A 288,358-nucleotide genomic window follows, 5' to 3' on the forward strand; every position below is an offset into this window, starting at 1 on the left:
GATCTTCTTTGACTTCCTGCCTTCATGGTGTGACCTTCTGTGGTAGGAGATCTGTGGTAGTCAGTGGTGCAGACTCCTTGATCTCCTGAACTTGATGATCTTGGGATGCCCTTTATGCCATTGATTTGTGCTGTCTGGTTGTATTTCAGTTTTGGTTATTGTTGTGTTGCTCTTTGGTGAGTCCTTCCCTCTGGCTATCTGGCTGAGAGTTATTCCACCCACTGTGTCTTGTAAAATGTTGTAGAGCTGCTGCTAAAACAAAACCACCAGCCCAGGCAAGAAACCCACACCCACAAAGATAACTGCCACACTCAGTCACAGTATCAACTGCAAATGAACCGGTATTAATAAGGATGTAAAGAGATTAAGACTATTATAAGAAAGGAAAAACAAATAAGAGTTGACTAACTGTAAGAAAAATGAGTTTTGAGAAGACAGAGGTAGGAGCAATAATAGTAGTGAGTAGGGACAAGGCAATGAGAGAACGAAAGTAAAATTAGTATCATATATAAAAAAGGGAGGCAAGAAGGCAGAATGAAGAGAGGGGAGGCATATAGTATTAGTTTTAAACAGAAGTTATAAAATATATATGTAGTATGTGAGAGAACAAACACACACACAAAAAACAAGGAAGATGAATAAAGAAAAAATATGAACCAAATTAGAGAAAAAGTTTCACCACAGCACTATCAACCACCTATGAGCTAAGATTAATATAGGTGGGATGGGAGTAAAAGGTAAAAATGAGAGAAGGAGAAGCTTAAGAGATGCCTGGAGGAAAGGAAAGTGGTTTTGAGATGATAGAGGGAGAACGAATACTAAGACTGAGGAATGAAAACCAGGCTAAGATAGGGAAAACTTCAAATTTAAAATGAAATAAGGAAAGGATTGGAGGAAGGTACAATGGAATAGGAGAGGGGAATGATAAGATTTGAGATTTGAAATACCAAAATAGTGAAGATCTATGAATAGAGTTGCAGAAATGCCACAACTACCACCATATCACACTCAATGGGCACAGATTGGTCAAGGTGGAGAGAATATGTGCATTTTATGAACAGGAAAAAGAATGTGAGATGACTAATGACAAGAAAAATGGTATGGAGAAGCTGGAGAGGTGAAAAGTAATAAGAGTGCAGATTGGAAATGAGTCATAGCAAGAGAAAATATAGAATTTAAAGCAAAAATAAAAAGAGGAAATCAGCTGGTAAAATTGAATGAGAAAAGGGAGAAGCAAAATATGAGATTTGAAATAAATTATAATATAAAGACTAGTTACTTAAAATGCACAGACTGGGAAGATGAGGAATGAATGTTGAAAGGATATGCTGAAGACAAATAACTCCTGTAGAATGTCATAGTGGAATTTGTGTCCATAGTACTTGATTTTTACCACTTTCTTCTCTTTTTGGATCCATCCCTTGTGATGTCAGATCATGTCCCAGTCTGGATCTAGGCAGCCTGTTCAAGAACACCAGCATTCTACTGCCTGTGACTGTCTCTTTTGGTTTTTACTCTAGTCTCTCTGTAATCTGCAATCAGGCTTAAACACCATGGGGCGGGGTTGAATAATTTCTCTAGGTGGGACTATTGCTTCCCCTACTCTGTTGCCACTCAGAGGGGTGTGGCCTGCTTAAAAGGTTTCTCCTGAAGTACCAGGGATGAATCAGCACTGGAGTCCCATTCGCTGCTTCCCCAGCCCTCTCTACTCAACACCACACCACTGCCCCAAACTCTCCCAAAGCGTCTCTAGTCCACTCTGTCCATACCCTGCCAGAGCCCAGGACAAGTGAGCAGGACCACAATCTTGTGTGACTTCCCCTCAAGAATCTCCCTGTGTCTCCAGTCATTTCTCCCAAGTTGACAAAACAAAACAAAACAAAACCCGCTGCCTAATGCCTGTCACAGCCAGATGCCACCTGGTTCACTCTCAGCTCTGCTGGCTGTCCCATCCTGGGGTACACCCCCACTCCTCTCAAGGTGAGCTCTCTGGGCACTGAAATACCTCTTCCCACCCTCAGCTGCTGCCCATGGGAGCCCAGCTGGCACTCCCAGCATTCCTGGGTCTCCTTGGCGATCTGCACCAGACACACTGTGATGAGATGGCCTCCTCCGTCTGCCCGCAGCTACAAGGCTTCTCTCCAGCCAGTGTCCAGTTGGTTATCCAGATGATTTCTCCACAATTAAGCCATAATTCCAGATAGGTCTTGGAAAGAGGTCAGTGTAGCCTCCACTCATTCCTTCACTATCTTGACTTCCAGTATCTTAATTCTTTTGTACCAGGAACTCGTTGTACAGGAAAAAAAAAAAAAAAAAAAAGGAAGAAAGAAAAAGAAAAATCCAGGCAATGTGTTTATACCCATAGTATTCACTTGTTTTATTTTGTATCATCTCATCGCTCAGAAGTAGCTGTCATAATAGAATTAAGAAATGGTTTGTTGAAGCCTCAGCTATAAAATTAACTGAGTGACAACCCCTTGAGGGGTTAGCATTCTGTCTTATAAGATGTTTATATGATTGGACTCAGTGACCAATTCATGGTGAGAGTGATGTGATTATTTGTGGGGAGCCACAAGGCAAAGAATGCAGGTGGCTTCTAGAAGGAAAAGGCAAGGAAACAGACTCTTCCCTAGAGTCTCCAGAAGGAACTAGCCCTGCTGACACCTTGTATTGAGCCCTGTAAGATCCATTTCAGAGCTCTGACCTCTAAAACTTTAAGATAAATTTGTGTTAATTTTGTTTGTGGTAATCTGTAATAGCAACAATAGGAAACTCATATAAACAAAGAAAGGGCTTACTAAATTGGCTGAAGTAATTGATCCTGATTCTCAAGAGGTAAATAGGGACATTGTTATACAATGGGGCAAGAAGAAATATATCTGGTACTAGAGGCTTCTACGAGGCACCTGTCAGTACTTCCACACACAATGCTAAAGGTTAATGAAAGGCTACAGCAACACAATAAAGATAAGACCTCTCTGGACTCAGAACCTTCAGAAATAAAGGTTTGGAGCTCCCTACCAAATACTGAATCTCAGCTGAGGTGCTGGATAAGGAAGAAGGAACCCTGACATAGAGGAGTGATATCATCATCACTGTCTTGCATCCACAAAACACAAATGTAGAAAATCATCCACAGATGAGAGAGCCTTGTGGAAGTTCAGAATTCCAGTGGAGAAGTTCCAGGTCATCACAGGAGATAAAATCTGAAATCAGATGCATTTTAGAGGGTAAGAGGGACAGGTTCACTTTACCCATGTCACTACTCCTCCAAGGTGGCCCAGCTCAGTGTCTAGAAAGACCTTCCTGGCTTGTGATTTATCCTGTGGGGGAAGTGAGAGCCTGAGGGTGTGCCTATCTTCCCCAGGTGTACAGGTCACAGTCAAGGAGGCCCGCTTCTTTCTCACTCCATCCAGAGTACTGAGTCATGAGCTGTCCAACTTGGGGTTGAGGATTCCCTGGGAGAGCAACAGGTAGTGCTTTAGAGAGTAGCAAAGGGGCATGGATTTACTAACTGCCTGTGGACTCCATCAGAAAGCCTGCTCACAGGTTGTTGGTGATGCCTCACCTGCCGATCTCCACTACTGGCCCACAGGCACCCTGAGCTCTCTGCATGCCTCATCTAAGTCTCCCCACCCTGTGGCTGGCAGCCTGAGGCTTTGCAGGTGGCTTGTAAATAGCTGCAGAAAACTGGCCTAACACTGCAGGCCTGGAGAAACAATGAACTTGATCATTTGTTACTGTCCTAGGAAAAGCAAAAGGGAAGCTATCATCACTCAGCTTGGCTTTGCAGGACCAAGAGAAGGAATACAAACTCCATGAGAAATACAACTTTCTTTAAAAAATACATATGTTTTGTTATGTGAGGATTGCCATGGATGTTCTCCTCTGCTATCTCTTATCGGGAAAATTTCTGCAGGAATCTTTGTGGTAAATTTATATAATAAAGAATGCTTCTGAATTTCTATCCAGATTCTAGAAATCACTCTCTTCTGAATTCCAGTATCTTTCTTTCCTCCTTTCTTTGCCCATGTAATTTCTTTTGTCTGAGAAGTCAATTTTAGCATCATAATTGTTTGTGCTAAATCTTCCAGCCACTTCCCCTCCCCCAACCTCCACCTCAAGTACCATTCTCTTAACAATTTGGTTGGCTTGGTGGGGTATTCTTTGCTCTTTTCTATTTGACCAGAGAAAGCTAGTTTCTTTTTACTTATGTTATAGTTTGCCAATCTTGGAAAAGCCTAAGTGAAAAAGCCTAGCAGCCATTATGCCTTCTAACATTCAAAAAGACATGCAAGCACTGTCAAAAAGAAGCCAAACTTCTAGTTGACCATGAACATCTGTGAATGAGCATTGCTCCAGAGGATGGAGCAAACCAATGATTAACTTTTTTGTAAGGTTGCCTTTTTCTCTGTAGTCTTAACTTGGATGGATGCCCAGAAGTCTCTGTTTCTTGGTCCTCTTCCAGACTTCCTTTTGATTTTTTTCTTCCCCTCTTGTTACAGAATGGGGGTGTCCAAAACCCCCCAGAGCTTGCGGCTGGGAGATGGGGGAAAGGAAGCAGCTTTAGAATGCCTTTGCATGCCTGGGGCTAGTGGCTGGTAACTTTGTTGCACAAATGGCTTTGATGCTTCCAGGGCCCAGAAAGATGGGAGGGGTCTTGGACTGTAGGATGGTACTGAAAGAGCGGACAGAGCCTGCGTAGGGTTCTGTGAATGGTCAGAACTGGTTACCACACCCACTGCATCAGAGGATGCAGTCAGTGATTTAAAAAGCAACTGCAGACATTTTAGTGGGGCTCTCACCATGCGGTTTTAAGAAGGCGAGGAGATCTACATGGTTCACAGGAAGAAGGTGAGCTCTCTCTCCATCCGGTTTTGAGGAGCTAGGTTCTCCATGCTGTTTTGAGAGGGAAACACCATGCAGCTTTGAGAAAGCAGTTTACAAGGAGGCTAAGAATCCACGCTGTTCTGCATTGAAAGCTGGTGGGCACCACAACACAGAAAGACCTCCCCAATCATAATTGAATGATCAGCAGCTACTGGTAAAGCTGTACTGTGTCTAGGAAGTAGGGAAACAGTATTTCTAACTTTTCTAAAACTAGCCTGGTTTGGTAGGGGGAGGCAGAACTATATGTTTGTGGGTGTTTTAAAGAACATAAGACAATGGCAGAAATCCGCAAATAATCTAAATCTATATAACTGTTAAGTAAATAGTTCTTTTTCTTTTCACTAAACTCTGGTATTGAGAGTTATAATTCTGGCGGCGAGCAATCAGGCCACTAACTAAACAGCTCGTGGGTTCTGTTTCAATTGGAGCAGCCCACCCAGGGGTTCTGTTACACTCTCACAGTTAAGACTACATTTGTTACATTACTTGAGCTAATGCAATAACAGGTTTGTGGATGACCACTTAATTTCATTTTTGAATGAATTTTTTTTCTACTTTGGTACAACAGATAAGGGAGGAGCAGACTTCTTGAGCCACTGAGTCTCCTGGGAAAATCCTCATAGAAATACATTAGGTACGTTTTTATCCTAACCCTATGACATGACCTCCTGGCTCTTCTGAGAATTTAGTGTATTGTGCAGAACAATTTAGTTGTCTGCGTTGCTACAGTGTTATTCAAGGTTAGGTCAAGAGGCTCTTGTTTCATACTGTGTTCTTAAGCAAAACAACTCTTTATGTACCTCCTCTCCATCCTTATGTCATATAGACAGTGCTGCAGTACTTTTTAATAGCAAATATTTCTTCCTGTTATATTGCTGTGTGGTTTTAGTTGAAAAGCAGCCAAATGATACATACATATATAAATATCCTGTCATCTCTGTTGAGTCTGAGTAAGACTTAATAAGTGGCTGCACAGTTTCCAACTCTTAGTTGCTGTGGTTTGTCTTGTGTATCTTTGGAGAACAGAGAGTTTGCAGCATTTGTGATATATATTTTTTTGGCAATAAGCTGCTTCTGTTTTTGAAAATAAAAGTTGTTTTATTAAATCTTTTCACACTAAAATATTAGTTACCTAAATATTCTCAAAAATGGTTTGTTCTTAAGATAATTTCTCTTAGAATTATGCTTAGCGAAGTAAGTCAGGCAACGAAAGAAAACTATCATATGATATCACCTGATACAGGAGACTAATGAACAACACAAACAAATGAACAAAATTGAACAAGGAACAGAGTAACAGTTATCAGGTGGGAGAGAAGGGGTGTAAGTAGGGGAAGTGTTTAGTAAAGGAACTAGTAAAAATAACCCATGGACATGGACAATGGGGTGGGGATTGACTGTGGGAGAATGGGTGGACTGGGTGGGGGGAGAGCAATGGGGGAAAAATGGTACAACTGTAACAGAAAAACAATAAAAATAAAATTAAAAAAAGATAATTTCTCTTAAATGTCTAGCACAGTGTCATTCTGTCATTCAATAAATATTAGTTAGGCATCTATTAAGTTATAGACTTTGGAAATACAGAGCCATTCCCCCAAAATCTAGTTTAGGAAATTAAGTTGTATGTAAATAAATGAGTTAAAAATTTCAGGCCTTAAGGCAGCAGTGCCTGGAGGTAAATGGGAGCATAAAGGAGGTATTTAGGTATAGAGTTTACACTCTTAGTTCCTCATAGGGCCTCAGAGGATACCTTGTCCTGCAGTGACCTTACTTAACATGCCCAAATGGGGAAGGATTCAATGAAAAGGAAAAAAAGTCTGTCCACAGACTTTTTGTATGTTAAAGGGAAGAACTAATTTTTGCTGTATTTTCAGTGCTTTAGAGCAGGTCTGTAGGCAGAACTAAGTTGCACAAAAGCTCCATATGGAACAAAACAGCAGTGTGGGAGCATGTAACTTTCAACTTTGAGTGCCAGCCATAGACAGGCAATGTTAGATCAGCTGACCAAATTCTGCTCCTCTTTTATTTTGATTTGAACTGTCTTCTAGGCTAGAGAGCAAACTGTTGGCGTTCACTTTGGATTTAAGTGGGTTAAGAAGCACCACCTACATGAACTCAGATTCCTCTGGAGCTGTTAATTACATAACCTATGATCAGAGGTGGATTAATCATGAAGCTAATGAAGCTTCAGCATCATGGCCTCTCATTGCACCAGCCCCTTCCAAGGCCTTGGTAGGAGCCCTAGCACTGTGCTCTCAAGGGCATATGTTTTCTATGTGCCATTTTCTTGGATTGAGAAAAAGAAGCAATTCAATGAAATTATTTTTTATCCCCTGGCCAAGAAGATAATTAACAGGGCTGAACAGGAGACACTAAATCTAGGAATCAGATTGACTCAGAAAATCAAGAAGAAACTGCAGGGGTTTAAAAACAGCTGCTCCATTTTCATTAGTACAGGAATGGTGGAAAGATAAAAATAAAATCAAAGATGATGGATTGAGAAACCCAGAGGAAAGAGGAGGTGATTAAAGATTAAGGCCAATATACTAAGGGTCAAAAGTGGGGTAATGGGAGCATGACTGTGAGCACAGACTGACATAAAAGGAAAAGGGAAATGCACTTAGGTCCAGGTGCTCTTAAACAGGGGTGTAGATCTGGTTGTCAGTAACTTGGAAATGGTGCCTGTGAACCAACAAAATCCAACACAGGAAGGATTGTGAGATCTGATAGAGCAATTTGGAATGAATACATAGAGGGATACCTAGGGAACTACTTTCTCCAGGAAACTATTGAGAAGCACCTTCTTCAAGTGACAAATTCCATCTTCTTTTCAAGTCTTCTTTATACATTATATCACTCAGAATAGGTTGTTACACTGCTGGAACAAGTTAACCCTCAAATCTCAGTAGCTCTCACAAACAAAAATTTGCTTATCAAACTACTGTGGTCAGTGGAGGTCTCTGCTCCACATAGTAATGCAGGGACCCAGGTTGACTGAGAATTCACCATCCAGTAGATGTACCTTCTCCTTCTACCCCTTGCAGTTTCTGGGGCAGGAAAGAGAGAGACTAGAGAATCATACTTGGGTATTTCACTGTCTCTACTCAGAAGTGACACATGCAATATTCACTGACACATCATTGGCCAGGACTACTCATTGGGGATTAGGAAAATAAACATTTGATGAGTGTTATTGTCTGTGCCACATCCTTCAACCAGACTCTTAATAGGAATTGCTGACAGTTTTTTTTTTTTTTTTTTTTTTGCCTTGGAGAAACTTCTGAGGTACAGCTTCATGCAGAAATTAAACATGATCTGAATCTTCCTAGAGGGATTTGAAGATATTTCATATTGATATTTGATCCCTTTGACTGGTGCAGTCTCTAGCTCCTTATCTCCACTTCAGTCTGTGCCAATTGTGATTACTCAGATCTGTGTCTCCCATATTCTCTACCTCCCATGTCCCTGAATAATCATTAACTGCAGGGTTATCTCATTCTTTGTTTACTAATTCAGTTGTTTCTTTATCCAATATTTATAAGTTCTTACTATGTAGCTTTATTTGGCCGTAAAGAGACCATGAAAAATAAAATACATTCCCTGCTCTCAAGAAGCTCTCACTTCGAAGACAGTAAGCAAGTCTGCACAGATTAGTTAGACACAGCAGTAATTTTGAGCAGGAAGGATCAGAAAGAGCTTCATAGAGGTGACAGTTGTGTGCATTTATAAACACAGGAAGATTTGGGAGTGATTTTTCTGTAGTGGGCTTGAAAACATGTCCTCTGAAATTTGAATATGCATACATGTAGTATTCTCTATTTTTATAACTATTTCATTTTTTTTCACTAGCAGTGGGTGTTTGTGTGGAGTAAATGTTTCCATAAAGTCAACTCAGACTCTTCCATTTAAAATGCCTTCTTCAACTTAGATACTTTGTCGATTCTAGGTTCAAACTCCCTGCTGGTTTTTCTCTTTTTCAGGAGGCATTGCCTCTGTTTCTCCTATCCAAGATGGTGTCTGGGATGAGGGGGCTTTTTACTTCCCTAATGGTAGTGGGAAATGGGGCCTTGGTCTGCTGCTGTCCATTTAGTATCTGCTTGTCTTTGATTTAGTAGATTTGATCTGGTCTGGTCTCTGGACATAAAGCACTGGACTTGTGGAGAAATGGATGAGGCCCATTCAGTGCCAAGCTTTTTGCTAGATGGTGTTGGTCAAAGTATGCAAAGGGTTGAACAAGGATGATGGGTTGGACCTGAGCCATCTCCTGACCTTACTCTTTTATGCCATTGTGATGAAGTGGGTTTTGGTAGAAGGACCTTTACTAGCCCTATACCATCCACAAGGAACACAAATTGGTCAGGTGAATCTTCAATGCTTTTATGAAACAGCCCAATTAATAATTTATTTTTAATGTTTTATAGATCTTTTTAAATCCTAAGTAATATTTTGTTTTTAATTACTGTTTTTGGTAGGACTTGAGGAACTGTTTCTCAAGCAAAAGTGTTAAATTATTAACTTCCTCAGAAAAGAGCTTACTCAGCCTTTTAAACCTCCACTTCATTATGGGTAAATTGAGAATGATAATGCTATGCTACAATATTGTTGTAATATATTGTATTCTTTTACAATCCATAAGGCCAATTTACCAGTTATTAAAGGAATGCAATTCTTTCTGCTGTTTACTGCTGCATTTCTAATTCAATATAGAAGCTGCTGAACTAAAATTTTTTATAACAAAATTTTCTTCCTGTTATACTCATGTGTGGTTTTAATTGAAAATGTGCTAAATGATAAATATATAAACATCCTGCCTTCTTAGCCATATCTGATAGAGCACGAGGCTGCATGGTCTTCACCTGTCAGTTTGTTGTGGTTTGTTTTCTGTTTCTTTGAATACACGAAAACCTGTAGCACTTATGTTTTTAGAACCAGCTGTCTCAGCACTGCCCTAGGAATGGTGATGCATTTGTTTTTGGAAATTGGAACTTACTGTAATCAATGCAGAAATGTTGTGTTGCTTTGAACATAGCTCATACCATGTAATGGCATTGTATTAAATACATTGATGTAATAGCCTCTAATGCAATTATCATTATGTCAAATAATATAATTTCCTTTGTGATATTAAATCCTCACAACATCAAGATGAACAATTTTATCAAAAAGTTATTTTTAATTGAAATGAGTTGTGTGTAAAACACTTAGCAGAGTGCCATTCACTTATTCATTCATTCACTCATTTACTCAATAGACATATTTGGAGTTTTTGAATAGCCAGACATTGAGGTGAATTAGACATAGAACTTCTATTAAGAACATTAGAGCTTATAAAGTAAAATTGTCAAGTAAATGAATGAGATCATGAAAGGGTTATGGGTGCTAAGGTAGAATTTCGCAATCAGCAGAATGGGAAAAAAAAAAAAGAGAGGAGTCAGTTGTAGAAGGCTCAGAACTCTGAGTGGCACAGTTATCATTATGCCATCAGGGCACCACTATAGTGTCATAAAAGATTTTTGACAGGCTCCAGTCAGGGCTAGAGGTAGCAGAATTGAATTTCATATTCTAGAGTCCTGTGATTCCTGAGATAGGATGGAGAGAGGTGCCCTTTTACCGCTTTTCTACTACTAATATCTAGCATTTATGGTACCACTTAGTACTCCACACCAAGATCTTACTCTGTATGCATGATTGTTACCCTCATTTTATAGATGAAACAACAAAAGCACAGAGTTTAAAGTCACACATACAGTATGGGCAGAGCTGTGAGTCAAGACCAGGCAGTCTGGCTGCTGAGTCTGTTTTCTTGACCACTACGTTGCAGTCTCTCACATCCATTGTGTGACCCAGCTAGGTGGTGTCCCCTCTAAAAGCTTCTCCCTTTCATCTTTTATGAGATTGTACACTGATATTTTTTTATGTGTCAAAGATCTTGCCTTTATCGGAGGACGAGTTGGCTCATGTTGACCCTGCATCCCAAGCTCTGGAACATAAGGTGCTGCTTGGAGACAGCATGCCAGCTCTGAGGTGGGACCCCACAACCTCTTTCCAACCCATCCATCCGTATAACAGGGTCTGGAGCCCATAACTGTGCCTTACCTATGAGATCTCAATCCTGAGCTAAATGAGACCGTATGTGACTGGTTACACTAAATGCATGCCTATGGTATCCTCCGGGAAGAAGTGGCTGGACGCCACCAAGCCTATCCCATGTTCTAGGATCTGGGTAAATGGTTTCTAGTGATTGTGTAGAGCCCAAAACTGGGTAAGAAATAATAAATCTGGGGCCCAGAGGGAGGACAGCATCACCTCTAAGTGACAGAAAATCTTGATTCTAGCTCCAACTCCTGAGTTTAAATTCTGGTTCTGATATTTGTAATCAGTTATAATCAGTAATAGATCAAATTACAGGTATAGAAGAAGACATGTATTGCTGTGAGGCTTAGGCATGCTGAAGTAATTCTTAGAAAATTAATAGGGAGTATTAGATGCATGTGTTAAATTTTTTTTCTTCCTTTTAGTTTACCGAAGTCTCAAGAAGAAAAAATGGGCGCGGCAGCAATTAAGAACTATAGCCTCTGACATGGGTCCTTTTAGTGAGGAATGTGACAAGGCTGCGGACTGATTCACAGCTGCCCTCACTGTTTGTCCCACTGAGAACTTCAGGTGTGGGATGTGGCAGGGTAGGAAGGTGTCTCTGAGCTCTGTTGAGGACTTTGGGGATGGGGGTGTCACAGAATGTTTCCTTCCCTCATCTGTGTGCTTAACGGTTGAGGGCCAAGATGAGGGGACCACAGGGTTGGTTTGTGTGTACTGTGGGGGTGCATTATGGAAACACGGAACTTGAGAAGGCACCAAGAGTGGGTGGTAGCATGTGTTAAAAAGCTCAAATTTTGAGGCCGGGCCCTATCTTGCATACCCTTAGTTCCCTTCTCACTCTCTGTAACTACCCCAGGGCTACTTTCTGGAGAGCATCTGGGAGCTTCTCTGATCAATGGAAACCAGAATAAGGCATCAGTGACTAAACTGGGCATGTGCTCTTCTGCATTTGGCTTTCCCCGCAACCCACCTGGGCTTTCATTCTTGCCACACCTTTCCTCATGGCCTCAGATCTAAGAAGGTGGGGTCACTGATGGTTTCAGGTAGCATCTGTCCCCTTTTCTTTTCTGTTTCATATGCCTCTCCTTCACCACCCCATAACAAAAGACTTTCTCCTCCCCCTTTCTGTTTGGGTAGTTCCCTAAAAATATATTTTGCATCTTCTCTATCTATGCTTTATAATACAATTATTTTGAGTCCTACCAAACCAAATTCTCAATTTGAAGTTTAGAAAATCTTAGTCTTTCAAACTCTTTTATTCTTGGAACCCCAAAACCCTGGTTTTGAAAGGCCAGAGTTGAATGTTGACTCCTATTTCTTTATTTCTTGTAAACACAAAGCATAATCTTTTAAATTTTTCAATGGATATGAGCCTTTTATTTTAACTTTTGGACACCCACAAATAACCACCTACTTGTAGTCATTCAGAAACCAAAATTAACTCTCCATTTAACATGCCTATTTCTCTGTAGTCCCTCTGCTCCTTTTACTCTGCTCACATCACATCATTTCACAGCCTCTTGTGAAGGGTGCTAGGCATTTATTTCTGCATGGTTCTTTTCTTAATTGATAGAGGGTAGAGGTGCAAGAATGTTATCCTGTGGAATTTCTTTTTATTTCTTTTGTGCTAATTTGGACATTCATTTGGATTTGTAAATTATATTCCTGGGTTTATATCTAAACAGAAAAATATGTTTCCCAAGTGTTACAGATCCTCCTACTTGATGCTGGCACAGAGCTGACACTGGGATTAATGGGTTGATATACACCTAGACCAGAGGAGATAGTGACAGGAAAATAGTCCTCACACAAAGGTTGGTGCAGAGTCGCACACTCTTTTTAGAGCAAGAGGATCTTCAGGGTCTCAAAGACATGGCTTCTCTTTGCCTTATGCTGATATTCAGAGTCTGATTCTGACTTAATAAACAGGTCTTACTTCTCTTTCAACCTTATTTTCTCTCAATGGGAGCTGAGTTTTCTTTAACTGAGAAATTTACTTAATATAGTGTAATTAGAACAACTATTGAGAGGCTAAAACCCTTGACAATAATTCTGTTCCTTTGAAACTCACACAATAATCCTTTGAGTCTTTTACACTATCTTCCTGATTTTCCTCTTAAATGTAACTTGATTATCTTAACCACTTAACCACTCTCCCTGTTTCTTTTTTGTCTCTTTTTTAAAGTAATATACTGATTATGTTATGTATTGCAATTTTTTTCCCCTTTGCTCCCCTCTGCCCAGTACCCCCCTTAGTTCATGTCCATGGGTTGTCCACATAAGTTCTTTGGCTTCACCCTTTCCTATATTATTCATAACTTCCCCCTGTAAATTTTGTACCAACAAATTATGCTTTTTAAAAAAATAAGCTTTATTGATTATGCTGTTTAAGTTATCCCAATTTCTTTTCCCTTTGTTCCCCTCCACCCAGTGACATCCCTCCCTCCATTTGTACCCCCCCTTAGTCCATGCCAATTGGTTGTGCATATAGTTCTTCTCAACATCTTCCTGTCTACTCCACTCCCTCCTACTATGCTTCTTAATTCCTGTACTAACTCCCTCCCTTAACCCCCCTTCCCCCTCCCTGCTTACCTCCCCACATAATGTTCCCCATACCTATAATTCTTTTCCCACTCTCATTGTCTACTTAGTTTGCCTTTGGTTTTGTTCCCTAGCTTCTGTTCTTGGTTGTTGTGATACAGTTTTCATTTTAATGTTCATAGTTTTGATCCTCTTTCTCCTAAACAAGTCCCTTTAACATTTCATATAACAGTGCTTTGTATCTGATGAATTCCTTCAGTTTTACTTTGTCCTGGAAGCACTTTCTCTGACCTTCTGTTCTGAATGACAGCTTTTCTGGATAGAGTAATCATGGTGTAGGTTTTTGCTTTTCATTACTTTGAATATTTCTTGCCAGTCCCTTCTTGCCTGCAGAGTTTCTTTTGAGAAATCAGCTGACAGTCTTATTGGGACCCTTTTATATATAATTCTTTTCTTCTCTCTTGCTGTTTTTAAGATTCTCTCCTTATCCTTAATTTTTGACATTTTGATGATAATGTGTCTTAGTGTGGTTCTTGCTGGATCCAGTTTCTTTGGAACCCTCCATGCTTCCTGGACCTGTAAGTCTATTTCCTTCCCCAAGTTAGGGAAGTTCTGCTTCATTATTTTTTCACATAATTTTTCAATTTCTAGTTCTTCTTCTTCACCTTCTGGCAACCCTATGATCCTGATGTTGGCCCACTTATAGCTCTCCGATAAGTTCTGAGTTTCTCCTCATTTTCCTCACTTTTTGTGTCCTCTTTCTGCACTGGTTGACTCTTTGTTCCTTCTCTGTGTTCTAATTTGTTGATGTGATCTCTCTTTTTCTTTCCCTCACCACTAGTTTTATATGTGTTTTTGTTCATTTCAGCAGGACTAGCCTTCATTCCTTCCCCGTTTTGTTTAAGATCTGCTGTTAGGTCTGTAAGCATTTTTATAACCAAAGCTCTGAACTGAGCCTCAGAAAGATTATCTATCTGCTGGTCTGTTAGATTAGATATTTGCTGTCTGGTCAGCTTCGTCACTGGGATCCCTCATGATCTGTGCCTTCCTGACAGTTTTGTGTTTAACTTTGCTTCCTGGGTGGGGATGTAACACCTCCTATGCTACAGGGGGCAGAACCCCATGCACTGGTCTCAACCGGGCAACCCTTCTCACTATGCTGTGGCATTTTCTGTGGGGGTAGGGGTCCAAGATGAATTCCTGCCATTCACTCTCCACTGAGAGACTGGCAGCCTCCTCCTCCATCCCCACCCCCTGTGGGCCTCACGGTCCAAGGCAATGGATGTCTGCCTTCCCTGGCTTTAGAATTGCAAGCTGACGGGTCTGGTCTGCAGTCAGGGTGCTCCCAGGCACTTCTCGTCTCCCCTTAAATATGGGTGTCTGTGCTTATGCCACTGATGCTGCTGACAGCACAGCTTCACCTCTCCGCCTTGCCCCTCCTACCCATTCGGATGAGCACCACTTCTTTTAACTTCATACATTGGACTTCCATTTATTTTCCGGAACTTCTGGTTATTTCTGGTTTTGTGGTAGTTGTATTCCTTCTTAGTAGTGAAGGTAGATGTAGCATGTCAGTCTAGGCCTGCATCCTGGCCTGAAGTCTCCTGTGTGTGTTTCCCTTGTGTCTTAGGTAGAGATGTCACACCTGTTATGTTGTAAGGGGCAGAGCCTTAGGTATTCACCAGTAACAGGTGACCTGTTTCACCACGTTGTGGTGCTGTATGTGGGGGAGGGGTCTGAGAAGAAACAATGCTGCTTGCCCAGCATTCGTCCCTTTTCCAGGCACTTCTCCCACTTTCGTATGGGACTGGTGCCTCTCTAGCTGTTGCCCTGGCTGTTGTTCCCAGAGTGGATGGGTCTGTGGATGTTCTAGGACTGTGGGGGCCCTTTTTAAACAAGCAGAATCTGCTGAGAAACTGGCAGTTTCTGCCTCCACCCCAACCCCCACTGGTCTGCACAGTCAGAAGCAATGAGGCTTGATTTTCCCTGGTGCTGGGACAGTGAGCTTCGAGGTCTGGTGAGGAGCTGGGAACACTCCCCAGGTGTCCCTCCTGACTTTTAAAAACATGTAACTGTGCTTTCTGCTGGCCTGCCTCTGTCGCTGCTGCTGCCACCACCACACCTTGTCCTCTCTGCCCCGGCTCCACCTCTTCTGTCTGGATGAGTATTTCTTCTTTATATCTTTGTTTGTTGGACTTCCATGCAGTTTGATTTTCTGGAACTTCAGGTTTTATCTAGTTTTGAGGTAGTTGTATTCCTTCTTAGTTGTGGAGGGAGATGCAGCAGGTCTGTCTACACCTCCATCTTGGCCTGAAGTCTCCCAATTATCACTCTCCCAGTTTTTAATGGATGGTTTTCCTATGGTTCTTAAAAGGGCTACTGCTTTAAAAAGGATCTTTATTAAAAATTATGATCTTAGGCTCTCTGGGTTAATCATTATTTTTGCTTGCCAATGCATTTCTTCTTTTTATCTGATTGACTCTTTTATGTACTAGTATTCCTTTGTGAACCATTAACAACCAAAATTTATTTCCCTATTCTATTACCTTGTCCAAGAGAAGTTGAACCTAAGTGTATCAGCATTTAGATCTTAAAGTTCTCTTTCGTGGCTCATTTCCCCTACATATTTGCCCAGCCTATGTTTTAAGATCTCAGACATTTTTTTCTCATGACTACTCATTTTGACATCTTATACTTTATTTATTATGACCACTTATGGTTGTAATTATTACTTTTTGTAGAACTGTTTTCATCTACTGTCATTTACTTCCAGCCTCAAAAATTTCCTTTAGCATTTTTGTAGTAAAAGTCTGTTAACAAAGAGTTTTCTCAATTTTCATTCATCATCACATCCTGGCTCCTTTGTCATAATTGCTAAGCAGAGAAGTTTTTTGGCTTTTGTTGCAGACCCTGGAATGGTATATCCTCCAAAATCACCCCCTCAAAAAGGCTCATTCATAATCAACATAGATCATTTGAAATAATTGCGGCTATTCTCTCGAAGCCTAAACACTCTGAAAGTCTGTTTACCTTCTCCTGGCTGCTTTTTGAGTAGCCAGTTCATAAAAAGGCTTGTCCTGGAACTCTCACAAATCTGGGCAGTGATGCTTGTCCTAACTCTCTCTTCCTTAAATTTTCCTGATTTTTATCTCCAAAACTTCTAGTAGTCAGCTCTCTTTTGTGACTTCATTACACTATGCATCTAATAATTTTTACAAGTACACTTTACTTCTAATTGGTTTTATCACTTTCCTGTGGTGAATGAGCATGAATATTATACTGGGAGAAGCCCTGGGCATCTTCCAATATTTGTGCCCTGCCCAAACTTATGAAGATTACAAGAGTGTGTATAGTTTAGGCCCCTGGACACCTTCTAGAGCTATGAGTTAAGTAATAAGTTGGGCTCAGCTCATAACCAGGTCACCATTCTTAGTTCTTATATTAGCTCCGCAATCCCTCCACACATTTACTATGTGGTGGAGTGTTTGAAGATGGAATCTTCATTTGGTCACTGCTGCATGATATTTCAATACCCTGAAGAATCACTGCAAAACCACATTTGTATTTTAAATTGTTACCAAATCGAAGCAATCTTGAAGCAATATATTTCCAGAGAAAAAGCCCACTAGTCTGAAACTCTTTTTCTATTAGTTTAATCGTGTCAGATCCCTTCATCCAATCTGTAAAACTCATAGGGTCAAAAGTTCCTGATTCTTCTGTCTATATTCCTTCCAGATCTCCTCTGTGTACATCTCCTCTTCATTGCTTTGTTTCCCACTTAGAATCAGGCCTGTGGGTGAGTGCCAGTTTGGCCTCCATCAACTTTCAGTAAAGAGAGACGAGTTGATATAATTTGCCTAGAAGGCTTTACAATTAGATACACAAGAAATGACAATGTCCTGAAGAATTAAGAAAAAGTGAAGGCAAGGAAAGTCTGAATTTGAAAGGATTTTATAACTGCCTTGGTTGGTGTTGCTCAGTTAGTTGGACATCATTCTGCAAACCAAAAGGTCATGGATTTGATTCCTAGGCTGTGGGTTTGGGTCCCGGTTTGGGCATGTGCATGTGGCAACTGATTGATGTTTCTCTCTCACATTCATGATTCTCTCCCTCTTTTACTCCTTATCTTCCCCTCTCTCTAGAATCATTTAAATAAGTTTTTGAAAAAATTAAAAAAGAAATAAATATAGAAATAAATAAATAAGTTTGATATCCAACCAGACATAAGAAAAGAGTGAGGAGTCTGTATAAGCTTCAGTAATAAATGAAAAAAATAGCCTGGGATAATAAAGTTGACAAAGGAATAAACAGTTATATAGAATTACATTTTTATTTTTTTGAATTTTTATTGTTTAAGCTATGACAGCTGTCCTATTTCTTTTCCCATTGCCTTCTTCCACCCAGCCAACCCCCCACTAACATAGACAATCACCAACCATTGTCCATGTTCATGAGGTCCTTCATATATGTTCTTTGACTAATCCCTTCACCCTCATTCAAACAGTCCCCATCTCCCTCCTTTGAGCAGGATAACGAAAGCTATATTCATTCTCTCTTACTAGCCAACCTCTCACTCTCAACTTTGAAACTGACACCCAAGTCTGGTGTCTAGAAATTTTTTACAAACAGATGATGTGACATTCCAGGAAAGAGTATACATGAATGGTCAAGGATTTTTTCATGAGTTTATCTTGCTAGGAATGAGGGTGTGAGTTTGGCCAAGTATAGAGTCCCTTGCCTATGAAGAGTGACCTGGAACATCTGTGATTCTGGGCAAATTAATGCCTTGAGTAGATTCTGGAGGAGATGAGAAAACAGGCCAATTCATTCACCTTGGATTTCCACTTAGGGAAACTGATTGAGGACCATCCTCTATGAGCAACTGAATCCAACTTGCTAAATTACCCACAAAGCAAAATATGTATATATATATATATATATTTTTTTTTTTTGAATATTTAATTTTGAGCAATTTCCATACATAGTGAAATACAATCACAGGTCAACACTACTCTACTGGAACACAGGTAATTAGAATATCTGAGGTCTCATCTCAGGTTTAATGCAACAGCTTTAAAAGCCACTGTAGATGTTCCAGGGGCACTTAGTTCAATGTCATCGGACTCAAGGTACCCCTTTTCGCCCTTGAGCAGCCAGGGGATATCTTCTTTCCCAGGATGAGCTGCCCCTCTAGGAAAGTGCTGAGAGGAACCTGCACCAGCAAAGAGAAGTTTAATTAGAACTGTGGCAGAGAGATAGGACAGTGCCCTATGGTAGAAGCAAGTCTAGAATATGGTGATGATAAAGCATCTCTGGGGACTCATTAATGCTCAGGTAGGCTCAGAGTACTTAGTATAAGTTATAGCAGGGGTGTATCCATGTGGGTCTCTTGGTGCACAGCTTACCTGGGAAATACTGGATCACAGGATATCTGTGACCAACATGGGTGCTCTCTGAACACCTTTTTTTTCCTGGCTTATCAAGCAGCAGGGAGATTACCCAAGAATAATAAGAATCCTATGACAGGATGTGGAAATTTTGCTTTTCACGATTGTCAGGTCTGAGTTCACAAGGAGAAGGATACAGAAGGCCACATCTGGAGAAATCTCAGTTCTTCATTGACAATCTAACTCTGCTCTTGGTGGCCTTGGCTTGTGTTCCCAGATGCCAACAAAAATAATCACAGCAATCTTGTACAGTTTCCCCTCTCCCCATGGAATCACTTGAGTTCTCAAATGGACACACATTCTTCTCTGGAGAATGAATGTCTTCATTTGGCTATTGAAGTGTCTGGAGCAGATTAGATCATAGCTGCCAAGAAATTCTGAGTCTTTAATCTACCACCATGGCTTCAATACCTAATCCACGGTGTATCATAGACCTTGTACATATTAGTGCTAACATATGATCACAGTGCATCTTAAATTATCAAAATGTCTCACAAATTCCAATATTGCATTATGTTTAAACCTCTAATTGTTTTCCATGTATGAGACAAAAATGTTACCAGAACAGTTTTTTTTTTGTTTTTGGATTTGGTCAATATGCTCAATTACTCTATACGTCTTATCATAGGCACATCAAAGATGAACTTATGACCAACTCAGAAGAATATATGCATCCTTATGTTTCTAGCAGCATTATTTACAATAGCTAATAGTTGGGAAAAGCCTAAGTGCCCATCAGTAGATGAGTGGATGAAAAAGCTGTGATACATTTACACAGTGGAATACTAAAAGCAATAAAAAAGAAGAAATTCTTAACTTTTGCAACAGTATGGATTGACCTGTAGACTATAATGCTAAGTGAAATAAACCATCCCATAATTATAGGCAAATACAATATGATCTCACTTATAAGTGGAATCTTATAAAAAGCATAAGATGCAAAGTAGAATCATGGGCATAGACAACATGTAACAGACTGACAGCTGTATGAGGGGAGGTGGGAAGGGGGAACTGGTTGAAAGAAGGTGAAGGGATTTGTCAATGAACATATATGAAGGACCCACTGACATGGACAACATGTTGGATTGACTGGGGGAATGAAGAGTGGGCTGTGTGGAGAAGGGCTAAGGGGGAAAATTGGGACAACTGTCATAGCATAAACAATAAAATATTTAAAAGAAAAGAAAAAGAATGAAGTTATGGAAGAACAGCTACCAAGACTACAGAGTGCTTCCTCCCTCTCAAGGAATATGAAGCATTAAAGAAAGGCATATGGTATAAGAGATGCTATCAAAAATATGAAGACATCCAAATTTTGAATCTACAAGAAGAATGGGCACTGAAAAGTTCAAGTTCATCCTGTCCAGGCCAGAGACAAAAAGTGACAGGGATCAACCAATCCCACTCACCTGTCGGAAAAGCTCTAACCCCATTCTCTGTGGACACTTCCCACTCACCCATCTGGGAGGCAGAAGGAGCTTTGTGCACTGGTACCTCTTCTGCATCATCATAATCCTCGCTCAAGGCATCAGTCATCTGGGCTGCAGCTTCTATGGGCAGACAATGGGGTCAGGTGAAACCACAGCAAATGGGTGGATTTATGTAATACCTGCAATCTTTTCTGACCTAGACATTCTGCTAAACAGAGGCATCATTCACTCCATGCTTTAAAAGGTCTTTCCAAGGCTGTGTATTTCATTTCTATATGTTATTAAACAGGAAAATGATCAAAATATCTCAGTATTACTTGAATAAAACTACATATTTTTCAAAGCAACTCTCACACCAAGGACCGTCACTGAAATATTTTATCAGATTATACTTTCCAGATATTATTTTTAAAAACAATTTGTGCCTGTAGTCACTGAATGAAGGTGGTTCTGGACACTGAGAGCCTGTCCCCAACATCAGGCATAACAGAGCCACAAGAGAAGAGGGAGATGAGTCCAGACAGACAATGGAACCTTCTCATTTCAGTCAAAGGAAGATTATTTCCCTTGGATCTGATATCTGGGAATGTATCCTTGCCCCCAATACCCAGTCAAGATAGACCCACCTCTATTATCTAGAACATGTTTATAGTCACTGTTCTTACCATCCCTGGTGTAATATGGCAGTTTTGTCACTGAGTCATCTGAAAAAGACCCTAATGTGGAGAAAAACATCACAAAAATGAACAGAACAACCTTTGCCACACCCAGATACTCCACAGTAATGCTGAAAAGAAATGCTGAGGCTGGCAAGGCTCTCGTGGTGTCAAAAGAAGCCTTGTAGCTCACAGGGGCTCTAGAGAGGCTTACCGTGCCTCTGAGAGCCTGGGGTATATGTGGGGTCTGCAGATGCTGAGAAGATCTGACTTACAACGAGTGGATGACTGAGAAATAGAGGTTCCAGGAGGGCAAGGCAGGGAAACTCACCTGGGCTGCTCAGTAGATCCTCTTTCTCTGGTGTTACACGATAATCAATCTCCTCATACAAGCCCTCATCAAGAGCATCTTCAAAACTGGATAAGGCTGAGCAAACCACCAGCAGGTCAGAGATTGCCCCCCTGACACAGCCCTAAACCAACAGACTGATCCTTTATTGTCCCCAATGCTCATACGTGGAAAAACCCTGATGGCTTCCAGGACATCTCTATAGCCTTCTACCCATGCACCATGTTTGCACCTTCTACCTTTGTTCTGACACTGTATCCAAAGTTCAGCTCCTACTCTTTCCTGTCTCACATAAATAGCCATGATTTATGAGTGCTCATACCCCACTCTCTAGAACCTCTGTATATTCAGCTTTTAGTGGCTAATGAGAGGCAGATGGATTTTTGCAAACTAATGAGGTAAGAACAGATATGTCGCCCAGTTTTCCCATTGAAATCCCTGGCAGCATTTGCTGTCTCCATACACTTTCCATGTTACCCAGTACCCACTGCAGCCCACCTCTGTGCTCCACTCTCCATCTGTGCAGCTGAATCACCAGGATGATGAGGACCAGGAAAAGAAAGGCCCCCAGGATGAGGCAAAGGACCCCAGGCAGGGAGAAGATGCCAGGGACAGGTCTTGGGCCTGATCTGGCTCCTGAAAAGAACAGAGCCAAGGGGATTTGGAGGAGGACAAATATACAGGAAATCTCACTATGCCAACATTTCCAGAGAGCTCAGGACAGTGAAGTCCTAGCTTCCAACATAATGGGATTGATGGTGACCCTGGTGGGAACTCCCTCAGGTCATGGCCTCAGATAAATTCAGATCTGCTTGGGTATGGTCCACAGGGGTGCTGGGGGTTATTAGGAAGCCCAGGAACTACAACAATCTCTGAGGACCAGGGCACAGCTTCAGCCCCTTCTCTTGGGTCTTTCCAGACTAGAGCATCAAACAATCTTGGCATAGGTGTCGGCTGTTGAGGAGCACCACTCAAGGGCACGTGAAGAAAACCTTAGATTCTACAACACAAGAACCAGAATTCCATGGCCTGAGGGCATCAGAAACTTCTGGCACAGTGAACCAAAGAAGGGAAAGTTTCTTCAAGGAAAATACCCTGATAACTCCCCACTATCCAGTTGCCTCTTGGGATCTTTCCTTTCTTTAGTTGGCTAATTCTGAGAGATTCTGTAGAACATGTCCCAAGAATTTGAACATTCTCTCCCAAACATGATGGTAGGGTAGCACTGTACCTGCTCTAGTGGTTGGCAATGTTGTTCTTTTACCTAGAGAGAAAAACAGGAGTTTGGATCAGAGGAATTGGCTAGAACACAGGGTAGCCCACTTTTCCCACCTGAGCACCGAAATCTCCCTTTGGTTAGCTCAACATCAATGTTAAGTCCTCCCAGCTCCCGTTCTCCTAATCCAGGGCTACAGCACCTACAAGCTTCCTGAATACAAACTGCCCATTTTACCCCAGCCCAGCCCAGTGCCCCACCCCTGCTCCAGCTCAACCAGAGCCGAACCCACTCCCACCACTCACCAGAGCACCTCACTCCAGCGTCCTCCTCGTGCTTGCAGTCGCTCTTCCCCCAGGGCTCCGCAGCACAGGCCCACAGGGAGGACTCCTTGCCCCTGCACCGCACCTCATCCAGCCAGATGCTCCCATTTCCGGGACCAAACGCCGCCCTCTGCAGGGCTTCCAGGGCAGAGCCGCAGCCCAGCTGCTGACACACCACCTCGGCCTCCGCCAGGCTCCAGGAGTCGTCACACACCGTGCCCCAGGAGCCACTGTGCCAAATCTCCACTCGCCCTGAGCACTCGGTGTCTCCATCCCTGAGTCGGAGCTGGTCTCTGTCTGACAAGGCAGCAGCACCTCCTGTTACTGTCCCTGGTGGGAAGGACGGAACCCTGGGAGCCAACAGGGAGGATGGGAGGGGCTTTTGTACCTGTGCAGGGGGCAGCAGTGGGACAGCTCTTGGGTCTCCTTCCTGCAGAAGCAGACAATGGGGAAGCACTGGGTCAGGGACAGCTGGGTGTGGTCTTGCCCCACAGCAAGATTATTTAAGGTCCTTGGCTCAGTGAAATGACAAGTGAAAACACAGGCCTCATAATCTAATGGCCTGAGTTACTGAGCCTCTATCACCAGCTGAAAATACTTTATCTGTTTACCTGTTTATCACATCCCCATCTACACAAATACAAACACAGACACCTCTGAATGAAAGCTCCTCTGGAGGAAGGACCTTGCATATCTTATTCACCTCTGTGTTTCTGCTATTAAGACAGCGCCTGGCACATTGTATGCATTCATTCAGCAAGTATTCATTGAGAATCTTCTATAAATACTATGTATAAGAGCTTGATCAACATTTATTGAATGAATGAGTAGTTAATAAAATTCTGTGAATTATAATTTTTTAAATCTTGCCAATCATTAAGGTAATAAAGGAAATACAAATCAGTATTAATGATAATACTAATGGTAATGGTAATAAATAGTAGATGTTTAAAACAAGTCCAGAATCACATAAATAATTTGTATTCATATGGCACTTACAATTTTAGAAGGGAAATTATACAACAGATTTAAAACTTCCCTTATCTTTTTCAATGTGAGATATGGATAAGCAAAAAAGATTACTAAGGGGCAGAACAGATTTTTTAAAAGGACTAGAACAAGTAGAATTTAGAGAAAGATGGATTACTAGCTAGTGTGACGGGAATGTCTGTATGAGATTTAAATAAGTATACTAAGAAAAACTACATTAAGAGGACACAGAGGGTAAAAACAAATACACAAGATTTGAAACAAAAAAAGACATAAATTCAAAACAACACTAGAAAAAAGACGTATACACCGTACTTTCTGTAAAATGTCAGAATTGGACTTCTCTTTCCGTATCATCCTATCAAACCATCTGCCCTGTGCAGAGAACATCTCTCAAAATGATAGAGGACCTCTCTTGGGTGGTTGTTACTTCGGGATTAAAAATCTCACTACCCCTCAATTATTGTGCTTGATTGCAGAAAATTATCATCAGTAAGGTCTTATACTTTAATATTCCTTCAGTCTTTCACAAGAGTAAGAAAAAACGATGAAGAAAGAGAAGCAAGGAAGGGAGTGAGCCTCTGCCTGTAAAATATCTGTTTCTCACTGCCGTGGATTTTAGGCACCTCCCAAAACATTGTCATAAGTATACCTGAATGGGGTGTCGCCAGGGTGTGGGGGTGAGGGAGAAGGCAAGAGGGAAAAAACAAACCAAGATATATGGAAAAAATGTTAAGTGTAGAGAAAAAGGGGGATAAATGGTAATGGAAAAAATACCATAAAATACACTATTAAAAAAACCCAATTTAACAATAATATGTATGATTGAATCTTAATTTTGTAAAAGCCAATAATAAAACACCAATGTAAATCCACTTATGGGTATGAGTTTGGATATGATTTAGTGAAAATGGATGAGTTTAGAAAATGGTACTTACTAGTGCATTAATCCTGTTTATATCAGGAGGATATGAATGAACAAGGAATCTGAGGATACATTTCATTTCCCCTTTTACATTTTATATGCCCTCCCTGCTTACAGTAAGTGATGTGTTTTTAATTTAAAGGAAAGAGAAAGGAATTGGACTTTTTCTAATCTTAAAACAAACTAATGGAAAGAACACAAATTCCCTTGTGCAAAGCCTGGTGCAAGCCCAGCAGGAGCAGTATGGGTGATTCAGAGAAGTGACAGACAAGCAAAAGGGGATATAAGGAAAAGGTGGCTGGCCATTTTTCATGCCTCCAGTGTTTGTTTATGTATAATAGAGGTCATTCCCTGGGGGACCATCAGAGTGGCAAGAATGTGTTATACTTAACTAAACCCGAACCTGCCTCCTGGCAACCTCCATCCATCAAGTCAGGGCCTCTTCCCCTGGAACAGCTCATGGTGAGTCCCCTCCATCTTCCATTGGCAGTCTTTCAAAGTCTGAGGCCAACATCCAGGTTACATTTACTCTGGTATTTCTGCTAATTATCCTAATTACAGACTCCCTGTGATGTGGTTTCCAGTTGTTTTTGCAAATGGCACACATGCACCTAGACAGTGAAATGTCTTAGTATCACTTCTAAAGGCAGTTCATCCTATATGTGTCAACACAGTAATCACCTTGGTAATTAAATAAGTGTAGTTATAGCATTGGATATAATAGTCCAGTACCTTACCTCCAACTCTCTGTCCTTCACAGAATCTTAAAAGTGTTATGTGCATTTTCACCATCACCTTATTTTTTGATATTTTTATTTCTGGTTTACACCCTCTGCCCAACACTACACCCTCAAAATAGTTCTAGCTACGACAATCAATGCCATACAATGATGGGCACATTTCACTTCTCATTTCCTTAATGTCTTAGTAGTATTTAACAAATATGACCATTCTCCTGTCCTTGAAACTTTTCTTTAACCTGACTTCCAAACACAATATTTTCTGGATTCCTATTTCTCTGTCAGCTCCATGTCAAACTCCATGTTAGTTCATAGAATGCTCTATCCAGTTTTTAAATGTTAACATTCCTTGGATTCTGTCCTAGGAACATTTATTTTCCTAATGATCTCATCCACTCTGATCTAAGCATCTCTATGACTGCTTCCAAATATGTATCTCCCACCCAGATTTCCTTCCTAAACTCAAACTGCGTAATGACATCTCCACCTGAAAGTTCTTATTCACTTTGAATTTAACTCATCCAAAACTCAGCCCATGGAATTCCTCCCATTATCTTCTTTGTATTCCATATTAATAAAAGGCATTTCCATATCTCTAGCAGTCAGCCTTGACTCCTCCAAACTATTTTGTTACTATTATGCATGTACATTTCCCCTGCAGTAATCCTTTGTTTATCTTGTACTCAAGGATGTTTTCATTTTATTTACTTATGTGTGTGTGAGTGTGTGTTTGTGAGAGAGAGAGGAGAAACATCAATTTATTGTTCCACTTATTTATGCATTCATTAGTTGATTCTCAGGCGTGCCCTATCCAGGGACTGAACCCACAACCTTACTGTATTGGGATGATACTCAAGCAAACTGAGTTACATGGCTAGGGCCAAAGGATGTTTTCTTAATACAAAACTGATTAATTTACTTCCCAGCTTAAAAACCTTTCAATTAGTTTTGATTACACCTTCGTGAAAATATCTTTAATTTTGAATATGCCATTAAACAGGTTATTAATTTATTCAAAAACTCTTTTTGAGTATCTACTGTATGCCAGGTACTGTTACAGCACTGGATATACAGTAGTGAATACAAAGGCCAAAGTCCTTATCCTTTGAAATTATGAAGTTAATAGGATAGATGTATAATAAACATAAAAATGAACAAATGAGGATTCCACATAGTAGAAGTAGTATTAGAACCATAAGATATGCTATAAAATATAAAACTGGTTGGTCAAAGGAATAGGAACTCTGTTAAAGAGGTATTGAGAAAAACAGTCAGCATGTTTAGGGATAAGTACCGAATGTCAGGAGTATATCCTAAACAATTTTGGGAGAGGTAATATCATTTAAATTGATGTGAGGGGCCTCACCAAGAACTTAATAATTAAAATGAGAACCCAGTGATAAGAAGACAACAGACAAGCAAAGCAGAGAGAACAGCTGGTGCAACGTCATAAGATGACTAATACCATCTGTCTGGTAAAAGCATACTAAAGCATAAAATGATGGCTGGGCTGCCTTCCCTTGATTTCCCCATGCTCTCTATTTCATGAATACAAAGAGAGTGAATATACATACCATTGAGTGGAAGAGTGATAGGAGAGGAGGACTGAGTGGTGGTTAGTGGAAGGAACATGTATGGCTTTGTCAACCAGTGTTGGAAAATCTGAATTTCATCTTAAGTTCAATAGAAAGCCATTGGCGGCTTATAAGCAAAAAATGAAAGAAAGAAAAAAAACAGCAAACTAAATTCTAAAACTTGTCTCTGGTTGACAGAAAAAATACATTATGGAAGAGAAAGACTGACCCTAGGTGACTCTTAGCAACTGTTGGTTGATCCAAGCAGGAGGTGTTCCTTTATGGACAGGATGATAATGAAAATAGCAAGAGTAGAAGGTTTAAGGATGTATTTGAAGAGAAAGTCAACAGCACTTGTTGTTATATTGAAATGGAGGGAAAAGCAAGTGAAAGAAATGAAGATTGACTCCCATCTATTGAGCTTAAGTAATGGTAGTGACATTAACGAAAATGAGAAATATAGTAGGAAAGAAAAATGGAGGTACATGGATTGAGTAGGTGGAATAGAACATCCTTTGTTGTGACAGCTAAGTTGGGGGAGGTAGGGGATGGAGGGACTGAGCAAAAAGGAAAAAGGACTCATGGACATGGACAACAGTGTGGTGATTACTGGGGGAAGGGGGATATAAAGGGACTAAATGGTAATGGAAAAAATACAATAAAGATTAAGTGAAAAACATTCCTGCTTTGGGATAAATTTGAGTGGCCCATTAATACTCAAGTGGAGATGTCAGGTAACAAAGGAAAATATGAGATTGGTGTTAATGGCAAAGAGCAGATGTGGAGTTAGCTGTCAGAATAAAGAGGTTATTTAGACAATGGGCCTTAAGAAGGGAGTATAGCTAAGGAAGAGGAATGAGTATAATACTAAGCCCTAAGAGTGTCCAAAATCTAGAAGCTGAGCACAGGAGTTGCAACCATGTAAGAATAAGAGCAACAATAAGTGAAGTAGAATAAGGAGAACAATCAATGAGATAGAGGGATTGTCAGAAGGCAAAAAGAAAAATTGAGAAGAAAAGGGAAGTCAACCTGTTGAAAGCTGCTAAAAGGTCAAGAATAATGGAGACAGAGAGATTTGTTATATTTTATTTTCTTAATGATTCGGAGGAATGGTGGAGCCTAAAGCTTAAATGGATAAGTTCAGAATAGAGTGAGACACAAAAGTGTGGATACAGTGAGTCATTAATGACCATACTTTAAAAAACGTTGCTGTGGAGGAGAGAAAAGAGAGATATGATAGTAGCTAGGGAGAGAATCTAGGTCGAGGAAGAATGCTATTTGTTAAGGTATTTTTTTAAGAGGCCATACTGAGAGACAGGGACAAGTTGATTGTGCTGAGGAAGAGGGCATAATTGAAGAACTGAAGACTTTGACAAGATGAGTTTGATTATACTCTACTGCCTGAGCAGAAGAACTGGCCTAGATAAGGACTAAGGCCACTGATATTGGAGCTACGTAGAGAGCCTGTGCACAGACCACAAATTGGTAGATGTGTTGAAAGGAAGATGAGGAGTTGTTTCTGTTCTAATTTCTCAGTGAGGTAAGATACAAGATTGTGATTTTGAGAATGGAATCATATTTTGACAGTGTGAGGACAACACATCATATGTAAAATATAATTTTAAAGATAGAGCAAGCACACATATTGGAGAAGTACAGTAAAACTTAAGGGCAGTGTGGAATGTCCATTAGAGATTGTGCCCATGAATTCAAATATAGACTAGGAACAGGCTGTGTGTTTCTTTCTTGCCTTATTTGTCTAATACAGGGAAAGTCTAGTTAGGTAGTTGACTTTAACCTTCCTTGTGTGTGTGTCTGTTAAGACTGACAAAGAGGAGGCAAAAGAATTGAATGTAGTTAAAAGAAAATGATTATAATGTTGGATCATAATATCTAATCTGGCTAAGAAAAAATGAAAACATGAGGAGAGAAGAAGAGGAAGAAAAATCAGTAGGGGAAAGATTAGGTATTACCATGAAAATGAAAAATTATTGTAAATGATCATTAAAATTTAGAGCCATAGATAAGAAGCAACACTCAGAGAATGGAATAAAGAAATCAAGATTTCAAGGTGTACAGTTGCTGATGGTCAGAGGTAGGAGGGAAGGGAAGGTGCTTAGGAATGAGGAATTTAACAAACTGAGATGCTAGGTTTATTGCCTTAGATCAATTTAAGTATATTGAAGTACCTACTAATGGTTCAAGGAGTAAGACATAGATGAAGAACCTGGTCAGCCTGGTGCTGCAGTCATCAGTGGACAAGGAGGAGGGGTGACCAGAAGCTTGGATGATAACATCTACAAACAGAAGTAGTAGATGGTGTTGCCTCATGGTGTTAATTTCAATGTAATGTGATGTTGAGAAGAACCTCAGAAGAGTAATGGTTGAAAATGACAACTGAGAGCAAGGAGCATACCTAATCCAAGTCTCAGCCCAGGGAAAAGTGTGTTGAAAGAGAAACACACAGCCTCCAATTGACAGGAAATCAATGTTTTCAGGGAAAAGTCAGGCTTTGATCTGAACTTAGACATGAAAGCAGCATTGAGAGTAAAAGGAAATTTGCAGGTGATGGACCCCAAATTCCAGCAGACTCTGCAGAAGACTTTTGGAGAATGGAACGAGGGAGCAGAGAGTACACAATAGTAAAGAAGAAAGGCTCAGAAGATGAAGGATCAACCAAGAAGACCAATATACTGAGGGTGTCTTAGAAGAGACAGATTCAAGCAGAAAAATATGGAGGACGAGGCCACTGACCTCCCAGTGGTCCTCAGTGATGTGACAGCAAAGAAGTGAAAAAAAAAATCTTTTAACAGGATTATTCTCATGGTCCCTGCCTATCAGAAGTCTTTGCTCTGCTCAACATTTTAGGCTAATCCTTTATCCTTCTCCTTCATCCTCTTTCTGCTTGGCCATGACAAAATTTTCTTGGTACCTCATTTGTACCATGTCCTATCCCAACTCAGTATTTACAATGATCAAAAAGATCTGCCCACTATCTTCCTTTTGAGAAACTCATATTCATCTTGTAGGTCTACATCTAAATATTCCTTCTTTTGTCCATATTGCACATTTCCAAGTACTTTCTCATTCTTCATGACACTTGAAATTTCTGCCTCATGAGTGTTTTCAGCACTGGATTGTAAACTCTATGAGAGCAGTGACTATAATATTTCTCTTCTCTGTCCTCTTACCTAAAGTAAAAATTTGTACCTACAGGCACTCAATTACACTCAACCAACAGACTGACTTGAGAAGTAGTCTAAGTGGTACAGATGCATTCAGAGTAAAACATCATGAGTTTAAGAGATGAAGCAATCAGGGTTGATTCTCTGCCCTGCTCCTTACTTACTTTAAGGTGCTGGCCATATCTATAACTACTTCTAATTAGTTAGCAATTCCTTAGAAAGTTTATCAGAGTATTCTGGGTGCTGCCACATGTTTTTTCCCAATCTTCCTGATATTTTTCACATAAATTGCTATAAGCAGAGGTTTTCTCATTTAAATCATCTTCAACTTCATTTTGTACACTCATCTTAAAGTCATCCCTTAGTTTGAAAATATAAATTTCACTAACAGCAACCTACAGGGATGGAACAGACAAATAGAAACAGACAGTAAATACCTGCACACGTGATATAAGCTTCGTCTTTTAGAGAGCATGAACTGTATTTCCAAGGGTCAGAAGGACACTGCCAGAGAGACATATCAGTGTTCCGACACTGGATTCCATCCACCCACCGGGGTCTAGAACCTTCCCTTAAATCAGCAGAAGAGTTAAGGGCCCCAATGTCCCCACAGCCAAGGTGTCTGCAGATAATGGACACAGTCATGGCTTCCATGGGGCTGCGGCAGACACTGCCCCAGGTCCCATTGTAGAAAACTTCCAGCCACCCAGCACATTCTTGGTCCTCGCTCACCATCCTCAGGGCCAGGAACTCTAAAAGGAAGGGGGGAAAAGTCACAGTGAGCATTCCACTCAAAGCTCTGCATTTTTCTCTCTCCCAGACAATGTGAACACACCTCACTGGCTATGCTGAGGAGAAACCCACTAAGTGGCAAAACTGAAATTTGTGTCCCTTTTCCCTGACTTTGTCTATTTGTGTCTGTCTCTCTACCACAATGATGTAGTGGAATATGTATAGAGGGGAACACCAGCCTGGGCCCTGTGCAGGGAGGGGAAGCTGAATCCCGCTTCCTGACAAAACGTCTGACAGAGTATGTGCAAGGGAGTGTGGATAGAGGGTGGTAGGTGGACTAATGGACACCAAAGATTTCTACCTCCTGCCCCATGGAACCCCTGAAATGTTACCTTTTATGGCAAAAGGGGCTCTATAGTTACTAAGGACCTTGGGATGGTTGGATTAATTTGAGATATCATGGATTAACCAGGCAAGTTCATTCTAATCACATCCTTAGAGCCATTGTCTTTAAAAACAATTACACTTTCCCAGCTTCACTTCAGAGGAAAATGCAACTAAGTAAGAATGGTCAGAGGGGGCACCGTTGTTTGTTTGAAGAAAGAAAACAGAGAATGGACTCAGGAATGATTGCACAGCAGCTTTAGAAAGTAGAACAGGCAGGGAGAAGAAATCACCCCCAAGCCTCCAGCGAGAATGCAGCCCTGCTGCCACCTTGCTGTCAGCCGGTGAGACCCTTGTCAGACTCCTACTGTGCACAGCTATAAAGTAACACATTTGTGCTGTGTTGAATCACATGGTCATTCATTACAGCATCAGCAGGCTCTCAAGATTTTACTACCACAAGCAACTGAAGAGTCAACCTGCCTTCCATGGGAACTGTAAAAATGGCTTTGTCTGGAGATATTGCTGAGAAGGAAGGACCAGAGCCTCAGCTGCTGCAGGAGGAAATGAAAGCACCAATTGTCATACCTGCTAGGCAGACAGGCTCTGTGGAAGGAAGCTTCCTTCTCCTTGGACCCTTTCAGCAACACCTCCTTGGGGCTCAGACTCATCCTTGAGGGCCCCCACTTCCTTCCCAGCCAATGGACAATATGCAATGCAGACCTGAGCAGATGACCCCTGCATCCTCCTTGTGCCTGCAGTCATGGTGTCCCCAACTGAGAGAAGGGCACTCCCACAGGTGGGATTCCTTTCCTGTGCATGTCACTTCATCAAGCCAAATCTGGCCTGATCCTGCCCCAAAGTGAGCAGAGGCTGTGGCATTGAGGGCTTCTCCACAGCCCAGCTGTCTGCACACCACCTGGGCATCGTTCAGGTCCCAGCTGTCATCACAGATGGTGCCCCAGGAGCCCTGGTGAAGGATCTCCACTCTGCCGGCACAGCGACTGCCCCCGTCGGCCAGGCGGAGCTGTCTGCTCTCTGAGGAGAGAGAGTCAGGCCAGTGGGGCACTTACACAGGGGAAGAGGAGGGTTCCTGGTCCTGTGCGAGGCCTCACCTGAGCAGATGACAGCGCTGTCCTCTGAGGCTGCAGAGCCTGCTGGTTCTGACACGGAGTCGCACTGGGGCAGCACCTTGGTCTGGTTTCCTACGGAAACAGGCAGATGGTGTGTAGGGTTGAAGAGCCAGAAGTTGAATTTCATGGTAACCTAGTGATGGCGTCTGCGATGAAAGCTGGGTGTTAAGAGTAATGTTATCATAATATTAGAGTTCACCTTCTTTATGGAGAGCTCTGCTTCTGACAATGCCAAAGTTTCTTTTTTAAGCCAAGTATTCAGTGAAAAATGAGTTTAGAAAATGCTGGAATATATCAGTATTCTTTGAAAGTGTTGTAGAGCTCCCAAGGCAGTGAGAATTTTAGGAGCCAAGCTGTCAGGAAGAAGTAAAGGGCAGAGGTGAGCCACGTACCCCTTGAGGACTTGTCAGTTCAAAGGTTATAGCTGAGACTCTGAAAAGTTCAGCATAGATTTTTGCCAAACTCATGGGATTTGGGGAACACAAAATATAATTCAGGGTGAGCCACAGAGGACCTTCACTGTTAACTAGAATCCTTGTGCCATAGAAGGAAAAGTGAACTAAAAATATTCTTCACATAAATGCATTCTCAGCTTTTAATTACTGCACTTCCTTTTAAATTAGGCAATCCACCCTTAAGTCAGGAACCTGGAGGAAGCAAAACAAAATGCTTTCTGAAGGATTTCTACAATTTTTATCTACAATGTCTGTCATTAAAAAAATTCCCATATAAAAGAGATCTCATGGAAAACCAAGAGGAAAAAGGTGACTTTACAAAGATTTTCACAAGGCATATGGCTTGGAATTACCGGACAAGGAGTTTAAACAACTATAATTAAAATGTTCATAGAATTAAATGACAAATAGCATGTCTTGGCAGAAAAGTTATTACAAAAAGCAAATAAAAATTCCAAGGCTTAGAAAGTCAGCAGAACTAAAAAAATGAGTGTAATGGCACATTAGATCAGCACATAGTAGAAATAATAAAACAGAAGATCAGAGGCATATATATATAGAATAAAACACAGAAAGACAAAGAATAGAAAATATAAATAGGGGAAATAGGGACAATGAAAAGGTCCAACCTTTATGTATATGAAGTCCTAGATTTATAAAGCAATAATTGACAAAACTAAAGGTAGAAGAAATTAGAAAATGCACAATCACAATGGGCTATTTAATATACCTGTGATGAATTTTTAAATATATCCACAAAATCTTTGATAATGCATCCTTTGAGAAGAGAGGCCCATATCTCTTTCACTGGATGTTGGCTGACCTTTGTGAGTTGCTTGTAAGCAAGAAAATACAGCAAAGGCACCACTGCTTAATTCTCAGCACTAGGTCAGGAAAATTGTGCAGCTTCCCCATGGTTCATTTAGGACATTTGCTTTAAGGGAAGTCTGACTCTGTTGAGACTATCCTGGAGAGGCCCTATGCAGGTGGTCTTGTTAAGCTGAACTACCAGGTGTTTTCCATGTAAGGGAGCCACCTGGATTTCCAATTTACTTAAGCCTTCAGATGGCTTTAGCTCCAGGTTACATCTAAGTGAAACCACACAAGACACCCCAAGACAGAACTGCCCCATTGAGTCTTTTTCAAGTTCCTGACCCCAAAAATCATGAACAAAATGACATACATTATTTGTTTTCAGTTGTAATTTTTTTAGAGAAAATTTGTTAGGCAGCGTTAGTAACCAGGACACTTACCATGTTATGGAGAATGCTACCACTAAATAAAAAGAGAAATGTTTGTCTTTAACTAACTTCTACTAAAGAGAATTAAAAATGTTTGTCCAAACAAGGACTTGAGAGGGCATCTTTATTCGTAGTATCCCCAAACATGTGTGATGTCTTTTGGATCAAGGCACTAGGCCTTGAAAGGGTCTTAAAGAGACTACTGGCAGGAGCTGTGTGGAATTTGTAGATGCTGTTGGTGAGACTTTATAGGACTTTTGTTATTCAGAAAAACAAAGTAAAAACACTTATCTCAGTAAGAAAACAATCAATAGGTATTTAAAATAGGTAATGGCAGATTTAACAATTATGCACCTGAAAACTGCAGAATACATGTTATTCTCAAGGGCATATAGGCCATTTGCCAGGACTAAATGTATGCTATAGCAAATATGGGTTCAAAAATTTTTTCAAAGGAAAAATTAAGAAAAAGTGATATAAAATCATAATTTTGGACCACAGTAGAATTAATCTAGAAACAAACAAAACCAGTAAAGTCAACTCTATCAAGGTACACTTTTCAAGCGATAAAATACACCTATATCAATAGTACATTTCGATGCTTTGACAAATGCATACATCTTTATAATCAACCACCTTAATACAGAATGAACATGAACCCCAAAATTTCCCATTTGTCTTGGGAGCCAATACATTCCTCACTTCACAACCCAGTTCCTAGGCAAACTTTGATCTGCCTTCCATCACATAGTTTAGTTTACATCTTGTAGAATGTAATGGAATCATATACTATGTATTGTTTTTTGTATGGCTTCTTTTTCTCAGCATGTTTTTGAGATTTACCTTTATAGTTGCATTTATCAGTTTGTTTGTCCTCTTTATGGTTGAAAAGTCTTCCACTGTCTGAATATACTATCATTTTTTAAATCCTTCTTCTGTTAATAAAATTTAAGTTGTTTATCCTTTTTTTATTATTGTTAATAAAAATACTATGAACATTAGTGCTCAAATATTTTTGTGGACCTATGTTTTTATTTCTCCCAAGGAAATGTCTAGTAGTAGAATTGTTGGGTAACATTTGAATGCATGTTGAATTAAAATTTTTTTCTTTTTTCAAAGTGTTTGTATCCTCTTACATTACCACCAGCAATATATGGAACTCTATTTTCTTCTCATCCTTGCCAAAGCTAGAATTGTAAATCTTTTAATTTTAGTCATTCTAGTTAGTGAAGTGGTATTTCTCCACATAATTTAAATTTCCTTAATCATTAAAGATGAAGTCTAATTCTCAGTTTTTGAATGTTTAATGCCTTAAGCAATGTTTGCCCATCCCAAGATCCCCCAAATTTTCTCCTATGTTTCCTTTTAGAAGTTTAATAGTTAAACATTTTACATATAGGTCGGTTGGCAATCATTCTGAGTTGTTTTTTTTTTTTTTTTTTTGTGGTGTGAAGTAAGGGTTGTGGTTCATTTTTCACCCATACAGATATTTTTGTCCCAACATCATTTTGAAAATACATATGTCCTCCAATATTTTGGCATCTGTACTGGTTTGCTAGGGCTGCCATAATAAAGTACCACTAACAGGGTGGCTTAAACAACAAAAATTTATTTTCTTACAATTCTAGAGGCTAGAAGTTAGAGATCAAGGTGTTGAAAAGGTTGATTTTTTTCTATGAGGGCTATGAGGGAAGGATCTGTTCCAGGCTGGCCTTTCTTCTGGCTTGTAGATAGCTGCTTCTCCCTGTGTCTTCACATGATCTTTCTTCCATGTGTGTCTGCATCTTAATCTCTTCTTCTTATAAGGATACCAATCATATTGGATTAGGGCTGATCCATATGACTTTATTCTTAATACCTCTTTAAAAGCCATATTTCCAAATACAGTCATATTCTGAGATATTGGGGGTTGGATGTTAACATGAATTTTATGTGTGGGGGCACAATTTAATCCATAATAGCATCTTTGTAATTATATATTTATATATATTTGGGCCCATATTTCTGAACTCTCTATTCTGTTCCACTGAGCTCTATGTATCTATTTTTACTCTGAGACAATACTGTCTTAGTAATTGCAGCTTTATAGTTAGTCTTGAAATCAGGAGTTTTCAGATTTGATCTTTTTTTTTTTCAAAATTGTTTTGCCTTTTTTATTCCACATAGATTTTAGAATTTGCTTATAAATTTCTGCAAAGACATTTGCCTTATCCAAATGAGTGAATATAGTACCTTTGTTACTTTTCTTTCTATTAGTGAAGATAAAAATAAGAGAAGCAGTCTGAAGCTGTCAGTCTCAGTGTTGTGGCTGATAATTTATGTTGTAGAGGGAAGGCCAGGACAACATAAAGGAGTTGGGTAGGTATCTTCTGAGAACAGAATATGGTCCCTGGCCCACTGATGATCAGAAAGCGATCTTACGTGTTGCAGGGGAAAAGAGTCAAGTACTTCTATAACACGGGGACATTAACTCAAAGAGTTTAGCCACTTTGTGAGACAGTAAAAGCATTTCCCCCGCCAAACACCTTTTGATACATTTTATGCATGGGAGACAGAAAAGTTTATCGTTTGTACTAGATTCTGCTGAATGGAAGGGCATGTCCAGTCTTATTCAGGATCCTCCATTTGCTACAGCTTATGCTAAAATGTGGTTAGAGAGACAAACTCTTTTTAAAAATCTTTTTTCTTTTCTACTCTTCTTTTTTAAATTGTATTTTTCCATTACCAAGTATCTGAGAGGAACTCTTAATAAGGTGGGTTATATAAAGGCAGGCATGCATAACTCATAACCTAAATGAGAGAATTGTCCAGCTCCACCCTTAAATGGAATCTTACCGCTGAGGATGCTGAAAATTTGAGAATGCAAGCATCTTAAGATTGGTTATATGATGATAGTGCAGCTTTCCTAATTCTATGCCTTTGACCCAGGTGGTGGTTACTGCTGTGATAAAAATGGCTTTTGCTGCTTGGGTTCCCTATTCACCTGTTACTGGGGAGACAAGATGATATCAAGGTAACGGTTGTTGATCTCCTTGCTCAACTACTATAAATGGTGCTGAATACTGAAAAAATGATTAGAATTTTTCAAAAGAAAGGAAATAACAAGGTTATAAAAACACACTGAGACAATTAAACTGGATGAATATGTTGGAATGGTTGACCAAATTTGAACAAAATTGGAGGAGAAAGCTGGAGTAGCTGCTAAAGTTTTAATGAATCAACTTAAGAGATGAGGTGGTCTGGCTGTCCCAACAACTTCCCAACTTGTAAAAAGACTATGATAAATTCATTTGATTACTCCTAGGCCGATGAATTTGTAATAGTCACTGATTATGCAAAAGAAGACTCTATAGGTCTAAAAGAGTCAGTGCCAATTAAAATGGCAGAAAGTAAAGAAAACGATTGAAGCCCTGAGTGACAGGTGGGCTCAGGCACTGATGCTTCCAGAAGACAGAAAATTATGTGGAATGGCGGGGGAAAAATTGCTTGGAAGTGGTGAGGAATAATTTTGGAATTACTGATGCTCAATGTACTGTCACAACTATGTCTGAAATGATAAGTGAAAGAGGAATATAAGTAAATTAAGAGGATATGGTGATGTTATTTTAGAAGGATTGCAGGTAAAACTATGGCTGTAAGTAGAAATTTATGAATAAACATAATTTGTTTTTCCTTACTCTTACTAGAATGCATTATAAGAATATCTGTGATGTCTAAAGGGAGGACTCTGCCCTTATCCAAACCACTGGGAAAAGGGATGTGCAAATATGTTCTCTATTCTGTTTTAATTGGCCTGCTGTGTAGGAACCTTAAAATTACCTAAACCCATTCAAATGACTAACTTAAAGTAGCATACCTGGGGGACATCGAGAAATTAGGCCTCATTTAAGGGTCTGTCTAGTAGTGACCTGTGAGAAAAACTGATGGATATTTCAGACTAACTATGTATTACAGAAACCTTAAGATAGTATTCACCATTGCATCACTGTATCTGTATATTGACAGTTCAAGCTGTACAAGTTAGGGAAAATTGATATTTTGTGATTGATTTGGCTAATGTTTTCTTTTCAACTTCTACTTAGGAAAAAAAGTCAATTTACATTTACGATCGACTCCAATATCAATTTACTATGCTCCTACTTTACTGAATTCTCCTGTGTATTGTTCCAGCTGAAATTGAGAAATGTTCTACGTAACAATTGTCTTGTATTCTTCATGAACTATAAAGATTCAGAAAGTGTTCCATATTAAAGGGGACCAAATGAGCATGACAGTTGAATGCAGCACATGACTTAGATGTTCTTTTAGCTGTGAAAAATATACTTGGATCACTCAGTAAAATCTGAATAAAACCTACCAACTAGATAATAGTATTATAACATTTTTAATTTCTGGAACTTGATAATTGTGCTGTGGTTATGTAAGAGAATTCTTTGAAATATTTTAAGAGTAAAGGGATACCATGTCTTCAGCCTACCAATTTTAACTACTAATTCACAAAAATTTTACATATTCAGGGAGAAATGAGGCACGGGAGAGAAAGGCAGGGATATACTATAGCAAGATAATAACACTGGTGGAATATGGATAAAATGTATCTGGAAATTTTTATTCTTGCAACTTTTCTGTAAGTCTCAAATTAGTTAAAATAACAATACAGAAATATAAAGATGAAAACAATTCAGAAAGAATCCATTCCTATGACACCTCCACTGAAAGGAATACCAAAACCATCAGAAACATAAAATATATAGGAGAAAACCTAGTGAAAGATGCATAAAAATTCTGAGAGAAATTAAAGACCTAAATGAATAGAGAGATACGCCATGTAAATGAGTTGAGAGATTGAATATTTTCAAGGTTAATCATCTTCAAATTCATGTAATGAATAAACCTAATCTCAATCAAAACACCACTATACATTTTTTGGGTGAAAAATGACAAGTTGATTCTAAAATTTATATGCTAATGCAGAAGACCAAGAATTATTAACACAGTAGGCAAGAAAAACAACAAAGTTAGAGGAGTTATTATAAAGTAACTTCTTCAAAATTTTCTAAACTTATTAGAAAGTTACAATAACTAGGAAAGTGTGGTAATGGTGTAGGGACAGACAAATGATACAGTGGAGCAGAAAAGAAACTATAAAAAGACTCAGACATACATGCACTCCATGACAAAGATGCCACTGCAGTATGAAAAAGTCTTTTCGGGTAAAGATTCTCAGTCAATTGGATATCCATTAAAAAATATGAAACTTGACCCTCATTTCATACCATACATAGATATTAGTCCTCTAGAAGGATTGTACAATTACATGGGTAAGAAAAATAATTAAGTTTTTATAAGATACTCTTGGAGAATATTTTGTGATTTTTGGGTTGGCAAATTCTTCTCTTAAAAAGGTTATAAGAAACCCTAAATGCACTGAAAAAGATTGATAAGTTATATTTCATTAAATTAAGATCTTGGTCCACAAAGAACACCATACCACTAAGAGAGTAAAAATGAAAGTCCAAGGTTTAAACATACAAAATAATGATACATATCTGCACTAAATATCATTGTCATGGTAATTTGTAACACTATATTTGTAACAGTCAAACCTGGAAACAACTCAAATCTACCATCAGTTGAATTGATCAATACATGGTCATGTGATTATTCAATGGGATACTCTGTAGCAATAAAAATGAACAAGGTGCTGCTTAAGCAATAATATTAATGAATTCCAACATAATGTGGAGTCAAAGAAGTTAGACACAAAAGGAAATATTTCATGATTTTATATAAAGGTCAAAAAATGACAAAAATATTCTATAGTAGTAGAAGTTAGAAAAATGGCCTTGTTTGGAGAGGACGGAGGGCAGAATTATTGGTGGGAAGGGAAGGTGACTTCCTGGGTGCTTTTACTCTTCTCTTTATTAATCTGGGGTGGGGTACATGCCAAAGTATGCACTTATTATTTATACATTCTCTATCATAATACTTAAACAAAATGTTTATTTGAAAAATATTATTCCTCTGAACACTTCTTGTCTTGATCTGAAAAATGAATGAACAATGAGAAGAACCATATTTCACCATGAAATACCTACTTTTGAAGGCAGCTTTCCCACACTCTTTGCTCCTAGGGAAATTTCACTCAAGAAACATCCTTAGTACCAGTTAGCCCTTCCCTTTCTCTTACCTGAGCATATCACAGAGGCCATGTTCCCATGGGTACAGTCAGGAATGCCCAGGGCAGTCATAGGGCAATTCCACAAGAAGGACTCAGCCCCTGAACAGTGAAATTGGGCTTTCCAGATCCGATCATCTCTTTGCACAAAGTATATTCCGTTTGGGGTAGAGATGGCAACTCCACAGCTGAGTTGACGACAGATGACATTGGCATTGGCCATATTCCAGTGGGAGGCACAGAGCATTCTCCATTCTCCAGAAATATTTATCTCTATTTGTCCTTCACACTGAGAGGTGCCATTTTTCATGAGCCGCACTTCTGTGTATGCTGGTAGGGGAAAACAGGATTTTATCAAAATCTCATGTTTTTCTTGCCCCAACAGAGAATGTAGGGAGGTTAAAGTCCTGCTCTGCATCTCACCTGAACAGACAACGTGAACAGCCCCACTGTGCTGGCAGGCACCTCCTGGACAGGGCACTCTGGGGCAGATCCAGAGCTTAGGCTCCTGCCCCTCACACCAGAATTCTTCAGCCCACACCTGTCCATCTGATGCTCCGAAGGGCACATCCACCAGGACAGACACAGCTTTTCCACACCCCAGCTCTGCACATATGACTTGGGCAGTAGGGAATGTAAAGTTCCCATCAGACACTGGGACCCAGTCTCCTCCAGAATGCACTTCTACTCGCCCTGAGCAGGGTCCATGCCCTCCTGCCAGACGCACAAATCCTGAGAGAGAAAGCAAAGAAACCTAGTGAAGTGTTCCTGATCTTGGCTTGGCAACTGGAAACATGTCATAGGCAATGGTGTGAAAGTTTTACTTTTCTGGTGGTGGGGTATGGAAAGGGATTGCAACAGTTATTGTCAGAATTGTATTTTTGTAAACAAGTTTCTGAAGAGAAATGTACACTTTGAAGTTGGTTAGAAATGAGGATTCCTTAACTAGTGGCCTGACAATAAAGTCCAAGGAAATTGCACTGTAGTGGGCTTTTAAACTTGTGTAGAGGTATGAATAACTGAATTAACCCATAGTAAAAAAAAAGAAAAAGTCCATGGGGTTCAAGAGATTAGAGGCCTATCATGCAGATAATGTTAGAAGGGTATCCTGAGATTTCTGGGGCTAGAATTCTGAGCAGCTGTATCTCAGTAGCCAATCTTTGAGTGATTGAGGACAGGAAAAATTATGAGGGTTGGGTCCATGAGTACATGCCAAACTGTAGACAGACTTATAGCTCAAGGGAAGAAATATAGATATAACCGGCCCACTTTTATGATTTCACATTTTATTTCCCCCATAATTTATGATGGCAAAAATTCCAGGAATTTCTTTTCTTTCTTTCTTTTTTTTTAGTTTATTATTTACTGTTTATTAAATACCTTCTGAAAGGTCCAATATACCACTAGAACTTTAGTTAGGACTGAAATGTATACACAAGAATGGCACATACCAAAATATCAGCTAATTAGTTTAAATTCAAGATCATTTTCCCTTGAAATAGAACCTCACATTTACTTGAAGTACTCAGTGGTACGGCATCCTCCAATTTAAAAATTTTAAAAAGAAAAACATAATCAGAAGGCCCAGTTTTCAAAATTGTTGCTAAAAGCCAACAAATTAGCTGGAAGTCAGGGATGAAAAGGAATAACCTCTCTTCAAATAATAAATCCACAAAGTCCTTTGCCACAAAAAAGCAGGTCCTTGTAGTTTTGTTCTCTTCCCATGAGACAATCACCACCTTGTTAAAAGTGGGAAAGGCAGCCCCCACAACATGCACCATCCCCAAGGGGGGAAAAACATCCACCCAAACAGTTTCTACTTGTCTTTACCATATATTACAGGAGTATATATGGATTTTGTTTGTTTTTACATTTATACAGTTTACATTGCTTGACCCATAAATAACACTTGTCAGATTAATAGGGCCAAGTTTTAAAGAGTATTTACATAGCCCCACCATGCATACAGAGCCTTTTTAATATTGAAAAAAAATTTAAAAAAGGAACTTTCCATCACTAGGCAATATAAATTTGACCATCTAAACTTATAAACCCTGACTAAAATACAAGCGATCATTTCATCCATAAATGCTGGTTCCCTAACAAATTTAGCACTGCAGTGTAACAAACATCTTGCAATTCAGGGATATAAAAATATCAGCTTTAAAATCTGAACCGTACATTATGTACATTAATATTTGCACCATTAAATTAGGAATACACTTAAGTCTATGAAATACTACATTATAAATAGCAAAGATTTTTCCCCCGCTAATCTGTAGCTGGAGCTAATACAATACAATGTTTACCTGGCTAAAGAGGACTGCAAGGGGACGGGGTGGCCTCGTGGGATGGGGAGCACAGTGTTGTCTGGGTCAGTGTGACTACGTGCATGCTGCACAACAAGACAAACCGATCAGGACCTGGGCCAACCTGGCGAACACGAATGACAAACACTATTGCTTTACAAAGGTGGCTGAAGTTCTCCGTTGTCTAAAATCAACACCCCCGTCCAGTCACCTCGCAACAGTTTCTTTCTGATTCTCTTGCGGACTGGAGACCAAAGCAGCTACGTAAAACTGTATGCTCCTGGCTGGTTGTGGCAACCTGGCACCATCCGAGGAGGGTAAACTGGAGAAATCACACCTTCTCAATGTTAACCTGACATTGTAAATAGGAGTCGAGGGCTCATTTACATGGGTAAAAGCACTTTAAACTATTTTAGCAACTTTCCTATGAAAGAAAGAAAAAACGAGATATGCTTCAAGATGGTTAATGGCTACGTTTAAACATGATCTCCACAGGTACTAGGTTAAGAAATAATACAGTTTTTGCCCTTGTGTCCCTTTTTCTTCTTGGATTTCGTTGTCCCCGGACCAAACTGAGGAGTGGGGAGCACAGAAGTTGGACTCGCAAGGTCGTCTGTATAGGAGGCGTACCTCTGTGGCCGGGGCTGAGGGATTGGTTGTCCAAGAAAATAGCCCTCTTCTTCCGAGTCGGAGGAGGAGGAAGAGGAGGAGCACCAGGAGTCACCCTCCTCCCCGTAGAGCCCCAGGAACCTGGCACCTGCCGGCTCCGCAGCGCGTAATCGGACGTGGCGTGGGCATACCGCCCGTAGAGATCCACGTTCTGTATGCAGGCTCGGAGCTCCCGGGCACTTTTATTCTGTATAAACTTCTTGTAGGTCTCGGGGGTGTAAAGCCACAGCCTGTCCTTGGGAGAGTATTTTCTTTCGGTGACGAGATTCAGGGCGTTGTCAGAGCGGGACTTCCTGCTCCGCCTGCGGCGATGGTGGTGAGACCTGGACCCTCTCTCCTCAAAATGTTAGACCCGTCTCCGAGTCCTCTCACTCACGGGGGCTGCCGGATTTCGATGTTGTCATAGCTTCCATTGTCGATGACATCATCGGAAAACTTGACCTGCTGTGGTCTGGACTGAGACTTGGATCTCCTGAGCACTGGGAGGTGTACTGGTTTCTCCTCGGACATGATTTTTTTCTGGACACAGCTCTGAGCTCAGACTCTTCAAGGATTCTGCACTCCTGTGCAGCATGGAAGAGTTCAAAGTTCCCATATTGCTCATTTTCTCACAATCTTTGGCCTCCATTTCCTCAAAGTTTTGCAGAGAATATAAGGATGGTCTCAGCTTACTTTCTCCATCCACTGAAGCCCCTGTGATGTTAGACAAAGCCAAAGAATCCATAGAAACCCGAACGCTCTGCTCTGGTTTCAAGTCTGACAGACACTCCAGGGAACCTTCTTCATACCACTGTGTTTGATCATGATTGTATCCCGAAGCCCCATGGTCCAGATCCAACTCCTGGAGCCTTCTGCTGCTGGCCGGGCCTGGGTAGCTGCCACAGGCAGAATCTCCCAATCCAACTTCTGACTGTGCTCAATACATATCAGATTGGTATTTTTTACTTGCAAGGCTCTGGTTATTTTGCTTTAACTCAGTCTTCTTATTTTTATCCATGTTATCAGATATCCAATGCTCACTGGCTTGGATATCTCATTGGGCTGCTGCTGAAAGAGGCTTTTTTCACCAAACTTGAGGAGGAACTGCGTCATATAATCTTCATGCTCAGCCCATTCTTCGGGGTCTTCTGGGGTTTCGTGCTCTCCTCTGCCTTTCCAAAGGTCTACATTGACAAAACTTGCTCCCTGCCTGGAGAGACTCAGATCATTCAATTTCTGAGAAAGGGTGTCATCAGCATTGCCTGAAAGGCCAGGAAACTTGTAGTTCAGAGCAGGGGACAAGAGGAGAGACTGTCTACACTGATCCGCTGACCGACTGCTCTTGCCCATCCGGACACTTCTGGAGTCTCTTAATCCAGCGCACTGAAATGCGGAGTCGGAGGAATCGGAGGCATGGATGTCTTCACTGAGACTGCATGTTTTTGAGCAATAAATCTGACCTTGTTTGGGAAGGAAGGGGCACCCCAGCAAAGAGGCTTTACACTGGGCACAAGAGAAGCAGGCTTCTGTGGCATGCCAGTGCTGTCCGTCATAGGTCATCTGGCCATGGTCGACACCGATATGCTCCCCACACGTTTCGCAGTACTCAGCATACAGAGATTCAAAACAGCTGCAGCAGAGGGGGCGGCCGTCCTTCATGATGTACCTCTGCCCTCCTAGGACCGTCTCACACTCAAGGCAGCAGAAGTGTCTCATGTGCCAGTGGCGACCCTCAGCTTCTGTGCACTCATCAGCAAAAATTATCTCATCACATGCTGAACACCGTGGTTTGAGAAGTTCAGCATGGTGCCTGCCGCAGTGAATTTTTCCATCCTGATAAAAATAGATGAGGTCGACCAGCAGCTCGTTACACATGAAGCAGACAAAACAGGGTGGGTGCCAGCAAACTCCAGGGCCAGCACTGGAGGCAAACACAGCAATTTCACCTCCGTTTATCTTCAGCCCACACTGCTCGCACACGGCATGCATTACTGCTCTGGACAGGAGTTTAATCGTCCCTCTTCCAAGTGCTTCTTTCTTCCGTTGAGCACTGAACACTCGCAATTCTTTTTTCTCCTCTTCGCTCAAAGACTGGCAATACCGCACCTCATTATCATGTGGTGGCAACTGGTACAAAACCTGTTTAATTCTATGTTTCTCTCCAGGGCTGTTAACATACGGAACCTTTTCTTCTGGTAAGCAGGCAAAATAAAGCTGGATCTGCTCTGGCCTAAGTCCCGGCGGGACCCAGGCATACTCCTCCAATGCACATTCTGAATCATCGTCCGACGTGGAACTCCTCTGACACCCGAAGGTGAGTTTGCTCATTTTGGGCTCCATTTCCAAAGGCATAATAAAATTCAAAAGTTGTTTTTCTCAGTCACAGGACATCAAACAATGGCCTTGCAGCCCCCATCCAGCCGTGGAAGGGGAGATCCGGCAAAAGGTCCTCTTGTTCCCCGGAAACCCTCTGTCCCCGCTGGCGTCGCTGACTCTGCTCCCCTTGTTAGAGTCGCCTCATCCAGGCCACCACACCCCCCACGCTCTAGCTCTGCGTATCCCTAGGATCCTCCACCTCAAAGAGAGAGAGGAAAAAAAAAAAAATCACCACCACCTTCTCTACTCTGCTCCAGGAGTCCGCAAGGGACGGCGATCTTCAAAAGTAACCAGAGCCCGCTTTAAAAAAAAGTAACCATTTCGCTTCTTGCTGGTCCCACCCTCAGCTGAGCTCAGGGAGCCTGTCGCCCCACTTGCGATGCCAGCCCTGCTCGATACTCTGCTCCAGTCTGCAGGAGGCGCCTGCCCAAACTGATCTCGCCGCTGCTCTCTTTCCAGGAACTGCCACTGCTGACCGTGCCCCTGCCAGGTCTCCACAAGGTCCCGCTAGCACGTTATTTCTCAAAAAGCTACCCACCCATTTAGCCAGCCTCGCGGCTCCAGCACCTACCACCGTCCACCTGCTCCATTGTCGGGAGCCATAGTCCCAAGAATTTCTTAGGTGACCTGATTATGAAAGAAGTTGTCCAAAGATGAGTTTGGGTGTGAAGAAAGCTCCAAGAGTTATAGGAAAAGGAGTGGCTGGTCCTAGTCATCTTTCTTGAACCCTAGGGTTTGCCAATGAACCTGAAAGGGAATGAGTCCTGAGGCGGACTATGTAAGACAGTTAAGTTTGTTGATCACTTTATACTGGGTTTTTCTTCCCAGACATGGGAACCTTAGCAAATGCTAAGGAGTAAGAGTAATTGAGGTATTTTAATCCTATCTATATGCTAACTGTATATTACTCTACTACTTGGATTCTTGAGATAAGAAGCCAGCATGCTGTAAAAAACGGAGGAGAGGAAGGAAGCAGAGCGCAAACAAACTATAATTTGGAGACTTCCAAATTGCCAAATCTTTAGTAGAGATGAAAGATATGAATATTTGGGATAAACTTGTGGAACGAGTCTTCAACACATTTTATCACCCTGTGCTTCTCCCTTCTACCATGTAACCACAAGGCACTGAGAGAAAAAAAATAAATTATATATGTATATTCTTTGAAAAAGAGTTGATTGTATAAAAGACTCATTCTGGGGCTCCCCTACTAGCATACATTTCTTCAGTATGTCACCTAACATGACTCCACATTTTTACATTGACTAAAGTTGTTCACTTCTGTGATGTGACAAATCCTCTCATTGGTCTGTAGTTGGTAAAGAGATTTTAATATCTGTGCAAGACTGGTATTGCTAGTGAATAGTGAAGTTTTAACAATTCAGTACTTCCACAGATGTTATCATCTGAAGTAAAATAGTATTTGGGCTCACCACAGATAATACCCACTTGTTTTGTGCTATTTCTATGTATATGGGAAGGTAAGTGAAGTTTCTGTGCAAATGAGGGCGAAGGAAGAATCTGACTGACACGGTGGTCCTCACTGAACTTTCTAGTGGCTTCCCTGAGAACAGCAAGTGAACTTCTCAGTGTAGGCACTAGGCTTACGTTGAGAGCTCCTGTTCAGTCCTTTACCCTTTTACTGGAAATTGGTCTTGCTGACCTGATATGAAAAATATTAGGGCACATTTCTAAAAATCTGCCTAAGCAGAAGAAATGGCAGAGAGACAAGTAGTTTTATTAAGAAATACTGAACTTAGAATTAATATGTTTAACTTAATACTTCAGAAACCCCAACGTATCAACATAACAAAAGGTGAAAGTAACAAAAAACTCTAAAATTTAAAATCTCTGTCTTCCAATGTAGTGAACTATGCTTACATGTTGAGTCACAAGTAAGAAATACACACACACCTTTAATTAAAAAGGAGGAAGGCACCCAAGCCCCCCTCAAGCAAAATATGGACTCTTTCAGGGCTAAGATTAAAAGGTCAACAAGCGTTAAAAGCTGTAAATAATACTGGGGATCCTTAAGCACTATGTCGTTATTTTAAGCCAGAGAAGACAGAATCTTGGGTGGTTTTATCCTAAGAGTGACTTGTTCAAGGTTACAGAGTTAGGGAATACTATTGGCTCCAGACTTAGCCTCTTCTGTGCCTGTTTTATGCTCTTAATGCCTGCTCCACGTTCCAGGTTATTACAACATTTCATCTTCCTTCAGGCCCATTGTTAACTATTAATCATGGCCCACTGTCCTTGGTGATTCACCTCTACTCTTCTCTCTATTTTCCAAATTTAGCTCATTTGCAAGAAAGATACCAACCAAAGTTACAGGAGGGATCTCATGGGGCCAGGTCTCTAGGAAACTTCTTTCTGCACCTGTGCCCGAGACTGGGAGATCCCCAATGTTCTGTATCTTAGCTTCTGCTTAGGATTCCTTTGGCCAGAGGAAATATTCCCTCTCATTGTTATAGCTTTATTTTGTGTTGATTTTTATCCAGAGATGCAAGAGAGCAAGGATGACCAGGTTGGTTATCAATACATTGCATCTAGGACCCATTTTTATTACTTCACATCTGACCAACCCTGACTTCTCTATCCTGCCTCTAGCTGTGACTCATCTGCATCCAAACCAACAATTCTCAAGGCCTTTGATGGGCAGCCTCACCTGTGTCTGTACCCTTCCAGCTCCTCATCCATTAGTCCAGGATCCTACTATTCTGAAGGAAACAGAGCACCTTCTTTTCTGAGATGTGGGAATGTCTCCATTGGTTGTGGTATTTGGCCTCTCAGAGACCCACAAAGATCCAAGTGTCTCCCTTAAGACTAAATTGCCCTGTGCCCTTGGGCTGTGCATCCCCTATAAAGTCAGAGGTGGTCCTCATGAACCTGCCATCAGGGTGCAGCAAAGAGCAAGGAGAGTCGGACATGGGAAGCCCAGAAACAGACAAAAATTGAGTCTCTGATTGGGAAATGATGAAAAGGGAGAGAGAAGGGAGGCTTCAAGTGAGGCATCTCTAAACCCCCTGCACAGGTCTGATACATAGGAAAAGGGTATTTGAAAATAATATTTAGAGTCTATTTCATGTTGTTTTATTGAAAATACAAGCATCTTTTTAGAGTTTGCCATATTTCAGGAAATTTGATAGGTAAACCACAATGAAAGAACCTAAATCACAATAAAGAATGTGTTATCTTTGTAAGGCTTTATTTCTAGTGGAAGAAAAAAATGCGTAGACAGGTTTAAGATCTCTGCTAAGTTTACAGGAGACCTGGATAGCAAAAAGGAAAGGAAACTGCCTCTTCAGTGGCATGTTTATATTAATCAACCCTACCAAAATCCAAATGAAAATAATGGTCAGATACACCCTTGTCTGGTGTCCTGCTATATAGATATCCATGTCCTTAGGCAAGTTACTTAAAAGTTTATCACTGGGATCCTGTGTATAACACTCTGACCTTTTCCCTATCTCAACCTTTAGTCAATCTTACAACTCATTCTTCTCAATCCCTACAACCAGTCATACAGAATTCACATAAAGGTACACATAGCCTTCTCTACACCACACCTGGACTCTGTACTGCTCAGAGAACCCCATGTGTGCCCTCTGCAAGATCCCATTGTCATTCCCACCATGACAGCTACTGTAAACCTCTTCTACTTTCTTAAAAAATTGTTTGTCCCCTTACTCCCATTATTATCAAATAAACCCCCAAATGTACTGAGCTGTCAGGTATAAACTATATAATTCTTATGTAAAAGACACAAATTGATACTTTATTGCCTTCACCATTGACTTACCAGTGCATGGTTAAGTGTCCCTTCAAAGTTTGAGTTTATACAGATGTTTTGAAAGAAAAAAGAAGAAGAAGAAGAAGAATCTTTTCATGTAACAATGAAAGGAGAACCTGTGACTCAAAGCATTTCATCCAAAGATTTCTGGTTCTACTGGCCAAAGACTACAAATACTTAGGCCTGAATCCGCACAAGAATATTACAATTTAGCCCAAATCCATAAATTTCTTTTTGATTTATTTAATGAGATCCCCTGTGCCTCTCCTCCTATTAACCTAGAGAAAAAAAAAAAAAGTCTCACATTACATACACAGAAACAATTCAATCAAGGAAAATACATCCTCATTTTTGTCCCTCTCTCTGATAGGCTCTCTATACAAAGGGAATGTGTGTAGTAATTTGCAAAACCCCTTACAAAATCATTCTTACAAAAGTAAAATGTTCAAAAATCATGAAGATTGATTTTAATTGAGACAATACTAGAATGAACTATTTTATCACTGAAAAGAAAGAATAGAAATTGAGACAATAATAAGAAAGTAAATGAAACCCATCACTCACAGATGTTTTGTGCACTTGGGTATTATGGGTAAATGTCTCAGATTTTCTAGCCCATTCTTCTTCTATTGCCCCAGTGATCAGACACCAGCTTCCTTGGAGCTTGCCATTCACTCACCCTGTGGACCATGCACTAACCACACCTGAGCAAATGACTCCTGCATTCACCCCATGACTGTGGTAGAATTGCCCCCAGGAAGGGTATGTCCACACTTGGGACTCCTTTCCTGTACACTTCATGCTGTCCAAGCCAGATATGTCCTAATCCTGCTCCAAAGTAAGTGGCCTTGAAGGCTTTTCCACAGCCAAGCTGACTACACAGGCACAATGGAAGGAAGCTTCCTTCCCCTGTGGCCCTTTGAGCAACACCTCCTCAGGGCTCAGATTCATCCTCAGGGGTCCCCATCTCCTCCCCCAGGCAATGGACAATGTGCACTGCAGACCTGAGCAGATGACTGCTGTATCCTCCATATGGTCACAGTTGTGCTGTCCCCAGCCTAGAGAAGGGCACTTCCATAGGTGGGACTCCTTTCCTGTGCAGTTCACTTCATCCAGCCAGATCTGACCTGATCCTGCCCCAAAGGTAGACAATTCCATGGCATTGAGGACTTCTCCACAGCCCAGCTGTCTGCACACCACCTGGGCATCGTACAGGTCCCAGCTGTCATCACAGATGGTGCCCCAGGAGCCCTGGTGAAGGATCTCCACTCTGCCGGCACAGCGACTTCTCCCGTCAGCCAGGCGGAGCTGGTTGCTGTCTGAGGAGAGAGAGACCAATTGGGCATTTACACAGGGAAAGAGAGAAGGGTTTTCTGGTCCTGTGGGACAAACTCACCTGAGCATCTGGTCTACACTAGGATCACACCTGGGCCTGGTTTCCTACACTAGTGATCAGAAAGTAATAGGATTGAAAAATGGGGGAAAAAAAACAGGAAAATTAAGTAGAAAATAAAGTGGTGAGTCGTCTTAGATCTTAGAGTGTTACATAGGTCCTATCAGAGTTAATCTCCTGATTTGTAGAGTTCTGCATAGCACCTGTATAAGATATACAGGAAGTTTTAGAATCTCTACCTGGAGGAGGTAAATGAGTTCAGTCACTGTAATGGATTTCTTATAAACCATCTGGATGGATTTCTTATAAACCACACACGTTTTGTGCTGTTGACCTCAGAACTAAAAGAATAAGATTAAAGGGAATGGAGTAAGGAACTGGAATGAGTTCATCAGAAGTCTCAGGTAGCAGCCATCAATTTTATCCCATTCAAAATTGTTTGTCTTGGAATATAGTATTCAGAGCTGAAAAATGGACCATGAGACAGGGCATGGTTTATCCCAGAATACTTCACTTACAATTCTAGGCTTCAGACTCTAGATCTGGATATTTAGCTTAAAAAAATGTATTTTCTTTGAGTAGATTGGGTAACCTTACATGAGTGATGATATCAGGTGATATTGCCATTGGCCAGACATTCCACTGGGAATCATAATGTTGCTTCTTTCCCCAAATGGATCTTATCTTCATCAGGAGTTTCTCTTATTCAAAATATGGGTTATTTTTTCTCTGGGGGAAAATACCATGTATTTCTAACTTGACCACAGAGCAGAAACAAGTTATATTCCTGCTCTGAAAGTACTTGAACAGACAATTTTGGCAGATCTATGGTATAATAATTCTCTAATTTTTACACATGAAAAGGGATGTAAAGAGAAGTTAAATAATGTCTAATTTAAGTAAGTGATGGGTAGAGACTAAAACCTAGAACTTTTGTTTCCATTAAGAATGGAGGTGTTCATAGCAGACCAATGGTCCTACTGGGTACAACTAAAAAAGCTGGAAAAATGTAAAAAAAAATAAATAAATAAAAGAAGTAAAGGTATTAGGTGTTTGTGGATACCACATGAATTAAATATGCTAAAATTCCAAACAGTGAAGATTATTTCAGTGTTAGCCAAAGATCTACATCTTTTTATTTCCTGTGGAAAATTTTCAATTCAGTGCATGGGTTAATGGCACAGAATCTGGGCTTAGGCAAGGCAGAGAATGCCTTTTGGGTCAAAGAAGTCAGCATGATTTTGAGGGTTAGCTGGTGCTGGAGTGACAAAATTGGAGGCTTGCAGTCCACTCTCACACAATAGTTTTCTCCTCAAATATGTGCCCGGTATAAAAGCTGTGAAGGGCAGGAGGCCATATAATTACATCAAAAAATTTGGGAAGCAGAGTGGCTATTCCCTCATTCTCTTGGATGCTAAGCTACCAAAATGTCCAGGCCCTCACCTGAAATCCCTGTAGAAATAGGGAAAAATCAGAGGTAGACTGAATGTTATCAAAACTATAACCCAGACTTGTTTCAGCTCAGTTCTAGGTTGTATTTAGATTTTTGGGTGATCAGCACCCCTCCCCCGCCTGTCTAGCAGAATAGAAGATGAATCTTTTCAGGTGTTAGACAATGAATCTGGAGTATTTTATTTCTTCATTTACAATTTATAGCATTCAATAAAGACTTACATGACATGTAAAGAGATGGGATTGTATGACAGATTAACAAAGTGGAAAAAAAAGAGGAGACAGAAACACACATGATAAAGATGTTGAAGTTAGCAGGTAAGGATTTTAACGATGATCTATGTATTTATGAAAAAAGAGGGAAGGAGGAGAAAAACAGGTAACAAGATGAAAGAATAAAACAAAGACTTGTAAATATATAAAAAAATCAATGTAACATTGCCAACTTGAAATAAAATATCTAGAGTTAAGAATTAAATGAATAAATTAAAATAATTTTAGGTAGAACTTGACAGAATTAGTGACTTAGAGGAGAGAAGAAAAGGAGGATGAGGATGAGGAATGGAGAAACACACACACACAGACAGAGACAAAGAAAGTCACAGAAGTAATATTTGAAGAGACAATGTTGAGAATTTAAAAAATGGATGAAAAGTATAACACACATACTCAAGAAGCTCAAAAAACCCTAAGAAAGATAGGAAAATCCCCACATCTAGTACAGCTGCTGAAAATCAAAGAAAGAGAGAAAAATCTGGAATAATAACAAGTATGTCTAATATAAAGAAGGCAAAAAAAAAAAAAAGAAGAGAAAAAGGAGTATAAAGCAGGTGGGCCAATTAAAAGCAAATGGTGGACACTAACCCAACAATATCAGTAACTGCATTTGACATATTTGGATTAGATACTTCAAGCAAAAGCCAATCTAGATAAAACAACAAAATTCAGGTAAATGCTATATGCAAGATACCTTATATATAAGGACAAAAAAAAAGGTTGAAAGTTAAATATTGGCAAAATGTATTTATATACTATGTAAACACTAACTGTAAGTCAAGTGGAGAAGCTATATCAATATCAAAAAAAGCAGACTTCAAAATAAGATACACTAATTGAGTTAGAGAGAATTTTTATGGTTATAATTGGATAAGCCCTTAATACAGATAAAAATATTAAAATCAGCCATTATCAGCATATGGCCAAAACCCAAGGAACTGAAAGTTTCCAGAAATATAATAAGAAAGTGAGAAACAGAACTTCTTGCTCCTGTTGGGAGGAGTAGAATTTCCCAAAGAAGAGAGACAAAGACTTCTGACTGGAGAGACTTGAAATAAAAAGAAAACGTGGGTTAAGGGAACCAATAGAGGTGAAAAGCATTGCTAAAGCAGCTGGAGACCAAGGCCCACACCTACGAGAGCTGGCTCTTCTGCCATGTGGCTAGATTATTCTCATTTTAGGAGCTAGCATACTGATATCTTGAGTCAGGGGTTCAATGGAGGCCAGATTTCATGTAGAATCTGTGGTAACTCCAAGAGAGAAAATTCACCATAGGACGTTGATAAGCACAGGATTCTTCTTAATTAGCAGAGCCTTTAAGATGTCACAGAACAAGCTTGAGTACTTCTGTGGGGCAGGGCAAAATTGGCCAAGAGAGGCACATCCTGAAGTCTCTAAGTCTACATTCCTCTTCTGCCTTCAATGCTAAAGTTAATTCACCCATGAGCACCTACATTTGGCATTGCCTTTTTTTTTTTTTACATGTCATTGAGTTTTTATTTTACTTGATTATAAGCAGTATTGGATACAACAAATCACATACCTATAAATAAACACAATCCATTATATTTAAAATGGAAATCAGTGTGACTAGGAAGCTTAGTAAAATGTACAGTAAAAAATGGTAACATTTGTTGCTTTCAAATTTGACAACGTATATACAGGGGATTTCTGTTTAAGTAGAAAGCCATACAATGTTAACTACTATCTTAAAATTCATCCTATTAGTCTGTGGTTAGAAAGTCTATTACCTTTAATTTTCCAGAGTCAAAAGATTAAAATTTGACAAAAGTCAAGCAGTGATTTTCTCTTTTCATAGCCGCTTCATCTTCCATGACATCCCTCAACATGGCACAGTACATAGACTATGGTAAACACTTTATAGGTATTTAATGAATTATTTAAAAATTTTTTTGATTTATTTATTGTTTTTCTATTACAGTTGTCCTACTTTTTACCATTAAAGGAGCCCACCTCTTCTCCCACAGTCAACTCCCTCCTCGATGTACATGTCCATGGGTGTTGCTTTATTGTGCTCCACAATGGTGAATGAGCACCATCAATCCAAGAGTTAGGAAGGGAAAGACATCACAGACAGAATGACAAAATTCTGCCAAGAACCCAATGTTGGGGAAAATCTACAGTTAAGTAGAAAAACATTTGAGCTGTGGGTTTGGGGGGAAGATAAAGAAACTCAAAGTCAGGCTTAGATCACAAGTGCAGGGTTACCTGGGGGTGTAGTTATGGTACATGTTGGGAAGACTTTCTTCATAGGCAGGAAGGTTTCCATCTCTGCCCTCAACATATACACATGCACAAGTATTATCATCACCACTACCACTTCCACCACCAATTCCAACAATCTGACATAGAGAATGGGACTTCTAGGGATTCCTATCTAAAATGTTGATTTCCCTGGCCGGACATATTCTTGCTTGCACATTTAGCCCCCAGCCTACACGTACTCTTCAAACTTCTGCTCACTCATCTCTCTCTTTCTCTCTCCAACAAATACATGTATACATATGTACACATACACACACACACACACACACACACTATTGGCTAAAAGAGCAGAGATAACAAAATATTCGTTGAGAGAGATATAATATAGACTACAGGAAGGACAGATCAGAGGCCCAGTCTGGGTAGACCCTCAGCCATAGTTCATTACAGAAAGTGATTTGGACTTTTAGGTGTTGTAAATGGCTGAACAGAGATTTGGGTCAATATGATAACATGGTTTGCATCTCTGCAACATCTCACTTTGAAACTGGAAAAACAGAGTCCCTACAAGAGAAAAATCAACATTGACTGCCACTAAAGATTACATGTGGTGAAAACCAAGTGGTCAATAGAGACCCGTCTTTGCAATCCAAGGGATGATTCCCCCAGACTTAAGGCTAATCCAGTCTCCCTGCTGATTTTAAGAAGTAAGGCTATGCTTACCTTGAGTGCTCGCTATGACACTGAAGAGAAAAACAGCAAGTCCTTGGAGGAAGCAGTGCCCCTTCATGGTCCTTTCGACCTTCATGTCTGCAGGTAACAGTCTCAACGTCCTCAAACCATACAAAGAATCCTCCTGATCCTTAATGGGGGATCCTACAGCAGGAAGGGGGTTATGTAGTCCCATCCCCTGACATCACCATCTTCCAGCAGCCAATAGAAATTCTGCTTAACATCTTCCCTCCTATCAGAGACTATATAAAAGGAAACTTCCTGAAATTCAAACACCAATTAGATGCTGAATCTTAAATATCTCCTTATATGAGATATATGGTTTTCTAATGTCAGGTGTTACTCTGATCCCCCTCCCCCATCCCACAAAGCTTCTACAATAAATCAATACTTAAATAAATATGTGTGGCTTCCTTTTCTCCAGCCGACAGGTCTGGCTCAATGGCTGGTTCAGCGCAGCCAGGGAGATCAGTCAGATGCACTGTTTCTGGGACATTTCTACCACCCCATGGGCCAAATAAGAATGATTTTTGTTTAATTAGGTCTAGATCTTTGATGTCACATGTTGTGGATGTAAAGAAAGGAAAAGCATCTATCAGTAAGAACAAATAATCAAGTGGGTGGAAGATTAGAATTAGAAAGATTAAAAATTTTCAGGTTTGGGGTTTCTTTGAAGATAGTTGGAGGTGGACAAAGAGGGTGGGAAAGGGGAAGGAAAGAGACTTTTCTTAGAGTGAAGGGCACATGATGTAGTGTGCAGATGATGGTTTGTTGAATTATCAGGTAAATGAAAAAAGAAAACAGTGAAACAGACATGGAGTGGACTTTTCTCTCATTTTATTTCTGGTTTGTAAGTAAAAGCCTCATAAAGATACAGAGCTTTTGATGGCAATATGTATAAAGTCTGTGTTTCCTTTCCTTCTCTCACACCACAGAGAATTTATTGCCCCCGAGACTACTGTAATCAGAACAGACGCTTCCCCTAGGGATAGTTATAGTTTCCTGGGACATGGTGGTACTACAGATTACAAATCAGTTACAAGATGAATCCCCATTTTACAATGTGACCATTTGCACCTGACAATCCAGTCTTCAATGGTTAGAAACTGCATGCTCTTCTACTCCTGGGTCCTCTTTTCAACATTTCTGTTCCTATGCCTCCCCTTCTGTTCATTTTCATATAAACCAGTTAGTCCACTTTTGCATTCTTTTCAGGCCTCTTTGAATAAACAAATAAGGTGGCACTCATAACAATGCTTGAAAATGGAATCAATTGACACAAATTTCTTATCTCACCCTTGATATCAACAAATAAGTACTAATGTTATCATTTAAAAATAATATTTTTATTATGGTATAATTGACATTAACATTGTGTAAATTACAGTGTACAATGTGTTGATTTGATACATTTATGTAGTGCGAAAATGATTACCACCATAGTGTTAGCTTACACCTCTATCATGTCACATAATTATTGTTTCCTTTTTTGGTGGTGAAAAGAATTAAGATCTAGTCTCTTAGCAACTTTGAGGTTTATAATATCTTATTGTTGTCTATAGTCACTATGCTGTGCATTCGATCTCCAGGATTCATTTACCTACTGTTTCCAAGTTTGTACCTTTAAACATCTTCCCAATTCACCCACCTAGTCTCTGGTAACTACCATTCCACTTTCTGTTTTAAACTTTTTTATTACACATATAAGCGATACCATACAGTATTTGTCTTTCTCTGTCTGACTTCTCACTTAACATAAGTCCCACTTAGCATAATGTCATTCCACTTGTTGATTTTTGCTTGTACTTTTTGTGTCATCTTCAGAAAATTACTTATTGCCAAGGCCAATGTCAATGAGGTTTCCCTTCCCTTTCTCCCAGGGGTTTTATGGTGTCAGGTCTTATGTTAAAGTTTTAAATTCATTTTGAGTTCATGGATCAAAATTCTTTATTTTTTTTTTGCATGTGGTTATCCAATATTCCCAACATTTGTAGAAGAGACTCTCCTTTCCTCTTAAATGTTCTTGGTTCCCTTGTCAAATATTAGTTGACTGCATATGTGAGGGTTTATTTCTGGGCTCTCTATTCTGTTCTCTTGGTCTATGTGTCCATATTTATGCTAGTACCATACTGTTTTAATTACTATATCATAGTTTTGTCAAATGCTTTTTCTTCATGTATTGAGATGATCATATGATTTTAAACTTTTGTTCTATTAATGTGATGTATTATATTTATTTATTCATATATATTTAAAATTTTTTTTATTTAGTTATTGTTTTTCTATTACAGTTGTCCTACTTTACCGCCCACTTCTCCTCCAACCCTGCTCACCCATTCTCCCACAGTCAATCTGTAACAGAACTCCTGGGCTGCTCCAATTGAAACAGAACCCACGGGCTGTTTAGTTAGGGGCCCGATTGCCCGCCGCCAGAATTATAACTCTGAATACCAGAGTTTAGTGAAAAGAAAAGAATTGTTTATTTAACAATTATATATATTTAGATTATTTGCAGATTTCTGCTGTTGAGTCTCATGTTCTTTAAAACACCCAGAGACACATAGTTCTGCCTCCCACTACCCAACCAGGCCAGTCCTAGAAAAGCTAGAAATACCGCTTCCCTACTTCCTAGACACAGTTCAGCTTTACCAGTAGCTGCCAATCATTCAATTCTGATTGGGGAGATCTTTCTGTGTTGTGGTGCCCTCCAGCTCCCAATGCCACACCACGTGGATTCTCAGCCTCCTTGTAAACTGCCTTCTTCCTGCAAAACCACGTGGATCTCCTCTCCTTCTCAAAACTGCATGGCGAGAGCCCCATTCTTAAAGCAGCCTGGGGACCCCCGCTAAAATGTCTGCAGCTGCTTTTATATCCCTGACGGCGTCCTCTGATGCAGTGGGTGTGACAACCAGTTCTGACCATTCACAGAGCCCTACTCGGGTTCTGTCCACTCTTTTATTTTTTATTTTTGGTTTTTCAATTACAGTTGTCCCCTTTTCTCCCAATTTCTCTCCCCCACCCAACTCACCCCCTCTCCCGCAATCATATCCCTCCCCATTGTCCACGTCCATGAGTGTCCACTCTTTCAGTACCATCCCACAGTCCAAGACCCCTCTCATCCTCCTGGGCCTTGGGAACTTCAAAACAGATCTTTGTGCAACAAAGTTTCCAGCCACTAGCCCCAGGCATGCAAAGGCATCCTGAAAGCTGCTTCCTTTTCTCCATCTCCCAGCCGCAAACTCTGGGGTTTGTTTTTAGACATCCCTGTTTCTGTAACAAATCCCCACCTCATTGTACATGTCCATGGGTTATTTATACTCGTTCCTTTACTAAACCCTTCTCCTACTTATCCCCCTCATCTCCCTCCACCCCCTCTTCCCTGGTGACTATTAGTCTGTTCCCTGTTTACAAGCCTCTGGTTCAATTTTGCACGTTTGTTTCTGTTGTTCACTACTTTCCTGTATTAGATGATATCATATGGTATTTGTCTTTAATTGCCTGGCTTATTTTGCTAAGCATAATTCTCTCTAGTTCCATCCATATTATCACAAATGTCAGGAGTTCCTTTTTTTCTTTCTGCTGCATAGCATTTCATTGTTTAAATGTACCAGTTTTTGATCCACTCATCTACAGATTGGCACTTAGGCTGTTTCCAGCACTCAGCTATTGTAAATAGCATTGCTATGAACATAGGAGTGCATAAGTTCTTCTGAATTGGTGTTTCAGGATTCTTCAGGTATATTCTTAGCAATGCAATCACTAGTTCAAAAGGAAGTTCCATTTTTAGTTTTTTGAGGAAATTGCAAACTGTTTTCCATAGTGGCTGCACCAGTCTGCATTCCCACCAACAGTGCAGTAGGGTTCTTTTTTCTCCACATGCTTGCCAGCACTTGTTGTTTGTTGATTTGTTGATGATGGCCATTCTGACTGGTGTGAAGTGATATCTCATTGTGGTTTTTATTTACAACTCTCTGCTGGCTAGTGCTGTTGAGCATTCTTTCAAATGCCTATGGACTCTCTGTATGTCTTCTTGGGAGAAGTGTTTGTTCAGGTCCTTTGCCCATTTTTTAATTGGGTTGTCTGTCTTTTTGGTGTTGAGATGTATAAGTTCTTTATATATTTTGGAGATCAATCCCTTGCAAATCAATCATTGGCAAATATGTTTTCCCATATGGTTGGTTTTCTTTTCATCTTGCTGATGTTTTCTTTTGCTGAGCAGAAACTCTTTAGTTAGATGTAGTCCCATATGTTTATTCTTTCTTTTATTTCCCTTGCCTTAGGAAATATATTGATGAAAATATTGCTGTGTGTGATATCTAAAATTTTTCTGCCTATGTTTTCCTCTAGGACTTTTATGGTGTTATGGCTTACATTTAAGTCCTTGATTCATCTTGAGTTTATTCTGGTGTGTGGTGTAAGTTCGTGGTCTAGTTTTGCTGTTTTGCATGTCTCTGTCCAGTTCTCCCAGCACCATTTGGTGAAGTTTGTTGAAGAGGTTATTTTCACTCCATTTTATGCTTCTCCCCCCTTTGTCAAATATTAATTGACCATCGAGACCTGGGTTTATTTCTGAGCCCTCTATTCTGTTCCATTGATCTATATGTCTGTTCTTATGCCTGTACCAGACTGTTTTGATTACAGTGGCCTTGTAGTATAGTTTGATGTCAGGTACTGTGATTCTTCCTACTGTGCTCTTCTGTGTCAAGACTGCTGTGGCTATTTAGAGTCTTTTTTGGTTCCATATGAATTTTTGGAGTATTTGTCTAGGTCTGTGAAATATGTCATCGGGATTTTAATAGGGATTGCATTGAATCTATAAATTGCTTTGGGTTGTATGGACATTTTAATAATGTTGATTCTTCCCATCCATGAACAGGGTATATGCTTCCATATATTTGTGTCTTCCTTAATTTTTTCTTCATTATTCTGTAGTTTTCTGAGTACTGGTCTTTACTTCCATGGTTAAGTTTATTCCTAAGTACTTTATTTTTCTTGTTGCTATAGTAAATGGGATATTTTTCCTAGTTTCTATCTCTAATATTTCATTGTTTGTGTAGAGAAATGGCTTCAATTTCTGAATATTGACTTTGTACCCTGCTATTTTGCCAAATTCACTTATTAGGTCAAGTCTTTTTTTGTGGTCTGTAGGATTTTCTTTTCTTTTTTTCTTTTCCTTTTCTTTTTTTAAAAAATATGCTTGTGGTACATCTATGCAATGGAGTACTATGTAGCAGAAAGAAAGGAGGAACTTCTACCATTTGCAACAACATGGATGGAACTGGAGAGAATTATGCTTAGCGAAATAAGCCAGGCAATGAAAGAAAAATACCTTATGCTGTCACCTATTACAGGAAACTAATGAACAACACAAACAAATGAGCAAAATTGAACCAGAGGGCATAAGCCTATGATCTCATTACCTGAGTGACTGTCTGTACGTATAGTCCTCACTTAATCCTGTCTGCAGTGCTGTCTCCTGAGACTCAATGGTTTGGCTGAACTAAGTGGCTGGAATACAGCAAGGATGCCAGCCTGTCAAACCAAGCATGCCATTGTCCAGAGACAGCCAACTGACCTGGAGTCTGCATGATCCTTCCCAATGAGGGAAGGCCACCCTCCCCTCCACACCCCCATTCTTATTAGGGATTTCTGGGCCCAAGGGTAGGTAGGACGACGACCATGTCCAGCTTGAAGCATCTAGAGGAGCTCTAGACCTTTGCCCATTGTCCTTTATTAGATTATAAAGGGTCTTAAGTCTGAGAGGGGAGATTTGTTATGTTTTATTGTTAAAATAATTAATCATTTATTTATTTAAAAAAAAATATAAAAAATGCTTTATTGATTATGCTGTTACAGTTGTCCCAATTTCTTTTCCCTTTGTTCCCCTCCACCCAGTGATCCTCTTCCCTTCAATTGTCCCCTCCCCCTTAGTCCATGCCCATTGGTTGTGCATGTAGTTCTTCTCAATATTTTCCTGTATATTCCACTCCCTCCTACTATGCTTCTTAATTCCTGTACCATCTCCCTCCCTTTCCCACCTTACCCCTCCCCTCTGACCTCCCCCCAAAATATTCCCCATACCTATAATTCTTTTCTGACTATTGTTGCCTACTTAGTTTGCCTTTGTTTCAGTTCCCTAGCTTCTGTTATTGGTTGTTGTGATACAATCTTCATTTTAATGTTCATAGTTTGATCCTCTTCCTCCTAAACAAGTCCATTTATCATTTTGTATAGCAGTGGTTTAAATCTGATGAACTTCTTCAGTTTTACTTTGTCCTGGAAGCAGTTTCTCTGCCCTTCTATTCTCATTGACAGCTTCGCTGGATAGAGTAAGTGTGGTTGTAGGTTTTTGCTTTCATTACTTTGAATATTTCTAAGCAGTCCCTTCTTGCCTTCAGAGTTTCTTTAGAGAAATCAGCTGATAGTCTTATTGGGATCCCTTTGTACATAATTCTCACCTTCTCTCTTGCTGCATTTAAGATTCTCTCTTTATCCTTAATTTTTGACATTTTGATTATAATGTGTCTTAGTGTGGTTCTCACTGGGTCCAGTTTTTTGGAACTCTCTGTGCTTCCTGGACCTGTAAGTCTATTTCCTTCCCCAAGCTAGGGAAGTTCTGCTTCATTATTTTTTCACATAATTTTTCAATTTCTAGTACTTCTTCTTCACCTTCTGGCAACCCTACGATTCAGATGTTGGCTTACTTATAGCTGTCTCATAGGTTTCTGAGCCTCTCCTCATTTTCCTCACTTTTTGTTTTCTCTTTTTGCAGTGGTTGACTGTTCCTTCCCTATGTTCCGATTTGTTGATCTGATTCCTGGTTTTCTTTCCCACACCACTAATTTTGTATATGTTTTCATTCATTTCAGCAGGGCTAGCCTTCATTTCTTCCCTGTCTTGTTTAAAATCTGCTATTAGGTCTGTAGGCATTCTTATAACCAAAGCTCTGAACTCTGTCCAGAAAGACTTCCTATCTGCTGAGCCATTAGATTAGATATTTGCTGTTGTGATCTGTGCCATCCTGACAGTTTTGTTTTTACCTTTCCTTCCTGAGCTGGGCTGTCTCACCTCCTACGCTATAGGGGGTAGTGTCCCATGCACTTGTCATGACCAGGCAACCCTTATCACCACACTGTGGTGCTTCTGTGGGGGCAGGGGTCCAAGATGGATTCCTGCCGTTCATTCTCCGCTGAGAGACTGGGATCCTCCTCCTCTGTCCCATGTCCTTCCACCCTCACAGTCCAAGGCAATGGGGGTCTGCCTTCTCTGGCACTGGAATCACAAGCTGACAGGTTTGGTTTGCAGCCGGGGGTGCTCCCCAGGTACTTCTCACCTCCCCTTAAATACAGGTGTCTGTGCTTATCGCTGTTCGACCAGTGTCGCCGCTGCTGCCCCTGCCAGCACAGCTTGACCTCTCCAACCTGGCGTCGCCCCTCCTGCCCATCCTGATGAGCACCACTTCTTTATAACTTCATATGTTGGACTTCCATGTAGCTTTATTTTCTGGAACTTCTGGTTATTTCTAGTTTTGTGGTAGTTGTATTCCTTCTTAGTTGTGGAGGGAGATGGAGCATGTCAGTCTTGGCCTCCATCTTGGCCGGCAGTTTGTATAATTTTTTAAAAGTATTGGTGGATCCGGTTTGCCAATATTTTGTTGAGGATTTTAGCATCTATATTCATCAGCAATACTGCTCTGTAGTTTTCTTTCTTTGTAGTGTGTTGACCTGGTTTTGGTATTAGGATAATACTGGCCTCAGAGAAAAAGTTCGGGAGTGTTCCCCCTTCTTGGATTTTTTGGAATAGTTTGAGAAGGATAGGAGTTAGTTCTTCCCTAAAAGTTTGGAGAATTCTCCTATGATGCGATGTGGTCCAGGGCTTTTGTGTGCTAGGAGTTTTTTGATTAATGCTTCAATTTCACTAGCTGTTATCAGTTTATTTAGACTTTATGCTTCTTCTTGATTCAGTTTTGGAAGATTATATGTTTCCGGAAATTTTTGTCCATTTCACCCAGGTTGTCAAAATTTTTGTCATATAGTTTTTTTGTAGTAATTTCTTACAATTCTTTGTATTTCTGTGTTATCGCTTGTGATTACTCCTCTTTCACTTATGATTTCGTTTATTTGGGTCTTTTCTCTTTTTTTCTTGATGAGTCTACTTAAAGGCTTGTCAATTTTGTGTATCTTTTCGAAGAACCAGCTTCTGGGTTTATCGAGCCTTTGGATTGTTCTTTTAGTCTCTATGTCATTTAATTCTCCTCTAATCTTGATGATTTTCTTTCTTCTACCTGATCTCGGCTTTGTTTGTTGTTGTTTGTCGAATTCTTGTAGATGCAGGGTTAGGTTTTATATTTGAGATTCTTTTATCCTTTTTAGGTAGGCCTGTATAGCTGTTAATTTTCCTCTCAGGGTTGTCTTCACTGTGTCCCATGGGTTTTGGGCTGTTGTGTGTTCATTTTCATTTGTTTCCAGAAACTTTGATTTCTTTCTTGATGTCATTTTAAACCTGTTCATTATTTAATAGTGTGTTATTTATTCTCTATGACTTTGAATATTTTTGAGTTTTTTCCTTGAGGTTGGTTTCCAGTTTCAAGCTATTATGATCTGAGAAGATGCTTGATATAATTTCAATTTTCATGAATTTGTTGTGACTTTTTTTGTGTCCTACACTGTGGTCTGTCTTTGAAAAAGTTTCATGTACATTTGAAAAGAATGTATATTTTGCTTCTTTGGGTTAAAATGTTTTGTATATATCAATTAAGTCCATTTGATCTAGACTGTTGCTCAGTGTCACAATATCCTTGATGTTTCTTTACTTGGAAGACCTGTCCATTCATGACAATGGGGTGTTAAAATCTTTTATTATGAGTGTGTTGCTGTCGATATTTTTCTTGAAGTGGTCCAAGATTTTTTAAATATATTTTGGTGCCCTTATGTTGGGTGCGTATATGTTTATGAGGGTGATATCTTCTTTTTCTTTTTTTTTAAGTATATTTTATTGATTATATTGTTACAATAGTTCCAATTTTTTCCCCTTTGCTCCCCTCCGCCCAGCACCCCCCTTCCCCGACAATCCTCTCCCCAAGTCCATGCCCATGGCTCACCCTTTCATATATTCTTCTTCTTTTTTTTAATAATTAATTAATTAGTTAAATATTTTAACAATAAAAAATAACAATCCCTCCCTCTCAGACTTAAGACCCTTTACAATCTTATAAAGGATAATGGACGAAGGTCTCGAGCTCCTCTAGCTGCTTCAAGCTGGACATGGTCATCGTCCTACCTACCCTTGGGTCAAGAAATCCCTAATAAGAGTGGGGGTGTGGAGGGGAGGGTGGCCTTCCCACAAGGGGAAGGATCGTGCAGACTCCAGGTTGGTTGGCTGTCTCTGGACAATGGCATGCTTGGTTTAACAGGCTGGCATCCTTGTTGTATTCTGGGGGAAACAGGGTTAAAGGACATCATTCAATCCGTAACCACTAGATGACAAAAGACAGGTATTAATTTTTCAATGTCCCACATTAGGGAAAAGAAGGGCTTCTTTGGAGGAAGGTGTGCCAGGTATATCTCACCTGTCCAAAACCCTTTTGCCCATTATACTTAGTTTGGACTAAGGGAAATATTTTAGGTTTCCCCCCTCTCAGGCCTCTGGGCTCTTTCTGTTCAAGCCATTAGGATAGAAAAGAGAAACCAGTTTTAAAGTGAAGCCCACAGACCACCCCGTTCTTCACCAACCCAGCCACTTAGTTCAGCCAAACCATTGAGTCTCAGGAGGCAGCAATGCAGACAGGATTAAGTGAGGCCAATACGTACAGACAATCATTCAGGTAATGAGATCGTAGGCTTATGCCCTATGAAAACAGAAAACACATGTTAATTTATGTAACATAACCCACATACAAGTCTCTAAATCTGTAGGACTGTCTTATCGGAAAGACATCCAGTTGCAAGGCATTTGACATTCTTCTTGCCTGTAAATTAAACATCTTTGATAATGCCACAGATATAGTTTAACTTTCAAATGAAAACAAACTTTAAATGAAAAGAAACTTTAAAGACGGTTAGCTGCACTACTTTATAGTCTACCACTGGGCATTGTGATCTTCCTTGAATCTTGATTTTCTCCCTAAGATTACCCTCCTTGTCATTAAAGGGACTGCATTAAGTTCATTTTTAATTATCCTGTTCATTTTCATAAACACAACAAGAGCAGCAAATGATCACTTATGATCTTTAGTTCTGCTTTGCTGGAACTTACGCAAGGAACATTTAGGGTGACCTTCAGTCTGCCCTTCAGGGCACAGAAGCTGAGCCACATACCTGGTATTCAGCCTTGCCTGTAAACACCTGTCTTTTCCAGGTCCTCCTGGTTTTCCATTGTGCCTTAAGGTCCCTTCTAGCCATCTTTCAGGAAAACAAGCTTCGTTCCTTCCCTGGAAAGATTGCTCATCCATCTAAGGTACCAGACCTTTTATCTCGTGGACTTTAATTACCTTTGAAAGTCAGTCCCAGTTGCTCAGGGCTTTTTGGTAACAACCAAAGCCCAAGCATGTCTCCTTTAGGCATGACATTCCAGTCAAAGTCTTAGTCAAAAAAATCGTTATTAACAACTGGTCTTATTAATTTTATGCAAAGAAACTTAGGTCATTACTTACTTCTTTAGAATGCCAAATTCTGGAGGGATCAGATAGGGAGAAAATATATACAGTGTGAAGGAAAATTCTTGTCCTTCTAATATTCACTGAACTTGCATTTCTATTCTTTATATTTTTATTTTTTTCCCCCACTAAAAATTTTTCTGTTTGTTTTTTTTTCCATTACAGTTGTCTCACTTTATCCCCCTCTTGCTTCTCTGCACCTTGTCCCCCCCTTCTCCCACATTCAGTCCCCACCCAGTTGTCCATGTCCATGGGTCATTTATACATGTTCTTTGACTAGACCCTTCCCCTTCTTACCACTTCTCTCCCTCCCATCTCCCCCTTTGTTACTGTTAGTTTATTCCTCGTTTACATACCTCTGGTTTGATTTTACTCATTTGTTTGTGTTGTTCATTAGTTTCCTTTAACAGGTGATAGCATAAGGTAATTTTCTTTTGTTGCCTGGCTTATTTCGCTAAGCATAATTCTCTCTAGTTCCAATCATGTTGTTGCAAATGGTAGAAGTTCCTTCTTTCTTTCAATACTTATTCATTGTCATTTTCCCCCTTTGTACTCGTGTTCCTCTCTGTCTCTCTCTGTTTCTTCATCTTCTTAAAGCAGACCCTTTAGTATCTCTTGCAATACTCATTTGGTGAAGATGTATTCTTTTAACCTTCTTTTGTCTTGGAAACTCCTTATTTCACCTTCCATTTTGAATGAGAGCCTTGATGGGTAGAGTATTCTTGGTTGTAGGCCTTTGTTTTTCATTACTTGGAATATATTTTGCCATTCCCTTCTGGCTTTTAGTGTTTCTGCTGAGAAATCTGATGATAGCCTTATTGGAGCTCCCTTGTATGTTATTAGTTGTTTGTCTATTGCTGCTTTTAGGATTCTCTCTTTGTCTTTGAATGTTGGCATTTTAATTATGATGTGTCTTGAAGTGGGCCTGTTGGGGTTCATCTTCACTGGGACCCTCTGTGCTTCCTGGACTTGCATGATTCTTTCTCTCTTCATGTGAGGGAAGTTTTCTGTCATTAGTTTTTCAAAAAGGTTTTCTATTCCTTGCTCTTCTTCTTCTCCTTCTGGAATTCCTATGATACGGATATTATTACATTTCATGCTGTCCTGCAGCTGTCTTAGAGCCTCTTCAGTCTTGTTCAGCCTTTTTTCATTTTGTTGCACTGTCTGTGAGTTTTTGTCTACATTGTCCTCCAGCTCGCTGATCCGATTTTCTGCTTCCTCTAGCCTGTTTTTAATTCCTTCTACTGTGTTCTTCAATTCAGAGATCGTATTCTTCATTTCCTCCTGGCTCTTATTGATAGCTTCCATGTCCTTTTTGATGCTGGTATAATTCTCAGTAAGCTCCTTATAGTTCTTCTGGAGTTCACTGTAGTTTTTCTGGAGTTCTTTGTAGTTTCTGCTGAGCTCATTGAGCTTCTCCATAATCCATGCTTTCAATTCCATATCTGATAGTTGGCTCCCCTCTATTTCATTTAGCACTCTTTCTGGGGACTCTATCTTTCCTTTCGATGGGGGGTTGTTTCTCTGTCTCCCCATTTTTGTGACTCCTATTGTTTGTTGGTGCTTCTTAGAATGATCTGCACTTCCTGGATCTGCCCCTGGTGGCGTCAGATCCTGTACCAGTCTGGGCCTAGGCAGCCTGTTGGAGACTTTCAGGGATCTACTGCCTTTGTCTGGCTTCTTTAGTTGTTAATCTATTCAATCTGTGATTAGCTGTCAGGCTTAAGGACCATGGGTGTGGCAGCTTAATTCCTGTAGGCAGGGCCTTTGCTTCCCCTCAGGCTGACGCCACTTGGAGGAGGGGAATGGTCTGCCTGCAGTGTGGGGATGAGTCTGCACTGGGACCTGTCCGGCCGCTTCCCCAGCTCTCCCCTCAAAGCCACCACACCAAACTCTCCCCAAGCATTTCCAGTCCTCTCTGTCTTCCCTCTTCTTGTGCCCAGGGTAAGTGGGGGCCAAAATATTTTTATATGTGATCCGCTTAAGAACTCTTTTTCTCCAGCTGTTTCTCTCCGGCTAGCAAGAAACCCTGTGGCTTTTTGCTTTTTTCAGCTGGATACTATTTTACTTTCCACTCTGTTGCTGTAGGCTGGGAAGCTCAGCTGGGGGTTTAGACCCTGCCCTTCTCAGGGGGAATCCCCGGCTGCTGAGCTGTTTCTCAGTCCCTTCAGCTGCCACCCGTGTGAGCCCAGCCAGCCCTTCCGCGTCTCCGCACTCCCTACCGGTCACGTTGTGATGTAGCGGCCTTTTTGTCTCTCCGTGGTTATAAGACTTCTCTCCAGCTGGTGTTCGGTTGGTTATTCCAGATGATTTCTCCAAAATTACGTTGTAAATCCAGACTAGTTCTGGGAGAAAGTTAGTGTAGCTTCCATTTACTCCTCCGCCATCTTGTTTCTCCGAGGGTTATATCTTCTTGATGGATTCTTCTCTTGAGTATTATGAAATGTTCTTCATTGTCTCTTTTTATGGCCTTTGTTGTGAAATCTATTTTGCCTCATATAAGTACTGCTGCCCCTGCTTTATTTTTCATGTCTATTTGCTTGCAATATCGTTTTCCATTCCTTCGCTGTCAGTCTGTGTAGGTCATTTGTTTTGAGGTGTATCTCTTGTAGACAGCATATATATGGGTCATGCTTTCGTATCCACTCAGCTACCTTATGCTTTTTTTACTTAATTCATTTACCTTTAAGGTTATTATTGATAGTTACTTATTCATTGTGATTTTTTCCCCTTTGTAACTGTGTTCTTCTCTATCTCTCTCTGTCTCTTCAATTTCTTAAAATAGACCCTGTGATGAGGGTGCTTTTTACCACCCTAATGGCAATGGGAAGGGGTTCTTGGTCTGCATGCTGTCCGCTTAGTATCTGCTTGTCTTTGATTTAGTAGGTTTGATCTAGTCTGGTCTCTGGGCATAGTGCACGGGACTTGTGGAGAAACGGATGAGGCCCATACAGTGGCAAGCTTTTTGCTAGGTGTTGTTGGTCAAAGTCTGAAAAGGGCTGAACAAGGATGATGGGTTGGACCTGAGCTATTTCCTGACCTTGCTCTTTCAAGCCATTGTGATGAAGTGGGCTTTGATAGAAGGACCTTTATTAACCTTGTGCCATTCACAAGGAACACAAATAGGTAAGGTGAATCTTCAATGCTTTTGTGAAATAGCACAATTAATACTTTCTTTAAAATGTTTTATACATCTTTTTAATTCCTAAGGAATATTTTGTATTTAGTCACTGTTTCTGGTAGGTCTTGAGGAATGTTTCCCCAAGCATGAGTGTTTAATTATTAACTTTCTCAGATAAGAGATTGCAAAACCTCTTAAACCTCCACTTTCTTATGGGTAAATTGAGAATGATAATATTATGTTACAGTATTGTTGTAATATATTGTATTGTTTTTACAATTTATAAGGCTAATTTACCAATTATTAAAGGAACAAAATTCTTTCTGATTTTTATTTCTGTATTTCTTATTCAGTATAGAAGCTGCTGAACTAAAATTTTTTATAACAAAATTTTCTTCCTGTTATAGTTACATGTGGTTTTAATTGAAAGTGTGCCAAGTGATAAATATATAAACTTCCTGCTCTCTTAGAGATAATCTGATAAAGCACGAGGCTTCATCGTCTTCACCTGTCAGTATGTTGTGGTTTGTTTTCTGTTTCTTTGAATATACAAAACCTGTAGCATTTATGTTTTTAGAACCAGCTGTCTCAGCACTGCCCTGGGAACGGTGCTGCATTTGTTTTTGGAAATTGGAATTTACTGTAATCACTGGAGAAATGTTGTGTTGCTTTGAACATAGCTCATACCATGTAATGGCATTGTATTAAATACATTAATGTAATAGCCTTCAATGCAATTATCATTATATCAATTTATATAACTTCTATTGCAATATTAAGTCCTCACAATATTAAGATGAACAGTGTTATCAAAAATAGTTATTTTTAATTGAAATGGCTGTGTGTAAAACACTTAGCAGAGTGCCATTCATTCATTTATTCATTCATTCAATAGACATATTTAGAATTTTAAAATAGCCAGACATTGAGGTGAATTAGACATAGAACTTCTACTAAGAACATTAGAGCTTATAAAGTAATATTGTCAAGTAAACAAATGAGATCATGAAAGGGTTACAGATGCTAAGGTAGAATTTCACAATCAGCAGAATGGGAACACAAAAGAGAGAGGGGTCAGTTGTAGAAGGCTCACAACTCTGAGTGGCACAGTTATCATTATGTCATCAGGGTACCACTGTAGTTTCATAAAAGTTTTTTGACAGGCTTCAGTCAAGGCTAGAGGTAACAGAATTGAATTTCACATTCTAGAGTCCTGTGATTTCTGAGATAGGATGAAGAGCGGTGCCCTTTTACTGCTTTTCTACTATTAATATCCAGCATTTATGCTATCACTTAGTACTCCACACCAAGACTATACTGTGTAGGCTTGATTGTTTCCCTCATTTAATAGATGAAGCAATGAAAGCACAGAGAGTTTAAAGTCACACATACAGCATGGGCAGAGCTGTGAGTCAAGACCAGGCAGTCTGACTGCTGAGTCTGTTCTCTTGACCACTACATTGCAGTCTCTCACGTCCATTGTGTGACCCAGCTGGGTGGTGTACTCTCTGTTACCTTGTTCCCTTTCATCTTTTATAAGATTGTACACTGATATTTCCTTATGTGTCAAAGAAGATCTTGCCTTTATCAGAGATGAGTTGGTCCACATTGACCCTGCATCCCAAGCTCTGGAATATAAGATGCTGCTTAAAGACAGCATGCCAGCCCTGAGTTGAGACCCTGCAACCACCTTTGAGCCCATCAGTCTGTATAGCAGAATGTGGAGCCCATAACTGTGCCTTATCTATGAGATCTCAATCCTGAGCTAAATGAGACCGTATGTGACTGGTTACACTAAATGCATGCCTATGGCATTTTTGGGGAAGAGGTGGCTGGACTCCAGCAAATATATCTCATGTCTAGGATCTGGGTAAATGGTTTCTAGTGATTGTGTGGAGTCCAAAACTGGGTAAGAAATAATAAATCTGGGCCCCAGAGAGAGGCTAGTGTCATCTCTGAATGACAGCAGAACTTGATTCTAGCTCCAGTACCTGAGTTTAAATTCTGGTTCTGATATTTGTAATCAGTTATAATTAATAATAGATTTTTGCAGATATGGAAGAAGACATGTATTGCTATGGGGATTAGGCATGCGTAACTGAATCTTATAAAATTAATGAGAAGTATTACATGCATGTGTTCCATTGTTACCCCCCCCTTCCTTTTAATTTACCTAAGTCCCAAGAAGAAAGAATGGGCACGGCAGGAATTGAGAACTTGTACCTGCTGACATGGGTCCTTTTAGTGAGGAATGTGACAAGGCTGCGGACTGACTCACAGTTGCCCTCACTGTTTGTCCCATTGAGAACTTCAGGTATGGGATGCAGCAGGGCATGAAGCTGTCTCTGAGCTCTGATGGGGACTTTGGGGATGGGGGTGTCACAGAATGTTTCCTTCCCACATCTGTGTGCTTAACGGTTGAGGGCCAAGATGAGGGGACCACAGGGTTGGTTTGTGTACATTGCGGGGGTGCCTTATGAAAACATTGAGCTTGAGAAGGCACCAAGAGTGGGTGGTAACATGAGTTAATAACCTCAAATTTTGAGGCAGACCCCTATTTTGCATACCCTTACTTCCCTTGCCACTGTCTATAACTATCTTGTTGTGGACCCTGGCCAGCAGTATCTGTGGCGCTGTGTATGTGGCAAACAAAATCACATGGATTCTATGAATCCTGTGGCGAAAAGGGACATAGCAGCCACTCTCTAAGTGATAGAGCATGCCCTGACATTTGCTTGGACAGGCTTTTATTGCTTTCAGAATGGAGTACATTAAACAAAGCCATAACTCATTATGCTAGAGGCAAGGTTGCTTTAGATGATTATTCCTTACAGAAAACAAACAAAAAAAAATGAATATCATGCATGCAAGGAAGTGATAAGGATGGGTGGGCTAGTGATATCCTGTCCTTGAAACAGTTCAGAATCATCCTCAAAAAGTTTTTAAAAATTGTATATTAAACATCTGTTGTTTTCAATTCAGGGTGAGTGAGTTTTAGCAAAAGCAAGATTCAAAGCAGTGTAGGTACAATGCAGGCCTAATTCCCACGGGAAAGCCCATCTAGGGGCCTGGCTCCTGTTTGTCACCTCATGTCTGTTGGTTTTCCAAACCAGGGCTGAGCTACATTCGCCATTGCCACGCAGAGCAGTTCCCTATACTATCCTAAGGCTACTTTCTGGAGAGCATCTGGGAGCTTCTCTGATCAATGGAAACCAGAATAAGGTATCAGTGACTAAACTGGGCATGTGCTCTTCTGCATTTGGCTTTCCCCACAACCCACCTGGATTTCATTCTTGCCACACCTTTCCTCATGGCCTCAGATCTAAGAAGGTGGGGTCACTGATGGTTTCAGGTAGCATCTTCCCCCCCTTTTTTTCTGTTTCACATGCTTCTCCTTCACCACCCCATAACAAAAGATGGTCTGGTTTCCCCTTTCTGTTTGGGTAGTTCCCTAAAAATACATTTTGCATCTTCTTTATCTATGCTTTACAATTGTTTTGAGTCCTACCAAAACAAATTCTCAATTTGAAATTTAGAATATCTTAGTCTTTCCAACTCTTTTATTCTTGGAACCTCAAAACCTTATTTTGAAAGGCCAGAGTTGAATGTTGACTCTGTTTTCTTTATTTCTGACAATAACAGTTTCTTTCTCTCCCAAAGCATAATTCTTTAAATTTTTCAATGTATATGAGCTTTTTATTTTAACTTTTGGACAGCCACAAGTAACCATCTCCTTTCTGGTCATTCATAAACCAAAATTAACTCTTCATTTAACATGTTTATTTCTCTGTAATCCATCTGCTCTTTTAACTCTGCTGACATCACATCATTTCACAGCCCCTTGTGAAAGGTGCTAGGTATTTACTTCTGTATGTTTCTTTTTCTTGATTGATAAAAGGTAAAAGTGACAGAATGTTATCCTGCAGAATGTCACTTTGTTTCCTTTGTGCTTATTTGGATATTGATTTAGATTTGTAAGTTATATTCTTGGGTTTATATCTAAATAGAAAAAATATGTTTCCCAGCTGTTCCAGATCCATATACTTGATGCTGGCACAGAGCTGACACTGGGATTAATGGGTTGATATACACCTAGAGCAGAGGAGATACTAACAGAAAAATAGTTCTCACACAAAGTTTGGTGCAAAGTCATTCTCTCAAACTCTTTTTAGAGCAAGAGGATCTTCAGAATCTCAAAGACATGGTTTGTCTTTGCCGTATGCTGCTATTCAGAGTCTGATTCTGACTTAGTAAACAGCTCTTCTCCTTCAAATTTATTTCCTCTTAATGGGAGCTGAAGCCTTTTTAACTGAGAAATTTACTCAATATAGTGTAGTTAGGACAATTATTGAGGGGCTAAACCCCTGGGCAATAATTTTGTTCCTTTGAAACTCACACAATAATTTTTTGAGTCTTTTACACTGTCTTCCTGATTTTCATCTTAAGTGTGACTTGATTATCTGAACCACTTAACCACTCTCCCAGTTTTTAATGGATGGCTTTCCTATGGTTCTTAAAAGGGCTGCTGCTTTAAGAAGGATATTTATTAAAATTTCTGATTTTAGGCCTCTCTGGGATAATCATTACTTTTGCTTGCCAAGGCATTTCTTCTTTTTATCTGATTGACTCTTTTAGGTATCTGTCTTCCTTTGTGAACCATTGACAACTTAAATTTATTTCCCTTTTGTACTATTTTGTCTAAGAGAAGTTGGACTTGAGTGTATTAGCATTGAAATCTTGTAGTTCTGTTTTGTGGCTCATTTCCCCTACATATCTTCCCAGTCTATGTATTAAGATCTCAGACATTTCTTTCTCATGACCACTCAGTTTGACATCTTGTACTTTATTTATTATGACCATTTATGGTTGTAATTATTATTTCTTGTAGAACTGTTTCCTTCTACTGTCATTTACTTCCAGCCTGAATGATTTCCTTTAGCATTTTTATAGTAAAAGTCCATTAGCAATGAGTTTTCTCAGTTTTAATTCATCATGACATTCTGGCTGCTTCGTCATAATTGCTGCTAAGCAGAGAGTTTTCTGGCTTTTGTTGCAAACCCTAGAATGGTATATTCTCCAAAATCAGTCCCTCAAAAAGGCTCATTCATAAGCAACATAGATCATTTGAAATGGTTGCTGCTGTTCTCCCTAAGTCTAAACACTCTGAAAGTCTTTTTACCAACTGCTGGCTGCATTTTGACCAGCCAGTCTGTAAAAAGGCTTGTTCTGGAACTCTCACAAATCTGGGTGGGGAAGCTTCTCCTAACTCTCTCTTCTGCATATTTTCCTGATTTTTATCTCCCCAAATTATAGTAGCCAGCTCTCTTTTGTGACTTCATTAACACCATGCATCTAATAATTTTTGCGAGTACATTTTACTTCTAATTGGTTTTATCACTTTCCAATGGCCAATGAACATGTATATTATACTGGGAGAAGCCCTGGACATCCTCCAATATTCGTGCCCTGCCCAAACTTATGAAGATTACAAGAGTGAGAGTAGTTTAGGCCCCTGGACAGCATCCAGAGTCATCAATTAAGTAGTAAGTTGGGCTCAGCTCATAACCAGGACACCATTCTCAGTTCTTACATTAGTTCAGCAACACCTCCACACATTTACTATGTGGTGGAGTGTTTGAAGGTGGATTCTTTATTTGGTCACTGCTACATGATATCTCTATACCCTGAAGAATCACTGCAAAACCACATTTGTATTTCAAATTGTTACTAGATCAAAGCAATCTTGAAGCAATATATTTCCAGAGAAAAAGCCCACTAGTCTGAAATTCTTTTTCTGTTAGTTAAATTGTGTCAGATCCCTTCATCCAGTCTGTAAAACTCATAGGGTCAAAAGGTCTTGATTCTTCTGTCTATATTCCTTCTGGATCTCCTCTGTGTACATCTCCTCTTCCTTGCTTTGTTTCCCACTTAGATTCAGGTCTGTGGGTGAGTGCCAATTTGTCCTCCATCAACTTCTAGTAAAGAAAGATGAGTTGATATAATTTGCTTAGAAGGTTTTATAATTAGACACACAAGAAATGACAATGTCCTGAAGAATTAAGAGGAAGTAAAGGAAAGAAAAGTCTGAATTTAAAAGGATTTGATAACTGCCTTGGCTGGAGTAGCTCAGTTGGTTGTGCATCATTCTGCAAACTGAAAGGTCATGAGTTTGATTCCTGGTCAGGCACATACCTGGGTTGCTGTTTTGGGCCCTGGTTGGGGCATGTACAAGTGGCAACTGATTGATGTTTCTCTCTCACATTCATGAATCTCTTCCTCTTTTTCTCCTTATCTCCCCCCCCCCAAATCATTTAAATAAGTTTTTGAAAAAATTTAAAAATAAATAAATTTGTTTGATAACCAACAAGACATGAGAAAAGAGTGAGGAATCTGTGTAGGCTTCAGTAATAAATGAAAAAAGAAAAGCCTAGAAAAATAGAGTTGACAAGGGAAAAAACAGTTATATACAATTACATTTTTATTTTATTTACATTTTTAAATTTTAGGTTTTTATTGTTTATTCTATTACAGTTGTCCTAATTTTTTTCCCCATTACCTTCCTCCACCCAACCAACCCCCTCACTTCGTCAATCCCCACACCATTGTCTTATGTCCAGGGGTCCTTCATATATGTTTTTTGACTAATCCCTTCACCTTCATTCAAACAGTCCCCATCTCCCTCCTTTGAGCAGGATAAGGAAAGCTATATTCATTCTCTCTTACTAGCCAACCTCTCACTCTCAACTTTGAAACTGACACCCAAGTCTGGTGTCTAGAAATTGTTTATAAACAGATGATGTGACATCCCAGGAAAGAGTATACATGATTCAGGGATTTTTTTTTCATGAGTTCATCTTGCTAGGAATGAGGGGGTGAGTTCGGCCAAGTTTAGAGTCCCTTGCCTATGAAGAGTGACCTGGAACATCTGTGATTCTGGGCAAGTTAATGCCTTGAGTAGCGTGTGGAGGAGATGAGAAAACAGGTCAATCCACTTACCTTGGATTTCCTCTTAGGGAAACTCATTGAGGTTTAATCCTCTATAAGCAATTGAATCCAACTTGCTAAATTATCCACAAAGCAAAACAGTATTTTATTCTGAATATTTAATTTTGAGCAATTTCCATATATAGTGAAATACAATTATAGGTCAACACTGCTCTACTGGAATACAGGCAATTAGAATATCTGAGGCCTCATCTCATGTTTAATGCAACCGCTTTAAAAGCCACTGTAGATGTTCCAGGGGCACTTAGTTCAACATCATCATACTCAAGGTCCCCCTTTCCCCCCTTGAGCAGCCAGGGACTATCTTCCTTCCCAGGGTGAGATGCCCCTCCAGGGAAGTGCAGAGAGGAACCTGCAACAGCAAAGACAATTTAATTAAAACTGTGGCAGAGGGACAGGGCAGTGCCCTATGGTAGAAGCAAGTCTAGAATATGGTGATGACAAAGCATTTCTGGGGAGTCGTTAATGTTCAGGTAGGCTCAGAGTATTTAGTATAAGTTACAGCAAGGGTGTATCCATGTGGGTCTCTTGGTGCACAGCTTACCTGGGAAATACTGGATCACAGGATATCTGTGACCAACACGGGTGCTCTCTGAACACCCTTTTTTCCTGGCTTACACAATGAGCAGGGAGATAACCCAAGAATAGTAAGAATCATATGACAGGATTTGGAAATTTCGTTTTTCACGATTTTCAGGTCTGGGTTCACAATCTAACTCTGCTCTTGGTGGCCTTGGCTTGTGTTCTCAGATGCCAGCAAAAACAATCACAGGAATCTTGTACAGTTGCACCCCTCTCCATGGAATGACTTTAGTCCTCAGATAGACAAACACTATTCTCTGGATAATGAGTGCCTTCGTTTGGCCATTGAAATGTCAGGAGCAGATTAGATCATAGTTGCCTACCATTCTGAGTCTATAGTCTACCACCATGGCTTCAATACCTAATCCATCATGTATCATAGATCTTGTACATATTAGTGCTAATGTATTATCACAGTGCATTTTAAAGTATCAAAATATCTCACAGATTCCAATATTGCATTATGTTTAAGCCTCTAACTATTATCCATATATGAGACAAAAATGTTACCAGAACAGTTGTTCCATTTTTGGATTTGTCAATATGCTCAATTACTCTATACATCTTATCACAGGCACATCAAAGATGAACTTATGACCAACTCAGAAGAATATATGCATCCTTATGTTCCTAGCAGCATTATTTACAATAGCTAATAATTGGAAACAGCCTAAGCACCCATCAGTAGATGAGTGGATGAAAAAGTTGTGGTACATTTACACAATGGAATCCTAAAAAGCAAAAAAAAGAAGAAATTCTTACCTTTTGCAACAGCATGGATGGACCTGGAGACTATTATGCTAAGTGAAATAAGCCATTCAATGAAAGACAAATACAATATGATCTCACTTATTAGTGGAATCTTATAAAAAACATAAGATGCAAAATAGAATCATGGGCATAGACAACATGTAACAGACTGACAACTGTATGAGGAGAGGTGGGAAGGGGGAACTGGTTGAAAGAAGGTGAAAGGATTTGTCAATGAACATATATGAATGACCCATGGACATGGACAACATGTGGGGTTGACTGTGGGAATGAAGAGTGGGCTGTGTGGAGAGGGCAAAGGGGGAAAATTGGGACAACTGTCATAGCATAACCTGAAATATTTAAAATAAAAAAAAAAAGAATGAAGTTATGGAAGAACAGCTACCAAGACTACAGAGTGTTTCCTTCCTCTAAAGGAATATGAAGCATTAAAGAAAGGCATGTGGTATAAGTGATGCTATTGAACATATGAAGACATGCAAATTTTGAATTTACAAGAAAAATGGGCACTGGGAAGTTCAAGTTCATCCTGTCCAGGCCAGAGACAAAATGTGACAGGGATCAACTAATCCCACTCACCTGTCTGAAAAGCTCTAACCCCATTCTCTGTGGGCACTTCCTCCTCACCCATCTGAGAGGCAGAAGGAGCTTTGTGCACTGGTACCTCTTCTGCATCATCATAACCCTCGCTCAAGGCATCAGTCCTCTGGGCTGCAGCTTCTATGGGCAGACAATGGGGTCAGGTGAAACCACAGCAAATGGGTGGGTTTGGGTAATACCTGCAATCCTTTCTGACCCAGAGATTCTGCTCAACAGAGGCACCATTCACCCCATGCTTTAAAGGTTTTTTCTAGGCCATGTATTTCATTTCTATGTGCCAATAAAAGGGAAAATGATCCAAATATCTCAGTATTTCTTGATTAAAACTACATATTTTTCAAAGCAACTCTCACACCAAGGACCATTACTAGAATATTTTATCAGGATATACTTTCCAGATGTTATTTTAAAAACAATTTGTGCCTGTAGTCACTGGATGAAGGTGTTCTGGACACTGAGAGCCTGTCCCTAACATCAGGCATTACAGAGCCACAAGAGAAGAGGGAGTTGAGTCCAGAGAGACAAGGGAACCCTCACATCTCATTCAAAGGAAGATTATTTCCCTTGGCTCTCATCTCTGGGGACATTCCCTTTCCCCCTATACCCAGCCAGGATAGATCCACCTCCACTATCTAGAACATATTTATAGTCACTGTTCTCACCATCCCTGGTGTAATATGGCAGTTTTGTCACTGAGTCATCTGGAAGGGACCCTAATGTGGAGACAAACATCACAAAAATGAACAGAACAAACTTTGCCACACCCAGATACTCCACAGTAATGCTGAAAAGAAATGCTAGGGCTGGCATGGCACTCATGGTGTCAAGGAAAGGCTCTGAGCTCACAGGGGATCTAGAGAGGCTCACTGTGCCTCTTGGAGCCTGGGGTATATGTGGGGTCTGCAGATGCTGAGAATATATGGCTTACAGCCAGTGGATGGCTGAATGATAGAGGTTCCAGGAGGGCAAGGCAGGGAAACTCACCTGGGCTGCTCAGTAGATCCTCTTTCTCTGGTGTTACATGATAATCAATCTCCTCATACAAGCCCTCATCAAGAGCATCTTCAAAACTGGATAAGGCTGAGCAAACCACCAGCAGGTCAGAGATTGCCCCACTTATACTGCCCTAAACTGATAGACTGATCCTTCATTGTCCCCGATGCTCATACGTGGAAAAACCCTGATGGCTTCCAGGACACCTCTATAGCCTTCTACCCATGCACCATGTTTGCACCTTCTACCTTTGTTCTGACACTGTATCCAAAGTTCAGCTCTTACTCTTTCCTATCTCACATAAATAGCCATGACTTATGAGTGCTCATACCCCACTCTCTAGAACCTCTGTATATTCAGCTCTTAGTGGCTAACGAGAGGCAGATGGACTTTTGCAAACAAATGAGGTAAGAACAGATACGTTGCCCAATCTTCCCATTGGAATCCCTGGCACATTTCCTGTCTCCACACACTTTCCATGTTACCCAGTACCGCCTGCAGTGCACCTCTGTGCTCCACTCTCCATCTATGCAGCTGAATCACCAGGATGATGAGGACCAGGAAGAGAAGGGCCCCCAGGATGAGGCAAAGGACCCCAGGCAGGGAGAAGATGCCAGGGACAGATCTTGGGTCAGATCTGGTTCCTAAAAAGAACAGAGCCAAGGGGAGTTGGAGGAGGACAAATATACAGGAAATCTCACTATGACAACATTTCCAGAGAGCTCAGGACAGTGAAGTCCTAGCTTCCAACATAATGGGATTGATGGTGACCCTGGTGGGAACTCCCTCAGGTCATGGCCTCAGATAAATTCAGATCTGCTTGGGTATGGTCCACAGGGGTGCTGGGGGTTATTAGGAAGCCCAGGAACTACAACAATCTCTGAGGACCAGGGCACAGCTTCAGCCCCTTCTCTTGGGCCTCTCCAGACTAGAGCATCAAACAATCTTGGCATAAGTGTCAGCTGCTGAGCAACACTCACAGGCTGGTGAAGAAAACCTTAGATTCTACAACACAAGAGCCAGACTTCCATGGTCTGAGGGCACGAGAAAATTCTGGCACAGTGAACCAAAAAGGGAAAGTTTCTTCAAGGAAAATATGCTGATAACTCCCCACCACCCAGTAGCCTCTTGGGATCTTTCTTTTTCCAGTTGGCTAATTCTGTCAGAGAACCTATAGAACGTGTCCCAAGAATTTGAACATTCTCTCCTATGCATGGATGGTAGGGTAGCACTGTACCTGCTCTAGTGGTTGGCAATGTTGTTCTTTTACCTAGAGAGAAAAACAAGAGTTTGGAGCACAGGAATTGGCTAGAACACAGGGTAGCCCACTTTTCCCTCCTGAGCCCTGAAATCTCCCTTTGCTTAGCTCAATACCAATGTTGAGTCCTCCTGGCTCCCCTCTCCTAATCCAGGGCTACAGCACCTACAAGCTTTCTGAATACAAACTGCCCATCTCACCCCAGCCCAGCCCACTGCCCCACCCCTGCTCCAGCTCAACCAGAGCCGAACCCACTCCCACCACTCACCAGAGCACCTCACTCCAGCGTCCTCCTCGTGCTTGCAGTCGCTCTTCCCCCAGGGCTCCGCAGCACAGGCCCACAGGGAGGACTCCCTGCCCCTGCACCGCACCTCATCCAGCCAGATGCTCCCATTTCCGGGGCCAAACGCCGCCCTCTGCAGGGCTTCCAGGGCAGAGCCGCAGCCCAGCTGCTGACACACCACCTCGGCCTCCGCCAGGCCCCAGGAGTCGTCACACACCGTGCCCCAGGAGCCACTGTGCCAAACCTCCACTCGCCCTGAGCACTCGGTGTCTCCATCCCTGAGTCGGAGCTGGTCTCTGTCTGACAAAGGAGCAGCACCTCCTGTTACTGCCCCTGGTGGGAAGGACGGAACCCTGGGAGCCAACAGGGAGGATGGGAGGGGCTTTTGTACCTGTGCAGGGGGCAGCAGTGGGACAGCTCTTGGGTCTCCTTCCTGCAGAAGCAGACAATGGGGAAGCACTGGGTCAGGAACAGCTGGGTGTGGTCTTGCCCCACAGCAAGATTATTTAAGGTCCTTGGCTCAGTGAAATGACAAGTGAAAACACAGGCCTCATAATTAATGGCCTGAGTTACTGAGTCTCTATCACCAGCTGAAAATACTTTATCTGTTTACCTGTTTATCACATCCCCATCTACACAAATACAAACACAGACACCTCTGAATGAAAGCTCCTCTGGAGGAAGGACCTTGCATATGTTATTCACCTCTGTGTTTTTGCTATTAAGACAGTGCCTGGCACATTGCATGCATTCCTTCAGCAAGTATTCATTGAGAATCTTCTATAAATACTAGGTATAAGAGCTTGATTAACATTTATTGAATGAGTAAATGAATAAAATCCCATGAATTATAATTGTTTAAATCTCGCTAATCAGTAAGGTAAGAAAGGAAATACAAATTAGTATTAATGATAATACTAATGGTAATGATAATGGTAATAAATAGCAGATGTTAAAAACAAGTCCAGAAAACAGAAATAATTTGTTTTGAATATGGCACTTACACTTTTAAAAGGGAAATTATACAACAGATTGTAAACTTCCCCAATATTTTTTCAGTGTGAGATATGGACAAGCAAAAAAGATTACTATAGGGACAGAACACGTTTTTAAAAAGGACTAGAACAAGTAGAATTTAGAGAAAGAGAGATTACTAAGTAGTTAATGTGACAGAAATGTCTGTATGAGACTTAAATAAATATACTAAGAAAAACTATGTTGAGAGGTCAAAGAGGATAAAAACAAACAAACACATGTAAGACTTGAAACCAAAGAAAATAGACATAAATTAAGAACAACACTAGAAAAGAGACATATACACCATACTTGCTATAAAATGTCAGAATTGGACTTCTCTTTCCGTATCATTCTATCAAACCATCTGCCCTGTGCAGAGAACATCTCTCAAAATGATACAGGACCTCTCTTGGGTGGATGTCACTTCAGGATTGAAAACCTCACTACCTCTCAATTATTATGCTTGATAGTAGAAAATTACCATCAATAACGTCTTATAGTTTAATATTCTTTCAGTCTTTCACAAGAGTAAGAAAAAACGATGAAGAAAGAGAAGCAAGGAAGGAAGTGAGCTTCTGCCTGTAAAATATCTGTTTCTCACTGCTGTGGATTTCAGGCACCTCCCAAAATATTGTCCAAAGTATAACTGAATCGGGTGTTGCCGGGGGGTGGGGGTGAGGGAGAGGGCAAGAAGGAAAAAAACAAGATATAGGGAAAAAATGTTAAGTGTAGAGAAAAAGGGGGATAAATGGTAATGGAAAAAAATACCATAAAATACACTATTAAAAAAACCCAATTTAACAATAATATGTATGATTGAATCTCAACTTTGTAAAAGCCAATAATAAAACACCAATGTAAATCCACTTATGGGTATGAGTTTGGATATGATTTAGTGAAAATGGATGAATTTAGAAAATGGTACTTACTAGTCCATTAATTCTATTTATATCAGGAGGATATGAATGAACAAGGAGTCTGAGGATACATTTCATTTCTCCTTTTACATTTTATATGCCCTCCCTGCTAACAGTAAGTAAGCAATGTTTTTGTAATTTAAAGGAAAGAGAAAGGAATTGGCCTTTTTCTAATCTTAAAACAAACTAACGGAAAGAACACAAATTCCCTTGTGCAAAGCCTGGTGCAAGCCCCGCAGGAGCAGTATGGGTTACTCAGAGAAGAGACAGACAAGCAAAAGGGGACATAAGGAAAGGCCTGCTGGCCATCATTCTTGCCTCCAGTGTTCCTTATGTATAATAGTGTTCATTGCCTGGGGGACCATCAGAGTGGCAAGAGTGTGTTATGATCCTTAACTAAACCCAAACCTGCCTCCTGGTAACCTCCATCCATCAAGTCAGGGCCTCGCCCCCTGGAGCAGCTCATGGTGAGTCCTCTCCCTCTTCCATGGGAGTCCTTCCAAATCTGAGGCCAACAACCAGGCTACATCTACTCTGGCATTTCTGCTAATTATCCTAATTACAGACTCCCTGTGATGTGGTTTCCAGTTATTTTTGCAAATGGCACACATGCACCTAGACAGTGAAATGTCTTAGTATCACTTCTAAAGGCAGTTCATCCTATATATGTCAATACATTAATCACCTTGGTCATTAAAATAAGTTTACTTCCAGCATTGGGTGTAATATTACAGTACCTTACTTCCAACTCTCTGTACTTCACAGTTTCTTAAAAGTGTTATGTGCATTTTCACCATCACCTTATTCTTCAATATTTTTATTTCTGGTTTCCACCCTCTGTCCAACACTATACCCTCAAAAGCGTTCTGGTTAAGACAATTAATGCCATACAATGATAGGCACATTTCACTTCTAATTTCCTTAATGTCTTAGTAGTATTTAACAAATATGACCATTCCCCTGTCCTTGAAACTTTTCTTTTAACCTGACTTCCAAACACAGAATTTTCTGGATTCCTATTTCTCTCTCAGCTCCATGTCAGTTCATAGAATGCTCTGCCCAGTTTTTAAATGTTAACATTCTTAGATTCTGTCCTAGGAATGTTTATTTTCCTAATGATCTCATCCACTCTGATCTAAGCATCTCTATGACTCCTTCCAGATTTGTATCTCCAACCCAGATTTCCTTCCTAAACTCAAACTGCCTAATGACATCTCCACCTGAGAGTTCTTATGTACTTTGAATTTAAGTGATCCATAACTCAGCCCACAGAATTACTCCCATAAGCTTCTGTGTATCCCATATTAATAAAAGGCATTTCCATATCTCTAGCAGTCAGCCTTGACTTCTCCAAGCTATTTTGTTACCATTATGCATGTACATTTCTCCTGCAATAATCCTTTGTTTATCTTGTACTCAAGGATGTTTTCTTTTTATTCATTTATATATTTTTATTTATTGATGTGTGTGTGTGTGTGTGTGTGTGACAGAGAGTGGAGAAACATTAATTTATTGTTCCACTTATTTATGCATTTATTAGTTGATTCTCAGATGTGCCCTAACCAAGGACTGAACCTTCAACCTTAGTGTATTGGGATGATACTCTAACCAACTGAGTTACATGGCTAGGGCAAAAGGATGTTTTCTTAATGCAAAACTGGTTAATTTACTTCCCAGCTGAAAAACCTTTCAATTAGTTTTGATTACACCTTTGTGAAAATATCTTTAATTTGACTACTCAATTAAACAAGTTGTTAATTTATTCAAAAACTCTTTTTGAGTGTCTACTGTATGCCAGGTGCTGTTACAGCACTGGGTATACAGTAGTGAACACAAAGGCCAGTCAAAGTCCTTGATCCTTTGGGATTATCAAGTTAAAAGGATAGATGTATAATAAACATAAAAATGAACAAATGAGGATTCCACATAGTAAAAATACTATGAGAACCATAAGTAATGCTATAAAATATAAAATTGATTGGTCAGAGGAATAGGAACTCTGTAAGAGGGATGTTGAGAAAAGCAATCAGCGTGTTTAGGGATAAGCACCGAATGTCAGGAGTATATCCTAAACAATTTTGGGAGAGGTAATATCATTTAAATTGATGTGAGGGGCCTCACTGAGGAATTAATATTTAAAGTGAGAACCCAATCATAAGAGGACGACAGGCAAGCAAAGCAGAGAGAACAGTTAGTGCAATGTCATAAGATGACTAATACCATCTGTCTGGTAAAAGAATACTAAAGCATAAAAGGATGGCCAGTCTGCCTTCCCTTACTTTCTATTTCATGAATACAAAGGGAATCAATATACATACCTGCTGAGTGGAAGAGTGATACGAGAAAAGGAACATGTATGGCTTTGTCAACCAGTGTAAGAAATCTGAATTTCAGTTTAAGTTCAATAGAAAGCCATTGGTGGCTTATAAGTTATAAGAAAAAAAAAAAAAAAACAGTAAAAGAAAAGAGAAAAAAAACACTAAATTCTAAAAATTGTCTCTGGTTGACAGAAAAAATACATTATGGAGGAGAAAGACTGACCCTAGATGACCCTGAGCAACTATTAGTTGATCCAGGCAAGAGGTGTTCTTTTCTGGACAGGATGAAAATGAAAAGAGCAAGAGTAGAAGGATTAAGGATGTATTTGAAGAGAAAGCCAACAGCACTTGTTGCTATATTGAAATGGAGGGAAAAGCAAGTGAAAGAAATGAAGATTGACTCCCATCTATTGAGCTTAAGTAATGGTAGTGACATTAATGGAAACGAGAAATATAGTAGGAAGGAAAAATGGAGGTACATGGATTGAGTAGGTGGAATAGAACATCCTTTGTTGTGACAGCTAAGTTGGGGGAGGTAGGGGATGGAGGGATTGAGCAAAAATGAAAAAGGACTCATGGACATGGACAACAGTGTGGTGATTGCTGGGGGAAGGGGGATATAAAGGGACTAAATGGTAATGGAAAAAATACAATAAAGATTAAATGAAAAACATTCCTGCTTTGGGCTAAATTTGAATGGCCCATTAATATTCAAGTGAAGAAATCAGGTAACAATGGAAAATACGAGTTTGGTGTTAACAGCAAAGAGCAGATGTGGAGTTAGCTGTCAGAATATAGAGATTATTTAGGCCTTGGGCGTTAGGAAGGGAGTACAGTTAAAGAAGAGGAAAGAGTATAATACTGAACTCTAAGAGTGTCCAAAATCCAGAGGATGAGCACAGGAGTTTCAACCCTGTAAGAATAAGAGCAATAATCAATGAGGTAGAATAAGGAGAACAATCAATATGATAGGGGGATCATCAGAAGGCAAAAAGAAAAATTGAGAAGGAGAGGGAAGTCAACCTGTTGAAAGCTGCTGAAAGGTCAAGAATAATGAAGAGAGAAAGATTTGTTATATTTTATTTTCTTACTGATTATGAGGTATGATGGAGTCTAAAACTTAAATGGATACATTCGAAATAGTGTGAGACACAAAAGTGTGGGTATAGTGAGTGATTAATAATCATACTTTTGAAAACGTGGCTGTGGAGGAGAGAAAAGAGGAATGGGGTAGTAGCTCGGGAGAGAATCTAGGTTGGGGAAGAATGTTATTTGTTCAGGTACTTTTTAAGAGGTGAGACATTCAAGGCCATAATGAGGGACAGAGAGAAGGTGATGGTGTTGAGGAAGAGGGCATAACTGAAGAACTGAGGACTTTGACAAGATGAGTGTGACTGGACTCTACTGCCTGAGCAGAAGAGCTGGCCTAAGTAAGGACTAAGGCCACTGATATTGGAGCCATGTGGAGAGCCTGTGCACAGACCATAAGTCGGTAGATATGTTGAAAGAAAGACAAGGAGTTGTTTCTGTTCTAATTTCTCAGTGAGGTGAGATGCAAGATTGTGATTTTGAGAATGGAATCAGATTTTGACATCATATGTAAAATATAATTTTAAAGATAGGGCAAGCACACATATTGGAGAAGTATGGTAAAACTTAAGGGCAGCGTGGAATGTCTATTAGAGATTGTGTCCATGAATTCAACTATAGACTAGGAACAAGGCTGTGTGTTTCTTTCTTGCCTTATTTGTTTAATACAGCAAAAGTCTAGTTAGGTAGTTGACTTTAACCGTCCTTGTGTGTGTGTCTGTTAAGACTGACAAAGAGGAGGCAAAGGAATTGAGTGTAGTTAAAAGAAAATGATTATAATGTTGGATCATATTATCTAATCTGGCTAAGAAAAATGTGAAAACATAAGAGGAGTAAGAAAAATCAATAAAGTTTCGGTATCTCCATGAAAATGAAAAATTATTGTAAAGGCTCATTAATGTTTAGAGCCATAGATAAGAAGCAACAATCAGAGAATGAATTCAAGAAATCAAGATTTCAAGGTGTACAGTTACTGATGGTTGGTAATGTTTGCATAGCCAGAGGTGGGAGGGAAGGGAAGGTGCTTAGAAATGAGGAATTTAACAAAATGAGAGACCAGGTTTATCATCTTAGTGGCATTTAAGTATGTGGAACTACCTACTAATGGTTCAAGGAGTAAGACATAGATGAAGAACCTGGTGAGCCTGGTGCTGCAGTCGTCAGTGGACAAGGAGGAGGGGCGACCAGAAGCTTGGATGATAACATCTACAAACAGAAGTAGTAGGTGGTATTTCCTCATGGTGTTAACTTCAACGTATTGTGATACTGAGAAGAATCTAAGAAGAGGAAATGTTGAAAATGACAACTGAGAGAGAGGACCATACCTAATCCATCTCAGCCCAGGGAAAAGTGTGTTGAAAGAGAAACACACAGCCTCTAATTGATAGGAAATCAATGTTTTCAGGGAAAAGTCAGGCTTTGATCTCAACTTACATGCGAAGGGAGTATTGAGAGTAAAAGGGAATTTGCAGGTGATGGGCTCCAAATTCCAGCAGACTTTTCAGAAGATTTTGGGAGAATGGAATGAGGGAGCAGAGAGTACACAATAGTAAAAAAGAAAGGCCCAGAAGATGAAGGATCATCCAAGAAGATCAATATACTGAGGGTCTCTAAGGAGAGACAGATTCAAGCAGAAATATATGGGGAATGAGCCCACTGACCTCCCAGTGGTTCTCTATGATGTGGCAGCCAAGAAGTGAAAGAAAAAATTTGCGACAACATGGATGGAACTAGAGAGAATTGTGCTTAGTGAAATAAGCCAGGCAAAGAAAGCAAAATACCATATGATACTACCTAATACAGGAAGCTAAAGAGCAACACAAACAAGCGAACTAAATAGGCAAAGACTAGAATAGTAGTCAGTAGGGGGGCGGGGGGGAGGGACAGAAGGGGGATAAGTAAGGGAAGGGTCTAGTCAAGGAATGTGTATGAATGACTCATGGACATAGACAACGGGGAGGGATATAATTGTGGGAGAAGGGCTGGGCTGGGAAGGGGGAGCAATGGGGGAAAAATGGGACAACTGTAATTGAATAACCAAAAAATAAAATTAAAAAAATAAATTAAAAAAAAAGTAAAAGAGGCCTAGCCTATAAAAAAAAGAAAAAAATCTTTTAAAAGAATTATTCTCGTGGTTCCTGCCTAACAGAAGTCTTTTTTTCTGCTCTCCATTCCAGGCTAATCCCTTTGCTAATCCTGTATCCTTCTCCTTCATCCTCTTTCTGCTCTGGCCATGACAAAATTTTCTTGGTACCTCATATATACCATGTCTTATCCCAACTCAGTTTTACAATGCTCAAAATGACCTGCCCACTTTCTTCCTTTTGAGAAACTCATACTCATCCTGCAGGTCCCCACCTAATATGATTTTTTCTTTTGTGTATATTACGCATTCCAAATACTTTCTCATTCTTCATGTCACCTGAAATTTCTGCCTCACAAGTGTTTTCAGCACTGGATTGTAAACTCTATGAGAGCAGTGACTATAATTTTTCTCTTCTCTGTCCTCTTACCTAAAGTATAAATTTGTATCTACAGGCACTCAATTACACTCAACGAACAGACTGACTTGAGAAGTAGTCTAAGTGGTACAGATGCATTCAGAGTAAAACATCATGAGTTTAAGAGATGAAGCAATCAGGATTGATTCTCTGCTCTGCTCCTTACTTACTTAAAGGTGCTGGTCATATCTTTAACTACTTCTAATTAGTTAGCATTTTCTTAGAAAGTTTATCAGAGTATTCTGGGTGCTGCCACATGTTTTTTCCCAATCTTCCTGATATTTTTCACATAAATTGCTGAAAGTAGAGGTTTTCTCATTTAAATCATTTTCATCAAACTTCATTTTGTACACTCATCTTAAAGTCATCCCTTAGGTTTGAAAATAAAAATATCACAAACAGCATCCTACAGGAGTGGGAGAGACACATAGAAACAGACAGTAAATACCTGCACATGTGATATAAGCTTCCTCCTTTAGAGAGCATGAACTGTATTTCCAAGGGTCAGAAGGACACTGCCAGAGAGACATATCAGTGTTCCGACACTGGATTCCATCCACCCACCGGGGTCTAGAACCTTCTCTTAAATCAACAGAAGAGTCAAGGTTCCCACTGTCCCCACAGCCAAGGTGTCTGCAGATAATGGACACGGTCATGGCTTTCATGGGACTGCGGCAGACACTGCCCCAGGTCCCATTGTAGAAAACTTCCAACCACCCAGCACACTCCTGGTCCTCGCTCACCATCCTCAGGGCCAGGAACTCTAAAAGGAAGGGGGGAAAAGTCACAGTGAGCATTCCACTCAAAGCTCTGTGTTTTCTCTCTCCCAGATGATGTGAACACTCCTCAATGGTTCTGCTGAGGAGACACTCACTAAGTGGCAAAACTGAAATTTGTGTCCCTTTTTCCTGACTTTGTATATCTGTGTCTATCTCTCTACCACAATGATGCAGTGGAATATGTATAGAGGGGAACACCAGCCTGGGCCCTCTGCAGGGAGGGAAGCTGAATCCTGCTTCCTGACAAAATGTCTGACAGCGTATGTGGAAGGGAGTGCGGATAGTGGGAGGTAGGTGGACTAATGAACCCCCAAATATTTCTACCTTCTGCCCTATGGGACCCCTAAAATGTTACCTTTTATGGCAAAAGGAGCTCTATAGTTACTAAGGACCTTGGGATGGTTGGATTAACTTGAGATTTTGTGGATTAACCAGGTGAGTTCACTCTAATAACATCCTTAGGCCCATTGTCCTTAAAATCAAATACACTTTCCCAGCTTCACTTCAGGGGGAAATGTGACTAAGGAGGAATAGTCTTCGTTTGAAGAAAGAAAAGGAAGCATGGACCCAAGAATGAATGCACAGTAGTTTTAGAAAGTACAACAGGCAGGGAGAAGAAATCTCTCCCGGAGCCTCCAGCAAGGACACAGCCCTGCTGCCACCTTGCTGTCAGCCCGGTGAGACCCTTGTCAGACTCCTAGTGTGCAGAGCTATGAATTAACACATTTGTGCTGTGTTCAATCACATGGTCATTCATTACAGCATCAGTAGGCTCTCAAGATTTTACTACCACAAGCACCTGAAGAGTCAACCTGCTTTCCATGGAAACTGTAAAAATGGCTTTGTCTGGAGATATTGCTGAGAAGGAAGGACCAGAGCCTCAGCTGCTGCAGGAAGAAATGAAAGCACCAATCGTCATACCTGCTAGGCAGACAGGCACTGTGGAAGGAAGCTTCCTTCTCCTTGGTCCCTTTCAGCAACACCTCCTTGGGGCTCAGACTCATCCTTGAGGGCCCCCACCTCCTCCCCCAGGCAATGGACAATGTGCAGCACAGACCTGAGCAGACGACCCCTGCGTCCTCCTTGTGCCTGCAGTCATGCTGTCCCCAAACTAGAGAAGGGCACATCCACAGGTGAGATTCCTTTCCTGTGCAGTTCACGTCATCCAGCCAGATCTGGCCTGATCCTGCCCCAAAGTGAGCAGAGGCCGTGGCATTGAGGGCTTCTCCACAGCCCAGCTGTCTGCACACCACCTGGGCATCGTTCAGGTCCCAGCTGTCATCACAGATGGTGCCCCAGGAGCCCTGGTGAAGGATCTCCACTCTGCCGGCACAGCGACTGCCCCCGTCGGCCAGGCGGAGCTGTCTGCTCTCTGAGGAGAGAGAGTGAGGCCAGTGGGGCACTTACACAGGGGAAGAGGAGGGTTCCTGGTCCTGTGCGAGGCCTCACCTGAGCAGATGGCAGCGCTGTCCTCTGAGGCTGCAGAGCCTGCTGGTTCATACACGGAGTCGCACTGGGGCAGCACCTGGGTCTGGTTTCCTACAGAAGCAGGCAGATGGTGTGTAGGGTTGAAGAGCTGGAAATTGAATTTCATAGTAACCTAGTGATGGGGTCTGCGATGAAAGCTGTGTTAAAGAGTAATGTTATCATAACATTGGAGTCACCTTCTTTATAGAAAGTTCTGCTTCTGACAATGCCAAGATTTCTTTTTTAAGCCAAGTACTCAATGAAAACTGAGTTTAGAAAAAGCTGGAATGTATCGGTACTCTTTGAAAGAGTCGTAGAGCTCCCAAGGAAGTGAGAATTTTAGGCGTCAAGCTGTAAGGAAGAAGTAAAGGGCAGAGGTGAGCTACTTACCCCTTTAGGACTTGTCAATTCAAAGGTTATAGCTGAGACTCTGAAAAGCTCAGCGTATATTTTGCCAAACTCATGGGGTTTGGGGAACACAAAATATAATTCAGGGTGAGCCATGGACGGCCACCCCTGTTAACCAGAATCCTTGTACCATAGAAGGAAAAGTGAAATAAAAATATTCTTTACATAAATGGATGCTCAGCTTTTAATCACTGCACTTCCTTTTAAATAAGGCAATTCACCCTTAAATCAGGTACCTGGAGGAAGCAAAACAAAATGTTTTCTGATGGATTTCTACAATGTTTATCTACGATGTATGTAATTTAAAAAATCCCCATATATATATATATATATATATATATATGAGATTTCTTGGAAAGCCAGGAGGAAAAAGGTGACATTACAAAGATTTTCACAAGGCATATAGCTTGGAGTTACCTGAAAAGGAGTTTAAACAACTATAATGAAAGTGTTCATAGAATTAAATGACAAATAGCATGTCTTGGCAGAAAAGTTATTACAAAAAGGAAATAAAAATTCTAAGGCTTAGAAAGTTGGCAAAACTAAAAAAAAATGAGTGTAATGGCACATTAGATCAGCTTATAGTAGAAATAGTAAAACAGAAGATCAGAGGCAAATATATAGAATAAAGCACAGAAAGACGAAGAATAGAAAATATAAATAGGGAAAAGAGAGACAATGAAAAGGTCCAACCTTTATGTATATGAAGTCCTAGATTTCTAAAGCAATAATTGACAAAACTAAAGGTAGAAGAAATTAGAAAATTCTCAATCACAATGGGCTATTTAATACACCCATAATGAATTTTTTAACATTTCCACAAAATCTTTGATAACGCATCCTTTGAGAAGAGAGGCCCATGTTTCCTTCCTGCGTCAAGCTCGGCTGACCTTCGTGAGTTGCTTGTAAGCAATAAAATACAGCGAAGGCACCCTGCTTACTTCTCAGCACTAGGTCAGAGAAATTGTGCAGCTCCCCATGGTTCATTTAGGACATTTGCTTTAAGGGAAGTCTGACTCTGTTGAGACTATCCTGGAGAGGCCCTATGCAGGTGGTCTTGTTAAGCTGAACTACCAGTTGTTTTCCATGTAAGGAAGCCACCTGGGTTTCCAGTTTACTCAAGCCTTCAGATGACTTTAGCCCCAGGTTACATCTAAGTGAAACCACACAAGAAACCCCAAGATAGAAGTGCCCCGTTGAGTCTTTCTCAAGTTCCTGACCCACGAAATCATGAACTAAAAGACATGCATTATTTGTTTCCAGCTGCTAAGTTATTTTGAAAAATTTGTTAGGCAGTGTTAGTTACCAGGATAACTTACAATGTTATGGAGAATGCTACCACTAAATAGAAAGAGAAATGTTTGTCTTTAACTAACTTCTACTAAAGAGAATTTAAAATGTTTTTTTGAACAAAGAATTGAACATGAATGTTTATAACATCTTTATTCATAGTAACCCCAAACATGTGCCATGTCTTTTGGATCAAGGCACTAGGCCTTGAAAGGGCCTTAAAGAGACTGTTGGCAGGAGGCCTATGGACTCTGTAGATGCTGTTGGTGAGGGTTTATAGGGCTTTTGTTACTTAGAAAAACAAGGTAAAAACACTTATCTCAGTAACAAAACAATCAATAGGTTTTTAAAATATATAATGGTAGGATTGAACAATCATGCACCTGAAAACTGCAGAATACATGTTATTCTCAAGGGCATGTAGGCCATTTGCCAGGACTAATTGTATGCAATAACAAATATGAGTTCAAAAATTTTTCCGGAGGAGAAATTAAGAAAGAGTGATAAAAAATTATATTTTGGACTACAGTAGAATTAATCTAGAAACAAACAAAATCAGTAAAATCAACTCTATCACGCTGTACTTTTCATGCAACAAAATACATTTATATCAGTAGTACATTTTGATGCTTTGACAAATGCATACACCTTTATAATCAACCACCTTAATACAGCAGGAACATGAATCCAAAAAGTTTCCATTTGCCTTGGCAGTCAATATATCCCTCACTTCACAACCCAGTTCCTAGGCAAACTTTGATCTGCCTTCCATCACATAGTTAAGTTTACATCTTGTAGAATGCAATGGAATCATTTCCTATGTATTGCTTTTTGTATGGCTTCTTTTTCTCAGCATGTTTTTGAGATTTACCTGTATAGTTGCATTTATCAGTTTGCTTGTCCTCTTTATGGTTGAAAAGTCTTCCATTGTCTGAATATACTATAATTTGTTTAATCATTCTTCTGTTAATAAAATTTAAGTTTTTTATACTTTTTAATTTCTATTAATAAAGATGCTCAAATATTTTTGTGGACCTAAATTTTTCTTTCTCCTAAGGAAATGTCTAGTAGTAGAATTATTGGGTAACATTTAAATGCATGTTGAACTAAAATTCTTTTTGTTTTTTCAAAATGTTTGTATCCCCCTACATCACACCAGTGACATGTGGAGCTCTGTTTCCTTCTCATTCTTTCCAAAACTGCAATGTAAATCTTTTAATTTCAGTCATTCCAGTTAGTGAAGTGATATTTCTCCACATACTTTAATTTAAATTTCCTTAATCATTAATGATGAAGTCTAATTCTCAGTTTTTGAGTGTTTAATGCCTTAAGCAATGCTTGCCTACCCCAAAACCCCCCAAATTTTCTCTTATGTTCTCTTTTAGAAATTTAATAGTTAAACATTTTATATATAGTTTGATCTGCAATCATTTTGAGTTTTTTTTGTGTGTGTGTGTGTGTGTGTGTGTATGGTGTGAAGTAAGACTTGTGGTTTATTTTTCACCCATACAGATATTTTCATTCCAACATTATTTTTGAAAATATATATGTCCTCCAATATTTTGGCATCTGTACTGGTTTGCTAGGGCTGCCATAATAAAGTACCACTAACAGGGTGGTTTAAACAACAAAAAATTTATTTTCTTACAATTCTGGAGGCTAGAAGTTCAAGATCAAGGTTTTGAAAAGGTTGATTTTCTATGAGGGCTATGAGGGAAGGATCTGTTCCAGGCTGGTCTTTCTCCTTGGCTTGTAGATAGCTGCTACTCCCTGTGTCTTCACATGATCTTTCTTCCATGTGTGCCTGCATCTTAATCTCTTCTTATAAGGATACCAGTCACATTGGATTAGGGCTGACCCATATGACCTTATTCACCTTAATTACCTCTTTAAAAGCCCTATTTCCAAATGCAGTCATATTCTGAGATATTGGGTGTTGGATGTCAACATATGAATTTTATGTGTGGGGGCACAATTTAATCCATAATAACATCTTTGTATATAATCAACTTATACATATATTGAGTCCATTACTGAACTTTCTATTCTGTTCCACTGATCTCTATGTATCTATCCTTACTCCGAGACAATACTGTCTTAATTATTGCAACTTTATAGTTAGTCTTCTGCCCTGGCTGGTTTGGCTCAGTGGATTGAGCGTCGGCCTGCGAGCTAAGTGTCGCTGGTTCGATCTTCCAGTCAGGGCACATCAGAGAAGGAAAACTCTGACTCCAAAAAACCTCCGCTGCCTTGTGGCATACCTCTTCAGGGGAAAGGCTAAGGGAGTAAACCCCGACAGAAAATCCGGAGCCGGAGTCCCTAAGGCGGTTTGACGTTGTAGTCAACACCGGCAACTCCTGCGGCGCACCTGAAGCCAAGCTGTATTGACTCCGTCTTTCCCTTGGACCCTTCAGCTGTGAAGAGGGGGGGGGTCTGCTGCATGGGCAACAGCAGACCCTCCATATCACCCTGCCCAGGCTCTGTAGCTTCAGCTTCACTGGAGAGGACACTCCAGCGTCATCGTAAGATGTCGATTCAACACGGGAGGAGACAGATACCGTGTCACTCCCGAGTCAGACTGCACAACCATTCTCGGCGGTGCAGATAGACTCTTAAGAAGGTACACCATCGTCTCTCGAGACGGACGGCTGCCGACGATAGTTAGTCTTGAAATCAAGAGTTTTTAGATTTAGTCTTCCTTTTCAAAATTGTTTGGCCTTTTTATTTCACATAGATATTAGAATTCACTCAGAAATTCCTGCAAAGACATTTGTGTTATACAAATGAGTGAATGTAGTACCTTTGCTACTCTTGTTTCTATTAGTGAAGATAAAAATAAGAGAAGCAGTCTGAAGCTGCCAGTCTCAGAGTTGTGTCTGATGATTTATGTTGTAGAAGGGAAGGCCACAACACCATAAAGGAGTTGGGTGGATATCTTCTGAGATCAGAATATGATCCCTGTCTCACTGATGATGAGAAAGCAATCTTACATGTTGCAGGGGAAAAGAGTCAAGTACTTCTAAAACATGGGGATATTAAGTCAGAGTTTAGCCACTTTGTGAGACAGTATAAGCATCCCTCCCAATACCTTTTGATAGATTTTATGCATGAGAAATAGAAAAGTATATCTTTTGTACTAGATTCTGCTGAATTGGAAGGGCATGCTGAGTCTTACTCAGGACCTTCCATTTGCTGCAGCTTATGCTAAAATGTGGTTAGAGAGACAAACTCTTTTTAAAAATATTTTTTCTTTTCTACTCTTCTTTTTTAAATTGTATTTTTCCATTACCAAGTATCTGAGAGGAACTCTTAATAAGGTGAGTTATGTAAAGGCAGGCATGCATAACTCATAACCTAAATGAGAGAATTGTCCAGCTCCACCCTTAAATGGAATCCTACCTCTGAGGATGCTGAAAATTTGAGAATGCAAGCATCTTAAGATTGGTTATATGATGATAGTGCAGCTTTCCTAATTCTATGCCTCTGAGCCAGGTGAGGGTTACTGCTGTTATAAAAGAGGCTTTTGCTGCATGGGCTCCCTATTTACCTGTTACTGGGGAGGCAAAATGATGTCAAGGTAACTGTGTGGATCTTCTTGTCAGCTACTGTAAATGGTGCTGAATGATGGAAAAATGATTAGAATTTTTCAAAAGAAAGAAAACAATAAGGTTATAAAAACACCTTGGGACAATTAAACTGAATGAAAATGTTCAAATGGTTGACAAAATTCAACAAAATAGGAGGAGAGAGGTGGAGTAGCTACTAAAGTTTTAATGATTCAACCTAAGAGATTAGGTGGTTTGGCTGTCCCAACAACTTCCCAAACTGTAAAAAGACTATGATAAATTAATTTGATTACTCCTAGGCCAATAAATTTATAATTGTCACTGATTACACAAAAGAGGACTCTCTAGGTCTATAAGGGTCAGTGCAATTAAAATGGCAGGAGGTAAATGAAAGGATTAGAGCCCTAAGTGACAGGTGGGCTCAGGCACAGCTGCCCCTAGATGACAGAAAGTTATGTGAACTGGCAGGGGCAAAATGGCTTGGAAGTGGTGAGGAATAATGTTGGGATTACTGATGCTCATAACTATCTCTGAAATGATAAGTGAAAGAGGAATATAAGTAAATTAAGAGGATATGGTGATGTAATTTTACAAGGATTGCAGGTAAAACTAAGGCTGTAAGAATTTATGAATAAACATAGTGTATGTTTTTGCCTTACATCTACCAGAATGCATTATAAGAATATCTGTGAGTCTAAGTGGAGGACTCTGCCCTTATCCAAACCACTGGGAAAAGGGATATGCAAATATGTTCTCTATTCTGTTATAATTGGCCTGCTATGTGGGAACCTTAAAATTACCTAAACCCACTCAAATGACTAACTTTAAATAGCCTACATGGGGGACATCAAGAAATTAGGCCTAATTTAAGGGTCTGTCTAGTAGTGACATGTGAGAAAAACTGATGGATATTTCATACTAACTATGGATTACAGCAATTTTAAGACAGTATTCACCATTGCATCAGTGTATCTGTATATTGACAGTTCAAGCTGTACAACAAGTTAGGGAAAATTTGTGATTGATTTGGCTAATGTTTTCTTTTCAACTTATTCTTTGGAAAAAAAGTCAATTTACATTTATGTGAGATTGACTCAAATATCCATTTACTGTGCTCCCACTTTACTGAATTCTCCAGTGTATTGTTCCAGCTGAAAATGAGGGATGTTCTACATAACAATTGTCCTGCATTCTTTAAAAAGGTCAGTGTCATGAAATATGAAGATTCAGAAAGTGTTTCATATTAAGGGAGACTAAATGGACATGACAGTTGAATGTAGCACATTACTTAGGTCTTCTTTTAGCTGCAAACAATATACTTGGATCACTCAGTAAAATCTGAATAAAATTTATGTACTAGACAATAGTATTATAACATTTTTAATTTCTGGAATTTGATAATTGTGTTGTGGTTAGGTAAGGGAATTCTTTGAAGTATTTTAAGAGTAAAGGGATACCATGTCTTCAGCCTACCAATTTTAACTAGTCATTCACAAAAATTTTACATATTCGGGAAGGAATGAGGCAGGAGAGAGCAAGGGGGGGGGTATATATTATAGCAAGATATTAACATTGGTGGAATATGGATAAAGTGTATCTGGAAGTCTTTATTCTTGCAAATTTTCTGTAAATCTCAGATTAGTCAAAGTAAAAATACAGAAATATAAAGGTGAAAACAATTCAGAGAGAATCCATTCCTAGAACACCTCCACTAAAAGGAATACCAAAAACATCAGAAACACAAAATACCTAGGAGAAAACCTAGTTAAAGATGCATAAAACTGACTTCCGGCCAAGATGGAGGCTTAGACGGACGTGCTGGGTCTCCCTCTACAACTAGAGAGGAATACAACTACTTCAAAACAAAGGATAACTAGTAATTCCAGAAAATAAAACTACACGGAAGCCCAACATATGAAGTTATAAACCAGCGGCGCCCTTTGGGCAGGTAAGAGCAAAAGAGGGCGGTGCTGTTTGCGGTCGCACCAGGGACAGTGGCGGGGAGAACAACCCCGGCTGCAGTCGAACCCCCGGCAGCTCGCGACCCCAACGCTGGTGAAAGCAGCCACCACATCGCCTTGAACAGTGAGGCCCAGGGGGGCGGGAGGACGGATCCCGGTCTCCTAGCGGAATAACTGTGTGAATCCATCTTGGACACCCGCCCCCAAAGAAAGCGCCACAGGGCTGCAAAATAGGTCGCGGACAGGCACCGGTCGCTGGCTTGTGACGACAAAGCACCACGGCACAGCAAGAAAGGCTGCCAAAGGGCGCCGGTCGCTGGGTCATTACGAGTACACAGGCACTGCCCCCTACAGCCGGCCCAAGAAAACAAAACGCATCTGTCAAAATGAGGTAGACAACTATAGAAATCCCGGTGGCACAGCTCACCAGGCAACAGATGGAGAACCTGACAGATGAACAGATAAGAAACCTGTCAGATGCTCAGTTCTGGGCCATTGTTATCAGGTGGCTTACAGAATTCACAAAAGATCTGGAAAAAGATGAGAAAGAAGTGAAAAACACACATAACGAAAGGAACAAAACCACATACGAGACAGATGGTGAGGGAAAAAAATCCAGAGTTCATTTCAACAAACTGGAATATGGAGAAGGAACAAGCAGTCAACCAATGCAGCGAGAGGAAATGGGAAGCAACAATGAGAGGATCAGAAACCTCTGGGACAGCTATAAAAGGCCCAACATAAGAATCATTGGGACTTCCGGCCAAGATGGAGGCTTAGACGGACACGCTAGGTCTCCCTCTACAACTAGAGAGGAATACAACTACTTCAAAACAAGGGATAACTAGAAATTCCAGAAAATAAAACTACACGGAAGCCCAACATATGAAGTTATAAACCAGCGGTGCCATTTGGGCAGGTAAGAGTTAAAGAGGGCAGCGCTGTTTGCGGTCGCACCTGGGACAGCGGCAGGGCGGCGAAAAGTCCCGGCTGCAGTCAAGCCCCTGGCGGTGCGCGACCCCAGCGCTGGGGAAAGCAGCCACCGCATCGCCTTGAACAGTGAGGCCCAGGGGGGCAGGAGGACGGATCCCGGTCTCCTAGCTGAATAACTGTGTGAATCCATCTTGGACCCCCGCCCCCAAAGAAAGCACCACAGGGCTGCGAAATAGGTCGCAGACAGGCGCCGGTCGCTGACTTGTGATGCGTACACAGGCACTGCCCCCTACAGCTGGCCCAAGAAAACAAAACGCATCTGTCAAAATGAGGCAGACAACTATAGAAATCCCGGTGGCACAGCTCACCAGGCAACAGATAGAGAACCTGACAGATGAACAGATAAGAAACCTGTCAGAGGCTCAGTTATGGGCCATTGTTATCAGGTGGCTTACAGAATTCACAAAAGAGCAGGAAAAAGATAAGAAAGAAGCGAAAAACATTCATAACGAAAGGAACAAAACCACATACGAGACAGATGGTGAGGAAAAAAAATCCAGAGTTCATTTCAACAAACTGGAATATGGAGAAGGAACAAGCAGTCAACCAATGCAGAGAGAGGAAATGGGAAGCAACAATGAGAGGATCAGAAACCTCTGGGACAGCTATAAAAGGCCCAACACAAGAATCATTGGTTTGCCAGAGAGTGAGGAAGATGAACTAGAACTTGAAAAATTGAGTGAAAATATAATAAAGGAGAACTTCCCAGACTTGGGGAAGGGAATAGACTTGCAGGTCCAGGAAGCACAGAGAGTTCCCAAGAGACTGGACCCAGGGAGAACCACTCCAAGACACATTATAATCAAAATGTCAAAAATTAAAGATAAAGAGAGAATCTTAAAAGCAGCAAGAGAGAAGAAAAGAATTATGTACAAAGGGGTCCCAATTAGACTATCAGCTGACTTCTCAAGAGAGACCCTGCAGGCAAGAAGGGACTGGCAAGAAATATTCAAAGTAATGAAAATCCAAAACCTACAACCACGAATACTCTATCCAGCGAAATTGTCATTCAGAATAGAAGGACAGAGAAAGTGTTTCCAGGACAAAATAAAACTGAAAGAGTTCATTAGATCCAAACCACTGTTATATGAGATGTTAAAGGGACTGGTTTAAAAAACAGAAGCTAGGGAGATGAAACAAAGGCAAACTAAATAGGCAACGAGAGTGGAAAAGGAACTGTGGGTACGGGAAGCATATTGGGGGGAGGTCAACAGGGAGGGGGAGTGGGGAGAGGGAGGGAGATGATATAGGAATTGGGGATCAAGGTAGGAGGGAATGGAATAGACGGAGAGAGGTTGGGAGGAACTGTATGCACAACTAATGGACATAATCTAAAAGGGGGGGACAACTGGAGGGAGGGGGGCCACCGGGTGGAGGGGAGCAGAGGGAAGGGAAATTGACACAAATGTAATATTTTAATCAATAAAACACATTAAATCTGAAAAAAAAAAAAGAATCATTGGTTTGCTAGAGAGCGAGGAAGATGAACTAGAACTTGAAAAATTGAGTGAAAATATAATAAAGGAGAACTTCCCAGACTTGGGGAAGGAAATAGACTTACAGGTCCAGGAAGCACAGAGAGTTCCAAAAAAACTGGACCCAGGGAGAACCACTCCAAGACACATTATAATCAAAATGTCAAAAATTAAAGATAAAGAGAGAACCTTAAAAGCAGCAAGAGAGAAGAAAAGAATTATGTACAAAGGGGTCCCAATTAGACTATCAGCTGACTTCTCAAGGGAGACCCTGCAGGCAAGAAGGGACTGGCAAGAAATATTCAAAGTAATGAAAATCCAAAACCTACAACCACGAATACTCTATCCAGCGAAATTGTCATTCAGAATAGAAGGACAGAGAAAGTGTTTCCAGGACAAAATAAAACTGAAAGAGTTCATTAGATCCAAACCACTGTTATATGAGATGTTAAAGGGACTGGTTTAGAAAAGGGAGGATCAAGACAATGAAATCTAAAATGAAAACTGCATCACAAGAAACAACAGAAGCTAGGGAATTGAAACAAAGGCAAACTAAACAGGCAACGAGAGTGGAAAAAGAACTATAGGTACGGGGAACATATTGGGGGGAGGTCAACAGGGAGGGGGAATGGGGAGAGGGAGGGAGATGATATAGGCATTAAGGATCATGGTAGGAGGGAATGGAATAGACAGAGAGGTTGAGAAGAACTGTATGCACAACTAATGGACATGATCTAAAAGGGGGGGACAACTGGAGGGAGGGGGGCCACTGGGTGGAGGGGAGCAGAGGGAAGGAAAATTGGCACAAATGTAATATTATAATCAATAAAACACATTAAAAAAAAGATGCATAAAACTGAGAGAAATTAAGGACCTAAATAACTGGAGAAATATACCATGTAAATGAACTGGGAGACTCTATTTTCAAGGTTAATAATCTTCAAATTCATGTGTTGAAAAAACCTAATCTCAATCAAAATACCACTATACCTTTTTTTGGGTGAAAAATGTCAAGCTGATTCTAAAATTTATATCCTAATGTAAAAGACCAAGAATAATTAACACAGTAGGCAAGAAAAGCAACAAAGTTAGAGGAGTTATTATAAAGTAACTTCTTTAAAGTTTTCTAGACTTACTAGAAAGTTACAATAACCAAGAAAGTGTGGTAATGGTGTAGGGATAGACAAATGATTCAGTGGAGGAGAAAAAAAAGTAGAAAAAGACTCAGACATACGTGCACTCTATGACAAAGATGCCACTGCAGTATGAAAAAGAGTCTTTTCAGGAAAAGGTTCTGAGTCAGTTGGATATCCATTAAACAATATGAAACTTGACCCTCATTTCATACCATACATAGATATTAATCCTGTAGAAGGATTGTACAATTATATGGAAAAGAAAAATAATTAAGTTTTTATAAGATACTCTTGGAGAATATTTTGTGACTTTCAGGCTGGCAAATTTTTCTCTTAAAAAGGTTATAAGAAATCTTAAATGTACAGGAAAAATTGATAAGTTATATTTCATTAAAATTAAGATTTTGGCTCAACAGGGAACACCATACCATTAAGAGTAAAAATGGAAGTTCAAGGTTTAAACATACAAAATAAATATACATATCTGCACCAAAAATCATTGTCATGGTATTTTGTAACACTATACTTGTAGTGGTCAAGAACTGGAAACAACTCAAAAATACCATCAGTTGAACTGATCAATACATGGTCATGTGATTATTCAGTGGAATACTCTGTAGCAATAAAAATGAGCAAAGTGCTGCTTAAGCAATATTAATAAATTCCAACATGATGTTGAGTCAAGAAGTTAGACACAAAAGAAAACATTTCATGATTTCATATACAGTTCAAAAAATGGGAAAAATATGCTGTATTAGTAGAAGTTAGAAAAGTGGTCTTATTTGGAGAAGAAGGAGGGCAGAGTTATTGGTGGGAAAGGAAGGTGATTTCCTGGGTGCTTTTACTCTTCTCTTTATTAATCTGGGGTGGGGTACATGACCGAGGTATACACTTACTACTTATACATTCTCTATCATAATATTTAAATAAACTATTTCTTTGAAAAATACTATTCCCCTTAACACTTCTTGCCTTGACCTGAAAAATGAATGAAAAATGAGAAGAACCATATTTCACCAGGAAATACCTACTTTCCCACACTTTCTGCTCTTAGGGAAATTTCACTCAAGAAACATCCTTAGTACCAGTTAGCCCTTCCCTTTCTCTTACCTGAGCAGATCACAGAGGCCATGTTCCCATGGGTACAGTCAGGAATGCCCAGGGCAGTCATAGGGCAATTCCACAAGAAGGACTCAGCCCCTGAACAGTGAAATTGGGCTTTCCAGATCCGATCATCTCTTTGCACAAAGTATGCTCCCTTTGGGGTAGATTTGGCAACTCCACATCCGAGCTGACGACAGATGACATTGGCATTGGCCATATTCCAGTGGGAGGCACAGAGCATTCTCCATTCTCCAGAAATATTCATCTCCACTTGTCCCTCACACTGAGAGGTACCGTTTTTCATGAGCCGTATTTCTGTGTATGCTGGTAGGTGAAAACAGTACTTTATTAAAATCTCATGTTTTTCTTGCCCCAACAGAATATGCAGGGAGGTGAAATTCTGCTCTGCATCTCACCTGAACAGACAACGTGAACAGCCCCATTTTTCTGGCAAGCACCTCCTGGACAGGGCACTCTAGGGCACATCCAGAGCTCAGGCTCCTGCTCCCTACACAAGAACTTTTCAGTCCACACCTGTCCATCTGACATTCTGAAGGGTGCATCCACCAGGACAGACACAGCTTTGCCACACCTCAGCTCCGCACAGATGACTTGGGCAGTGGGGAGTGTAAAGTTTCCATCAGACACTGGAATCCAGTCTCCTCCAGGATTCACTTCTACTCGCCCTGAGCAGGGCCCACTCCCTCCATCCAGGCGCAAAAATCCTGAGAGAACAAGCAAACAGACCCAGCGAAGTGTCATGATCCTGGCTTGGCAACTGGAAACATGTCATAGGCAATGGTGTAAAAGTTTTCCTTTTCTGGTGGTGGGGCATGGAAAGGGATTGTGACAGGTATTGTCAGAATTGCATTTTCATACACAAGTGTCTGGAGAGAAATGCACACTCTGAAGTAGGTTAGAAATGAGGATTCCTTACCTAGTGGTCTAACAATTAGTAGGCCCAAGGAAATTTAAACTTGTGTAGAGGTATGAATAAATGAATTAACCCATAGTAAAAAAAAGTCCATGGGTTTAAAGAGGTTAGAGGCCTATCATGCAGACAATGTTAGAAGGGTATCCTGAGATTTCTGGGGCTAGAATTCTGAGCAGCTTTATCTCAGTAGCCATTCTTCAAGTGACTGAGGACAGGAAAACTTATGAGTGTTGGATCCATGAGTGCATGCCAAACTGTAGACAAACTTATAGCTCAAGGGAGGAAATATAGATATAACCAGTCCAGTTTTATGATTTCACATTTTATTTTTCCCATAATTTGTGATGGCAAAAGTTCCAAGAATTCCTTAGGTGGCCTGATTGTGAAAGAAGTTGTCCAAAGATGAATTTGGATGTGAAGAAAGCTCCAAGAGTCATAGGAAAAGGAGTGACTGGTCCTAGTCATCTTTCTTGAACCCTACGGTTTGCCAATGAACCTGGAAGGGAGTGAGTTTTCAGGGGGACTATGTAAGACAGCTAAGTTTCTTGATCACTTCATACTGGGTTTTTCTTCCCAGACATGGGAACCTTAGCAAATGCTAAGGAGTAAGAGTAATTGAAGTATTTTAATCCTATCTATATGCTAACTGTATATTCCTCTACTACTTGGATTCTTGAGGTAAGAAGCCAGCATGCTGTAAAAATGGAGAAAAAGGGGAAGGAAGCAGAGAGCAAACAAACTATAATTTGGAGACTTCCAAATTGTCATATCTTTAGTATAGATGAAACCTATGAATATTTGAAATAAATACTTGTGAAAGAAGTTTTAATCACATTTATCACCCTGTGCTCCTTCTTTCTACCACCTAAACATAAGGCACTGAGAGAAAAAAATTGTTTTCATACACATATTCTTTGAAAAAGTGTTGATTGTATAAAAGACTCATTCTGGGGCTCCCTTGGTAACACACACTTTTTCAGTATGTCACCTAACATGACTCCACATTTTCACATTGACTAAAGTTGTTCACTTCTGTGATGTGACAAATCCTCTCATTGGTCTGTGGTTGGTAAAGAGATTTTAATATCTGTGCAAGACTGGTATTGCTAGTGAATAATGAAATTTTAACAATTCAGTACTTCCACAGATGTTATCATCTGAAGTAAAATAGTATTTGGGCTCACCACAGATAATAACCATTTGTTTTGTGCTATTTCTATATATATGGGAAGATAAGTGAAGCTTCTGTACAAATGAGGGCAAAGGAAGAATCTGATTGACACTGAACTTCTGACTGGCTAACTGAGAAGAGAGAGTGAACTTCTCAGTGTAGGCACTAGGCTTACATTGAGAGCTCCTGTTCAGCCCTTTACCCTTCTATTGGAAATTGGTCTTCCTGACCGGGGCACATTTCTAAAAATCTGCTTAAGCAGAAGAAATGGCAGAGAGACAACTAGTTTTATCAAGAAATACTGAACTTAGGAATTGGGAGGAGAGCGGATCTCTGCCCACATTCAGAACCAGGATTGGGCCATGTGGCATCTGGCACTGAAAGACAAGAAACAGTGTACTGCTGTGCATGTGAGATGTGATTTTCCTTTAAATTTTTCTCTTGTGTACAGTGGAGAGGGGAGGAAAGGTTGGGGGTTATAGGACATTCTTGAGGAGCGCAGGCACAGAAGTGCACTCACCTACTCCCCAACCCTCCCCTTGGGTAGTGGAGGCGCTCACAGGGAAGTGCCCTCATTCACTGGCCCAGGCACTCAGCCAGGTCGCTGCGTGTTCGGGTGCCTCTCGGACACACCCCAACAGACATAAGATTAGTGCCCCAATGGGCGCACAGTGGGCCCGCTGGGCATGCAGAAGACCATGCACAGAAACCCCTGGCCAGCCCCAGTGGGCACCAGGCTGGAGCACAGCCCACTTGCGCAAGCTCTGCTCATACCCGCCCAGGTGGGTACAGGAACGGCAGGCGGCTGCGGTGCTGGAACAGTGGGTGGCAGCGACTCACAGACACTCACTTCCACTGTGCACAAGTGTTCAGGGCCCCGCCCCAAGGGGCAAGAGACTGACTCCCGGGGTGCAGCTCGGCAGGTCTAAGGCTAGCGCACAGGCCACCTTGTGCGCGCATGTGCGAGCGTGCACAAGCACCCCAGCCCGCTCCAAAAAGGCACCAAACAAATGCATCGACCACTGCTGTTGTGCCAGAGTAACCTGGTCGTGCAACCAACACTGCATGCTGGCGCACACCGCTGCTGCAAGGATCAGGAACCTCTGGCCTGCCTCATTAGACCAGCTGTGAATGCAGAAAAAGAAGATGACACACAAAGGCTGAACTGAGTAAAAACTTTCCTTTTGTATTTTTTAAAAAATTTTTATTTCTATTTTAGTTTTTTTATTTGTATTTTATTTTATTTTAATTTCTTGATTTTAATTTTAATTTTTACTTTTATTAAAAGAATTAAAAAAGAACTATCTCTTTAATTTGTTTCATACCATCTCTCCTTCTCATACTTCCTCTTTAATTTTTGTTTATTTATTTGTCTGTTTTGTTTAGCCTCCCCTTCACACTAAATAGAATATAACTACCATATAAATCTAATACTATACAATTCCACTTTCTTACTATATTCTGCATTCTTTCCTCTTTTTCTTTTATTATTGTTAACATACAATGTAAATATTACCTACTGTCTTGCATAGTCTCAACACTACTTGCTACTATTACTAATATATCATCCCCTCTCTCAAAAATCATATTTTTCCTCTTTAAAAACAACTATTACCTATTCTTCCTATAGTATAAAAGCCCTAACCTCTCTCCATTTATATTAATACTGGCTCATTTGCTGACAATAGCGGGATAGAGGGTGGGGGATAATTTTGAGGGTATGGGTTTCCTGCCTGGGCTGTGTGTTTATGTTTTTAACAGCATCTCCACAAAAGAACTCAAGACAAAGTGGACAGAGTGACTCTCAATCAACTAGCCAGAGGGAAGATCCCACCAAAGAGCATCTGAAATGTAATCAGACAGCATAAACAAATGACATAAAGGGTAACCCAAGAACATGAGGCTCAGGAGATCAAAGAGACTGCACCACTGAAACCCCCAGATCTCCTATAAAGAATCTCATACCACAAAGGTGGGAAGTCAAAGTAGACAAATCCAAAAAAACAAAAACAAACAAACAAACCAAAACAAAACTCAATAACAAACAAGAAGAATCCAACATGGTAAGACTCAGAAACAACCTCTCAATGAAAAGAAAAGAGGAATCCCCAGAAAGAGAGGTAGATGGAATAGACACAGCCCAAATGTCAGACATGGAATTCGAAACAATGATGGTGAAGAAGCTCAATATACTCGACAACCTCAAAAACAACTACAACAACCTCCAAGGAAGTTACCAGGAGCTTAAAGAAAATTACAGGGAACTTATGGAGAACTGCGCCAGCATAAGGAAGGACATAGAAACTATTAACAAGAACCAGGAAGAAATGAAGAATACAATCTATGAACTGAAAAAGACAGTAGAATCAATCAAAAGCAGGCTAAACAAAGCAGAGGATCGGATCAGTGAGTTAGAGGACAATGTAGAAAAAAATTCCCAGACAATACAACAAAATGAAAAAAGATTGAAAAAGCATGAAGAAGATGTAAGGAAATTACAGGATAGCATTAGGAAAAATAATATCCGAATCATCGTAATAAAAGAGGGAGAAGAAGAAGAACGAGGAATAGAAAAGCTGATAGGAGAAATAATGACAGAAAAATTTCCCAACCTGATGAGAGAAAAAGTTATACAAGTTCAGGAAGCACAGAGAGTCCCAATGAAGAGAAACCCCCAAAACGCACTTCAAGGCACAACATAATTAAAATGGCAACATTCAAAGACAAAGAGAGAATCCTAAAAGCAACAAGAGAAAAAGAGCAAATCACATACAAGGGAGCTCCAATAAGACTATCGACTGATTTCTCAACAGAAACACTACAAGCCAGAAGGGAATGGTCAAAAATATTTCAAGCAATGAAAAACAAAGGCCTACAACCAAGAATACTCTACCCAGCAAGGCTCTCATTCAAAATGGAAGGTGAAATAAGGAGTTTCTCAGACAAAGGAAGACTAAAAGAATACATCTCCACCAAACCAGCATTGCAAGAGATGCTAAAGAGAATGTTTTAAGAAAAAGAAGAAAAAAAGAGGAGAGAAACACAGGTACAAAAGACAATGAATAAATACATGTCAATAATAACCTTAACTGTAAATGGATTAAATGCTCCAATTAAAAGACATAGGGTAATGGAATTGATAAGAAAACAGGATCCACATATTTGCTGTCTACAAGAAACACACTTCAAAACAAAAGATTTACAAAGACAGAAAGTAAAGGGATACAAAAAATATTCCAAGCAAATGGACCTGTAAAAAAAGCTAGGGTAGCAGTACTCATATAAGACAAAACGGATTTCAAAGCAAGGGCAATAAAAAGAGAAAAAGAAGGAAATTTCATAATACTTAAGGGAACAATCCATCAAGAAGATATAACACTGCTAAACATATATGCACCGAACATAGGAGCACCCAAATACATAAAGAAAATACTAGAAGACCACAAGAAGGATATTCACAGCAACACACTTATAGTAGGGGACTTTAACACTCCATTATCAACAATAGACAGATCTTTGAAGCAAAGAAACACCAAGGATATACAAGCATTGAAAAACACACTAAACCACACGGACTTTACTGATATATATAAAACTTATCACCCCAAAGAAGCAAAATATACATTCTTTTCAAATGCACATGGGAAATTTTCAAAGATAGACCACATGATAGGACACAAAACAAGCCTCAACAAATTCAAGAAAATTGAAATTATATCAATCAGCTTTTCAGACCACAATACCTTGAAACTAAAAATCAACCTCAGAGAAAAAAAATCAAAGACATCCAAACTCATGAAGAATGAATAACATGCTATTAAATAATGAATGGGTTAACAATGACATCAAAGAAGAAATCAATAAATTTCTGGAAAATAATGATAATGAACACACAACAGTCCAATACCTATGGGACACAGCAAAAGCACTTCTAAGAGGAAAGTTCATAGCAATATAGGCATATCTGAAAAGGATAGAAGAATCTCAAGTAAAAAATCTAACCATAAATCTACAAGAACTAGAACAACAACAACAAACAAAGCCTAGGGCAATAAGAAGGAAGGAAATCATCAAGATCAGAGCAGAATTAAATGACATAGAGTCTAAACAAACAATCCAAAAGATCAACAAAAGTAGGAGCTGGTTGTTTGGAAAAGATAAACAAAATCGACAAACCTCTAGCCAGTCTAATCAAGAAAAAAAGAGAGAAGACCCAAATAAACAAAATCAGAAATGAAAGAGGAGAAATCACGACTGATACCACAGAAATACAAATAATAGTTAGAAATTACTACAGACAACTGTATGGCAAGAAATTTGACAATCTAGAACAAATGGACAAATTTCTAGAAACATACAACCTTCCAAAACTGAATCAAGAAGAAGTGGAAAGTCTCAACAGACCACTAACAAAGAAGGAAATTGAAACAGTAATCAAAAATCTCCCTGCACACAAAAGCCCTGGACCGGATGGCTTCACAGGCGAATTTTACAAAACATTTAGGGAAGAACTAACTCCTATCCTCCTCAAACTATTCTGAAAAATCCAAGAAGAGGGGAAAACCTGAAACTCTTTCTATGAAGCTAGTATTATCCTAATCCCAAAACCAGGTCAAGACACAACAAAGAAAGAAAACTACAGGCCAATATCGCTGATGAACATAGATGCTAAAATCCTCAATAAAATATTGGCAAACAGGATCCAGCAATACATCAAAAAGATCATACACCATGATCAAGTGGGATTCATCCCAGGGATGCAAGGATGGTTTAATATTCACAAATCAATAAATATAATACATTACCTAAACAAAATGAAAGACAAAAATCACATGATCATATCAATAGATGCAGAAAAAGCATTTGATAAAGTACAACACCCATTTATGATGAAAACACTCAGCAAAATGGGAATAGAGAGAGCATACCTTAACATAATCAAGGCTATATATGAGAAGCCTGAGGCCAACATCATACTCAATGGACAAAAACTAAAAGCATTCCCCCTGAACTCAGGAACTAAACAAGGTTGTCCACTCTCTCCACTCCTATTCAACATAGTGTTGGAAGTCCTAGCCACAGCAATCAGACAAGACAAAGAAATAAAAGGCATCCAAATTGGGAAAGAAGAAGTAAAACTATCACTATTTGCAGATGACATGATAGTATACCTAGAAAACCCTATAAAATCCACTAAAAGACTACTTGATATAATAAGTGGATTTGGCAAAATAGCAGGGTACAAAATAAATATACAGAAATCTAAGGCATTTCTGTACACCAACAATAAAATATCAGAGACAGAGGCAAAAAAGAAAATGCCATTTACTATAGCAACAAGAAAAATAAAGTACCTAGGAGTAAACTTAACCAAAGAGATAAAAGACCTGTACTCTGAAATTTACATAACATTGAAGAAAGAAATTAAGGAAGATACAAATAAATCAAAGCAAATAACATGTTCTTGGATGGGAAGAATCAACCTCATCAAAATGGCCATACTACCCAAAGCAATTTACAGATTCAATGCAATCCCTACTAAAATACCAATGACATATTTCACAGACCTAGAACAAATACTCCATAAATTCATATGGAACCAAAAAAGACCCCGAATAGCAAAAGCAATCTTGAGACAGAACACAGCAGGAGGAATCACAACACCAGATATCAAACAATACTACAAAGCCACTGTGATCAAAACAGTCTGGTACTGGCATAAGAACAGACACATAGATCAGTGGGACAGAATAGAGAGTCCAGATATAAACCCAGGACTATATGGTCAACTAATATTTGATAAAGGAGGAAGGAACATAAAATGGAGTGAGAAGAGACTCTTTAACAAATGGTGCTGGGAGAACTGGATAGGGACTTGCAAAAAAATGAAACTAGACCACCAACTTACACCACACACGAGAATAAACTCAAGATGGATGAAAGGCTTAAATGTAAGCTACGACACCATAAAAGTCCTAGAGGAAAACATAGGCAAGAAAATTTCAGATATCTCACGTAACAATTCCTTCATGGACACATCTCCTAAAGCAAGAGAAATAAAGGAAAAAATAAACAAATGGGATTACATCAAACTAAAGAGTTTCTGCTCAGCAAAAGAAAACATCAGCAAGATGAAAAGGAAACCAACCATATGGGAAAACATATTTGCCAATGACATCACAGACAGAGGACTGATTTCCAAAATATATAAAGAGCTTATATGACTCAACATCAAGAAAACAAACAACCCAATTAAAAAATGGGCAAAGGACCTGAACAAACACTTCTCCAAAGAGGACATACAGAAGGTCCATAGACACATGAAAAAATGTTCAACATCATTAGCCATCAGGGAGATGCAAATAAAAACCACAATGAGATACCATTTTACACCAGTCAGAATGGCCATCATCAACAAATCAACAAACAACAAGTGCTGGTGAGGATGTGGAGAAACGGGAACCCTACTGCACCGTTGGTGGGAATGCAGACTGGTACAGCCACTATGGAAAACAGTGTGGAATTACCTCAAAAAATTAAAAATGGAACTGCCTTTTGAACCAGCGATTCCACTACTAGGATTATACCCGAAGAATCTTGAAACACCAATTCAAAAGAACTTATGCACCCCATATTCATTGCAGCACTGTTTACAATAGCTATGTGCTGGAAACACCCTAAGTGTCCATTTGTAGATGAGTGGATCAAAAAACTATGGTACATTTACACAATGGAATACTATGTAGCAGAAAGAAAGAAGGAACTCCTGCCATTTGCAACAACATGGATGGAACTAGAGAGAATTATGCTTAGTGAAATAAGCCAGGCAAAGAAAGAAAAATACCATATGATATCACCTAATACAGGAACTAAAGAACAACACAAACAAAAGAACTAAATAGAACAAAGAGCAGAATAACAGTCAATAGGAGGGAGGGGGGAGGAAGAGAAGGGGGATAAGTGAGGTAAGGGTTTAGTCAAAGAACCTGTATAAATGACTCATGGATACAGACAACAGGGAGGGATATGATTGTGGGAGAGGGGGTGTGCTGGGTGGGGGAGAGAAATGGGGGAAAAATGGGACAACTGTAATTGAAAAACCAAAAAAAAAAAAAAAAGATATCAATATTGTTTCATTAATTAACATAATAAATGTACCATACTAATGTAAAAAAAAAAGATAAAAAGGAAACTAACCGTATGAGAAAACATATCTGCCAATGGTATCTCAGACAGGGTACTGATCTCCAAAATATATAAAGAGCTTATATGACTCAACATCAAGAAAACAGACAACCCAGTTAAAAAATGGGCAAAGGAAATGAACAAACACTTCTCTGAAGAGGACATACAGAAGGTCCATAGACACATGAAAAAATGCTCAACATCACTAGCCATCAGAGAGATACAAATAAAAACCACAATGAGATACCACTTTACACCAGTCAGAATGGCCATCATCAACAAATCAACAAACAACAAGTGCTGGTGAGGATGAGGAGAAATGGGAACCCTAGTGCACTGTTGGTGGGAATGCAGACTGGTGAAGCCACTATGAAAAACAGTATGGAATTACCTCAAAAAACTAAAAATGGAAATGCCCATTGAACCAGCGATTCCACTGCTAGGATTATACGTGAAAAATCCTAAAACCCTAATTCAAAAGAACTTATGCACCCCTTTGTTCATAGCAGCACTGTTTACAATAGCTAAGTGCTGGAAACAGCCTAAGTGCCCATCTGTAGATGAGTGGATCTAAAAACTGTGGTACATTTACACAATGGAATACTATGCAGCAGAGAGAAAGAAGGAACTCCTGCCATTTGCAACAACATGGATGGAACTAGAGAGAATTATGCTTAGTGAAATAAGCCAGGCAAAGAAAGAAAAATACCATATGATATCACCTAATACAGGAAACTAAAGAACAACATAAACAAATGAACCTAATGGGACAAGGAGCAGAATAACAGTCAATAGGGGGGAGGGGGAATGGAGAGAAGGGGGATAAGTAAGGGAAGGGTTTAGTCAAGGGACATGTATAAATGACTCCTGGACATGGACAACGGGGAGGAATATGACTGTAGGAGAAGTGGTGGGCTGGATGAGGGGGTAGCAATGGGGGAAAAATGAGACAACTGTAATTGAGAAACAATAAAAAAAAAGGTCTCACATCACATATACAGAAACAATCAAATCAAGAAAAATCCATCCTCATTCTTGTCACTCTCTGATAGGCTTTCTATACAAAGGGAATGTGTGTAATAATTTGTAAAATCACTTACAAAATCATTCTTACAAAAGAAAATTTAAAAGAAATCATGATACTGATTTTAATTGAGATAATACTAGAATGAACTATTTTATCACTGAAAAAGAAAGAATAGCAATTGAGACAATAATAAGAAAGTCAATGAAATTCATCATTCACAGATTTTTGTGCACTTGGGGATTATGGGTAAATTTCTCAGATTCTCTAGGCCATTCATCTTTTATTGCCTCAGTGATCAGACACCAGCTTCTTTGGAACATGCCATTTACTCACCCTGAACAAATGACTCCTGCATTCTCCCCATGACTGCAGGAGAATGGCCCCCAGCCCCAGGAAAGACATGTCCACACATGGGACTTCTTTCCTGTACCCTTCATGCTGTCCAGCCAGATCTGTCCTAATCCTGCTCCAAAGTAAGTGGCCTTGAAGGCTTCTCCACAGCCCAGCTGTCTGCACAGGCACTGTGGAAGGAAGCTTCATTCTCCTTGAGCCCTTTCAGCAACCCCTCCTCAGGGCTCAGAATCATACTCAGGGGTCCCCACCTCCTCCCCCAGGCAATGGACAATGTGTAGTGCAGACCTGAGCAGATGACCCCTGCGTCCTCCTTGTGAATGCAGTCATGCCGTCCCCAACCTCCAGAAGGGCACTTCCACAGGTGGGACTCCTTTCCTGCGCAGTTCACTTCATCCAGCCAGATCTTGCCTGATCCTGCCCCAAAGTGAGCAAGGGCAGTGGCACTGAGTGCTTCTCCACAGCCCAGCTGTCTGCACACCACCTGGGCATCGTTCAGGTCCCAGCTGTCATCACAGATGGTGCCCCAGGAGCTCTGGTGAAGGATCTCCACTCTGCCGGCACAGCGACTGTCCCCATCTGCAAGGCGAAGCTGTCCGCTGTCTGAGGAGAGAGAGGGTCATTTACACAGGTAAAGAGAGAAGAGTTTTCTGATCTTGTAGGACAAACTCACATGAGCAGCTGGGCTGCACTAGGATTACACCTGGGTCTGGTTTCCCACATCAGTGATCAGAAAGTAGGGGGTTGAGAATAGGAAAAAAGGAAACAAAACAAAACAGGAAAAATGAAGTAGAAAATAAAGTGGTGAATAGTTTCAGATAGAAACTGTTACATGGGTTCTATCAGAGTCAATCTTCTGATTTGTAGAGTTCTGCATAGCACTTGTACAAGATAAATAGGAAGTGTTAGAATCTCTACCTGGAACAGGTAAATGAGTTCAGTCACTGTGTTGGATTTCTTATAAAGCACACACATTTTGGTTCCATTGACCTCAGAACTAGAAGAATAAGATTAAAGGGAATGCAGTAAGAAACTGGAATGAGCTCATCAGACATCTCAGGTAGCAGCCATCAATTTTATCCCATTCAGAATTGTTTGTCTTGGTATATAGTATTCAGAGCTTAAAAATGTACCATGAGACAGGCCTTGGTTTATCCCAGAATATTTCACTTACAGTTCTAGGCTTCAGACTCTAGGTATGGATATTTAGCTAAAGAAATGTGTGTCTTTGAGTAGATTGGGCAACCTTACATGAGTGATGCTGTCAGATGATATTCATTGTTATTGGCCAAACATTCCATTGGGAATCATAGAATGTTGCTTCTTTCCCCAAACAAATCTAATCTTCATATCAGAAGTTGCTCTTACTTAAAATATGGAGTTGACTTCCAGCCAAGATACAGGCATAGACAGACACATTGCATCTCCCTCCACAACTAAGAAGGAATACAACTACCTCAAAACTAGAAACAAACAGAAGTTCCAGAAAATCGAACTGCATGGAAGTCCAATAAAGATATAAAGAAGAAGTACTCATCCAGACAGGTAGGAGGGGTGGAGCTGGGGAGGAGAGGATGCGATGTGGTGGTGGGAGTGGTGGCAGTAGTGGCAGGCCTGCAGAAAGCGCAGTCACACATTTTAAAAAGTCAGGAGGGACAGCTGGGGAGCATTCCCAACTCCTCATGGTCCCAGCACTGGGGAAAATCAAGCCTCATTGCTTCTGACTGTGCAGACCAATGGGGGTTGAGGTGGAGGAGGCATAAACTGCCGGTCTCAACAAAGTCTGCTTGTTTATAGGGCCCCCAGGGTCCTTGAACGTCTGCAGACCCAACCACTCTGGGAACGATGGCTAGGAAACCAGCTAGAAGGGTGCCAGTCCAGTGCGGAAGTGGGAGAGGGCCTTGGAAGGGGGGAAAGTGCTGGGCTGTCCGCATTGTACCCTCTCGGACCCCTCCCCCACATGAAGCGCCACAACGTGGTGAAATAGGTCACCCTGTACTGAAAAATACCTAAGGCTCCCCCCTTAAAACATAACAGGAGTGACAGTTATACCAGGGATGCAGAGGCAAACAAACACAGGAGCCTGTCAGAATGAGGAGACAGAGAAGTATGACCCAAAAGGGGAAAGAGATCAAGGTTCCAATGGGAGAACTAAGCGACAAGGAGATAGCCAACCTCACAGATGAGGAGATAGACAATCTAAAAGATGCAGTATTCAAAACACTAGTGATAAAGATGCTCACAGGCTTCACAGATATGCTTGAATACGGCAAACGCATAAGAGAAGAAGTGAAGGCTATGCTAAGTGAAATGAAGAAAAATCCATACAAAAACAATGATGACGGGAAGGAAACCAGGGTTCAAATCAATGATTTGGAACATAAGGAAGAAAAAAACAATCAACCAGTGTAGAATGAGGAAGCAAGAATTGAAAAACATAAGGAAAACTTCCCCAATTTTGAGAAAGAGATGGACATACAGGTCTGGGAAGCACGGAGGGTCCCAGGCGAACTGGACCCAGAGGAGACCACACCAGGATGCCTCGTGATTGAGATGTCAAAGGTGAAAGATAAAGACAGAGTCCTGGGGGTAGTAAGAGAGAGGCGGAGAGTTGCCTACAGGGGGTTGCCTATAGAATTATCAGCTGATTTTTGAGAGGACCCTTTGCAGGCAGGAAGGTCTGGCAAGCAGTATTCAGTGTGATGAAAGGCAACCTGCAACCAGGATTACTCTATCCAGAAAAACTATCATTTAGAATGGAAGGGCAAGTGAAGTGCTTCCCGGACAAGGTGAAGCTAAAGGAGCACATCATCAAAGGGACTTACTTTAAAAAAAGAATATAAAAAGTATAAATACTAAAATGAAAACAAACTCACAACCATCACCAACTGAATCTAAAAAAATAAAAACAAAATCCAAATAAGCAAACCAGAATAGGAACAGAATCATAGGTATGGGGATCCTTTGGAGTGTTATCAGCTGGGAGAGGGAAGGGGAGAAATGGGGAAAAGGTGCAGGGATTAAGAAGCATAATTTGTTGGTACAAAGTAGACAGGAGGAAATTAAGAATAATATAGGAAAGGGTGAAGCCAAAAAACTATATGTACGATCCGTGGACATGAACTAAGGGGGTGGGATTGCTGGAGGGAAGGGGGTAAGGGGCAGAGGGGAGCAAAGGGAAAAAAATTGGGACTACTGTGACAACATAATCAATAAAATAAACATTAAAAAAATAAAAACACATTATTAAAAAAACCAGTTGAACAATAATACATATGCTTGAATCTCAATTTTGTAAAAACCAATAATCAAACACCATGAAAGTAAATTGTTTTATGGGTATGAGTTTGGATATGATTTAGTGAAAATGGATGAATTTATAAAATGGAACTTACTAGTCTATTAATTCTATTTATATCAGGAAGATATGAATGAACAAGTAGTTTGAGGATACATTTCATTTATTCTTTTACAGTTTATATACAGTAAGTAAGCAATGTTTTTGTAATTTAAAGGAAAAAGAAAGGAATTGGCTTTTTCTAATCTTAAAGCAAACTAATGGAAAGAACACAAATTCCCTCATGCAAAGCCTGGTGCAAGCCCCACAGGAGTAAGTGTGGCTGATTCAGAGAAGAGACAGACAAGCAAAAGGGGATATAAGGAAAGGGCTGCTGGCCATCATTCTTGCCTCCAGTGTTTTTTTATGTGTAATAGTGTTCATTGCCTGGAGGACCATCAGAGTGGCAAGAGTGTGTTATGATACTTAACTAAACCCGAACCTGCATCCTGGTAACCTTCATGCATCAAGTCAGAGCCTTACCCCCTGGAGCAGCTCATGGTGAGTCCTTTCCCTCTTCCATGGGAGTCCTTTCAAATCTGAGGTCAACAACCAGGCTACATCTACTCTGGCATTTCTGCTAGTTATCCTAATTACAGACTCCCTGTGATGTGGTTTCCAGTTGTTTTTGCAAACAGCACTCATGAATCTAGACAGTGGAATGTGCTAGTATCACTTCTAAAGGCAGTTTATCCTGTATGTGTCAACACATTTATCACCTTAGTAATTAAAATAAATTTATTTCCAGCATTGGGTGTAATATTTCAGCACCTGACTTTCAACTCTCTGCCCTTCACAGAATCTTAAAAGTGTTATCTGCATTTTCACCAACACCTTATTCTCTGGTATTTTTATTTCTGGTTTTCTCCCTCTGCCCAACACTACACCCTCAATATAGTTTTAGTTAAGACAACTAATGATATGCAATGACTTTAATGGACACATTTCAGTTCTTATTTACCTAATGTTTTAGTAGTATTTAACACATATGACCATTCCCCTTTCCTTGAAACTTTTCTTTTAACTTGACTTCCTGGATCCCCAGTTCTCTGTCAGCTCCATATAAAATTCCATGTCAATTCATAGAATGCTCTATCCAGTTTTTAAATGTTAACATTCATTGGATTCTCTCCTAGGAACATTTATTTTCCTAATGACTTAATCCACTCTGATCTAAGCATCTCTATGACCACTTTCAAATTTGTATCTCCCACCCAGATTTCCTTCTTAAACTCCAATTGCCTAATGACTTTTCCACCTCAGTGTTCTTATTAATTTTGAATTTAATGCATCCAAAACTCAGCCCATGGAATTCCTGCCACAATCTTCTGTGTATCCCATATTAATAAAATTCATTGCCATATCTCTAGCAGTCTGCCTTGACTCCTCCAAGCTATTTTGTCACCGTTATGCATGTACATTTCCTCTGTAGTAATCCTTTGTTTATCTTGTACTCAAAGGACATTTTCTTTTTATTTATTTATTTATTGATGTCTGTGTGTGTGTGTGTGAATGAGAGAGAGAGAGGGAGGGGGAGAGGGAGAGAGAGAGAGAGAAAGAGAGAGAGGGTAGAGTAGAGAAACATCTATTTGTCGTTCCACTTATTTATACTCTATACATTTATTAGTTGATTCACGGATGTGCCCTAACTGCAGATTGAGCCTACAACCTTGGTGTATTGGGATGATACTCCAACCAACTGAATTACATGGCTATGCCCAAAGGATGTTTTCCTAAGGTAAAACTGATTAATTTACTAACCAGCTTAAACACCTTTCAATTAGTTTTGATTACATCTTTGTGAAAATATCTTTAATTTTGACTCCACAATCAAACAGGTTATTAATTTATTCAAAAACTCTTTTTGAGTGTCTATTGTATGCCAGGTATTGTTACAGCACTGGCTATACTGTAGTGAACACAAAGGCCAAAGTCCTTGATCCTATGGAATTACCAAATTAACAGAATAGATGTATAATAAACAAAATCAGAGAAGGAAAACTCTGACTCCAAAAAACCTCCGCTGCCTTGCGGCATACCTCTTCAGGGGAAAGGCTAAGGGAGTAAACCCCGACAGAAAATCCGGAGCCGGAGTCCCTAAGGCGGTTTGACATTGTAGTCAACACCGGCAACTCCTGCGGCGCACCTGAAGCCAAGCTGTATTGACTTTGTCTTTCCCTTGGACCCTTCAGCTGCGAAGAGAGGGGGGGTCTGCTGCATGGGCAACAGCAGACCCTCCATATCACCCTGCCCAGGCTCTGTAGCTTCAGTTTCACTTGAGAGGGCACTCCAGCGTCATCGCAAGATGTCGACTCAACACGGGAGGAGACAGATACCGGTTATAAGCTCATCCGATTGGCGAAGGAAACGAGCGCCAGGGGTCTCCTCTGACGGTGGGAGAGGTCATTGCACCTCACTGGACAGCTACCGTCTCGCCATGGCTCGCCTGCCCCACTGGGTGCGTGGGGATCAGAGAGGCGCCTCTCGAAAAGTGGGCCACAAAACACCCGCACCAGTTAATTCCAAGCAAACAACAAGAAAGAAGCCTCCGGCTCTTCGCCTCGCTAGCTGGAACATCAGGACCATGTGCCCCGGACTTACTGCAGACCTTCCGTGGATCAAGGGTGCCAGGAAAACCGCTGTCATCGATAGGGAACTGGCACGACTAAACATCGACATTGCGGCTCTACAGGAGACCCGGTTGGCCGACAACGGAACTATCAGAGAAACCAACTACACCTTCTACTGGCAAGGGAAGTCTCCGGACCAACCAAGACAGCACGGTGTTGGGTTCGCTGTGAAGAACACGCTTGTTAACTCCATAGAGCCACCCACAGGAGGCACAGAGAGATTACTTACCCTCCGATTGTCAACAACTTTCGGCCCAGTCAGCATTCTTAGCGCGTATGCCCCAACCCTCTGCGCCACCACCGAAGAGAAAGAACAGTTCTACCATGCACTGGACGAAGCGTTATCCAAGATTCCCAGAAGTAACGCTCTCTATCTCCTTGGAGACTTCAACGCAAGAGTAGGAGCCGACCACATGGCCTGGCCCACCTGCCTTGGAAACTTTGGGAGAGGAAAGATCAATGAGAATGGTCAGCGACTGCTTGAGCTTTTGTGTCACCACGGCCTGTGCGTGACAAACACATTCTTCAAGTGCAAAGAGATCCACCAGGTGTCATGGAGGCACCCCCGCTCCCGTCATTGGCACCAGCTTGACCTCGTCATCACCAGAAGAACGGATATTGGCAGCACCCTCCTCACCCGCAGCTACCACAGTGCAGACTGCGACACGGACCATGCCCTCGTGGTAAGCAAGGTGCGCATAATGCCGAAGAGGTTGCACCACTCCAAGATGAAGGGTCGCCCACGCATCAACACCAGTTGTGCCAGCAACCCAGTTAAGACCCAGCAATTCATCAACAAGATGGAAGATGCACTCGGCGAGGGAGTGGCGGCAGATGACATTATCGAATCCAATTGGCCACGTCTCCGCGACGCCATATACAACTCCGCCATTATTGCTTACGGGAAGAAAGAGCGGAAGAACGCTGACTGGTACGAGGCTCACTGGGAAGAAATGGAACCCGTGATCGAGGCTAAGAGGAAGGCCCTACTGGCTTACAAGGTCACGCCCACTCCCAGTACACTTCAAGCTCTACGGGCTGCCAGGAACAAAGTCCAGAAGACCGCCCGCCACTGTGCCAACACCTATTGGCTAAACCTGTGCAGAAGCATTCAGGAAGCTGCCGATATAGGCAACGCACGAGGAATGTATGAGGGTATCAAGAAGGCAACAGGCCCAATCCCCTCCAAGATCACCCCCCCTTAAGTCCAAGACAGGTGAGGTCATCACTGACCAGGAACAGCAAATGCGGCGGTGGACCGAGCACTACCTCGAGCTGTACGCAACGAAGAACACTGTAACAGACACTGCTCTTAAAGCCATCCCAGACCTACCAGTCATGGAGGAGCTAGACACCCCACCTACTGCGGCAGAGCTCGGCAAAGCCATCGACCGCCTTGCTTGCGGGAAAGCACCAGGAAGCGACGGAATCTCTCCAGAAATCCTAAAGAGCGGGAAACCAGTCCTGCTACAGCCGCTCCACCATCTACTCTGTCGCTGCTGGAAGGAGGGTTACATCCCCCAGGATATGAGAGACGCCAACATACTGCAACAACTACCGGGGCATCTCTCTCCTCAGCGTCGTCGGCAAAGTATTCGTCCGGGTCGCTCTTGCCCGCCTGCAGACCCTTGCTTCCCGCGTCTACCCAGAGTCCCAGTGTGGCTTCAGAGCTGGCCGATCAACAGTGGACATGATCTTCTCCCTACGCCAGCTGCAGGAGAAGTGTCACGAGCAGCATAAACCACTCTACCTCGCCTTTATTGACCTCACGAAGGCGTTTGATCTGGTCAGTCGAAGCGGACTCTTCAGCTTGCTACGGAAGATTGGCTGTCCACCACATCTGCTTGCTGTGGTCATGTCCTTTCACGACAACATGCACAGCACGGTGTCCTACAACGGCGCAACCTCTGAGGCCTTCCCAGTCAGCAGCGGAGTAAAGCAGGGCTGCGTCCTCGCGCTTACGCTGTTCGGAATCTTCTTCTCCATGCTCCTCCAATACGCCTTTAAGGACTGTAGCGAGGGTGTCTTCATTCACACCAGATCCGATGGCAAGCTCTACAACCTGGCCCGTCTACGAGCCAAGACCAAAGTCAAAGAGGTGCTCATCCGTGAGATGCTCTTCGCCGACGATGCAGCTTTGACATCACACTCTGAAGAGGGACTCCAGCAGCTAGTCACTTGCCTTTCCCACGCATGCAAGGAGTTCGGACTAGCCATCAGCCTGACGAAGACGAATGTTATTGCTCAAGGCACGGGGACTCCCCCATGCATCACCATCGACGGATACACCCTGGAGGTTGTCAACGACTTCACTTACCTCGGGTCCACCATCTCGAGCTCTCTGTCAGTCGACTTGGAGGTCAACCGGAGAATCGCCAGGGCAGCCACAGTTATGGCCAGACTGAACCGGCGAGCGTGGAACAATTCCAGCCTCACTGAGAAAACCAGACTGCGCATCTACCAAGCCTGCGTACTCAGCACTCTCCTCTATGGCAGCGAGACGTGGACCACCTACGCAAGGCATGAAAGGAAACTCAACAGCTTCCACATGAGGTGCCTGCGACGCGTCCTGCATGTCGCCTGGCAGGATAAGGTCCCCAACACCGAGGTGCTGAAGCGAGCCAATATGAGCAGTTTGCATGCAGTTCTTAGCGAGAGACGCCTCAGGTGGCTTGGCCATGTCAAAAGAATGGATGCAGGCCGTATCCCCAAAGACCTCCTCTACGGCGAGCTAGCAGAAGGCAAGAGGATGACAGGGCGCCCAAAACTGCGGTTCAAAGACATCTGCAAAAAGGACATGACACAATGCTCCATCAATCTCAACACATGGGAAGTTCAAGCAGACGACCGCCTAGCCTGGAGGCTCGCGGTCAGGCAAGGTACGTCACGCGCGGAGGCTGCGCGCAACGAGGAGGCCGTCCAGAAAAGATCGAGGCGGAAGCAGCGTCAGCAGCAGCAACAACAGCCATCTGCCTTCACCTGTACCAAGTGCAGCAGGGATTGTCACTCCCGAATCGGACTGCACAGCCATTCTCGGCGGTGCAGATAGACTCTCAAGAAGCTACGCCATCGTCTCTCGAGACGGACGGCTGCCGACGACGATGACGGTATAATAAACATAAAAAGAATAAATGAAGATTGCACATAGTGAAAAGAACTATGAGAACCATAAAGTATGGTATAAAATATAAAATTGGTTGATCAGAGAAATAGGACATTGCAGGAGGGATATTAAGGAAAGCAATCAGCGTGTTTAGGGATAAGCACCGAATGTCAGGAGTATATACTAAAGAATTTTGGGGGAGGTAATATCATTTAAATTCATGTAAGGGGCCTCACTAAGGAATTAATATTTTTTTTCAGATTTAATGTGTTTTATTGATTAAAATATTACATTTGTGCCAATTTCCCTTCCCTCTGCTCCCCTCCACCCGGTGGCCCCCCTCCCTCCAGTTGTCCCCCCCTTTTAGATTATGTCCATTAGTTGTGCATACAGTTCCTCCCAACCTCTCTCCGTCTATTCCATTCCCTCCTACCTTGATCCCCAATTCCTATATCATCTCCCTCCCTCTCCCCATTCCCCCTCCCTGTTGACCTCCCCCCAATATGCTTCCCGTACCCACAGTTCCTTTTCCACTCTCGTTGCCTATTTAGTTTGCCTTTGTTTCATCTCCCTAGCTTCTGTTTTTTAAACCAGTCCCTTTAACATCTCATATAACAGTGGTTTGGATCTAATGAACTCTTTCAGTTTTATTTTGTCCTGGAAACACTTTCTCTGTCCTTCTATTCTGAATGACAATTTCGCTGGATAGAGTATTCGTGGTTGTAGGTTTTGGATTTTCATTACTTTGAATATTTCTTGCCAGTCCCTTCTTGCCTGTAGGGTTTCCCTTGAGAAGTCTGCTGATAGTCTAATTGGGACCCCTTTGTACATAATTCTTTTCTTCTCTCTTGCTGCTTTTAAGATTCTCTCTTTATCTTTAATTTTTGACATTTTGATTATAATGTGTCTTGGAGTGGTTCTCCCTGGGTCCAGTCTCTTGGGAACTCTCCTTGCTTCCTGGACCTGCAAGTCTATTCCCTTCCCCAAGTCTGGGAAGTTCTCCTTTATTATATTTTCACTCAATTTTTCAAGTTCTAGTTCATCTTCCTCATTCTCTGGCAAACCAATGATTCTTATGTTGGGCCTTTTATAGCTGTCCCAGAGGTTTCTGATCCTCTCATTGTTGCTTCCCATTTCCTCTCGCTGCATTGGTTGACTGCTTGTTCCTTCTCCATATTCCAGTTTGTTGAAATGAACTCTGGATTTTTTTTCCTCACCATCTGTCTCGTATGCGGTTTTGTTCCTTTCGTTATGAAAGTTTTTCGCTTCTTTCTTATCTTTTTCCTGCTCTTTTGTGAATTCTGTAAGCCACCTGATAACAATGGCCCATAACTGAGCCTCTGACAGGTTTCTTATCTGTTCATCTGTCAGGTTCTCTATCTGCTGCCTGGTGAGCTGTGTCACCGGGATTTCTATAGTTGTCTGCCACATTTTGACAGATGTGTTTTGTTTTCTTGGGCCGGCTGTCAGGGGCAGTGCCTGTGTACGCGACACAAGTCAGCGACCGGCGCCTGTCTGCGACCTATTTCGCAGCCCTGTGGTGCTTTCTTTCTTTGGGGGCGGGGGTCCAAGATGGATTCACACAGTTATTCAGCTAGGAGACCGGGATCCGTCCTCCCGCCCCCCTGGGCCTCACTGTTCAAGGCGATGCGGTGGCCGCTCTCCCCAGCGCTGGGGTCGCACACTGCCAGGGGCTTGACTGCCCCCGGGATTTTTCGCTGCCCCGCCGCTCCGCAAACAGCTTTGCCCTCTTTAACTCTTACCTGCCCAAATGGCACCGCTGGTTTATAACTTCATATGTTGGGCTTCCGTGTAGTTTTATTTTCTGGAATTTCTAGTTATCCTTTGTTTTGAAGTAGTTGTATTCCTCTCTAGTTGTAGAGGGAGACCTAGCGTGTCCGTCTAAGCCTCCATCTTGGCCGGAAGTCCAAGGAATTAATATTTAAAGTGAGAACTTAATGAGAAGAGGTTGACAGGCAAGCAAAGCAGACAGAACAGCTAGTGCAACATCATAAGATGACTAATACCATCTGTCTGGTAAAAGAATACTAAGTCATAAAATGATGACCGGCCTGCCTTCCTTTACTTTCCCCATGCCCCCTACTTCATGAATACAAAGAGAGTTAATATACATACCATCGAGTGGAAGATTGATAGGAGAGGAGGACTGAGTCGTGTGTAGTGGAAGGAACATGTATGGCTTTGTTAACCAGTGTAGGGAATCTGAATTTCATCTTAATTTCAATAGACAGCCATTGGCAGCTTATAAGCAAAAAAAGAAAAAAAGAAAAAAAAAGAAGCAAACTAAATTCTAAAACTTGTCTCTGGCTGACTGAAAAAACATGTTATGGAGGAGAAAGACTGACCCTAGGTGACCACTAGAAACTATTGGTTGATCCAGGCAAGAGGTGTTCTTTCCTGGATAGGATGATAATAAAAACAGCAAGAGTAGAAGAATTAAGGATATATTTGAAGAGAAAGCCAACAGAACTTGTTCTTATATTGAAGTGGAGGGGAAGGGAAGTGAAAGAAATGAAGACTGACTGATCTATTGAGCTTAAGTAATGATAGTGACATTAACAGAAATGAGAAATATAGAAGGAAGGAAAAATGTAGTACAGGGATTGAGCAGGTAGAATAAAACATCCTATGTTGTGACAGCTAAGGGGGGTTAGGTAGGAGCTGGAGGGATTGAGCAAAAAGGAAAAATGACTCATGCACATGGATAACAACAGTTGGTGATTGCCGGGGGAAGAAGGTTATAAAGGGACTAAATGGTAATGGAAAAAATACAATGAAGATTAAATGAAAAAACAATCATGCTTTGGGCTAAATTTGAGTGTTCCATTAATAATCAAGTGGAGATGTCAGGTAGCAATGGAAAATATGAGTTTGGAGTGAATGACAAAGAGCAGATGTGGAGCTAGCTGTCAGTATATAGAGGTTATTAGGGCCATTGGCCTTAGAAAGGGAGTATAGCTAAGGAAGAAGAAAGAGTATGATACTGAGAGTATCCAATATCTAGAGCTGAGCACAGGAGTTGCAACACTGCAAGAATAAGAGCAACAATCAAGGAGGTAGAATAAGGAGAACAATCAGTGAGATAGAGAAATCGTCAGAAGGCAAAAGGAAAAATAGAGAACGGAAGGGAAGTCAACCTATTGAAAGCTGCAGAAAGGTCAAGAATAATGAAGCCAGGACTTCCGGCCAAGATGGAGGCCTAGACAGACATGCTGTGTCTCCTTTTACAAATAAGAAGGAATACAATGACTTGAAAACTACAGACAACCAGGAGTTGCAGAAAATCGAGCTGCATGGAAGTTCAACAAACAAAAATATAAAGAAGAAATACTCATCCAGACTTCTGGCCAAGATGGAGGCATAGATAGATGTGCTGCGTCGCCCTTCACAACTAAGAAGGAATACAGCTACCTCAAAACTAGAAACAACCAGAAGTTCCAGAAAATCAAACTGCATGTAAGTCCAACAAACAAAGATATGAAGAAGGAATACTCATCCAGACAGGTAGGAGAGGTGGAGCCAGGACGGAGAGGATGAGGTATGGAGGTGGCAGCAGCAGCAGGCTGGTGGAAAGCAGAGTTACACATTTTAAAAAGGCTAGAGGGACACCTGTGGAGCATTCGCAGCTTCTCACCAGACCGCGAAGCATACCGTCACAGCACTGGGGAAAATAAAGCCTCATTGCTTTTGACTGTGCAAACCAGTGGGCGTTGGGGCAGAGGCAGAAACTGCCAGTCTCTCAGCAGAGTCTGCTTGTTTAAAGGGCCCCCATGGTCCTAGAATGTCGCAGACCCATCCGCTCTGGAAACGACAGCCAGGGCAACAGCTAGAGGGGCACCAGTCCCATACAGAAGTGGGAGAAGTGCCTGGAAAAGGGGCGAGTGCTGGGAAAGTGGCATTGTTCCTTCTCAGACCTCTTCCCCACATACAGCGTCTGAATGTGGTGAAACAGATTGCCCTGTACTGGGGAATACCTAAGGCTCTGCCCCTTACAACATAACAGGAGTGACAGCTCTACCTAAGACACAGAGGCAAACACACACAGGAGAGTTCTGGCCAAGATGGAGTCCTATACTGACAAGCTCCATCTCCCTCCACAACTAAGAAGAAACTACTGCAAAACTAGAAATAACCAGAAGTTCCAGAAAATAAATGGAAGTCCAACGTATGAAGTTATAAAGAAGTGGTGCTCATGTGGACGGGTAGGAGGGGCAAAGCCATGGTGGAGAGCTCAAGCTGTGTTGGTGCTGGTGGCAGCAGCAGCGACGGCGGCTGGACAGTGGTAGGTACAGACACCTGCACTTAAGGGGAGGCAAGAAGCACCTGGGGAACATCACTGGCTGCAGACCAGACCCATCAGCTTGCAATTCCAATGCCAGGGAAAGCAGCCCTCATTGCCTTGGACTGTGAGGCCTGGGGTGGGGGCAGGTTGGGAGGGAGGAGAAGGTTCCTGGTTTCTCAGCGGAGAGTGAATGGCAGGAATTTATCTTGGATCCCCATCCCAAAGTAAACGCCACAGTGTGGTGAGAAGGGTCGCCTCATTGTGATGAGTGCACAGGGCTCTGCCCCCTATAGCATAGGAGGTGTGACAGCCCTGCCCAGGAAGCAAAGGTAAATGCAAAATTGTCAGGATGGCACAGATCACGATAGAGATCCTGGTGACGCAGCTGACCAGACAGCAAATATCCAAACTAACAGCTTAGCAGATAGGAAATCTTTCTGAAGCACAGTTCAGAGCTTTGGTTATAAGAATGTTTACAGACCTAACAGCAGATCTTAAACAAGATGGGGAAGGAATGAGGGCTAGTCCTGCTGAAATGAACAAAAACACATACAAAACTAGTGGTGAGGGAAAGAAAACCAGGGATCAAATCAACAAATCAAAACATAGGGAAGGAACAAACAGTAAAGCAGTGCAGAAAGGGAAACGAAAAGTGAAGAAAATGAGGAGAGACTCAGAAACCTATGGGGCAGCTATAAGTGGTCCAACATATGAATCATAGGGTTGCCAATAGGTGAAGAAGAAGAACGAGAAATTGAAAAATTATGTGAAAAGATAATGAAACAGAACTTCCCTAACTTGGGGAAAGAAATAGAATTACTCTGTCCAGGAAGCACAGAGAGTTCTAAAAAAACTGGACCAAGGGAGAACCACACCAAGACACATTATCATTAAAATGTCAAAAATTAAGGATCAAGAGAGAATCTTAAAAGCAGCAAGAGAGAAGAGAATTACATACAAACTGGTCCCAATAAGACTCTCAGTGATTTCTCAAAAGAAACTCTGCAGGCAAAAAGGGACTGGCAAGAAATATTCAAAGTAATGAAAAGCAAAAACCTACAATCACATTTACTCTATCCAGTGAAGCTGTTATTCAGAATAGAAGGGCAGAGAAAGTGCTTCCAGGACAAAGTAAAACTGAAGGAGTTCATCAGATCCAAACCACTGTTATATGAGATGTTAAAGGGACTTGTTTAGGAGGAAGAGGATCACAACTATGACCATTAAAATGAAAACTGTATCACAACCACCAACAACAGAAACTAGGATACCAACACAAAGGCAAACTAAGTAGGCAACGAGAGTGAAAAAAGAATTATAGGTTTGGGGAACAGTTTGTGGGGAGGTCAGTGGGATGGGGGAAAAGGGAGGGAGATGGTACAGGAATTAAGAAGCATAGTAGGAGGGAGTGGAGTCGATAGGAATATGTGGAGAACTATATGCACAACCAATGGGCATGGACTAAGGGGGGGGGCAAGTGGAGGGAGGGGGGTCACTGGGCAGGAGGGGATCAAAGGTAAAAGAAATTGGGACAACTGTAACAGCATAATCAATAAAATATACTAAAAAAAGAAAAAAGAAAAGAAATACTCATCCAGACAAGTTGGAGGGGCGAAGAGGATGCGGGTGGTGGTGGCAGCAGTGGCAGCAATGGCAGGCAGTGGAAGGCACAGTCACACATTTTAGAAAGTAGGAGAGACACCTGGTGAGTGCTTCCAGTACCACATCAGCTGCACAGCTCACGGTTCATGCGCCAGGGAAAAGAAAGCCTCATTGCTTCTCACTGTGCAAACCATGAGGGAGGCAGTTTGGGGTGGAGGAAGAAACTGCTGGTCTCTTAGCTCAGTCTATTTGTTTAAAGGGTCCCCACGGTCCTAGAACATCTGAAGAACCATCCACTCTGGGGACGACGGCCAGGGCAACAGCTAGAGAGGCACTAGTCCCATAATGGAGGTGAGAGAAGCACCTGGAAAAGGGGCAAGTGCTGAGAAGTGACATTGTTCCCTCTCAGAATCTTCCCCCACATACAGCACCACAATGTGGTGAAATGGGTCGCCCTGTACTGACGAATCCCTAAGGATCCTCCCCTTACAACATCACAGGAGTGACAGCTCTACCTAAGACACAGAGGCAAACACAGAGGGGACAGAGAAGTATGACCCAAAAGAGAGAACAGATCATGGTTCCAGTGGAAGAACTAAGGGATGAGGAGATAGCTAACAGATGAGGAGATAGCCAACCTAACAGATGAGTAGTTCAAAACCCTGGTGATAAAGATACTCACAGGCTTGACAGATATGCTTAAATATGGTAAATGCATAGGGAAGAAGTGAAAGCTATGCTAAATAAAATGAAGTAAAATTCACACAAAACCAATGGGGAAGGGAAGGAAATGGATTCAAAACCATGTTTTGGAACATAAGAAAGAAAAAAAGTAGAGAATGAGGAAACAAGAATTGAAAAAAATGAGGAGAGGCTTAGGAACCTCTGGGACAACTTTAAACATGCCAACACCCAAATCATAGGTGTGACAGAAGGAGAAGAGAAATAGCAAGAAATTGAAAATTTATATGAGAAAATAATGAGGAAAAACTCCCAAAATTTGGCGAAGAAAATAGAATACAAGTCAAGGAAGCACAGAGAGTCCTAAAAAACTAGATCCAAAGAGGACCACACCAAGACACATAATAACTAAAATGCTAAAGGTGAAAGAAAAAGAGAGAATCTTAAAAGCAGCATGAGAGAACAGAGTTGCCTACAGAAGGGTGCCTATAAGAGTATCAGCTGATATCTCAAAAGAAACTTAGCAGGCAAGAAGGGACTGGTAAGAAGTATTCAATGTGATGAAAAGCAAGGACCTAAAACCAAGATTACTCTATCCAGCAAAGCTATCATTTAGAATGAAAGGGCAAATATAGTACTTCCAAGACAAGGTAAAGCTAAAGGAGTCAATCATCATCAAGCCATTATTATATGAAATGTTAAAGGGTCTTATTTAAGAAAAGAAGATCAAAACTATGAACTTTATAATGACAAAAAAACACAAATATCAATAATTGAATCTAAAAAATAAAAAAGGAATCCAACTAAGCAAACCAGAATAGGAATGGAATCATAGGTATGGGAATCATTTGGATGGTTATTGGCTGGGACAGGGAAGGGGGAGAAATGGGCAAATGGTGCAGGAATTAAGAAGCATAATTGGTTGGTACAAAATAGACAGGGGGATGTTAAGAATAATATAGCAAAGAGTGAAGCCAAAGAACTTATATACATGACCCATGAACATAAACTAAGGGGGATGGGATTGGTGGACTGAGGCGGGTAGTGAGCAGAGGGGAGCAAAGGGAAAAAATTTTGAACTACTGTAACAACATAATCAATAAAATATACTTAAAAAGTAAAAAAAAATAATGAAGACAGAAAGACTTGTTATATTTTATTTTCTTACTGATTCTGAGGAATGGTGGAGCCTAAAACTTAAAAGAATATGTTCAGAATAGTGTGAGACACTAAAGTGTGGATACAGTGAATGATTAATGATCATATTTTTGAAAATATGGCTGTGGAGGAGATAAAAGAAGGACAGGGTAGTAGCTAGGGAGAAAATCTAGGTTGAGGAACAATGTTGTTCGTTCAGGTATTTTTTAAGAGGTGAGACACTGAGGCCATACTGAGAGAGAGGGAGAAGGTGATGGTCTGAGGAAGAGGGCATAATTGAAGAACTGAAGACTTTGACAAGATGAGTGTGATTATACTCTACTGCCTGAGCAGAAGAGCTGGCCTAGATAAGGACTAGGGCCACTGATGTTGGAGCCAAGTAGAGAGCCTATGCACAGACCACAAGTCAGAAGATGTGTTGAAAGGAAGATGAGGAGTTGTTTCTGTTCTAATTTCTCAGTGAGGTAAGACGCCAGATTGTGATTTTGAGAATGGAAACAGATTTTGGCAGTGTGAGGACAACACATCATATGTAAAATGTGATTTTAAAGACAGGGCAAGAACACATATTGGAGAAGTACAGTAAAACTTAAGGGCAGTGTGAAGTGTCCCTTAGAGATTGTGTCCATGAATTTAACTATAGACTAGGAAAAGGCTGTGTGTTCCTTTCTTGCCTTATTTATCTAATACAGGGAAAGAGTAGTTAGGTAGTTGATTTTAATCATCCTTGTGTGTGTGTCTGTTAAGACTGACAAAGAGGAGGCAAAGAGTTCAGTGTACTTAAAGGAAATTGGTTATAATTTTGGATTATATTATCTAATCTGGCTAAGAAAAATGTGAAGACATGAGGAGAGAAGATGAGGAATAAAATCAGTCAGGGAAAAATTGAGTATCTCCATGAGGATGAAAATTATTGTAAAGGATGGTTAAAGTTTAGAGTCACAGATAAAAATCAACAATCAGAAAATGGATTCAAGAAATCAAGATTTCAAGGTGTACAGTTACTGATGGTTGGTAGTGTATGCATAGCCAGAGGTGGGAGGGAAGAGAAGGTGCTTAGGAATGAGGAATTTAACAAACTGAGAGGCTAGGTTTATTGACTTAGTTGCATTTAAGTATGTTGAAGTACCTACTAATGGTTCAAGGAGTAAGACATAGATGAAGAACCTGGTGAGCCTGGTGCTGCAGTCAGTGGACAAGGAGGAGGAGGTGACCAGAAGCTTGGATGATAACATCTACAAACAGAAGTAGTAGGTGGTATTTATTGCCTCATGATGTTAATTTCAATGTAATGTGATGTTGAGAAGAACCTCAGAAGAGGAATTGTTGAAAATGACAACTGAGAGGAAGGAGCATACTAATCCAAATCTCAGCCCAGGGAAGTGTGTTGAAAGAGAAACACACAGCCTCCAATTGATAGAAAAATCAATGTTTTCAGGGACAAGTTGGGCTTTGAACTGAACATAGATAGGAAGGGAGCATTGAGAGTAAAAGGGGATTTGCAGATAATGGGCTCCAAATTCCAGAGGACTCTTCAGAAGATTTTGGGAGAATGGAATGAGGGACAAGAGAGTATACAATAGTAAAGAAGAAAGGCCCAAAAGATGAAGGATCATCCAAAAAGATAAAATGTACTGAGGGTTCCTTAGAAGAGACAAATTCAAGAAGAAAAATATGGGGAATGAGGCCACTGAACTCCCACGGTTCTCTATGATGTGGCTGCCTAGAAAAAAAATCCTTTTACAGGATTATTATTGTGGGTCCTGCCTAACAGAAGTCTTTGCTCTGTTTTCCATTCCAGGCTAATCCTTTGCTAATTCCATATCCTTCTCATTCAGCCTCTTTCTGCTCCGGACATGCCAAAATGTTCTCAGTACCTCAAATATACCATGTCCTATCCCAACTCAGCAGTTACAATGACCAAAATGATCTGTCCACTTTCTTCCTTTTGAGAAACTTGTACTCATCCTGTATTTCTCCATCTAAATATGATTTCTACTTTTGCATATATTACACATTCCATGTACTTACTCATTTTTCATGACACTTGAAATTTCTGCCTCATGAGTGTTTTCAGCACTTGATTGTAAACTCTATGAGAGCAGTGATTATAATTTTTCTCTTCTCTGTCCTCTTACCTAAAGTACAAATTTGTACCTACAGGCACTCAATTACATTCAATCAAGAGACTGACTTGAGAAGTAGTCTAAGTGATACAGATGCATTCCGGGTAAAACATCATGAGTTTGAGAGATGAAGCAATCAGGACTGATTCTCTGCTCTGCTCCTTGCTTACTTTAAGGTGCTGGGCATATCTTTAACTACTCCAATTTAGTTAGCAATTTCTTAGAAGTTTCTCAGAGTATTATTGGTACTGCCACATGTTGTTTTTTCCAGTCTCCCTGAGATTTTTCACATAAATTGCTACAAGCAGAGGTTTTATCATTTTTTCTTTTGAAACAAGATTGTAACATAGATTAAATAATCTTCATGCAACTTCATTTTGTTCACTCATCTTAAAGTCATCCCTTAGATTTGAAAACATAAATATCACTAACAGCATCCTACAGGGGTGGGACAGACACATAGAAACAGACAGTGAATACCTGCACACTTGATATAAGCTTCCTCCTTTAGAGAGCATGAACTGTGTTTCCAGGGGTCAGAAGGACACTGCCAGAGAGACATATCAGTGTTCCGACACTGGATTCCATCCACCCACCGGGGTCTAGAACCTTCCCTTAAATCAACAGAAGAGTCAAGGTTCCCATTGTCCCCACAGCCAAAGTGTCTGCAGATCATGGACAAGGTCATGGCTTCCATGGGGCTGCGGCAGACACTGCCCCAGGTCCCATTGTAGAAAACTTCCAGCCACCCAGCACACTCCTGGTCCTCGCTCACCATCCTCAGGGCCAGGAACTCTAAAAGTGAAAGGGGTAAAAGTTACAGTGAGCATTTCACTCAGAGCTCTGCATTTTTCTCTCTCCCAGTGATGTGAACACACCTCACTGGCTATGCTGAGGAGACACCCACTAAGTGGCAAAACTGAAATTTGTGTCCCTTTTCCCTGACTTTGTCTATTTGTGTCTGTCTTTCTACCACAATGATGCAGTGGAATATGTATAGAGGGAAACACCAGCCTGGGCCCTCTGAAGGGAGGGGTAGCTGAATCCCGCTTCCTGACAAAACGTCTGACAGAGTATGTGCAAGGGAGTGTGGATAGAGGGTGGTAGGTGGACTAATGGACACCAAAGATTTCTACCTCCTGCCCCATGGAACCCCTGAAATGTTACCTTTTATGGCAAAAGGGGTTCTATAGTTACTAAGGACCTTGGGATGGTTGGATTAATTTGAGATATCGTGGATTAACCAGGCAAGTTCATTCTAATCACATCCTTAGAGCCATTGTCTTTAAAAACAAATACACTTTCCCAGCTTCACTTCAGTGGGGAATGTGACTAAGGAAGAATGGTCAGGGGGAGGCACCATTGTTTGTTTGAAGAAAGAAAAGGGAGCATGGATCCGGGAATGAATGCACACCAGTTTTAGAAAGTAAAACAGGCAGGGAGAAGAAATCTCCCCCGGAGCCTCCAGCGAGAATGCAGCCCTGCTGCCACCTTGCTGTCAGCCCGGTGAGACCCTTGTCAGACTCCTACTGTGCACAGCTATAAAGTAACACATTTGTGCTGTGTTAAATCACATGGTAATTCATTACAGCATCAGTAGGCTCTCAAGATTTTACTACCACAAGCACCTGAAGAGTGAACCCTGCTTTCCATGGAAGCTCTGTAAAAATGGCTTTGTCTGGAGATATTGCTGAGAAGGAAGGACCAGAGCCTCAGCTGCTGCAGGAAGAAATGAAAGCACCAATCGTCATACCTGCTAGGCAGACAGGCACTGTGGAAGGAAGCTTCCTTCTCCTTGGTCCCTTTCAGCAACACCTCCTTGGGGCTCAGACTCATCCTTGAGGGCCCCCACCTCCTCCCCCAGGCAATGGACAACGTGCAGTGCCGACCTGAGCAGATGACCCCTGGATCCTCCTTGTGTCTGCAGTCGTGCTGTCCCCAGCCTCGAGAAGGGCACTCCCACAGGTGGGACTCATTTCCTGTGCAGTTCACGTCATCCAGCCAGATCTGACCTGATCCTGCCTCAAAGTGAGCAAAGGCTGTGGCATTGAGGGCTTCTCCACAGCCCAGCTGTCTGCACACCACCTGGGCATCGTTCAGGTCCCAGCTGTCATCACAGATGGTGCCCCAGGAGCCCTGGTGAAGGATCTCCACTCTGCCGGCACAGCGACTTCCCCCATCAGCCAGGCGGAGCTGGTTGCTGTCTGAGGAGAGAGAGTCAGGGCAGTGGGGCATTTACACAGGGGACGAGGAGGGTTCCTGGTCCTGTGCGAGGCCTCACCTGAGCAGATGGCAGCGCTGTCCTCTGAGGCTGCAGGGCCTGCTGGTTCATACACGGAGTCGCACTGGGGCAGCACGTGGGTCTGGTTTCCTACGGAAACAGGCAGATGGTGTGTAGGGTTGAAGAGCCGGAAATTGATTTTCATAATAACCTAGCGATGGGGTCTGCAATGAAAGCTGTGTGTTATGAATAACGTTATCATAATATTAGAGTTCACCTTCTTTATGGAGAGTTCTGCCTCTGATAATGCCAAGATTTCTTTTTTTAAGCTTAGTATTCAATGATATATAAGTTTAGAAAATGTTGGAATGTATCAGAAGTCTTTGAAAGTGTTTTAGAGCTTTCAAGGCTTGAGAATTTTAGGAGTCAAGCTGTCAAGAAGAAGTAAAGGGCAGAGGTGAGTCCACCCCTTGAGGACTCTGTCAATTCAAAGGTTATAGCTGAGGGTCTGCAAAGCTCAGCATAGATTTTGCCAGACTCATGGGGTTTGGGGAACACAAAATATAATTCAGAGTGAGCCATGAAGGACCATCCCTGTTAACCAGAATTCTTGTAATAGAAAAGGAAAAGTGAACTAAAAATACTCTTTAAAAAAATGGATGCTCAGCTTTTAGTCACTGCACTTCCTTTTAAATAAGGCAATTCACCCCTAAATCTGGTACTGAGAGGAAACAAAACAAAATGCTTTCTGAAGGATTTCTACAATTTTTATCTACAATGTCTGTCATTAAAAAAATTCCCATATAAAAGAGATCTCATGGAAAACCAAGAGGAAAAAGGTGACATTAGGAAGATTTTCATAAGGCATATGGCTTGGAGTTACCTGAAAAGAAGTTTAAACAACTATAATTAAAATGTTCATAGAATTAAGTGATACAAAGCATATCTTGGCAGAAAAGTTATTACAAAAAGCAAATAAAAATTGTAAGGCGTAGATAGTCAGCAGAACTCAAAAAAATGAGTGTAGTGGCACATCAGATCATTGCATAGTAGAAATAGTAAAACAGAAGATCAGAGGCAAATATATAGGATAAAGCACAGAAAGACAAAGGATAGAAAATACAAATAGGGGAAATAGAGACATGGTGAAAAGGTCCAACTTTACATAGATGAAGTCCTAGGTTTCTAAAGCAATAATTGACAAAACTAATGGTAGAAGAAATTAGAAAATGCACAGTTACAGTGGGATTTTTAATTCATTAATTTTTAATGAATTTTTAAAACATTTCCACAAAATCTTTGATAACGCAAAGTTATCTTTAATAACTTTGAGAAGTGAGGCCCATGTCTCCTTCACTGGATGTTGGCTGACCTTTGTGAGTTGCTTGTAAGCAATAAAATACCAACGAAGGTACCACTGCTTAATTCTCGGCACTAGGTCAGAAAAATTATGCAGCTTCCCATGGATCATGTAGGACATTTGCTTTAAGGGAAGTCTGACTCTGTTGAGACTGTCTTGGAGAGGCCCTATGCAGGTGGTCTTGTTAAGCTGAACTACCAGTTGTTTTCCATGTAAGGGAGCCATCTGGGTTTCCAGTTTACTCAAGCCTTCAGATGACTTTAGCCCCAGGTTACATCTAAGTGAAACCACACAAGAGACTCCAAGACAGCCAACTTGAGTCTTTCACAGGTTCCTGACCCAGGAAATCATGAGTAAAATGACATGTATTATTTGTTTTCAGCTACTAAGTTTTTTGGGACAATTTGTTAGGCAGCGTTAATAACCAGGACACTTACCATGTTATGGAGAATGCTACCACTAAATAGAAAGAGAAATGTTTGACTTTAAGTAACTTCTAATAAAGTGAATTAAAAATGTTTGCCTGAAAAAAGACTTGAACATGAATGTTTATAACACCTTTATTCATAGTAACCCCAAACATGTGCCATGTTTTTTGGGTCAAGGCACTGGGCCTTGAAAGGGCCTTAAAGAGACTATTGGCAGGAGGCCTATGGACTTTTTAGAATCTGTTAGTGAGGATTATAGAGCTTTTGTTATTCAGAAAAACAAATTAAAAACACGTATCTCAGTAAATGATAGAACAAGCCAACAAAAACAATCAATAGATATTTAAAATATATATTGGTAGGATTTAACTATTATGGACCTGAAAACTGAAGAATACATGTTATTCTCAAGGGCATGTAGGCCATTTGCCAGGACTAATTGTATGCTATGTGAAATATGAGTTCAAAAGATTTCAAAGGAAAATTAAGAAAAAGTGATTAAAAAAACCATTTTGGACCACAGTAGAATTAATATAGAAACAAACAAAACCAGCAAAATCAACTCTGTCAGGTTGTACTTTTCATGCAATAAAATACATCTATATCAGTAGCACAATTTTTTTAATGTGTTTTATTGATTATAATATTACATTTGTGCCAATTTCCCTTCCCTCTGCTCCCCTCCACCCGGTGGCCCCCCTCCCTCCAGTTGTCCCCCCCTTTTAGATCATGTCCATTAGTTGTGCATACAGTTCTTCTCAACCTCTCTCTGTCTATTCCATTCCCTCCTACCATGATCCTTAATTCCTATATCATCTCCCTCCCTCTCCCCATTCCCCCTCCCTGTTGACCTCCCCCCAATATGTTCTCCGTACCTATAGTTCTTTTTCCACTCTCGTTGCCTGTTTAGTTTGCCTTTGTTTCAATTCCCTAGCTTCTGTTGTTTCTTGTGATGCAGTTTTCATTTTAGATTTCATTGTCTTGATCCTCCCTTTTCTAAACCAGTCCCTTTAACATCTCATATAACAGTGGTTTGGATCTAATGAACTCTTTCAGTTTTATTTTGTCCTGGAAACACTTTCTCTGTCCTTCTATTCTGAATGACAATTTCGCTGGATAGAGTATTCGTGGTTGTAGGTTTTGGATTTTCATTACTTTGAATATTTCTTGCCAGTCCCTTCTTGCCTGCAGGGTCTCTCTTGAGAAGTCAGCTGATAGTCTAATTGGGACCCCTTTGTACATAATTCTTTTCTTCTCTCTTGCTGCTTTTAAGGTTCTCTCTTTATCTTTAATTTTTGACATTTTGATTATAATGTGTCTTGGAGTGGTTCTCCCTGGGTCCAGTTTTTTTGGAACTCTCTGTGCTTCCTGGACCTGTAAGTCTATTTCCTTCCCCAAGTCTGGGAAGTTCTCCTTTATTATATTTTCACTCAATTTTTCAAGTTCTAGTTCATCTTCCTCGCTCTCTGGCAAACCAATGATTCTTATGTTGGGCCTTTTATAGCTGTCCCAGAGGTTTCTGATCCTCTCATCGTTGCTTCCCATTTCCTCTCCCTGCATTGGTTGACTTCTTGTTCCTTCTCCATATTCCAGTTTGTTGAAATGAACTCTGGATTTTTTTTCCTCACCATCTGTCTCGTATGTGGTTTTGTTCCTTTCGTTATGAGTGTTTTTCGCTTCTTTCTCATCTTTTTCGAAATCTTTTGTGAATTCTGTAAGCCACCTGATAACAATGGCCCAGAACTGAGCATCTGACAGGTTTCTTATCTGTTCATGTCAGGTTCTCCATCTGTTGCCTGGTGAGCTGCACCACCGGGATTTCTATAGTTGTCTGCCTCATTTTGACAGATGCGTTTTGTTTTCTTGGGCCGGCTGTAGGGGGCAGTGCCTGTGTACGCGTCACAATCTAGCGACCGGCGCCTGTCCGCGACCTATTTCGCAGCCCTGTGGCGCTTTCTTTGGGGGCGGGGGTCCAAGATGGATTCACACAGTTATTCCGCTAGGAGACCGGGATCCGTCCTCCCGCCCCCCTGGGCCTCACTGTTCAAGGCGATGTGGTGGCTGCTTTCCCCAGCGTTGGGGTCGCGAGCTGCCGGGGGTTCGACTGCAGCCAGGGTTGTTCTCCCCGCCACTGTCCCAGGTGCAACCGCAAACAGCGCCACCCCCTTTCGCTCTTACCTGCCCAAAGAGCGCCGCTGGTTTATAACTTCATATGTTGGGCTTCCGTGTAGTTTTATTTTCTGGAATTTCTAGTTATCCTTTGTTTTGAAGTAGTTGTATTCCTCTCTAGTTGTAGAGGGAGACCTAGCGCGTCTGTCTAAGCCTCCATCTTGGCCGGAAGTCCCTCAGTAGTACAATTTGATGCCTGCCTTGGCAGCCAATACATCCGTCACTTTGCAACACAGTTCCTAGGCAAACTTTGATCTGCCTTCCATCACATAGTTTAGTTTACATCTTGTAGAATACAATGGAATCATATCCTATGTATTGCTTTTTGTATGGCTTCTTTTTCTCAGCATGTTTTTGAGATTTACCTGTATAGTTGCATTTATCAGTTTGTCCTCTTTATGGTTGAAAAGTCTTCCATTGTCTGAATATACTATAATTTGTTTAATCATTCTTCCATTAATAAAATTTAAGTTGTTTACCCTTTTTATTGCTTTTAATAAAGATCTTATGAACATTAATGCTCAAATCTTTGTGGACCTAAATTTTTATTTCTCCCAAGGAAATGTCTAGTAGTAGAATTGTTGGGTAACATTTAAATGCATGTTGAACTAAAATGTTTTCTTTTTTCAAAGTGTTTGTATCTCTTACATCACCACAAGCAATGTATGAAGCTCTATTTGCTTCTCATCTTTGCCAAAACTGGAATTGCAAGTCTTTTAGTTATTCTAGTAAATGAAGTGATTTTCTCCATATACTTTAATTTAAGTTTCCTTAATCATTAATGATGAAGTCTAATTCTCAGTTTTTGAATGTTTAATGCCTTAAGAAATGTTTGCCTACCTCAAGGTCCCCCAAATTTTTCCTATGTTTTCTTTTTTAAGTTTAATAGTTAAACATTTTACATATAGATTGACTGGCAATCATTTTGAGGTTTTTGTTTTTGTTTTTTGGTATGGTGTGAAGTAAGGGTTGTGGTTCATTTTTTGACCCAAACAGATATTTTCATTCCCACATCATTTTTGAAAATATATATGTCCTCCAATATTTTGACATCTGTACTAAGCTGTCATAATAAAGTAACACTAACAGGGTGGCTTAAGCAACAACAATTTATTTTCTTACAATTCTAGAGGCTAGAAGTTAGAGATCAAGGTGTTGAAAAGGTTTATTTTCTATGAGGGCTATGAGGGAAGGACCTGTTCCAGGCTGGCCTTTCTCCTTGACTTGTAGATAGCTGTCTTGTCCCTGTGTCTTCACATGATCTTTCTTCCATGTGTGTCTGCATCTTCATCTCTTCTTACAAGAATACCAGTCATATTGGATTAGGGCTGATCCATATGACCTTATTTACCTTAATTACCTCTTTAAAAGCCCTATGTCCAAAATATAGTCATATTCTGAGATATTGGGTGTTGGAAGTAAACATATGAATTTTATGTGTGGGGGCACAATTTAATTCATAATAACATTTTTGTATATAATCAACTTTTACATATATTTAGTCTATTTATGAACTCTCTATTCTGTTCCACTGATCTCTATGTATCTATCCTTACTCTGAGACAATAATGTCTTAGTTATTGCAGCTTTAGAGTTAGTCTTGAAATCAGGAGCTTCCAGATTTGGTCTTCTTTTTCAAAATTGTTTTGCCCTTATTATTCCACATAGATTTTCCAGTTTGCTTATACATTTCTGCAAAGACATTTCCCTTATCCAAATGAGTGAAAATGGTAACTTTGCTACTTTTGTTTCTATTAGTGAAGATAAAAATAAGAGAAGCAGTCTGAAGCTGCCAGAGCCTCAGAGTTGTGGCTGATGACTTATGTTGTAGAAGGGAAGTCCAAAACGCCATAAAGGAGTTGGGTGGATAACTTCTGAGATCACAGTATGGTCCCTGTCCGACTGATGATCAAAAAGTGATCTTACATGTTGCAGGGGGAAAAAGTCAAGTACTTCTAAAACATGGGGATATTAAGTCAAAGAGTTTAGCCACTTTGTGAGACAGTATTAGCATTTTTTCCAAAACATCTTTTGATAGATTACTTTTTCTATTTTATTTTATTTTTTAAAGGTGTATGTTATTGATTATGTTATTACAGTAGTCTCAGTTTCTTTTCCCTTTGCCCCCCTCTTCCCGATACCTGCTTCCCTCCAGCAATCCCACCCCACTTAGTTCATGTCCATGGGTCGAGCATATAAATTCTTTGGCTTCACCCTTTCCTATATTATTCTTAACATCCCCCTGTATATTTTGTACCAACCAATTATGCTTCTTGATCCCTGCACCATTTACCTATTTCTCCCCCTTCTCCCTCCCAGCTGATGACCCTGCAAATGAGCCCCACACCTATGATTCTGTTCGAGTTCTTGTTTTTTGCTTACCTTGTTTTGTTTTTATTTTATTCAGTTTGATAGTTTTGAGATTGTTGTCATTTTAATGTTCATATTGTTGATCTTATTTTTCTTAAATAAGTCCCTTTAACATTCCATATAATACTGGCTTGGTGATGATGAACTCCTTTAGCTTTACCTTGTCTAGGAAGCACTTTATCTGCCCTTCCATTTTAAATGACAGCTTTGCTGGACAGAGTAATCTTGGTTGTAGGTCCTTGCTTTTCATTACATTGAATAGTTCTTGCCAGTCTCTTCTTGTCTGCAAAGCTTCTTTTGATAAATTGACTGATAGTCTTATAGGGGTCCCTTTGTAGGTAACTCTCTGCTTTTCCCTTGCTGTTTTTAAGATTCTCTCTTTAACCTTTGGCATTTTAATTGTGATGTATCTTGTTGTGGTCCTCTTTGGGTCTAGCTTGTTTGGGACTCTCTGTGCTTCCTGGACTTGTGTGTCTAGTTCCTTTGCCAAGTTTGGGAAGTTTTCCTTCATTATTTTTCACATAAGCTTTCAATTTCTTGCTCTTCCTCTTCTCCTCCTTGCACCGCTATGATTTGGATGTTGGCACGTTTAAAGTTGTCCCAGAGGTTCCTAAGCCTCTCCTCATTTTATTCAATTCTTGTTTCCTCATTTTGTATTGGTTGACTGTTTTATTCTTCCTTATACTTGAAATAATTGATTAGAAACCCTGCTTTCTTCTCTTCAACATTAGTTTTGTGTGGATTTTTCTTTGTTCCATTTAGCATAGTCTTCACTTCTTCCCTTATGCATTTGCCATACTTAAGGATATCTGTCAAGTCTGTGAGCATCTTTATCACCAGTGTTTTGAATTCTCCATCTGTTAGGTTGGCTATCTCCTCATCACTTAGTTCTCCCACTGGAACCTTGATTTATTTCCCCTTTTGGGCCATTCTTCTCTGTCCCCTCAGCTTGACTGGCTCTTGCGTTTATTCGCCTCTGTGTGTTAGGTAGAGCTGTCTCACCTGTTACGTTGTAAGGGGCAGAGCCTTAGGTATTCGTCAGTACAGAGTGATCCATTTCACCATGTTGTGGCACTGTGTGTGTGGGAGGGATCTGAGAGGGAAAAATGCTGCTTGCTCAGAATTTGCCCCTTTTCCAGGCACTTGTCCACTTCTGAATGGGCCTGGTGCCTCACTAGCTGTTGCCCTGGCCGTTGTTCCAAGAGTGGGTGGGGCTGTGGATGTTCTAGGACTATTTGGGCCCTTTGAACAAACAGACTCAGCTGAGAGACTGGTAGTTTCTGCCTCCGCCCCAACCCCCACTGGTTTGCACAGTCAGAGGCAATGATGCTTTATTGTCTCCAGCGATGGAATGGTGAACTGTGCACTCTGTTCTTGTGCTGGGAGTTATCTCCAGGTGTCCCTCTCTACTCTTTTAAATGTTTGGCTGCACTTTCTGTCGACCTACTGCTCCACTGCTGCTGCCACTACCATACCGCCTCCATTCCGCCCCGGTTCCGCCCCTCCTACCTGTCTGGATGAGTATTTCTTTTTTCTATCTTTGTTTCTTGGACTTTGATGCAGCTTGATTTTCTGGGACATCTTGTTGTCTCTAGTTTTGAGGTAGTTGTGTTCCTTCTTAGGTGTGGAGGGAGATTCAGCGTGTCTGTCTAGACCTCCATCTTGGCCGGAATTCCTTGATAGATTTTATGCATGGGAGATAGAAAAGTATTTCTTTTGTACTAGGTTCTGATGAACGGGAGAGCATGCCCAGTCTTATTCAGGACACTCCATTTGCTACAGTTTATGCTAAAATGTGGATAGAGAGACAAACTCTGTTTAGAAGTCTTTTTTCTTTTATATTCTTTCTCTTAATTGTATTTTTTCTGTTACCATGAATCTGAAACTCCTCATAAAGTGAGTTTTATAAAGTCAGGCATGCATAACTTATACTGTAAAGGAGAGAATTGTCCAACTGCACTCTTAAATGGAATCCTACCTCTAAGGGTGCTGAAAACTTGAGAATGCAAGCATCTTAAGATTGGTTATATAATGATAGTATAGTTTTCCTTATTCTATGCCTCTGACCCAGGCAATGGTTACTGCTATAATAAAAGTGGTTTTGCTGCTTGGGATCCCTATTTACCTATTATTGGGGGACAAGATGATGTCAAGGTAATTGTTGTGGATCTTCTTGTCAGCTACTGTAAATGGTGCTGAATGATGTAAAAATGATTGAATTTTTCAAAAGAAAAAAATAACAAGGTTATAAAAACACCTTGGGACAATTAGACTGAATGAAAATGTTCAAATGGTTGACAAAAATTGAACAAAATAGGAGGAGAAAGAGGGAGTAGTTACTAAAGTTTTAATGAATCAACCTAAGAGATTATTAGGTGGTCTGGCTGTCTCAACAACTTCCCAAACTGTAAAAAGACTATGATAAATTAATTTGATTACTCCTAGGCCAATGAATTTATAATTGTCACTGGTTACACAAAAGAGGACTCTGTAGGTTTATTATAGTCAGTGCCAATTAAAATGGCAGAAGATAAATGAAAGGATTAGAGCCCTGAGTGACAGGTGGGCTCAGGCACAGCTGCCCCTAGATGACAGAAAGCTATGTGAACTGGCAGGGGCAAAATGGCTTGGAAGTGGTTAGAATTAGTTTTGTAATTACTGATGCTCAATGTACTGTCATAACTATGACTGAAATGATAAGTGAAAGAGGAACATAAGTAAATTAAGAGGATATGGTGATGTAATTTTAGAAGGATGCAGGTAAAACTAAGTCTGTAAGTAAGAATTTATGAATAAACATAGTGTATGTTTTTGCCTTACACCTACCAGCATGTGTTATAAGAATATCTGTGAGTCTAAGTAGAGAACTCTGCCCTTATCCAAACCACTGGGAAAAGTAATGTGCAAATATGTTCTCTATTCTGTTTTAATTGGCCTGCTGTGTGGGAATCTTAAAATTACCTAAACCCACTCAAATGACTAACTTAAAATAGCATACCTGGGGTACATGAAGAAATTAGGCCTTATTTAAGGGTCTGTCTAGTAGTGACCTGTGAGAAAAACTTATGGATATTTTATACTAACTATGGATTACAGCAATTTTAAGACAGTATTCACCATTGCATCACTGTATCTGTATATTGACAGTTCAAGCTGTACAACAAGTTAGGGAAAATTTGTTATTGATTTGGCTAATGTTTTCTTTTCAACTTATTCTTTGGAAAAAAAGTCAATTTACATTTATGTGTGAGATTGACTCAAATATCCATTTACTGTGCTCCTACTTTACTAAATTCTCCAGTGTATTGTTCCAGCTGAAAATGAAGGATGTTCTACATAACAATTGTCCTGTCAGTGTCATGAAATATGAAGATTCAGAAAATGTTCCATGTTAAGGGAGACTAAATGGGCGTAACAGTTGAATGCAGCACATTAGTTAGATCTTCTTTTAGCTCTGAAGAATATATTTGGATCACTCAGTAAAATCTGAATAAAATTTATGTACTAGATAATAGTATTATAACATTTTTAATTTCTGGAATTTGATAATTGTGCTTTGGTCATGTAAGGGAATTCTTTGAAGTATTTTAAGATTAAAGGGATATTATATCTGTAGCCTACCAATTTTAACTAGTCATTCAGAAAAATTTTACATAGTCAGGGAGGAATGAAGCAGGAGAGAGAAAGGAGGGGATATATCATAGTAAGATTAACATTGGTGGAATGTGGGTAAAGTGTATCTGGAAATTTTAATTTTTGCAACTTTTCTGTAAGTTCAAATTAGTCAAAATAAAAATTCAGAATTATAAAGGTGAAAACAATTCAGAAAGAAATCATTCTTAGGACACCTTCACTAAAAGGAATACCAAAAACATTAGAAACATAAAATACCTAGGAGAAAACCTCGTGGAAGATGTGTAAAAGTTCTGAAAGAAACTAAAGACCTAAATGAATGGAGAGATATACCATGTAAATGAGTTGGGAGACTCAATATTTTCAAGGTTAATAATCTTCAAATTCATGTGTAGAATAAATTGAATCTCAATAAAAATACCACTATTATTTTTTGGGGTGAAAAATTGACAAGCTGATTCTAAAATTTATGGTAATGCAAAACACTGAGAATAAATAACACCCTAGGCAAGAAAATCAAGAAAGTTAGAATAGTTGTTATAAAGTAACTTTTTAAAAGTTTTTGAGACTTACTAGAAAGTTACAATAACTAAGAAAGTGTGGTAATGGTGCAGGGACAGACAAATGATTCAGTGGAGCAGAAAAATTAAAAAAAGACTCAGACATACATGCATTCTATGACAAAGTTGTCATTGCAGTATGAAAAGATTCTCAGTCAGTTGGATAGCCACTCAGAAATATGAAACTTGACCCTTATTTCCTACCATACATGGATATTAATCTTGTAGAAAGATTGTACAATTATATGGAAAAGAAAAATAATTAAGCTATTATAAGATACTCTTGGAGAATATTTTGTGACTTTCTGGTTGGCAAAATTTTCCCCTAAAAAGTTATGAGACCCTAAATGTACAGGAAAAAACTGATGTTATATTTCATTAAAATTAAGACCTTGGCCCAACAAAGAACACCATACCATTAAGAGAGTAAAAATGAAAGTCCAAGGATTAAACATACCAAATAATGATATATATCTGCACTAAATATCATTGTTATGGTAATTTGTAGCACTATATTTGTGACAGTTAAACCTGGAAACAACTCAAATCTACCATCAGTTGAATTGATCAATATATGGCATGTGATTATTCAATGGGATACTCTGTAGCAATAAAAATGAACAAAGTGCTGCTTAAGAAATAATATTAATAAATTCCAACATAATGTGGGGTCAAAGAAGTTAGACACAAAAGGAAACATTTTATGATTTCATATACAGTTCAAAAAATGACAAAAATATTCTGTAGTAGTAGAAGTTAGAAAAGTGGTCTCGTTTAGAGATGATGGAGGGCAAAGTTATTGTGTGAAGGGAAGGTGACTTCCTGGGTGCTTTTCTCGTCTCTTTATTAATCTGGGGTGGGGTACATGACCGAGGTATACACTTATTACTTATACATTCTCTATCATAATACTTAAATAAACTATTTCTTTGAAAAATATTCCTCTTAACAGTTCTTGCCTTGACCTGAAAAATGAATGAAAAATGAGAAGAACCATATTTCACCAGGAAATACCTACTTTCCCACACTTTCTGCTCTTAGGGAAATTTCACTCAAGAAACATCCTTAGTACCAGTTAGCCCTTCCCTTTCTCTTACCTGAGCAGATCACAGAGGCCATGTTCCCATGGGTACAGTCAGGAATGCCCAGGGCAGTCATAGGGCAATTCCACAAGAAGGACTCAGCCCCTGAACAGTGAAATTGGGCTTTCCAGATCCGATCATCTCTTTGCACAAAGTATGCTCCTTTTGGGATAGACATGGCAACTCCACAGCCAAGCTGACGACAGACGACATTGGCAGTGGCCATACTCCAGTGGGAGGCACAGAGCATTCTCCATTCTCCAGAAATATTCATCTCCACTTGTCCCTCACACTGAGAGGTACCGTTTTTCATGAGCCGTATTTCTGTGTATGCTGGTAGGTGAAAACAGTACTTTATTAAAATCTCATGTTTTTCTTGCCCCAACAGAATATGCAGGGAGGTTAAATTTTGCTCTGCATCTCACCTGAACAGACAACGTGAACAGCCCCACTTTTCTGGCAATCACCTCCTTGACAGGGCACTCTGGGGCAGACCCAGAGCTCAGGCTCCTGCCCCCTACACAAGAACTTTTCAGTCCACACCTGTCCATCTGATGTTCTGAAGGGCACGTCCACCAGTACAGACACAGCTTTGCCACACCTCAGTTCCGCACAGATGACTTGGGCAGTGGGGAGTGTAAAGTTTTCATCAGACACTGAAATCCAGCCTTCTCCAGGATTCACTTCTACTCGTCCTGAGCAGGGTCCACTCCCTCCAACCAGGCGCAAAAATCCTGAGAGAACAAGCAAACAAACCCAGCGAAGTGTCATGATCCTGGCTTGGCAACTGGGAACATGTCATAGGCAATGGTGTGAAAGTTTTTCTTTTCTGGTGGTGGGACCTGGAAAGGGATTGTGACAGTTATTGTCACAAATACATTTTCATACACAAGTGTCTGGAGAGAAATGTATAGTCTGAAGTAGGTTAGAAATGAGGATTCCTTACCTAGTGGTCTAACAATGACTAGGCCCAAGGAAATTTAAACTTGTGTAGAGGTATGAATAACCAAATTAACCCATAGTAAAAAAAAGTCCATGGGTTTAAAGAGGTTAGAGGCCTATCATGTAGATAATGTTAGAAGGGTATCCTGAGATTTCTGGGGCTAGAATTCTGAGGAGCTTTATCTCAGTAGCCACTCTTCAAGTGACTGAGAACAGGAAAACTTATGAGTGTTGGATCCATGAGTGCATGCCAAACTGTAGATGAATTTATAGCTCAAGTGAGGAAATATAGATATAACCAGTCCAGTTTTATGATTTCACATTTTATTTTTCCCATAATTTGTGATGGCAAAAATTCCAAGAATTTCTTAGGTGGCCTGATGGTGCAAGAAGTTGTCCAAAGATAAGCTTGGATGTGAAGAAAACTCCAAGAGTCATAGGAAAAGGAGTGACTGGTCCTAGTCATCTTTCTTGAACCCTATGGTTTGCCAATGAACCTGGAAGAGAGTGAGTTCTCAGGGGGACTATGTAAGACAGCTAAGTTTCTTGATCCCTTCATACTGGGTTTTTCTTCCCAGACATGGGAACCTTAGCAAATGCTAAGGAGTAAGAGTAATTGAGGTATTTTAATCCTATCTATATGCTAACTATATTTTCCTCTACTACTTGGATTCTGAGATAAGAAGCCAGCATACTGTAAAAATGGTGGAGAGGAAGGAAGCAGAGAGCAAACAAACTATAATTTGGAGACTTCCAAATTGTCATATCTTTAGTATAGATGAAACATATGAATATTTGGGATAAATACTTGTGGAACAAGTTTTTAACACATTTTATTACCCTGTGCTCCTCCCTTCTACCACCTAACCATAAGGCACTTAGAGAAAAAAAATTTATACATATATTTTTTGAAAAAGTGTTGATTGTATAAAAGACTCATTCTGGGGCTCCCTTGGTAACATACACTTCTTCAGTATGTCACCTAAAATGATTCCACATTTTCACATTGACTAAAGTTGTTCACTTCTGTGATGTGACAAATCCTCTCATTGGTCTGTGGCTGGTAAAGAGATTTTAATATTTGTGCAACACTTGTATTGCTAGTGAAAAGTGAAGTTTTAACAATTCAGTACTTCCACAGATGTTATCATCTGAATTAAAATAGTATTTGGGTTCACCACAGATAATACCCACTTGTTTTGTGCTATTTATATGTATATGGGAAGGTAAGTGAAGTTTCTGTACAAATGAGGGTGAAGGAAGAATCTGACTGACATAGAGGTCCACACTGACCTTCTGACTGTCTAACTGAGAAGAGAGAGTGAACTTCTCAGGGCAGGCACTAGGCTTACATCGAGAGCTCCTGTCCAGCCCTTTACCCTTTTATTGGAAATTGGTCTTCCTGAGCTGATATGAAAAATGTCAGGGCACATTTATAAAAATTTGCCTAAGGAGAAGAAATGGCAGAGAGACAAGTAGTTTTATTAAGAAATACTGAACTTAGAATTAATATGTTTAACCTAATACTACAGAAACCCTAAAGTACCAACATAACAAAAAGTAAAAGTAACAAAAAACTCTAAAATTTAAAATCTGTGTCTTCCACTGTAGTGAACTATACTTACATGTTGAGTCACAAATAAGAAGAGACATGGACACACCTTTACTTTAATTCAAAAGTAGGAAGACACCCAGGCCCACATCAAGCAAAATATGGACTCTTTCAGGGCTAAGATCAAAGATCAACAAGCGTTAAAAGCTGTAAATAATACTGGGGTTCCTGAAGCACTATGTTGTTATTTTAAGCCAGAGAAGACAGACTCTGGGGAGTTTTTATCCTAAGAGTGACTTGTTCAAGGATACAGAGTGAGGGAATACTGTTGGCTCCAGACTTAGCCTCTTCTGGGCCTGTTTTATGCTCTCAATGCCAGCTGCACATTCCAGGTTATTACAACATTTCATCTTCCTTCAGGCCCATTGTTAAGTATATATCATGGCTCACTCTCCTTGGTGATTCACCTCTACTCTTCTCACCATTTTCCAAATTTAGCTCATTTGCAGGAGAGATATCAACATAATTTACAGGAGGGACCTCAGGGGGCCAGGTCTCTAGGAAACTACTCTTTCTGCACCTGTGCCCAAGACTGGGAGATCCCCAATGTTCTGTATCTTAACTTTTGCTTAGGATTCCTTTGACCAGAGAAAATATTCCCTCTCATTGTTAGAGCTTTATTTTGTGTTGATTTTTATCTAGAGAAGCAAGAGAGCAAGGATGACCAGGTTAGTTATCATCACATTTCATCTAGGTCCCATCTTTATTACTTCATATCTGACCAACCCTGTCTTCTATATTCTGCCTGTAGTTGTGACTCACCTGCATCCAAACCAACAACTCTCAAGGCCTTTGATGGTCAGCCTCACCTGTGTCTGTACCCTTCCGGCTACTCATCCATCAGCCCAGGATCCTACTATTCTGAATGAGATGGAGTGCCTTGTTGTCTGAGATCTGGGGGATGTCTCCATTGGTTGTGGTATCTGGCCACTCAGAGACCCACAAAGATCCAAGTGTCTTCCTTAAGACCAAATTGCCCTGTGCCCTTGGGCTGTGCATCTCCTATAAACTCAGAGGTGGTCCTCATGAACCTGCCATCAGGGTGCACAAAGGAGCAAGGAGAGTGGGACACTGGAGGCCCAGAAACAGGCAAAAATTGAGTCTCTAATTGGGAAATGATGAAAAGAGAGAGAGAAGGGGGGCTTCAAATGAGGCATCTCTAACCCCCCTGCACAGGTCTGATATTTACATAGGAAAAGGGCATTTGAGAACAATATTGAGATTCCATTTCATGTTGTTTTATTCAAAATACGAACATTCTTTTAGAGTTTGCCATGTTTTGGGAATTTTGATAGGTAAATCACAATAAAAGAATGTTCTTATCTATGTAAGGCTTTATTTCTAGTGGAAGATAAAAATGAGTAGACAGGTTTAAGATCTCTGCTAAGCTTACAGGAGATCTGGAGAGCAAAAAGAAAAGGAAAACGTCTCTTCAGAGGGATATTTATATTTATCAACATCACCAAAAGCTACATGAAATTTATGATCAGATACATCCCTATCTGGTGTCCTTCTAAAAAGATATCCCGTGTCCTTAGGCAAGTTACTTAAAATTTCATCACTGGGATCCTGTTTCTACCACTCTGACCTTTTCTCTATCTCAGCCTTTAGTCAATATTACAACTCATTCTTCTCAATCCCTACAACCAGCCATACAGAAGTCACATAAAGGTACACATAGCCTTCTCTACACCACACCTGGACTCTGTGTGCTGCTCAGAGAACCCCGTGTGTGCCCTCTGCAAGATCCCATTGTCATTCCCACCACCCACAGCGACTATAAACCTCTTCTATCTTCTTCAAAAATTGTTTGTCCCCTTACTCCCATTCTTAAAAAAAAACCCAAATATACTGAGCTGTCAGGTATAAACTATAATTCTTACATAAAAGACTCAAATTAATACTTTATTTCCTTCACCATTGACTTGCCAGTGCATGGTTAAGTGTCCCTTCAAAGTTTGAGTTCATACAGATGTTTGAAAAAAAAACAAAAACAAAAAACAAGAATCTTCATATAACAATGAAAGAAGAACCTATGACTGAAAGCATTTCATACAAAAATCGCTGGTTCTACTGGCCCCAAACTACAAATACTGAAGGCCAAATTTGCACAAGATAATTGCAAGTTAGCACAAATCCATAAATTTCTCTCTCATTTGTTAAACGAGATCCCCTGTTCTTCTATTCCGACTAACCTAGTGCAGAAAACAGTGCCTCACATTATATATACAGAAACAATTTAAACAAGGAAAATACATCCTCATTCTTGTTCCTCCCTCTGATAGGCTCTCTATACAAAGGGAATATGTGTAGTAATTTGCAAAGTCACTTACAAAATCATTCTTACAAAAGCAAAATTTTCAAATAATCATGAAGATAGATTTTAATTGAGATAATACTAAAATAAACTATTTTGCCACTAAAAAAAGAGAGAATAGTAATTGGGATAATAAGAAGAAAGTAAATGAAACCCATCATTCATAGATGTTTTGTCACTTGAGGATTATGGGTAAATGTCTCAGATTCTCTAGCCCATTCATCTTCTAATGCCCCAGTAATCAGTGTCCTGGACCAAGTGCAAGAAGCAGATGGTAGGAGATAACCAAATTAGAATTTAAAGAGCTTTTATTAGCTGGCCAGTGACTACCCACTCTCACTCCACATAGGGATTCAAGTGAGTAGCCCTGAGTCTTAGTACAAAGCTGCTTATATAGCATAAACCCATATTCTGGGTTGCTAGCTGAGGTAGTAGCACAACACAACCATTGCTGGCTGGGGTGGGGTAACATTCTGTAGGTACAGGTGCTACCTATGCTTGGCTGATACATGACTTGTTTGGGGGCAACTGTCACCATGGGGCTTTGTAAAAATTTTCTACTCTAGTTCAAGCTCCAGCACAATCAGAAACCAGCTTCCTTGGAACTTCCCATTCACTCACCCCGTGGACGATGCCCTGACCGCTCCTGAACAAATGACTCCTGCATTCTCCCCATGATTGCAGTAGATTCTTTCCTGTGCACTTCATGCTGTCCAGCCAGAGTTGTCCTAATCCTGCCCCCAATTAAGTGGCCTTTAAGGCTTCTCCACAGCCCAGTTGTCTGCACAGGCACTGTGGAAGGAAGCTTTCTACTCCTCGGGCCCTTTCAGCAACACTTCTTTCGGGCTCAGACTCATCCTCGGGGGTCCCCACCTCCTCCCCCAGGCAATGGAAAATATGCAGCACATACCTGAGCAGGTGACTCCCATATCCCAATAGTGAATGCAGCTGTGGTTTCCCCAGCCTAAAGAAGGGCACTTCCACAGGTGGGACTCCTTTCCTGTGCATGCCACTTTATCAAGCCAGATCTGGCCTGATCCTGCCCCAAAGACAGAAGAGTCCACGACACTGAGGGCTTCTCCACAGCCCAGCTGTCTGCACACCACCTGGGCTTCGTCCAGATTGCAGTAGTAAAAACAGATGGTGCCCCAGGAGCCCTCGTGAAAGATCTCCACTCTGCCGGCACAGCGACTGCCCCCATCCACCAGGCGGAGCTCTCCACTGTCTGAGGAGAGAGAGAGACCAATGGGGCATTAACACAGGGAAAGAGAGAAGGGTTTTCTTGGCCTGTGGGACAAACTCACCTGAGCAGGTGAGCTGCACTAGGTGGTGGGTTGGTTTCCTGCACCAGTCACCAGAGAGTAATAGGTTTGAAAAATAGGAAAACAACAATAACCACAACAACAAAACAGTAAAAATTAAGCAGAAAATGTGACGAGTAATCTCATATAGAAAGTGTTAAACGGGTTCTATCAGAGTTAGTCTTCTGGTTTGTGGAGTTCTGCATAGCACCTGTAAAAGATATACAGGAAGTATTAGAATCTCTATCCAGAGCAGAGAAATGAGTTCAGTCATTGTAACGTGCTACTACCTGGATGGATTTCTTATAAACCACACACATTTTGGTGCCATTGACCTCAGAACTAGAAGAATAAGATGAAAGAGAATGGAGTAAGAAACTGGAGTGAGTTCATTAGAAGTCTCAGGTAGCAGCCATCAATTTTATCCAATTCAGAAATTTTCCTTCTTGGTATATAATATTCAGAGCTGAAAAATGGATCATGAGACAGGTCATGATTTATCCCAGAATACTTCACTTATGATTCAGGTCTTCAGATTCTACATCTGGATATTTGGTTTTAAAAAATGTGTGTGTCTTTGAGTAGATTGGACAACCTTAAATGAGCGATGCTGTCAGATGATATTGATTGATATTGGCCAGAAATTCCACCGGGAAGCATAGAATGTTCCTTCTTTCCCCAAACAAATCTAATCTTCATATAAGGAGTTGCTCTTATTCAAAATATGGAGTTATTTTTTCTCTGGGGGGAAATATTATGTATTTCTAACTTGGCCACAGAGCAGAAATAGATTATATTCCTGCTCAGAAAGTTCTTGAACAATTTTGACAGATCCACTCTATTATAATTCTCTAATTGTTACACATGAAAAGGGATGTAAAGAGAAGTTAAATAATGTCTAATTTTAGTAACTGATGAGTAGAGACTAAAACCTAGAACTTTTGTTTCCATTAAGAATGGAGGTGTAACTAGAGAGAATTACGCTTAGTGAAATAAGCCAGGCAAAGAAAGAAAAATACCATATTATATCACTGAATAGAGAAAAATAAGAAACAACACAAACAAATGAACTAAGTAGAACAAGAAACAGAATAACAGTTATTAGGGGTGAGGGGGAAAGGAGAGAAGGGGGATAAGTAAGGGAAGGGTTTAATCAAAGAACATGTATGAATGACTCATGGACATGGACAATGTGGGGGATATGATTGTAGGAGAAGGGATGGGCTGGGTGGGGGGGAACAATGGGGAAAAAATGGGACAACGGTAATTGAAAAATCAAAAAATAAAATTAAAGAATGGAGGTGTACATAGCAGACCAATGGTCCCACTGGGTACAAATAAAAAAGCTGGAAAAATGTAAAAAGAAAAAAAAGTAAAGGTATTAGATATTTGTGGATACCACATGAGTTAAATATGCTAATATTATGAGTAGTGAAGATTTTTGTCTAATACAAAAAGCCCCACCCTCAAAAAAGAGGGAAAAAGGAATATAAAGCAGGTGGGCAAATTAAAATCAAATGGCAGACATCCAACAATACCAGTAACTGCATTTAATGTAAATGGATTAGATACTTCAAGCAAAAGCTAATCTAGATAAAACAATAAAATTCAGATAAGTGTTATATGCAAAATACCTTAGATATGAGAACAAAAAATAAAAGGTTGAAAATAAAATGATGGAAAAATGTATTTATATACTATGTAAACACTAACCATAAGTCAAGTGGAGTAGCTATATCAATATCACAAAAAGCAGACTTCAAAATAAGATACACTAATTGAGTTAGAGAGAATTTTTATGGTTATAATTGGATAATCCCTTAATACAGATAAAAATATCAAAATCAGCCATTATCAGCATATGGCCAAAACCCAAGGAACTGGAAGTTTCAAGACATATAACAAGGCAGTGAGAATTAGAACTTCTTGCTTCTGTTGGGAGGAATAGAATTTCCCAAAGAAGAGAGACAAAGGCTTCTTACTGGAGGGACTTAAAATAAAAAGGAAATATGAGTTAGGGGAAGGTATCGAGAGGTGAAGAACCTTGCTAAAGTACCCAGAGACCAAGGCCCACACCTACAAGAGCTGACTCTTCTGCCATGTGGCTAGATTATTCTCATTTTAGGAGCTCGCATCCTGATATCTTGAGTCAGGGGCCCAATGGAGGCCAGATTTCATGTAGGATCTGTGGGAACTCCAAGAGAGAAAATCCACCATAGGACGTTGATAAGCACAAGATTCTTCTTAATTAACAGATCCTTCAGGATGTCATGGAACAAGCTCAAGTACCCCTGTGGGGCAGGGCAAAATTGACCAAGAGAGGTACATCCTGAAGTTTCTGAGGGTACATTCCTCCTCTGCCTTCAACGTTAAAATTAATTCACCCATGAGCACCTACATTTGGCATTACTCCTTTCTGCTCCAAGAATTAGGAAGGGAAAGTCATCACAGACAGGAAGACACAATTCTGCCAAGAACCCAATGCTGGGGAAAATCTATAGTAAAGCAGAAAAACATTTGAGCTGTGGGTTTGTGGGGAAGATAAAGAAACTAAACGTCAGGCTTAGATTGCTGGTGCAGGGTTATCCGGGGGTGTAGTTATGATACACATTGGGAAGGCTTTCTTTATAGACAAGAAGGTTTCCATCTCTGCCCTCAACATATACACATGCACATGTATTATCATCACCACTACCACTTCCACCACCAAGTCCAACAGTCTGACATAGAGAGTGGGACCTCTGTGGACTCCTATCTAAAACGTAGATTTCCCTTGGCCAACATATTCTTGCTTGCACATTTAACCTCCACCCTACACATACTCTTCAAACTCCTTCTCACCCATCTCTCCCTCTCTCTTTTTCTCTCCAACAAATATATGTACACAGACACACACATTATTGGCTAAAAGAGCAGAAATACCAAAATACTGATTGAGAGAGACATAATATAGACTACAGGAAGGATAGGTAAGAGATCCAGCCTGGATAGACCCTCAGCTGTAATCCATTACAGAAGGTGATTTGGACTTTTAGGTGTTGGAGACGGCTGAAACACAGATTTGGGTCAATCTGAGAACAAGGTTTACATCTCTGCAACATCTCACTCTTAAACTGGAGAAACAGAATTCCCACAGGAGAAAAAAATCAAATTTGACTGCCACTAAAGATTACATGTGTTGAAAACCAAGTGGTCAACAGGGAAGCGCCTTTACAGTCCCAGGGATGATCCCCCACCCCACCCCCCCTTAGATTTAGGGCTAATCCAGTCTCACTGCTGATTTTAAGAAGTAAGGCTATGCTTACCTTGAGCACTCGCTATGACACTGGAGAGAAAAACAGCAAGTCCTTGGAGGAAGCAGTGCCCCTTCATGGTCCTTTCGACCCTCCTGTCTGCAGGTAACAGTCTCAACTTCCTCAAACCATAAAGGAATCCTCCTGATCCTTAATGGGGTATCCTACAGCAGGAAGGGCGTTATATAGTCCCATCCCCTGACATCGCCATCTTCCAGCAGCCAATAGAAACCCTGCTTATGTCTTCCCTGCCATCACAGACTATATAAAAGGAAACTTCCTGAAATTCAAACACCAATTAGATGCTGAATCTTAAATATCTCCTTATATGAGATATATGGTTTTCTAATGTCAGGTGTTACTCTGACCCCCCCTCCCCCCCTCCCAGAAAGCTTATACAGTAAATCTATACTTAAAAAAACATGTGCGGCTTTCTTTTCTCCACGCCACAGGTCTGGCTCAGTGGCTGGTTCAGCGCAGCCAGGGAGATCAGTCAGATGCACTGTTTCTGGGACATTTCTACCACCCCATGGGCCAAATAAAAATGATTTTTGTTTGATTAGGTCAAGATCTTCAATGTCACATGTTATGGGTGCAAAGAGAGGAGAAGCATCTTCAGTAAGAACAAAAAGTCAAGTGAATAGAAAATTATTATTAGAAAGATAAAGAATTCTCAGGTATTTTGGTTTCTTTGGAGATATTTGGAGGTGGGCAAAGAGGGTGGGAAATGGAGATGGAAAGAGACTTTTCTTAGGGCGAAGCAAGCATGATGTAGTGTGCAGATGTTTTGCTGAGGTGTACACTTGAAACCTGTCTGGTTCTGTGAACCAGTGTCACCCCTATAAATTTATTTTAAGTAGCTATCAGGTAAATAAAAAAAATAGAAGTATTCAATGTGATGGAAAGGAAGGACTTACAACCAATATTACTCTATCCAGCAAAGCTATCATTTAGAATGGGAGGGCAGATGAAGTGCTTCCCAGAGAAGGTAAAGCTAAAGGAGTTCATCATCACCAAGCAATTATGATATGAAATGTTAAAGGGACCTATTTAAGAAAAAGAAGATCAACACTATGAACATTAAAATGACAACAAGCCCACAACTATCAACAACTGAATAAAAAATAAAAACAAAAATAAACTAAGCAAACAACCTGAATAGAAATAGAATCATAGGTATGGGGATCATTTGGAGGGTTATCAGCTGGAAGGGGGAAGGGGGAGAAATGGGGAAATGGTGCGGGGAATAAGAAGCATAATTGGTTGGTACAGAATAGACAGGGGAAAGTTAAGAATAATATAGGAAAGGGTGAAGCCAAAGAACTTATATGCATGACCCATGGACATGAACTAAGGGGGGTAGGGGTGTGGAATTGCTGGAGGGAAGTGGGGTACTGGGCAGAGGAGAGGAAAGGGAAAAGAAATTAGGACAACTGTAACAACACAATCAATAAAATATACTTTAAAAAATAAAATAAAATAAAATAAATGTTGAATAGAAAAAAAAGAAAATAAAAATACAGTGAAACTTATAGAGGGTTGATTTTCCTCTCATTTTACTTCTGGTTTGTAAGTAAAAGCCTCATAAAGAGACAGAGCTTTTGATGACAATAAATATAAAGTCTGTTTTTTTCTTTCCTTTTCTCACATCACAAAGAATTTATGGCCCCCAAGACCTCCATAATGAGAACAGACACTTCCCCTAGGGATAATTATAGTTTCCTGAGACATGGTAGTACCACAGATTTCAAATTAGTTGCAAAATGAATCCCAGTTTTACAATGTGGCCATTTGCACCTGATAATCCAGTCTTCAGTGGTTAGAAAGTGCATGACCTTCTACTCCTGGGTCCTCTTTTCAACATTTCTGTTCCTATGCCTCCCCTTTTGTTCATTTTCATATAAACCAGTTAGTCCATTTTTGCATGCTTTTCAAGCCTCTTTGAATAAATAAATAAGGTGACTCTCGTAACAGTGCTTGAAAATGGAATCAATTTACACAAAAATCTTAGTTCTCCTCTGGTATCAATAAAGTAAGTACTAATGTCATCATTTTGACAATAATATTTTTATTAAGGTATAATTAACATTAACATTGTGTAAATTATGGTGTACAATGTGTTGATTTGATACATTTTTGTAGTGCAAAAATGGTTACCACCATAGCATTAGCTTATACCTCTATCATGCCACATAATTATTGTTTCTTTTTTTGTGGTGGGAAAAATTAAGATCTAATCTCTTAGCAACTTTGAGGTTTATAGTATATTATTGTTGTCTATAATCCCTATGCTGTGCATTAGATTTCCAGGATTCATTTACCTACTGGTTGCAAGTCTGTACCTTTAAGCACCTTCCCAATCATCCACCTGTTCTCTGGTAAATACCATTCTACTTTCTGTTTTAAAGTTATTTTTTATTACACATATAAGTGATACCATGCAATATTTGTTTCTGTCTGTCTGACTTCTCACTTAACATAATGCCCACTTAGCATAATGTCATCGCACTTGCTGATTTTTGGGTTTTTTTGCTGGTACTTTTTGTGTCATATCCAAAAAATTATTTATTGTGCTGTTACACAATAAAGATAAGACCTCTCAGGGCTCAGAACCTTCAGAAATAAAGGTTTGGTGCTCCCTACCAAATACTGAATCTCAGCTGAAGTGCTGGATGAGGAAGAAGGAACCCTGACATAGAGGAGTGATATCATCATCAATGTCTTCCTTCCACAGAACGCCAATGTATAGAATCACCCACAGGTGAGAGAGCCTTGTGGAAGTTCAGAATTCCAGTGGAGAAGTTCAAACTCACCACAGGAGCTAAAATCTGAAATCAGATGCATTGAAGAGGATAAGAGGGACAGGTTCACTTTACCCATGTCACCACTCCCCCAAGGTGGCCCAGCTCAGTGTCTAGAAAGACCTTCCTGGCTTGTGATTTATCCTGTGGGGGAAGTGAGAGCCTGAGGGTGTGCCTATCTTCCCCAGGTGTGCAGGTCACAGTCAAGGAGGCCCACTTCTTTCTCACTCCATCCAGAGTACTGAGTCATGAGCTGTCCAACTCGGGGTTGAGGATTCCCTGGGAGAGCAACAGGTAGTGCTTTAGAGAGTAGCAAAGGGGCATGGATTTACTAACTGCCTGTGGACTCCATCAGAAAGCCTGCTCACAGGTTGTTGGTGATGCCTCACCTGCCAATCTCCACTACTGGCGCACAGGCTCCCTGAGCTCTCTGCATGCCTCATCTGAGTCTCCCCACCCTGTGGCTGGCACCCTGAGGCTTTGCAGGGGGCTTGTGAATAGGTGCAGAAAACTGACCTAACACTGTAGGCCTGGAGAAACAATGAACCTGATCATTTATCACTGTCTTAGGAAAAGCAAAAGGGAGGCTATCATTACTCAGCTTGGCTTTGCAGGACCAAGAGAAGGAATACAAGCTTCTTGAGAAATACAACTTTCTTTAAAATATACATATGTTTTGTGATGTGAGGATTACCATGGATGTTCTCCTCTGCTGTCCCTTATGAGGAAAATTCCTGCAGGAATCATTGTGGTAAATTCATATAATAAAGAATGGTTCTGAATTTCTAGTTGGATTCTAGAAATCCCTCTCTTCTGAATTCCAGTATTTTTCTTTGATCCTTTCTTTGCCCCTGTGATTTCTTTTGCCTGAGAAGCCAGTTTTAGCATTGTAATAGTTTGTGCTAAATCTTCCAGACACTCCCCCTCCCCCAACCTCCACCTCATGTACTATTCTGTTAACAGTTTGGATGGCCTGGTGGATATTCTTTGCTCTTTTCTATTTACTATTTAACCAGACAAAGGTGGTTTCTTGTTACTATGTTATGGTTTACCAATCTTGGAAAAGCCTAAGTGAAAAAGCCTTACCAGCCATTATGCCCTCTGACATTTGGAAAGCCATGCAAGCACTGTCAAAAAGAAGCCAAACTTCTTCTAGTTGATCATGAGCATCGGTGAATGAGCATAGCTCCAGAGGATAGCACAAACCAATAATGAACTTTTCTGTAAGGTTGCCCTATTCTCTGTAGAGCTTAACTTGGTTGGATGCCTAGAAGTCCCTGTTTCTTGGTCCTCTTCCATACTTCCTTTTGATTTCTTTCCTTCCACTCTCACAGTTAAGGCTACATCGGTTACATTACCTGAGCAAATGCAATAACAGGTTTGTGGATGACCACTTAATTTCATTTTTGAATGACTAATTTTTTTCTACTTTGGGACAGTAGATCAGGGAGGAGTAGCCTTCTTGAGCCACTGAGTCTCCTGGGAAAATCCTCATTGAAATACATTAGGCACATTTTTATTCTAACCCTTCAACATGACCTCCTGTCTCTTCTTCTCTCTGTCTGTTGTTGCCCTTACCTAGAATTTATTGTATTGTGCAAAACAGTTTAGTTGTCTGGGTCTCTACAGTGTCATTCAAGGTTAACTCAAGAGGCTCTTCTTTCACAATGTGAAAGACTAATTACACTGTGTTCTTAAGCAAAAACAACTCTTTCTGTACCTTCTCTCCATCCTTATGCCATATAGACAGTGCTGCAGTACTTTTTAATAGCAAATATTTCTTCCTGTTATATTCCTGTGTGGTTTTAGTTGAAAAGCCGCCAAATGATACATACACATATAAATATCCGGTCTCCTCTGTTAAGTCTAAGACTCAATAAGAGACTGCACAGTTTCCAGCTGTTAGTTGCTGTGGTTTGTCTTGTGTATCTTTGGAGACACAGAGAGATTTGCAGCATTTGTGATATATTTGCTGGCGATAAGCTGCTTCTGTTCTTGAAAACCAAAACTGCTTTAATAATTGCTGAAATCCTTTGACACTAAAATATCAGCAACCGAAATAATATCCTAAAAAATTGTTCATTCTTAAGATAATTTCCCTTAAATGTCTAGCACAGTGCCATTCTGTCATTCAATAAATATTACTTGAGCATCCATTAAGTTATAGACATTGGAAATACAGAGCCATTCCCCAAAATCTATTTTTGGAGATTAAGTTGTATGTAAATAAATGAGTCAAAAATTTCAGGCATTAAGACAGCAGTACCCAGAGGTAAAATAGGGGCATAAAGGAGGTACTTATGTATAGACTTATGCTACTCTTAGTCCCTAATAGGGCCTCAGAGGATACCTTATCCTGTAGGGACCTTAGTTAACATGTACAAATGGGGAAGGATTCTGATAAGGAACAAAAGAATGTGTTCATAGACTTTTTGTATGTTAAAGGGAAGAACTAATTTTTGCTGTATTTTCTTTTTTTTCTTTTTCTTTTAAATCTTTATGGGCGCCTTATTCAGATGGTCAGCGATCTGAGAAGACAACGGGTTTGTACCCTAATAGACTGTCTTAAATTCCAGAATAAAATGGGCCCTTTTTGAAGGAGAAGAGTAGGTAAGGGGTTGGAATTCAGGGAAAAGGTTAATTGGATAAATGCTGCAGTGTCCTTTCATCTGTTCTCTGGGCTGTGGTCTTTGTGTCCTGGGAGGCAGTCACCGTGGAGCACAATGGCTCAGATACCATCTTGATTGCTTGCAGTCCTCCTGGGACACAAAGATGGAACTGCTTATGGTTTCCTGGAATCAAGGTGGGTTGTACCTCCAGTTCCTGGGTTATGGTTCGATTCCCGGCTGGGGCTATGTGCACAGGGCAGCCAATTGATGTTTCTCACATTGATGTTTCCCTTCCTCTCTTTCTCCCTCCTGTCCCCCGCTCTGTCTGGATGAGTATTTCTTCTTTATATCTTTGTTTGCTGAACTTCCATGCAGTTTGATTTTCTGGAACTTCTGGTTGTTTCTAATTTTGAGGTAGTTGTATTCCTTCTTAGTTGTGGAGAGAGATGCAACATGTCTGTCTATGCCTCCACCGTGACTGGAAGTCTCTGCTGTATTTTCAGTGTTTTAGAGCAGGTCTGTAGGCAGAATCAAGTTGCACAAAAGCTCCATATGCAACAAAGCAGCAGTGTGGAAGCATGTAGCTTTCAACTTTGAGTGCCAGTGATGCTGGAAATCAAGGTTCCTAAACTGAGGCATGTCCTCATGTCTCTCGGTCCAGGTGTTCTATGACCCGAGCTGGCGAGCTGGACTCGCTAATGCCGACAGTCTTTGACTGATCAGGCCTCAGGGTTTCAAGACATTCTGTGACTTAAAAGGAATCTTGCAGAGTACTCCATCCTCCCTAATGTTGACAAGGAAACCAAACAAAGCCGAGTACAGGTAGTGCTGGTAGTGCTTAACCCTGCGTGCTTTCCATTAATGTTTAAGGAACAGTGTATCTGTTCCCATAGTCTTGAAAGAATAGATGATTGAATTCCTATTTTTTGCTTTTGATAGAAATCATTCTTTATAGTTTATATATTAACCTCCTTTTGTTTTAATCCGAAGTAAGTAATTGTATAATGTAATCAATATTGGAATGTGCCTGTGAGCTCATTCCTTACCCTCCCTATTGATTTCTATACTTGTAAAACTCAATAAAAGGAGAGGTCTTTGTGCCGCTCGCTGCTGACCTGCCAGAGCGTGCGGCAGCCCTCCAACCAACTCATTCTCCGTGCTGGAATTACTTCCGCGCTCTCGACCACATTTACTCCAATAGCCAGCCATAGACAGGCAATATTGGATCAGCTAACCAAATTCTGCTCCTCTTTTATTTTGATTTGAGATGTCTTCCAGGCTAGAGAGCAAACTGTTGGATTTAAGTGGGTTAAGAAGCACCACCAACATGAACTCAGATTCCTCTGGAGCTGTTAATTACATAACCTATGATCAGAGGTGGATTAATCATGAAGTTAATGGAGCTTCAGCATCATGGCCTCTCATTGCACCAGCCCCTTCCAAGGCCTTGGTAGGGGCCCTAGCACTGTGCTCACAAGGGCATATGTTTTTTATATGACATTTTCTTTCTTTTTTTTTTTTATTTTGGTTTTTCAATTAAAGTTGTCCCCTTTTCCCCTAATTTCTCTCCCCCACCCAACTCACCCCCTCTCCCGCAATCATATCCCTCCCCGTTGTCCATGTCCATGAGTCTTTTATACAGGTTCTTTGACTAAACCCTTCCCTTACTTATCCCCCTTCTCTCCCTCTCCCCTCCCCCCTATTGACTGCTATTCTGCTCTTTGTTCTATTTAGTTCCTTTGTTTGTGTTGTTCTTTATTTTCCTGTATTAGGTGATATCATATGGTATTTTTCTTTCTTTGCCTGGCTTATTTTTATATGACATTTTCTTGGATTGAGAAAAAGAAGCAATTCAATGAAATTGTTTCTTACCCACCAGCCAAGAAGGTAATTAATAGGGCTGAACAGGAGACATTAAATCCAGGAATCAGATTGACTCAGAAAATCAAGAAGAGGTTTAAAGACAGCTCCTCCATTTTTATTAGTACAGGAATGGTGGAAAGATAAAAATAAAATCAAAGATGTTGGACTGAGGAACCCAGAGGGAAGAGGAGGTTGTTAAAGATTAAGGTCAATATACGAAGGGTCAAAAGTGGGGTAATGTGAGCATGACTGTGAGCACAGACTGACATAAAAGGAAAAGGGAAATGCACTTAGGTCCAGGTGCTCTTAAACAGGGGTTTAGATCTGGTTGTCAGTAAATGGAAAATGGTGACTGTGAACCAACAGAATCCAACACAGGAAGGACTATGAGATCTGATAGAGCAACTTGGAATGATTACATAGAGGGACACCTAGGGAACTCTTTTCTCCAGGAAACTATTGAGAAGAACCTTCTTTTTTAAGAAATATGTTTTATTGATTATGCTGTTATAGTTATCCCAATTTTTTTCCCTCTGCTCCCCTCCACCCAGTGACTCGCCCCCCCCACCAACTGTCCCCCCCCCTTAGTCCATGTCCATTGGTTGTGCACATAGTTCTCCTCAACATCTTCTGAACTACTCCATTCCCTCCTACTATGCTTCTTAATTCCTGCATCCTCTCCCTCCCTTTTCCCCCTTCCCCCTCTCTGCTGACCTCCACCAAATATGTTCCCCATACCTATAGTTCTTCTTCCACTCTCATTGCCTACTTAGTTTGCCTTTGTTTCAATTCCCTAGCTTCTGTTGTTGGTTGTTGTGATACAGTTTTCATTTAAATGTTCATAGTTTTCATCCTCTTTCTTCTAAACAAGTCCCTTTGACATCTCATTTAACAGTGGTTTGGATCTAATGAACTCCTTCAGTTTTACTTTGTCCTGGAAACACTTTCTCTGCCTTTCTATTCTGAATGACAGCTTCACTGAATAGAGTAATTGTGGCTGTACGTTTTTGCTTTTCATTACTTTGAATATTTTTTGCCAGTCCCTTCTTGCCTGTAGAGTCTCCTTTGAGAAATCAGCTGATAGTCTAATTGGAACCCCTTTGTACATAATTCTTTTCTTCTCTCTTGCTGCTTTTAAGAGTCTCTCTTTATCCTTAATTTTTGACAATTTGATGATAATGTGTCTTGGTGTGGTTCTTCCTGGGTCCAATTTTTCTGGAACTCTCTGTGCTTCCTGGACCTTTAAGTCTATTTCCTTCTCCAAGTTAGGGAAGTTCTGCTTCATTATTTTTTCACATAATTTTTCAATTTCTAGTTCTTCTTCGCCTTCTGGCAACCCTATACTTCAGATGTTTGTTCGCTTAATGCTGTCCCAGAGGTTTCTGAGCCTCTCTTCATATTTCTCACTTTTTGTTTCTTTTTTCTGCACTGGTTGACTGTTTGTTCCTTCCCTATGTTCTGATTTGTTTATTTGATCCCTGGTTTTTCTTTTCCGACCACTTGTCTCGTATGTGTTTTCATTCATTTCAGCAGGACTAGCCTTCATTCCTTCCCTGTCTTATTCAATATCTTTTGTTAATTCTGTAAGCTGCCTTATGACTATAGCACTGAACTGGGCCTCAGAAAGATAATCTATTTGTTCATCAGTTAATTCATGTATTTGTTTTTGGGTCAGCTGCGTGATTGGTATTTCAATCATGATTCCTGCCATCCTGACCATTTTTGTTTATCTTCCTTCTTGGGTGGGGCTGTCACATCTCCTATGCTATCGGGGGCAGAGCCCTGTGCACTCGTCACTACCAAGCGACCCGTCTCACCACACTGTGGTGCTTTGTGTGGGGGCGGGGGTCCAAGATGGATTCCTGCTCTTACTCTCTGCTGAGAGACCGGGAGCCTCCTCTTCCATCCCCATACCCTCTGGGCCTCACAGTCTGAGGCAATGGGGCTCTGCCTTCTCTGGCGTTGGAATCACGAGCTGATGGGTTCAGTCTGCAGCCAGGGGTGGCCCCTGGGCGCTTTTCTCCTCCCCTTAAATATGGGTGTCTGTGCTTATTGCAGTCCCACCGCTCGCCACTGCAGCCACCAGCACAGCATGATCTCTCTGCCCTGGCTTCGCCCCTCCTACCCGTCTGGACCAGCACCACTTGTTTATAATTCCATACGTTGGACTTCCATGTAGCTTTATTTTCTGGAACTTCTGGTTATTTATGGTTTTGTGGTAGTTGTATTCCTTCTTAGTTGTGGAGGGAGACAAAGTGTGTCAGTCTAAGCCTCCATCTTGGCCAGAAGTCGAGAAACACCTTCTTTGGGTGACAAATTCCATCTTCTTTTCAAGTCTTCTTTATCCATCATATCAGTCAGAATAGGCTATGCTACGCTGCTTGAACAAGTTAACCCCCAAATCTTAGTAGCTCTCACACACAAAAAGTTACTTATCAAACTGTTGTGGTCAGTGGAGAACTCTGTTCCACATAGTAATGTAGGGATCCAGGTTGACTGAGGATTCACCACCTAGTAGATGTGTCTTCTGGCTCTTGCAGTTTCTGGGGCAGAAAAGAGAGAGACTAGAGAATGGTACCTGGGGTTTTTACTGTCTCTTCTCAAAAGTGACACATGTGATATTCACTGACACATCATTGGCCAGGACTACTGATTGGGGATTAGGAAAATAAATATTTGATGAGTGTTATTGTCTGTGCCATACCTTCAACCAGACTCTTAATAGAAATGCTGTCAGGTTTTTTTTGTTTTTTGTTTTTTTGCCTTGGAGAAACTTCTGAGGTACAGCTTCATGCAGAAACTAAACATGATCTGAATCTTCCTAGAGGGATTTGAAGATATTTCATATTGACATTTGAATCCTTTGACTGGTGGGGTCTCTAACTGCTTATCTCCACTTCAGTCTGTGCCAATTGTGATTACTCAGATTTGTGTCTCCCATATTCTCTACCTCCCCCAATAGTCATTACCTTCAGGGTTATCTCATTCTTTGTTTACTAATTCATTTCTTTCTTTATCCAATATTTATAAGCTCTTACTATGTAGCTTTATTTGGCCCTAAAGAGTCATTGAAAAATAAGATACATTCCTTGCTCTCAAGAAGCTCTCACTTCAAAGACAGCAAGCAAGTCTGTACAGATTAGTTAGATACAGTAGTAATTTTGAGCAGGAAGGATCAGAAAGAGCTTCATAGAGGTGATAGTTGTGTGCAGTTATAAACACAGGAAGATTTGGGAGTGATTTTTCTGTAGTGGGCTTGAAAACATGCCCTGTGAAATTTGAATAAGCATAAATGTAGTATTTTCTATTTTCATAACTGATTTTATCTTTTTCACTAGCAGCGGGTGTTTGTGTGGAGTAAATGTTTCCATAAAAATCAACTCAGACTCTTCCATTTAAAATGTCCCCTTCAACATAGCTCAGGTTTGGCATAATTGATACTTTGTCAATTCTAGGTTGAAACTCCCTGCTGGTTTTTCTCTTTTTCAGGAGGGATTGCTTCTGTTTCTTCTCCCAAAGATGGTTTCTGGGATAAGGGGGCTTTTTACTACCCTAATGGCAGTGGAGAAGGGGTCTTTGGGTCTGCATGTTGTCCACTTAGGACCTGTTTGTCTCTGATTTAGGAGGTTTGATCTGGACTGGTCTCTGGACATAAAACACTGAACTTGTGGAGAAATGAGTGAGGCCCATTGGTCAAAGTCTGCAAAGGACTGAACAAGGATGATGCGCTGTACCTGAGCCATCTCCTGACCTTGCTCTTTTATGCCGTTGTGATGAAGTGGGCTTTGGTAGAAGGAAATTTACTAACCCTGTACCATCCACAAGGAATGCAAATTGGTCAGGTGAATCTTCAATGCTTTCTTGAAATAATCCAATTAATAATTTATTTTTGAATGTTCTATAGATATTTTTAATTCCTAATAAATATTTTGTGTTTAATCACTGTCTCTGGTAGGACTGGAGAAACTGTTTCTCAAGCAAAGGTGTTTAATTATTAACTTCCTCAGAAAAGAGGTTGCTTAACTTATTAAACCTCCACTTTATTATGGGTAAATTGAAAAATGTAATGTTACATTACAATATTGTTGTAATATATTGTATTGTTTTACAATCCATAAAGCCAATTCACCAGTTATTAAAGTAAAGGAACATAATTCTTTCTGCTCTTTACTGCTACATTTCTTATTCAATATAGAAGCTGCTGAACTAAAATTTTTTACAATAAATTTCTCTTCCTCTTATAGTCACATGTGGTTTTAATTGAAAATGTGCCAAATGATAAAGATATAAACATCCTGTCCTCTTAGTGATATCTGATAGAACATGAGGCTTTATGATCTTCACCTGTCCGTAAGTTGTGCTCTGTTTTCTGATCTTTGAATGCACAAAAACCTGTAGCATTTATGTGTTTAGAACCAGCTGTCTCAGCACTGCCCTGGGAATGGTGCTGCATTTGTTTTTGGAAATTGGAATTTACTGTAATCACTGCAGAAATGTAGTGTTGCTTTGAACATAGCTCATACCATGTAATGGCATTGTATTAAATACATTAATGTAATGGCCAATGCAATTATCATTATATCAAATGATATAACTTCCATTGAGATATTAAGTCCTCACAACATCAAGTTGAACAATATTATCAAAAATAGTTATTTTTAATTGAAATAACATGTGTGCAAAACACTTAACCGAGTGCCGCTCACTCACTCATTCCTTCCTTCATTTATTCAATAGACATTTTTGGAGTTTTTAAATAGCCAGACATTGAGGATATAAAGGTGAATTAGACATAGAACTTCTAAGAATATTAGAGCTTATAAAGCAATACTGGTAAGTAAACAAATGAGATCATGAAAGGGTTACAGATGCTAAGATAGAATTTCATGATCAGCAGAATGGGAACACAAAAGAGAGAGGAGTCAGTTGTAGAAGGCTCACAACTCTGAGTGGCACAATTATCATTATGCCATCAGGGCACCACTATAGTTTCATAAAAGATTTTTGACAGGCTCCAGTCATAGCTAGAGTTAACAGAATTGAACTTTACATTCTAGAGTCCTGTGATTCCTGAGATAGGATGGAGAGATGCTATTCTACCACTTTTCTACTACTAATATCTAGCATTTATGTTATCACTTAGTACTGCACACCAGGACTATACTATGTAAGCAGGATGGTTACCCTCATTTTAGAGATGAAGCAGTGAAAGCACAGAGAGTTTAAAGTCACACATACAGTATGGGCAGAGCTGTGAGTCAAGACCAGGACGTGTGGCAGCTGAGTCTGTTCTCTTGACCACCACATTGCAGTCTCTCACGTCCATTGTGGGACCCCGCTGGGTGGTGTTTTCTCTAAAACCTTGCTCCCTTTCATATTTTATAAGATTGTATACTGATATTGCCTTATGTGTCAAAGATCTTGCCTTTATCAGAGGACAAGTTGGCCCATGTTGACCGTGCATCCCAATTCTGGAATATAAGATGCTGCTTGGAGACAGCATGCCAGCCCTGATTGAGACCCTGCAACATCTTTAGAGCCCATCAGTCCATATAGCAGGATCTGACCCATAAATGTGCCTTATCTATGAGATCTCAATCCTGAGCTAAATGAGACCGTATGTGACTGGTTACACTAAATGCATGCCTATGGCATCCTCTGGGAAGAGGTGGCTGGACTCCACCAAGCATATCCCATGTTCTAGGATCTAGGTAAATGGTTTCTAGTGATTGTGTAGAGTCCAAAACTGGGTAAGGAATAATAAATCTGAGCCCCAGATGGAGGATAATGTCATGTCTAAGTGACAGCAGATTTTGATTCTAGCTCCAGCAGCTGAGTTTAAATTCTGGTTCTGATATTGTTAATCAGTTACCAGTAATCGATTAAATTATAGGTATAGAAGAAGACATGGACTTCTATGGGGCTTAGGCATGCCTAGGTCATTCTTAGAAAATTAATGAGAAGTATTAGATGCATGTGTTCAATTGTCCCCCCCCCCCCTTCCTTTTAATTTACCTAAGTCCCAAGAAGAAAGAATGGGCACGGCAGGAATTGAGAACTTGTACCTGCTGACATGGGTCCTTTTAGTGAGGAATGTGACAAGGCTGTGGCCTGACTCACAGCTGCCCTCACTGTTTGTCCCATTGAGAACTTCAGGTGTGGCATGCATCAGGGCATGAAGCTGTCTCTGAGCTCTGATGGGGGCTTTGGGGATGGGGGTGTCACAGAATGTTTCCTTCCCACATGTGTGCTTAAGAGTTGAAGAAAAAGATGAGGGGATCACAGGGTTGGTTTGTGTGCATTGTGGGGGTGCATTATGAAAACATAGAGCTTCAGGAGTGACCAAGAGTGGGTGGTAGCATGGGTTAAAAACCTTAAATTTTGAGGCTGGGCCCTATCTTGCATACCCTTACTTCCCTTCTTAATCTTTGTAACAACCCCAGGGCTACTTTCTGGAGAGCATCTGGGAGCTTCTTTGATCAATGGAAACCAGAATAAGGTATCAGTGACTAAACTGGGCATGTGCTCTTCTGCATTTGGCTTTCCCCGCAACCCACCTGGATTTCATTCTTGCCACACCTTTCCTCATGGCCTCAGATCTAAGAAGGTGGGGTCACTGATGGTTTCAGGTAGCATCTGCCCTTTTTTCTGTTTCACATGCCTCTCCTTTGCCACCCTGTAACAAAAGACTTTCTCCTTCCCCTTTGTGTTTGGGTAGTTCCCTAAAAATATTTTTTGTATCTTCTCTATCTATGCTTTATAACACAATTATTTTGAGTCCTACCAAGCCAAATTCTCAATTTGGTGTTTAGAAAATCTTAGTCTTTCAAATTCTTTTAATCTTGGAACCCCAAAACCCTATTTTGAAAGATCAGAGTTGAAAGTTGACTCCTATTTTTTTATTTCTTGTAATAACAATCGCTTTCTCTCTCAAAGCATAATCTTTTACATTTTTTTCAATGGATATGAGCTTTTTGTTTTAACTTTTGGACACCCAGAAATAACCATCTCCTTTCTAGTCATTCAGAAACCAAAATTAACTCTCCTTCTAACATGCTTATTTCTCTGTAGTCCTTCTCTTTTTACTTGCTCACATCACATCATTTCACAGCCTCTTGTGAAGGGTGCTAGGCATTTATTTCTGCACGGTTCTTTTCTTGATTGATAGAGGGTACAAGTGCAAGAATGTTATCCTGCAGAATTTCATCTTATTTCCCTTGTGCTAATTAGGATATTAATTTGGATTTGTAAATAATAATCCTGGGTTTATTTCTAAACAGAAAAAGTGTTTCCCAACTCTTCCAGATCCACCTATTGATGCTGGCACAGAGCTGACACTGGGATTAATGGGTTGATATACACTTAGATCAGAGGAGATAGTGACAGGAAAGTAGTCCTCACACAAAGTTTGGTGCAAAATCATTCTGTCAAACTCTTTTTAGAGCAAGAGGATCTTCAGAAACTCAAAGACATGGCTTCTCTGTGCCTTATGCTGCTATTCAGAGTCTGATTCTGACTCAGTGAACAGCTCTTACTTCTCTTTCAATCTTATTTCCTCCCAGTGGGAGCTGAAGCTTCTTTAGCTGAGAAATTTACTCAATATAATCTAGTTAGGACAATTATTGAGGAACTAAAACCTTTGGCAATAATTTTGTTCATTTGAAACTCACATAGTAATCCATTGAGTCTTTTACACTATCTTCCTGATTTTCCTCTTAAATGTGACTTGATTATCTTAACCACTTAACCACTCTCCCAATTTTTAATGGATGGCTTTCCTATGGTTCCTAAAAGGGTTACTGCTTTAAGAAGAATCTTTATTAAAATTTCTGACCTTTCTGGTCTCTCTGTGATATCATTACTTTTGCTTGCCAATGCATTTCTTTCTTTTTTTTTTTTTTTTATCTGATTGACTCTCTTAGGTACAGTTTTCCTTTGTGAACCATTAACAACTGATATTTATTTCCCTTTTCTATTACCTTGTCCAAGAGAAGTTGGATCTGAGTGTATCAGCATTTAAATCTTATCGTTTTCTTTTTTTTTTCTTTAATTTTTTTGGCTTTTCAATTACAGTTGTCCCATTTTCCTCCCATTGCTCACCCCCACCCAGCCCACCCCTTCTCCCGCAATCATATCCCTCCCCGTTGTCCATGTCCATGAGTCATTCATACACGTTTCTTGATTAGACCCTTCCCTTACTTATCTCCTTTCTCTCCCTCCCCCTATTGACTACTATTCTACTCTTTGTCCTATTTAGTTTGTTTGTTTGTGTTGTTCTTTAGTTTCCTGTATTAGGTGATATCATATGGTATTTTGCTTTCTTTGCCTGGCTTATTTCACTAAGCATAATTCTCTCTAGTTTCCCCTACATATCTGCCCAGCCTATGTTTTAAGATCTTAGTGTTTCTTTTAAGGAAATGTGTTTCTCATGACTACTCAGTTTGACATCTTATACTTTATTTATTACAACCATTTATGGTTGTAATTATTGCTTCTTGTAGAAATGTTTTCATCTACTGTCATTTACTTCCAGCCTGAAAAATTTCCTTTAGCATTTTCGTAGTAAACGTCTATTAACAATGGGTCTTCTCAGTTTTCATTCATCATGACATTCTGGCTGTCTTGTCATAATTGCTACTAAGCAGAGATGTTTTCTGGCTTGTGTTGCAGACCCTGGAATGGTATATTCTCCAAAGTCACTCCCTCAAAAACGCTGATTTATAAGCATCATAGATCATTTGAAATAATTGCTGCTATTCTCCCTAAGTCTAAACATTCCGAAAGTCTGTTTACCAACTCCTGGCTGCTCTTTGAGTGACCAGTCCACAAATAGGCTTGTTCTGGAACTCTCCCAAATGGGTGATGAAGCTTGTCCTAACTTCCTATTCCTTAAATTTTCCTGATTTTTATCTCCCCAAATTATAGGAGCCAGCTCTCTTTTGTGACTTCATTAACACTATGCACCTAATAATTTTTGTGAGTACACTTTACTTCTTATTGCTTTTATCACTTTCCTGTGGCCAGTAAGCATGTATATCAGAGAAGCCCTGGGTATCTTCCAATATTTGTGCCCTCCCCAAACTTATGAAGATTACAAGAGTGCATATAGTTTAGGCCCCTGGACAGCATCCAGAGCCATCAGTTAAGTAGTACATTGGACTCAGCTCATAAGCAGGCCACCTCTTGCAGTTCTTATATTAGTTAGGCAATGCCTCCACATATTAACTATGTGGTGGAGTGTTTGAAGGTGGAATCTTTATTTGGTCACTGCTACATGATATGTCTATACCCTGAAGAATCACAACAAAACCACATTTGTATTTTAAATTGTTACCAAATCAAAGCAATCTAGAAGCAATATATTTTCAGAGAAGAAGCCCACTCATCTGAAATTCTTTTTTTATTAGTTTAATCATATCAGACCCCTTCATCCAATCTGTAAAACCTATAGAGCCAAAGTTCCTGAGTCATCTGTCTGTATTCTTTCTGGATCTCCTCTGTGTAGGTCTCCTCTTCCTTGCTTTCTTGCCCACTTAGATTCAGGGCTGTGGGTGAGTGCCATTTGTCCTCCATCAAATTTTAGTAAAGAGATGGGTTATAATTTGCCAAGAAGGCTTTATAATTAGACACACATGAAATGACAATGTCCTGAAAATTAAGAGGAAGTGAAGGCAAGGAAATTCTACATTTAAAAGGATTTGATAACTGCCTTGGCTGGTGTAGCTCAGTTGGTTGAGCATCATTCTGCAAACCAAAAGGTCATGGGTTTGATTCCTGGTCAGGGCACTTGCCTGAGTTACGGGTTTGGGCTCTGGTTGAGGTGTGTACAAGCGGCAACTGATTGATGTTTTTCTCTCACATTTATGATTCTTACCCTCTTTTTCTCCTTATTTTCCCCTCTCTCTAGAATCAATTAAATAAGTTTTTTGTAAACACTTAAAAATAAATTAAAAAATATAAAAATCAGAAATAAATTTGATAACTAACAAGACATGAGAAAAGAGTGAAGGATTTGTGTGAGCTTCAGTAATAAACAAAAGAATAGCCTAGGAAAATAGAGTTGACAAAGGAAAAAACACATATAAAATTATTTTTATTTTAATTATATTTTATTTTTGAAAACTTTGTTTAAAAATTTTTAAAGTATATTTTATTGATTATGTTGTTACAGTTGTCCCAATTTCTTTTCCCTTTGCTCCCCTCTGCCCAGTACCCCCCTTCCCTCCATTAATTCCACCCCTCTTAATTCATGTCCATGGGTGGTGCATGTAAGTTCTTTGGCTTCACCCTTTCCTATATTATTCTTAACATCATCTTGTCTATTTTGTAGCAACCAATTATGCTTCCTAGTTTCTGCACCATTTTCCCATTTCTCCCCCTTCCCTCTCCCAATTGACAACCTTCCAAATGATCCCCATACCTATGATTCTGTTCCTATTCAGGTTTGCTTGTTGGATTTTGTTTTTATTTTTGATTTAGTTGTTGATAGTTGTGAGTTTTTTGTCATTTTAACGTTCATAGTATTGATCTTATTTTTACACTTCATATAATAATGGCTTGGTGATGTTGAATTCCTTTAGTTTTACCTTGTCTGGGAGGCACTTTATCTGGCTTTCCATTCTAAATGATAGCTTTGCTGGATTGTCTTGGTTGTAGGTCCTCGCTTTTCGTCACATTGAATACTTGTTGCCAGTACTTTCTTGCCTGCAAAGTTTCTTTTGAGAAATCAGCTAATAATCTTATAGCCACCCCTTTGTAAGTAACTCTCTACTTTTCTCTTACTGCTCTTAAGATTTTCTCTTTATCTGTAACCTATGGCATTTTAATTATGATGTGTCTTTTTGTGGTCCTTTTTGGGTCTAGCTTGTTTGGGATTCTCTGTGCTTCCTAAAATTGTATGTCTATTTCCTTCTCCAAATTTGGGACACTTTCCTTCATTATTTCTTCACATAAGTTTTCATTTTTTGCTATTACTCTTCTGCTTCTGGCACCACTATGATTCAGATATTGGCACATTTAAAGTTGTCTCAGAGGTTCCTAAGCCTCTCCTCATTTTTTTCAATTCTTGTTTCCTCTTTTTGTACTGATTGACTCTTTTTCTTTCTTTCTTATATTCCAAATCATTGACTTTAACCACAGTGTCCTCCCCTTAACCACTGGTTTTGTGTGCATTTTTTTCATTTCATTTAGCATAGCCTACACTTTTTCCCTTATGCGTTTGCCGTACTTAAGCATACCTGTCAAGCCTGTGAGCATCTTTATCACCAATGTTTTGAACTCTGCATATTTAGGTTGGCTATCCCCTCATTTGTCAGGTTAGCTAGCTCCTTGTTGCTTAGTTCTCCCACTGGAACCTTGATCCATTCCCTCTTTGGGCCATGCTTCTCTGTCTCCTCATCTTGACAGGCTGCTCTGTTTGTTTGCCTCTGTATCTTAGGTAGAGCTGTCACACCTGTTACATTGGAAGGGATAGAACCTTAGGTATTCATCAGTACAGAGCAACCAGTTTCACCACATTGTGGCCCTGTGTGTGGTGGAGGGGTTTGAGAGGGGAACAATGCCACTTGCTCGGCACTTGTCCCCTTTCCAGGCACTTCTCCTGCTTCCCATATGGGACTCACGTCCCTCTATTTGTTGCCATGGCCATTGTTCCCAGAGTGGGTGGTTTTGTGGACATTCCAGGACCATTGGGGCCCTTTGAACAAGGTGACTCTGCTGAGAGACCAGCATTTTTTTCCTCTGCCCCAATCCCCACTGGTTTGCACAGTCAGAAGCAATGAGGTTTTATTTTCCTTGTCACAGGAACCATGAGTTGTGTGATGTGGTCTGGTGCTGGGTGTACTCTCCAGGTGTTCTTCCCTACTTTTTAAAACATGTGACTGTGCTTTCCGCCAGCCTGCCACTGCTATTGCTGCTGCTGTCACCACCACATTGCTTCCTCTCTGCCCCACGTCAGCCCCTCTTACCAGTCTAGGTGAGTGTTTCTTCTTTATATTTTTGTTTTTTGGATTTTCATCCAGCTAGATTTTCTGGAACTTCTGGTTATTTCTAGTTTTGAGGTAGTTATATTCCTTCTTAGTTGTGGAGGATGATGCCACAGCCTATCTAGTAGAATTTTTATTATTTATGCTATTATAGTTGTCTCAATTGTTTTCCCTGTTGCCTTTCTCCACCCAGTCAACCCCTACTTCCATAGTCAATCCCCACACCATTGTCTATGTGCATGAGTCCTTCATATATTTTCTTGGACTAATACCTTCACCTTCATTCAAACAGCCTCATCTCCCTCCATTGAGCAAGATAACGAAAGCTATATTCATTCTCTCTTACTAGCCAACCTCTCACTCTCAACTTTGAAACTGACACCCAAGTCTGGTGTCTAGAAATTGTTTAAAACTGATAATGTGACATCCCAGGAAAGAGTATACATAAAGTTCAGGGATTTTTTTTCCATGAATTCATCTTGCTAGGTATGAGGGTATGAGTTTGGGCCAAGTTTAGAGTCCCTTGCCTATGAAGAGTGACCTGGAACATCTGTTTGCCTGGGCAAGGTAATGCCTTGAGTAGCTTGTGGATGAGATGAGAAAACAGGTCAATTATTTCATCTTGGATTTCCTCTTAGGGAAACTGATTGAGGACCAATCCTCTACAAGAACTGAATCAAACTTGCTAAATTATCCACAAAAGAAAACAATATTTTATTCTGAATATTTAATTTTGAGCAATTCTCATATATAGTGAAATACAATTATAGGTCTGCACTATTCTACTGGAATACAGTCAATTAGAGTATCTGAGGCCTCATCTCAGGTTTAATGCAACGGCTTTAAAAGCCACTGTAGATGTTCCAGGGACACTTAGTTCAATGTCATCGTACTCGACGTCCCCATTATCCCCCTGGAGCAGCCGGGGACTATCTCCTTTCCCAGGATGAGCGGTCCCTCTAGGGAAGTGCTGAGAAGAATCTGCAACAGTAAAGAGAAGTTTAATTAGTACTGTGGCAGAGGGACAGGACAGTGCCCTATGGTAGAAGCAAGTCTAGAATATGGTGATGACAAAGCATCTTTGAGGACACAATGCTCAGGAAGGCTCAGACTATTTAGTATAAGTTATGGCAAGGGTGTATCCATGTGGTGTCAAGGGCCACAGTTTATCTGGGAAATAGTGGATCACAGGAGATCTGTGACCAACATGGAAGCTCTCTGAATACATTTTTTCCCCTGGCTTACACAATGAGCAGGGAGATAACCCAAGAATAGTAAGAATCATATGACAAAATGTGAAAATTTCTCTTTTCATGATTGTCAGGTCTGAGTTCACAATGAGAAGGATACAGGAACTATATCTGGAGAAATTTCAATTCTTCACTGACAATCTAACTCTGCTCTTGGTGGCCGTGGCTTGTGTTCCCAGATGCCAACGAAAACAATCACAGGAATCTTATACAGTTGCCCCCCTCCCCATGGAATCACTTGAGTCCTCAGATCGACAAATACTTTTCTCTGGAGAATGAGCATCTTCATTTGGCCATTGAAATGTCTAGAGCAGATTAGATCATAGCTGCCTACCAATTCTGAGTCTATAATCCACCACCATGGCTTCAATACCTAATCCACGGTGTATCATAGACCTTGTACATATTAGAGCTAACATATGATCACAGTGCATCTTAAATTATCAAAATGTCTCACAGGCCCAGGGGGACGGGAGGACGGATCCCGGTCTCCTAGCTGAATAACTGCGTGAATCCATCTTGGACCCCCGCCCCCAAAGAAAGCACCACAGGGCTGCGAAATAGGTCGCGGACAGGCAGGCGCCGGTCGCTGATTTGTGACGCCAAACGGCGCCCGCCGGTCGCTGGGTCATTACGAGTACACAGGCACTGCCCCCGACAGCCGGCCCAAGAAAACAAAACGCATCTGTCAAAATGAGGCAGACAACTATAGAAATACCGGTGACACAACTCACCAGACAGCAGATAGAGAACCTGACAGATGAACAGATAAGAAACCTGTCAGAGGCTCAGTTCTGGGCCATTGTTATCAGGTGGCTTACAGAATTCACAAAAGAGCAGGAAAAAGATAAGAAAGAAGCGAAAAAATTTCATAACGAAAGGAACAAAACCGCATACGAGATAGAAGGTGAGAAAAAATCCAGAGTCCATTTCAACAAACTGGAATATGGAGAAGGAACAAGCAGTCAACCAATGCAGAGAGAGGAAATGGGAAGCAACAATGAGAGGATCAGAAACCTCTGGGACAGCTATAAAAGGCCCAACATAAGAATCATTGGTTTGCCAGAGAGTGAGGAAGATGAACTAGAACTTGAAAAATTGAGTGAAAATATAATAAAGGAGAACTTCCCAGACTTGGGGAAGGGAATAGACTTGCAGGTCCAGGAAGCAAGGAGAGTTCCCAAGAGACTGGACCCAGGGAGAACCACTCCAAGACACATTATAATCAAAATGTCAAAAATTAAAGATAAAGAGAGAATCTTAAAAGCAGCAAGAGAGAAGAAAAGAATTATGTACAAAGGGGTCCCAATTAGACTATCAGCTGACTTCTCAAGGGAGACCCTGCAGGCAAGAAAGGACTGGCAAGAAATATTCAAAGTAATGAAAATCCAAAACCTACAACCACGAATACTCTATCCAGCGAAATTGTCATTCAGAATAGAAGGACAGAGAAAGTGTTTCCAGGACAAAATAAAACTGAAAGAGTTCATTAGATCCAAACCACTGTTATATGAGATGTTAAAGGGACTGGTTTAAAAAAACAAGCTAGGGAGATGAAACAAAGGCAAACTAAATAGGCAACGAGAGTGGAAAAGGAACTGTGGGTACGGGAAGCATATTGGGGGGAGGTCAACAGGGAGGGGGAATGGGGAAAGGGAGGGAGATGATATAGGAATTGGGGATCAAGGTAGGAGGGAATGGAATAGACGGAGAGAGGTTGGGAGGAACTGTATGCACAACTAATGGACATAATCTAAAAGGGGGGGACAACTGGAGGGAGGGGGGCCACTGGGTGGAGGGGAGCAGAGGGAAGGGAAATTGGCACAAATGTAATATTTTAATCAATAAAACACATTAAATCTGAAAAAAAAATGTCTCACAGATTCCAATATTGCATTATTTTTAAACCTCTAACTGTTATCCATGTATGAGACAAAAAATGTTACCAAAACAGTTGTTCCATTTTTGGATTTGGTCAATATGCTCAATTACTCTATACGTCTTATCACAGGCACATCAAAGATGAACTTACGAGCAACTCAGAAGAATATATGCATTTTTATGTTCCTAGTAGCATTATTTACAATAGCTAATAGTAGTTGGAAATAGCCTAAGCACCCATCAGTAGATGAGTGGTTAAAAACGCTGTGGTACATTTACACAATGGATACTAAAAAGCAATAAGAAAGAAGAAATTCTTACCTTCTGCAACAGCATGGCTCAACCTAGGGACTATTACAGTAAGTGAAATAAGCCAGTCAATGAAAGACAAATACCATATGATCTCACTTATAAATGGAATCTAATGAAAAACACAAACTAATGAGTGAAATAGAATCAAGGCATAGAAAACATGTAACAACTGACAGCTGTACAAGGGGAGGTAGGAGGGAGGTACTTGGCACAAGGTCAATGAAGATACATGAATGATCCATGGACATGACAATGGTGCGGGATTGACTGCAGGAATGAAGGGTGGGCTGCGTGGGGAAGAAAAAGGGGGAAATTTGGAACAACTGTAATAACATAAATGATAAAATATTTCAAAGAAAAATAAAGAATGAAGTTATGGAAGAACAGCTACCAAGACTACAGAGTGCTTCCTCCCTCTCAAGGAATATGAAGCATTAAAGAAAGGCATATGATATAAGTGATGCTATTGAACATATGAAGACATGCAAATTTTGAATCTACAAGAAAAATGGGCACTGGGAAGTTCAAGTTCATCCTGTCCAGGCCAGAAGCAAAATGTGACAGGGATCAACCAATCCCACTCACCGGTCTGAAAAGCTCTAACCCTATTCTCTGCGGGCACTTCCTCCTCACCCATCTGAGAGGCGGAAGGAGCTTTGTGCACTGGTACCTCTTCGGCATCATCATAACCCTCGCTCAAGGCATCAGTCCTCTGGGCTGCAGCTTCTATGGGCAGACAATGGGGTCAGGTGAAACCACAGTAAATGGGTGGGTTTAGGTAACACCTGCAATCCTTTCTGACCCAGAGATTCTGCTTAACAGAGGCACCATTCACCCCACACTTTAATGGGTCTTTCCAAGGCCATGTATTTCATTTCTATGTGTCAATAAATAGGAAAATGATCCAAATATCTCAGTATTTCTTGATTAAAACTACATATTTTTCAAAGCAACTCTCACACCAAGGACCGTTACTAAAATATTTTATCAAGATATACTTTCCAGATATTATTTTTAAAAACAATTTGTGCCTGTTGTCACAGAATGAGGGTGGTTCTGGACACTGAGAGCCTGTCCCCAACCTGAGACATTACAAAGCCACCAGAGAAGAAGGAGACAAGTCCAGAGAGACAAGGGATCCTTCTCATCTCAGTCAAAGGAAGATTATTTCCCTTGGTTCTCATCTCTGGGAAAAGTTCCCTTGTGCCCAGTATCCAGCCAAGACAGATCCAACCTCTACTATCGAGAATATGTTTACAGTCACTGTTCTTACCTTCCCTGGAATATGGCAGTTTTGTCACTGAGCCATCTGAAAGGAATCCTAATGTGGAGAAAACATCACAAAAATGAACAGAACAACACTTCCCACACCCAGATGCTCCACAGTAATGCTGAGAAGAAATGCTGGGGCTCGCATGGCCCTTGTGATGTTAAGGGAAGGCTCAGAGCTCAGAGGGGCTCTAGAGTGGCTCACCATGCCTCTGGGAACCTGGGGTATGTGTGGGGTCTGCAGATGCTGAGAAGATTGGGCTTACAGACAGTGAATGGCTGAGAAATAGAGGTCCCAGGAGGGCAGGGCAGGGCTGCTCACCTGGGCTGCTCAGTAGATCCTCTTTCTCTGGTGTTACATGATAATCAATCTCCTCATACAAGCCCTCGTCAAGAGCATCTTCAAAACTGGATAAGGCTGAGCAAACCACCAGCAGGTCAGAGATTGTCCTCCTGACACAGCCCTAAAGCAACAGGCTGATCTTTCATTGTCCCTGATGCTCACATGTGGAAAAACCCTCATGGCTTCCAGGACACCTCTACAGTCTTATACCCATGGACCATGTCTGCACCTTCTACCTTTGTTCTGACACTGTATCCAAAGTTCAGCTCCTACTTTTTCCTGTCTCACATAAATAGTCATGACTTATGAGTGCTCATACCCCACTCTCTAGAACCTCTGTATATTCAGCTCTTAGGGGCTAATGAAAGGCAGATAAAATTTTTGCAAATAAATTGGTTAAGAACAGATACATTGCCCAGTCTTCCCATTGGAATCCCTGGCACATTTCCTGTCTCCACACACTTTCCATGTTACCCAGTACTGCCTGCAGCGCACCTCTGCGCTCCACTCTCCATCTGTGCAGCTGAATCACCAGGATGATGAGGACCAGGAAGAGAAGGGCCCCCAGGATGAGGCAAAGGACCCCAGGCAGGGAGAAGATGCCAGGGAGAGGTCTTGGGTCAGATCTGGTTCCTAAAAAGAACAGAGCCAAAGGGAGTTGGAGGAGGGCATATAGACAGTATATCTCACTATGCTGACTTTTTCAGAGAGCTCTGGGCAATGAAGTCCCAGCTTCCAACATAATGGGATTAACAGCAACACTGCTGGGCACTCCCTCAGGCCATGCCCTAAAACAAATTCAGCTCCACTCTGGTGTGGTCTACCGCAGTGCTGGGGTTCATCAGGGAGCCTAGAACTACAATAATCTCTGAGGACCAGGGTACAGCTTCAGCCCTTTTCTTGGGCTTCACCACACTAGAGCATCAAACAATCTTGGCATAAGTGTTGGTTGCTTTGGAACAACACTCAAGGGCAGGTGAAGAAAACCTTAGATTCTTCAACACAAGAGTCAGACTCCCATGGCCTGCGGGAATGAGAACATTCTGGCACAGAAAATCAAGGAAGAGTGAGTTTCTCCAGGAAAAATACCCTGATAACTCCCCACAACCCAGTTGCCCCTTGGTATCTTTCCTTCTCTGAGCTGGCTAATTGTGAGAGATTATATAGAACTGTCCCAAGAATGTGAACATTCTCTCCCATGCATGGATGGTAGGGTAGCACTGTACCTGCTGTAGTGGTTGGCGATGTTGTTATTTTACCTAGAGAGAAAAACAAGAGTTTGGAGCACAGGAATTGGCTAGAACACAGGGTAGCCCACTTTTCCCTCCTGAGCCCTGAAATTTCTCTTTGCTTAGCTCAATACCAATGTTGAGTCCTCCCGGCTCCCCTCTCCTAATCCAGGGCTACAGCACCTACAAGCTTTCTGAATACAAACTGCCCATCTCACCCCAGCCCAGCCCACTGCCCCACCCCTGCTCCAGCTCAACCAGAGCCGAACCCACTCCCACCACTCACCAGAGCACCTCACTCCAGCGTCCTCCTCGTGCTTGCAGTCGCTCTTCCCCCAGGGCTCCGCAGCACAGGCCCACAGGGAGGCTTCCTTGCCCCTGCACCGCACCTCATCCAGCCAGATGCTCCCATTTCCGGGACCAAACGCCGCCCTCTGCAGGGCTTCCAGGGCAGAGCCGCAGCCCAGCTGCTGACACACCACCTCGGCCTCCGCCAGGCCCCAGGAGTCGTCACACACCGTGCCCCAGGAGCCACTGTGCCAAACCTCCACTCGCCCTGAGCACTCGGTGTCTCCATCCCTGAGTCGGAGCTGGTCTCTGTCTGACAAAGGAGCAGCACCTCCTGTTACTGCCCCTGGTGGGAAGGACGGAGCCCTGGGAGCCAACAGGGAGGATGGGAGGGGCTTTTGTACCTGTGCAGGGTGCAGCAGTGCCACAGCTCTTGGGTCTCCTTCCTGCAGAAGCAGACAATGGGGAAGCACTGGGTCAGGGACAGCTGGGTGTTGTCTTGCCCCACAGCAAGATTATTTAAGGTCCTTGGCTCAGTGCATTGACAAGTGAAAACACAGGCCTCATAATCTAATGGCCTGAGTTATTGAGACAAACACTAGATCCTACCTAGTCTCTATCACCAGCTGAAAATACTTGATATGTTTACTTATTTACCACTCTCCACATCTACAGCAAATACAAACACACACACACACACACCTCTGAATGAAAGCTCCCCTGGAGGAAGGACCTTGCATACCTTACTCACCTCTGTGTTTCTGCTATTAAGACAGCGCCTGGCACATTGTATGCATTCATTCAACAAGTATTCATTGAGAATCTTCTATAAATGCTATGTATAGGAGCTTGATACACAATTATTGAATGAATGAATCAATGAATAAAATCCACTGAATTATAATCTTTTAAATCTTGCTAATCAGTAAAATAATAAAGAAAATACAAATTAGTATTAATGATAATACTAATGGTAATGATGATGGTAATACATAGTAGATGTAAAAAACAAGTCTAGAATCACAGAAATAATTTGTTTTCAATATGGCACTTATACTTTAAAAGGGAAATTATACAACAGATTGTAAACTTTCCTTATATTCTTCAGTGTGAGATATGGACAAGCAAAGAAGATTACTATAGGGCCAGAACACATTTTTTAGAACTACTAGAACAAGTAGAAATTAGAGAAAGATAGATTACTAGTTAGTGAGACAGAAATGTCTGTATGAGACTTAAATAAATATACTAAGTAAAACTACATTAAGAGGACACAGAGGAGGAAAAAAAACACATATGTAAGAATTAAAACCAAGGAAAATAGAAGTGAATTCAAAACAACACTTGAAAACAGATGTATACACAGTACTTGCCATAAAACGTCAAAATTGGCCTTAACTTTTCACATCATCCTATCAAACCTCCTGTCCTATGCAGAGGACATCTCTGAAAATGATGCAGAACCTCTCTTGGGTGGTTGTTACTTCAGGATTGAAAACCTCACTGCCCCTCAATTATTGTGCTTGATTGTAGAAAATTATCATCAATAAGGCCTTATAATTCAATATTCCTTCAGTCTTTCACAAGAATAAGAAAAAAAGATGAAGAAAGAGAAGCAATGAAAGGAGTGAGCCTCTGCCTGTAAAATATGTTTCTCACTGCTGTGGATTTCAGGCGACTCCCAACATATTGTCCAAAGTATACTTGAATGGGGTGTTGCAGGGGTAGGAGGGTAAGGGAGAAGGCAAGAGAGAAACAAACAAACCTTGATATAGGGAAAAAATGTTCGGTGTAGAGAAAACACTATGAAAATGCAAAAGAAGGAAGGCAGAGAGGGAAAGAAGAGAGAAAGGAAAGAGGGAAAGGGAAAGGAGGAAAAAGAAACAGAAACAGAGCAACTGTTATCCTTATCAGACTTCAAATAGAATGAGATTTGTGGGCTTTGTAAGCTTATTGATTTTGGAGTGTCTATGTGATTTGGCTTTAGTTTAGTTAAGTTCTTGAAAAATCTCAGTGTCTTCTGGCTAGATATGAAGAAGACAACTGAAAATAATTAACCTGAAAAAATAAGTTGACCATATCCTAACATTTGTGTGTATGCACACCTGCTTATGCTTTGTTCTAATAATGTAAACACTGGGACTAATCCTACAGCAATAAATTCACTAGTATGTAGAGATACATGACAAAAATATTTATCACAAAATTATTTGCATAGGAAAATTGGAAGTAATTGTACTATCAATAAATAAGCAAATCATTATATGAATTATAGTACCAACTTCTCATGAATGAAATATCTGCCATTATTTAAATGAGTTATATCTACCTGGAGGACAGTGTGGTTGGTGATTGCAGGGGTAGGGAAGAAGGGTGGGTCCAGGTGAAGGAGGATACAAGGGTGAAAAATGATAATGAAAAAAATACCATAAAAATACATGATTATGACAACAAACTCACAACTATCAACAACTGAATCTAAAAAAGAAAAACAAAATCCAACTAAGCCAATCAGAATAGGAACAGAATCATAGGTATAGGGATCATTTGGAGAGTTATCAGCTGCAAGAGGGAAGGGGGAAAAATCTGGAAAATGTGCAGGGATTAAGGAGCATAATTGGTTGGTACAAAATAGACAGGGGGAAGTTAAGAATAATATAGGAAAGAGTGAAGCCAAAGAACTATATGCATGACCCGTGGACATGAACTAAAGAGGGTGAGATTGCTGGAGGGAAGGGGGGTACTGGGTAGAGGGGAGCAAAGGGGAAAAATTTTGGACTACTGTGACAACATAATTAATAAAATAAACTAATTAAAAAAAGAAAAATACATTATTAAGAAAACCAATTTAACAATAATATATATGCTTGAATCTCAATTTTGTAAAAACCAATAATAAAACACCATGAAAGTAAATTCATTTATGGGTATGAGTTTGGATATGATTTAGTGAAAATGAATGAAATTAGAAAATGGTGTTTACTAGTCCATTAATTCTATTTATATCAGGAAGATATGAATGAACAAGGAGTCTGAGGATACATTTCGTTTCCCCTTTTACATTTTATATGTCCTCCCTGCTTACAGTAAGTAAGCAATGCTTTTATAATTTAAATGAAAGAGAAAGGAATTGGCTTTTTCTAATCTTAAAGCAAACTAATGGAAAGAACACAAATTCCCTTGTGCCCAGCTTGGTGCAGGCCCCACAGGAGTAATTGCGGCTGATTCAGAGAAGAGACAAAAAAGAAAAGGGGACATAAGAAAAGGCCTGCTGGCCATCATTCTTGCCTCCGGTATTCTTTATGTGTAATAGTGTTCATTGCCTGGGGGACCATCAGAGTGGCAAGAGTGTGTTATGATACTTAACTAAACCCGAACCTGCCTCCTAGTAACCTCCATCCATCAAGTCAGGGCCTTGCCCCCTGGAGCAGCTCATGGTGAGTCCTCTCCCTCTTCCACTGGAGTCCTTCCAAATCTGAGGCCAACAACCAGGCTACATCTACTCTGGCATTTCTGCTAGTTATCCTAATTCCAGACTCCCTGTGATGTGGTTTCCAGTTGTTTTTTGCAAATGGCACTCATGCACCTAGAGTGAAATGTGCTAGTATCACTTCTAAAGGCAGTTCATCCTATACATGTCAACACACTCATCACCTTGGTAACTAAAATAAATTTATTTCCAGCATTGGGTGTAATATTCCAGCACCTTACTTCCAACTCTCTGCCCTTCACAGTTTCTCAAAAGCGTGCATTTTCAACATCATTTTATTCTTTGGTACTTTTATTTCTGGCTTTCACCCTCTGCCCAACACTACACCCTCAAAATAGTTCTAGTTAAGACAACCAATGACATGCAATGACCTTAATGGACACATTTCAGTTCTCACTTACTTAATGTTTTAGTAGTATATAACAAATATGACCATTCCCCTTTCCTTGAAACTTTTCTTTTAACTTGACTTCCTGGACTCCACTTTCTCTGTCAGCTCCAGTTCATTGAATGCTCTGCTCAGTTTTTAAATGTTAACATTCCTTGGATTCTGTCCTAGGAGTTTATGTTCCTAATGATCTTATCTACTCTGATCTAAGCATCTCTATGACACTTCTAAATTTGTATCTCCAACCCAGATTTCCTTCCTAAACTCAAATTGCCGAATGACATTTCCACCTGAGTGTTTTTATTCATTTTGAATTTAACGAATCCAAAACTCAGCCCATGGAATTTCTGCCATAATCTTCTGTGTATCCCATATTAATAAAAGGCTCTGCCATATTTTTAGAAGTCAGCCTTGCCTCCTCCAAGCTATTTTGTCACCATTATGCATGTACATTTTCACTGCAATAATCCTTTGTTTATCTTTTACTCAAAAGATGTTTTCTTTTATTTATTTATTTATTTATTTATTTATTTATTGGGGAGTGTGTATGTGTGTGAGAGAGAGTAAACATCAATTTGTTGTTCCACTTATTTATGCATCATTAGTTGATTTTAAAATGTGCTTTAATCAGGAATTGAGCCTGCAAACTTGGTGTATTAGGATGATACTCTAACCAGCTGAATTACATGGCTAGACTCATAGGATGTTTTTCTAATGCAAAAGTGATTAATTTACTTCCCAGCTTAAACATCTTTCAATTAGTTTTGATTATACTTCATGAAAATATCTTTAATTTTGACTCCACAATCAAACAGGTTATAAATTTATTCAAAAACTCTTTTGAATATCTATTGTATGCCAGGAACTGTTACAGCCTGGATATACAATAGTAAATACAAAGGCCAAAGTCCTTGATCAAATGGAATTATAGAATTTATAGGATAGATGTAAAATAAACATAAAATGAATAAATGAAGATTTCACATAGTGAAAAGTACTATGAGAACCATAAGGTATGCTATAAAATGTAAAATTGCTTGTTCAGAGGAATAGGACTTTGCAGGAGAGATATCAAGGAAAGCAATCAGTGTGTTTAGGGATAAGCACCAAATGTCAGGAGTATAAACTAAAGAATTTTGGGAGAAGTAATATCACTTAAATTGATGTGAGGGGCCTCACTAAGGAATTAATATTTAAAGTGAGAACTGAATGAGAAGAAGTTGACATGCAAGCAAAGCAGATAGAACAGCTAGTGCAACATCATAAGATGACTAATACCATCTGTCTGGTAAAGCATATTAAAGCATAAAAGGATTGCTGACCTGCCTTCCCTTACTTTCCCCATGCTATCTATTTCATGAATACAAAGAGAGTCAATATACATACCATTGAGTGGAAGAGTGATAGGAGAGGACTGAGTGGTGTGTAGTGGAAGGAACATGTATGGCTTTGTCAACCAGTGTAAGAAATCTGAATTTCATCTTAAGTTCAATAGAAAGCCATTGGTGGCTTATGAGCAAAAAAAAAAAAAAAAAAAAAAGAAGAAGAAAAGAAAAGCAAACTAAATTCTAACACTTATCACTGACTGACATAAAAAATATATTATGGAGGAGAAAGGGTGACCCTAGATGACCACTAGCAACTGTTGATTGATCCAGACAGGAAGTATTATTTTCTGGACAGGATGATAATGAAGACAGCAAGAGTAGAAGGATTAAGGATGTATTTGAAGAGAAAGCCAACAGAACATATTGTTATATTGAAATGGAGAGGAAGGAAAGTGAAAGAAATGAAGATTGAATCCCATCTATTGAGCTTAAGTAATGATAGTGAGGTTAACTGAAGTGAGAAAGATAGTAGGAAGGAAAAATGTAGGTACAGGGATTGAGTAGGTGGAATAAAACATTGTATTTTGTGACAGCTAAGTTGGGAGAGGTAGGGGCTGGAGGGATTGAACAAAAAAGAAAAAGGACTCATGGACATGGACAACAGTGTGGTGATTACTGGGGGAAGGGGAGTATAAGGGGACTAAATGGTAATGGAAAAAATACAATGAAGATTAAATAAAAAACAGTCTTGCTTTGAGCTAAACTTGAGTGGCCAATTAATATTCAAGTGGAGATGTCATGTAGCAATGGAAAATATGAGTTTGGAGTTAATGGCAAAGAACAGATGTGGAGTTAGTTGTCAGTATATAGAGGTTATTTAGGCCATGGGCCTTAGGAAGGCAGTATAGCTAAGGAAGAAGAAAGAGTATGATCCTGAGCCCTAAGAATGTTCAAAATCTACAGCTGATCACGGGAGTTGCAACCCTGTAAGAACAAGAGCACAATCAGTGAGGTGGAATAAGGAGAACAATCAACGAAAGAAAGGGATTGTCAGAAGGAAAAAGAAAATTGAGAAGGAAAGGGAAGTCAACCTGTTGAAAGCTGTTGGAAAGTCAAGAATAATGAAGACAGGACTTCCGGCCTAGATAGAGGCGTAGACAGACATGCTACATCTCCTTCCACAACTAAGAAGAAATACAACTACCTCAAAACTATACACATCCAGGAATTCCAGAAAATCGAGCTTCATGGAAGTCCAACAAACAAAAATATAAAGAAGAAATACTCATCCAGACACGTAGGAGGGCTGCAGCCAGGGTGGAGAGGATGCGGTGTGGTGGTGGCAGCAGTGGTGGCAGTGGTGACAGTGGCATTCCGACAGAAAGCACAGTCACACGTTTTAAAAAGTTGAGAGGGACACCTGGGGAGCACTTCCACAACCAGACAAGACTGCACAGCTCACAGTTTCAGCGCCAGGGAAAATAAAGCCTCATTGCTTCTGACTGCCAACCAGGGTGGGGATTAGGGGGAGGGGGTTGGGGCAGAGGAAGAAACTGCAGGTCTCCCAGCAGAGTGCACTTGTTTAAAGGGCTACCACAATCCTAGAACATCTGCAGACCTACTCCCTCTGTGAACAACAGCGAGGGCAACAGCTAGAGAGGCGCCAGTCCCTTATGGAGGTGGGAGAAGTGCCTAGAAAGGGGGCAGGTGCTGAGCAAGTGGCATTGTTCCCTCTCAGACCCCTCCTTCACATACAGTGCCACAAAATGGTGAAATAAGTCACCCTTACTGACGAATACCTAAGGCTCTGGCCCTTACAATGTAACAGGTGCAACAGCTCTACCTAAGACCCAGAGGCAAACAAACAGAGGAGACTGTCAAGATAAGAAGACAGAGAAGTATGGGCCAAAAGAGGGAAGAGATCAAGGTTCCAGTGGGAGAACTAGATGACAAGAAGGTAGCCAACCTAACAGACAACAGAGTTGAAAACATTGGTGATAAAGATGCTCAACAGGCTTGACAGATATGCTTGAGTATGGCAAATGCATAAGGGAAGAAGTGAAGGCTATGCTAAATGAAATGAAGGAAGAGCCACAGAAAACTAATGTTGAAGGGAAGGATATCGGGGTTCAAATCAGTGTTTTGGAACATAAGGAAGAAAAAGACAGTAACCAGTACAAAATGAGGAAATAAGAATTGAAAAAAATGAGGAGAGGCTTAGAACCTCTGGGACAATTTTAAACGTGCCAACATCTGAACCATAGTGGTGTCAGAAGGAAAAGAGGAAGAGCAAGAAATTGAAAGATTATGAGAAAAAATAATGAAGGAAAACTCCCCAAATTTGGTGAAGGAAATAAACATACAAGTCCAGGAAGCACAGAGAGTCCCAAAGAACCTAGACCCAAAGAGGACCACACCGAGACACATCAAAATTAAAATGCCAAATGTTCAAGATAAAGAGAGAATCTTAAAATAAGCATGAGAGAAGCAGAGAGTTGCCTATAGAAAGTTGTCTATAGGAGTATCAGCTGATATCACAAAAGAAATTTTGCAGGCAAGAAGGGAGTGAAAAGAAGTATTCAATGTGATGAAAAGCAAGGACCTAAAACCAAGACTACTCTATCCAGCAAAGTTATCATTTAGAATGGGTGGGAAATACAGTACTTCCAAGACAAGGTAAAGCTAAAGGAGTTCATCATCATCAAGCCATTATTATATGAAATGTTAAAGGAACTTACTTAAGAAAAAGAAGATCAAAACTATAAACATTTAAATGACAACAAACTCACAACTATCAAAAACTGAATCTAAAAAGGAAAAACAAAATCCAACTAAGCAAGCCAGAATAGGAACAGAATCATAGGTATGGGAATCATTTGGAGGGTTTTCAGCTGGGATGGGGAAGCAGGAGAAATGGAGAAATGGTGCAGGGATTAAGAAGCATAATTAGTTGGTATAAAATAGACAGGGGGAGTTAAAAATAATATAGAAAAGGGTGAAGCCAAATAACTTATGTGCATGACCCATGGACATGAACTAAGTGGGTGGGATTGCTGGAGTGAAGGGGGGTACTAGGCAGAGGGGAGCATAGGGAAAAAAATTGATACTACTGTAACAATGTAATTACTATACTATACTTAAAAAGTAAAAGGAAAGAATAATGAAGACAGAATGATTTGTTATATATTATATTCTTCTGATTCTGAGCAATGTTGGGGCCTAAAACTTAAATGGATACATTCAAAATAGTGTGAGACACAAAAGTGTGGATATGTGAGTGATTAAGGACCAGACTTTTGGAAACATGGCTGTTGCAGAGAAAAAAGAAGGATGGGGTATTAGCTAGGGAGAGAAACTAGGTTGAGGAAGAATGTTGTTTGTGAGACACGTGAGGCCATACCGAGAGACAGAAAGGTGTTAATGATGCTGAGGAAGAGGGCATAATTGAAGATCTGAAGACTTTGACAAGATGAGTGTGATCAGATTCTACTGCCTGAGCAGAAGAGCTGGCCTAAGATAAGGACTAAGGCCACTGATATTGGAGCCAAGTAGAGAGCCTGTGCATGGACCACAAGTCAGTAGATGTGTTGAAAGGAAGGCAAGGATTTATTTCTGTTCTAATTTCTCAGTGAGGTAAGATACAAGATTGTGATTTGAGAATGGAATCAAATTTTGACAGTGTGAGGACAATGCATCATATGTAAAATATAATTTTAAAGATAGGGCAAGCACACATATTGGAGAAGTACAGTAAAACTTAAGGGCAGTGTGGAATGTCCATTAGATATTGTGTCCGTGAATTCAGATATAGGCTAGGAACAGGCTGTGTGTTTCTTTCTTGCTTCATTTGTCTAATACAGGGAAAGAGTAGTTAGGTAGTTGACTTTAATCATGCTCATGTTTGTGTCTTATGAGACTGACGAAGAGGAGGCAAAGGGATTGAGTGTAGTTAAAGGAAAATGATTATAATATTGGATCATATTATCTAATATGGCTAAAAAAATGTGAAGACAAGAGGAGAGAAGACGAAGAAGAAAATCAGTAGGGGAAAGATTGGGTATCTCCATGAGGATGAGAATTATTATAAAGGATGGTTAAAGTTTAGAACCATAGATAAGAAGCTACAATCAGAGAATGGAATAAAGAAATCAAGATTTCAAAATGTACAGGTACTGATGGTTGGTAGTGTTTGCATAGCCAGAGGTGGGAGCGAAGGGAAGGTGCTTAGAAATGAGGAATTTAGCCAACTGAGAGGCCAGTTTTATTACCTTAGTTGCATTTACGTATGTGGAACTACCTACTAATGGTTCAAGGAGTAAGACATAGATGAAGAACCTGGTGAGCCTGGTGCTGCAGTCATCAGTGGACAAGGAGGAGGGGGTGACGAGAAGCTTGGATGGTAACATCAACAAACAGAAGTAGTAGGTGGTATTGCCTCATGGTGTTAATTTCAACATAAGGTGATATTGAGAAGAACCACAGATGAGGAATTGTTGAAAATAACAACAATTGAGAGCAAGGAGCATACCTAATCCAAGTCTCAGCCCAGGGAAAAGTGTGTTGAAAGAGAAACACACAGTCTCCAATTGATAGGAAAATCAATATTTTAAGGGGCAAGTTGGGCTTTGATCTGAACATAGATGTGAAGGGAGCATTGAGAGTAAAAGGGAATTTGCAGATGATGGGCTCCAGATTCCAGTGGACTGCAGAATATTTTGGGAGAGTGGAATGAGGGAGCAGAGAGTACACAATAGTAAAGAAGAAAGCCCAGAAGATGAAGGATCATCCAAGAAGATAAAATATAATGAGGGTCTCTTAGAAGAGACAAATTCAAGCAGAAAAATATGGGGAATGAGGCTACTGACCTCTGATGGTTCTCTATGATGTGGCAGCCAAGATAAAAAATCCTTTTATAGGATTATTCTCATGGGTCCTGCTTAACAGAAGTCTTTGCTCTGCTCTCCATTCCAGGCTAATGCTTTGCTAATTCTGTATCCCCCTTCACCTTCTCTCTGCTCTGGCCATGACAAAATGTTCTCGGTACCTCAAATATACTATGTCTTATTCCAACTTAGCAGTTACTATGATCAAAATACCTGTCCACTTTTATCTTTTTGAGAAACTCGTACTCATCCTGTAGTTCTCCATCTAAATATGATTTCTTCTTTTGCATATATTACACATTCCAAATACTTTCTCATTCTTCATGTCACCTGAAATTTCTGCCTCATGAGTGTTTTCAGCACTAGATTGTAAACTCTATGAGAGCAGTGACTATAATTTTTCTCTTCTCTGTCCTCTTACCTAAAGTATAAATCTGTACCTACAGCCACTCAGTTACACTCAATGAATAGACTGACTTGAGAAGTAGTCTAAGTGGTACAGATGCATTCAGAGTAAAACATCACAAGTTAAAGAGATGAAGCAATCAGGACTGATTCTCTGCTCTGCTCCTTACTTACTTTAAGGTGCTGGGCAGATCTTTAATGACTCCTAAGTAGTTAGCAATTCCTTAGAAAGTTTCTCAGAGTATTATTAGGATGGCCACATGTTTTTTTTTCCCAATCTCCCTGATATTTTTCACATAAATTGCTACAAGCAGAGGTTTTATCATTTTTTCTTTTGAAACAAGATTGCAACATGTGGATTAAATCATCTTCATCCAACTTTATTTTGTACACTCATCTTAAAGTCATCCCTTAGATTTGAAAACATAAATATCACTAACAGCATCCTACAGGGGTGGGACAGATGCATAGAAACAGACAGTAAATACCTGCACACGTGATATAAGCTTCCTCCTTTAGAGAGCATGAACGGTGTTTCCAAGGGTCAGAAGGACACTGCCAGAGAGACATATCAGTGTTCCGACACCGGATTCCATCCACCCACCGGGGTCTAGAACCTCCCCTTAAATCAACAGAAGAGTCAAGGTCACCACTGTCACCACAGCCAAGGTGTCTGCAGATAATGGACACGGTGATGGCTTCCATGGGGCTGCGGCAGACACTGCCCCAGGTCCCATTGTAGAAAACTTCCAGCCACCCAGCACACTCCTGGTCCTTGCTCACCATCCTCAGGGCCAGGAACTCTAAAAGTGAAGGGGGGAAAATGTCACAGTGAGCATTCCACTCAAAGCTCTGCATTTTTCTCTCTCCCAGACAATGTGAACACACCTCACTGGCTCTGCTGAGGAGAAACCCACTAAGTGGCAAGACTGAAGTTTGAGTCCCCTTTCCCTGACTTTGTCCATTTGTGTCTATCTATCTACCATAATGATGCAGTGGAATATGTACAGAGAGGAACACCAGCCTAGACCCTGTGCAGGGAGGGAAGCTGAATCCTGCTTCCTGACAAAACTCTGAGACAGTATGTGGAAGGGAGTGTGGATAGTGGGTGGTAGGTGAACTAATGGATCCCCAAAGATTTCAACCTCCTGCCCCATGGGACCCTTTAAATGTTACCTTTTATGGCAAAAGGGGCTCTATAGTTACTAAGGACTTTGGGATGGTTGGATTAATTTAGATATCATGGATTAACCAGATGAGTTCATTCTAATCACATCTTTAGACCCACTGTCCTTACAAACAAATACACTTTCCCATCTTTACTTCAGAGGGAAATGTGACTAAGGAAGAATGGTCACAGGGGACACCGATGTTTGAAGAAAGAAAAGGGAGCATGCTGGCAAGGAATGAGTGCACAGCAGCTTTAGAATGTAGGACAGGCAGAGAGAAGAAATCTTCCCCAGAGCCTCCAGCAACCAACAACAGGAGCTAGGGAATGGAAACAAAGGCAAACTAAGTAGGCAACGAGAGTGGAAAAAGAATTATAGGTATGGGGAACATTAGGGGGGAGAGGTCAGCAGGGAGAGGAAAGGGGGGAAAGGGAGGGAGATGGCACAGGAATTAAGAAGCATAGTAGGAGGGAATGGAGTAGACAGAGAGAGGTTGAGAAGAACTGTATGCACAACCAATGGACATGGACTAAAATGGGGGGACAACTGGAGGGAGGGGGGTCACAGGGTGGAGGGGAGCAGAGGGAAAAGAAATTGGGACAACTGTAACAGTATAATCAATAAAACATATTTAAAAAAAAAAATAATGCAGCCCTGCTGACACCTTGATGTCAGCCCGGTGAGACCCTTGTCAGACTCCTACTGTGCAGAACTATGAAATAACACATTTGTGCTGTGTTGAATCACATGGTCATTCATTACAGCATCAGTAGGCTCTCACGATTTTACTACCACAAGCACCTGAAGAGTCAACCTGCCTTCCATGGAAACTGTAAAAATGGCTTTGTCTGGAGATATTGCTGAGAAGGAAGGACCAGAGCCTCAGCTGCTGCAGGAGGAAATGAAAACACCAATCATATTTGCTAGGCAGACAGGCACTGTGGAAGGAAGCTTCCTTCTCCTTGGTCCCTTTCAGCAACACCTCCTTGGGGCTCAGACTCATCCTTGAGGGCCCCCACTTCCTCCCCAGCCAGTGGGCAATGTGCAGCGCAGACCTGAGCAGATGACCCCTGCGTCCTCCTTGTGCCTGCAGTCATGCTGTCCCCAACCTCGAGAAGGGCACATCCACAGGTGAGATTCCTTTCCTGTGCAGTTCACGTCATCCAGCCAGATCTGGCCTGATCCTGCCCCAAAGTGAGCAAAGGTCGTGGCATTGAGGGCTTCTCCACAGCCCAGCTGTCTGCACACCACCTGGGCATCGTTCAGGTCCCAGCTGTCATCACAGATGGTGCCCCAGGAGCCCTGGTGAAGGATCTCCACTCTGCCGGCACAGCGACTGTCCCCGTCGGTCAGGCGGAGCTGTCTGCTCTCTGAGGAGAGAGAGTCAGGGCAGTGGGGCACTTACACAGAGGAAGAGGAGGGTTCCTGATCCTGTGGGAGGCCTCACCTGAGCGGTTGGCAGCGCTGTCCTCTGAGGCTGCAGAGCCTGCTGGTTCATACACGGAGTCGCACTGGGGCAGCACCTGGGTCTGGTTTCCTACAGAAACAGACAGATGGTGTGTAGGGTTGAAGAGCCGGAAATTGAATTTCATGGTAACCTAGCGATGGGGTCTGCGATGAAAGCTGGGTGTTAAGAGTAATGTTATCATAATACTAGAGTTCACCTTCTCTATGGAGAGCTCTGCTTCTGACAATGACAAAGTTTCTTTTTTAAGCCAAGTATTCAGTGAAAAATGAGTTTAGAAAAAGCTGGAATGTATCAATACTCTTTGAAAGTGTTGCAGAGCTCCCAAGGCAGTGAGAATTTAAGGAGCCAAGCTGTCAGGAAGAAGTAAAGGGCAGAGGCGATCCACATACCCCTTGAGGATGTTGTCCGTTCAAATAGCTGAGACTCTGAAAAGCTCAGTTTAGATTTTGCCAGACTCACAGGGTTTGGGGAACACACAACATAATTCAGGGTGAGCCATGGAGGACCACCCCTGTTAACCAGAATCCTTGTAGCAGAGAGAGAAAAGTGAACTAAAAATATTTTTCACAAAAATGGATGCTCAGCTTTTAATCACTGCACTTCCTTTTAAATAAGGCAATTCATCCTTAAATCAGGTACCTGGAGGAAGCAAAACAAAATGCTTTCTGAAGGATTTCTACAATTTTTATCTACAATGTCGGTCATTGAGAAAATTCCCATATAGAAGAGATCTCATGGAAACCCAAGAGGAAAATGGTGACATTAGAAAGATTTTCACAGGCATATGGCTTGGAGTTACCTGAAAAGAAGTTTAAACAACTGTAATTAAAATGTTCATAGAATTAAATGATACAAAACATATTTGGCAGAAAAGTTATTACAAAAAGCAAATAAAAATTCTAAGGCTTAGATAGTCAGCAGAACTAAAAAAAAGGAGTGTAGTGGCACATCAGATCATCATATAGTAGAAATAGTAGAACAGAAGATCAGAGGCAAATATACAGAATAAAGCACAGAAAGACGAAGGATAGAAAATACAAATAGGGGAAATAGAGACATGGTGAAAAGGTCCAACTTTACATAGATGAAGTCCTAGATTTCTAAAGCAATAATTGACAAAACTAAAGGTAGAAGAAATTAGAAAATGCACAGTCACAGTGGGATTTTTAACTCATTAATGTTTAATAAATTTTTAAAACATTTCCACAAAATATTTGATAATGCAAAGTTATCTTTGATAACTTTGAGAAGTGAGGCTCATGTCTCCTTCACTGGATGTTGGCTGACCTTTGTGAGTTGCTTGTAAGCAATAAAATACAGCGAAGGCATCACTGCTTAATTCTCAGCACTAGGTCAGAAAAATGTGCACCTTCCTGTGGTTCATGTAGGACGTTTGCTTTAAGGGAAGTCTGACTGTGTTGAGACTATCCTGGAGAGGCCCTATGCAGGTGCTCTTGTTAAGCTGAACTACCAGGTGTTTTCCATGTAAGGGAGCCACCTGGGTTTCCAATTTACTTAAGCCTTCAGATGACTTTAGCCTTAGGTTACATCTAAGTGAAACCACACAAGACACCCCAAGACAGTACTGCCAACTTGAGTCTTTCTCAAGTTCTTGACCCAGGAAATCATGAGCAAAACGACATGCATTATTTGTTTTCAGCTGTTAAGTTTTTTGGGAAAATTTGTTAGGCAGAGTTAATAAACAGAACAATTACCATGTTATTGAGAATGCTACCACTAAATAGAAAGAGAAATGTTTGACTTTAAGTAACTTCTAATAAAGTGAATTAAAAACGTTTGTCTGAAAAAAGACTTGAACATGAATGTTTATAACATCTTTATTCATAGTAACCCCAAACATGTGCCATGTCTTTTGGGTCAAGGCTGTAGGCCTTGAAAGGGCCTTAAAGAGACTATTGGCAGGAGGCCTATGGACTTTTTAGAATCTGTTGGTGAGGGTTATAGAGCTCTTGTTATTCAGAAAAACAAATTAAAAACACGTATCTCAGTAACTGATAGAACAAGCCAACAAAAACAATCAATAGGTATTTGAAATATATAATGGTAGGATTTAACTATTATGGACCTGAAAACTGCAGAATACATGTTATTCTCAAGGGCATGTAGGCCATTTGCCAGGACTAATTGTATGCTATAGGAAATATGAGTTCAAAAATTTTCAAAGGAAAATTAAGAAAAAGTGATTAAAAAACCCGTAATTTTGGACCACAGTAGAATTAATCTAGAAACAAACAAAACCAGTAAAATCAACTCTGTCAAGGTGTACTTTTCATGCAATAAAATACATCTATATCAGTAGTATCAGAGAAGGAAAACTCTGATTCCAAAAAAAACCTCCGCTGCCTTGCGGCATACCTCTTCAGGGGAAAGGCTAAGGGAGTAAACCCTGACAGAAAATCCAGAGCCGGAGTCCCTAAGGCGGTTTGACATTGTAGTCAACACCGGCAACTCCTGCGGCGCACCTGAAGCCAAGCTGTATTGACTCCGTCTTTCCCTTGGATCCTTCAGCTGCGAAGAGAGGGGGGGTCTGCTGCATGGGCAACAGCAGACCCTCCATATCACCCTGCCCAGGCTCTGTAGCTTCAGCTTCACTGGAGAGGACACTCCAGCGTCATCGCAAGATGTCGATTCAACACGGGAGGAGACATATACCGTGTCACTCCCGAGTTGGACTGCACAGCCATTCTCGGCGGTGCAGATAGACTCTTAAGAAGCTACACCATCGTCTCTCGAGACGGACGGCTGCCGACGACGATATCAGTAGTACATTTTGATGCTTTGACAAATGCATACACCTTTATAATCGACCACCTTAACAGAGAAGGAATGTGAACCCCAAAAGTTTCCATTTGCCTTGGCAGCCAATACATCCCTCACTTCACAACCCAGTTCCTAGGCAAACTTTGATCTGCCTTCCATCACATAGTTTAGTTTACATCTTGTAGAATGCAATGGAATCATATCCTATGTATTGCTTTTTGTATGGCTTCTTTTTCTCAGCATGTTTTTGAGATTTACCTGTATAGTTGCATTTATCAGTTTGTCCTCTTTATGGTTGAAAAGTCTTCCATTGTTTGAATATACAATAATTTGTTTAATCATTCTTCCATTAATAAAATTTAAGTTGTTTACCCTTTTTATTATTTTTAATAAAGATCTTATGAACATTAATGCTCAAATCTTTGTGGACCTAAATTTTTATTTCTCCCAAGGAAATGTCTGGTAGTAGAATTGTTGGATAACATTTAAATGCATGTTGAACTAAAATGTTTTCTTTTTTCAAAGTGTTTGTATCTCTTACATCACCATAAGCAATGTATGGAGCTCTATTTGCTTCTCATCTTTGCCAAAGCTGGAATTGCAAATCTTTTAGTTATTATAGTTAGTGAAGAGATTTTCTCCATATACTTTAATTTAAATATCCTTAATCATTAATGATGAAGTCTAATTCTTAGTTTTTGAATGTTTAATGCCTTAAGAAATATTTGCCTACCTCAAGTTCCCCCAAATTTTCTCCTATGTTTTCTTTTAGAGGTTTAATAGTTAAACATTTTACATATAGGTTGATTGGCAATCATTTTGAGGTTTTTGTTTTTTGTATCATGTGAAGTAAGGGCTGTGGTTAATTTTTTGACCCAGACAGATATTTTTATTCCAACATCATTTTTGAAAATATATATGTCCTCCAATATTTTAACATCTGTACTAGGCTGTCATAATAAAGTACCACTAACAGGGTGGCTGCAGCAACAAAAATTTATTCTGTTACAATTCTAGAGGCTAGAAGTTTGAGATTAAGGTGTTGAAAAGGTTGATTTTCTATGAGGGCTATGAGGGAAGGATCTGTTCCAGGCTGGCCTTTTTTCTTGGCTTGTAGATAGCTGTCTTGTCCCTGTGTCTTCACATGATCTTTCTTCCATGTGTGTCTGCATCTTAATCTCTTCTTATAAGGATACCAGTCATATTGGATTAGGGCTGACCCATATGACCTTATTTACCTTAATTACCTCTTTAAAAGCCCTATTTCCAAATACAGTCATATTCTGAGATATTGGGTGTTGGATGTCAACATATGAATTTTATGTGCGGGGGCACAATTTAATTCATAATAACATTTTTGTATATAATCAACTTTTACATATATTGAGTCCATTTCTGAACTTTGTATTCTGCTCCACTGATCTCTATGTATCTATTCTTACTCTGAGACAATACTGTCTTAGTTATTGCAGCTTTAGAGTTAGTCTTTGCCCTGGCTGGTTTAGCTCAGTGGATTGAGCGTCGGCCTGCGAGCTAAGTGTCGCTGGTTCGATCTTCCAGTCAGGGTACATCAGAGAAGGAAAACTCTGACTCCAAAAAACCTCCGCTGCCTTGCGGCATACCTCTTCAGGGGAAAGGCTAAGGGAGTAAACCCCGACAGAAAATCCGGAGCCGGAGTCCCTAAGGCGGTTTGACGTTGTAGTCAACACCGGCAACTCCTGCGGCGCACCTGAACCCAAGCTGTATCGACTCCGTCTTTCCCTTGGACCCTTCAGCTGCGAAGAGAGGGGGGGTCTGCTGCATGGGCAACAGCAGACCCTCCATATTACCCTGCCCAGGCTCTGTAGCTTCAGCGTCATCGCAAGATGTCGATTCAACACGGGAGGAGACAGATACCATGTCACTCCCGAGTCGGACTGCACGGCCATTCTTGGCGGTGCAGATGGACTCTGAAGAAGCTACACCATCGTCTCTCGAGACGGACGGCTGCCGACGAGAGTTAGTCTTGAAATCAGGAGCTTCCAGATTTGGTCTTTTTTTCAAAATTGTTTGCCCTTATTATTCCATATAGATTTTCAAATTTGCTTATAAATTTCTGCAAAGATATTTGCCTTATCCAAATGAGTGAATATGGTACCTTTGCTACTTTTGTTTCTATTAGTCAAGATAAAAATAAGAGAAGCAGTCTGAAGCTGCCAGAGCCTCAGAGTTGTGGCTCATGACTTATGTTGTACAAGGGAAGGCCACAACACCATAAAGGAGTTGTGTGGATATCTTCTGAGATCACAGTATGGTCCCTGTCCCACTGATGATCAAAAAGTGATCTTACATGTTGCAGGGGAAAAAAGTCAAGTACTTCTAAAACATGGGGATATTAAGTCAAAGAGTTTAGCCACTTTGTGAGACAGTATAAGCATTTTCCCCAAAACATTTCTTGATAGATTATTTTTTCTATTTTATTTTATTTTTTAAAGGTGTATTTTATTGATTATGTTGTTACAGTAGTCTCAATTTCTTTTTCCTTTGCTCCCCTCTTCCCGATACCTGCTTCCCTCCAGCAATCCCACCCCACTTAGTTCATGTCCATGGGTTGAGCATATAAATTCTTTGGCTTCACCCTTTCCTATATTATTCTTTACATCCCCCTGTCTATTTTGTACCAACCAATTATGCTTCTTGATCCCTGCACCATTTACCTATTTCTCCCCCTTCTCCCTCCCAGCTGATAACCCTGCAAATGATCCCCACACTTATGATTCTGTTCGAGTGCTTGTTTTTTGCTTAGTTTATTTTGTTTTTATTTTATTCAGTTTGATAGTTTTGAGATTGTTGTCATTTTAATGTTCATATTGTTGATCTTCTTTTTCTTAAATAAGTCCCTTTAACATTCCATATAATACTGGCTTGCTGATGATGAACTCCTTTAGCTTTACCTTGTCTAGGAAGCACTTTATCTGCCCTTCCATTTTAAATGACAGCTTTGCTGGACAGAGTAATCTTGGTTGTAGGTCCTTGCTTTTCATCACATTGAATAGTTCTTGCCAGTCTCTTCTTGTCTGCAAAGTTTCTTTTGAGAAATCAGCTGATAGTCTTATAGGGGCCCCTTTGTAGGTAACTCTCTGCTTTTCTCTTGCTGCTTTTAAGATTCTCTCTTTAACTTTAACCTTTGGCATTTTAATGATGATGTATCTTGTTGTGGTCCTCTTTGGGTCTAGCTTGTTTGGGACTCTCTGTGCTTCCTGGACTTGTGTGTCTAGTTCCTTTGCCAAGTTTGGGAAGTTTTCCTTCATTATTTTTCACATAAGCTTTCGATTTCTTGCTCTTCCTCTTCTCCTTCTGGCACCTCTATGATTTGGATGTTGGCACGTTTAAAGTTGTCCCAGAGGTTCCTAAGCTTCTCCTCATTTTATTCAATTCTTGTTTCCTCATTTTGTATTGGTTGACTGTTTTTTTCTTCCTTATACTTGAAATAATTGATTTGAACCCCTGCTTCCTTCTCTTCAACATTAGTTTTGTGTGGATTTTTCTTTGTTTCATTTAGCATAGCCTTCACTTCTTCCCTTATGCATTTGCCATACTTAAGGATATCTGTCAAGTCTGTGCGCATCTTTATCACCAGTGTTTTGAATTCTCCATCTGTTAGGTTGGCTATCTCCTCATCACTTAGTTCTCCCACTGGAACCTTGATTAATTCCCCCTTTTGGGCCATTCTTCTCTGTCCCCTCAGCTTGACTGGCTCCTGTGTTTATTTACCTCTATGTGTTAGGTAGAGCTGTGTCACCTGTTACATTGTAAGGGGCAGAGCCTTAGCTATTCGTCAGTACAGAGTGATCTATTTCACCATGTTGTGGCACTGTGTGAGTGGGAGGGATCTGAGAGGGAAAAATGTTGCTAGCTCAGAATTTGCCCCTTTTCCAGGCACTTGTCCACTTCTGAATGGGTCTGGTGCCTCGCTAGCTGTTGCCCTGGCCGTTGTTCCCAGAGTGGGTGGGGCTGCGGATGTTCTAGGACTATTTGGGCCCTTTGAACAAATGGACTCAGCTGAGAGACTGGTAGTTTCTGCCTCTGCCCCAACCCCCACTGGTTTGCACAGTCAGAGGCAATGAGGCTTTATTGTCTCTGGTGATGGAATAGTGAACTGTGCGTTCTGTTCTGGTGCTGGGAGTGCTCCCCAGGTGTCCCTCTCTACTCTTTTAAATGTTTGACTGCACTATCTGTTGGCCTGCTGCTCCACTGCTGCTGCCACTACCATACTGCATCCATTCTGCCCTGGTTCTGCTCCTCCTACCTGTCTGGATAAGTATTTCTTCTATCTTTGTTTCTTTGACTTCGATACAGCTCGATTTTCTGGGACTTCTGGTTGTCTCTAGTTTTGAGGTAGTTGTGTTCCTTCTTAGGTGTGGAGGGAGATTCAGCATGTATGTCTAGACCTCCATCTTGGCTGGAATTCCTTGATAGATTTTATGCATGGGAGATAGAAAAGTATTTCTTTTGTACTAGATTCTGATGAATGGAAGAGCATGCCCAGTCTTATTCAGGACCCTCCATTTGCTACAGTTTATATTAAAATGTGGATAGAGAGACAAACTCTGTTTAGAAGTCTTTTTTCTTTTATATTCTTCTTTCTCTTAATTGTATTTTTTCCATTACCATGTATCTGAGAGAAACTCCTCATAAAGTGAGTTATATAAAGGCAGGCATGCATAACTCATACTGTAAAGAAGAAAATTGTCCAACTGTAGTCTTAAATGGGATCCTGCCTCTGAGGGTGCTGAAAACTTGAGAATGCAAGCATCTTAAGGTTGCTTATATAATGATAGTATAGTTTTCCTTATTCTATGCCTCTGACCCAGGCGATGGCTAGTGCTGTAATAAAAGTGGTTTTGCTGCTTGGGATCCCTATTTGCCTATTATTGGGGAGACAAGATGATGTCAAAGTAATTGTTGTGGATCTTCTTGTCAGCTACTGTAAATGGTGCTGAATGATGTAAAAATGATTAGAATTTTTCAAAAGAAAGAAAATAACAAGGTTATAAAAACACCTTGGGACAATTAGACTGAATGAAAATGTTCAAATGGTTGACAAAAATTGAACAAAATAGGAGGAGAAAGAGGGAGTAGCTACTAAAATTTTAATGAATCAACCTAAGAGATTAGGTGGTCTGGCTGCCTCAACAACTTCCCAAACTGTAAAAAGACTATAATAAATTAATTTGATTACTCCTAGGCCAATGAATTTATAATTGTCACTGGTTACACAAAAGAGGATTCTGTAGGTTTATTATAGTCAGTGCCAATTAAAATGGCAGAAGGTAAAGTAAAGGATTAGAGCCCTGAGTGACAGGTGTGCTAAGGCACAGATGCCCCTAGAGGACAGAAAGCTATGTGAACTGGAAGGGGCAAAATGGCTTGGAAGTGGTTAGAATTAGTTTTGTAATTACTGATGCTCAATGTACTGTCATAACTATGACTGAAATGATAAGTGAAAGAGGAATATAAGTAAATTAAGAGGATATGGTGATGTAATTTTAGAAGGATGCAGGTAAAACTATGGCTGTAAGTAAGAATTTATGAATAGACATAGTGTATTTTTTTGCCTTACACCTATCAGCATGTGTTATAAGGATATCTGTGAGTCTAAGTAGAGGACTCTGCCCTTATCCAAACCACTGGGAAAAGGGATGTGCAAATATGTTCCCTATTCTGTTTCAATTGACCTGCTGTGTGGGAACCTTAAAATTACCTAAACCCACTCAAATGACTAACTTAAAATAGCATACCTGGGGTACATCAAGAAATTAGGCCTCATTTAAGGGTCTGTCTAGTAGTGACCTGTGAGAAAAACTGATGGATATTTTAGACTAACTATGGATTACAGCAATTTTAAGACAGTATTCACCATTACATCACTGTATCTGTATATTGACTGTTCAAGCTGTACAACAAGTTAGAGAAAATTGGTGTTTTGTGATTGATTTGGCTAACGTTTTCTTTTCAACTTATTCTTTGGAAAAAAAAGTCAATTTACATTTATGTGAGATGGACTCAAATATTCATTTACCATGCTCCTACTTTACTGAATTCTCCTGTGTATTGTTCCAGCTGAAAATGAGGGATGTTCTACATAACAATTGTCCTGTCAGTGTCATGAAATATGAAGATTCAGAAAGTGTTCCATATTAAGGGAGACTAAATGGATGTGACAGTTGAATGTAGCACATTATTTAGATGTTCTTTTAGCTGTGAACAATATACTTGGATCACTCAGTAAAATCTGAATAAAACTTACCAGTTAGATAATAGTATTATAACATTTTTAATTTCTGGAATTTGATAATTGTGCTGTGGTCATGTAAGGGAATTCTTTGAAGTATTTTAAGATTAAAGGGATATTATATCTGTAGCCTACCAATTTTAACTACTCATTCAGAAAAATTTTACATATTCTGGGAGGAATGAAGCAGGAGAGAGAAAGGAGGGGATACATCATAATAAGATACTATCATTGGTGGAATGTGGGTAAAGTGTATCTGGAAATTTTTATTCTTGCAACTTTTCTGTAAGTTCAAATTAGTCAAAATAAAAATTCAGAAATATGAAGGTGAAAACAATTCAGAAAGAAATCATTCTTAGGACACCTTCACTAAAAGGAATATCAAAAACATCAGAAACATAAAATACTTAGGAGAAAACCTTGTGAAAGATGTATAAAAGTTCTGAGAGAAACTAAAGACCTAAATGAGTTGAGAGACTCAATATTTTCAAGGTTAATAATCTTCAAATTCGTGTGTAGAAAAACTACCACTATTATTTTTTTGGGTGAAAAATTGACAAGCTGATTCTAAAATTTACGGTAATGCAAAACATTGAGAATAACTAACAGAGTAGGCAAGAAAATCAAGAAAGTTAGAGGAGTTATTATAAAGTAACTTTTTAAAAGTTTTTGAGACTTACTAGAAAGTTACAATAACTAAGAAAGAGTGGTAATGGTGCAGGGACAGACAAATGATTCAGTGGAGCAGAAAAGAAATTAGAAAAAGACTCAGTCATACATGCATTCTATGACAAAGATGCCATTGCAGTATGAAATAAGAGTCTTTTCAGGAAAAGATTCTGAGTCAATTGGATATCCACTAAAAAATATGAAACTTGACCCTTATTTCCTACCATACATAGATATTAATCTTGTAGAAGGATTGTACAATTATATGGAAAAGAAAAATAATTAAGCTATTATAAGATACTCTTGAAGAATATTTTGTGACTTTCAGGTTGGTAAAATTTTCCCCTAAAAAGGTTATGAGACCCTAAATGTACAGGAAAAAACTGATGTTATATTTCATTAAAATTAAGACCTTGGAGATCCAAGATGGCGGAGGAGTAAATGGAAGCTACACTAACCTCCTCCCAGGACCAGTCTGGATTTACAACTTAATTTTGGAGAAATCATCTGGAATAACCAACGGAACACTAGCTGGAAAGAAGTCTTATAACCACGGAGAGACAGAAAAGGCCGCTACATCACAACTTGACCGGTAGGGAGTGCGGAGATGCGGAAGGGCTGGCTGGGCTCACATGGGTGGCAGCTGAAGGGACTGAGAAACAGCTCAGCAGCTGGGGATTCCCCCTGAGAAGGGCAGAGTCTAAACCCCCAGCTGGGCTTCCCAGCCTACAGCAACAGAGTGGAAAGTAAAATAGTATCAGCTGTGAAAAGTGAAAAGCCACAGGGTTTCTGGCTAGCCGGAGAGAAACAGCAGGAGAAAAAGAGCTCTTAAGTGGATCACATACGAAAATATTTTGGCCACCACTTACCCTGGGCTCAAGCAGAGGGAAGGCAGAGAGGACTGGAGACACTTGGGGAGAGTTTGGCACGGTGGCTTTGAGGGGAGAACTGGAGGAACAGCCGACTGGGTCCCAGTGCTGACTCATCCCCAGTACTGCGGGTAGACCATTCCCCTCCAAGTGGCGTCAGCCTGAGGGGAAGCAAAAGCCCTGCCTACAGGAATTAAGCTGCCACACCCACAGTCCTTAAGCCTGACAGCTAATCACAGATTGAGTAGATTAACAATCAAAGAATACAGAAAATAGCAGTAGATCCCTGGAAGTCTCCAACAGGCTGCCTAGGGCCAGACTGGTACAGGATCTCACGCCACCAGAGGCAGATCCAGGAAGTGCAGATCATTCTAAGAAGCACCAACAAACAATAGGAGTCAAAAAAATGGGGAGACAGAGAAACAACCTCCCATCAAAAGGAAAGGTAGAATCCCCAGAAAGAGTGCTAAATGAAATAGAGGGAAGCGAACTATCAGATATGGAATTCAAAACATGGATTATGGAGAAGCTGAATGAGCTCAGCGGAAACTACAAAGAACTCCAGAAAAACTACAAGGAACTCACAGAAAATTACGTGAGCATGAAAAAGGACGTAGAAGCTATCAATAAGAGCCAGGAGGAAATGAAGAATACGATCTCTGAATTGAAGAACACAGTAGAAGGAATTAAAAGCAGGCTAGAGGAAGCAGAAGATCGGATCAGCGAGCTGGAGGACAACCTACACAAAAACTCCCAGACAATGCAACAAAATGAAAAAAGACTGAACAAGACTGAAGAGGTTCTAAGACAGCTGCAGGACAACATGAAACGTAATAATATCCGTATCATAGGAATTCCAGAAGGAGAAGAAGAAGAGCAAGGGATAGAAAACCTCTTTGAAAAACTAATGACAGAAAACTTCCCTAACATGAAGAGAGAAAGAGTCACGCAAGTCCAGGAAGCACAGAGGGTCCCAATGAAGATGAACCCCAACAGGCCCACTTCAAGACACATCATAATTAAAATGGCAACATTCAAAGACAAAGAGAGGATCCTAAAAGCAGCAAGAGAAAAACAACTAATAACATACAAGGGTACTCCAATAAGGCTATCATCAGATTTCTCAGCAGAAACACTACAAGCCAGAAGGGAATGGCAAAAAATATTCCAAGCAATGAAAAACAAAGGCCTACAACCTAGAATACTATACCCAGCAAAGCTCTCATTCAAAATGGAGGGTGAAATAAGGAGCTTCCAAGACAAAAGAAGGCTAAAAGAATACATCTCCACCAAACCAGCAATGCAAGAGATGCTAAAGGGTCTGCTCTAAGAAGATAAAGAAACAGAGAGAGACAGAGAAGAACACGAGTACAAAGGGGAAAAATGACAATGAATAAGTACTTATCGGTAATAACCTTAAATGTAAATGGATTAAACGCTCCAATTAAAAGACATAGGGTAGCTGAATGGATTAGAAAGAATGACCCACATATATGCTGTCTACAAGAGACCCACCTTAGAACAAAAGATCTACACAGACTGAAAGTAAAGGGATGGAAAAAAGTATTTCAAGCAAATGGGCATGAAAAAAAAGCCGGGGTAGCAATACTTATATCAGACAAAACAGATTTCACAGCAAAGTCCATAAAAAGAGACAAAGGGCATTTCATAATACTTAAGGGAAAAATCCATCAAGAAGATATAACCCTTATAAATATATATGCACCCAACTTAGGAGCACCCAAATATATAAGGAAACTTTTGAAAGACTCCAAGAAAGATATAGACAACAACACACTCATAGTAGGGGACTTTAACACCCCATTGTCAACAATGGACAGATCTTCGAAGCAAAGAAACACCAAAGATATGGAGGCACTGAACAACACTCTAGATCAAATGGACTTAGTCGATATATATAGAAGTTTTCACCCCAAAGAAGCAAAATACACATACTTCTCAAGTGCACATGGAACATTTTCAAAGATAGACCACATGGTAGGACACAAAACAAGCCTTAACGAATTCAAGAAAATTGAAATTATATCAAGCATCTTCTCAGATCACAATGGCTTAAAATTGGAAATCAACCTCAAGGAAAAAACTCAAAAACATTCAAACTCATGGAGAATGAATAACATGCTTTTAATGAATGGGTTAACAATGACATCAAGGAAGAAATCAAAAAGTTTCTGGAAACTAATGATAATGAACACACAACAACCCAAAACCTATGGGATACAGCGAAAGCAGTCCTAAGAGGAAAGTTCATAGCAATACAGGCCTACCTAAAAAAGCTAGAGGAATATCTAATAAAAAATTTAACCCTACAGCTACAAGATCTAGAGGAAGAACAACAAGCAAAGCCCAGATCAAGTAGAAGGAAGGAAATCATCAAGATCAGAGCAGAATTAAATGACATAGAGTCTAAACTAACAATTCAAAAGATCAACAAAAGTAGGAGCTGGTTCTTTGAAAAGATAAACAAAATTGACAAGCCTTTAGCCAGGCTCATCAAGAAAAAAAGAGAGAGAACCCAAATAAATAAAATCAGAAATGAAAGAGGAGAAATCACAACTGATACCACAGAAATACAAAGGATTATAACAAATTATTACGAACAACTGTATGGCAAGAAATTTGACAACCTAGAGGAAATGGACAGATTCCTGGAAACCTATAGTCCTCCCAAACTGAATCAAGAAGAAGCAGAAAGTCTGAATAGACCAATAACAGCTAGTGAAATTGAAGCAGTAATCAAAAAACTCCCAGCACACAAAAGCCCTGGACCGGATGGCTTCACAAGTGAATTCTACAAAACATTTAGGAAAGAACTAACTCCTATCCTTCTCAGACTATTCCAAAAGATACAAGAAGAGGGAAGACTGCCAAACTCATTCTATGAAGCCAGTATAACCCTAATTCCAAAACCAGGTCAAGACACAACAAAGAAAGAAAACTACAGGCCAATATCGCTGATGAACATAGATACTAAAATCCTCAACAAAATATTGGCAAACCGGATCCAGCAACACATTAGAAAGATCATACACCACGATCAAGTAGGATTCATCCCAGGGATGCAAGGATGGTTTAACATTCGCAGATCAATAAACGTAATACACCACATAAACAAAATGAAATACAAAAACCACATGATAATATCAATAGATGCAGAAAAAGCATTTGATAAAGTACAACATCCATTTATGATAAAAACTCTCAGCAAAATGGGAATAGAGGGAGCATACCTCAACATAATAAAGGCCATATATGAGAAACCTGAAGCCAACATCATACTCAATGGGCAAAAACTGAGAGCATTCCCCCTGAGATCAGGAACAAGACAAGGATGTCCGCTCTCCCCACTCCTATTCAACATAGTCTTGGAAGTTCTAGCCACCGCAATCAGACAAGAAAGAGAAATAAAAGGCATCCAAATTGGAAAAGAGGAAGTAAAACTGTCATTATTTGCAGATGACATGATAGTGTACATAGAAAACCCTATAGACTCCACAAAAAAACTACTCAACCTAATAAGTGAATTCGGCAAAATAGCAGGATACAAAGTCAATATTAAGAAATCAAAGGCATTTTTATACACCAACAATAAAAACTCAGAGATAGAAACTGAAAGAAAAATTCAATTTACCATAGCAACAAGAAAAATAAAATACCTAGGAATAAACTTAACCAAGGAGGTAAAAGACCTGTACTCAGAAAACTACATAACACTGAAGAAAGAAATTAAAGAAGATACAAATAAATGGAAGCATATACCATGCTCATGGATGGGAAGAATCAACATCATTAAAATGTCCATACTACCCAAAGCAATTTATAGATTCAATGCAACCCCTATTAAAATACCAGCAACATATTTCACAGACCTAGAACAAATACTTCAAAAATTTATATGGAACCAAAAAAGAGCCCGAATAGCCACAGCAATTTTGAGGAAGAACACAGTAGGAGGAATCACAATACCTGATATCAAACTATACTACAAGGCCACGGTAATCAAAACAGTCTGGTACTGGCATAAAAACAGACATATAGATCAATGGAACAGAATAGAGAGCCCAGAAATAAACCCAGGTTCATATGGTCAACTAATATTTGACAAAGGGGGAAAGAACATCAAATGGAGTGAAAAGAGCCTCTTTAACAAATGGTGTTGGGATAACTGGACAGGGACATGCAAAAAAAATGAAACTAGACCACCAACTTACACCATACACCAGAATAAACTCAAAATGGATCGAAGACTTAAATGTAAGCCGTGATACCATAAAAGTCCTAGAGGAAAAAATAGGCAGGAAAATTTCAGATATCCCACATAGCAACATTTTCACTGATATATCTCCTAAGGCAAGGGAAATAAAGTAAAGAATAAACAAATGGGACTACATCAAACTAAAAAGTTTCTGCTCAGCTAAAGAAAACATCAGCAAGATGAAAAGGAAACCAACCATATGGGAAAATATATTCGCCAATGACATCTCAGACAAGGGATTGAGCTCCAAAATATATAAAGAACTCATACGACTCAACACCAAGAAGACAGACAACCCAATTAAAAAATGGGCAAAGGACCTGAACAAACACTTCTCCAAAGAAGACATACAGAGGGCCCATAGACATATGAAAGTATGCTCAACATCACTAGCCATCAGAGAGATGCAAATAAAAACCACAATGAGATACCACCTCACACCAGTCAGAATGGCCGTAATCAACAAATCAACAAACAACTTGTGCTGGAGAGGATGCGGAGAAACGGGAACCCTGGTGCATTGCTGGTGGGAATGCAGACTGGTGCAGTCACTATGGAAAACAGTTTGGAATTTCCTCAAAAAACTAAAAATGGAACTGCCTTTTGAACCAGCAATTCCATTACTGGGATTATATCCGAAAAATCCTCAAACACCAATTCAAAAGAACCTATGCACTCCAATGTTCATAGCAGCACTATTTACAATAGCCAAGTGCTGGAAACAACCTAAATGCCCATCTGTAGATGAGTGGATCAAAAACCTGTGGTACATTTACACAATGGAGTTCTATGTAGCAGAAAGAAAGAAGGAACTTCTACCATTTGCAACAACATGGATGGAACTAGAGAGAATTATGCTTAGCGAAATAAGCCAGGCAACGAAAGAAAAATACGTTATGCTGTCACCTATTACAGGAAACTAATGAACAACCCAAACAAATGAGCAAAATTGAACCAGAGGTATGTAAACAAGGAGTAGACTAACAGTAACAAGGGGGGAGGTGGGAGGGAGAAAAGGGGGTAAGAAGGGGAAGTGTCAAATCAAAGAACATGTATAAATGACCCACAGACATGGGCAACTGAGTGGGGACTGAATGTGGGGGAAGGGAGGGGCAGGATACAGGGAAGCAAGAGGGGAAAAAAAAGTGAGACAACTGTAATGGAAAAACAAACAAAAAAAATTTTTTTAGTGGGGGAAAATGAAAATATGAAGAATGGAAATGCCAGTTCAGTGAATATTAGGACAAAGATTTTCCTTCACGTTGTATATTTTTCTCCCTATTTGATCTCTCCAGAGTTTGGCATTCTAAACAAGTAAGTAATGACTTAAGTTTCTTTGCATAGAACTAATAAGACCAGTTGTTAATAGAGGTTCCTTTTTTTGACCAAGCCTTTGACTGGAATGTCAAGACTAAAGGAGACATGCTTGGGCTCAGGTTGTTACCAAAAAGCCCTAAGGAAGTGGGAATGACTTTCAAAGGTAATAAAAGCCCGCGAAATAAAAGGCCTGCTGCCATGGTTGGTTGTGCGGTCCACAGCAATCTCTCCAGGGAAGGAACGAAGGTTGTTTTCCTGAAAGATGGCTAGAAGGGACCTTAAGGCACAATGGAAAACCAGAAAGACTTGGAAAGGACAGGTGTGTACAGGCAAGGATGAATGCCAGGTATGTGGCCCAGCTTCTGTGCCCTGAAGAGCAGACTGAGGGTCACCCTAAATGTTCCTTGGGTAAATTCCAGCAAAACAGAACTAAAGATCATAAGTGATCATTTGTTGCTCTTGTTATGTTTATGCAAATGAACAGGATAAATTAAAAATGGACTTAATGTAGTCCCTTTAAAGACAAGGAGAGTAATCTTAGGGAGAAAAATTATTATTCAAGGAAAATCACAATGATCAGTGGCAGACTGTAAAGTAGGGCAGCTAACCGTCTTAAAAGTTTCTTCTCACTTAAAAAATGGTTTCACTTGAAAATTAAACCATATCTGTGATATCACCAAAGGGATTCAAGTTGCAGGCAAGTAGAATGTCAAGTGCCTTGCAAATGGATGTCTTCCCAATAAGACAGTCTTACAGATTTAGAGACTTGTTTGTTGTTTATGTTACATAAATTAACATGTGTTTTCTGTTTTCAAAGGGCATAAGCCTATGACCGCATTACCTGAGTGATTGTCTGTACGCATAAGCCTCACTTAATCCTCTCTGCAGCGCTGCCTCCTGAGACTCAACAGTTTGACTGAACTAAATGGCTGGGTTGGTGAAGAATGGGGTGGTCTGTGGGCTTCACTTTAAAACTGAATTCTCTTTTCTATCCTAATGGCTTAGACAGAAAGGACCCAGAGGTCTGAGAGGGGGGAAACATAAACTATTTCCCTCAGCCCAAACTAAATATAATGGGCAAAAGGGTTTTGGACAGGCGAGATATGCCTAGCACACCTTCCTCCAAAGAAGCCCTTTTTTTTTTTTCCTTCTAATGTGGAACATTGAAAAATTAATCCCTGCCTTTTGTCACCTAGTAGTTATGGATTGAATGATGCTTTTTAACCCTTTTTGCCAAATCTGTTGCCCCCAGAACACAACAAGGATGCCAGCCTGCTAAACCAAGCACGCCGTTGTCCAGAGACAACCAACTGACCTGGAGTCTGCACAATCCTTCCCCATGTGGGAAGGCCACCCTCCCCTCCACACCCCCACTATTATTAGGGATTTCTGGACCCAAGGGTAGGTAGGACGACGACCATGTCCAGCTTGAAGCAGCTAGAGGAGCTTGAGACCTTCGCCCATTGTCCTTTAAAGATTACAAAGGGTCTTAATATCTGAGAGGGAGGGATAGTTATTTTTTACGAACCATGGGTATGGACTTGGGGGGGGATGCTGGGGGAGGGAGATACTGGGTGGAGGAGAGTAAAGGGGAAAAAATTGGAACTACTGTAACAACATAATCAATAAAATATTCTTTAAAAAAAAAATTAAGACCTTGGCCCAACAAAGAACACCATACCATTAAGAGAACAAAAATGAAAGTCCAAGGATTAAACATACCAAATAATGATACATATCTGCACTAAATATCATTGTTACAGTAATTTGTAGCACTATATTTGTAACAGTTAAACCTGGAAACAACTCAAATCTACCATCAGTTGAATTGATCAACATATGGTCATGTGATTATTCAATGGGATGCTCTGTAGCAATAAAAATGAACAAAGTGCTGTTTAAGCAATAATATTAATAAATTCCAACATAATGTTGAGTCAAAGAAGTTAGACACAAAAAGAAACATTTTATGATTTCATATACAAAAAAATGACAAAAACATTCTATAGTAGAGGAAGTTAGAAAAGTGGTCTTGTTTGGAGAGGAGGGAGGGCAAAGTTATTGTGTGAAGGAAAGGTGACTTCCTGGGTGCTTTTCCTCATCTTTTTATTAATCTGGGGTGGGGTACATGACCGAGGAATACACTTATTACTTATACATTCTCTATCATAATACTTAAATAAACCATTTCTTTGAAAAATATTATTCCTCTTAACACTTCTTGCCTTGACCTGAAAAATGAATGAAAAACGAGAAGAACCATATTTCACAAGGAAATACCTACTTTCCCACACTTTCTGCTTTTAGGGAAATTTCACTCAACAAACATCCTTAGTACCAGTTAGCCCTTCCCTTTCTCTTACCTGAGCAGATCACAGAGGCCATGTTCCCATGGGGACAGTCAGGAATGCCCAGGGCAGTCATAGGGCAATTCCACAAGAAGGACTCAGCCCCTGAACAGTGAAATTGGGCTTTCCAGATCTGATAATCTCTTTGCACAAAGTATGCTCCTTTTGAGGTAGAGATGGCAACTCCACAGCCGAGCTGACGACAGATGACATTGGCATTGGCCATATTCCAGTGGGAGGCACAGAGCATTCTCCATTCTCCAGAAATATTTATCTCCACTTGTCCCTCACACTGAGAGGTGTCGTTTTTCATGAGCCGTATTTCTGTGTATGCTGGTAGGTGAAAGCAGTACTTTATTAAAATCCCATGTTTTTCTTGCCCCAACAGAATATGCAGGGAGGTTAAATTCTGCTCTGCATCTCACCTGAACAGACAACATGAACAACCCCACTGTGCTGGCAAGCACCTCCTTGACAGGGCACTCTGGGGCACATCAAGAGCTCAGGCTCCTGCCCCTCACACAAGAACTTTTCAGTCCACACCTGTCCATCTGATATTCTGAAGGGCACATCCACCAGGACAGACACAGCTTTGCCACACCTCAGCTCCGCACAGATGACTTGGGCAGTGGGGAGTTTAAAGTTTCCATCAGACACTGAAATCCAGCCTTTTCCAGGATTCACTTCTACTCGCCCTGAGCAGGGTCCATTCCCTCCAACCAGGTGCAAAAATCCTGAGAGATCAAGCAAACAGACCCAGTGAAGTGTCTTGATTCTGGCTTGGCAACTGAGAACATGTCATAGGAAATGGTGTGAAAGTTTTCCTTTTCTGGTGGTGGGGCATGGAAAGGGATTGTGACAGTTATTGCCACAAATGCATTTTCATGCACAAGTGTCTGGAGAGAAATGTACACTTTGAAGTAGGTTAGAAATGAGGATTCCTTACCTAGTGGTCTAACAATTACTAGGCCCAAGGAAATTTAAACTTTTGTAGAGGTATGAATAACTGAATTAACCCATAGTAAAAAAAAAAGTCAATGGGGTTAAAGAGGTTAGAGGCCAATCATGCAGATAATGTTAGAAAGATATCCTGAGATTTCTGGGGCTAGAATTCTGAGCACTTTATTTCAGTAGCCAATCTTCAAGTGACTGAGGACAGGAAAAGTTATGAGTGTTGGATCCATGAGTGCATGCCAAACTGTAGACGGACATATAGCTCAAGGGAGGAAATATAGATAAAACCAGTCCAGTTTTATGATTTCACATTTTATTTTTCCCATAATTTGTGATGGCAAAAATTCCAAGAATTTCTTAGGTGGCTTGATTGTGCAAGAAGTTGTCCAAAGATAAGCTTGGATGTTAAGAAAGCTCTAAGAGTCATAGTAAAAGGAGTGGCTGGTCTTAGTCATCTTTCTTGATCACTTCATACTGGGTTTTTCTTCCCAGACATGGGAACCTTAGCAAATGCTAAGGAATAAGAGTAATTGAGGTATTTTAATCCTATCTATATGCTAACTATATTTTCCTCTACTACTTGGATTCTGATATAAGAAGCCAGCATACTGTAAAAATGGTGTAGAGGAAGGAAGCAGAGAGCAAACAAACTATAATTTGGAGACTTCCAAATTGTCAAATCTTTAGTAGAGATGAAAGACATGAATATTTGGGATAAATACTTGTGGAACAAGTTTTTAACATATTTTATTACCCTGTGTTCCTCCCTTCTACCACCTAACCATAAGGCACTTAGAGAAAAAAAAATTATACATATATTTTTTGAAAAAATGTTGATTGTATAAAAGACTCATTCTGGGGCTCCCTTGGTAACATACTCTTCTTCAGTATGTCACCTAAAATGACTCCACATTTTCACATTGACTAAAGTTGTTCACTTCTCTGATGTGACAAATCCTCTCATTGGTCTGTGGCTGGTAAAAGAGATTTTAATATTTGTGCAACACTTGTATTGCTAGTGAAAAGTGAAGTTTTAACAATTCAGTACTTCCACAGATGTTATCATCTGAAGTAAAATAGTATTTGGGCTCACCACAGATAATACCCACTTGTTTTGTGCTATTTCTGTGTATATGGGAATGTAAGTGAAGTTTCTGTACAATGAGGGCAAACAAAGGAAGAATCTGACTGACATGGAGGTCGACACTGAACTTCCGACTGGGTAACTGAGAAGAGCGAATGAACTTCTCAGGGCAGGCACTAGGCTTACATCGAGAGCTCCTGTCCAGCCCTTTATCCTTTTATTGGCAATTGGTCTTCCTGACCTGATATGAAAAATGTCAGGGCACATTTATAAAAATCTGCCTAAGGAGAAGAAATGGCAGAGAGACAAGTAGTTTTATCTAGAAATAGTGAACTTAGAATTAATATGTTTAACCTAATAGTACAGAAACCCTAAAGTACCAACATAACAAAAAGTAAAAGTAACAAAAAACTCTAAAATTTAAAATCTGTGTCTTCCACTGTAGTGAACTATGCTCACATGCTGAGTCACAAATAACAAGAGATACGAATACACCTTTACTTTAATTCAAAAGGAGGAAGGCACCCAGGCCAACACCAAGCAAAATATGGACTCTTTCAGGGCTAAGATCAAAGATCAATAAGTGTAAAAGCTGTAAACAATACTGGGGGTCTTGAAGCACTATGTTGTTATTTTAAGCCAGAGAAGACACACTCTGGGGAGTTTTTATCCTAAGAGTGACTTGTTCAAGGTTACAGAGTGAGGGAGTACTGTCGGCTCCAGACTTAGCCTCTTCTGTGCCTGTTTTATGCTCTCATGCCAGCTGCACATTCCAGGTTATTACAACATTTCATCTTCCATCAGGGCCATTGTTAAGTATATGTCATGGCCCACTCTCCTTGGTGATTCACCTCTACTCTTCTCTCCATTTTCCAAATTTAGCTCATTTGCAGGAGAGATATCAACATAATTTACAGGAGGGACCTCAGGGGGCCAGGTCTCTAGGAAACTACTCTTTCTGCACCTGTGCCCAAGACTGGGAGATCCCCAATGTTCTGTAACTTATCTTTTGCTCAGGATTCCTTTGGCCAGAGGAAATATTCCCTCTCACTGTTAGAGCTTTATTTTGTGTTGATTTTTATCTAGAGAAGCAAGAGAGCAAGGATGACCAGGTTATTTATCATCACATTTCCTCTAGGTCTTATCTTTATTACTTCACATCTGACCAACCCTGTCTTCTATATCCTGCCTGTAGTTGTGACTCACCTGCATCCAAACCAACAACTCTCAAGGCCTTTGATGGTCAGCCTCACATGTGTCTGTACCCTTCTGGCTACTCATCCATCAGCCCAGGATCCTACTATTCTGAACAAAATGGAGCGCCTTGTTGTCTGAGATCTGGGGGATGTCTCCATTGGTTGTGGTATCTGGCCACTCAGAGACCCACAAAGATCCAAGTGTCTTCCTTAAGACCAAATTGCCCTGTGCCCTTGGGCTGTGCATCTCCTATAAACTCAGAGGTGGTCCTCGTGAACCTGCCATCAGGGTGCACAAAAGAGCAAAGAGAGTGGGACACTGGAGGCCCCAAAACAGGCAAAAATTTAGTCTCTGATGGGGAAATGATGAAAAAGGAGAGAGAAGGGAGGCTTCAAGTGAGGCATCTCTAACCCCCTGCACAGGTCTGATATTTACATAGGAAAAGGGTATTTGAGAACAATATTGAGAGTCTATTTAATGTTGCTTTATTCAAAACACGAACATCCTTTTAGAGTTTGCCATGTTTTGGGAACTTTGATAGGTAAATCACAATAAAAGAATGTTCTTATCTATGCAAGGCTTTATTTCTAGTGGAAGATAAAAATGAGTAGACAGGTTTAAGATCTCTGCTAAGCTTACAGGAGATCTGGATAGCAAAAAGAAAAGGAAAACACTTCTTCAGAGGGATATTTATATTTATCAGCATCACCAAAAGCTACATGAAACTTATGGTCAGATACATCCCTGTCTGGTGTCCTTCTAAAAAGATATCCCATGTCTTTAGGCAAGTTACTTAAAATTTCATCACTGGGATCCTGTTTCTACCACTCTAACCTTTTCTTTTTCTCAGCCTTTAGTCAATCTTACAACTCATTCTTCTCAATCCCTACAACCAGCTATAAAGAACTCACATAAAGGTACACATAGCCTTCTCTCCACCACACTTAGACTCTGTGTGCTGCTCAGAGAACCCCATGTGTGCCCTCTGCAAGATCCCATTGTCATTCCCACCACCCACAGCTACTATAAACCTCTTCCATCTTCTTCAAAAATTGTTTGTCCCCTTACTCACATTCTTAAAAAAAACCCCAAATATACTGAGCTGTCAGGTATAAACTATATATTCTTACATAAAAGACTCTAATACTTTATATCCTTCACCATTGACTTGCAAGTGCATGGTTAAGTGTCCCTTCAAAGTTTGAGTTCATACAGATGTTTTAAAACAAAAACAAAAAGAAAAACAAAAAACAAGAATCTTTTCATATAACAATGAAAGAAGAACCTATGACTGAAAGCATTTCATACAAAAATCGTTGGTTCTACCGGCCCAAAACTACAAATACTGAAGCCCAAATTTGCACAAGAGAATTGCAAGTTAGCACAAATTCATAAATTTCTCTCTGATTTGTTAAATGAGATCCCCTATACTTCTATTCTGACTAACCTAGGGCAAAAAACAGTGCCTCACATTACATACACAGAAACAATTTAAACAAGGAAAATACGTCCTCATTCTTGTTCCTCCCTCTGATAGGCTCTCTATACAAAGGGAATGTGTGTAGTAATTTGCAAAATCACTTACAAAATCATTCTTACAAAAGCAAAATTTTCAAATAATCATGAAGATAGATTTTAATTGAGATAATACTAAAATAAACTATTTTGTCACTAAAAAAGAGAGAATAGTAATTGGGATAATAAGAAGAAAGTAAATGAAACCCATCATTCATAGATGTTTTGTGCACTTGAGGATTATGGGTAAATGTCTCAGATTCTCTAGCCCATTCATCTTCTATTGCCCCAGTGATCAGTGTTGTGGACCAAGTGTGAGAACTAGATGGTAGGAGATAACCAAATTAGAATTTAAAGAGCCTTTATTAGCTGGCCAGCGACTACCCACTCTCACTCCACACAGGGATTCAAGTGAGTAGTTCCAACTCTTAGTACAAAGCTGCTTATATAGCGTAAACCCATATTCTGGGTTGCTAGCTGAGACAGTAGCATAACATAACCGTTGCTGGCTGGGGTGGGGTAACATTCTGCAGGTACAGATACTACCTACACTTGGCTGATACATGACTTGTTTGGGGGCAACTGTCACCATGGGACTTTATAAAAATTTTCTACTCTAGTTCAAGCTCCAGCACAATCAGAAACCAGCTTCCTTGGAACTTCCCGTTTACTCACCCCATGGATGATGCCCTGACCATACTTGAACAAATGACTCCTGCATTCTCCCCATGACTGCAGTAGATTCTTTCCTGTACACTTCACGCTGTCCAGCCAGAGTTGTCCTAATCCTGCCCCAAAGTAAGTGGCCTTGAAGGCTTCTCCACAGCCCAGCTGTCTGCACAGGCACTGTGGAAGGAAGCTTTCTACTCCTCTGGCCCTTTCAGCAACACTTTTTTTGGGGCTCAGACTCATCCTTGGGGGTCCCCACCTCCTCCCCCAGGCAATGGAAAATATGCAGCACGGACCTGAGCAGGTGACTCCCATATCCCCTTTGTGAGTGCAGATGTCGTTTCGATAGCCTAGAGAAGGGCACTTCCGCAGGTGAGACTCCTTTCCTGTGCATGCCAGCATCAGGATCTGGCCTGATCCTGCCCCAAAGACAGAAGAGTCCACGGCACTGAGGGCTTCTCCACAGCCCAGCTGTCTGCACACCACCTGGGCATTGTTCTGACCAATGTAGTACAAACAGATGGTGCCCCAGGAGCCCTGGTGAAGGATCTCCACTCTGCCGGCACAGCGACTGCCCCCATCCACCAGGCGGAGCTCTCCACTGTCTGAGGAGAGAGAGAGACCAATGGGGCATTTACACAGGGAAAGAGAGAAGGGTTTTCTTGGCCTGTGGGACAAACTCACCTGAGCAGGTGAGCTGCACTAGAATCACACCTGGGTCTGGTTTCCTGCACCAGTGACCAGAGAGTAATAGCGTTGAAAAATAGGAAAACAACAACCACAACAATAAAACAGTAAAAATTAAGCAGAAAATAATGTGATGAGTAATCTCAGATAGAAAGTGTTACACGGGTTCTATCAGAGTTAATCTTCTGATTTGTGGAGTTCTGCATAGCACCTGTAAAAGATATACAGGAAGTATTAGAATCTATATCCGGAGCAGGGAAATGAGTTCAGTCATGGTAATGGGCTACTACCTGGATGGGTTTCTTATAAACCACACACATTCTGATGCCATTGACCTCAGAACAAGAAGAATAAGATTAAAGAGAATGGAGTAAGAAACTGGAGTGAGTTCATTAGAAGTCTCAGGTAGCAGCCATCAATTTTATCCCATTCAGAATTTTTCTTCTTGGTATATAATATTCAGAGCTGAAAAATGGATCATAAGACAGGTCATGATTTATCCCAGAATACTTCACTTATGATTCAGGTCTTCAGACTCTACATCTGGATATTTAGTTTTAAAAAATGTATGTGTCTTTGAGTAAATTGGGCAACCTTAAATGAGTTATGATGTCAGATGATATTGATTGATATTGGCCAGAAATTCCACCGGGAAGCAAAAAATGTTCCTTCTTTCAACAAATAGATCTAATCTTCATATAAAGAGTTGCTCTTATTCAAAATATGGAGTTATTTTTTTCTCTGGAAGGAAATATTATGTATTTCTAACTTGACCACAGAGCAGAAATAGATTATATTCCTGCTCTGAAAGTACTTGAACAGACAATTTTGACAGATCCACTCTGTTATAATTCTCTAATTTTTACACATGAAAAGGAATGTAAAGAGAACTTAAATAATGTCTAATTTTAGTAGAGACTAAAACCTAGAACTTTTGTTTCCATTAAGAATGGAGGTGTAACTAGAGAGAATTATGCTTAGTGAAATAAGCCAGGCAAAGAAAGAAAAAAAATACCATATTATATCACCGAATACAGGAAACTAAGGAACAACACAAACAAATGAACTAAGTAGAACAAGGAACAGAATAACAGTTATTAGGGGTGAGGGGGGAGGGAGAGAAGGGGGATAAGTAAGGGAAGGGTTTAATCAAAGAACATTATAAATGACTCATGGATATGGACAAAGGGGGGGATATGATTGTGGGAGAAGGGGTGGGTTGGGTGGGGGGAGCAATAGGGGAAAAAATGGGACAACTGTACTTGAAAAACCAAAAAATAAAATAATAAAAAAAAAAGAACGGAGGTGTACATAGCAGACCAATGGTCCTACTGCGTACAAATAAAAAAGCTGTAAAAATGTAAAAAGAAAAAAAAGTAAAGGTATTAGACATTTGTGGATACCACATGAGTTAAATATGCTAATATTCTGAGCAGTGGAGATTTTTGTCTAATACAAAAAAGCCCCCCCCCCAAAAAAGGGAAAAAGGAATATAAAGCAGGTGGGCCAATTAAAAGCAAATGGTAGACACCCAACAATACCAGTAACTGCATTTAATGTAAATGGATTAGATACTTCAAGCAAAAGCTAATCTAGATAAAACAATAAAATTCAGGTAAATGTTATATGCAAAATACCTTAGATATGAGAACAAAAAATAAAAGGTTGAAAGTAAAATGATGGAAAAATGTATTTATATACTATGTAAACACTAACCATAAGTCAAGTGGAGTAGCTATATCAATATCACAAAAAGCAGACTTCAAAATAAGGTATACTAATTGAATTAGAGAGAATTTTTATGGTTATAATTGGATAACCCCTTAATACAGATAAAAATATCAAAATCAGCCATTACCAGCATATGGCCAAAACCCAAGGAACTGGAAGTTTCAAGAAATATAACAAGGCAGTGAGAATTAGAACTTCTTGCTTCTGTTGGGAGGAGCAGAATTTCCCAAAGAAGAGAGACAAAGGCTTCTGACTGGAGGGGCTTGAAATAAAAAGGAAACATGAGTGAAGAGAAGGGATAGAGAGGGGAGGAGCATTGCTAAAGTACCCAGAGACCACGCCCACACCTACAAGAGCCGGCTCTTCCACCATGTGGTTAGCTTATTCTCATTTTAGGAGCGCGCATACTGATATCTTGAGTCAGGGGCCCAATGGAGGCCAGATTTCATGTAGGATCTGTGGGAACTCCAAGAGAGAAAGTTCACTATAGGACGTTGATAAGCACAAGATTCTTTTTAATTAACAGATCCTTTAAGATGTCATAGAACAAGCTCAAGTACCCCTGTTGGGCAGGGCAAAATTGACCAAGAGAGGTACATCCTGAAGTTTCTGAGGGTACATTCCTCCTCTGCCTTCAACGTTAAAATTAATTCACTCATGAGCACCTACATTTGGCATTACTCTTTTCTGCTTCAAGAATTAGGAAGGGAAAGTCATCACAGACAGGAAGACACAATTCTGCCAAGAACCCAATGCTGGGGAAAATCTATAGTAAAGCAGAAAAACATTTGAGCTGTGGGTTTGTGGGGAAGATAAAGAAACTCAATGTCAGGCTTAGATTGCAGGTGCAGGGTTATCCGGGGTGTAGTTATGGTACACGTTGGGAAGGCTTTCTTTATAGACAAGAAGGTTTCCATCTCTGCCCTCAACATATACACATGCACATGTATTATCATCACCACTACCACTTCCACCACCAAGTCCAACAGTCTGACATAGAGAATGGGACCTCTGTGGACTCCTATCTAAAACATAGATTTCCCTTGGCCGACATATTCTTGCTTGCACATTTAACCTCCACCCTACATACTCTTCAAACTCCTTCTCACCCATCTCTCCCTCTCTCTTTTTCTCTCCAACAAATATATATACACACACACACTATTGGCTAAAAGAGCAGAAATACCAAAATACTGATTGAGAGAGACATAATATAGACTACAGGAAGGACAGGTAAGAGATCCAGCCCGGATAGACCCTCAGCCATAATCCATTACAGAAGGTGATTTGGACTTTTAGGTGTTGGAGATGGCTGAAACACAGATTTGGGTCAATCTGAGAACAAGGTTTACATCTCTGCAACATCTCACTGTTAAACTGGAGAAACAGAGTTCCCACAGGAGAAAAAAATCAAATTTGACTGCCACTAAAGATTACATGTGGTGAAAACCAAGTGGTCAACAGGGAAGCGCCTTTACAGTTCCAGGGATGATCCCCCACCCCCACGCCCCTTAGATTTAGGGCTAATCCAGTCTCCCTGCTGATTTTAAGAAGTGAGGCTATGCTTACCTTGAGCACTCGCTATGACACTGGAGAGAAAAACAGCAAGTCCTTGGAGGAAGCAGTGCCCCTTCATGGTCCTTTCGACCCTCCTGTCTACAGGTAACAGTCTCAACTTCCTCAAACCATAAAGGAATCCTCCTGATCCTTGATGGGGTATCCTACAGCAGGAAGGGCGTTATATAGTCCCATCCTCTGACATCGCCATCTTCCAGCAGCCAATAGAAACCCTGCTTATGTCTTCCCTGCCATCACAGACTATATAAAAGGAAACTTCCTGAAATTCAAACACCAATTAGATGCTGAATCTTAAATATCTCCTTATATGAGATATATGGTTTTCTAATGTCAGGTGTTACTCTGACCCCCCCTCCCCCCCTCCCAGAAAGCTTATACAGTAAATCTATACTTAAAAAAACATGTGCGGCTTTCTTTTCTCCACGCCACAGGTCTGGCTCAGTGGCTGGTTCAGCGCAGCCAGGGAGATCAGTCAGATGCACTGTTTCTGGGACATTTCTACCACCCCATGGGCCAAATAAAAATGATTTTTGTTTGATTAGGTCAAGATCTTCAATGTCACATGTTATGGGTGCAAAGAGAGGAGAAGCATCTTCAGTAAGAACAAAAAGTCAAGTGAATAGAAAATTATTATTAGAAAGATAAAGAATTCTCAGGTATTTTGGTTTCTTTGGAGATAGTTGGAGGTGGGCAAAGGGGGTGGTAAATGGAGATGGAAAGAGGCTTTTCTTAGGGCGAAGCAAGCATGATGTAGTGTGCAGATGTTTTGCTGAGGTGTACACTTGAAACCTGTCTGGTTCTGTGAACCAGTGTCACCCCTATAAATTTATTTTAAGTAGCTATCAGGTAAATAAAAAAAAGTAGAAGTATTCAATGTGATGGAAAGCAAGGACTTACAACCAAGATTACTCTATCCAGCAAAGCTATCATTTAGAATCGGAGGGCAGATGAAGTGCTTCCCAGACAAGGTAAAGCTAAAGAAGTTCATCATCTCCAAGCCATTATGATATGAAATGTTAAAGGGACCTATTTAAGAAAAAGAAGATCAACACTATGAACATTAAAATGACAACAAACTCACAACTATCAACAACTGAATAAAAAATAAAAACAAAAATAAACTAAGCAAACAACCTGAATAGAAATAGAATCGTAGGTATGGGGATCATTTGGAGGGTTATCAGCTGAAAGGGGGAAGGGGGAGAAATGGGGAAATGGTGCGGGGAATAAGAAGCATAATTGGTTGGTACAGAATAGACAGGGAAAAGTTAAGAATAATATAGGAGAGGATGAAGCCAAAGAACTTATATGCATGACCCATGGACATGGACTAAGGGGGGTGGGATTGCTGGAGGGAAGTGGGGTACGGGGCAGAGGGGAGGAAAGGGAAAAGAAATTAGGACAACTGTAACAACATGATCAATAAAATATACTTTAAAAAATTAAATAAAGTAAAATAAATGTTGAATAGAAAAAAAAAAAGAAAAGAAAAATACAGTGAACCTTTTAGAGGGTGGATTTTCCTCTCATTTTATTTCTGGTTTGTAAGTAAAAGCCTCATAAAGAGACAGAGCTTTTGATGACAATAAATATAAAGTCTGTTTTTCCTTTCTTTTTCTCACATCACAGAGAATTTATGGTCCCCAAGACCTCCATAATCAGAACAGACACTTCCCCTAGGGATAATTATAGTTTCCTGGGACATGGTAGTACCACAGATTACAAGTTAGTTACAAAATGAATCCCAATTTTACAATGTGGCCATTTGCACCTGATAATCCAGTCTTCAGTGGTTAGAAAGTGCATGACCTTCTACTCCTGGGTCCTCTTTTCAACATTTCTGTTCCTATGCCTCCCCTTTTGTTCATTTTGATATAAACCAGTTAGTCCACTTTTGCATGGTTTTCAAGCCTCTTTGAATAAATAAATAAGGTGAATCTCATAACAGTGCTTGAAAATGGAATCAGTTTACACAAATTTCTTAGTTCTCCTCTGGTATCAATAAAATAAGTACTAATGTCATCATTTTAACAATATTTTTATTAAGGTATAATTAACATTAACATCGTGTAAATTATGGTGTACAATGTGTTGATTTGATACATTTATGTAGTGCAAAAATGATTACCACCATAGCATTAGCTTATACCTCTATCATGCCACATAATTATTGTTTCTTTTTTTGTGGTGGGAAAAATTAAGATCTAATCTCTTAGCAACTTTGAGGTCTATAATATATTATTGTTGTCTATAATCACTATGCTATACATTAGATCTCCAGGATTCATTTACCTACTGGTTGCAAGTCTGTACCTTTAAGCACCTTCCCAATCATCCACCTGTTCTCTGGTAAATACCAATCTACTTTCTGATTTAAAGTTATTTTTTATTACACATATAAGCGATACCATGCAATATTTGTTTCTGTCTGTCTGACTTCTCACTTAACATAATGCCCACTTAGCATAATGTCATCGCACTTGCTGAGTTTTGAATTTTTTTGCTTGTACTTTTTGTGTCATATACAAAAAATTAGTTATTGTGCTGTTACACAATAAAGATAAGACCTCTCAGGGCTCAGAACCTTCAGAAATAAAGGTTTGGTGCTCCCTACCAAATACTGAATCTCAGCTGAGGTGCTGGATGAGGAAGAAGGAACCCTGATGTAGAGGAGCGATATCATAATCATGATGGAATTAATTTTTTGCTATCTTCCATCCACAGAACGCCAATGTATAGAATCACCCACAGGTGAGAGAGCCTTGTGGAAGTTGAGAATTCCAGCGTAGAAGTTCAAACTCACCACAGGAGCTAAAATCTAAACTCAGATGCATTGAAGAGGCTTGCCCATGTCACCTATGTCACCACTCCCCCAAGGTGGCCCAGCTCAGTGTCAAGAAAGACCTTCCTGGCTTGTGATTTATCCTGTGGGGGAAGTGAGAGCCTGAGGGTGTGCCTATCTTCCCCAGGTGTGCAGGTCACAGTCAAGGAGGCCCACTTCTTTCTCACTCCATCCAGAGTACTGAGTCATGAGCTGTCCAGCTCGGGGTTGAGGATTCCCTGGGAGAGCAACAGGTAGTGCTTTAGAAAGTAGCAAAGGGGCATGGATTTACTAATTGCCTGTGGACTCCATCAGAAAGCCTGCTCACAGGTTGTTGGTGATGCCTCACCTGCCAATCTCCACTACTGGCGCACAGGCTCCCTGAGCTCTCTGCATGCCTCATCTGAGTCTCCCCACCCTGTGGCTGGCACCCTGAGGCTTTGCAGGGGGCTTGTGAATAGGTGCAGACCTAACACTGTAGGCCTGGAGAAACAATGAACCTGATCATTTATCACTGTCCTAGGAAAAGCAAAAGGGAGGCTATCATTACTCAGCTTGGCTTTGCAGGACCAAGAGAAGGAATACAAGCTTCTCGAGAAATGCAACTGGAGGGATATGATTGCGGGAGAAGGGATGGGCTGGGTGAGGGAAGCAATGGGGGGAAAATGGGACAACTGTAATTGAAAAACCAAATAATAAAAGAAAAAAATTGTTAAAAAAGTACATATGTTTGACAGGATCTGACGCCACCAGGGGCAGATCCAGGAAGTGCAGATCATTCTAAGAAGCACCAACAAACAATAGGAGTCACAAAAATGGGGAGACAGAGAAACAACACCCCATAGAAAGGAAAGGTAGAGTCCCCAGAAAGAGTGCTAAATGAAATAGAGGGGAGCCAACTATCAGATATGGAATTGAAAGCATGGATTATGGAGAAGCTCAATGAGCTCAGCGGAAACTACAAAGAACTCCAGAAAAACTACAGTGAACTCCAGAAGAACTATAAGGAACTTACTGAGAATTATCCCAGCATCAAAAAGGACATGGAGCTATCAATAAGAGCCAGGAGGAAATGAAGAATACGATCTCTGAATTGAAGAACACAGTAGAAGGAATTAAAAACAGGCTAGAGGAAGCAGAAAATCGGATCAGCGAGCTGAAGGACAACGTAGACAAAAACTCACAGACAGTGCAACAAAATGAAAAAAGGCTGAACAAGACTGAAGAGGCTCTAAGACAGCTGCAGGACAACATGAAACGTAATAATATCTGTATCATAGGAATTCCAGAAGGAGAAGAAGAAGAGCAAGGGATAGAAAACCTCTTTGAAAAACTAATGACAGAAAACTTCCCTAACATGAAGAGAGAAAGAATCATGCAAGTCACTGAGGGTCCCAATGAAGATGAACCCCAACAGGCCCACTTCAAGACACATCATAATTAAAATGCCAACATTCCAAGACAAAGAGAGAATCCTAAAAGCAGCAAGAGAGAAACAACTAATAACATACAAGGGAGCTCCAATAAGGCTATCATCAGATTTCTCAGCAGAAACACTACAAGCCAGAAGGGAATGGCAAAATATATTCCAAGTAATGAAAAACAAAGGCCTACAACCAAGAATACTCTACCCAGCAAGGCTCTCATTCAAAATGGAAGGTGAAATAAGGAGTTTCCAAGACAAAAGAAGGTTAAAACAATACATCTCCACCAAACCAGTATTGCAAGAGATGCTAAAGGGTCTGCTTTAAGAAGATGAAGAAACAGAGAGAGACAGAGAGGAACACGAGTACAAAGGGGGAAAATGACAATGAATAAGTACTGAAAGAAAGAAGGAACTTCTACCATTTGCAACAACATGATTGGAACTAGAGAGAATTATGCTTAGCGAAATAAGCCAGGCAACAAAAGAAAATTACCTTATGCTATCACCTGTTACAGGAAACTAATGAACAACACAAACAAATGAGCAAAATTGAACCAGAGGTATGTAAACGAGGAATAAACTAACAGTAACAAAGGGGGAGATGGGAGGGAGAGAAGGGGTAAGAAGGGGAAGGGTCTAGTCAAAGAGCATGTATAAATGACCCATGGACATGGACAACTGGGTGGGGACTGAATGTGGGAGAAGGGAGGGACAGGGTGCAGAGAAGCAAGAGGGGGAAAAAAGTGAGACAACTGTAATGGAAAAACAAACAAACAGAAAAATTTTTAGTGGGGGGAAAAAATAAAAATATAAAGAATAGAAATGCAAGTTCAGTGAATATTAGAAGGACAAGGATTTTCCTTCACACTGTATATATTTTCTCCCTATCTGATCCCTCCAGAATTTGGCATTCTAAAGAAGTAAGTAATAACCTAAGTTTCTTTGCATAAAACTAATAAGACCAGTTGTTAATAACGATTTTTTTTGACTAAGACTTTGACTGGAATGTCATGCCTAAAGGAGACATGCTTGGGCTTTGGTTGTTACCAAAAAGCCCTGAGCAACTGGGACTGACTTTCAAAGGTAATAAAAGTCCACGAGATAAAAGGCCTGGTACCTTGGATGGATGAGCGGTCCATAGCAATCTTTCCAGGGAAGGAACGAAGGTTGTTTTCCTGAAAGATGGCTAGAAGGGACCTTAAGGCACAATGGAAAACCAGGAGGACTTGGAAAAGACAGGTGTTTACAGGCAAGGCTGAATGCCAAGTATGTGGCTCAGCTTCTGTGCCCTGAAGGGCAGACTGAAGGTCACCCTAAGTGTTCCTTGGGTAAGTTCCAGCAAAGCAGAACTAAAGATCATAAGTGATCATTTGCTGTTCTTGTTGTGTTTATGCAAATGAACAGGATAAATTAAAAATGAACTTAATGCAGTCCCTTTAATGACAAGGAGGGTAATCTTAGGGAGAAAAATCAAGATTCAAGGAAGATCACAATGCCCAGTGGTAGATTATAAAGTAGTGCAGCTAACCGTCTTTAAAGTTTCTTTTCATTTAAAATTTGTTTTCATTTGAAAGTTAAACTATGTCTGTGGCATTATCAAAGATGTTTAATTTACAGGCAAGAAGAATGTCAAATGCCTTGCAACTGGATGTCTTTCCGATAAGACAGTCCTACAGATTTAGAGACTTGTATGTGGGTTATGTTACATAAATTAACATGTGTTTTCTGTTTTCAAAGGGCATAAGCCTACGATCTCATTACCTGAGTGATTGTCTGTACGTATAGGCCTCACTTAATCCTGTTTGCATTGATGCCTCCTGAGACTCAATGGTTTGGCTGAACTAAGTGGCTGGGTTGGTGAAGAACGGGGTGGTCTGTGGGCTTCACTTTAAAATTGGTTTCTCTTTTCTATCCTAATGGCTTGGACAGAAAGGGCCCAGAGGCCTGAGAGGGGGGAAACCTAAAATATTTCCCTCAGTCCAAACTAAGTATAATGGGCAAAAGGGTTTTGGACAGGTGAGATGTACCTGGCATACCTTCCTCCAAAGAAGCCCTTCTTTTCCCTAATGTGGGACATTGAAAAATTAATACCTGTCTTTTTTCATCCAATGGTTATGGATTGAATGATGTTCTTTAACCCTGTTGCCCCAGAATACAACAAGGATGCCAGCCTGTTAAACCAAGCATGCCGTTGTCCAGAGACAGCCAAACAACCTGGAGTCTGCACGATCCTTCCCCTTGTAGGAAGGCCACCCTCCCCTCCACATCCCCACTCTTATTAGGGATTTCTTGACCCAAGGGTAGGTAGGACAACGACCATGTCCAGCTTGAAGCAGCTAGAGGAGCTCGAGACCTTCGTCCATTGTCCTTTATAAGATTGTAAAGGGTCTTAAGTCTGAGAGGGAGGGATTGTTATTTTTTATTGTTAAAATATTTAACTAATTAATTAATTATTTTTTAAAAAAGAAGAAGAATATATGAAAGGGTGAGCCATGGGCATGGACTTGGGGAGGGGATTGTCAGGGAAGGGGGGTGCTGGGCGGAGGGGAGCAAAGGGGAAAAAATTGGAACTATTGTAACAATATAACCAATAAAATATACATAAAAAAAAAGTACATATGTTTTGTGATGTGAGGATTACCATGGGTGTTCTCCTCTGCTGTCTCTTACGGGGAAAATTCCTGCAGGAATCATTGTGGTAAATCCATATAATAAAGAATGGTTCTGAATTTCTAGTTGGATTCTAGAAATCCCTCTCTTCTGAATTCCAGTATCTTTCTTTGATCCTTTCTTTGCCCTGTGATTTCTTTTGTCTGAGAAGTCAGTTTTAGCATCACAATCGCTTGTGCTAATACTTCTAATTACTCCCCCTCCCCCAACCTCCACCTCATGTACTATTCTGTTAACAGTTTGGATGGCCTGGTGGATATTCTTTGCTCTTTTCTATTTACTATTTAACCAGACAAAGCTGGTTTCTTGTTACTATGTTATGGTTTACCAATCTTGGAAAAGCCTAAGTGAAAAAGCCTTACCAGCCATTATGCCCTCTGACATTTGGAAAGCCATGCAAGCATTGTCAAAAAGAAGCCAAACTTCTTCTAGTTGATCATGAGCATAGCTCCAGAGGATAGTGCAAACCAATAATGAACTTTTCTGTAAGGTTGCCCTATTCTCTGTAGAGCTTAACTTGGTTGGATGCCTAGAAGTCCCTGTTTCTTGGTCCTCTTCCATACTTCCTTTTGATTTCTTTCCTTCCACTCTCACAGTTAAGGCTACATCTGTTACATTACCTGAGCAAATGCAATAACAGGTTTGTGGATGACCACTTAATTTCATTTTTGAATGACTAATTTTTTTCTACTTTGGGACAGTAGATCAGGGAGGAGTAGCCTTCTTGAGCCACTGAGTCTCCTGGGAAAATCCTCATTGAAATACATTAGGCACATTTTTATTCTAACCCTTCGACATGACCTCCTGTCTCTTCTTCTCTCTGTCTGTTGTTGCCCTTACCTAGAATTTATTGTATTGTGCAAAACAGTTTAGTTGTCTGGGTCTCTACAGTGTCATTCAAGGTTAACTTAAGAGGCTCTTCTTTCACAATGTGAAAGACTAATTACAGTGTGTTCTTAAGCAAAAACAACTCTTTCTGTACCTTCTCTCCATCCTTATGCCATATAGACAGTGCTGCAGTACTTTTTAATAGCAAATATTTCTTCCTGTTATATTCCTGTGTGGTTTTAGTTGAAAAGCCGCCAAATGATACATACACATATAAATATCCGGTCTCCTCTGTTAAGTCTAAGACTCAATAAGAGACTGCACAGTTTCCAGCTGTTAGTTGCTGTGGTTTGTCTTGTGTATCTTTGGAGACACAGAGAGATTTGCAGCATTTGTGATATATTTGCTGGCGATAAGCTGCTTCTGTTCTTGAAAACCAAAACTGCTTTAATAATTGCTGAAATCCTTTGACACTAAAGTATCAGCAACCAAAATAATATTCTAAAAAATTGTTCATTCTTAAGATAATTTCCCTTAAATATCTAGCACAGTGCCATTCTGTCATTCAATAAATATTACTTGAGCATCCATTAAGTTATAGACATTGGAAATACAGAGCCATTCCCCCAAAATCTATTTTTGGAGATTAAATTGTATGTAAATAAATGAGTCAAAAATTTCAGGCATTAAGGCAGCAGTACCTAGAGGTAAAATAGGGGCATAAAGGAGGTACTTATGTATAGACTTATGCTACTCTTAGTCCCTAATAGGGCCTCAGAGGATACTTTATCCTGTAGGGACCTTAGTTAACATGTACAAACGGGGAAGGATTCTGATAAGGAACAAAAGAATGTGTTAATAGACTTTTTGTATGTTAAAGGGAAGAACTAATTTTTGCTGTATTTTCTTTTTTTTCTTTTTCTTTTAAATCTTTATGGGCGCCTTATTCAGATGGTCAGCGATCTGAGAAGACAACGGGTTTGTACCCTAATAGACTGTCTTAAATTCCAGAATAAAATGGGCCCTTTTTGAAGGAGAAGAGTAGGTAAGGGGTTGGAATTCAGGGAAAAGGTTAATTGGATAAACGTTGCAGTGTCCTTTCATCTGTTCTCTGGGCTGTGGTCTTTGTGTCCTGGGAGGCAGTCACCCTGGAGCACAATGGCTCAGATACCATCTTGATTGCTTGCAGTCCTCCTGGGACACAAAGATGGAACTGCTTATGGTTTCCTGGAATCAAGGTGGGTTGTACCTCCAGTTCCTGGGTTATGGTTCGATTCCCGGCTGGGGCTATGTGCACAGGGCAGCCAATTGATGTTTCTCACATTGATGTTTCCCTTCCTCTCTTTCTCCCTCCTGTCCCCCGCTCTGTCTGGATGAGTATTTCTTCTTTATATCTTTGTTTGCTGAACTTCCATGCAGTTTGATTTCTGGAACTTCTGGTTGTTTCTAATTTTGAGGTAGTTGTATTCCTTCTTAGTTGTGGAGAGAGATGCAACATGTCTGTCTATGCCTCCACCTTGGCTGGAAGTCTCTGCTGTATTTTCAGTGTTTTAGAGCAGGTCTGTAGGCAGAATCAAGTTGCACAAAAGCTCCATATGCAACAAAGCAGCAGTGTGGAAGCATGTAGCTTTCAACTTTGAGTGCCAGTGATGCTGGAAATCAAGGTTCCTAAACTGAGGCATGTCCTCATGTCTCTCGGTCCAGGTGTTCTATGACCCGAGCTGGCGAGCTGGACTCGCTAATGCCGACAGTCTTTGACTGATCAGGCCTCAGGGTTTCAAGACATTCTGTGACTTAAAAGGAATCTTGCAGAGTACTCCATCCTCCCTAATGTTGACAAGGAAACCAAACAAAGCCGAGTACAGGTAGTGCTGGTAGTGCTTAACCCTGCGTGCTTTCCATTAATGTTTAAGGAACAGTGTATCTGTTCCCATAGTCTTGAAAGAATAGATGATTGAATTCCTATTTTTTGCTTTTGATAGAAATCATTCTTTATAGTTTATATATTAACCTCCTTTTGTTTTAATCCGAAGTAAGTAATTGTATAATGTAATCAATATTGGAATGTGCCTGTGAGCTCATTCCTTACCCTCCCTATTGATTTCTATACTTGTAAAACTCAATAAAAGGAGAGGTCTTTGTGCCGCTCGCTGCTGACCTGCCAGAGCGTGCGGCAGCCCTCCAACCAACTAATTCTCCTTGCTGGAATTACTTCCGCGCCCTCGACCACATTTACTCCAATAGCCAGCCATAGACAGGCAATATTGGATCAGCTAACCAAATTCTGCTCCTCTTTTATTTTGATTTGAGATGTCTTCCAGGCTAGAGAGCAAACTGTTGGATTTAAGTGGGTTAAGAAGCACCACCAACATGAACTCAGATTCCTCTGGAGCTGTTAATTACATAACCTATGATCAGAGGTGGATTAATCATGAAGTTAATGGAGCTTCAGCATCATGGCCTCTCATTGCACCAGCCCCTTCCAAGGCCTTGGTAGGGGCCCTAGCACTGTGCTCACAAGGGCATATGTTTTTTATATGACATTTTCTTTCTTTTTTTTTTTTATTTTGGTTTTTCAATTAAAGTTGTCCCCTTTTCCCCTAATTTCTCTCCCCCACCCAACTCACCCCCTCTCCCGCAATCATATCCCTCCCCGTTGTCCATGTCCATGAGTCTTTTATACAGGTTCTTTGACTAAACCCTTCCCTTACTTATCCCCCTTCTCTCCCTCTCCCCTCCCCCCTATTGACTGCTATTCTGCTCTTTGTTCTATTTAGTTCCTTTGTTTGTGTTGTTCTTTATTTTCCTGTATTAGGTGATATCATATGGTATTTTTCTTTCTTTGCCTGGCTTATTTTTATATGACATTTTCTTGGATTGAGAAAAAGAAGCAATTCAATGAAATTGTTTCTTACCCACCAGCCAAGAAGGTAATTAATAGGGCTGAACAGGAGACATTAAATCCAGGAATCAGATTGACTCAGAAAATCAAGAAGAGGTTTAAAGACAGTTCCTCCATTTTTATTAGTACAGAAATGGTGGAAAGATAAAAATAAATCAAAGATGTTGGACTGAGGAACCCAGAGGAAAGAGGAGGTTGTTAAAGATTAAGGTCAATATACGAAGGGTCAAAAGTGGGGTAATGTGAGCATGACTGTGAGCACAGACTGACATAAAAGGAAAAGGGAAATGCACTTAGGTCCAGGTGCTCTTAAACAGGGGTTTAGATCTGGTTGTCAGTAAATGGAAAATGGTGACTGTGAACCAACAGAATCCAACACAGGAAGGACTATGAGATCTGATAGAGCAACTTGGAATGATTACATAGAGGGACACCTAGGGAACTCTTTTCTCCAGGAAACTATTGAGAAGAACCTTCTTTTTTAAGAAATATGTTTTATTGATTATGCTGTTATAGTTATCCCAATTTTTTTCCCTCTGCTCCCCTCCACCCAGTGACTCGCCCCCCCCACCAATTGTCCCCCCCCCTTAGTCCATGTCCATTGGTTGTGCACATAGTTCTCCTCAACATCTTCTGAACTACTCCATTCCCTCCTACTATGCTTCTTAATTCCTGCATCCTCTCCCTCCCTTTTCCCCCTTCCCCCTCTCTGCTGACCTCCACCAAATATGTTCCCCATACCTATAGTTCTTTTTCCACTCTCACTGCCTACTTAGTTTGCCTTTGTTTCAATTCCCTAGCTTCTGTTGTTGGTTGTTGTGATACAGTTTTCATTTAAATGTTCATAGTTTTCATCCTCTTTCTTCTAAACAAGTCCCTTTGACATCTCATATAACAGTGGTTTGGATCTAATGAACTCCTTCAGTTTTACTTTGTCCTGGAAACACTTTCTCTGCCTTTCTATTCTGAATGACAGCTTCACTGAATAGAGTAATTGTGGCTGTACGTTTTTGCTTTTCATTACTTTGAATATTTTTTGCCAGTCTCTTCTTGCCTGTAGAGTCCCCTTTGAGAAATCAGCTGATAGTCTAATTGGAACCCCTTTGTACATAATTCTTTTCTTCTCTCTTGCTGCTTTTAAGAGTCTCTCTTTATCCTTAATTTTTGACAATTTGATGATAATGTGTCTTGGTGTGGTTCTTCCTGGGTCCAATTTTTCTGGAACTCTCTGTGCTTCCTGGACCTGTAAGTCTATTTCCTTCTCCAACTTAGGGAAGTTCTGCTTCATTGTTTTTTCACATAATTTTTCAATTTCTAGTTCTTCTTCGCCTTCTGGCAACCCTATACTTCAGATGTTTGTTCGCTTAATGCTGTCCCAGAGGTTTCTGAGCCTCTCTTCATATTTCTCACTTTTTGTTTCTTTTTTCTGCACTGGTTGACTGTTTGTTCCTTCCCTATGTTCTGATTTGTTTATTTGATCCCTGGTTTTTCTTTTCCGACCACTTGTCTCGTATGTGTTTTCATTCATTTCAGCAGGACTAGCCTTCATTCCTTCCCTGTCTTATTCAATATCTTTTGTTAATTCTGTAAGCTGCCTTATGACTATAGCACTGAACTGGGCCTCAGAAAGATAATCTATTTGTTCATCGGTTAATTCATGTATTTGTTTTTGGGTCAGCTGCGTGATTGGTATTTCAATCATGATTCCTGCCATCCTGACCATTTTTGTTTATCTTCCTTCTTGGGTGGGGCTGTCACACCTCCTATGCTATCGGGGGCAGAGCCCTGTGCACTCGTCACTACCAAGCGACCCGTCTCACTACACTGTGGTGCTTTGTGTGGGGGCGGGGGTCCAAGATGGATTCCTGCTCTTACTCTCTGCTGAGAGACCAGGAGCCTTCTCTTCCATCCCCATACCCTCTGGGCCTCACAGTCTGAGGCAATGGGGCTCTGCCTTCTCTGGCGTTGGAATCACGAGCTGATGGGTTCAGTCTGCAGCCAGGGGTGGCCCCTGGGCGCTTTTCTCCTCCCCTTAAATATGGGTGTCTGTGCTTATTGCAGTCCCACCGCTCGCCACTGCAGCCACCAGCACAGCATGATCTCTCTGCCCTGGCTTCGCCCCTCCTACCCGTCTGGACCAGCACCACTTGTTCATAATTCCATATGTTGGACTTCCATGTAGCTTTATTTTCTGGAACTTCTGGTTATTTATGTTTTTGCGGTAGTTGTATTCCTTCTTAGTTGTGGAGGGAGACAAAGTGTGTCAGTCTAAGCCTCCATCTTGGCCAGAAGTCGAGAAACACCTTCTTTGGGTGACAAATTCCATCTTCTTTTCAAGTCTTCTTTATCCATCATATCAGTCAGAATAGGCTATGCTACGCTGCTTGAACAAGTTAACCCCCAAATCTTAGTAGCTCTCACACACAAAAAGTTACTTATCAAACTGTTGTGGTCAGTGGAGAACTCTGTTCCACATAGTAATGTAGGGATCCAGGTTGACTGAGGATTCACCACCTAGTAGATGTGTCTTCTGGCTCTTGCAGTTTCTGGGGCAGAAAAGAGAGAGACTAGAGAATGGTACCTGGGGTTTTTACTGTCTCTTCTCAAAAGTGACACATGTGATATTCACTGACACATCATTGGCCAGGACTACTGATTGGGGATTAGGAAAATAAATATTTGATGAGTGTTATTGTCTGTGCCACACCTTCAACCAGACTCTTAATAGAAATGCTGTCAGGTTTTTTTTGTTTTTTGTTTTTTTGCCTTGGAGAAACTTCTGAGGTACAGCTTCATGCAGAAACTAAACATGATCTGAATCTTCCTAGAGGGATTTGAAGATATTTCATATTGACATTTGAATCCTTTGACTGGTGGGGTCTCTAACTGCTTATCTCCACTTCAGTCTGTGCCAATTGTGATTACTCAGATTTGCGTCTCCCATATTCTCTACCTCCCATGTCCCCCAATAGTCATTACCTTCAGGGTTATCTCATTCTTTGTTTACTAATTCATTTCTTTCTTTATCCAATATTTATAAGCTCTTACTATGTAGCTTTATTTGGCCCTAAAGAGTCATTGAAAAATAAGATACATTCCTTGCTCTCAAGAAGCTCTCACTTCAAAGACAGCAAGCAAGTCTGTACAGATTAGTTAGACACAGTAGTAATTTTGAGCAGGAAGGATCAGAAAGAGCTTCATAGAGGTGACAGTTGTGTGCATTTATAAACACAGGAAGATTTGGGAGTGATTTTTCTGTAGTGGGCTTGAAAACATGCCCTGTGAAATTTGAATAAGCATAAATGTAGTATTTTCTATTTTCATAACTGATTTTATCTTTTTCACTAGCAGCGGGTGTTTGTGTGGAGTAAATGTTTCCATAAAAATCAACTCAGACTCTTCCATTTAAAATGTCCCCTTCAACATAGCTCAGGTTTGGCATAATGGATACTTTGTCAATTCTAGGTTGAAACTCCCTGCTGGTTTTTCTCTTTTTCAGGAGGGATTGCTTCTGTTTCTTCTCCCAAAGATGGTTTCTGGGATAAGGGGGCTTTTTACTACACTAATGGCAGTGGAGAAGGGGTCTTTGGGTCTGCATGTTGTCCACTTAGGACCTGTTTGTCTCTGATTTAGGAGGTTTGATCTGGACTGGTCTCTGGACATAAAACACTGAACTTGTGGAGAAATGAATGAGGCCCATTGGTCAAAGTCTGCAAAGGACTGAACAAGGATGATGCGCTGTACCTGAGCCATCTCCTGACCTTGCTCTTTTATGCCGTTGTGATGAAGTGGGCTTTGGTAGAAGGAAATTTACTAACCCTGTACCATCCACAAGGAATGCAAATTGGTCAGGTGAATCTTCAATGCTTTCTTGAAATAGTCCAATTAATAATTTATTTTTGAATGTTTTATAGATATTTTTAATTCCTAATAAATATTTTGTGTTTAATCACTGTCTCTGGTAGGACTGGAGAAACTGTTTCTCAAGCAAAGGTGTTTAATTATTAACTTCCTCAGAAAAGAGGTTGCTTAACTTATTAAACCTCCACTTTATTATGGGTAAATTGAAAATGTAATGTTACATTACAATATTGTTGTAATATATTGTATTGTTTTACAATCCATAAAGCCAATTCACCAGTTATTAAAGTAAAGGAACATAATTCTTTCTGCTCTTTACTGCTGCATTTCTTATTCAATATAGAAGCTGCTGAACTAAAATTTTTTATAATAAATTTCTCTTCCTCTTAAAGTCACATGTGGTTTTAATTGAAAATATGCCAAATGATAAAGATATAAACATCCTGTCCTCTTAGTGATATCTGATAGAACATGAGGCTTTATGATCTTCACCTGTCCGTAAGTTGTGCTCTGTTTTCTGATCTTTGAATGCACAAAAACCTGTAGCATTTATGTGTTTAGAACCAGCTGTCTCAGCACTGCCCTGGGAATGGTGCTGCATTTGTTTTTGGAAATTGGAATTTACTGTAATCACTGCAGAAATGTAGTGTTGCTTTGAACATAGCTCATACCATGTAATGGCATTGTATTAAATACATTAATGTAATGACCAATGCAATTATCATTATATCAAATGATATAACTTCCATTGAGATATTAAGTCCTCACAACATCAAGTTGAACAATATTATCAAAAATAGTTATTTTTAATTGAAATAACTTGTGTGCAAAACACTTAACCGAGTGCCACTCACTCACTCATTCCTTCCTTCATTTATTCAATAGACATTTTTGGAGTTTTTAAATAGCCAGACATTGAGGATATAAAGGTGAATTAGACATAGAACTTCTAAGAATATTAGAGCTTATAAAGTAATACTGGTAAGTAAACAAATGAGATCATGAAAGGGTTACAGATGCTAAGATAGAATTTCATAATCAGCAGAATGGGAACACAAAAGAGAGAGGAGTCAGTTGTAGAAGGCTCACAACTCTGAGTGGCACAATTATCATTATGCCATCAGGGCACCACTATAGTTTCATAAAAGATTTTTGACAGGCTCCAGTCATAGCTAGAGTTAACAGAATTGAATTTTACATTCTAGAGTCCTGTGATTCCTGAGATAGGATGGAGAGATGCTATTCTACCACTTTTCTACTACTAATATCTAGCATTTATGTTATCACTTAGTACTGCACACCAAGACTATACTATGTAAGCAGGATGGTTACCCTCATTTTAGAGATGAAGCAGTGAAAGCACAGAGAGTTTAAAGTCACACATACAGTATGGGCAGAACTGTGAGTCAAGACCAGGACGTGTGGCAGCTGAGTCTGTTCTCTTGACCACCACATTGCAGTCTCTCACGTCCATTGTAGGACCCCGCTGGGTGGTGTTTTCTCTAAAACCTTGCTCCCTTTCATATTTTATAAGATTGTATACTGATATTGCCTTATGTGTCAAAGATCTTGCCTTTATCAGAGGACAAGTTGGCCCATGTTGACCGTGCATCCCAATTCTGGAATATAAGATGCTGCTTGGAGACAGCATGCCAGCCCTGATTGAGACCCTGCAACATCTTTAGAGCCCATCAGTCCATATAGCAGGATCTGACCCATAAATGTGCCTTATCTATGAGATCTCAATCCTGAGCTAAATGAGACCGTATGTGACTGGTTACACTAAATGCATGCCTATGGCATCCTCTGGGAAGAGGTGGCTGGACTCCAGCAAATATATCCCATGTCTAGGATCTGGGTAAATGGTTTCTAGTGATTGTGTAGAGTCCAAAACTGGGTAAGAAATAATAAATCTGAGCCCCAGATGGAGGATAATGTCATGTCTAAGTGACAGCAGATTTTGATTCTAGCTCCAGCAGCTGAGTTTAAATTCTGGTTCTGATATTGTTAATCAGTTACCAGTAATAGATTAAATTATAGGTATAGAAGAAGACATGGACTTCTATGGGGCTTAGGCATGCCTAGGTCATTCTTAGAAAATTAATGAGAAGTATTAGATGCATGTGTTCAATTGTTCCCCCCCCCCTTCCTTTTAATTTACCTAAGTCCCAAGAAGAAAGAATGGGCACGGCAGGAATTGAGAACTTGTACCTGCTGACATGGGTCTTTTTAGTGAGGAATGTGACAAGGCTGTGGCCTGAGTCACAGCTGCCCTCACTGTTTGTCCCACTGAGAACTTCAGGTGTGGCAAGCATCAGGGCATGAAGCTGTCTCTGAGCTCTGATGGGGGCTTTGGGGATGGGGGTGTCACAGAATGTTTCCTTCCCACATGTGTGCTTAAGAGTTGAAAAAAAAGATGAGGGGATCACAGGGTTGGTTTGTGTGCATTGTGGGGGTGCATTATGAAAACATAGAGCTTCAGGAGTGACCAAGAGTGGGTGGTAGCATGGGTTAAAAACCTTAAATTTTGAGGCTGGGCCCAATCTTGCATACCCTTACTTCCCTTCTTAATCTTTGTAACAACCCCAGGGCTACTTTCTGGAGAGCATCTGGGAGCTTCTTTGATCAATGGAAACCAGAATAAGGTATCAGTGACTAAACTGGGCATGTGCTCTTCTGCATTTGGCTTTCCCCGCAACCCACCTGGATTTCATTCTTGCCACACCTTTCCTCATGGCCTCAGATCTAAGAAGGTGGGGTCACTGATGGTTTCAGGTAGCATCCGCCCTTTTTTCTGTTTCACATGCCTCTCCTTTGCCACCCTGTAACAAAAGCCTTTCTCCTTCCCCTTTATGTTTGGGTAGTTCCCTAAAAATATTTTTTGTATCTTCTCTATCTATGCTTTATAACACAATTATTTTGTGTCCTACCAAGCCAAATTCTCAATTTGGTGTTTAGAAAATCTTAATCTTTCAAACTCTTTTAATCTTGGAACCCCAAAATCCTATTTTGAAAGATCAGAGTTGAAAGTTGACTCCTATTTCTTTATTTCTTGTAATAACAATCTCTTTCTCTCTCAAAGCATAATCTTTTACATTTTTTTCAATGGATATGAGCTTTTTGTTTTAACTTTTGGACACCCAGAAATAACCATCTCCTTTCTAGTCATTCAGAAACCAAAATTAACTCTCCTTTTAACATGCTCATTTCTCTGTAGTCCTTCTCTTTTTACTTGCTCACATCACATCATTTCACAGCCTCTTGTGAAGGGTGCTAGGCATTTATTTCTGCACGGTTCTTTTCTTGATTGATAGAGTGTACAAGTGCAAGAATGTTATCCTGCAGAATTTCATCTTATTTCCCTTGTGCTAATTAGGATATTAATTTGGATTTGTAAATAATAATCTTGGGTTTATTTCTAAACAGAAAAAGTGTTTCCCAACTCTTCCAGATCCACCTATTGATGCTGGCCCAGAGCTGACACTGGGATTAATGGGTTGATATACACTTAGATCAGAGGAGATAGTGACAGGAAAATAGTCCTCACACAAAGTTTGGTGCAAAGTCATTCTGTCAAACTCTTTTTAGAGCAAGAGGATCTTCAGGAACTCAAAGACATGGCTTCTCTGTGCCTTATGCTGCTATTCAGAGTCTGATTCTGACTCAGTGAACAGCTCTTACTTCTCTTTCAATCTTATTTCCTCCCAGTGGGAGTTGAAGCTTCTATAGCTGAGAAATTTACTCAATATAGTCTAGTTAGGACAATTATTGAGGAACTAAAACCTTTGGCAATAATTTTGTTCATTTGAAACTCACATAGTAATCCGTTGAGGCTTTTACACTATCTTCCTGATTTTCCTCTTAAATGTGACTTGATTATCTTAACCACTTAACCACTCTCCCAGTTTTTAATGGATGGCTTTCCTATGGTTCCTAAAAGGGTTACTGCTTTAAGAAGAATCTTTATTAAAATTTCTGACCTTTCTGGTCTCTCTGTGATATCATTACTTTTGCTTGCCAATGCATTTCTTTTTTTTTTTTTTTTATCTGATTGACTCTCTTAGGTACAGTCTTCCTTTGTGAACCATTAACAACTGATATTTATTTCCCTTTTCTATTACCTTGTCCAAGAGAAGTGGGATCTGAGTGTATCAGCATTTAAATCTTATCGTTTTCTTTTTTTTTCTTTAATTTTTTTGACTTTTCAATTACAGTTGTCCCATTTTCCTCCCATTGCTCACCCCCACCCAGCCCACCCCTTCTCCCGCAATCATATCCCTCCCCGTTGTCCATGTCCATGAGTCATTCATACACGTTCCTTGATTAGACCCTTCCCTTACTTATCTCCTTTCTCTCCCTCCCCCTATTGACTACTATTCTACTCTTTGTCCTATTTAGTTTGTTTGTTTGTGTTGTTCTTTAGTTTCCTGTATTAGGTGATATCATATGGTATTTTGCTTTCTTTGCCTGGCTTATTTCACTAAGCATAATTCTCTCTAGTTTCCCCTACATATCTGCCCAGCCTATGTTTTAAGATCTTAGTGTTTCTTTTAAGGAAATGTGTTTCTCATGACTACTCAGTTTGACATCTTATACTTTATTTATTACAACCATTTATGGTTGTAATTATTGCTTCTTGTAGAAATGTTTTCATCTACTGTCATTTACTTCCAGCCTGAAAAATTTCCTTTAGCATTTTCGTAGTAAACGTCTATTAACAATGGGTCTTCTCAGTTTTCATTCATCATGACATTCTGGCTGTCTTGTCATAATTGCTACTAAGCAGAGATGTTTTCTGGCTTGTGTTGCAGACCCTGGAGTGGTATATTCTCCAAAGTCACTCCCTCAAAAAGGCTGATTTATAAGCATCATAGATCATTTGAAATAATTGCTGCTATTCTCCCTAAGTCTAAACATTCTGAAAGTCTGTTTACCAACTCCTGGCTGCTTTTTGAGTGACCAGTCCACAAAAAGGCTTGTTCTGGAACTCTCCCAAATGGGTGATGAAGCTTATCCTAACTTCCTATTCCTTAAATTTTCCTGATTTTTATCTCCCCAAATTATAGGAGCCAGCTCTCTTTTGTGACTTCATTAACACCATGCATCTAATAATTTTTGTGAGCACATTTTACTTCTTTTATTTATTTATTTATTTATTTATTTTTTATTTTGGTTTTTCAATTACAGTTGTCCATTTTTCCCCCAATTTCTCTCCCGCACCCAACCCACCCCCTCTCCCGCAATCATATCCCTCCCCGTTGTCCATGTCCATGAGTCTTTTATACGGGTTCTTTGACTAAACCCTTCCCTTACTTATCCCCCTTCTCTCCCTCTCCCCTCCCCCCTATTGACTGCTATTCTGCTCTTTGTTCTATTTAGTTCCTTTGTTTGTGTTGTTCTTTATTTTCCTGTATTAGGTGATATCATATGGTATTTTTCTTTCTTTGCCTGGCTTATTTCACTAAGCATAATTCTCTCTAGTTCCATCCATGTTGTTGCAAATGGCAGGAGTTCCTTCTTTCTTTCTGCTGCATAGTATTCCATTGTGTAAATGTACCACAGTTTTTTGATCCACTCATCTACAGATGGGCACTTAGGTTGTTTCCAGCACTTAGTTATTGTAAACAGTGCTGCAATGAACATAGGAGTGCATAAGTTCTTTTGAATTGGTGTTTCAAGATTCTTCGGGTATAATCCTAGTAGTGGAGTCACTGGTTCAAAAGGAAGTTCCATTTTTAATCTTTTGAGGTAATTCCATACTGTTCTCCATAGTGGCTGCACCAGTCTGCATTCCCACCAACAGTGCAGTAGGGTTCCCGTTTCTCCACATCCTCGCAAGCACTTGTTGTTTGTTGATTTGTTGATGATGGCCATTCTGACTGGTGTAAAATGGTATCTCATTGTGGTTTTTATTTGCATCTCCCTGATGGCTAATGATGTTGAGCATTTTTTCATGTGTCTATGGATCTTCTGTATGTCCTCTTCGGAGAAGTGTTTGTTCAGGTCCCTTGCCCATTTTTTAATTGGGTTGTTTGTTTTCTTGATGTTGAGTCATATCAGCTCTTTATGTATTTTGGAAATCAGTCCCCTGTCTGTGATGTCATTGGAAAATATGTTTTCCCATATGGTTGGTTTCCTTTTCATTTTGCTGATGTTTTCTTTTGCTGAGCAGAAACTCTTCAGTTTGATGTAATCCCATTTATTTATTTTTTCCTTTATTTCTCTTGCTTTAGGAGATGTATCCGTGAAGAGATTGTTATGTGAGATATCTGATATTTTCTTGCCTATGTTTTCCTCTAGGACTTTTATGGTGTCACGGCTTACATTTAAGTCTTTGATCCATCTTGAGTTTATTCTTGTGTGTGGTGTAAGTTGGTGGTCTCGTTTCATTTTTTTGCAGGTCCCTATCCAGTTCTCCCAGCACCATTTGTTAAAGAGGCTCTTCTCACTCCATTTTATGTTCCTTCCTCCTTTATCAAAAATTAGTTGACCATAGAGGCCTGGGTTTATTTCTGGACTCTCTATTCTGTTCCACTGATCTATATGTCTGTTCTTATGCCAGTACCATACTGTTTTGATTACATTGGCTTTGTAGTATTGTTTGATATCTGGTGTTGTGATTCCTCCTGCTGTGTTCTTCTGTCTCAAGATTGCTTTTGCTATTCGGGGTCTTTTTTGGTTCCATATGAATTTATGGAGTATTTGTTCTAGGTCTGTGAAATATGTCATTGGTATTTTAATAGGGATTGCATTGAATCTGTAAGTTGCTTTGGGTAGTATGGCCATTTTGATGATGCTGATTCTTCCCATCCAAGAACATGGTATTTGCTTCCATTTATTTGTTTCTTCCTTAATTTCTTTCTTCAATGTTATGTAATTTTCAGAGTACAGGTCTTTTATCTCTTTGGTTAAGTTTACTCCTAGGTACTTTATTTTTCTTGTTGCTATAGTAAATGGTATTTTCTTTTTTGTCTCTGTCTCTGCTATTTTATTGTTGGTGTACAGAGATGCCTTAGATTTCTGTATATTTATTTTGTACCCTGCGATTTTGCCAAATTCACTTATTATATCGAGTAGTCTTTTAGTGGAATTTATTGGATTTTCTAGGTATACTATCATCTCATCTGCATATAATGAAAGTTTTACTTCCTCTTTCCCAATTTGGATGCCTTTTATTTCTTTTTCTTGTCTGATTGCTGTGGCTAGGACTTCCAACACTATGTTGAAAAGGAGTGGAGAGAGTGGACAACCTTGTCTAGTTCCTGAGTTCAGGGGGAATGCTTTCAGTTTTTGTCCATTGAGTATGATGTTGGCCTCAGGCTTCTCATATATAGCCTTAATTATGTTAAGATATGCTCCCTTTATTCCCATTTTGCTGAGTGTTTTCATCATAAATGGGTGTTGTACTTTATCACATGCTTTTTCTGCATCTATTGAAATGATCATGTGATTTTTGTCTTTCATTCTGTTTAGGTGATGTATTATATTTATTGATTTGCGAATATTAAACCATCCTTGCATCCCTGGAATGAAGCCCACTTGATCATGATGTATGATCTTTTTGATGTATTGCTGGATCCTGTTTGCCAATATTTTATTGAGGATTTTAGCATCGATGTTCATCAGTGATATTGGCCTGTAGTTTTCTTTCTTTGTTGTGTCTTGACCTGGTTTGGGGATTAGGATAATACTGGCTTCATAGAAAGAGTTTGGGATTTTCCCCTCTTCTTGGATTTTTTGGAACAGTTTGAGGAGGATAGGAGTTAGTTCTTCCCTGAATGTTTTGTAGAATTCGCCTGTGAAGCCATCCGGTCCAGGGCTTTTGTGTGCCAGGAGATTTTGGATTACTGTTTCAATTTCCTTTTTTGTTATTGGTTTGTTGAGACTTTCCACTTCTTCTTGATTCAGTTTTGGAAGGTTGTATGTTTCTAGAAATTTGTCCATTTCTTCTAGATTGTCAAATTTCTTGTCATACAGTTGTCTGAAGTAATTTCTAACTATCATTTGTATTTCTGAGGTATCAGTCGTGATTTCTCCTCTTTCATTTCTGATTTTGTTTATTTGTGTCTTCTCTCTTTTTTTCTTGATTAGACTGGCTAGAGGCTTGTCGATTTTGTTGATTTTTTTGAAGAATCAGCTCCTAGTTTTGTTGATCTTTTGGATTGTTTGTTTAGTCTCTATGTCATTTAGTTCTGCTCTGATCTTGATGATTTCATTCCTTCTTCTTGCCCTAGGCTTTGTTTGTTGTTGTTGTTCTAGTTCTTGTAGCATTGTGGTTAGGTTTTTTATTTGAGATTCTTCTAGCCTTTTCAGATATGCCTGTATTGCTATAAACTTCCCTCTCAGGACTGCTTTTGCTGTGTCCCACAGGTTTTGGGTTGTTGTGTGCTCATTATCATTAGTTTCTAGAAATTTCTTGATTTCTTCTTTGATGTCATTGTTAACCCATTCATTATTTAATAGCATGTTATTCAATCTCCATGAGTTTGGGTGTCTTTGATTTTTTTTTTGAGGTTGATTTCTAGTTTCAAGGCATTGTGATCTGAAAAGATGCTTGATATGATTTCAATTTTCTTGAATTTGTTGAGGCTTGTTTTGTGACCTATCATGTGGTCTATCTTTGAAAATGTCCCATGTGCACTTGAAAAGAATGTATATTTTGCTTCTTTGGGGTGAAAAGTTCTATATATATCAGTTAGATCCATGTGGTTTAGTGTGTTGTTCAATGCCTGTATATCCTGGGTGTTTCTTTGCTTTGATGATCTGTCTATTGTTGATAATGGAGTGTTGAAGTCCCCTACTATGAGTGTGTTGTTGTTGATATCCTTTTTGTGGTCTTCTAGTATTTGCTTTATGTATTTGGGTGCTCCTATGTTGGGTGCATATATGTTTATCAAAGTCATATCTTCTTGATGGATTGTTCCTTTAAGTATTATGAAATGTCCTTCTTTGTCTCTTTTTATTGTCCTTGCTTTGAAATCCATTTTGTCTGATATGAGAACTGCTACCCCGGCTTTTTTTTTCTGGTCCGTTTGCTTGGAATATTTTTTTATATCCCTTTACTTTCAGTTTGTGTAAATCTTTTGTTTTCAGGTGTGTTTCTTGTAGACAGCAAATATGTGGATCCTGTTTTCTTATCCATTCCGTTACCCTATGTCTTTTAATTGGAGCATTTAATCCATTTACATTTAAGGTTATTATTGACGTGTATTTATTCATTTCCCTTTGTACCTCTGTTCCTCTCCTCTCTTGTTTTTTCCTTCTTTTTTCTTAGAACACTCCCTTTAGCATCTCTTGCAATGCTGGTTTGGTGGAGATGTATTCTTTCAGTCTTCCTTTGTCTGAGAAACTCCTTATTTCCCCTTCTATTTTGAATGAGAGTCTTGCTGGGTAGAGTATTCTTGGTTGTAGGCCTTTGTTTTTCATTGCTTGAAATATTTTTGACCATTCCCTTCTGGCTTGTAATGTTTCTGTTGAGAAATCAGTTGATAGCCTTATCGGAGCTCCCTTGTATGTTATTTGCTGCTTTTCTCTTGCTGCTTTTAGGATTCTCTCTTTGTCTTGGAATGTTGCCATTTTAACTATGATGTGCCTTGGAGTGGGTTTTTGGGGGCTCCTCTTGATTGGAACTCTCAGTGCTTCTTGGACTTGCATAGCTTTTTCTCTCATCAGGTTCGGAAAATTTTCTGTCACTATTTCTCCTATCAGATTTTCTATTCCATGTTCCTTTTTTTCTTCCTCTCGTATTCTGATGATCCTTAAATTATTTTTTCTAATGCTATCCTGTAATTCCCTTACATCTTGTTCATATTTTTTCAATCGTTTTTCATTTTGCTGTATTGTCTGGGAGTTTTTCTCTACATTATCTTCTAACTCACTAATCTGATCCTCTGCTTCATTTAGTCTGCTTTTGACTGATTCTACTGTGTTTCTCAGTTCAGAGATTGTATTCTTAAGTTCTTCCTGGTTCTTGTTAACAATTTCTATGTCTTTTTTTTTGCTGGTGTAGTTCTCTGCAAGTTCCCTGTAATTTTCTTGGAGCTGTTGGTAACTTCCTTGAAGGTTGTCATAGTTGATTTTAAGGATGTCGAGTATATTGAGCTTCTTTACCACCATTGTTTTGAATTCCATGTCTGACATTTGGGCTATGTCTATTTCATCTATCTCTCTTTCTGAGGATTCCTCTTTTCTTTTCATTGAGGGGTTATTTTTGCGTCTTACCATGTTGGATTCTTTTTGTTTTTATTTATTTATTTATTTATTTGTTTTTTTGGGGGGGGTAGTCTGCTTTGACTTCCCTCCTTTGTGGTGTAATATTCTTTATCGAAGGTCTGGGAGTTTCAGTGGTGCAGTCTCTTTGATATCCTGAGCCTGATGTTCTTGAGTTACCCTTTATGTCATTTGTTTATGCTGTTCGGTTATATTTCAGATGTTCTTTGATAGGATCTTCTTTCTGGCTAGTTGGTTGAGAATCACTCTATCCGCTTTGTCTTGAGTTCTTTTGTGGATATGCTGTTAAAAACATAAACACACAGCCCAGGCAGGAGACCCACACCCTCAAAAAGTATCCCCCACTCTATCCTGCTATCGTTAGCCAAATAGCCCGTATTAATATAAATGTAAAGAGATTTGAGCTTTTATACTATAAGAAGAATAGGTAAGAGTTGTTTTTGGGGAGGAAAAATATAATTTTTGATAGAGGGGGTGATAGATTAATAATATTTGAGACTGTGCAAGCCAGTTAGTAATATTTACATTGTATGTTAATAAAAATAGAAGAAAAGGATAGAAAAATACATAATATAGTAAGAAAGTGGGATTGTATTGTATTTGGGTTTATATAGTAATTCGTCGGCAGCCGTCCGTCTCGAGAGACGATGGCGTAGCTTCTTGAGAGTCTATCTGCACCGCCGAGAATGGCTGTGCAGTCCGAAGCTCTGTAGCTTCATATAGTAATTATATTATATTATTTAGAGTGATAGGGGGGCTAAGCTAGACACACAAACGAATAAACAACGATTAAAGAGAAAGGATGAGAAGGAGAGGTTATATGCAACATGTTAGAGATAAAGTTTGTTATTATTGGAAGAGGTGAAGGAAAAACACCCCCCCAAAAAATCCCCAAGAAAATAGAAGAAAGAAAAGAAGAAAGAGAAGAAAATAAAAAATTTACCACAAAACCCCCCCAAAAAACCCCAAAAGGTAAGAAAGAAAGGAACAAAGAAAGAATAAAGAAGAAAGAAAAAAGAGAGAAAAAAAATTGAAAAAAAATATGCCCCCCAAAAACCCCCCCAAAAAACCCCAGGAAAAGAATAAAGAAAGAAGGAAAGAAAAGAAATAATTAAGAAGAAAGAAAGAACAAGGGAGAAAAAATTTGGGAGAAAAAATTTGGAAAAAAAAAAAAAAAGCGATGTTTTTACTCCGTTTTAGCCTTGGTGTGTTGCCGTCTTCTTCTGGGTCCGCAGCTGGTCTAGTGTGGCAGGTCAGAGCTTCTTGTTTTTTGCAGGACTGGTGTGCGCCCCCGGTTGTCGCTATGGTGCGCGCCCGCGGTTGCCGGCACGGCGCGCTCCCTTGCTGCCCGCTGTAGCCAGTTGAGGTGCCCTTGCGCTCGAGCCCTTGCGCTCGAGCCCTTGCGCGAGCCCCTGCGCGCTCAGGCGGCCCAAGAGTTTGCCCCGCAGTTGGAGCCCACTGCTGCCGGGCCGCGGTGGTTCCCTGTTCGCGCCGAGGTGTCCCTGCGCGCGTCCCTGCCCACGCGGGCGGCCTGAGCGCTTTCCCCGGGATTGGCTCCTGCTGTCGCTGGGCTGCGGCGGTTCCGGGTTCGCGCTGAGGTGCCCCTGCGTGCGTCCCTGCACTCGCCGGCGGCCGGAGAGCTTTCCCCGGGATTGGCGCCCACTGACCCCGGGCTGAGGTGCTTTCGCCCTCGCGCGCTGCCCCGTGCCCTCAGTCCCGCTGAGCCGAGCTCCGGGAGTTGGTCTCTCGCCTCTTAGGGCAGGGCCGGGGACACTTGTGCTCAGTGGAAGCGAGAGTCCGTGGGTCGCCGCCTCCCGCTGTTCCTGTGCTGCAGCCGCCTGCCTTCCCTCACCCGTCTGGGCGGGCACAAACAGAGCCTGCGCTAGTGGTCTGCTTTCTGCCTGGGGCCCTGCGCCCACGGGAGCTGTCTAGGGGTGTCTGTGCACGGTTCTCTGCCTGTTCAGTGGGCCCTCCCTGTGCCCGTAGGGGCACTGATCTTATGTCCGTTGGGGAGTGTCCGAGGGACGCCTGGACTCACGGCACCGTGCACCTGGGCCAGTGAGTGAGAGCACTTCCCTATGTGCGCCCCCGCGACCCAAGGGTAGGGTTGGGGAGTGGATGAGCGCGCCTCTGCGCCTGGGCTCCTCCAGAACGGCCTACCACCCCCAAACTTTCTTCCCCTCTCCACCGTCCACTAGAGAAAAATAGAAAGGAGAATTATGTTCTCACTTGCCTGGCAGCATGCTGTCTCCTGTCCTTCAGCACCAATGCCACTTGGTCGAGTCCCGTCTCTGCCAGCGGGCAGAGATCTGCTCTCCGCCTGACTTCTCTCTGGGGTAGCCTGTGGTCGCCAAAAATCCTTTGTGTGCTTCCCGCCGCAGCTCGGGCAGATGCCCCAGTCAGGAATCCTGTTTAGTCCCCTTTTTCTCCGCTATCCTCACTAAACAGGTTGTTCCCAGATGGATTTTCTCTAATCCAGCAATGCCTTGGCTCAACTCCCACCAATGTCCAGCTGTTCACTGAGATGTTCTGTCTGCAATTAGCCCAAACTGCAGATGGGTCTCCAGAGCCTAAAACCGCAAACTCTCCTCACTCCTCCGCCATCTTACCTCTCCCCGGGGTGGGGAGCTTTAGATGCGTTAGGGATAAAAACAGCCAGCTCCGTCTTTTGGCACGCACCTTTGATCTGACTGCACCCCAACCTGCAGATTTGTGAATAAACTGCCGCGGTTACTGCTGAAATCCTGTGTTCCAGTGCTTTATTATGAGCATTTCTCACAGGGGCAGGGAGTTTTCCCACAGACCAGCTTGTTTTTTTTTTCTTTTTCTTAAGTATATTTTATTATGTTGTTACAGTAGTTCCAATTTTTTTTCCCTTTGCTCCTCTCTGCCCAGTACCCCACTTCCCTCCAGCAATCCCACCCCCCTTAGTTCATGTCCATGGGTCATGTGTATAAGTTCTTTGGCTTCACCCTTTCCTATATTATTCTTAACTCCCCTCTGTCTATTTTGTACCAACCAATTACGCTTCTTAGTCCCTGCACCATTTCCCCATTTCTCCCCCTCCCCCCTCCCAGCTGATAACCCTCCAAATGATCCCCAAACCTATATTTCTGTTCCTATTCTGGTTTGCTTAGTTGGATTTGTTTTTATTTTTTGTATTCAGTTGTTAGTTTGTTGTCATTTTAGTGTTGATAGTTTTGATCTTTTTCTTAAGTAAGGCCCTCTGACATTTCATATAATAATGGCTTGGTGATGATGAACTCTTTTAGTTTCACCTTGTCTGGAAAGCACTTCATCTGCCCTTCCATTCCAAAAGATAGCTTTGCTGGATAGAGTAATCCTGGTTGCAGATTGCCTTTCATCACATTGAATACTGCTTGCCAGTCCCTTCCTGCCTGCAAAGTGTCATCTGACAAATCAGCTGATAGTCCTATAGGCACCCCCCTGTAGGCAAATCTCTGCCTCTCTTGCTGCCCCCAGGACTTTGTCTTTATCTTTCACCTTTGGCATCTCAGTCATGATGAGTCCTGGTGTGGTCCCTTCTGGGTCCAGCTGGCCTGGGAACCTCCGTACTTCCCGGACATGTATATCCATCTCCTTTGCAAAATTTGGGGAGTTTTCCTCATTTTTAAAAATTCTTGCTTCCTCATTCTGCACTGGTTGACTGTTTTTTTCTTCCTTATGTTCCAAATCATTGATTTGAACCCCGTTTTCCTTCCCTTCACCATTGGTTTTGTGTGGATTTTTCTTCGTTTCACTTAGCATAGCCTTCATTTCTTCTCTTATGCGTTTGCCATTCTCAAGCATATCTGTCAAGTCTGTGAGCATCTTAATCACCAGTGATTTGAATTCTGTGACTATTAGGTTGTCTATCTCCTCCTCTGTGAGGCTGGCTATCTCCTCGTCGCTTAGTTCTCCCTTTGGAACTTTGATCCGTTCCCTCTTTTGGGCCATACTTCTCTTTCTCCCCATTCTGACAGGCTCCTGTGTTTGTTTGCCTTTGTGTCCCAGGTAGAGCTGTTGCTCCTGTTACACTGTAAGGGGCGGAGCCTTAGGGATTTATCAGTACAGGACGACCTGTTTCACCATGTTGTGGTGCTGTATGTGAGGGAGGGGTCTGAGAGGGAACAATGCCGCCTGCCCAGCACTTGCCTCTTTTCCAGGCACATCTCCCACTTTTGCACCGGACTGGCACCTGTATAGCTGCTGCCCTGGCCATAGTTCCCTGAGTGGGTGGGTCTGCGGACGTTCTAGGATCGTGGGGGCCCTTTAAACAAGTGGACTCTGCTGAGACCGGCAGTTTCTGCCTCCATCCCAACCCCCACTGGTCTGCACAGTCAGAAGCATTGAGGCTTGATTTTCTCTGGTTCTGGGACTGTGCGCTGTGAGGTCTGGTGAGGAGCTGGGAGTGCTCCCCAGGTGTCCCTCCTGACTTTCTAAGATATGTGACTGTTCTTTCTGCCAGCCTGCTGCTGCTGCTGCCACCGCCACTGCTGCCGCTGCCACCACACTGCTTCATCTCTGTCCTGGCTCCGCCCCCCCACCTGTCTGGATGAGTATTTCTTCTTTATATCTTTGTTTGCTGGACTTCCATGCAGTTTGATTTTCTGGAACTTCTGGTTGTTTCTAGTTTTGAGGTAGTTTTATTCCTTCTTAGTTGTTGAGGGAGATGCAGCGTGTCTGTCTACGCCTCCATCTTGGCCAGAAGTCCAGGCCAGCTCTTGTAGTCACTGTAAGAAGACTACAGGGGTGAAGAGGATGCTGGAGTGAAGTGCTCTGGTGGGTGGAGAGGACTGGACTTTGGATTAAAACTCTGTAAAGGAGAATTAGTTTTGACAGCTTTGAAGATGAGGTACATAATGAGTTGAACAGTGCCCCTCCAAAATTCATGTCCACCCAGAACTTCAGAATGGACCTTATTTGGAAAGAAGGTTTTTGTAGATGTAATCATGTTAATATAAGATTTTGCTGTTCTTATAAGAAAAGGGACTTTAGATACAGACACAGAGAGAACACCATGTGAAAATGAAAGACACCCAAGGAGAATGACCTGTAATGATGGAGGCAGGGATTAGAGTGACACGTTTATAAACTAAGGAACACCAAGGATTGTCAACAGGCACCAGAGGCTAGGAAGAGGCAAGGGAGATTCTCCCCTAAAGCATCCAGAGAGAGCATGGCTCTGTTGACACTTTGATTTTAGACTTCTAGCCTCCAGAACTATGAGACAATACATATCTGTTTTGAGTCACTCAGCGGCAATTTGTTAAGGCAGCCATGGGAAACAAGATAAGAGTGTAAAAATGTCCTTTCAAAAAGTGCTTCCATGAACTGTAAGTGTTCTTACATTAGGTGAGCCTATAGCCTGAATTGATGGACTTCTCCAGGCACTTTTTTGGAGGAGGGGAACCTCAGGCCTTCCAAGAACACAGGGTCCATGTCCTGGTGATGGTTGGACAACTCTATTTTTTTCTTTGCTATTTTTTTCTTTGCGGTCCAGACAATAGAGAACATTTGCCTTACATTTTAAATAGATAGTGTTCCCTTCCTTCTGTTCCATGTGACAGGAGTGATAGTCTAAGATTCAGTCTGGTGCGCACACTTCATACAGGACTGAATGTGCCCCGAGGGACCCTTGGTCCTTCAGAAAAGAATGAGGAGTCCCTTCTTAGGATTTTTTCTTTCCTTGGGTTAAGTTGAGGCAAAAAAAGTTGGAGAAAGAGATGGCTTGCCATGTGCATGGGTGCTGAACAGGAGTCCTCTGAGCTTTCTCCCTATTCTGACATGGATGAACTCTATCCCTGGAAAAGAGGCTTGTTATGATGATGCTGAACCTTCAGTCTGTGGCAGTTATGAAACTTCCTGATATTACTTAGAATTCTCATACCTAACTTTTGGGCTAGTATAGGATGGGGCTAAGGTCTGCAAAGGGCAGTGGCTGGGCCAGTCCTTGCCAGGCTCTCACAATCACCCATTGTGCTTAAAGCTGTGACTTCACCATCCTGAGTGCCCAATAGGTGATAGTAAGGGGCATGATTCCCCTATGTCCTTTCCCATCCTGAGACTATGCCTTCTTCAGGGACCCATTCAGGCTCAAATTTTTGCAATGGGTTCTTATTTGTGACAGCTATCTTCAGTTTTATCTTGGGACCCTGCCTTTTTCTCTTTCTCGTTTTCTTTGTGATTCAGCAGTGCAGAAAAAAAATAAAGTGCCAAGGTAGGCTCTTAAAAGGGGATGAGGATGAGAAGAGCTTGTGGGTAGTGGATGAGAAGTGGCTTATTGTGATATGGGATGCAGAATTGGCATCTTGTTTTTATTACATTTCTGGAAAAAGATACTTCTGTGGATTCTAAGCCTCATTGACTTTGGATCAGGAGTGCCAAGGAGACATGGTATCATGTATGACAACAGTAACTTCAGCACCAGGGGTGGGGACGTAGGACTGGGTCAGAAGTTTTGGGTATATTGTTTTAAAAAATTATTTTTATTGTCGTTCTATTATAGTTGTCCCATTTTGCCCCCATTGCTCTACTCTGCCAGGTGCACCTCCCCCACTTCCCCACAGTAAATCACCACCCTGTTGTCCGTGTCCATGGATCATTCTTATTAGTTCCTTGACTAGAACCTTCTTCTTTCTCCCCTTCTTCCCCTCTCCCCTTTCCTTTGGTAACTGTCAGTCTGTTCCTTGTTTCCATGCTTTTGGTTCAATTTTGCTCATTTGTTTGTTTTGTTCATTAGGTTCCTGTATTAGCTGAGATCATATGGTATTTGTCTTTTAGCAACCTGGCTTATTTCACTAAGCATAATACTCTCTAATTCCATCCATGTTTTGGCAAAAGGTAGGGTTTCTTTCTTTCTGCTGCGTAGTATTCCATTGTGTAAATGTACCGCCCTCATCCACTGATGGGCATTTAGGCTGTTTCCAGCACTTGGCTATTGTAAATAGCACCATTATGAATATTGGGGTGCATAGATTCTTCTGAATTGGTGTTTCAGGATTCTTCAGGTATAATCCCAACAGTGAAGTCACTGGATCAAAAGACAATTTGATTTTTATTTCTTTGAGGAAATTCCATACTGTTTTCCATAGTGGCTGCACCAGTCTGCATTCCCATTAACAGTGCACTAGGGGTTTCATTTTCTCTGCATCCTCCCCAGTACTTTCTGTTTGTTTATTTGTTTATGATGGCCATTCTGGCTCGTATGAGGTGGTGATATCACATTGTGGTTTTAATTTGCACCTCTCTGATGGTTAGCGATGTTGAGCATCCTTTCATATATCTATGGGCCCTCTGTATATTCTCCTTGAAGTGTCTGTTCATGCCCTTTGCCCATTTTTAAATTGGTTTGTCTGTCTGCTTGGTGTTGAGTCATATAAGTTCTTTATATATTTTGGAGGTTAAACCCTTGTCCAAGGTATCATTGGCAAATATGTTTTCCCATACAGTTGGTTCCATTTTCATTTTGATGATAAATGTTTTCTTTAGCTGAGCAGAAACTTTTTTGTTTGATGTAGTACCACTTGTTTATTCTTTCTGGGCATATTCTTAAAGGGATAAGGACTTTGATGAGTTGAGAGCAGCCCCAGAGACTTCAAAAGTGGTTCTATATAAGGGTATTACAGGATGTTGAGTTTCTAATTCAGGACCTTTGTATCTATATTGCCTCCATGTAAATATCTCTGTGAGGCTGCATGTGAGGACATTGATGATGACCATGAGACTGGGGAGGAGAAACAGCTGGAGTCATCTGGATGTCCCTCTCATTTTCTTGCATGTTCTTCTGATCATGAACCATTATCTAGAGTGATTTGCAACATCTACAGGCACAGCATCTACACATGGCACTCCTGTGTCCCCCGTCAGACCCATAGCTTTCTGCATATCTCTCTGATTCCCCAGGGAACAGTCTTCTCTCTAGAAAGAAAATATTTGAAGTCTGAGATTCTGTTTTGAAGGCTTATCTACTTTTCACATGTGCATGTCTGTTCTCTTTTCATGTCTATTCTTAATATGTTTCTATCATATGATTCTGTGGCCAAGTTGCCACTGTGTGCCAAGGAATATGAAGACAAAGTTAGTTTTGGACATGTCCCAGGCCAGGCAGGCCAGTCTGCTCTAGGAAGGTCTTGTGAGGAGGAGACAGTGAAGGCAATGAAGTTTTGGGAAATTGCAACCTCAGTCCTCTGAAAAGGAGGGTCTGGTTTCCTAGGAACCATTCTCTGAGAAGAGAAGGACCATTTCTTCACCTGGTTTAAACTCTGCTTCTTTTTCTGACACCTTGGTGATTGCCTTATGACCTAAGAGAGGGGGAAACAGACTTGAGTTCTTCATGTGCATAGTTGCTCTGTTTCAGATATGTGTTCATAAATAGATAATGTGACTATATTTCTCAAATCAAGATGTGGTTTGACAAAAAAATTGTAAAACTTCCTAAAAGAATGTTTTACTTTATTGTTCAATTTCAATTACAGTTGACATACAATATTAGTTCCAGGTGTACAACATAATAATTAGACATTAAATAACTTATGAAGTGATAACCCCAATAAGTCTAGAACCCATCTGACACCATATGTAGTTATAATATTATTGGCTATATTTCCTATGCTGGAAATATTCTCCTGGCTGTGAGGGTGCGCCCGGCTCTGCAGACTCGTGAATAAAGGCCTCACTTTACTGCTCAAGTCCTGTGTCCCAGTTTTTATTGTGAGCGTTTCTCACACATTGGTTTCTTCCCCTTTTAAGTGCCTTTTGGTCCTTTTGAGATGGGAAAAGCTGGTGTTTGGAGTTCGTGCTGCCTGTCACTATCAGAACTAATAAGCAGAGACAGGGATTGAATCTTTATGGGCACTTTATTCAGATGGCTAACCCTGGCTGGTTTGGCTCAGTGGATTGAGCGTCGGCCTGCGAGCTAAGTGTCAGCTGGTTCGATCTTCTAGTCAGGGCACATCAGAGAAGGAAAACTCTGACTCCAAAAAACCTCCGCTGCCTTGCGGCATACCTCTTCAGGGGAAAGGCTAAGGGAGTAAACCCCGACAGAAAATCCGGAGCCGGAGTCCCTAAGGCGGTTTGACGTTGTAGTCAACACCGGCAACTCCTGCGGCGCACCTGAAGCCAAGCTGTATTGACTCCGTCTTTCCCCTTGGATCCTTCAGCTGCGAAGAGAGGGGGGGTCTGCTGCATGGGCAACAGCAGACCCTCCATATCACCCTGCCCAGGCTCTGTAGCTTCAGCTTCACTGGAGAGGACACTCCAGCGTCATCGCAAGATGTCGATTCAACACGGGAGGAGACAGATACCGTGTCACTCCCGAGTCGGACTGCACAACCATTCTCGGCGGTGCAGATAGACTCTTAAGAAGCTACACCATCGTCTCTCGAGATGGACGGCTGCCGACGATTTCCTATGCTGTACTTAATATCCCCATGACTGTTCATAGAACTGGCAATTTGTGTATCTTAATTCCTTCCTCTAAAAATTGTAAACCTTTAGGGTGAAAGACAACTGAGAAATATCATTTTACTAAACTATATTGGGATTTGGTGAACACTTTTGTGTTTTATGGGAATAATGTTACAAAATTTTGAAGCTGGTATATCTGCCAGTTGTCCAAAATGCCTTTAATTATAGACTCTGAAATTCAGTACTTGAAGGGATCATAGGAATTATGTGGCCAAATACTACTCCATAAGTAAAGTAACTGGAAGTAGATAACATGTGACTTTCTCAAGATAACACAAAAAAGTCACTTTTAGATCCAGGATTATCCTTTCCTCATTTCTAGGGACAGGTCCACTCTACCTACATGCTTTCTATCAGAGAAAGATGTTGTTATTAAAAGACAGAAGACAGGCCATCTAGAATGTAATTACAAATATGAAGGGTTTTCTGTGCCTGAAATTCTTCCTGAAGTTGATTTATGTGAAATGAACTAGATGGACATGGTCAGGGTCACCTTCATGTGAATGAGGCCTGTGCAATTGCAACAGATCACCACACTAAGAAGGACCTGGCTTTGTATTTGCTTTATTGCTCTCCTGTTGCACCTTGAACTTGATAGCTTTTTAAAAATTTATTTATTTACTTATTTTTAGAGAGAGAGGAATGGAGGGAAAAAGAGAGGGAGAGAAACATCAATGTGTGGTTGCCTCTCGCACACCCCAAACTAGGGACCTGGCCTGCGACCCAGGCACATGCCCTGAGAATCAAACTGGTGACCCTTTGGTTTGCAGGCTGGTGCTCAATCAACTGAGCCATACCAGCCAAGGATTGATAGTTTTTGAACAAGAGACTCTGCATTTTATTTTGCACCAAGCTCCACAAATTTTGTAGCCCAGAGAACAGTCCATTTTAAACAAGTAAAAGGGAAATTCAATCTCTTGTAGTCTTATTCTTATGTCCTGAAGATGTGTTTGAGTCCTTAATTGCCAATTCTTCCTGCAAAATAATTTTTTGAGTGGGTCCATACTTCTTAATTACAACCAGTTACCTTCCCAAGTCATTTCTGTTATTAGTAATTATCTTTAGGGAAAGTGGGAATAATGACTGTGTAATAGTTACAACCACACATATATTTTTGGTGCTGCAACCTTATTTTCCCGATCACAACAATTATGTACTATCAAAAGGTTTGGGGGCATGGCAAAGTGAGAAATATAGTTAAAATTACAAAACATTGATATTAGGTTATACATTGATACCCTGTAGCTACTAATATATCAGAATTACTCTGATAAGTATATGTTTTCATGGGGACATGTTTGGGGTGAAGGGTGAGAATTACTCCATATTTCCTTAAGATCCATGGCAAAATTATTTCATAAATTTCATGGCCCAAGGCAAAATGAAAATGTGGGATTCCATGTTCAAAAATTATTAAGATTTTGAAGATGGTGACAGCATGAGGTCCTGCACTACTGCCTAGGTTGCATATGCATGAAGCTGGCCCTGATCCACAGAATTTCAGAGCTGCAAGGCCCAATAAAACTACTGCTGCCAGAGTCCTTGGGAGGAGAAACTCTATAGAATCTGAAGCTGCTATAACCACTTCAGGATTTTCAGAAAAGGCTGAGATTATCCTTGTGAACATTTGGAAAGTCAGGATCTGGTCCTGAAGTGTCCTCATGGAATTATACCTTCCTGTCACCAAATTTATATGATTTAGCCTGATCTTATTGGGAAAAGCAGGACATTCACAATTATTTCTTCCTCCAATTTCATGTCCCTGCTGTTTGTGTAGACTGAAAAATAGCTATTCACAGAGCTTGTTAGTCTCTATTAAAGATAGTTCCTAGACAATCATCTGGGACCAACAGTTTATATCTAAAATGATTTCCCTGATGTGTTTTATGTTGTGCAGATAGGATCTCAATTTGGAGCCGCAAGGATGCTGTTTTCACCTTGTCCATGATTCTGATGCCTCCAAAGGGCTCTCTTTAGTCTCCCAGTTATAACCAGGCCTGGAATTTCCTATTGCAGGTTGGTTTTCACATTTCTCAAGGAAAGAAGATCTTGGAGAGGAGAAACTCCTGAAAGAAGATGATGAGTTTGAAAGTGAGGATGCTGAGCTTGGAGATGTTAGAATGTCCTCTGAACAAATATGCCTCTATTGAAATTCCTGTTACATTTTGGTCCATACTAGGGGATCAGAAAATATCAGTCTATGTCCTGATAGGATAATGCTGACTTGTGTTCTATTTTCATGCACATTGTCCAATAATAAATACTTTGGTCCTTTAAGACCAGTTCTGTGTTATTGAGAAATCTTTGTGACTATCTAGAGACTTAACATGACTGCTTTTATAGTACTCATACCTTAGCCACTTTAACTCAAATATATATTTGCTTCACCTGGGTGAAACCCTAGGTGAGTGATCTATGGTCAGCTGGAGGGAGATGCTTAATCTAGATCCAGAGTTTAGGTGTCTCTCCTGCCAAGATGACCTCACAGAAAAACACTTGAATATTCCAGAAATGTTCTATCTTACTTACATCATGTTTTCTTACATGAGTTAGTTCCTTCTCCTGTAGGCTGTGGAAATGGATTTCATGGATGTATATGTAAATATGACATAATTTTCTTAATAAAAGTCAATCTTAACACTCTTCAGAGGCGTAATTGGAACAGGAAAGTACAGAGCCACTTGGAAGCAGAATAATTTTATGTTAACTTTCTAACTTTGGCTGTGATTATTCTTAGTTCTCAACTTATTTTCAAACCCAATTTTGTCTTTCTATGGTTGAGCTACCAAGTGTAGCACATGTATGTTGTATGTTTAATTAAAATAAAGATAATGTCTTATATCCTCAAGTACAGTGATCTTTTAAAATGTAAATTAGTTCAACTTACCCCATAGTATGGTTAGATTTTAGCTGGGAAAACATTTTTGGTTCCTTGTTCTCACTTCCTTTGGCTATAAAAAAAAGATCAGAAACTACATGTCTTGGTGGGTAAGAGGCCTGCGGGAAGCTGGATCAAGGTCAGGGTTAGTGATATGTCTTTAGGAGTTGGGCCATCTTGTTCCCTCAGCATGGCCATAGTGAATGTTAAGTCTTCTCAACTTGTATCCTAGAAGATACTGGTGCATGACATCTTGGAAAATAACTCTATTATAAGCAGTTATATTCTCTCTGTAAAATTACTCTCTATTCTGCTATTTCTGAGTTGCTTGCTTATTTTAAAGAAATGAAGTAACCCCCTAGATCCAATCTAGGAGTACAGGAAATTCAAATGATAAACCTTACAGGCAAAAACTGCCTACCTTTATCCCCATATTCCATCCTAATGTGTGTGCCTATTAGTGTTAGGAGGAGGGAAAATGGTCCTTTATTTCTGAACTGCTGTGTTAGGGTAAATAAGATCACATATTATACAAAGTACACTCAGACTTGCTAACCTTTAGAACTTCCTGGGGAAATTATTGGAGTTAACACATCTACTGGGAACAAATATACCATCTACATATAACATGTCCAAGTTTTCAAGTCCTTTGAATAATAAAAAATAAAAGTGATTTCAATCATATGCTCTGTGTACTGTCCCTAGTGTTTCTAATGGTTCTTGAGTATGTTTGGGCTTTTGTACTTCTACTACTTTCTGAAACTGTGTTTGTGTTGAATCCTCTGTTTTCTTCCTTTTTTCTATGCCTTTTATCTTCTCTCTGCCCCATTTTACCATTTAATGTGTGGACATTTTGCCACTTCTTACTCTTCCAAAACATTGTTATTGAAAGCTTATTTTATGTAGTCAACACTTACTGAAGTTTAGTGTTAAAGGGGGGTGAGGAAGGAATATAGTCTGGCATAAAATATGAATAGCAAATTTGACCTAATTTTAATATCCCATTACTGTTCTCTTCCACCCCTCTGCTCAAGGGAATTGCTCTTTCTATTTTAACCTCAGCTGTCACCATTTCTTAGTACACATGCTTCCCTCTCTCTATTGACTTTTCTCAATTTCTCTTTCTCACAAGTTTTGAAATGCCTCCCATTGTCTCTTGAAATTGACCTTCTTGCCTCAGATATAGAGAGGTAAGGGGAGAGTAAGCCAATAAAACATTCTCCCTTCAACTAAGATGAAGTAGGAGAATTTTGTTCACTTGAGACTGCATGTTTGATTCATGGGCAGGGAATCAGGGAAAAGGCTTATTCTTCTAGTAGTCACTGCTTGGCCAGCTTTTGGTTCCCTGATTCTCATATTTGAGGTATTTTTGAGCACAAGCTGATCCCACTAAAGAGAACTTGCTCATTTTGCCTATTTGGAGCTTAAGTCAGCGTTGTGCTTTGATCTAGCAGGGACTGCCTAAATTTGAGTATAAGAACATGATAGTTTTAGCATATAAACATATTAGTTTAGTTAGTTGGTACTCACAGCAACCTTGTCCACATAGTAGACTTACTGTAAAGAATGTAAGTCTAATTATAACCTTTGGGCACTAGCAGACCTTCTATAATAAAATATACATATAGAATATTAACTTTTACTACTATTACCCACAAACCACCCCCTTTCCCTTAATGCAAAAACATCTGCTGTTATTATTTTTTTGAGATAGCAAAATTTTCCTTCCTGTTACACATCATGATGGTTACAATCACAAATGGGACTAACGATGAACAGAAAAACATCCTGCATCTTTGATAATATCTGATTAACAGTAATATCAGAGGCCTTGCTGATCTCTACTTGGCATAAATTTGTGGTGTACTTTGTATACCTTAGATTGCTCTAAAAGACCTACAGTTATCTACAGAATTTTTAAAAATAGCAGTCTCACCATTGATCAGTCATAGAGATAAGGGGATAATTAATTTTATAAATTTGAATTTGATGTATTAATTGATAATATTTTTGTAATTTGGCTCAAACATGACAAATATTTATAATATGTTCTCAAAAGTATTTCTTCTTCAATGGGATAATTTGTTTTATGTTATGACAACATATTCTTGCCAAAATGGTGAACCAACAGGGGGGCTACCAACTGTCAAAACCTATTGTGGAGATGTAATAGAAATAAAAGGAAAATAAATATCCAAAGAATAAATTATATCAAAGTGAGACTGTCTTCTGAGTAGACTGAAACTGAGATGTAACTGGTGAGTGGAGGGTGTTGGGCTGAGCAGAAGTTGGTGAAGGGAAGCAACCTAGGAAGAGAGCTGAAAGGGGAGAAAATGAAAATGGAGAAAAATTCTGATATTGCATTTCCCCCCATTTATTTTATTACTTGTTTTATAGCCACAGAAATCTGTGGTAGCAATCTAAGCTATTCACTGTGCCAGTGATTAAAATGAGGCAAATTCAAAAGTGCTACTAAGCTGCGAAGTTAAAACAAGTAAGAAATAAATCGTATAAATGTAGATGAAGAACAAATTGGTAACTTGGAATATCAGTTTGAATAATTTTCCAAGAACACAAGAGAAAAGAATAAAGATGTAGAACATATAAAATGCTAAGAAATACAGAAGACAGAAGCAAAGCACCAGCATACACTTAGCTGAGGTCCCTGAGGTAGGGAACATACAACCTGAGAGAACGAGCTAAAGAATCAGTAGACAGAAATTTCACAGAATTTCAAAACAGAGTATGTAAGACCTTATTTTGAAAGGGCTTATAGTTTGTCACTTAGGTAAGATATGGAAGAACATTCATACTGAGACAAACTGTAGAGAAATTACAAAAATACCAAATATTCAGTAAACAAAGCCAAGGAACAAGCACCAGATTAACTCTAAACTTCTCAGTAGCAACCTTTCTTTTTTTAGAATATATTGGGGTGACATTGGTTAATAATATTACACAGGATTCAAGTGTACAAGTCTATAATGTATCATCTATATAGTGTATTGTGTGTTCATTTCTCATAAGAGGACACAATAATATCTTAAAAGAAACAAGAACATTTTATTTGGAATTGTATGTAGAGCAAAAATATCATTCCTAAGTGAGAGGGAAACATGTTATATAAGCCATAATTTTATAAAAAATATATAATGTTGCTGTTAATATAAGAAGAAACGGTGAAATTGAATTCAACAAAGAGTATAGTGGGATTTAAGTGTTATCAAAGATCAGTCTTCTCAAGACTTCTGGCCAAGATGGAGGCATAGACAGACATGCTGCATCTACTTCCACAACTAAGAGAATACAACTACCTCAAAACTAGAGACAACCAGAAGTTCCAGAAAACCAAGCTGCAGGGAAGTCCAACAAACAATGATATAAAGAAGAAATACTCATCCAGACAGGTAGAAGGGGTGGAGCTGGGCTATAGAGGATGTGGTGTGTTGGTGGCAGCAGTAGCAGCAGGGGCGGCAGAAACAGGCTGACGGAAAGTGCAGTCACACATTTTAAAAAGTGGGGAGGCATGCCTGGGGAGCGTTCCCAGCTCCTCACTGGCCCTCGAAGTTCACTGTTCAGCACCGAGGAAAATCAAGCTTCATTGCTTCTGACTGTGCAGACCAGTGGGGGTTGGAGTGGAGGCAGAGACTGCCAGTCTCTCAGCTGCCTCCACTTGTTTAAAGGGCCCACATAGTCCTAGAATGTTCACAGACCCATCCACTCTGGGAACGATGGCCAGGACAGCAGCTAGAGGGGCACCAGTCCGGTGCAAAAGTGGGAGAGGTGCCTGGAAAATGGGCGAGTGCTGGGAAGGTGGCATTGTTCCCTCTCAGACCCTTCCCCTACCTACATACAGCGCCACAACATGGTGAAACAGGTCTCCCTGTACTGACAAATCCTTAAGGCTCCGCCCCTTACAATGTAACAGGTGCGACAGCTCTACCTAAGACACAGGGGCAAACAAACACAGGAGCCTGTCAGAATGAGGAGACAGAGAAGTATGGCCCAAAAGAGGGAATGGATCAAGGTTCCAGTGGGAGAACTAAATGATGAGAAGATAGACAACCTAACAAATGCAGAGTTTAAAACACTGGTGATAGAGACACTCACAGGCTTGACAGATATCCTTGAGTACAGTAAATGCATAAGGGAAGAAATGAAGGCTATGCTAAGTGAAATGAAGGAAAATGCACACAAATTCAGTGGTGAAGGGAAGGAAACCGGAGTTCAAATCAATGATTTGGAACATAAGAAAGAAAAAAACAGTCAACCAGTACAGAATGAGGAAACAAGAATTGAAAAAAATAAGGAGAGGTTTGGGAACTGCTGGGACAACTTTAAACCTGCCAATCATAGGGGTGCCAGAAAGAAAAAAGTAAGAGCAAGAAATTGAAAACTTATGTGAAAAAATAATGGAGTAAAACTTCCCAAATTTTGTGAAGGAAATAGACATACAAGTCCAGGAAGCATGGAGAATCCCTGGTGAGCTGGACCCAGAGAGGACCATAGCAGGAAGTATCATGACTGAGATGCCAAAGGTGAAAGAAAGAGAGAATCCTAAAAGCAGCAAGAGAGAAGCAGAGAGTTGCCTACAAAGGGGTGCCTATAAGACTATCAGCTGATTTCTCAAAAGACATTTTGCAACCAAGAAGGACTGACAAGCAGTATTCAATGTGATGAAAAGGAAGAACCTACAACCAAAATTACTCTGTCCAGCAAAGCTATCATTTAGAATGGAAGGGCAGATGAAGTGTATCCCAGACAAGGTAACGCTAAAAGAGTTCATCATCACCAAGCCATTATTATATGAAATGTCAAAGGCACTTACTTAAGAAAAAGATCAACACTATAAACACTAAAATGACAACAATCTCACAACTATCAACAACTGAATCTAAAAACTAACAACAAAATCTAACTAAGCAAACCAGAATAGGAACAGAATCATAGGTATCAGGATCATTTGGAGGGTTATCAGCTGGGAGGGGGGAGGGGGAGAAATGGAGAAATGGTGCAGGGATTAAGAAGCATAATTGGTTGGTACAAAATAGACAGTGGGAAGTTAAGAATAATATAGGAAAGGTTGAAGTCAAAGAACTTATACACATGACCCATGGACATGAACTAAGGGGGAAGGGATTGCTGGAGGGAAGGGGGATACTGAGCAGAGGGGAGCAAAGGGGAAAAAAAAGGAACTACTGTAACAACATAATCAATAAACTATACTTAAAAAAATTAGTCTTCTCATTAAAACAAAGGCCAAGATGGTTTCATTGGTAAGTTTCATCAAACTCTCGAGCAATCATTACTATGTTATACAAAAAAAAAAAAAAAAAAAGCCTTAGAAAATAGGAGGAAAAAGTCCCAGCTCACTTAAAAAGCTTAGTACAATACTAACTTTACCTTTTTATGGAGTTATAAACTTACACAGAGTACATTTCACAAATATTAAGTGTATAACTCAAGAATTTTTACATATATATCATCTAAAGAGTATTTTCTGTCCTGGCTGGTCGGCTTAGTGGATTGAGGGCCCACCTGCGAACCAAAGGATAGCTGATTTGATTCCCAGTGAGAGCACATACCTGGGTTGCAGGCCAGGTCCCTGGTTGGGAGTATGAGAGGCGACCACACATCAATGTTTCTCTCCCTTTTTTTCTCCCTCATAACAAAAAAAGATTCTAAGAGGGTCATACACCTGACTTAACAAGAAATTAAAGGTTGGAGGCACTACATAGCTGTCACAGCTCTCCTAAAAATAAGAATATTTTCTGCACTGAAGGCTCTCTCATGCCTGCCTTCCCTATCACCACATTGACCTCCTTTTACTCTAGTTTAGTTCTGCCTATTTTTGAGCTGTTTAGACAGTGGGACTTCCTTCTTGCCTGGCTTCTTTTACAACATAGTATGTCAGATTCCAGTATGTTGCTACATATGATAGTATTTCTTTTAAATTGCTATATAATACCCTAATGCAAGACTATATTTGTTCTATTTGTTTTAGACATTAAATTATTTCTAGTTTTTGGCTATTGTATATAAAGCTGATGTTAGAAATAACAAGGAAGTGAAACAACAACGATTTTCTCTGTCTACCAAAACACATATAAAGATTTTCGTATCAGCCAAATATTACCAAAAATTGATGAAAACTTTTCTTAGGAATATACTCAGAAGAAGAACTGCTGGTTTATACCTACTGTATGTATGTATTTTGTAGACCATAACAAACCATTTTAAAAGTGGTTTACAAATTTCTATAACTACTGGCATGTTAGTTTTGGGCCTCTCATGTTCATCCTATTGGAAATATGTTCTTTTACAATACAAATGTCTAAAAAAGTTTTCTGGAGTGTACATAATATGTGAGGTAATAATGAACTGAATGGAAAAAAAATACGAGAATCTAGCTGTCTTTAATAGACCAGAGAGTAAAGAACTATGTCAAAATATAAAACAATGTCATTCATAATTCTTGTTTTGAAAAATATAGATCTTTTAAAATTAAAATATGCCATTTATGTCAACATGTAATGGGGTTACTATTATTTTTAAATGAATTAATAATTAAATATTTTAGAGTGTATTTTAATATAAATATTGACAGATATAACCAACATTAATAAAGATTTTGGGCTGTTCTCCATAACTTTTAAGCATGTAAAGGGATCCTGAGACCAAACATTTGAGAATGTTCTTTAATATAGCACTGGAATCTCACTTTATTTTTTTTTTTTTTGAAGAAATTTTTTTAACAGCCTTTATTTTGTAGAGCAGTTTTAGGTTCACAGCAAAACTGAGTGGGAGGTACAGACATCGATTGACTTTTCAAATGTTAAATCACCCTTGCATTCTTGGAATAAAACTACTTGGTCATGATATATTATCCTTCATCAATACTACTGGACTGCTGGATTCAGTCGGTGAATATTTTGCTTAGCCTTTTACAACTATGTTCATGAGAAGGTTGGATAGTATCGTTTTCTCATAAATTGTTTCTCAGTTTTTGTGTCAAGTTTATGCTGGTCTCATTGAACATCGTTCTGTACCATGCAAGTGTTTGTTTAAAAGTACTTTCATTCCTGATTTAAATAGTTGGGAAAAATAGTTGGTGAAGCCATGTAAGCCTAGAGTTTACTTTGTGAGGATTTTAAAAAATACATATAAAACAATTCAAAAAATACATATAAAACAATTCAGCTTTTTTAATTCTTCCTGTGACAGTTTGGTAATTTTTAAAAAAGAAACTGCCCACTTCGTCTAAACTGATAAAATGTTTATTATATCTTCATCATTTAAATATCTGTAGAAATTTGTGGTGGTGTACTCTTTTTCATTCCTGATATTAGTAATTTGTGCTTTCTTATATCCTGTGTCAGTCTTGCTGGAGACTTTTCAGTTTCATTAATCTTTACAAAGAACCAGTTTTTGGCTTTAATGATTTACTTTATTGTAGGTGTGTTTTCTATTTTAACTTTACTTTATCTCCATATCTTTCCCATTCTTTAGGTTCACTTCGTTGTGATATATGACACTATAATTACATATGTATATATATGTGTACATATATTTCCTTCTATAGGTTACTTTATTTAGTTTTCCCACAAATTTATATGTTTACATTAGTTTTGTTCAGTTCAAATATTCTATAATTCTCATTGTAATTTCTTCACTTTGATCAGATAATATATCTGAATTATTTCAGTCATCTGAAATGACTGAGGCTTGCTTTGTGATCCAAAAAAATTAAACCTACATTTACCATATTATTCAACTACTCTTGGACATTTATTGCTGAGAAATAAAAACTTATGTCTACATAGAAATCTGTATATGGTTATTAATAGCAATTTTATTTGTAATAGCCAAAAACTGTAAGCAACCAAAACATATTATCTTTGTGACTTCCTGTAAAGCTGTAATTTCTTCAAAATAAAAAAGTTTCAAGAAAGACAATTCCTATGTAATAATATACTGGATATATAATATGTATTAAAGAATATAAAATTTTGTATCCCAGTTTCTGGAACATAAATATATTCAAAAAAGTCTAAGACTTTCCTACATGAACAATGTGTGGTTTATGCTCTTATGTTTGTCTAACTGGTAAACTCTTCATGATGAATTTCCCAAATATTTATAAGAAAGTAATTTTTTTTTCTAATTATACCATTGACAAAAACTTCCAGAAACCCTCAATTGCTATTCCCTTGTTAAAGAAAATTCTAGACTTCTGAGAAAGATAAAAGTATAGAATTTTCTAGTGCTTGTCCCCTACCAGTAATATTAATTTAAATAACTATCCACACACAAAAATACTTTCAAAAGAACAGGTGAGGGATTACAGTGCCTGATTGGTGCACAGAAATAAGAAAAGACATATTGAAGAGGATAGGAAAGACATTTCACATCACCGCTGTCACCCCTCCCCCATGCCGGGAAGCCAAACATGGAATGAGACAACCTCTCCATGGAGAATAGAGAGCAAAGTGTATTCTTCGAGATGGTATACGACAAATACAGGGAGATGACTGTGGTTGCACCTCAGCATCTTATCATTGCATCTGTGCTGGTCACCTAAGAGAAGGTTGAGTTCAGACCAAGAACTGGTGTGGGACAGAGTGTTTCCTGTGGCAGTGGGCTGGCAATCCCTAGTAAAAGTGACTTGGAGCATTAGACAACTTCTGCTGTCAGGTGCTCTTTTGAATGGGGGAGAATCTATTGATCTAGATTCTTTGAAAATGTTAGATGGGTTTGTGTAGTAAGTTAAAAATAAGGTGTTATTCAGACAAGAGTGATATCCAGAGCAACTCCACTGCCTAAAGTTCTGTTTAGTTCAGAAGGCAACATAACCCCACCTTAGAAAATAAACCGTGTCCTCCCCATTGGCACATGTGACAGGGAAGATATTCCGTGATCCATGTACACATTTTTGACATGAATAAGCACACCAAGACAAGGTTTTAGTGCTTGTAAGGAAGGATCCGGAGGCGGACTTAACAGCGGGCGCCCCAGGCACGCGCCCTGGGCCCCGACTTCTGAATGGCCCTGAAAAACCCCAACTTTACACTTTTTTCTAATAACACCAAGTTTGGTTTCATATGTGCAATTTTAATTATGTAGAAGTTTACAATTGGCAGTAAAACTTGGGAGTATGTTTATATTTGCTTATTTTCATTATTTCATTACTACGATGCATACTATACACACACTGTGCTGCATAGGCCCCGCGCAGCTGCGCTACCGCTCATCAGAGCAATAGAATCGTATTTGCTACTTTGTACTTACAAAGGTTCTCCTGCAGTGCAGATTTAAGATATACGCAAATATGCAGGGATGTAAATGAGTTTGTGGATATGTACTTGTTTCATTTACAGTTTTAAAAATAGTTGTCTGTGCATATAAATAAATATTCAGGTAAGTTGAAATTATATTAAAATAAAAAATAAAATTAATTCCTGTTGTTACATCAGCGCCTAGATTTTCATAGTTTATGAATAATTTTTCGATTTTAATTAATTATTAATTTATTTCACTATAACGAAAAATCTCTTCTCTAGTATTCTAATCATTCAGACTATTAAATTTTATATTTTTCTTTTCATTGGTAGCTAGAAAAATGAAACATCAAAACTTTGTGACTATTATTATGCTATTATTATATTATACATATATTATATTCAAATTTTATTGGAAATAAAACATTAATAGCACATAATATTTATTTATTTAAAAATATGGTTAATATGTATTTTTATTTCCCCTGTTTCTCTCTTTTTTTTAAGGGGCTCAATATTTTCTTTTGCACCTGGGGCCTCAACTGACCTTAATCTGCCTCTGGAAGGATCTGAAACCTTTCTTCAGGAAAATCTGTCCTTTTTTGGTCCTTCAACTTAGATATTTTATTTAATAAGACTGGCTCTAGGGCTGTGAATTCTAAGGGAAATAGTCCTTTTGTTTTGTGAATGGATATAAGTCTGATGCAGTGAGATGCACATTCTAAATATCTGTGTAGTAATCTACCCTCTTACTGGTCTGGCCTGCTGGTTTAGTATTTTTGGTTCAATGACCTGTGATTGAGGTGAAGCTCCCCTAGTTTACTTGTTCCTGTATAGCATATAGGCAATGAGGCTTGGTCAATCCCTGGCCAGACCTTCATCACTCCTATTGTGCCTGAAGCTGTGACTTCATCACTCTGATCACCTAGGCGATAAAGGAGCTGGGGCAGAGAATTCCACATCATGTCACAGATCTCGATGGCGGAGGTTGAACGGAGGACCAACTTATTCCCAAATGGTGTTCCTTGGTCCTCTGCCTTCTTTGTTATGCTCTTTGTGTTTTTTCTTTTTGTCATGTTCTCTCCCTTTTTACTTGAGATAGACCAACATCTAAAGAAATGTAAGTGCCATGGTAGGCCTTAGGGCACAGGAAACCTATAGTGAGAGAATGAGTAAAGAGGGGGGAGATAGTAGTATACATGAAAATAATGTCTGCTCTTTTCTGATCTCTAAGGTCTTCATTGAGGGCTAAGAGGTCTTAGAAATCATAATCTTATATTTGACAGAAATACCTAGGGGCACAGGTCAGAAGTGGGTTAAGAAGCTCATTGCTGGTACATCTGTGGAGCATGAGGAAGTATCTGGGGCACTGCCTGAGCTGGCAAATTGCCCAGGTATAACGGAACCCTGTAGAATCTGGGAATATATTAAGGAATTTCCAGATGACTGTCTATGACTCAGTATGTTTTGTCTTAGTCTTGATCAGATGCAGGTGTTTTCTGCATAATGTTGTGCATAAGAATAAAGAAACTGAGGTACAGATGGAAGACCTGGAAAGTCAAGGTAAGTATTCTGTGCCCTTCACCTCTGGTTCAAGTGGCATAAGATGGCAGCTTTATTTACTCCCATGGTCCATGCGCAAGATAACCAGGAGCGCCATTTTCAAATCTGGTCCAGTGAGACAGCCTCCTCATGTTCAGTTTAGCCTAAGACCTCTGAGTCTTCCAAGGAGAATGTTTTTCAAGCAGAAGTTTGTGGAGACCTCATTAACTCCATAATAAACACAGGGTTATAATCTAGGGCCTCCTGTAGCTGGAAAAATTTCTCTTTTTTCATCTCTACTTAGGATGTTTCTCTTCTAATCAAGGTTCCCTCTCAAGTGACTCAGAGACTAAACTACCAGTTTTTCATGCTAGACAATGACAAATAAGGTGACTCTTCTCCAGCCACTTGTTGAAATGTTGCCTTTGTGATAGGTATAAGTACAGAAGGACTTTGTAGAGATGAAATCATCATACAAACAACCTGGGGAGACCGAAAGCCCATTTTTCTGGGGACCATTCTGACCATGTGTTGACCATAATTCCTGTGGATTGTGTATGTGAGGTCATTTGCCTCTCTAATTAAGGTCATCTCTGCCCTTCTTTGTGTTATTCTATGGCTTCTTTTTGACATCACAAGGAGGGGACACACTGGATTCTTGGATTCTCTGTGCCCACAACATCGTCACCTCTTTGTGAATATATGCTATGGATAGTCTGACCAAGTTTCCCTCACACAAAATAGAAATGCCTGGTCTCTAAAAGGTTGTTATTGTGTTGCTTTGAGGTAGATAAAATAAAGTGTATGTGGTTTTACTGCAAACAACCAGAATGGCTCAACACTGCCATTATAGAAATAAGAATATGTAATTTAAAATGAGAGTTTATTATTGTAGTTGGAAAAATTAAGTGAATTGCCCCAAATTTCACATGAAGTCACCGTAACTCTCAGTTATTTGTACAGATTTCTCCACTTCCCCAATTCATGCAACATTTCACTTCTGCTACTGCTCTTCAACCCTTGTTTTCCTTTCAGCCAGATGTCACAATACCCCAAGTAATGATTTCAAAGGGGCCAAAGGGGTCACTTTGTCTGAAACTTCTCCTATTACAGCAATGAGTACCTCCCTCATAGAGGGGTAAAGAGACACAGTTTTATCATCTAGGGCCTCTTTTAAATTGCCAAGAAAGCGGATCATTTCTGAGAGTTCAGAATCTGAGTGGGCTCCCATCTCCCTCATACATCATCTTTGCCCTTTTCAAGGCATTTCTGTCATTTCTCTGTATACTCCTAGAGCATGGGTATCCATTTCTCCCACCCCCATTCTTGGTCATTGGTGCACACCGACTGTGCTACTATGACTATACCTCTCCAATTTGAATGTTAGTCAAGTGATTTTTGCATTAATTCTGCATGTGTACCAAAGTATATGAAATCTTGCAGGATGCTAAAATATGAACTTTTTTGGTGACATTTCCTACATTATGATGACCATTGTCCTTAATATACTAAACTAACTTTCCTTACAGATATATAGCTTCTGGGGTTCGATGGGGACAGCATTATTTCAGATTTTCTTATAAACTCATAGGAGCTTATAGATAGAAGTATTAGCACTGATGTAGGAACTATCAGCTAAAATATTTATTTTTCCATCACCATTTAACCCCCCACACCCTCTTCCACCTCAACCACGCCCCTCCCCTCAGCAATCACCACTGTTGCCTATATCCATGAGTTCGTTTTTTTTCTTTTTTTTGCTTGATCCCTTCACCCCCTCCCCAGAGATGTCAGCCTACTATTCATGAGTCTCTCTATTTTGCTTCTTAGTTCAGTTCATTAGATTACACATATGAGTGAAAATCATATGGTACTTATCTTTTTCTGACTGGTTTATTTTAATTAGCATAATGTTCTCCAGGTCCATCCATGCTATTGCAAAGGGTAAAATTTTCATATTTTTAGAGCCAAGTAGCATTCCATTGTGTAAATGTACCATATCAGCTAAAATATTTTTGCTTAGCAGATGAGAGCACTCTTGTTTTCCTTTGCCATTTAAGGTGTAAGTTGTGGGCCCTTTGGTGAAGACTGACTTTTGTAGCTCATGTAACAACTCCCATGATACAACTATTATAGAAGTTGGGATTATCTACATAGAAACATTGGAAATTAGGATAAAGTCACAAAGAAAAGATTGTCCTGTCACTGAAAAATGAATGTTTTGGAGCTTAAAACATTTCTTGCATATTCAGCTTAAGAAATATTCATCTCTTCAGACAAGTATTTCCCAGACTATAGGTTGAGAGTCATATAGTCCTGTCCTGACAGAGTTGTTTTGAGTGTTTAATGATATACAGACATTTTTACTATTTGTATCTATTCCATTGCTTCTGCTAAAATGGGTGTTGTCATTCTGCTAAGTCACAGGTATAATCAAACAATTTTTTTCTTATTTCAGGCTGTCCCCTGGAGTCACCACGGAGAGAAGTTTTGGGAGGGAAGGAAGAAGGAATGGGACAAGATCCCTCATTATTCGTGAGAGTAGCAAGGGAGCCCGGGGATTCTGAGGTCTGTACCTCCGGGCCATCAGTTTGAGAGTGGCTGAGTCTGTAAACAATCACCTGTGACTTCATATCCCAGACAGGAAAGGGCTTTTGACACCCTTGTGATTCATGTTATACTGAAAAAAAAAAAAAAAGGTAATAAATATTTTGAGACTCTCAGAAAAGTTGTGTTACCAGAAATTTTTTGTTTAACTTATAGCTTCTTGTACACAATCACTTTTGCTTACTTACTTATTTTTTCAATTACAGCTGACATTTAATACTATTTTGTATTATTTTCAGGTATATAGCACAGTGGCTAGATGTCCATATAATTTAAGGAGTGATTTCTCCTGATAAATCTAGCACCCACCTGGTACCATACATAGTTATTATTGTGAACTCAATTGCTTTTAGTAAATTCAGATCTTAAGTTTCTTACTTCCAGGTGAAATCCTAGAGGAATGACTTATGCTATCTCATTCTACTAAAGCAACATGTGTAGTCACTTTTACAAGGGAGGAAAAAAGCCCATGGTCCTTATGTGTTTAAAAAATTACTTAATCCAGGACCACAGCTGAGTCTTTCCTGTCTCCACCCAAGGTGATCACATAGCAAAATCAGCTGAATATTCTAAAAGCTTCTGACCAGATGACACTGTTTTCTTTTCTTTTCTTTTTTAAATTCTTATTGCATGTTTTCCATTACCATTTGACCCCCTTATAACCCTCTACCCTCCCTGCAATCACCATGCTGTTGTCCATGTCCATGAGTCCTTTGTCCTTTTTGCTCAATCCCTCCGCCCCTCAATCTCCACACAGTTTTCTTATGTAAGTGTCATGTTCCTCTCCCATTTTAGGGTAGAATGTGGTTTCATGGAGAAAGGTGCATATGGAAGAAATTGCTCTGGATTTTCTTTCCTACCCAAAGTTTCATGGTCCCTCTTCAATAGTGCTTCTTTACTATCAAGTGAAACTAATTTTTTTAATCTCTCTTCTCCTGCATCAGGTTTTATTTCCATGTAAGTTCCTGCACATAATTCTCCCTCATCTTTACCTACCATGTACACCTGTTTACTTGGTATTTCTCACTGCTTGCTTCTTAACAAGGTGCACTATCTTTGTTATATTGGGTCTCTACTTGAAGAGATGGTGGGGGGTAGGAGGAAAGGAGGAGGAGGATAAGGAGGCAGAAAGAGAAGGAGTAGGGACAAGGGAAAGGGGAAAAGAGGGGAAGAGAGGGCAAAGGAAGGGAGAGATAATCTGGACTGGAGATATAGGATAGTTTGTTTTGAGACGGAAGGAACTTTTGTCAGTAGAAATGTTAAAGAAAAGTCTCTGGTGCTACCTACCAGAGCAGTTATGTGAGGGATTTCTATGTTGAACAGAAAGTTAAAGTGGTCTGGAAAAGTCCCTTCCTTGTCTAATATAATTTGTGATAAAGAACTGTTGACAAAATAGACTTAAAATGTAAAACTTGAAACCATAAATCTCCTAGAATAAAACAGAAGCAATTAAATCTCAGACATTTTTCTTAGCAATGTTTTTTCTGATACATCTCCTCCAGCAAGGGAAACAAAAGAAAAAAATAAACAGTGGGACTACATCAAACTAATAAGATTTTGCACAGCAAAGGAAACCATCAACAAAATGAAAAGACAACCTTGGTGTGGTGAACACACAATACAATATACAGATGATGTTTTGTATTATACACCTGAAACCTAAATAATTTATTAAACAATGTCACCGAAAAAAACCAATAAAAATTAAACAAGCAAAAAAACCAAAAAGACAACCTACTGAATGGAAGAAGTTATTCACCATTGATATAGCCAATAAGGGATCAATATCCAGGATACATAAAGAACACATATAACTTAACACCAAAAAGACAAACTGTTTTAAAAATGAGCAGAGGTACAACAAGGATGCCAGCCTGTTAAATCAAGCACACTGTTGTCCACAGACAGCCAACTGGCCTAGAGTCTGCAAGATCCTTCCCCATGTGGGAAGGCCACCCTCCCTCTACACCCCCACACTCATTAGGGGTTTCTGGACTCAAGGGTAGGTAGGATGATGACCATGTCCAGGTTGAAGCAGCTAGAAGAGCTTGAGACCTTCGCCCATTGTCCATTATAAGATTACAAAGGGTCTTAAGTCTGAGGGAGGGATTGTTATTTTTTATTGTAAAAAATTAATTAATTTTTCTTTAGAAGAATAATATAGGAAAGGGTGAAGCCAGAGAACTTGTATGTATGACCCATGGGCATAGACTGGGGTGGGGAGGATTGCTGGGGAAGAGGTGGTGCTGGGCAGAGGAGAGCAAAGGGGAAAAAATTGGAACTATTGTAACAATATAATCAATAACATATACTTAAAAAAATGAGCAGAGGACCCAAATAGACATTTTTCCTAAGAAGACTTATAGATGGCCAATAGACATATGAAAAGACAACATCACTAATCACCAGGGAGGTGCAAATTAAAATCAATTAGATTATCACCTCACACTTGTCAAGTGGCTATCATCAATAAATCCACAATCTACAAGTACTGGTAAGAATATAGAGAAAGGGGAATGCTCATGCACTGTCAGTGTAAATGCAGATGGTGCAGCCACTATGGAAAACTGTATGGGAAGGTTCTCAAAAAATTAATAATGGAACTTTCTTATGACTCAGTGATTCTACTCCTGGGGATTTATTCGGAGAAACCAAAAACACTAATTTAAAAGAATATATGCACTTTTAAGTGTTATTTATAATAGCCAACATATGGTTGCAACCCAAGTGCTCATCAATAGATGAGGGGATGAAGAAGAGGTGGTATATCTATATAGAATGAAATATTAGTCAGTCATAGAAAGGAATAAAATCTTACCATTTGCATCACAGATGGACCTAAGGGTATTATGCTAAATGACATAAGTCAGTCAGAGAAAGACAGATACCATTTTATTTCACTCATATGTGAAATTTAAAGAACAAAACAAACAAGCAAATGAAACAGAAACAGATTCATAGATACAGAGAACAGATTTATGGTTGCCAGAGGGGAGGGGAGTTGGGGGATTGGGTGAAAAAGGGTAAAGGGATTAAGAAGTACCAATTGGCAGTAACAAAATAGTCACAGGCATGTGAAGTACAGCACAGGGAATACAGTCAATGCTACTGTAATAACTGTATGGTGCCAGGTGGGCACTGGAAATATTGGAAACATTTTGTAAAGTATATGTTTGTCTAACCACTATGCTGTACACCTGGAACTAATACAAAATAGTATTGAATGTGAACTATAATTGAAAAATAAAAAACTTGGTAAAATCCCAATTCACCTTGATTTTTGTAAAACTAGGGATGTCTGTTAAGATGATACTCAAATTGGCCATGTGATATTCATCTTTTGTGTCTGCATCTGTTTCTTCGGAATGTGTGTCACTTTGTGTGTATATCCTTTTTACAGCCATTTCTGGGTGCACATTTCTTCTTCTTTTTTTATTTTCTATTTTATTGTTATTGTTTTCTCTCTTTTAAAAACAGGCTTAATTCACTTTATTTTCCTTGTATAAAATTATGTGGTGGCCACAGCTGGAGCCTGTGTCCTTGGCACAGAAATCCTGGGGTGGGTCTTTACAGGATGGTCAGTGAATTATGATAGGGAGACTTGGTGAACACGGTTTCTTTCCAGAGGTCAGGGGTGAGAAATCTGTAGGTCGTAGAGATGGCATAGAAGGTGGTCTTGGCGAAGTTGCCCAGAGTGGCCGTGCAGCCCTTGGCTAAGGTGTAGCAGTCACCAATACCAGCCATCAGCAGCAGCTTCTTGGGCACAGGGGCTGGGACAATGTCAATGCCCCTGGGGAAGCAAGGAGGCACACCAGCACAGAGCCACAGAGCCCTGTCACCTTGCAAGGGTCGGTGTAGGCCTTAGTGATCTTGTTCCCCCGGTAGCGTCAAGCACAGGGACAATAGAGAGGTTGGCCAGGATGATGGCCCCATGGATGGCAGTGGCTACTTCCTTTGAGCACTTAACACCCAGACTAACATGTCCACTGTAGTCCCCAGTAGGGACAAATGTCATGAACTGGGTGTTCTGATCTGCATGGGTCTGCTTTTGCATGGGCATAATCTTCAAAACCTTGTCCCTGAGGCATGCCCCCAAGAAAAAGTCAACGATCTCAGATTCCTTGATGGGCAGAGAAAAGAGGCAGATCTCTTCCAGGGACTTGATTTTCATGTCCTTGACCAGGCGGTCCAGCTTGGTGATGGGGACTCACTCCTTGTCCTCAGCCTTGCCTCCACAAGCTCCATGGCCTCAACCCGACCTGGACCCCACTGTGACCTCAGCCCCAAATGCTTCTGCCAAATCCCCCATGAAGCCACCTTGGCTTCCTGTTTCAGGGCTCTTGGGTGCTCTGGGCCCGCCTACAGCACCTGTGTCATCCGCCATTTGGTGTTTCCAGGGGGAAAGCTCTTCTCTTTTATATGTTATTACATTTTATTAATTGTTTTTAATGTCCTGATTGTTTTTAAAAGTTTTAAATAATTTTTGTTTTAAATAATTTTTGTTTCCCTCATCTCTGGTTTGTGCATGTCTTGCCATGTCCCTCCCAATCTTGTTTGTTTCCTAAGTGTGTGATTATTTCTTACTAAATGTAATTTCTTTTACTTTCTCCTTTTTTTTCTGTCTACCTGCCCAACAACTTTCTTGTAAAAGTTTCATTCTTCATGTTTCACTACTTTGGAAGACAAATACAACCCTAATGTTTTATTGTCCCACTCCCCAAAATGTAATTCTACCTAGGATTAAATGAATTTAAGGAGACTGAGGGCTTAAAATCAGATCTCAAACAGAAAGCTCTCTAGATATTTAAAGCAGGAAGAGGTTTATTACAGGAAATTTTTATCTTACAAAAATCTTCATCATGAAGTTTCAAAAGCCACAGGAAACCACTGCTAAAGGTCACAATGCTGCAACATCAAGACTAGCAATTTTCAGGGTAAGTGCAAAGGTCCCTCCAAAACTAAATCTATGAATAGGAGTACATTTTTGGTGGAGCCTAGTCCAGGTTGCTTTTGAAGGGATTGTGGGAAATGTAGTCCTCAGTCTCCCAGTCCCAGACTTTCATGAAGACTATATAAAGGAAGCAAGAGAGTTGAAGAATTGATAAGAGGTAATTCAGCTGAGTTGCTTATTCAGTGCAAAGCAGAGCTGCCCCCTGTTCAACTTTAGCAGAACACCTAGTGATCACACCACAGCACTCCTCTAGTTACTTTTGTTTCTGTTCTGAACAGGGATTCTTCAGGGTGCTGGGTTAGGAAGGCTTAACATTGCCCAGATAATATGCCAGGATCCCATCTGTTTAGAAATTAATTCTAAGTATGAAAACCATCCTCTTCCTTATCTTTCTAAAAGCACACTACAATCATAATAGCTTTCCATCCATGTCTCCTGAATCTTATTTGACTTATTTGATATATATGTTATTTATTGCATGTAGGGTACTGACATTCTAGTCTTAATTTCCTTCCCAGGAAACCATTACTCTTGAAAGATGCTCCCTGGCTAGTGATATGCCTGATAAATTTATTTAAAAATTTGCATTGTTAACTAATCCCTCCGACCTAATAGTTTTCTAATAGTGGTTGCTTCTCTTATATTTGCATAACAAACAGTTTATTATGGTTAATTTCTGAACTTAAAAGGAGTTACCTTTTAAAGGCTCCAGAAACCCTTCAACTGTCACCACCTTGATAAAATAATACTAAATATCAAATTTAAAAAATGGTTCCATTGAATTATTAGTATATTTCTATATAATCTTCATATAACATTTAAATGTTAACAACATTCCCCATTTTTTCTCCTTTAACTTTATATATTAATACTAGGGTCATTAAATTAATCCTAAAGTTGCAAACATTGTTTTTATTTACTTGTTTTTCTTTTTTATTGATTTTATTGGGGTGACATTGGTTAATAAAATTATATAGGTCTCAGGTGTGAAATTCTATAATACATCATCTGTATATTGTATTGTGTGTTCACCATCCCATCAAACATTGTTTTTAAATGGAAAAGCAAATATTCACACTGTTTTTAAAATATCTCGCTCATGATTATTAAAATGGTATTTTCGCCTGATATTTATCTATACAGAGGACACAAACAGACTTTATATGAAAAGGAATAAAAGTTTTTCATAAGCAGAAAAGGGTCTTTTTGGAGGAAAAAGATGTGCAGGTTTCATTGAGTATCTGTACACCCAAAACATATGCCATAAACAATCAAGGTCTTTCTGTGGAAAGAATTCAAAGTAACACATAGCAGATACTGTTCTCCTAGTGATTATTAGTGACAATAAGTAAAATATCAACAATTGCTTTTCATTTAAGCTTGTAAACATGGATTTTTATCTCAATAATTGTTTTTAAAATTAGGTTGAGAAATTTTCAGTTTCTGAGTGTGCTCAACATGAAGCCCATAAGTGCACATGAGCATCTCAGTTTCTGTTTCTATCCCCTGAAACCAGAAAGTAACCATGTCTCTCACAAGATAATTTCCTTTTTGTTTCATTTGTTAAGTTGCTATTTTTTTTCCTCTAGTGTTCCATAAATAATTCCCCAATTATTCCAGCCCATTGTGACCCTTGCCTTTTCTGCTGAGGATTTTATTTCTTCAATTGAATGAGAAACTCTCACAGGACAGTATTTAGGCTGCATACTTCCTGTCTAGTCCTGGATTGGGCACAAGTTTTTTCTTAGGATGTGCCATGGTGTCAGTGATTTGTTTTTGTTGTTTTGGGTGAGAAATAGGGAGATTATGGACCCTGAGGGGAAACACTTAATCACAGCAGAGAGAGATTAAGCATAAAGGTTCCTGGAGGTGGTATGCAACAAGTCTTGGGAGCCAGCAAGGACTATGAATGCACATTAGCATCTTGTCATTGGGTCTGTGCTGGTCACCTTAGAGAAGGCTGAGTTCAGACCAGAAACTGGGATCATTGTGTGCACTGGGGCATGGGCATGGGACAGAGTATTCCCTGTGGCAATGGACTTGGAACCCCTGGGGAATGTGACTTGAAACATTAGACAACTTCTGCTGTCAAGTGCTCCTTTGAAACATGTCAGATGGGTTTGTGTGGTAGGTTAGAAATGCAGAGATAGTGTTTCAAAGGAAATTCCATTTGTGAACAAGGCCTGATCCCTTGACTTCTTCCCCAGTGTTTCCAGAGCTGCTGTTGAGGACCAAGGGGGTACATTCTGGTGATAATAGAAGCAATCCTGTGCTTGATATTGTTTAGTTCAGAAGACAATATCACATTTATCTCAAAAAATAAACCTTTCCCTCCTCTGACACATGTGACTAGCATATACAGTCAATATTCCTGACATGAATAAGTACACCAAGATAAGGAGTTGTGGACCTTCTAGGGAATGATCTGGGCTTTCTCTTCAGGAACATTTGATCTTTCATTATTCTTCAACTTAGGTGTCTTTTTCCCCAAATAAAGCTGGCTCTAAAGCTGAGGAGCCTAAGGAAACAGGCCATTTCCTTTATATGTGGGTATAATTCCAGTGCAGAACACTAATTCTGAATATTTGAGTATGAGTCTTTCCTCTTACTCGTTAAGTTTAAATATGTGAGTAACGTGGGGCCTTGAGGTTTTTGTAGAAGTTATCTGATTTTACTCAATGTTTCCTGTATGGTATACATAGGAAAAGGCTTGGTTAATCACCCACTGAGGCATTCATCACTTCCACCGTTTCTGAAACTGTGACTTTATCACTTTGATCACTTATGAGATGACAGAGCTTGAACAGAGAATTCTTTCATTTCTATTTTCATCTTCATGTGTGAGTTTGAGTCAGACCCCTGTTTACTCCTAAATGTGGTCTTTTGGCTATATATTCTACTTGCAATGGCCATCTTTTTCATTGTCTTCTCATTCCTCCCCTTCTTTAGTGAGGTTGATAAACACATAAAGAAATGTAAGTCTCAATGTGGAGTCTAAAATATTTATATATGCAAGAAGGGTAAGGGATCTACTGAAATGCAATGTACTTGAAAATATGCGCCTTACTACATGATCTAGGAAAATAATTCCTCTTCTTTGGACTTTAAAGCCTTTCAGTGAACCCTGGGCTAAGAGTTCTTAAAAGTCATTGTTTCATACATGATAGGAAAACTGGGTGACAGAATTCAGGAACTGGCTAGGAAGTTCATTCCTGGTATACCTATGAAGCATGAGGAAGTATTTGGGGCCTTGACTGAGCTGAGGCTATGAGAAACCCTGTAGAATCAGAGGGACTGTGAATTTCCTGATATTGTCTCTGACCCAGGGAACTTTGTATTAGTCTTGCTCAGATACAGATATTCTCTGCATAATGTTGTGTGTAAGGATAAAGATGACTATATTGTAAAGAAGAACCAACTGGGAAGGCCAGGTAAAAGTATTCTTTGCCCTTCACTTCTGGGTTTTTCTGCCCATAAACTGGCAGCTCTGGTCAGTTCCACAGTCAATGCACTAGATGGTTTGAGATATCATGCACAAATCTGGTCTCAGTGAAACCTTCCACTCCTGTTCTGCACATGACTTCCCCTTCTGCTCATCTAAGCCTAAAGAAGACCAAAAAAACTTCGTTTTGGGCAGAATATTTATCAAGCTGAGTTTCTGTTTGGAGCTTTCATTAGCTCCTGTGTGGGGGAATATTTCTCTCTTTTTGTCCATTTCCACGTTACTCTTCCTATTTTTTTAAGTATATTTTATTGATTATATTGTTACAGTAGTCCCAATTTTTTTCCCTTTACTCCCCTCTGCCCAGAACCCCCCTTCACTCCAGCAATTCCACCTTCCTTAGTTCATGACCATGGGTCATGCATATAAGTTCCTTGACTTCACCCTTTCCTATATCATTAACTTCCCACTGTCTATTTTGTACCAACCAATTATGCTTCTTCATTCCTACACCATTTCCCCATTTCTCCCCCTTCCCCCTCCCAGCTGGTAACCCTGCAAATGATCCCCATACCCAAGACTCTGTTTCTATTCTGGTTTGCTTAGTTGGATTTTGTTTCTATTTTTTAGATTTAGTTGTTGATAGTTGTGAGTTTGTTGTCATTTTAGTGTTCATAGTTTTGATCTTCTTTTTCTTAAGTAAGTCCCTTTGACATTTCATATAATAATGGCTTGGTGATGATGAACTCCTTTAGCTTTAGCTTTGTTGGATAGAGTAATCTTGGTTGTAAGTCCTTGCCTTTCATCACATTGAATACTTCTTGCCAGTCCCTTCTTGCCTGCAAAGTGTCTTTGGAGAAATCAGCTGATAGTCTTATAGGCACCCCTTTGTAGGTAACTCTTTGCTTTTCTCTTGCTGCTTTTAAGATTCTCTCTTTATCTTGAACCCTTATCATTTTAATGATGATGTGTCTTGGTGTGTTCCTCTTTGGGTCTAGCTTGTTTGGGAATCTCTGTGCTTCCTGGACTTGTATATCTATTTTCTTCACCAAATTTGGCAAGTTTCCCTTCACTATTTTCTCACATAAGCTTTCAATTTCTTGCTCTTTCCCTTCTCCTTCTGACACCCCTATGATTTGTATGTTGGCCCATTTGAAGTTGTCCCAGCCTCTCCTCATTTTTTTCAATTCTTTTTTCCTCATTCTGTACTGGTTGACTGGTTTATTTTTTTCTTCCTTATATTCCAAATCATTGATTTGAACCCTGGTTTCCTTCCCTTCACCACTGGTTTTGTGTGGATTTTCCTTCATTTCACTTAGCATAGCCTTCACTTCTTCCCTTATGCATTTGCCATACTCAAGGATATCTGTCAAGCCTGTGAGCATCTTTATCACCAGTGTTTTGAATTCTTGGTCTGTGAGGTTGGCTGTCTCCTCATCTGTTAGGTTGGCTATCTCCTCGTCACTTAATTCTCCCACTGGAACCTTGACCCGTTCCCTCTTTTGAGCCAAACTTCTCTGTCTCCTCATCTTGACAGATTCCTGTATTTGTTTGCCCCTGTGTCTTAGGTAGAGCTGTAGCACCTGTTACATTGGAAAAGGCAGAGCCTTAGATGTTTATGTGTACAGGTGACCTGTTTCACCACGTTGTGGCACTGTAGGTGGGGGAGGGGTCTGAGAGAGAACATTACCGCTTGCTCAGCACTTGCCACTTTTCCAGGCACTTGTCCCGTTTCTGTATGAGACTGACACCTCTTTCGTTGTTGCCCTGGCTGTTGTCCCCAGAGTGGGTTGGTCTGTAGATGTTCTAGGATCATGGGGGCCCTTTAAACAAGCAAACTCTACTGAGAAACTGGTAGTTTCTTCCTCCTCCCTAATCCCCACTAGTTTCCACAGTTAGAAGCAACGAGGCTTTATTTTCCCCAGCACTGGGACCGTGAGCTGTGCGGTCTGGTCTGGTGCTGGGAATGCTCCTCAGGTGTCCCTCCTGACTTTTTAAAATGTGTAACTGCACTTTCCCCTGGCCTGCCACTGCCGCTGCTGCTGCCACCACCACATCTCATCCTCTCCACCCAGGGTCCTTCCCTCCTACTTGCCTAGATGAGTATTTCTTCTTTTTATCTTTGTTTGTTGGACTTCAATGCAGCTTGATTTTCTGGAACTTCTGATTGCCTCTAGTTTTGAGGTAGTTGTATTCCTTCTTAGTTGTTGAGGGAGGTCCAGTGTGTCTCTCTTGGCCTCCATTTTGCCTGAAATGAAATTAATAATAAATCTTTTGATACTCTCAGAAAAGTATTGTGTTATAAGCAAGTCTTTGTAGAACTTCTATCCTCTTTTCATTCAATCGTGTAATAAATTAAAATCCCAGACATACTTTTATTAAAGTCCTAGGTGAGTGACCTGTGTTGTTTCTTTCCCCAGGGCTATATATAGTGTGACCCTTATAGATAAAGAGATGCTCATGGTTTTTATCAGAAGAGACAGATACTGAATCTAGACCACAGCTGAGCTCCTTCTCTCGCCACCCCAAATGGTTTTGCAGCAAAATTACTAAACTTTCTAAGGTGTTTTGTTCAGACTTCATCATTTTCTTATGTAAGTGCCATGCTTTCCCCCATCCTACACTGGAATATGATTTAACAAATACGTATATGGGGAATAAATTGTTACAAATTTTCTTATTCTGTCTTAAGCTTCATGGCACCTGAATATTGTTCTTCTATTACCAAGTTAAGGTAATTTTTCTCTCTCTCCCACATCAACATGCAATTTTCCCTTATCTTCACTTGCCATGTTTATTTACCAAGTCCTATTATTTCTTGCTCTTCCTCTCCTGTCCACATCTCTCAACTACATGCAATGTCTTTGTCATAGTCTTGAACCATTTTATTAGTTGCCTTTGTTGTTATAGCTGCTTTACAATTCAGTTTATTGAACAAATCTATACCTTTTCCATAATGTACATTTCATCATATTTAGCCAAAAATCATATTTCAGTGTTTCACCTTTGTGCAAAGTAGTGGTTCCCAACCTGTGGGTTGTGACTCCTTTGGGGGTTGAACAACCCTTTCACAGGGATTGCCTAAGACCATCGTAAAACACACATATAATTACATATTGTTTTTGTGATTAATCACTATGCTTTAATTATGTTCAATTTGTAACAGTGAAAATACATCCTTCATATCAGATAGTTACATTACAATTCATAACAGTAGCAAAATTACAGTTATAAAGTAGCAATAAAAATAATTTTATGGTTGGGGGTCACCACACATGAGGAACTATATTAAAGGGTCGCGGCGTTAGGAAGGTTGAGAACCACTGGTGTAAAGTATGTCCACCCCAAATCATGTGAATCATATAGAGTGCCTTGTACCACTCTGGGCATTTTTAGTTGCACTATAAGTGTTAGTTGGACAAATTAAATGATGTTTCAGAAACTTTTTTTCTGGAGTAATAGGAACAGTAGTGGAAGCTGGGAAAGATAGAATGTTTGCAAAACAATTAGAGTATCCTAGACTCTTCTCATAAAAAATAGCTCTTTGAAGAGTGGTATGACCCCAATTTGCATTATACCTCATACATGAAACTGACAAAGCTTGAGAATAATTACCACACCCTCCTTTTCCTTTTCCTTTACTCTACATTTTGTTCTGATCTTAAAATACAGGTCCTGAAGAGGAACTAAGTGTTTTTCTTCTCTTCTCTAAGCTTCAAGAGGCAGGGTTTATGTGGAAACACGAAGAGGTATAAGCCACTGGAGAGCTGTCCAAGTGACTCATTTTTTGAGCAAATAAATGTATAGCCCTAAAATTTAACTATCTCATGTTGGCATATCCATGGGTGGGATTGACCCTCAGGATGACCAGCTATGAGGATTGGCCATGATCACAAAAGATGAGCTTTTGTGTGTGGGCTGACCTTATGGAGTAGCAGTCAGTTTAGTGGGTCTCTAGTGTCAGCCAAATCTGCCCTTCAGGTGTATCTTTTGTGGAGTAGATTAGGTGGTGTCCTGGTGTAACCTATAGCTGTTAAGTAGGTGAGTTATTTCTGGAGCTTCTTGGAGAAGCTCTGGTGCAGAAGGTCAGCCTGTGTCAGGGTTGGAGCCTCTTGATGGAGCTACAAAGTGATCTGAGGCTGGTTGCCCCTTGTGCTGTCTTGGAGGTGCTTGGGAGAGGCTACGCTGCTTACTGAGGTGAATTGCTGCTTGAGTCAGGCTTGGGTCTCTTTAGTGGTAATTACAATCCAGGCCAAGACTGGCTACCATTTATGCTAGGCTTGGGGCCACCTGATGAGAGTTACAATGCAAGTTGAAACTGGTTGCCACTTTTGCTGGGTTTGGGACCACTTAGCAAGAGCTACAAGTTACACTGAGGCCAACACTGCTTGTTTGGGGTTCTTGGACATTTTGGAAAAGTTTGCAGCACAAACTAGGTAGGCTGCTTTTGTGGAGGAGTTGTTGGAAGAGGCTTGGTCTTGGAGGGTGAGTGGGTGGGGTAGGATCTCACAGAATCACCTGGAAGGGGTTACTGGTATAAGGCAGGTTAATAGAGAACATCAATTTGGCACCTACCTGCACCATGCCAACTGCGTGGAATCAGATTTCAACAACCCTGGTGAGAGTTGTCTCAACCCTTTCCCCACCAACACTTATCCTGAAGTCAGTCAATTCAGTTCCTCCCTGTCTGTCCATTCTGCTTTTTAAGCTGCTTCCCCTTCATTGGAGCTTAGAGAGAGTGAGTCCATGAGAGAGTGAATCTGTGTGCAGGACTTTAAGAGGAACATCTAGGTCTCTGGCAGGCTATTGTTTTTCTCTTGATACAATCCTTTCTGGTTTTCACAGCCAAATGTTATGGGGACTTACCTTCCTAACATTGATGCTCCAGGTTGGAGAGTTCAGTATGGGTCTAGAACCCTCAGGAAGACCTCTGCAACTTAGGTATCCATCCTGATTCTTAATTGCCTCACTGTGATTTTGGGATGCCCATTTTACATCTCTGACACTCCTTCCAGTTTCAGCATAGCTTCTTTTTATATCCTTATAGGAATTCTGTTCAGCTAGTCTGCAGGAAGTTCTCAATGATGGTTATCCTCTAAGTTAGTTGTAATTTTTATTTGGTTGTGTGAAGAGGTGAGTGCATAGTTTACCTACTCTGCCATCTTGACTGGCAGTCTGTACCTAATTGTGACATAAATTTAAGAAGTACTCAAAGAATGATGAAAATGTGTCCAAGGGATTTAGGACCTAGCAGGAAGGGGCTCTTGCTGGTCAAATGTGAGACAATTTGTGCACCAATGTTAATAAAGTTAGTAATAGACTATAATCCTTCAATAAAATAAAAACTTATATATTTGTATTGAATAAATGAATTTATAAATAATGGGGAAGAAGGAAAAGCTCCTTTTTACTGTAGAATTTCAACAAATAAACAAAATAGAAATTATACATTTAAAAGTCACTGTTCAGTAATCAGCCTAGAAATAATTGATTCAGGCAAGATAATAAATTGATACTAACACTAGTGAGGCATGATGGAGTGAGCAGGTTGACCAAAAAAAACCTGTAAAATAAATATAATAGTTAAAAAACATTATTTCAGAACTCTGGAAATTGACCAAAGGCAAAAACCAATTTGAGAACTGTCTACTCATGACCTTTGGGTAGAAACAGTGGGAATCTGCCTCCAATATTATTGCTACTTTAACCTTCACAAAACTTCTGATCTATAACTTTTTTTATATTTCTCATTTCTTTCCATTTTTGTCTTTACTACATGATATTTATATCCAGTGACATACCTACTCCTACTATGCCTGTCCTCTCCCTGATGGCAGAGCAAAATAAAAGTAAACCATACCAGTATGCCTAATCCTAACTCTAACACTACCTCCTCCTGAGTCTTAAAAATAATTCCTGGATCCTCTTAGATATACCTAATAGGTATACTCATGATGTGAAAAAGATTTGTCATTGGAAATTAAAGGACAATAAAATTGAGTTTCTGGTACTTGAAAGGAGAAGTCGTTACAAAAGCTGAGGTTGTTTTTTCCTTGTTAACTTCCTCATCACGTTTGGGTATGGGACACCAAAGGAAGTTAAATAATCTGCCAGGACACTACCACAGAATAAGGGAAATATAAAATGCCACCCTGAACTTTTAAAGAATTTCATATTTTGCATTAAAAATTTATATGGATTTTATTTAAAAGATAATGTCATCAGGTTTGTTTACTTTGGCATACACAATACAACAGCCTATGTTAAGGGGATCAGAGGGAAATTACATTGCTCAAAGGTAGATTTTCTATGAAAGTTTTGCAGATGTCAGCATGAACCTGGATAAACACATGTTTTAAAATATTCTGCACTCTACTAATATATATGAAATGGAGTCCTTGGCAAATTAGCTTTTTAGTATTAATGAAAATGTGAAAAAAGAGTTTAGTTCTCAAAAGAGTTTGGAAAACATTGATTTAAATGATTTAAAACATTTGGTGGAAAACCAGAAGTGGCTTCACAACTCACAGTGATTATTCAATGTTCTGATGGGACCATATGTCTTACTCAGCTTATTTGGGATTTTTTTTCTTCCTAATGTTTGATATATTAATAATTAGAGTTCACATATTATAAGCCCATGTCTCCCTGATTATAGTGATAGGTTTAAA

At 40.2% G+C, this 288,358-nt stretch overlaps 1 protein-coding gene, 1 long non-coding RNA gene and 2 pseudogenes across 2 annotated transcripts; all 4 read right to left on the reverse strand.

The window, feature by feature from the left end:
• Positions 1-20,502: 20,502 nt before the first annotated feature.
• On the reverse strand, positions 20,503-219,805 carry LOC150011305 (scavenger receptor cysteine-rich domain-containing protein DMBT1-like). Its single transcript, XM_090275094.1, is given in 40 exon segments — positions 20,503-20,609; positions 21,070-21,120; positions 21,392-21,487; positions 21,908-22,045; positions 22,641-22,673; positions 22,931-23,239; positions 30,800-31,114; positions 32,202-32,516; positions 32,594-32,683; positions 40,498-40,815; positions 40,909-41,217; positions 50,616-50,930; positions 55,682-55,834; positions 78,403-78,543; positions 79,408-79,503; positions 79,923-80,060; positions 80,654-80,686; positions 80,943-81,257; positions 81,349-81,390; positions 89,248-89,562; positions 90,636-90,950; positions 91,028-91,117; positions 102,985-103,302; positions 103,395-103,682; positions 109,648-109,667; positions 113,629-113,847; positions 113,898-114,249; positions 133,067-133,381; positions 134,476-134,790; positions 134,868-134,957; positions 146,425-146,742; positions 146,835-147,143; positions 152,191-152,505; positions 192,686-193,000; positions 194,422-194,736; positions 194,814-194,903; positions 213,384-213,701; positions 213,794-214,102; positions 219,084-219,392; positions 219,793-219,805. Coding segments are annotated over 40 exon segments (8,562 nt in total).
• On the reverse strand, positions 43,259-45,794 carry LOC150011306 (prickle-like protein 1 pseudogene; annotated as a pseudogene).
• Positions 179,238-180,229, reverse strand: LOC150011307 (uncharacterized). Its single transcript, XR_016510434.1, has 3 exons — positions 180,166-180,229; positions 179,848-179,895; positions 179,238-179,297 (listed from the first exon to the last, which is right to left on the reverse strand). It is a non-coding gene; the product is annotated as an uncharacterized LOC150011307 (long non-coding RNA).
• A 56,997-nt stretch (positions 219,806-276,802) lies between the features above and the next one.
• Positions 276,803-277,678, reverse strand: LOC150011308 (small ribosomal subunit protein uS5 pseudogene; annotated as a pseudogene).
• Between the last annotated feature and the right edge of the window lie 10,680 nt (positions 277,679-288,358).

Source organism: Furipterus horrens, unplaced genomic scaffold (genome assembly GCF_987537825.1).
Source record: "Furipterus horrens unplaced genomic scaffold, mFurHor1.1.pri manual_scaffold_4, whole genome shotgun sequence".
Lineage (NCBI taxonomy): Eukaryota > Metazoa > Chordata > Mammalia > Chiroptera > Furipteridae > Furipterus > Furipterus horrens.